Raw genomic sequence first — 237,416 nt, forward strand, 5'->3', positions numbered from 1 at the left:
ATAAATGGGCTGTTGGAAATTGCTATAAATACAGGAAATTATTATAAATGCATGAGCTGGGGCGTTAAAACTGCAGCCTTTAGCTCTGGATAAACCTCAGCATTATTAGCACCAGGCATGGCAGGCAAGAGAGACACGCATGAAAACAGCAGCACATCCCTGCCACTGCCCCCCCAAGTTCACCCTGGGCAGCTTGTGACACCCAGGCAAACCCCCATAGCCTGTTCTTAGTGGCTGTCCTGGAATTGCTCTGGTTTGGGCCAGGAAAAGAGCCAGTGGCCGTGGCTTTCAGTGGGGCTTGGTGGCTGCAGGGAAGCCGGCGCTGGGAGCCCAGGCAGGATCCTCCTGTGATGGGGAGATGCTTCAAACCACAGAGCATGAGGAGAGAGAATGGCAGCGGAGAAAAACTGAAGACGCATTTCTGAACCAAGCACCTTCCTTTGGAAGGGAAAATGGCAGCAGGTTCAGCCCCTGAACGATGGCTGAGACAAAGGTGCAGCCGGGGCTCCAGAAACGACCCTCCTGCCCAGCACAGGCAGTGGTGGGCGATGGGGCCATCGCTGCCATCGGCCGCATCCCACCCTCGGGAAAGGACATGGGAATTTTTCCCTTCACTGGTGACTTTCCCATCGCACAGCGATGCAGTTTTCCACCATGAATCAGCCTGAGTAGCTCAAAGGTTACATTTTTCTGCTAATTTAGCATTTTCTGTTCATTTACTCCAGCTTCAAAGCTTTTCACCATGATCACTGGGGAAACCACTGAGTCTGCAGGATGGGACCACCAGTTCCATCCCCTTCCTCAGCACCACTTTTAGGCAGGGAGCATCCTACCACTCCCCTTCCCAGACCCCCGGGGTGGCTCCGGGGATCCCAGTGAGGAGCCCGGCCCCACAGCCACCACCTGCTGAGGCCGCCGGCGCTGTGCGGCCCCGCAGCCGGAGCGCGCTCGCTTATCTGCTCTCCATCGAGAGCGGTGCAGGTAGGAAACGGCGCAGCGCTCCGCCGGCAAATCCCTCGCAAAGGTCTTTCTGAGTCAGTGGCACTAACTTCATCTGGGGTATTTCGTAATTAGACAAACAAAATTACTCTCAGTCTGGCTGCTCCTGGATTAATCGAGCACTCGCAAACTCTTATCAAGCATCTGATGGCAAGTTGCTATTTGAGTTAGAAAAATACCTATTAGTTATTACAAAACTCCGAAGTTTCCCAGCTCAGCTAATTTCTCAGCGCGATTTCCTGCGGCAGCGCTGGTCGGTGGTGCCAGCAGAGCCCATCGCCTGAACCCCGAGCGGGGCAGGACGGGCCGGGGCAGCCTCCACCTCGCCGAGACGCCGGGCGCTGGGACCAGAGTCACAAAAATCTCATTTTCCCAGACAAGCACCGGTGCTCCCACGCATCGACGCCACAGGACCACCCCAGGCCAGATCCCTGCCCCTCGCCCACGTCCCCGCAGGGTGCCACGGGCAGGGTCACGCTGTTTCAGGGGTCCCGTTTGGCCAGGAGGGCCCCCAAGTCTCCATAAACCCCCCAGCCCTGGGAGACAGCGATGCCCCGCTCCTCCCCAGGAGGGTTTTGTCCCCGCGGGCCCCAGGCAGGGCTCTGCCGCGCTTTCCGTTTCTCCCCGGGCGCAGGTTAAGATAACCGTAGACAGAAAATGGTATGCAGATGAAGGATGCTTTGCATGATTTGGAGATATTCAAATGAAACACGAGATGGAAGAGCTCGCAGGATAGTTAGAACAAAAAAAAGCAAAGCTTATTTGAGCGCGGTCAGAGCTGTGGTCTCCTCGGTTCGGCCACTTTCACCTCACGGTATCAAGTCTTGGGATACGGAGAAATGAAGAATCCCCAAACCGGGCAGTTTACAAACTTCTCTTTTGTACGTGACCTGACTCCCACCACCGTTATCTTACGGTGGAAATTTCCTACGTTGAAACGTAATGCAAGATCAGAAGAAAATCTTGACTTTTACAAAAAAGACCTGTTGTCCTAATTGGATAGGAGCAACTTTGGAAAGTGCAGATAAGGGAAAATAAGTTTTTCCTACAGGTTCAGCAATTTTACAGCCTTAAATTGAGATGTTTCTTCCAGAAATGCACACACAGGTATAGATCACCAAAATATCCAGAAACTGTGAGCAGTTTCAAGCAGGCCATGAGCATCCTGGTCCCGGTGCTGCTCACCTTCCTGGCGCTGTCAGCCTGCCAGGGCCACACGGCCGCTCTGCTGCAGACCTCCAACCTTCTGAAGGAGAGCATCAGGCTGCTGAGCCATCTCCTGCAGACCAAGGTAGGGCTCTCTTGCACGGCTCAGCCTTTCCCCACTGATGGGAGGGACAGAGCGTTTCACCGGGCTCGGCGAGAGCAACGCTGAGTCAAAGGAAGGTGCTGGCCCCGGGGGGGACCGAGAGCGGGCGGACGGATGGGTGTGAGTCAGGATGGATCCACGTGAAGAGGTTTCTCTAGCCTGATTGCTCCTCTCCTTTGTGTCTTGATAAAGGTTTCCTGTGACAAGATGAACGTGACAAATATTTTTGCAGGCGATAAGGTAAGAGAGAAAAACTAACTCGTCCTTGTTCGAAAACAACCACACGGCCACAATGGGTACTGGGAGAGGGTGCTGGGGGCCAGAGGAGAGCGCGGGGCAGCCAGGAGCCAGGCCCTGGGCGTCCTGCCTGGCCCGGTGTGGCACCGCACGGGAGCAAGGAGCCCATCGCCAGCCCCGAGCGGTGATGTTGGGCTGCCAGGCTGCTCCTCGCCGCTCCCGGTGCCCAGCACCCATCCCCACCTCCAGCCAAAGCAGCATCGGTGGCTCTCGGCCAGCCCGGGGGCCAGGGGGAGGCCAGAGGGGCAGGCGGGAATGGGCAGCGCCTCTTTGAGCAGCACAGAGCATTTTTCACACTTTTCAGAAAGGAAGAGAGAGGAACTTCTTCCCTTGCCTTGGAGCGGTGTGTCACTGTCTCACAGACACCCACACGCACCTATCACGCAGCATCTCGAGCTCTGGTTACACACACTATCCCTCTTTAGCCCCTTATCTGGGGGAAGGCTCTTCAGTTAGCAGGAGATTTAATAGCAGATAATAAAACCTATTTTTGCTCTGAAAATTGCTGCCTAAGCCCAGCTCCCCGGCACCAGAGTTCCTGTTTTCACAGAAAGCCGATGCCCTCACCTCGCGTCGCACGGGCAGGCAGCAGCCGAGGGGTGCAGCGGCCTCCTTTTTGGGGGGGGCTGGGGCTGAGCACCCCATCGGGGGTTCCCCACACCCCTCCTGCCACAGGGACCAGCCCGGGAAGTGAGAAGAGATGCCAGGACGCTGCAGGACCCAACGCCCGCAGCGCCGGCCGTGCTCACGGGGACGGGCCGGTGGCTTTGGTGGTGCCGTTGGGGTGAAAGCGGAGGAGATGGGAGCAGGCAGAACTCGGCGACCTGCCCGCACTGAGCATCATCCCCCAGGGAAGACAGCTCCACACTTTTCTAATTACCACCAGCTCCTCATCTTCCCCATGTCTCTGCCATAGGACTTTATCGACAGAGGCAACCTCTTCCCAAGGGCTTTTGTTATTCCCGTAGAGTCTCTGCCCACCCAAACCAGCTCCTTTCCCCCAGCACAGGCTCCCACCAGCAGCAGGAGCACGATGCTCCGAGCTGCTGCTCCCAACTCTGCCATGACTTCTCACCGAGAGGATGTATTGCTATAAAAAAAAGTATTATTTGTGCTGTTCTCACCTGCTGCTAATGAAGCCATGACTGTACACAAGATTTCTAAAGAAAAGCCACGTGTGTCTTTTTTTCCAGAAAGACGACAACATGGAGATCTTATGCAAAGCCTCCACAGTGGCTTGGGAGGGCCGGAGCTGCCACCGGCACCTGGAGGGCCTTCACCTCAATTTGCTCCACCTGGTCCAGAGGAAGAGCACAGTGCACAAGGTAAGCCAGGGCCCCCCCTCGCAGCCCTTGGCCCCTGCAGCACCAACCGCAACGCGGCTGTACGACCCTCAGCCATTGAGCGTTCTGCACGCCCGGCTTCTCCCTCGGCCGCTGGTTTTTGCTTTCAGCCAGTCCTCTCCCGCTGCAGAACGGAGCCCTCCCCCAGCACCCTCACGGCTGTTTTTTCCTGTTGCAGGCACCATGTCCCGTGGCAGCAGCCAACACTACTTCACTCCATGATTTCCTGCTGGACTTACGCAGAGTCCTCCAACGATTAGTAAAAGACTAAAGGTTGAAGTGAAAAAAAAAACACAGTTTGTTTTTTTGTTGTTTTTAAACTATAATGACACTGTATTTTTCAAAATTATTTATAATAATTCTTTAAATAAATGTATTTTTGGACTAAATCTGCTGGCATTGCGTTAAGATGTTTCTTGGCCAGAAACTGGAGAGTGCAGGAGCACGTTTGAGAGCTCGAAGATGCTGGCTGGAGCACGGGGCTCTGGGCTGCAGAGCTGGGACAGGAGGACACGTGTTTTCTATCCTCATCGTTGGAAAGGGGGAAGTCAGTGACCGGGTTGGAAATCAGGGCACAGAGAGGCTGTGCTGACTCAAGAGTTGAGCAGTGATGAGTTGGTAGATGGAACTGGGGCTTTAAAACCATGAAGTCAGAAGTAATTTTTGTTACTTTGCCATATAAGTTGCAAGAAATACAAGGGGCTACAGCAAACAGAGTCCAGACTCTGCTGGCACCAGGGTGGTGCAGGCGAGAGCTGCCAAAACAGAGTTTGTCCTGCTGTGGTGTTAATGCTCGTACCAAGAGGAGGAAAGCAGGGCTAAGCTGAGGAAAAAAAACAAGAAGAGGCAGATTGGAGAAGATGGGGCACAAACCAGGCCTGGTTCTGAGAGCTGGGAACTCAGAAGCATGTGCTAGAGCTGCAAAGGGAGATGTCTGGTCGGGAACTGAGCAGCCCCTTAGCTCTCCTCTCACTTTATAGCCTATTTATGGCTTATATTTATAAATTTACATACATGCCATTTATATACAGCACAGCCCTTTGTGGCCCAGGAGTAGAAAGGCTCCAGCAGCAACAGCAGTGAAATAAACACCAGCAGGGAGCAAACCTGCACTGTTGAGGGGATGACCAGCCTGCAGCAGACCTGGGCCACAGTTGAAGTCTCTCAAGCACCAGGGGAGCGGAGCCTCGCAGGTATTTAGGTGTCTTTTACCATTTTGCAGCTTTGGCACAGCGTGGGAGAGCGCTTTGGAAAGTCCCAGGACTGTGCAGGGTTTGGTTCATGCATCAACTGAGTCACAGTACTCAGGGGAGCTGCAACGTTAGCAGACCACAAAAAAACCTGTTACCTACTGCCTGAGCAGGCTGAAATGTCTTCCAGGGCAAGAAATGTGCTGCAGGCCAGGACAGTTTATGCAGCAGAGGAAAGAGCTGAACAGAGACTTGGTTGAGCAGGGCCAGAGGAGGCCACAAAGATGTTTGGGGGGCTGGAGAACCCCCCTGTGAAGACAGGCTAAGAGAGTTGGGGGGGTTCAGCTGGAGAAGAGAAGGCTCCGGGGAGACCTTAGAAAAGCCTTCCAGTACTTAAAGGGGCTACAAGAAAGGGGGGAGGGACTCTTGGTCAGGGGGGTAGGGATAGGGCAAGTGGTAACAGTTTTAAACTGAAAGAGGGCAGATTGAGATTAAAATAGAAGGAAGAAATTCTTCCCTGTGAGGGTGGTGAGGCCCTGGCACAGGTTGCCCAGAGAAGCTGTGGCTGCCCCCTCCCTGGAAGGGTTCAAGGCCAGGTTGGACGGGGCTTTGGGCAACCTGGGCTAGTGGAAGGTGTCCCTGCCCAGGGCAGGGGGGTGGAACTGGGTGATCTTTAAGGCCCCTTCCAACCCAAACCATCCTATAGTTACTGTAGGTAAATTCACACCCCCATCTCCTCCCCAGCCTTGCAGAGCAGCCTCTTGTTCTGTCCCATCAGCCCTGGGGGTGCCCACACCCCCCCCCAAACTCGCTTCTCCAGTAAATGCTGTGCAGCCCAGAGCTACGCAGAGGATTTCAGCCACCCTTCCTGACACCTCCTGCCTCGGAGTTAGAAAGATGCTGTATGGATAAAGTTAATTGAAAAACCATGCACAGAGGTGGAACTAGGAATCTGGAGTTTTATTTCATGGTATGAACATGCTCCGGGGACATACTGATATATACAGTGTAATGAATAAAGTTTAATCATAAAAGAAAGAATAATCAGAAACACACAGTTAGAAAACCAATAAATAGGAAGACAAATTATACAGACTAGCAGTTTTTCCTATATACAGGACTGGCTAAGCAGAACTGTTGAGAAAGGTGAAAGCTGGACACGTGCAGACAGTGTAGTCAGTGAAAGGCACTATGGACCATTTTCCCCTCCTCTTAAAGAAAGGATCAGGAAGAAATTAAATACAAAATAATACATTTACACAACATTAAACAACATAAAGCATCGAAAACCGCAATGTTAAGGTTGATGTTCTGGAATGAGGGGAATCTTCTGGTAGCAAGATGCAAAGATGAGCATACACAATATATTATTATATGATTTTTGATAAATACTATAGAGCACATACTGACCTGGGATGAGAATGGCTGTATTAAGCTCTAAAAAACCCCATACAAACCAAGCCCCTTCCTCACAAAAACATGGTATGGACCCTTTAGACATTCACAGATTGTCCAGGGCTAGAGAGGGCCCATATGGTAACCTGCAAGCCAGACCCTCTGGTTTTAAACAAAAGTTCCCAGAACTTCACCACTACACATCAGTTACAAGGTAAGCCAAGCTGATAGATCCTCATGACCATGAGTGTTCCACTTTATTTAAAGTCCTCTTCTAAGAGCAGATAATTTGTTCTCCAAGCCCCTGTAACAGATTACAACCAGCTTCTCCAATCTGCCAAAGGTGTGCAAGCAATTATTAAGTGTTTTCTCTGCCCCAAGGCTCACTTAAATATGTAGAGTACTATTGCTTTGAGCAGCAGAACTGTAACTTTAAAATTGTAAAGCATATGCCTTTATAGTTAAGTTTTAAATATTTTAAACGCAGTGTCATGATTCACAGTGGTATCATTAGGCCACTGATGTCTGTCAGGTAAAAGACTTTTCAATGGTCTTTTTGAAAGCACAGTTCAGGAGAAGCTCCCTTAAAAACAGATCATTCAACTAATCTTAGCACAAGACATAACACAAAAGGGAAATAAAACAGTTATCCCTGATTCTGAGAACTAGAACAGGCCAAAACTGTGCATCTATCTTCGTGGGCTCAGAACGGATATAAGGCTTAAGAAAAAACAACATTTAAGCCATTTTCAGCCTGTCTTGTTTGAGGAGAAGCATCTAACACGAGATAACCCAACTCTATCCAAGCACACCCAAGGTAAGGTCGGCTCTTCAAAAGCAAAACCAACTAAAGCTTAGATCGACCAAACTTCTGAGTATTTACCTCAAGCACTAGGCTAGAGAAAATAAATGCCAGTGTTTGTATCTTGTATGAACTTAGGTGATACTCCCTTCCCCCCAAAACAGAGGCCAGTATGTTCTTCTAGGTCACAATCCTGAAAAACACATTTAAAAAACACAAGGAAAAGCTTACAACTCATTTAGGGAAGCACTGAACATATCGCCAGAGAAAAATATGCCTTGACAAGACTAGTTTTAACTCTTACAGATCCTGTTACAGAGCCACAAGGTCCATCCAGTTAAGCACCAGGACAGTAAGGAAGGGGCATCAACTTTTCACTACTCTAAGTACTTCACAAGAACATTCTGGTAATCGCAAACATGGCTACTAGCAAGAACTCAGGACACCGAAGGAGCCGTCTCATCCTTTGCCATGCTTACGGACTCAGTTTCTCCTATTAGTAACCCCCAGGTAACACTGAGGTGAGGTGGAAGTTACAGCTAACGAGCACCACCCCAGCCAGGAGCTGGTAAGATGCCAGCAGGAGTGATAAAGCACACACAATCCTAAGGAGATGCATTTTCTGTGACACAAAAGCAATGTATTAAAGTGATATGTGTCTATTAGCAGCATAAATATCAAAGAAAAAGAGCAGCCACCACAAATAAACGGTTATTATCAGAGACCAGAATTTTTTTTCCTCTCAGAGCATAGCCAGAAACCCAAGACGATACAGTCTACGCAGGAACAAACAGCATCAGCTATTTCAGGGGATGGTACTCTTCTGGGAAAACTGGGCAGTTCATGCCTGTTTTAATACAGGAGAACCAAACTCATCCTCAGTTTAGCCCTTGTAGCCAGGGATGAGAAAACAGAGCCCTCATGTTCACAGTCCCAAGGCTGAAGCCAAGTCCTAGTGTTCTAGCATTCCCCTTAAATAATCTCTGCTGTTCAGATTACAAACCAATTCACATATATTTAAAAAAATTCCAGCTCAGAAGCATAAAAAGCAGCCAAAGCAACGCTGCAACACAGCCTTAAAAAGAAAAAAAGCTCTCTTTTGCCTTTGCATCAAAGGCTTCATTCTCCACAGTGCCAGCAGATCACACACACAAACAGACAAAGACAAAAGCACTACTTAGACACACTTGTTTTCTGTTGCACTTAACCAGAGCATGATCCCTTCCCAGAAATCTCAGACTTTTGTAGCTCATGTTTCTCCTATCCAACTACTTCCTTTGTACAGCAAGACAGCAAACAAAAGGAAAAGGACTGTGTATTTGATACACAATACAATCAGGTTAATAGACACAGGGGAGAAGGATTTAAATAAAAGGGTTTGATGCTCTTCAAGGTTGGCAGCAACCACATTCAAACACAGCTCAGTGCAACAGAGGACAATAGTGAAAGCTGCCAGTTAGGTGCAAAGCAGGGCCTAAGTCAGATTTACCAGCCTTAAGTTCTAGGATTTCATCAACCGTTTTGAGCTAACATGTCTAGTGCTTGAACACACATCTAGAACCTTTATTTTCTATACATTTCAACAAGGATTGCCAACAACAGTTTCCCTGCACAACACGTTTACCACATGGAATTTCACAACCATCACATATACCAGTTTAATATTATGTTAATATAACATACAATATATGGGCAACTAAGGAAAAATACATTATTTTTTTTAAAATAAAGCTCCATACCAGCAAGGCATGGATTTTATAGCCATGTCAAACTGTGCCATCTCTTGAATTTCATATTCTGGCCAAATCTTATACACTCACTGATTTTTACGGCAATTCTGAACAGGTCACACCTACTGCAGCAGAGAGTCAATGACGGCTCCTGGCTTTGCCGAACGTTTTCTGTTTGGAGAGCAGAAAAGGGAAAAATAACACCATACACACATCATTATGCTGTCAAGGAAAGATCGGGACCAGCCACATTTCAAGTCAAAACTATACAACGTTACTCTTCCACAAGTATTTGTCAAAACCAAAGAAAAATAACCAAGAAAACCCATGCTGAAATCTCCCCCAACAGCACATGACTTTCCAGTAACACCAGTATATGCACTGCCAATGTGTCAGATGTTAAACTGAACCACAGAACACCAGAAAATAAAGCAAGAAGCTGGAAGAGGGGAATGCAGCACAAAAGGCCATCAGAAAAATTCCCAAACAAGTCTTTCTGGACAAGATTTTACTGTAGTAAAGAGATTTCAGCTTGGTTGTTACACTTGGCACTGGTAAACTTTGTACCGCGAAAAATGTTAGTAATTTGTCTTCTCATTAAACAAATGTTTGAAGACTTACAGTAAGTTTGCATGCACAAACTTAAGCCTTCCCCTGGGTAAATCCCCTGTTACATATAGATACTCCAAAGTTCTTCACCTTCTACCCGTCTTGGGCCTGGATCTTCCTTTTGAAGTCCTCGGCCTCTCCAGCTTCATCAGAGATTGCCTCAAGCTTTCTTCAGTGTAAGCTAAGTAAACATGGGAAAGGTCCACTTCAAAGGGCTAAAAAAGAAAACCCCACGAAACAAAAATGTCAGAGTAGTTTCATACACTGATCAACGTGCTTTTGTAACACTAGAAAGACTCATCTCTTCAAAAGAAAATTGAAATCGGATAGTTTCGCTATAAATATGCAGCAGTAGCCACAGGCAGCAGAATTTAGACTTATGCAGTTCAGTACATGCTTATAAAAAGTCACTCACATCTTTTTCTTTTTTATCCAGGACAGGCGTCTGTTTCCTCATATTGTTTCCTGTATATGCAACACATTTCTTAAAGAAAGAAAGGTCTGTTAGTAAAGAGTACTGTACACAGTAGAACTGACTACAGGTTCATCCATTTACTTCTGGGCTCAATTAAACTCCTCAGAAGCTGGTGCCAACGTCAGCTCGTACATGAGCCCGTCGGTTAGCTTACCAGCTGCCACTCCCCAATGTCTTCATTCCAGTGAACGTAGTTTTCAATCATTTCCTAGAAAGAAATTAAAACAGTAACTGTAATAGACTTGCAGTAATAGTAATACAGACCTGCACAATCTACCCTCCAGATGCATCTTCCAGAAGATACATCCCTAAAGGCCTGGACAAGCTACTTAAGTATTGACCTTTCCAAGTCGCTTCTATCAAGACAGTCATATCATGTTCAAAAATCTCCATTTACATTCTGAAGACTACAGAGGAGAAAAATACCACTCCCAAATCGTATGCACTGGAGTTCCCACAAACCATGGGTTTCCCCTCATGCCAATGCCATCAGGCTAAAATAAATACATCGTAATATGGAAAAAAGATTAAGGGAAACAGCTTTTATATTTTCTATTAAATAGCATGCACCATATTTAAGCTCATCATTAATTTTCTGGAGATTGGGGTCAAAGAAAACAAGTAGTGAAGAGTTCCAAGTTCAGCCTCACTACTCTGCATTATCAGACTTTAGGAAGCAGAACTTCAAGCACAGTGGAAGAAAGGTTTCAAACACACCCAGAGCATGGGCACACAGTGAATACACCAGTTAAATACAAGGTGAATGTGATTTTTTTTTTAAACCATTAGGAAAATATGCTGCAAGAAAACTGAGATCAATATACCTCTCTGCTTACAACAACTAACATATTACACACTGATTCCCTAGAACAGATTCCATAAGCATGGAATCGTAGGCACAGTTATCCAAGCCCTGAGAAATACAAAGCCACTCTGCACTCATTATTCACATCATTGTGCTGGTTTTGGAGCCAAGTGCACCCACTAACTCTGATCATCTTCCAGTTGAACGTCAAGCAGAAGTCCACCAGGTTACAAGAGTCACTTGACAAAAGCATCTTTTCCTACTTAACATCACCTGGTTCTAAAAATCCAGATAATGGCACAAACACGTGAATGCAGGCAAGTCGTACCCGCTCCGCTGAGCCGCAAACAAGCTCACCGCGAGTGATCCATGCTACAGCTTCAGAGAAGTGTCACAGTTCACTGGGAGTACCTCATGAAGAGAAAAGCACCCAACTCATTCCATTTGTTGGACAGAACCAGAGCTCTGCACACATAGCACAGTCCTACATCACAAGCTTAGGCTCTGTCTTTACCTGGTAGTCCTGAGGAATGAAGTTGTCTATGATAAGCATCTGAAGACGAAGCTCCCTGCTCAGCTGTCGAATATTCTCCAGTAATCCTTCAATCTCTCTCTGATGCTCCTGTTGCAGATCTGCCATCTGAAGATAAACCAGGCATTTGAGAGGCATCAGAGCCAACTTAAGACATGGCAACAGCCTGAAAGAGAACAGCCTTCTGCCTATACAAGGTTTTTGAGCAACAACAGCAAACTCTGGTTCTAAGTGCTAGAATATTTCTCTCTGAAGAATAACCCCCCTGAAACATTCCAGCTCGGAGATGGCTGAAAGTAGCACTAAGTTCTCAGTTTCATAAAAATGAAACTGGCCTTCTGCCAGTCCAAGCTCTGCACCAGGTAAGAGCAGATGAAAAGCATGCAGACAAGTTACATCCCTGGCAAGATTTCGAGGAAAAATCTCTGATCTCAAAGACAAAAGGCACTTCTCATGAAACAAACTCTAGATACCAGCCAAAGGACACACTGAGACACTGACTGAGGAAGAAATAATGGGGGCAACAGGCAGAAAAGACAGACAGCTAAGAGCAGAGGAGCATTTGGGCTGCTGCATAGCAGGAGACTGCGCTGCCAGCAAACAACTTATGTTATTTCAGAAATAACCAGTGTTTTTCCTTGAAGCTCTGAATATCTCAGGGTCTCACACACACCCCCTCTCAGCCTGGCTTGGAGAAAAGCTCTACAACATGCTCCTCTGAAGCTCTGACACCAGCCTGAATTAGATCTTTTTGAATTACATGAGCCAAACAGCACAGAAAGGCATTTCTAAGCGTCTGGCACTTTTTCCAGTGTCACCAAGCTGATGGCTTACCCTTCCCAGCTATAGTCCCCCAGGTGAGCACAGGCTGGGCACTTCAGATACTAACCTCTGATTTTGCAGCCATAAGCATGGTCCAAACTTTCTTCAGCTTTTTGGTTTTCCCCTGTGCTTCTTCCTGGAGGCTGGTGTACTTCTCCTCGATGTCCAAGCGTTCTTGCTGTGTGCAAGATTTAGCACAGACATCCACACATTAACACAATCAAAGAAACTATCCATGCTAGCATGAACAAGAGAAACTACTTGAATAAAACAAAGCATTTACCAAGGGCATGGAGACCTGGCTTAGCCAGGCTGGCCCAGACCCCCAGCGTTTGCACTGCCCTAGAGCTGAGCACTACCACCACAGTTAGTTTCTGCCATTCTTTCAGAGCAGAGCCATGTTTCATCCATGTGAGCAATGCCAAGGCACACATGGTGTGTCCCACCACTGCTATTTCCGGACAGCTACAGCATATAACCCCACCTCCTTCTCCTCGAGCTCCTTGCGAAGCTGTTCTGCTCTCTTCCTTCGTTCTTCCAGTTCCATATTGGATTCCTCTAGAAGCTTCTCTTGCTCCTCTGCTTTTGCCAGCAAGTCCACTCCTCCCACGATCACCTTCTTCTCCAGTGCAGAGAGTTTCTCCAACAGGGACTGGTGCTCTTGTCTAGAGACACAGCATAAAACTTCCTATCCCACACTGCTTGCAAGGCAGCAGGTCCAGCTTAGTTTTACAGCCCAGACAGCATTTGCAGGGCTGGAAAAACTTGTCTTGCTGCCAAGGGTTTAAGTGGGGGTGAGGCAGTGCAAGCAAATGCAGGGAGTTCCCTGAGCTCCAGCTTACATTGCTTCCTCACAAGCAAAACCAGGTCAGAAAAGCCTCTCCTGCCACAAGTCCCCTCTGAGGGGCTGCAAGGCACCAGCAATATCACCAGGCTCCCCAAAGCCCCTGCTCCCCATGGGCCCTGCCAGCGCAGCAATGCCCAGAGGCAGCTGCAGAAAAGGAAGAGAGCGAGCAGAGATGAAGGCAGGGCAGCTGAGATGCAAACCAGGAAAGCTGGCTGGTGCTGGAGCAGCCTCTGAGAGCAGGACTGTCCTGTCTGCATGGGCCAGCGTCATCTCAGCAGCTTTTCAGCTCCAGAGTGGAGAATCCCTACACCCAAAACGACATGCTCGTGACAGTGTGCCACAGGAAACCTGGCATGCTACACAGCTACTACCCACTGATGAAGCAGCACAGCAGTACCACTGCTCTGCACGGGGCTCCAGGTTTGGAGGACTCATTTATATTTCTAGGCTATCTTGCACAACTAAAATTAAGAGAAGAAAGAAGTGGCAAGAGCATAAAGTGTCTCTTCCATCTGCTCTAAACTCTGAAAGCAGAGTAAGCTCCTCTTTCACTTTGTAACTGAGCATATTGCTATTAAAGTCTGACAGGCACCGCACCGTGCATCTCCAGGTGCCCATACCCGACTTGTAGATTAAGGAAAAACCCACAGGACCACATGAACTGCAAAGAGCAGGGTACTCACTGAGCTTTAAGCAAGTCTTTTTCTCTCTTCTCCAGTTCAGCTCTGGCTTTGTTTCTTTCTTCTTCTTCCATATCAAGCTTAGTTTCAAGAGCTTTTCTCTCCTCTTCAATCTTTGCTTGCATCTCTACCATCTTATCAGGGGAAACTTTCTTTTTGCCTTTGGGAAGAGATAGGGAAAACAAATTCATTCACAGAAAAATAAGACAGCCTCTGTATCACAGCATTTTTTCCAAGTTCAGATTCAATACTTGCATTTAACAAAGATTAATTTAGTCAGATGTCAGCTCTAAGCTGGACACAACTCAGTCTTTCAAATCCCATTTTAACACTGACCAGCTGTCACCAGTTCCTACAGAGAAGGAACGGTATATAGCTAACACTATAACCTAATGCCCCCAAAATAGAAAACATCCAAAGAACACTTGGAGAAGGAACACTGCCTATACAGAAGTTCGAGCTGGGAACTCAGATGTTCTAACTATGTAGATTAGGCCAAATGAAGGAACACAGAAGACTGCCTTGACCTATAGCTACAAGAGCTGAGCTACCAAGAGTCACACACTCAAATTTCAGATTAGCATCCCCACCACACCCCTCGTTTGTTCTCCTCCTTCCGAGCTTACCTACTGCAAAGTGAGCACATAGATATTTTAAGAACACACTACTGTGAAAATACAGAGAATCAAGAAATTCAGAACAGTCCTATGAAAAACAGGCAATTAAAGAAACTTTTTGATGGTATTCAGTCTATGTAACAGTGACTACCCACAGATTTGAAAGCACTGAGGTTTGCTGTGACTTAACTGCATCTTTACAACCCCTACAGCAACCCAGGGACACTTCATAGAGGGTTACAAAGGAAGTGGCCAGGGCAGCTCGATGAACACCTCAGCCTGAAGCGCTGGTCCCAAAACCAGTGATTTTGAAACAAAGCGTGAGGCTGCTGCTCTTGGAAGTCAACTGTCACTGAAATCCCAAGAGTGCCTAAGGCAGGCGAACACAGAAATCCTTGGGGGTTATTTGGAGTGAGCAAGAGCCCAGCGTATGTGCATCTCCTCAAATCCACAAGTCTTCAAAGTCCTAAACCTCCCTTTATTCACTACAAGTAAGTTCATTTTCTTGTTTTGCTCTTCTCCAGAGGAAAAAAACCTTAGAATCCAGATGCTTAGAAACTACCAGAAGCCACCAACTGTCAAGGGACTGTTTCTCAGCGACATAATAGACATAGTCAGTGTGCTCAAGGAAGTTGTTCAGTGAAAGGCTTCCCTTCCCTCCAGTTTTCATGGCATTCAGCTTTATTTATACGTATATAGGAACTCTAGCAGATAGACAAAATGCACTGTATTTGTAAACACACACGTACATATCTGTATTCATGTTTGTTCACGCACACTAGAGAATTCATTAGCTTTGTGGCATGGTCAGGACTTCAGCACTACAGCAAACAATGTCTTAGTTTCCATCTGCTAAACTTTGGCATCAGATAATAAGCACTTATTTCTGGATTTGTGGTGGAAAAATCTCTCTTGTCTTTGAGTAAGCAGCTTTCTGAAAGTGCTATACAGAGCTCATAAAAAGAGGTAAGCCAGGTAAAGGCTTCTTACTGTTTAGTACACAGCCCTACATATTCTCATCTTAGGAGAAAAGGTAAACTAAACCAAGTTGTAAGACCCTTTCACAAGCTCTGCAATTGTATTATAAGGAGGTGGAAAACAATTACACCAACCTGCTTGATCTTGCATTAAGAGGAAGTAGAAAGCAAATCGCAGAGAGGCAGCATGTGCAAAAAAAGAGGAGGAAAGAAAATATATTACTGCTTTGATCATTCTAGACAAAGATAATCAGCATCAGAACAATTTTATAGGCATGTTTCTACAGTAGAAAACACAGGATAATCATCACTAAAAACTCCATTAGAGCAAACATTAATGCATCATGATTTTATGCTAAAGCAGAGAAAGTTTCTGTACTTCAGAGTGCTTTGCATATCCAGGATAATCTTCAGCTCACTCTTGCATTCTTCTGCCCATTCAATGCAATGCAGAATCTAAAGGTAACATTACAAGCCTGCCGCAAAGATCATGCCCTAAGAAACAATTAAAGAGGGTAGATTTCTTCTTCAATAAGAGACTTAATGCTTCCCCCCGCCACTCAAGAGAGCCAATTCTGTTATATTACCTGTAAAATATTAGCATACAGAAGACTCATTCTAACTTTTAACCAAGTTTCCAAGCCAATTCTTTGCAAGATACATGACAGTTGCACATAGGGAGTCTCAGCACAAGATTTCTCCATGTAATTACACAGGGTATTAGTAGCTTAATTTGCAGTAACTGATGCTTCCATAGAGGTATATAGCCAGTTTGGGTTATTCAAGCAAGTGCAGCAAAAAGGGCAGGACAGGAAAGGGATAATGAGAGCCACCACATGCAAGAGGGTCACGCTTGAGGACAGTTAATATCCCAAACCACACACAGTCACGCTTATCCTAGTCACCAAAAGCCCAGTACAACTTGCACAACAGAGCTGTTCTCCAAACTTGCAGGAGATGGACTCATCCACCTGCTGCCACATCAGCAGTTTGCTATTAACTGTCCTCATCCAGAGAAAATATTGAGGTTTCAAGCAAGCTTTGAAAGAGCAAGTTTGAAGCAAGCAGATTCCAAGCCTACCATCATATGACCCAAAGGTCTCCCTCAGGCTGTGACCCTTCTTAGCCTGCACCACACCTTTCTCTGAGCTGGTGCTTTCCACTAATGTAACTAGTATAAATTTGACTGAATTATAACTCTATAGCAATACTTTCCAAACTCTCCACACAGGGAGGAGAGTGAACTGCATCTATACAGAATAACCACAAGAGTGGGTGAAGTCCCTACAAGCCAAGTCCTGAGATGTGATTTATTTCTTCAGTCTTCACTAAACCACTGCAGAGTTTTTACAGGGACAGAGCCCTCTCTGACCAGGAGCAGATCAGACTTTCCTCACTGCTAGACCAAAGTCTAGATCCCTTGTTCCTCTGAACTAAGTCCCACAGTGATCAAGAACTTAATGTCAAGGGGCAGTTAAACCCCAACCACCGAGGACTAAGTATCAGCCAAAATAAAGCTAATCAACCAAGCGTTACCACATTTTCTTTGCAAGTATAAACCTCATGTTGTTTGATTGTCGACTGCTCCATTCTCTTCTCCAAAGTTAGTTTTGAGAAGCAGAGTCCAATATAACACAGCACAACCCATTTCACCTGTCTAGCTGTCCTTTTTACAAACTCCTTTGTAGCAACTCCCGTAAGAAGTTATCAGACTTTTTCCTGGTATTTTAGAGGCAGCGTTTAACACAGAAGTTAAGCTGTTTTTTCTAATCTATTATTTCTCAATTGCCTTTAAATCTTGCTCATGCAGCGTACTAAATTGCTTCCTATCCTCTCACATATCTGGCTAACAATGTGCACATCGAACAACTGTTTCAAGCATGGAAGCAGCAAAGGAAAGGCATGCTTTAGCAGAGTTAAAAGTTCAGGTTTATCTTTCCAACAGACACAGCGGGGAAGAGTGCAGCATTGCAAAATGGAGTGTGTAGATTATGGAAAGGCCAAAGCTTAAAGGACTTAAGAGCTCCCACTCACTAGTGAAGGACTTATCCAGAGGTTTCTCTATGACAGAGCATGTGGAGTCTGAACTACTGCTGCTGCTACTGCCTGGAAAACAGAAATGCGTCCCACAGAAAAACCCAGAGAGGAAGAAACATGCAGATGGGAAGTTAGTTCTAAAAGGAAAGAAACCCAGAAGGGCCAGCAACCTAGTTCAAAAAGGCACAGGTTCCCATTAGGAAGCATTTGCTAGGATCCCTCCCAGACTCAGCTTGCAAAGCCACCGTTTCCCAGCACAAAATAGCATGCTCAAAAAGACACTTCAGTTAAACCCATCTTAACCAGCCTACAGCTTAAAACAACATGCCAAGGCAGCTTCCATTTCAAGCAACAACAGCACAGAAAACCAGATCATAGTGGAGAAGGCTGTGGATATCTGCAGTAGCAGAGGATTCAGCGACCAGGAGTCCTTTCCAGTCTTATGTACATGGCAAGGTGCACTTTCCCCTCTGGAAGGCAGGATCAGCTCAGGCAGGGACAGTTACTGTGTGTACTCCTGCCGAGCAGCGCCCTTACTGAGGGAACTTAGCTAGAGTGGCTTGTCTGGAAGTTCAGTCAGACAGTTATTTGCCCTCTACTCCTCTCAAGCAGCGTTTTGAAGGTGGTCTCCTCTTGGAAGGAGATTTGGACAGGACTTGGTTCTTGATTGAGACAGTGGTCAATCTTTTTGCTTCTAGAAGTTACCAAAAGGTGAAGAATAAAGTTGTTACAACTACCAAAGACATAACACAAAGGTCATTTATGACCCTACTTGGACAGACACCAAAATGAAGAGCTTAACTAAAGCAGGAATGCTTTAACAGGAATTTTTTTTTAAACAGATGTGGGTGCTCCAGGACAGGAAGGCAGTTTGAATGTCAAAATTAGTTTACTAGAGAAGCTGGCCGTTGAGGCGTAGCACTGGGCTTGACTTCTCTACTCCCCATGAAGAAACATCAGAGGTTGTAGGGGTATAGCAAGCTCCCTGAAAGCCAGAGCATCCCATGGTACCCAGTGACCCCAGTTCTAAGTTCAGCAACATCCCTTGGAGTTTAAACATTACACAGGAGTTTAACACTGGTGTTGGACAAAGCAAACTTCACCATAGGATTTCCAGAGTGCTCCCAAACAAGGGATGTGCAGCTCCCATTCAGATTTTCAGCTTGCACAGACACCCAAAGGTCAAATTTTACCTCTATCGACATAAAATAGGACACCAGAAGAGTCAGTTACTGAACATCCATAAGACAGATGAATCCTCTGCCTAAACCACAGCCAAAATTCCCCTCCAACCACTCCCATAGTTATAAAAACCGCATCTGCCTACCACTGATCTTTGGTGCCTTCTTCCTCCCACCTCTGCGAGCAGGGGAAGTTCCACACCACCAGTCACAAGCCATACACAGCCACCTTGCGGCAACCAGGGAGCCACCACAAAAGAGGATGTTACCACAAGCACAACTACCCAAGTGGAAGCAGATACTACACAGGTTCGGAGCTGTCCATCTACGGAGACGGCACCAAACAGCTTCGTTTCTAAGAGAGGCATGATAATTGCAGCGGCAGTAGGGCAGCTCTACAACTCCACTTCTCCCCGCCTGGCTCTGGCTAGTGTTTCTGACACCAGCTCCTGGCTCAGAGGACACTGGTGGCACTGACAAGAATCTCTACTGCCTTACCCCGCCGTTTCTTCCGTTTCTCTCCATCCTCTCCAATCTCCCCATCGTCATCTTCATCCTCCTCTTCAGATTCACTGGTCTCAGAACCAGATATCTCTTCCCCTACAACAAAAAAGTGCTTTTTAATGTGCTTTCCTTCACCTCCTGTCAGCTTGTTACTGTGACAGCCACATTTGGCCAAACCCAGCAGTGCCTGACATCAGCTTGTGAGTACCTGCAGAAGTGACTAACTGCTAAGCAGACAGACAGCTTGCAGTGGCTCAGGAAACTTCAGGAAGATAAGCAATTTAATGCCATGAAGTCAGTGTGTATATGTTAAAGCTCAAGTGGGTGCTCTTCAGGGGAAATAAAGCATCCTTGCACTGCTGAAGTGCAGTGCACAACAGCTTTCCTAACAGGATCTCCCCACATCTTCTCTTCCATCTCAGATGGAAGGGAAAATGGTCAGAGGAACAAAGTTCACACTTAATCAGACACCTGCATACACAAAGCTAGATGGCTGTTAATCGAGAAAAATGTTCCATTTCACAAATGTTTTTCATTGTTGCCATTGCAAACACGATGCTCAGATATTTCAGGCTTAGTTGGGAAACCAAACTGAATAGAATCCAACACTTAACCTCCTGGCCTCCCAGTAATGTTAGCAAACGTAAAGCTGTTTCTTCTGCGGCTCAGTAAAATTTAAGCAGCCACCCTCAGTCCATGAGGGATGAAACAGCTACATGCAGCTTCCAACCCTTGAAGATGATGTTGCTGACCATTCCCTGCTTCTCCCAAACAGGGCAGACTCCCAGCAGCAAGCCCTGTTGGAGCTGCTGCGTGAGCATCCCTCTGGCGAGAGCTGTGCCAAGGTCGCTGGTCAGTAAGCAGCCCCCTGGCAGGGTCCTTCGATGCTGATGAACAAACAGTGTCACAAGGCCACAAAACTACAGAGCTTCAAGCTTTTTGTTTCCCCATGCAGTGTTTGGAAGTCAGCCCCAGGTCTAGCTCCACAGATTTGGTTCATTTTTCTCCCAAAAAAACACAACCCACCTCCTCAAACAGGGAAGATATTTGCCCTTTTGTTAGGGTACGTTTTAATTCCCTACGCCGTGCCCAGAGCCCTCCTGCTCTCTGGGTGAGCCCGGGCACACCTAAACTCAGCCCAGGAGCCACCACTTACCCTAGTGCCAAGTGCCACCTAGCGGGCAAAGCCAGGCCCCCGCTGGGGCACCACAGGGCCACCGCCAGCTGCGCTCAGGCCACCTCTCCTGCAGCCCCGCAGGGCAAGTAAAATGAGGGCACGAGCCTGCAGCAGCTGTCAAACTCATGTGACACAAAGAATGCTCGAACGGAATGAGCACTGGCATAGCGAGAAACCCGAGGAGGAGGAAGAGGAGGAGGAAGGGGAATCTCACCTTCTTCCAGTTTTTTCTTAAGCTCTTCGATTTCTTTTTGAAACTGGCGGAGCAAAGCATCCTTGGGATCTTCGTTAATCCTGGCCTTGTTCTTGATGTTCTTGGCTCGGTTTGCATACCTGAGAGTGCTGATAGTCTCATCGTAGTTGTAGTCTGCTGGTCCGATGTTCGCACACTGTGACAGACGGAGGACAGGGTCAGAGCCCAGAACGAGTCATTTGAGGGGCCCGTCCCCAGCTCTGCCAGTCTCACACTGCTACTCCTTCCCAAGCTCTCCTGCTGCTTCTACATCAAAGCTGCTTTAGGCTACCCAAGCACAGCTTCTGTGTGGTCTTACAGACATGCACTGTGTTTAGAACCTCAACTGTACCAAGGCAAAGAGAAAAGATTAGAAAAAGATTCACATAGAAGGTTCTCTAAGGTGCAAACAGCTCTGAAACAGAGGTAAATGCCAGGCTGTTCTCATGGCAAAGTCACTACGTTATCCCTGTAAAAATCCAGCTCCCATAGCTGGCACGGGAAAGGGCATCTCAGCTTACCATCATGGTTTTGGAGTTGCCCCCCAGAGAATCCTGAAGGAGCCGTGTGAGTTTGGAGTTACGGTAGGGCACGTGGGTGCTCTTGCCATCCACCAGCGCAGAGATAACGTTCCCCAGCGTGGAGAGAGAGAGGTTGATCTTTGTAGCTTCCTTCAGCCGCTGCCCCGTGGCTCCGGTTTTCGCCTGTCTTTCAGAACCCTGGAAAGGGAACAGCAAGCAGAAATTACACCAGATCCTCCAATACATCGCCCTCCTCTAAACAGGATCAACTACACCTGAAGTCTTGCTAGCAGCCTGCCACTGACCACCCCATCCGTTATTAGAGAACCTGGCTAAGTACCTCAGACATGGTTAAAGAGACACAAAGACATCTTAACTGAAGCTTTCAGTGCTGGCAAATATTGGATTGCTCAAAGTAACACTGCTGGAAAAATGGAGATTTTGTCCCCATGAACAAAACTTGAGAAGCAAGTCAGCACTTAGCAGCTCCAGCTGAGGTGCCTCCTAAGTACCATCTCCAGCCTTCCCTGTCAGCAGATCAAGGGAGAAAAGCAACACTGCAATTATTTTAAAGAGTTTCATAGAGCAACCTAAACACACATCATGTAAATAAAGTCAACATGCAGACACTGAATGGCTTTAGTCTCCCCTTTCCTGCATCTTCTCCAAGGAAAGATACTCCAGTGTAAAGTTCGGGGTAAAGACACATTTTACCAGAACAATTACATTGGTTCAAAGCGAGTGACAGAGGGAATGAACCTGCAAGTGATGAACTGCACAGTTACAACCCTCAAAATAGCACTTAGGGATATGGTGGAGTTGAGAACAGTCAGTGTTAGGTTAATGGTTGGACTAGATGATCTTCAAGGGCTTTTCCAACTGAGATGATTCTGGGATTCTGTGAAAATAAAGAAATCCTCTTGCAGAGACTCAGTTCTGCTGTCCAGAGCGCTCTTTCCAATGTAGTTTATGCATTTAATGATTAATTTATAGAAGCAAGAGAACTTTTTTTACTGGGACAGGCTCTAGCTACATACCCTCTCTGGTACACCTCTGATTTTAGGCCCCAAGCAAACACTTCACAAAGTCCAGTGTCAAACAGAAGTCTGGGCTTTAGCTGTGAGATGTGGGACATGCCCTTTCCTGGGCCTCCAACACCACATACCCAAGCAGCGGCGCTCACCACGCGGGATGGCAGACCCAGCTGGTCCTACTTACAGCAAGATCAACGAGATGCAGCTTGCCCATGCGCACGTGCATGTTTCCATCAACCCCCTTCTCGCTGCACTCGATAGTGATTGTGAAGATGGCGTGCGAACGAGAGCTGTGCTCGTTCATGTTTGTGGCACCAACAGAACCTTGTAACAGAGAGAAAAAACAGTCTTGTCTTCAGAAGGAATCACGTGCTCCTGTCACGCTCTTCCTGCTCTCAAAGGAGACTTCTCCCCGCCTCTTCACCCAACCCTGTTTTTCACAAGATGGAAGAGGGATGCTCAGATTCTGCAGGAAACCGTATTCTTGGGCACTGAAGTTGCAGTGCATCGCCAATCTGGACTAGCAGAAGTGTTACAGCCTGCTGTAGCTCTAAGCCAACCACAGACTCCCATCCCACGAGCAGCAGTAGTTGTCATCTGTTTCTTTAAGGCTACAAAGATCAGTAGCCTAAGACATTCACAGCTGATCTCTGAAAACAGCTGTATTTTAAGAAATAAAACCACAGCAATCCATGCCAAGAGCAACAGTAGTCAGAACTTGAGGTCATAAAAGGATCTGAGATTAACTCAGTTTTCCAAAAAACATAAACCACCTCCCACTCATAGCACAGGGACTAGTCGTTGTTCATCCTGATCAGAACTGAAGAGGGAAAAGGACTGAGACACACACATACCAGTAGTTCTGACAACGCTGACTGCCCTCACTGCATCCCTCCCTTCACCATTTCCCCCTGGCACTGGCCGATGTGGGAGGCACAGCCTTCTTCACCTGCCCGTGCACAGAAGGGGTTTGGGACGAGGCATCCCTTTTGCTCTGCTCAGCTGAACAATCTTTCCAGCATTAGGACCAGGATCTTACTGTGGGTCTCATAACCAGCCCTTTGTTCTGTCTGAGCTATAAACCTGCCCACAGCAAGGCTACATACGGTTCTTGTGGCCCAGAGTCATGATTCTGTCCATATCATCTGCATTGTTCACGACATAAGCTGAAAGGTCTTTGATATAAACTCCCACATCAGGTCTCTCTTTAACCTAAGAGAGAAACAGTTGAGATGGAGCATCCTTCGGAGATCCCCAATAGCAATTTTCAGTGGTACTACGACAGTACAGTGATTTACTCCTCCAGGTTCTGGTTTGCACATAAAACACTCCAACACTCAGAGCAGTTAAGGAATGCAGACTCATGCAGGACAATGTCCTACTGGTTTCCGCCAGTGGCAAATAGTGACTCAGGCTCCAATCCCTAGAAAGACTGTAAAGGGCCTTTGGGGTAGAACTGCAGGCACAAAACTGACTTGGAGGGAACAGCCAGTTTCTTACTCTGCAAGTGACCAAGTGGAAAAGATTCTGAGAAGTGATACCCAGCAACTGCATCTTAAAGGAAATGGTACATGTGCTGTGGAGCCTGACCTGCTGCTTCCCTGGTCTTTAAAAATATAAAATTTCTCACCAATTCAAAACAAATATCACATGCAGAACAGCAGGCTCACCTCTAATCTCTGTGTCTGGTCTTTGCCTAGCAGGTCCCGCACTTCTTCATTGTAAATTTCTAGGTAAGACACACGAACCAAAAACCTGAAAATAAACAGTTGGGTAGCTTTCTTAGTTAAGACATTTGTGGAAGTCCAAAAAACACAATCACAGAGCGCAAAGAAAATGCAGTGATATACCAGCACAATCCTGCTACCCCGTCAAGAACTGCTTAAGTAGGAATCTTTCAGCTACGGCTACAGGTACCATTTCAGTTGCCACTGTCAAGGTCAGGCTCCTGCAACAGCTGGACACACAAAAAACAGAAGCAGTGAAGAGAAGGTATTTACCTTGTGTCCCCCTCTGCCTTGGCAATGTGACCAAATATATGGGCAAAGGAATTGGGAATGATGCCTCTAAGCTCAGGAACTGCTCGGACACCTTCCATGGTGAAAGTTTTGCCTGTTCCAGTCTGCCCATATGCAAAAATAGTACCTGAAGGATAAGAAGATATAGGAACACACTCTAAGAAGTTGCTAACTGCAGTTTTACTTCACCCCTTCTTAGCCCAATGGCACTAAACACCTCTATTGTTACAGAGTTGAAATCTTCCACCCACTCCAGTAGATACTGTACAAGGGCAACAGAAATGCTGGACAACAGCAGCGAACAGGGCTGAGCCCGTTTTATCCAGCCCGCAAGATATCCCAAAAAAACTCAGCTTAACTGTGCAGAGTGATTAAAGTAGGGAGTGCTAGTACACTTAGGTCTCACACACAAAGAATTAAGGCAAGCCCAATTAATAACACAGTCAATTCGATGAATATCATTATATACCAACTGTAAAACCAACTATTGCTAAGCCACAGCACAAACAGTGTGAGGCTTCTACAACACAGGCCACAGCACAAGCCCAGTTCTGAACCTGCAAACAGCTACAGTTTGGACTAGAGAACCAGCCTACACGGGAAAACACCCAGAAAACATACCGAGATCCCAGACTCTGGTACTCCAGAGATATACTGGTTCTTAAGTTTAGCCTAGCACTGTGTAAAACTCAAGTTTTGATTGTCAAGCCAATGACTTGACAATTTGGAAAAGCTAATTTTTAATCAGCTGAAACCTGGGTGTGTTAGCACAAGAGCTTATTAGGCATTTAACAAACCTTTAAAAACCTTGTAATCTGTTGTTGTTTATAGCATACTGTTATGGAAAGCAGTAATTTGCTTCCTTACTAGCACCTGCTCTCCTTTACATAATACATTTACATGCATAAACAGACACATACACAAATCATGGTCAGACTCTTCCCAGCTGTAGGAAGCAACAGATTATCTGTGGGGCAGGGCAGATGTGTTTAACTAGTCATTTTAGTTTAAGCCAGCAAAGTTTAGAGGAGAAAATACAGCAGTTATATGCACAAGTCTGGTATGCATACCTAGTTACTGCAGGACCACAGCAGCTGCCTGGTTACTGAAATTGTATAGTGAAGAGCCGCTGAGAATTCTGATAATGAGATAAAGTATATCTTTTGCAAACAGAAGATACAGAATAAAAACATACAGCTGACTGACCTCAGCTCAGTGTTGTTCACCAATCTCCCACTGTTAATGATCATAGTAGGTACAACCACCGAGCACTCAGCACAGCAAGGACCTTCAGGCTGTTTTAAGTTAGAGGCCACAACAGAAACAATACAGGGCTCCAGCCCTCAAAAGGTGAAACTCCCTTAAATAAGATCAGCAGGAACTCTAAGAATGCAAAGAGGAGATGGGATCCCTGACTTAAAACAACAAGGGACTTACCATTGTATCCTTCTAGGACAGAGTCAATAATAGGTCTTGCAGTTAAATTATAGACATCCAGCTGTTTACTCTCTGGTCCAAACACTGTGTCAAACGTAAACGTCTTAGGAGGCTCATTGGATGAGTCTGTTTTATGAACTGTTATAGTTCCTCTCATTTCATCTACGTTGACTGCCATTTTGTAGCCCGTTGCTTTCTCTCGTTCATTAAGAGGCCGGCATCGAACAACCACCTTGACATTATCACAGCTCTCTGGCTTGTCCAGCTTCTCAGGCTTGTTGATCTAGAATTGTTAAAAAAGCAAGAAAAAAATACACAGGCTGTAACACTGCTGTTAGCATACTTGTGTGTTTAAGCACAAACGTTGTTGAATCAACTCAAGTAGATGCATACACCTCCACAGGATCGTGAACATGGAGACTTAAAACCAGAACTGCTTTATAATTAAAGCTGAGAGAACAATGTATGCTTATTCAATCATTGCAAGCTGCTTCTCCTTGCTAACGTGGAAACTGATGGAGTAAGACTTGGGAATTTCACCTTCAGGATCATCTATGAATTTCTTCAAGAAACAATTTCATGCTTGCAAACAACCTGCAAGCATTTTGCTGGACGTAGCTGCAGCTGTGCCATTCTTTTACATTAACACTGACCACGGTCCCTCACTGGAGCACACAAGTCTCAAACCTTACAGATGACATAAGCAGATATCAGTGAGCAGTGGGTGAAGGGAATGCATTTAACTTACAAGCTTCAGTGTACTCGCTGAATTTTAATCATTTAGAAAATTAAAATGCTGTATTATAAAGCCTCACAAACATTTTATTTCAGTAGTAGTCCAGTACAAATTTGGAAGCACCCCTGATTAATATGACATCATGTGCTTCTCTTGATTAAATACATCTAATCCCACATTGATCAGGTAAAGTCTAAAGCACCACCCCTGGTGCTAAGTGCTGTAGCTGAGCATTTAACCACTTCTAAAGCAGCTATGTTGGATGTCAACAAGAAACAAACCCAGTTTCCAAGCGTGCCTCTCCCACCAGCTGACACCTGCCCAGATTCCTCCCAGGCCTCAGCAGAGGCCAGAAGCAGCTTCTGGTGAAAGCTGAGAGCTGAGCCTCATCTTGTTGGAGGAGGGATCCTATAGCCCTATTCTACCCCCGTAGGTGGAAGAGAGTTTCCGAAATCAGCTCCAGAATTAGTGAGTCACGATGAGCTGCCTCTCCGCTGTCCTCCACAGCCTCCTGCAGGCCAAAACACCACCCGAGCAGCGCCCACACTCCCCCTACCCCCCACCTCCCCAGCCAGGGCCATTCCCCTCAGCCGAGACCCCCCTGCGAGGCGAGGCCACCCCTCACCGCCCCGGGGCCGCCGCCACTGCCAGCGGCCTCGGCCCCCGCCCCCCGCGGCCCCCCACCCCACCGGCCCCGCTCAGCCTGGCAGGACGGCACACACCACCCGCGATGCCCCATCCCGCGGCGCAGGCGGCTCCCACATCGCGACGAACGCGAGCAGAGGCCGCGGGGCCTACGCCCCCCCCACACCGAGAACCGCGGTTCCTGTCAGCGACGGGCCGAGCAACGTAGGAACCGGACGGCACCGGGGCGGGGCCGAGCCACCGCCCCATCCCCGCCGCGCACCCCAAGCCCGGCGGCAGCCACCACCCCGCCGCGGACAGCCCCCTCCCCGCGGAGGCCGCGGTCCCGGCGGCCCCTCACCGGCATGGCGGCAGCGCGCGGGCAGGGAGCGGCGCCGGGCGCGAGGCACCCGCCGGGTGGCACAACGGAACAATAACAGCACCGCGCCTGCGCCCGCCCCGCCCCGGCCCGGCCCGCAGCCAATCCCCGCGCGCTGCGGAGGCCGCGCACCCAATGGCTGGCGAGGAAAGGAAGGGCCCGGCCTGCCCCCTAGCGTCGATAGGTGCCAGGCGCCAGCCAATGGCGGGGGGCGGAGCGGCGGGGGCGGGCGGGGCGTCGCCATGGGAACGGCGAGGGGCGGGGCGGCCCGGGCTGCCGGTGGTGTCACTGCGGCGCGATGGCGCCGGCCGCGGCCGGGGTGGGGACCGGCGGCCTTGGCCGGTGTCCCCGGGTCCTACGGCTCCGCCACAGCGCTCCGGGGGGCTCCGGTTCTCGGCCTGACAGGCCTCTGTGGGGCTGACAGGGCTCTGGGGGTTCTGACGGGGCTCTGGGCCTGACGAGACTCTGACCGATGGGGCTCCAGGGCTCTGACAGGGCTCTGGGCCTGATGAGGCTCTGAGGGGACTGACAGGGCTCCAGGGGCTCTGACAGGGCTTCGGGGCTCTGACAGGGCTTCGGGGCTCTGACAGGACTTCAGGGCTCTGACAGTGCTCCAGTAGCTCTGACAGGGCTCCAGGGCTGTGGCCAGGCTCCAGAGCTGACAGGGTCACAGCCCCAGCCTGTTCTCCACACAGGCAGAAAATCCATCTCCTTTTCCTGATCCCTGATCTCACTCTGGTATTTCTGCACACCCAAATCCTGCAGGTCGCAGGGTGTTGTGCAACTCCTACTCCTCCCTGTGCTGCCTTTGCTCTGGATGCCAAGGCCTGGGATCCCAGAGCAAGGCCAGGAATGACCAGCAGTGAGCACCAAGCACGGGAGCAAGCTGAGGCTGTAAGTCAGTTGGGCTGGGTTTTTGCCAGAGGGCTGTAGGCGGGAACAGGAATGTGGACGGGATTGATCTGGGGCTTCCAGAAGGGTTTCTGATCTCACCCACCAAACTCACCGCTGTATCGCAGGGCCGGGAATACGCCAGTAATGACAGGACAGGGCTGTTCCCTCACCCTCAGCTGCACGTCAGCAGGTGAGTCAGGAAGCTCAAGGACAAGGTGTTCAGCAAACACAGACACTTTGCTATTTTACATCACCACGGTGTTACTCAGAGCTATATTGTATGCAAAGATTTGTAGACTAATAGAGTAATTTAGCACCAAAAAACGTATAACCTAAAGGGCTGGTGAGAGAATAGAGAGTTGTGTGTGGGCAGACAAAGCTGAAGAACAAGGAGAGGTTTAACATAAAATATTGGAACCAGCTCCCAGAGAAAATGCTGCGTGAGAATAAAAGGGAACCAAGGGGGAAGCTGAGGAGAGTGGTTGCAAGAGGTGGAGAGACCCTGGTTGGAAGCAAACACGGGGTGAAACACAGATGCTGGCAGAGTGGCCCAGGCCTGGGAGGGGACAGAGGTGCTTATGCTCCATGAAACACCAAAAAAAAGGATTTTTCCCAGTGTCTGGAAGGAAAACAGCTTCTGGCAGGTGTTGGGGACAGTGTGGATGCAGCAAAAGGGTATTTTGGACAGGGCCACGCCAAGGAGAAGGGGCAGCGCATTTGTCAAGGCCATAACCGGTGCCAGGCAAGGGGGTAGGGGTGGGTTTGGGGGCTGTGCTGCAGGTTACGATGTTTTTCACCTTGGCAGAACCTCGCCCTGATCCCGGGATCGAGGGGCTCTGCCCAACACTGACCGTGACCTCTGGGCAGGTGAGACGACGTCCACCGGGGAAGCGCCGAGCGGTTCGGGCCGGGAGAGCGGAGACCTGGAGATCCAGCCCAAACATTCCCCGTGGGATCAAGCTGTCCGCGGGACGAGGACCAGGAGGCGGCCGTGGTCGGAGCCCCACCGAGGGCTGGAAGAAGGAGCTGTGCCCAAAAGGACCTCCTCACCCACGAAACGGTTGGTGGGGGGTTTTTGTTTTTTTTTTTTTTTTTACCGTGGTGGCTTAATTCCACCGAAACTACTGGCTGAGACGTTCAGCAGAGCCTGTGGGCACTGAGGAGGGGAGGAAACATCTCCCAGCTCCGTGCGGGCCGCCCACACGAACCGCCTCTCCCCCCACCCCGCCTCCCCGCCTTCCTGCCCGGGGCGGGCCCTGCGCGCAGCCACGGATGGGAGCGGGCGGCCCCCCCGGCCCCCCCTGCCGCTCCGCTCTCCGGTGCCGGGGCCGCACCGAGCCCCCCGCCCGCCCTCCCGCCGCCCCCATGCCCGGCGCAGCCCGGCAGGGCGGGTAAGGACGGTTCCGCGGCTCTTCCCGGTGGGGGGGGGGGGCTCCTCCCGGGGCTCCCCGCTGTCCCCGGGCGCTCCGCGGGACCGGGAGGGCAAGTCCGGGCGTTGGTGGTGCGGAACCTGCGCGGTGTCGTTCTCAGCGACAGCCGCGGTCAAATTAGCCGGAGGGTGAGTTTTGAATTAATTCTTCTTCCCCCCCCCCCCGCTACACAAGGATAAACTTTTCTGTGCATCAAACCGGACAGATAAATCTTTCCCAGCTTTCCCTCTGCTGAAATGGTCCGGGCAGTCTGGTTTGGATGCTCTGACATCCAGTGGCAGCGAAAGCCAAAGTCATGTGCGGTTCCTGCTTTCAGTGAAAGATCCCAGAGTTTCAGCTTTAGAAAGGTAGAACAGTTTCCAGAGGATTCAGGGCACTTTGGGGGTTTTAATGGAGCTGTAGAGATAATGGTGTCAGCTTCCAGAAAACACTGACGAGGAAGCCCACATCCACCACTCTGCAAAGAAAAGCAGAAATTTTATATCTAGGAACATATTCTTTCTGCTGTTAGAGAGACACCAAAATGTAAGCATTGAAATGCTCGGTTTCAGGCTGAGATGTTCTCACTGCTTGGATCTTACCTTGTTGAGATGTTTATTTGATGTAAATACGTGCTTAGTCTGGAGAGGGGTATTTCCAAAGCCTTGCTGTTGCCTGCCTTCAGCATCAACAGAAAAAGATTAAGACTGCTTTAAGGAAAACTGTTAACTGGGAATTAATAAAACTCCTAAGAAAGTCATCTTTGAGCTTCTGTACTAAACCAATAGACCTCTAGTTGCCAGAAACTTAAAATCGGGTGATAACAGGTTGCAACTCCATAGCTCTGCAAATGGAGAGCTGAATGTGTGAAACAGGGAGTAATCCGTAGTGCTCACCCAAGGTTGCTCAAGCAAGCTTTTACCCAGCCCTGGAGGAAAAAAGCTGGACTGCGGTGTTGTTCAGCCATCTGACATGTTTTCTTTCATCATGAGCTTCTCCTCAGGGAAAATGGGTGACAGGGTCGCTCTGTCTGCAAACAAACAAGTCGCATGGCTGCTCCTGACTTAGTGCTCAGCGTTGGAAAGGCATCGCGAGAGGAAATCATACTTAGCACAAGGAGCTGGCACGCTGCTTTATAATTATTTTCTTGGTTTTGACAGCGGCTCCCATCGGGGAAACTGGCTCAAAGAGTTGCCATGAAGTGCCCTGGACCTCCAGAGAGCTCAAGACTTGCCTCCTTCCTGGAAAATGCCTTGGCCAGGGAGGCTAGGATTTGGAAAGTGCCAGTTTTCCAGAATCTCACCCTGAAGGTACTCTCCCCTCCCCTCTCTGGAAGCCCCTAAGGGACTCTGCAGAAATGCGGCGCTGCGCCTGCCACTTAATCCCCCCGAATGCAGGAGTCACCCCCCATGGATTGAGCTTAAGGAATGGAGGGGAAGGAGGGTCTGTATTGGCCCCATTTTACATCTTACTAACGCCCTGTGTAAACCAGGTGCTTTGCATTTTGTCCTAACTCCAGTAGTTTTGGGAAATGTGGTGGAGCTGGTAAGAGCAGACAACTGATGTAAAGCCATAAATACATCATGTTAGAGTTAATTGTGCTCGACACCATCTTTGAATCCCATCTATTCAGGTGGGAGAAGAGGGAATTCACTGAGGCCTAACAGAAACCCAGCCCCGTTTGAGTCAGTCCTTAGCTACCTTAGGAAGCTACAACGCTGAATGGCCTCTGTGCACAATGGAAACTTCTGGGAAGTGCCTCAGACCCAGGGAAGAATGCACAGAAGTGCCCTGCCAGTCTTCTCTTTTTTGCAATAGTGTAGAAATGCTGTTTTTTACCAAGTATTTTTACTACCAAATGAAGCAAAATAGTGAAACCGGATAATGTGTTGAGTAATATTAAATGAATTGGTGGTCAGTGTTTGTTCTGCGTAGCTGCTCGGCCCTTTCAGTTCTACAATAATGGTCAAATACGTGCCATGGGTCGTGGGGAGCATTGTAACGGCAGCCAGAGTAAACTCCTTCCTCTCACCTGAATGCATCTTCAAATAAGATAGAAGAAAGAAAAGCCTGAGTACATTTTGCCTTGTGCCTTGGGGGAGTCATAAACCTGGCTTCTGTGGTCCCGCCACTAAGCACATTCAAGGGCTGTAAAAAAAGAAATCTTGAAGAGTAAAACACCTCCTGACACCAGTTTCTCTCTCCCTGTCGAGGCTGAATGAAATGTGGGCTGTGTCAGAGGCTTCAGTCTCCTCGGGAGGGGGGAATAATGAGGACAGTCAGCACCTTGGCTGTAAGAGCTCGGTTCGGGGGTTCACACGCTGTGCGAGCGGAGGGCTGGCTGCTTCCCCGCTCAGCACTCCAGTACCATCCAGTCCCAGGCCCTTGTAGGCACAGCTGGAGCCTGACAGGGTGGCCTTAAACTGCTCCGAAATTTCTCCTTGCCCTCACTCAGCCGACAACTAACTTCATCTCAAGCCTGCAGACATCAGAAATGTTAATTAGAGCACTTAGAGTGACGTGAGTCTTCCTTTGGAGATACATTAACAAAAATCATCAAAGCACTAATTGTATTTTTCTTCTAACTTTTTTCTTCCCCTCAGGGCACAGATATCCCTTTGTCATGCTACAAGAAAGCGGTTCTCTGGATTGCAGAAATAAGCTCTCAGTTCCAGTTTTACCCTGAAACATTTGCCTTAGCTACCAGCATCTTTAACCGGTTATTGGCATCAGTAAAGGTAGAGAATCTCTGTCAGCTCTTTCCTGGCTAGATTACTGATTGGGGGTGTAAGGAGTAGGTAATCAGTTTATACACAAAGCAGGACTACGTTTGGCAGCAGATTTAGGGAGCAGTCAGGGTCTTTGCTGGGGAAGGCTTTTAAGTATATATATCTATATATAAAATACTTTTATATATATATGAACTTGAGTGTTTGATGAGGTTCCACTGCTTTACAGTCCTCGGGAGAAGTGTTTGAGTGAATTGTAGTCCAGATGCTGTGATAAGTACAAAGAACTCGTTATCATCTGGTTGTCTCTGCTAAACAGAAAACATCTGCATTTTCACTTTTAATATTTTGGTTTTGAAACCACTATTTTTAACCAAACCTTGGGGCCAACTTTTTCCGACATTGAAGCAACAGCAAAGTTATGAGTTGAACTGAGCCTTGCAGCTCTCAATTCTATTTAGATCAGTACTGGCATTTGGAAAAAACGTATTAGTTAATAGCTGAGAAGGGGATAACATTGCATTGTAAATACTGTGACATTGCATTGCTGAAAATTGTGGGATACATGAATGAAAGTTGCACCAAGAAGATTTATTTATTTTGTTTCACTTTCGATTTCCTTGCTTTGTTTCCAGCTTCAAATGAATCTTTTTCCAGCTAAACTAATTCGGAAGCAACTGTAACTTAAATGAAAGTTTGAAAGTTGTGCATCTGTCGTAGAATGACAATTATCTCCCCCAAGACTGTTATCATCTTTGCTCAGTGTTTTCTTCTCCTTCTCCCTTCAGGCCCAATTAAAATACCTTCAGTGCATAGCAATTTCCTGCCTGGTCCTTGCAGCAAAAACCAATGAAGAAGATGAGGTTTGTATGTTTCATTTTAAACACACTGAACTCATCTCTCCGGTTCAAGTTGTTGGTGTTTCCAGGTCTTGACAGCTTGGGCATAATGAGGAGCTTGTTTACCCTAAGCAGTCTGTAAAGGGCAACGGTAACATCTGCAGTCCTGTTTCATCACTGCTTGGAAGAATTGTGACCTTTATGGATGAAGGACTTGTGTTTGCTTCTGTAATGGATGCCTTGCCCTCCTCCTGCCCTTAAATCTCTCTCCTCTCTTCAGAATCCACGGCTCAGAGTAAAGCTTGGGCTGGGGGCCATGCCCAGCTTTGTGCACACAACATTAGTGCTGTAATTCTGTTGTTACAGGCCCGGGGAGGGTGAGGTAGGTGGGGCAGAGCGGAGGTTCTTCAGAGGAAGCTTAAAATAGATGAGTTTGCTTGGAGTCAAAACTGGTTTCTGAACCTGGTGAGGAAATGACTCAGGTCTGCACCTCAAGGTGAGCACGGAAGATCAGCAGCTACCCCTGTGAGTGTGAGATCACACAGGATCACCTCTCCTGGCAGAAGTGCTCTGACAGACTTCTTCAGCCATTTACAAACTTGAGCCAAAAGTGTTTCAGATTGCGTTTCTCCTTTTTCCCCATCATTCTGTTTTGAAAAAGAACAGGAAACCTAAGAGCTGGACTTAGACATGCGTGTCCCTTCGAGCAAGCTCTGCTGTAGTGAAATGCTCGTCAGAGCCCTTCTTAGGATGCGTCACGCTGAGGTTGTTCTTCTTTTCCTCTCAGCTAAAAAGGAGAAGCTGAGTCAATGACCGCAGGAAACAAGACAACCACAGAAGGCCCTGTAAAACAGGCCAGCAGGAAGCCTCCTCCTAGCTAGAGGAGCAAAACTAACGAGTCTGGTAGCAGGGAACGTGTGTCGCTGATGCGGCGTTAAGGCGGCTCGCGGCGACCCGGGAGGTGACCGGCTTCGTCCTTGCCGGGGGCTGGTGGGTGGCCAGCTGCCCCGTGGCGAGCGTGGGCCAGGCCGCACAGAGGGTGGGAGGCACCTGGGAAAGCGGGCTCTGAAAGAGCCTTCTGCACATCTTTGGGGTGTGGGTAACCTTGTCAGATCCCTTCGCAGTACACAGAAACACAGCACTGCATAGGACGTTGGCTTCTTTATTTTTATTTTTTTTTTATTTTATTTTTTTTTACAGGTAATACCATCGGTGAAGACGCTCGCAGTACGGAGTGGTTGTAAACGCTCTCCAGCTGAGATCTTGAGAATGGAAAGAATTATACTAGATAAGCTTCATTGGGATCTTTACACAGCAACACCAATGGATTTCTTAAACATTGTAAGCACTAAGTTTGGCAAATTTTTTTTCTTTAAAGAAACAGCTCCTTATCAAATAAGACTAGAAAACACGGCTGCACACACATACACACACCCACACATCCTTCCCAAGATGCTTTGCAAACTACCTGTTCTTAGCTATCTGCAAGTCTGTTGAAGAATGGTACAGTGACTTTTTTTAAATTTATTTTTTAAATTTTCTACTATTTAAAACCTTTCATTTTGCTCAAAAAATTTACTCCCATCTTTAAAGGACAACTAAAATGGACATTAAAAAGATTCTCATAATGCACAGCTATACGCCATTTTTATTTCTTTAAATACACACTGCAAAAATATTTCTAACTATTTCCATTCTATTAATACTGTACATAGAAAGCTGTCAGAGTTTTGCTACATTTCACACACAGGTTTTTTCTTAAACCATTTTCCTTTTTATCCCAATAATTATTCACCCTTGTTTTAGGCAATGAGACTACCCCAATCTGGCACTTAGTTCACATTGCAGTTACTAAACATTTATTAGAAACAATTAAACTTTGTCTTCAAGAAACGATCATGTGCTAGTAAGGCAAAAATCATGTGATACGAACACATCCTGGATCCCTTTTTTAAGGTTATGTGCAAATATTAAGCCGTCTTAGGCTGCTGATTGTGAAACTGCCTTTCGTAGGTGCTTGTTTCCTCAGTAAATTCAGAGTGCAGTCATTATTCTGGATTCTACTCTATCTGCTGGCCTGAACGGAATCTCCTGGATAGCAATCTGGATAACGTAGGAACTTCAGAAGTTGTTCGGAAACACAGACCTTGTACATTCATTATAAGCTCAAAAAAACCAGTTCAGTGATTGGCAAGTACAAACACAAAACACAAAAAATAAAAAAAAAAAAAAGGAGGGGGGGGGAAACCCTTTAGGTTTCCTGAAATGAGATGAAATTATTCTGTAATTCTGGCTGATAACATGAAAACATACAAAGTTCACTGACCTCTGCGCTTGGTTTTTTTTTTTGTTTAAATATATATATACTTTATCTTCTCTCCAGTTCCATGCCACGGTGATGTCCAGCTGGCCCCATCTGCTCCCCAGGCTGCCTCAGACGAACCCTTCCCGCCACGTCGCGTTCTTGACCAGGCAGCTGCAGCACTGGATGGCGTGCCACCAGCTAGTGCAGTTCAGGGGCTCCACGTTGGCTTTGGTGATCATCACCTTGGAGCTGGAGAGGCTCACTCCTGAGTGGTTTCCTGTTATTACTGATCTGCTAAAAAAAGCACAGGTAGGAATCAAAACGGCCTTTGCTCACAAATCCTGAGGCTGGGGCACCGATAAATGAATAAAGTGCACGTGTATTTACAACCAGCCTTGCGCTTTCACGGCCTCCTGAGGAGCGTGTGTGCGTGTTCTGCCGCTGCTTTGGGCCTTGCTAGTGCTGAGGGAAGAGGGAATAAAACCACAGCGAAGGGCTGGGGCTGGGGAGGGCTTTGCCTTCGGCACAGAAGTCTCTGAGAGCACCTAAAAACCTGCCCGCTGTGTCCCCAGCCTCCCACCGAACGCTGCCAGACCTTCTACCTAAGTACAGTTTCATTGCTGTTAAAATATGATCAGTTTGGCTTCTAAAGATAGACATTAAAGGCAAGCTGTTTCTTTTTTTTTAAAGCTTTTCCCCAGCTTCATAAAACACGTGCCTTTTAAGAGACTATACCTAGAAGGCAGAACTCCCAGGCTGTTGGCTTACCGTCAACCCATTTTGTGGTCTTGATTTTGAAATAACCTATTTTGAAATAAATTTTGAAAAAAACCTGTCCCCCCTGTTGTCACCTCCTAAAGAGAGGGCACGCTTGCCAACACCAGAGCAAAAGTGCTGCTGTGTTTTTTCAGCGGATAATGACAAATGGGTATTATCTTTCTATTTGGGTGGTAGTTCAGGAGCTCGTGGTTACGTGTTCTGCGTCAGGGCCACCGTAGACACGTCTCTTGAGGCAGCCAGTCCAGCCTGGCCCTGCCCTAATGACAGAGTTACCCGAGCAGTGGCCACAAGAGAGAGTAGTTTATTATGAACTTAGAAAAAAATCTGCATCTTTCCTTACAGGTTAACAGCACTGAATTCATCCACTGCAGAGAGCTTGTGGATGAAGAGCTAACACGCTTGCAGCTATCCAATGCTGTTTATATTTTCCATCCCAGTGGTGAAGCCATCCCGGGCCGTCCCAAGGCAAGGCCACCCCAGCACGGCCCCTCTGGGTCGAAGGATTCCCACCAAGTGAGGCCGAGGGGCTCGGTAAACCAGCCAGTTTTAGCACCTTTCACGCCCACAGCCCAAATTCCCCGTGACACCACGGAGACGGATGGATGCTACGATGGATTCAGACACCTCCACAGCGAGGACGGGGGAGCGAGCGGCGGGAGGCTGGAGGCGGGGGGCAGCTCCCCGTGTCCCCCCTTACAGCCACCCGAGAGGGACTAGTGGGGAGCTACCACCTCGGAAGCAGCAACTGCAGAACCAGTAGGTCCCAGTGAGCAGAACAGCCGGCACCAGAGCAAAAGTGCTGCTGTGTTTTTCAGAGGATAATGACAAATCGGTATTATCTTTCTATTTTTTTATGTCCTTCCTACGCAGCGTGTGCTACCCCTTGGTTTTTAACATTTTAAATACAGAAAGCTGGGGAGAGGAGGGACTTGGTCACAACCCTCTAACTCAGGGCTCAAGTTGGCAGAAGGTTACAAACTGCACAAGTTTATTTTTAAAATAGCTGTGACAAAGTGTGTCAGATCGAGCCTTTCACCCGGCTCACCCCACTGTTCTCTCCTTAGAGCTAACCTGAGCTGCCCCGGGGGGGAGTGAACAGGAGCTACCCTCCAGGGAGGGGGAGCTCCTGCTTCCAGTTTTAAGAAAAACCTCCAGTTTTTCTTAAGACCTTACCCTGGAAGCCAGGACTCTTGAGGTCTGTGCTCCCTCCTGGTTAAACCATTAAATCCCAGTTCCTACAAGCTGTGGGAAATTGCTTCTTGCCCACAGTCACCGTTGCTTTGGGCCTGTGTGTCGTTCAGGGATTTTTAAAAAATTTAGTCTGTTTTACCGGAGTGGACAATACAAAATGCCTTTAATTAATCCCCCCATCCCACCACATTTGTTTTTGTGAACTGCTAATCTCCATCGCAAAGCAGTTTTACAAACTACAAAGGTCAGTTTAAACCTCTACAGCACTTTCAAAAAACAGCCTTAATGCACACTTTTAAAATAAATGTTTTCTTAGGGTTTTTGGGTTTGTTTTAAACAACAGGGCCAGCTTTTTCCAGTGATTGCTGTCCTCATGTGAAGGCACCCAGGCAGTACAGGGTGAACACCACCTGCAAGTGGTGTCACAGCACAGGAACGTCCAACTGTGCAGGACGCGTGTCCTGAGCAGCTGCCTCAGGTGTTCCATTTGCCAGAACCAGCAGTGAGGAGAGAGCGAGCTCACGCAGGGAGGAAGCCACGCTTTTCCTTTGAAACCGCAGAGAAAGCGGTGCCAAAATGTGCCAAAAAGAAACATTTAGTACCAGAGACTTGGTGCGGGTGACACGTGTGAGCAGACCTGAGCTGAACCAGACCAAAGGAGGTCCCGGGGGCCAAAGCCACCACGGGCTGAGCCTGCCGCGCTGCAGCGGGGAGCCTCTGCCCCGGGCGGGGGCTGCCGCGGGGTTCGGACCCAGTGAGGTTTCCGAGATACCCCTAAACCTTGGGGGGTGTTATTCACTCACCCTGCCACAGGGAAGGTTTTCATCTCGTGGTAGGGCTCTTCCCTCAGTGCAGCACCTTCCTTTTCTAGCACAAGCTGTGACTTGAATGCCTGACTTTTTGAAGGAGGCAAGTTGTCTTTTGTAATTTTCATTAAATAAAACATAAGCTCGGTCTGCGCGTTCTCGGCCTGCTCCTTGCAGAGTCCAGCCAGAAGCTGGTGCCCACTCAGGGCCTTGCAGGAGGCCGGGGCGCGGGTCTGGTTCTGCTTTTCCTCCCATCCCTTTGCCCTGTCTCAAGCATCTCCCCTGGCTGTGTTTACCAGTGGAAATGGTAGCAAAAAAATTCTATGCATTGTAATGAACATGCTGTAACTTTATACCACAACCATAGCTCATGTTTTTTCCCCCAGTTTTGAGCCTACGTACAGTTCTTGCCTATAAGCTGGATAGCACGTTAAAAACCATGAACAAACCTGCTCTTCAAACCCTCTGCAGGTCTATATCATCTATACGATTCAAAAATCTGTGTTAACAGGGGGTTAAATGCTGCCGAAAGGCCCATCAGGGTCCTGTGTTCCCAGCGGGGCTGCCCGGTGCTCTCCCGGGATCGGCTGCTGCTCCTCCGGCAGCCCCGGCCCCTCCCGCCTGCCCGTTCCCACGAAGGAACAAACACTCAGGGCTTGGCCTCAGCAGGTTAAAAACCGCCGCTTGGCTTTGCGCTCCTGTCAGCGGAGCTTCCTGCCCTAAAGAACAAGCTGAAAACTCCAGGAAGAAGCCGCTGGTGCAACAAGGACTGAAGGAGCATTTCAGGCAGCGAGCGCAGCACAAACTCCCTCGTTAGCGGCCGAAGGGAGCCGGGGGCTGCCGGTGCCTCTCCCCGCACCGCCTGGACTGGTAACGAGTAACGGTGACTGCGCCACGCGCCCAGGTGACAGCACTAACAGAACAGTCCCTTGCCCGGCTGAGTTTGAGAGACGAGGACAGTCTCGTGGGTTGGATCGTGCCCAGCCCACACGCTACGGACACAAGTTTGTTCCACCTGCAGCCCAACTCCCCCTGAGGAGCCCGTAACCAGTTTGCTACTGGTGAGAACGTGCCGGATTCAGCCAGCACAGCGAGTGCTGGCACAGAGCTGATGTGTTCAGGGCTAGGTTTATGAGGATTGGTGTTCTGGGGGAATATTCAGTCCCTGTAAAACTCCAGAGGACATTTACAGAGTATTTTCAGAGCTCTTAGGGTGCCTCATCTTGACCTGGGAGGGAAGGCCGCCCCGCCCGCTGCTCCCCACTCCGCGCTCCGGCCCCCGGCAGAGCGGCGAGGGCGGGTTTGGATCAGCACCCGCCTGTCCCTTGTCCCTTCCCCTCTCAGCGCAGGGGAGATACAACCTCTCAGCCCCAGCCTCCTCCTGCTGCTGCCGCGCTTCAGGCCAGACACACACCCAAAGCTTACACCACCGTGTAAAGAAAGCGGTAATTACACCTGGGATCCCCTACCGTAACCACCCATGGGACTGTTCTGTCCTTCAAGAAGCTTCCTGGCAGCCACTGCTGCTGCACACGGATGCTCAGATTCTGAAGCAGAACCAAAACACAAACCAAACGTTAAATCGCCAACAGAACCAGCGAAACGATCCAGAGTCACCCCCCGCCACCACCACATCCCCCTTTCATAAACCACCACCGAGAGGAAACGTGTCGCAGCCAGAGAAAATCACCCGCAACCGCTCCGTGCAAGGAGGGAGCTGCCCCGCTGCGGGCCAGCGCTCGCCGCCGCGTCCCGGATAAACCCCAGCTGGGATCGGTCCTTGCCATGGGCGTGTGGCGACCTGGAGAGCTCATTTACACCACTGTGCAAATAAAGACATGTCTGCGGTCAGAGAACGGATCGAGATACAAGAAAAGAGCAGAGGGAAGAGCAATACAATAGCTGTTTTTACAGGTTTCTGACGAAATGAGCTGCTGTGTCAGAGAAATGCACGGGAGCAATTCAGAGCAGGCGGCCCCGGAGCACCCAGCAGGCTGCTGCCCGACACCGAGTGCCCTCAGACACGCACAAAACCTTTATCTCTCATCTCTGGGGTTGCCTCTGGGCGGTTTTTTTATTTTGCTAATTGGCTTTAGGGTTTTAAATTCATTTTGAACAGTACTTACAGTTCCATTCTTTAAGAATGCAGAGAAGTGCACCCAGATCGAGTGATGCACTAACTCCTGGGCGGTCTCAGCAGCTCCCTCTCTTCTTCCTCAGCAAGGTGTGCAAGCTGAATCCCACCGGTGACCAAACTATGGTCATGGCAAACAGAACCTAATCACGTCTTCTGAGCGATTTTGAAAAAGAAAAAGAAAAGCTTTTATTCCCAATTCACCTATCCAGATGGGAATCTAACGTGACAATGGGTTAATGGTTGGCCTAGATGATCTTCAAAGTCTTTTCCAACCGAGATGACTCTGGGATTCTGTGAATAGCTCCAAACCAGATTACAAATTAGAGCTTTGCCAAAGGAAGCGGATTGCTTTGTCTCAAAAGTGGACACAGGCAAGTTTAAAAGTCATCGAAGCAGCAGCAAAGGGCGTTTCATTGCTGAGCTCAGCCCGACGGTCGTGCACGGCTTCAGCTTTCCTCCTGTTTGCTGCAGGGCAGGTCCGTGAAGACGGACCCAAGCGGCTTCCAGCTCGGACTCCGCCATCCCTGGCTGCCTCTCCCCGTCCCAGCGGAGCCAGTGGCAGCGGCACAGGCAGGGATGCACAGAGCGGGACCAACCTGCTGGGCCCGGGGTTTAGTCCCCACTGCCTGCAAGCAGCAGGAGTCCCCAGAACCTCCCCGTGAGCCCCGTTTGGGTATTTTCAGGCCACGTACCTGTTACTCACCGAGATTTATTTCCAAGTCCTAATTTACGCTGACGGCAGCCAGAGGTTTCGGCGACCATCGGGTACCACACACCCCGGGGACAGGAGCTCGGTCAGTGCCTCTGCCCCCTCCTCTCCAGCTCCACAAGCCCTGGGGGGTGACGGGGACACAGCCCCACTCCGCAGGAGCCTCGCTGATCTCCCACCACACACCCCGCTCACACCACCCAGCACGAGGCAGGGCAACGGGGTGCGACCTTCCTTCTGGTCTTCTGGGGGTTTTCTGGGGGTCCTACACCCCCAGCCCCACGGCAAGTGACAGCTTGGGGAAGGGGAGGGAGGCTGCTGGCAGCCACCCCAGACACAGGGTGCGCAGGGGCCACCCCACTTTAAACAGAAATACACAGGATAACGGGATTAACAGAGGGAAACTGGAATAATAGCGAGGGTTGTGGATTCGGACACAGCACTTTGTTGTCCCAGGGACTATAACTAATGTACAAAACATGTTTTTAACAGATGTTTGTTAAACAAGTCAGTTTTGTTTTTATTAAACCCAACTTTGGTACAAGTAGGTCATTCCTGAGTTCGTTTACAAGGTTGTTTTAAAAGGAGGGTAAACGGGGGCCTCTCCCTGTTCCTCTGTGAAGTTAGACTGGGGCACAGACATCACACTTTTTGTTTTTTAAAGAAGTATTTGCGTAAGGGGAAGTCAGTCTGTTACAAACACAGAACTCACGACCAGGAACACCGAGTCTCCTTCTTGAAACCGTTTCCCCTCCGTTCACATCTACCATTTAGTTGCACTTTCAACTCATTCCACTTCTCACCCCCTGCATTCCAGCAGGACGTGCCAGAGGCCGAGCAGGGTGACCCATCCCCGGAGCAGCTCTGGGGCAGCTCTGGGGCAGGGGTTAGTTGTGAGGCACGCGTGGGCAGCCCTAGGAAAACTAAATAAATTTAAGTTGAAGGATTTTGGTTATAAACAATTCATCAGTCTACAGAAAAAAAGCTACATGGAAGAGTTATTGCTAAGAAATGTGAGAATCCAGCGGAATTAGGGAGGTTAGGAGCTGAGGTTAGGGAGGTTAGGAGGTTCCCCAGGTACCCCTCAAAGCAGCCCGAGGAGAGGACTGATGGAAACCCCGTCCCAGCAGCAGCTCAGGCAGCAAACTGGAACCTGGCCTGGTGCAAAGCCAGCTCGGTCCCACGTCCCCCCGGCAGCTGGGTCAGTGTTAACTGCGTCGGTCGGGCTCTTGCCCAGGGATTAGTGTTTTGGGGTTAGTGCAAGCCACGCAGCAGCTGTAATTAGCCGTTTATCTTTTGGCAAGTATCTTAAATTTCAACTTTATCAAGAAACCTGATCAAGCAAACCCAATCAAAAGATACGGTGCATCTTAGTCCTTGCTACATAATCTCTTCTGGGCAATATATTGCAAGCTTAAAGGTGAAAGCACCAATTAATTTCTTCTGCATGAGATGTTTTGGCCTTAATAAATCTTCTAATTAACATGTCTTCCTGATGTTATGGAGCACGCAGTGGGAAGACTAAAAAAGCTACAGAAAGAACAAAAGAGAATCAGTATTTAAGCTTCAATTATTTACATTAAGTAAAGACAGCACGAAAGGTCAAAGTACAAATCTAACAGATGCCGCCTGACAGCGTGCGGGGCTGGGCACAACACCTGCATTTAAACCATTGCAACTCGGAGAAGCTCTCACAGCCACCAAGATCTTGTTTGGAACTGGTAATTAGAGGACTGATTTAAAATTTTAGTGAGGAAAGACCACTGACATGCGCGACGGAGACGGGGGACGGGGAGGGGTGTGGACTGACCAGCGCCCGCGGCCCGAGCTGGTGGCTTTGCTCCGGCCTCGCAGGCTCCCTCCCCCCGAGCTGAACAGTTCTCGCTGTTGAGCAGCCTCAGACAAGGAAATGAGGCCGGGTTTGGGCTCTCCTGAACGGAAAGTATCAATGTGTCTGGGCACCGGCCTTCAGCTCTGGAGCTGCGAAGCACAGACCTCGCTGCTGAACCACTTTTCTAACAACACTTTGCATTTCTTGTTCTCTTGGAAGCGTCTCGGGGAGCTTTACACAAATATTAATGAATAATCATAACGTTGTTCCTGTGGAAAAATACTTGCCCATGCAGGTCATCCTCAATCACCAGGTGGCCCATCGTTCAAATGACCAGCTACTCTACCACCTTAATTTCCCAATTAATTCTTATGTACCTGAATGTACTTTCTCTTCTCTGGTCTTCTAGAAGATTTGGCTTTAAAAAGGATTGGGATGGAAAAGGTTGTAGAACATTTTATACAAACCACTTGGTAGCAACTGCTAAGTCCCTGCTAAGGCTTATCCTTCGAAAATTTAACAGGCTCAAGCGACAACTCTAACCCAGCACCATCTCCGACTTTCACCTGCACGTTGTCGGTGATTGCTACAGGCAGGATCAGAGCAGCTCCAGCCCCGGCCAGCTCTCTGGACAGCACGGGACTGCCACAGGGCCGGGGCAGCCACCCTGGAAGAAGGTGGGATGCAAACAGGCAGCACCTAGAGGAGAGACCTGCCCTCTGCCTTTTAGCAAGCTGCGTACGAAATGCAGCAAGCAGAGTTCTTGCACACAAGCCAAGCCCAGCAGCAACAGCACAGTCCGTCTGCACGGCTCTAGAAAGATTTCAGAAGCAGCCAGGATCACCCACTTGGTTTTGTTCTTGAAACTGGGGCTGCAGAAAACACCACTTCAGCAAACGCTGTGCATCGGCCCAACTCCACTTGATGGTTTTGTCCTAAGCGGTCTCAGTCCAATACCAAATAAAACCCACAGACTCTAAATTAACTGAGAATAACTTCATACGTAGCCCACAGAACAGACACCAAGAACGGGTAAAGCTTCAGCAGCAGCTCTCTCTGAAAAAAAGATCCCCAAACTAAAGCTGTGCTCTTTTTTTGGCCCTAATCTAAGTGTATGATGTGCTTCTGCAGCAGAAGCATACAGCCTTGGAAGTACCACTAGGAAAATACCACCCTCCATCTCTGCTCCCTTTTCATCCTACCCTTAAATCACCTCTTTGGGCATCATTACAACAGCGAAACGGCCAGAAAACCTCCTCGCTCGGTCACCAGATCCCACAAGGGAGAAGCGCCAACAAGCTCAAAGGCAACTTTTGCCCAAATAGGGATGGCATTTGAATTAATCTCTTAGAATTTGTCCCCAGATTACAGATGGGGTGCTTTTTCACATAGAGTATGATGTAGAAATTAGCTAATTTCATTTCTGAAGTTCCCAGTAGTCAGAAGCCATCCTGTGGCTGGTAAGCTTCCAATCGTTACACGTTGTTATTTCAACAGAGATGCACTAGATAACACAGGAAATCCACCGCTAAATAAACGACACCACAAAAAACTCAAAATACATGTGAGATTTAATAAAAGAAAAAAAGTACAAAGTGAGTGGAAAGAAATGAAAGTCAAAAAAAACCCCAAAACAAACCAACCCCAACAGATTCAGAATGACAAAGCGAACGGATGCAGCACGTCCTAGAGGCTGCTCCGCCCCAGGCACTTCCACGTGCTCCCAGCCAACCCCCCATATCCACCCTGGGGCATCCCCCACAGCCTACAGAGCTTAGAGCCCTGCAAAACACATTTTAAATTAGAAAGCAGACAACAAACATGATGGTAAATGTTTAAATGATAAAAAAAAAAAATGGGTAGTTTTTCCCATTAATACCAACCTTTTACAGATAAATGTATAAAACAGCCAAAAGATGTGTAACTGAACAGTTTCAGTCATTTCTGAACAGTTTTTCTTTCACTTCTTCTAGGCTACAAGATGTAAATCTTCGGACTGGAGTGAGATTAGCATCAACATGTATTTGTAACTTGTTAAATAAAAATAAGATACAGAACTACCCTATATACCACATACTTAAATTTTGTTTCAGCCAAAAGGAAAAATCAAGTAATAGAGAAAAAAAAATGACTGAGTCCCACTGGGGAGTTTATGATGTTGACTGCTCTAAAGAACAAGTAACTACAAGGAAAAGGTAAGTCTGTCACAACATAAAGTCAATGGAATATAATAATCATCACCATTAAAATATTGTTACATACATTCTGAATGTCTTCATCAGAAAAAGCTGGAAACTTCTCCACAATGCCCATGGATTTGGAGGTTTTTACTCTTTCATTGTTCTCATAACTGTTCTTAACTACCTGTTAATCTAGGAAAAAAGAATTGATCTCTGATGAGCCAGGGCAGATAGAAATCATTTGCATAGATCTTGCTGGCTGCAGCACGAGATCAGGAGAAAACTATTGACTGGAAAAGCGATGGCGAGGCAGCTCATCGCACACCCAGTATCATCAGTTAGTGCTTTATTCCAGCCTTGAGAAGCAAAACAACGAACCAAATAGTGCTGCTTTCTCGTGCAATTAGTGCACCAGAGTTTCTCTCATTAGCAAAAATCAAAATCTCGACCCTAATTTGCTACATGATTAGACTGTAGTCAGTGGTGAGCTGGAATTGTCTTCCTGCCCGTAACAATAGGTTGGGTTCCTTGTATGTTTTTCTGAGAAAAACACATTAACCCTCCTAACATTTGACAGTTACTCTTTAAAATACATCTAACCTGGAGGCACAGCCTTAAAAATTAATGTTCAGCACGCATAATTTTTACTCTGTGCAAAATGGCCTGTTCTAAAAGGTACCTGTGAGATCTGTGTGAGGTTCTTTCTCACAAGCATCAAGTAACACTGACATGATTTTCAGTATATCCACATAAAAGGCCAATGTCCATATGAAAACAGTTTAACACCTGAGCATGTACTTAGAAAGAAAAAAAATTTAAAAAGCCGCTTTAATGGGATATGCAAATTTAAGAACCTCATTTTACAATCCTGCAAAACGCCACCCTCAAAGAGCCCTGTACCACGCGGATGCGAGGCGGGACCGCCATCTGCAAGTCAAAGAAGGGATCTGCTGACATCTTAGCTTAAAGACAAGTCTTTAAGGAAAAAAAAAACCAAACAGAAAAATCCTGTAACATTAATAACTAAGCAAAAACGCGCACAGTCAGAACTAACACTTAGCCAGCCAGTGTTTTTATAAACTTTAAAGACACTATGCGGGGGGTTAATATATCTCCTTTCTTTTAGCCTATTATCTGACAGACAGATGGATGGAATTGGGTCCAACTATTTTTCCGTGACAACATAGCTAGGAAGTCTCTACTCGGTTATCATCCTGCCTTATCACAAAATGGTCTGAGTGGAAAAAAAAGAGTATTGATCCTAATTATTCCTCTAAGCTCAGCTGCCCAGGAAAACAAGGGCTGTGATTTCTAGGCATGAGGAGTGTTGAAGGAAGCACCTTCTAAGAGGAACAGAGCCTGTCAGCATAAATACGGTGCATAGCTCAAGCCTGGGGGATTCTACTTATTAGGCACATAATAAGTTTAAGGTTAAAGAGCAAAAGTGAAGATGACAACTTAAATAGTTTTTCCACAACAGTAGAATACATTGGTAAATGACAACTGCAAAGTTACACAAATCCTGTAGTTCCACATTATACAACAAACTCTTATGAAAAATCTTTCTATATAAATGTTCTACTTTAGCAGTAAAGAAAATTCAAAACATTGTCCTATGAATTTTATTAACCACTCTCTTTCTCTCTCTCTTTATATATATATATATATATTATAAATGATGTAGAAAGTGTTTAGAGTAATTCAGGATTAAAATATATAATTACTGGAATGAGGGTTACTCTGACTAAGATTCTCAGGGCAGAAAATCTAAGCACTGTGTTTTTCCACCCATGCTAAAAACTTATTCCAATCGAGAATTTTGTTAGAAAAATAAACATTTCAGCATTCTTCATACCACTCCTCACATTTGTGCATGTACAGGGGAAGGTAGATGAGCCTCAAGCAGTCACCTTAGCCAATTAAAAAACAAGTAAATCTAGAAAGCAATTATTTAGCTGGTGGGTAAGATGAGTTCAGACAAACAGTTATCACTTTATACACGGCTGCTCAATCACTGGGTTTAGAACAGAACATCTTACTTTAGGGATTAGTTGACTTTGTTTAACAAAATGTACGTGGTAAGGTTACTTCCTTAAAACCTCCTGATAAATTCTGTACAGATAACAGCGAGTCGTTACACTGCAACCACCGAAGATGCTCATTTTCTCTTTCACTTTGGTCCACTCACACAATGTTATGAGAAGGGTCACGGGGTGGGAAACTCAAGCAACTTAACACATGAAAGCACCAAGTCCACTCTTGGCCTGAAAGTCTGTGTGTGATTAACTGAAAGAAACAAAACATAAAAAAGCATGAATTAAAGTTATGAAAATTAAACAAAAGCCAAATGTAGCGAAATATGTTAAAAACAAAAAAAAGGAGGAGAAGGGGAAACACTGCTCGGGCGTCTGAAGACTCACAGAGAGCAAACCCCCGGCACACTGAGCCCCACGCCGGAGCGCAACCTGCTTGGCAGCCACGAGGCAAAAGAGAATCTCAGCACAAACACTTTTATTTCCCCTCAACACCTGCAGTTCTTCCATCTCCATTTTTCACTTATTAAAGCTACTAAAAACGCTGTGTTGAAACCGGAGACGATAAAAAGTTCAAGTAACTCTCCTAAAAATTGAAACAAGAAAAAACACCCCCTCCCCAAGCTCATGATATAGTCTCTGTTCCTGCGAGGTCCCAACACCTTCCCAAAAACCCAGGATCCTCCTCAGCTCGCAGCCCCATCCCCGGAGAGCTGCGGGGGCTCCCCAACACCCTCCAGGTCCCGTTCACCCTCGTGACGCCCCGGGTGGGCCCTGCGTCCGTGCAACCCCCCCAGCTACTGTCACCCTCGGCTCTGCGCCGCGCCAGCATCGCCCAGTGCCGGGGAAGCTCTGCCGCCGCTCCCCGGGAGAGGACACTGCCCACCCCCGCCTCCTCAAATCCCAGCTGCTTCCAGTCCAGTTTGGGTGAAAGTCCCAGTAAAAAAAGCTGGCGACGCCGTTCCTGCTGCTTGCCAGGGAACACGCAGCTCCCCTCAATGCCCGTGCGGTCAACGTGGAGCCGAGTGCTGGGGACACGGCAGTGGGACGGGTGAGGGCCGTGCTCTCCGACACCCAGGTTTCACAAGACCCCCAGCTCCTTTTGATGCCTCCCAGATGAAGAGGGGGTCTGGGAAGACATGTCTCTGGCCAGGCCAAGGGGATGCACCTTTCTTTGAATTTTTTATTACAAACTTCATTATCCTGCTTGAGCAGAAACCCCCAAATGCCACATTTTGAACTAGCTCACACGTTTGGAAAAAAAAAAAAAAAAATCCCAAATCCCAATCCAAAACTACTTCCTCTCCCTAATTTATTAATTGTATTCCTGGTGATGGTGCAGCTCCTCCAGCTGTGCTCCAGCGCTGAAGAGAGCCCCCCGCCCCAGCACCGCACAGAGCACACACTGGGGGTGCCCCTCGGGCCCTCACTCGCCGCCCTCTGACCACAGCCGGTTTCTAATCGAGAGAGGAAGAGCATCCAGTCTGCTGGTGGCCTAAAACCAGCAAAGCGCAGGAAACCTCTTTCTGTCACAGGCAGAGGGAGCAGAGGGGAAGCGCCGCGTTGCGCCTGGCCAGCGCACACAGCGCGTCACCGCCGGAGCATCCCAGCCCCCCGCATCGCTCGCGGGTGCGGCTCGGCCCGCTCGCCTTCTTCAAAGCAGCCCTGGGCCCCTGACTGCCCCGGGGTTCAGCCCCTAATTCACGTGTGAGTTTAGCTGGATTAAGCCCTATTTTCAGCAGAGTATTTTTACAAAGCGTTTCGGGCTTTGTGTACGAGGTGGGACATGCCCGGAGCATGCCGAGAGGTCTGCAGGAGTGCTTTGGGTTTGTTTTAACACCAACCATTTGCATTCCAAGCAAATACATTAAATAATACATTAAATAATACGTACTGTTATCTTCCACAGGAGGGAATAAATTACTAGCATGTCAGTATGCAGAATGAGCTTCTCTAGTGCTGCAGTTCACAGCAGAGAAACGACAGAGCACAAGATCTTGTCAGCAACGTGAAGCCAAACGTTGTGCTGTCAAGACCAAACTCAGGTGTTGCTACTCTCAACAGTGTTTTTTTCTTTTCATCGTTAAAAGGCTCAGAAAGCATTGCCACCACCCCGTTCTGGATTGGACAGAATGCAGTTCAGACTCTCAAGCTCCTTCACGCAAGGGGAAGTAACAAAAAAATGCTGGAATAACAGAATTACCAGCTTGCATGATGGTGCTTCTCATTTTGCTCCCTAGCCAGTGTTCCCTGATTGACTGGAAGCAGGATCACCCCCTCACACCTTTTCTTTTTAGACCTCTTTGCCCTATTCCTGCTCTATCATTACACAACCAGGCAGCTGGAAGAGCATTATTTACATGCCCTCGCTCCACACTCTTGCTGGCTTCAGCAATGTCAATTAACTTGCAGCAAGCTAAGATAAGAATTCTGCCTTTAGGGGAAAAGAGCTTTCTCATAAGCAGAACTGTGTCTTGGAGCCCTATTTCACAGGGAGCCCTAATGAATTTCCAACGCATCTTCACTCTAAGCTGCTGCTTCCTTCTTTACAGCTCTGCCTCTAAAAATAAAGTAAGCGCGCTCTCCGAAGAGGGCCCCAAGCCTCCAGATCACAGCGAGGCAGCGTGTAACAGGGGACCTCGTCCGTAAGACGTTACAACGGTGTCAGGATTGTCCCCACTCCTCTCTGCTGGGGGGAAGATGCAGCTTATTTCTGATCACCTTCCCAGGAGCAGGCAGCTCGCAGGGTCACTTGAGCTGGCTGTCACAGAGACAAGGGCAAGCCCTGCCGGACTCTCAGCCTTCAGAGAATGGCCCCAAATCCCTCCCACTGCAGCCACCAGTGCTTCCCCAGGGCAGTGCCTGGGCCCAGGAGGGCCCCGTCTCTCCTTCACTTTAGGCAAAGAGTCAGAAGGGCAGGAATTGGGATTCCAAAATCCCCTTTTCCATTTGCTGTCTAAGCAACTGACCAAACGCTAAAGCATCTGAGCAGCCAGCCAGCTTCCCAGCGGCAGAGGAGAAAGACTCGAGTTCAGCCACTTACTTTTTCTTGTCTTTGTCCTTCTTCAGTGGCTGCTGTGAGGTAGCCTGCAAGGATTGGGACTGCAAGGTTTCCACTGCTACTTTCCTCCTGTTGAAGGTGTTCATCTCTTCCTCCAGCTCCCTCCTCTTATCCTCCACCTTCCTTTTCTCCTCCTGGTGTATCCTTTTTAAGTGCTCAAATTTCTCATGCAGCTGGTAGGAGACAGACCCCTCTGAGCATCGCCTCCAGCACGGCCATTACGCTGCAGTCACCCCTCCCACACGAATCCCCCCCGCCCCGCTCCAGCCCAGCTGCCCCTTTACTCCGCCCCCGGGGACAAAGTTTACCTGGGACCGACGCTCACCAAAACGTCCTGCGCTGCCCTTGACTCGCCGAGCAGCAGCCGAGGCTCCTGCACCCTACCCCAGACTGTTGTTTCTGAGGCAACCACACCAGTGATACCGTTTCAAAAACATTACCCCGTGGCCCCTTTGCTGAGTGAGGGAAGGCAGGGGGATGTTTGTGCTTTGGCTGGTGAGTTCTGCTCAAGAGCTGCATCTGCCTTCCAGGATTCCTACATTGCCCAGCCCCAGAATCCTGTGCTGGCTGTATTTTGGGCTCCTCTCACAGGTTTTTGGCACACCCACCTCTCTCTCCTTCTCTTTCAGCTCTGCCTCCGTCTCCTTGACTTTGTTAACAAACATTTGTCTCATTTCTTCCTCTTTCTTCTGGAGCTCGCCCAAGAACTCTTTCCTTTTGGTCTCGTACGTTTCTTGGAGGCTGGGGAAGAAAGCAAACAAAATCCAGATTCTCTGGACACCAGTGAGTTTGGGATGGGGAAAACACATGCCTGTCTGCGTTGCTTAAAGACAAACAGGCAGGGAAGGGAATGTCACCAAAGTCAGGTGCAAAGTTCAAACCCAGCGCTAGTGTTTTACAGCCTGGCATTGCAGATACCACCCACGACCCTCCCATTTTTCAGGAGTGTCAGTACCAAACTATTGCTCAAAATTGCTGCTAGAGGTGAAGGTCGCTCACCTGAAGGGCTGGCTGTCTGGGTCTGTGTCCTTGAAGCCCATCTCTTCCAGTTTGCACCTCCTGTACAGCTCGTAGTGGCGGGTGTGAGTCTGCTCCCGAAGATCCTCCATGTTGACTCGAATCAACATTTCCCGCAGCTTCACAAAGTCACAGTGACTTTCGTTCTCAACTGATGGAAGCAAAGGGAGGAGTCAGCGACACCGGAGGAGCATGAAGGCACGTACCCATTCGCTCCAGACACTCCCCTCCCAGGGCCTGTTGTCCCCCTTGGACACAGGAGTTCCTGCTGACCAGTACTACCTGTTGGTAGGAATGGGAATTCAAAGGAAAGACTGGCCAAGCCAGAGAAGGCTGCCCGGGAGGTTTCTGCACCGTTGAGCGCAGGGCACCGTTGCGCCCGTGCGCTGGGGCCGGGGCAGAGCTGCGGAGGGCGCCGGCGTCTCCGCGTGCCCGTCCAAGGGAGGTTTGCGGCGGGCGCCTGGCTGGCAGCGCCTTACCTTGCACCACTCCCCAAGGGTACTGCCGAGCTCTCACCAGCTTGTTCCCAACTTTCACCTCCTCCGTGCTGCCGACCACAGCGAAGGGCAGATGAGCCTGAAACAGAGCCAAGGGCAGGGGCTCAGGGTGTGGGCTAACGCCTCAGGGATCAGCCTGGCCGTTAGTCCCCCTCACCCAGGCACAGGATCTGCTTCAAAAAGTCCTTCCTCTGAAGCCATCCATCTCCAATACTCACAGCAGCCTCTACTATATCACAACAGAGCCACATAGGGCCGCAGCACAGCTTACTAGCAATGCTGGCTGAGCTGAACTGGATGGGGAAATATTGTGGGAACACCATGATCGTTACTGATCTCCCTCTCTCCGTTTGTCAGACTGTTCTTGCAGCTGCAGCTTCTCCCCACGCCAAGAGCAGGGCACTCCCTGCCTCGCAGAAAGCACAAGCAAAGAGATCCGTCAACAGGCCTTGGCACAGCAGTTTGTGTGTGGGCACTGGAAGGGACATGTGTAGGATACAACATGTGCTCATTGCTCTCCGAGTCTGCAAAGCACCAAGCGCAGCAAGAAAACAGGGCACCGTCCCCAAGCTCTGCAGGAAAGGAGCCATGGAGCAGGTGCTTCAGAGGGATGAGGTGGACAAAGCCCTTCATGTTTAAGAAGAAACAGATGCAGAAGTGTGGAACTGCTAGAGAAGTGGCCAAAAATATTTTCACTGGCGGGGGGACACCCAATGAAAAACCAAACAAGCATGACTCCTGTTTTTCTCCCCAATGCACACAGCTTGCAATTATTTTAAAAAAGAGTGCATCCTCCAAATTTTTCATGAATTCAGTAAAAGAGAACTATTACAGGGAAAACACATACCTAGTTGACTCAGAAATCAACTGGCTGTTGAAATTAAAAAAAAAAGGGGGTGTGAAAGAAAAGACAAAGCATTTAATCAAACAGCTATGCAGGAAAATGTTCATTTTCATGAAAAAGCTACTTTTTATTTTAAAAATTGACATGGAAACATTTCAGCTGCTTCTACTGCAATAGCTACACTCTAATCTGGGAGACAGGAAACTTGAAAGTGTTTTGCACACTCTCCAGCCAGGTCTGAATTTGATCTTTGAACTTTAAAAAAATCCCACAAAATAGAGTCTAACCAGTTTTCTTCTTTATTTTAAACTGGGCTTTTCTCTGCTTAGCCTCTTTAAGTCAGAAGGGCATTGTAAATCTTAACTGTAAGATCTTTATTCAAAGTTTCTCCCTCCTCAGATGAAAAGTAGCCTAAAAGCAGACAGAATGAATTTTGAAGAAAGTATTTTTCAAAAATTCAATAAAACAAATTTTAGAGCTGAGCTGGGTTTCTCCAGAGAGCCCACAGATTAAATAAGAGCCACGTTTTAATTAATTCTGTTTGCAACAGCCTTAGGCGACTGTCAGATCCACAGCTCAACTATCAGACTTAGCGTCTGGACAATCCCAGTGAAATTCGCCTTTCAAATGCATTTTTGTGCAGCAATTTCATCTGTCACAACCCCTGGCAGCACTGCGGCCGGCAGCATCACTCACGTTCATCGCAGAGTTGATCTCGGCGACCGCTTCGTCGTCTGTGGGGAACTGATAGATCTGTACCCCATTGCTGACAAGCTCGCTCATTATCTTGATCTTGAACTTGTGCAACTCGCTCTTGGAGATGGTGTCTGCTTTGGCAATAATCGGGATGATGTTCACCTGCAGCAGAAGGAAGGAAAAACCACCAGGTGAGCAGCACTCGGGCCAGCAGCTCTGTCGGGAGCGCAGGTGCCCGCAGGGTGACCCGGGTCCTACCCCGGTGCCTGCTTTACGTTCCATAAAACCACAAAGGTTTTGCATGTGAGCTGCAGCACAAGCCCAGCTGAACACTAGAGGGAAGAGTTTTCCAGGACTCATTTGGCTACAAGACTTTCAGATAAACCCAAGACAACCACCCTGCGATAAATACACAAGGAGCAGATCAAAGCCTCTGCTCTTGCCTGTGTATTTTGTTACACGCTTCGAGGGAGGCAGAGACAGCGTAACTGTCACATCTCGAGTTACCTCCTATCAGCTTCTGGCTGTGCTGACAAGCCGTTTTAGAAGACAAGTGCAAGGATGAGAGGCTGCAGTGAGCTGATGTGAAGCCTTCCCAAGCTTCAGCAGAAAGAGCGGGGACTCCTCTGAGGCTTTTGCAGCCACCGTGGATCCTTCCCGAGGGCTTCCGAGTCTCTCCGTGGGGATCACACCTCGGGCCGTGCGGATTACACCCACCACCCGGGAAGGGTGCAGGGTGCTGCACAGCAGATGGGACGTTTGTTTTCGTGCTGTTGTTGCTCAGCTTTGGTTTCACACCAGCAGTCACCGAGCACAACGCACCATCAACCCAGGTTTCAAAGCCACCCACAAGCTGCAGGGTGGGGAGGTCCCCCCGTGCCTAGTACCTGCCAAGGTCAAGGGCCACATCCCACATCCATCAGGAGGGATGGAGTTGGCGATGGCCTCGTGCTTGGGAGAGCTACAGCGGGGCAGGGTCTGTCACAGGAACCTCTATTAGATAATGCTGCCGTGCCCAGAAAAGCCAAGTGCAATACTGCAAACCACTGCTTAAACAAACAACAAAACTCGTCTGTCTGAACAGCAGCCAAATCTGTAGCAGGAAAACACAAGAATTCAGACAGATGAAGGCAAAGTCTGATTTGCCATCTAACATTTCCCAACAGCCAACGCTTTTTGTCCTACAGAGCAGAAATTCATAGCAGCCATTTGGTCTCCAATGGGTGCCCATTAAAATAAATGACCTTGCTTTCCCAGCTCCAGTTCTCTTTGTAGCTCCGTGGTTTTTCCATACTTCTTGGTTTCCCCCCCCACTCTGGTTTAGCACTCGCTCCATACAAGAGCATTTACTCACTCCAAAAGGAAACTGTGAATTTGCTCACTGCAAATTTATCTGAGGATAAATTCCTTCTTTTTCTCAGCCACTGATCTGGTCTCTTTTACCAAGGAGCACAGACCCACACAGAGCAAGGTCTGCTGCTCACTCCACTCCTCAGCAGGTCGACGTCCTCACTACAAAAGTAAAAAGGGCCATGACCACAGCTGGGTGCCTCACTGACCCGCTAAGAGCTGAGGAGGCTTGGATCCACCACCTCCGATGGAAAAAGGGTCAGCTCAGGGCTCACGTACCACCTGCTCAGGAGCGGTATCTCCGAGGGGAGAGGCACTGTCAGGGACCTGCAGCGTGCAGGGCTTCACGCTCTCCATCCAGCCAGGCACACTGACAGACCAGCACGAGGGTCATTTTGGTCCGTTTTCAGTTGGCTTAAGCAATTCCCCCCCTCTTCTTTCAAAAAGTACCAGCTCAGCCCTGCTTGGCAGGCTCTGTGGTCACAGCTGCTGCCCCAGCAGGACCCAAACAAGGTGCAAACCAAGGTTGGTTCAAGTCCCCTCCGACCAGGCTCCTCAGGCTTTGAAAAGCGACTCAGCATCTGCTGTCACAGAGTTCAAAACCCAAAAGGGTTTTATAAGTTGTCGCATTTCCAGAAATCGATAGCCAACATCAATACTGTGGAGTCCTGGAAACGGCATTTGGGTGTATGTTCCTCCTTCTCTCATCTTCCCTTCTGAGTTCCTTAGTTTTTTAAAATATTACTGTTTTTATTTTGATTTCATGCATGCCTTGGAAACCCACGAGCTGGAATCCCACAGTTAACAGGGGATACCCAGAGCACCATACAATTATCTTCTTGTTTTCCTGCCTCTGATTTTGAGCACTAGCACCCAAAAGCTGTCTAAGTCTAGAGTGAGCTCATCCCTTTATAATAAGGAGAAAGGACAGAAGACAAAAAACAAATGATACGAGATGCTACCGAACCAAACCATCTGATCCTGCCCTCCTACAGCACCTTCCACACATCCATTTCTACACAAAGGCAGCACAGATTAGGGCCAAATAAACTGACAGACAATAGCTAGAGAAGAAAAGTCACCTCTCCTCTCCTTCCTGAACAGGTTTTAAAAACCCAATAAAAGGAAGTGATGCCAGAACCACGCGAGGTTTCTCTCCCCACTATTACTCTTACACAAATAATGTTTACCTGGGGTTGCAGGCAAAATCCCAGAGCAACATTCTTATATCTCATGGTGGAAGAGCACTATTCTCTAATTAAAGATCTAATAATAAAATCATGAAGTTAACTACTGGAGTGTCATCCCAAGTGTCATCCCACTGAATGTGACAGGGGTGCAGTGTCCCCTTGACTGTCAGTCCACGTGCTGGAAGTCTTTGCTGGGGCCAGAATTATGACGAGAGGAAGTCTGTGCTTCAGACAGGACAGTGAACTCACATGCACACACATAAAACTCACCTCCTTCTCCAGGCATTCTGACCACAGAGCTATGTCTCGTCTCCAAAAATAAAACTTACAACATGACAGAATAAGACAGTAGGTAGAAAATAATTTTGCTAATATAATAAGGCTACCTGCATTTTCACCCTGTGAAATACAGCTGGGTTTTTCCCCACCTCCAAAGTGTTCCCGAATGCAAGCCCCAGGGAAGCCAAGAGGCAAATCCTGCCTTGGAAACCAAACAGCAGAGGCACAAGCCGGCCTGCAGTGTCACTGGCCAGTGACCCGCCTGGGCTGTGTCAGCTCACCAAGGGCAAGCAATTAGCCACAGCTCATAAACAGCACACGCCGCTGGAAACCATCCAGGGACAAGGCCCGGGGAGCCCTACAGATGCCCACAGCAGCACGCGGCTGTGCCCTCACTTTCCAGGGCAGGGCTGTGTTTTAAATCGATAAATCACCTTCTCATCCACTACAGATGCGATTTTATTTACCTTATTTATGTTAGTTATTTATCTCCCCCTTTTCCCAGGTTAAACCCAATGCCAAGCCAACCCCTGCCAGGTCATATGTGCTTCCCACCGACCAGCTAGGCAGCACATTTCATCTACCCAGAACCCGTTCTGAAGATGCTTCTAGCTCTCCAGCTGTAATTAAGTACCCCAGAGAACAGCTGGCCATCAGCTTTGCCAAACAAATATTGTATTACAGTACAATGGAAGACTTTGTTTACAAAACAGCTTTACCCAGAAGGGATTTTGTAAACTTTACACCAAAAGCAAGATTCATTATTGAAATCACCACACAGATTCAAAAGCCTGCCCGACACCTGATGCTGTGCCGCTGGTGCGCTAAAGCGAAGGTGTAACGGGCCAGGTTCCTACCAAACCCTTGTTAAACTCGTCCCAGAGGCTGAGCCAGCAGAGCACGCAGCGAAGCACTGCCTCTGGTACACCCTTCACCTCCACGGGCTCCATTCTTCACCGGTACAACAGAGGCCACAAAAAGCTTCCCAGGAGGAAAACCAGGTCCAGGCGTGCTCTCGAGTCAGCACACATCACCTCTCCGCTCAGCCCCGGTAACCGCTCGCTGTTACCAGCCTGGAGCAGACAAAAAGCTGCCCGGGGTTTGGTGACACCCCCCTTCGCTCTGCGCACACACACTGGCCCCCAGGCACAAATGGCCCACGTGTCCTGGGGAAGGGGCACAGCACAGTCACACACAAACCTCTAAGGAGTGTCTGAAAAGCACCGTGATGTCCTGGGCTGACACCGATGCAGAAATGCAGCAGAAACCCCTGACCCCCAAAAAAGATCAACGGTCTCTACTGGCTTTTTCATTTCCACACGGGTGCTTGTGCGAGGCCACCACACCATGAAATCCAAGGTGTTAGGGAGATGAGAGCAAAGGGATAAAATGACTTCAGAGAGGACTATTAGTGAAAGTTTAGAAACATAAAAAGCTTGCGTGCGCACAAAGTTCCCATCTCCGTACAAATACAAAGGGTTTATTTCGGTACTACCTAAGGACCACAGTAAAAGCAGCCACGGGGTGATGTGAAAAGTAGGGAATGAAGGAGGAAAGGAAGAGAAAAGCTTTGTGGGACCACCAGCACCAAGGGGAATCATGCAGAAGCCTTCCTCCAAACATATTTCTGGGAACACGTAATGCTGGCACGGTGCCAAGAGACAAGAGTTTATTAAGGGAAAGTTTTTGGATTCCTGATGAAAGCCAGTGTAACAGCCACCACGGTTACAAACAGCCCACTGCAACGGGAAGCCAGCGCTGGGTCCGGAGCGGGGCCAAGGAAAAGCAGGCTAACAGCCCCAGGTGGGTGAGGGGGAACTCTATCTGCCAGGAGAGGCCGATAGAGCTGCACGGGGACAACAGACAGAGAAGAGAGCGTTTCCTAAATCTAATCCAGGGGATCCCCAGTTACTGCAGGGCCCCAGCTGCCTTGTCTGCCCTCTCAGTAGACCGGTCAGCATCTGCCATCTGAAAGGAACCACCTTGCTGCTAAAATACTGCTGTGAAAGACAGGAAATTTTTGCAAAGAAAAGAAGAGATGCTGCTGCCACTAGTGACCTCTGAGGCCTCCTGCAGCTCCCTGGAAGCCAGCTGGAACAACCAAAAGTGTGTCAGAAACCTCCTCGGAGCTGCAGGAATGTCAGCGGTAGCCAGTTAAGTAACCCACTGCCCCCCAAGGCAGAATAGCTCATGCACAAAGAAACAACCTCCAGCTAGACCCGCTCAGGACCCACTTCTAGGATTCCTATGACTTTGAGAACTCCTCACCACATTTACGTTTTCAGAAGATACTGTGATGTCCTATCCAGATCATCTGGCATGACCAGCAGTGGCAGCGCACGCACTGCCTGTGCGCCAGTCAATGCTTCTCTTCAGCCCTTAGCTCCTCCACACTGACCCCCACCTCAGGACGTCCAGAGTTTTGGTGGCTCTCGGCCCCTCTGTCCCTAACGAGGGGTCAGGAGAGCAGAGGTGGCTCTGCAGTTTCCACAGTTCAACTGCAGGAACTGGAACACATCTTTACCTGCACACCTGTAAAGAAGAGCTAATAAAGATGCAGCTGATGCCTTTGATAAATCTGGACTAATCTGGGTAAGATTCTTACAGTGATGGACACTCTAGACTTCACACAGCTGGCTGGAAAACAGGTTTTTCACCTGACATTTTTCAGGAAAGCTGGAGAGAAAAAAAAGCACAGGACCTCAGCAACCCTCCAGGGCAGACTAAGTTTTACCAAAGTCCAGGAAGAAGTCCAGCACTTACACAGAAGGAACAGAGCCTTCTGTCTGACAACCAATATTAACAGAAGCATCACCACTTCCAGAAGGAGGGTCTCCAAGCCCTTACCTTGCTATCCAGCTTCTTCATTGTCACCAGGTCCAAGGACTTGAGCGAGTGCCCAGTTGGGGTGATGAAGTACAGGCAGACGTGAATCCTCGTGTCGTGATAGTTGAAGAGAGATCGGCGGATTTTCAGTTCTTCTTGCAAATAGTTTTCAAACTGCGTATCAATGTACTCAACTATCGGCCTGTAACTAAAACCATACCATTAGCAACCCAGATACTGGAGCTCAAAATGAAACAGTTTGAAGGCTTAAGGAGTTCTCCTAGACATACCATGGTAACATTTAAAAAATAGTTACAAGACTCAAACAATTTAGCCTTACAACAGGGAAAGTGTGGAATTTACACACAGACCTTATAATCCAAAGGTTGCTGGAGTCTCCTGGGGCTGCACTGCAAAGCCTAAGGACAGTGGAACATGGGAAAATGACTACTTCCACAGATCAAACTTTGCCCAGATCTCAGGGCTGAGCCATCTGGCCGTAGCAATGCAACATGACCCAGGAGAGACCTTGGAGCCCCAACAAGCCTTTACCTGGGGCTTGAACAAGATGTCTGTGTAATTAAATGAGACAGGTCCAGAGACACCGATCACTGCCAGAACAGATCATTCCCAACCCTGCACTGAGGACAGCTTGTTAACTGCTCGCGCTCCTGGAGGACACCATTCTCTGCTGGAAAGACCTCCTGTGACCTCTCTTTTTGGCTCCTCACCCAACTCCCTCTACGCTCCATCCCCAGAAGCAGAACCACTGCAGGGAGCTACTCCATTAGCAGAAACACAGACACCTCCTCCACAACACTGCAAGCAGGACTGCGGGCGGTTCACGTCTAAGCCTCAGAGGCAAGCCCAGAAACGCCAAGCAGATGGCACGAGACCTGCCTTTCATCTTTATTTATCTGATCCCCAAATCCAACCGCATCCACAATCGTTAGCTTCAGGTGGACGTTGCTCTCCTGCAGGTCGTAGGTCCGCGGCCGCAAGCGAACTGCGCTCTCATAGTGACTGGCTTCCTCCGTCTCAAACGTGGTATTGAAGAGGGTATTCATTAGTGTGGATTTCCCAATGCCAGTCTCACCTAGGAAGGAGAAATCATCAGCTCACTGCAGCATGAATTTGTCACAGGTACTTCAAAGAACGGTAATTACAGAGCAGAACTAAATTTCGTTGTGAAAGGTTACTACAAATTGCTTGTGGACAGACATATAATTGTCACAAAGGTAACTACATTCTTGAAGGCGCCCCATGCTTAATGCAAAGCTAACACAGAGCACTTGGGTCTCATCTCCTCAGGGAGGATCACACAGCACAGCAAAACACACCACCCTCCCCTCCGCGCACCCTGACTTTGCTTAGGATCCTGGGGAGAGTACAATTTTAGTAGAGTCTTTTGAGTCTTCAGATGAGAAGGAGCAAAACTCAGCTGCTCCTACTGACAAGGACCATCTGGGTCGGTGGCTGTCCCAAACGCAGCAGTAGTTCCAGGCAGCCCTGCAGATCAGCACAAAGCGACGCTGTGCCGTGGAGGGGACAGGGAAGGCTGACAGTGAGGTTTCCTCTCACTCCTTTCTGTGAGATTCCCAACTTTAACAGGCTTCTTTACCACTTTCTTTACATTATCTTGCCATTAAAGTCTCTGGGGACCTGCCTTTTTTTTTTTTTTTTTTTTTTTTGAGAGTGGAGACCCCTGTGAGGAGGGAATCTGAGGGCCTATTTCAGTGCAGAGAAGCAGGCAGACAGCTCTGGACCTGCTTGGGACCACTTGCCATCAGACTGAAAGCCTCCTTCCACAGCAGAAAAGACACTGGATGCAAGTTTCATGATTTCATTCTGCAGCTGAACTTTGCTCTGCCTGGAAGCCTTAAAGCAGCTCGTCCATCTTCCACAGTCTCAACCCTCCAGTCCCACTAATAACTGCCAAAGGACTAAAGCCCATCTGTAACCCTTTCCCCCTCCATCCACGCAGCAGCTACGCCAGCATCAGCTCTATGGCTCTTTGAAGAGCACTGCGGGCTCTGCACAAGCAGGTTTGCTGCTGAGAGCTGGCTCGGTACCTGCAAACTGTCCATGACGGTCCCATTCTGCACAGATTTGTCCCAGACAGCAGATCTGTGCTTTGAGATGATAGAGCCACCTGTGCAGCAAACAGGATTGGCCAAACTGGAGGAAATAAGCAACAAATTCTTCTGTCACATCAGGCATGAGCTTCCACAGGCATCCAAACAATCTCAGCAAGACAGCTCTGCCCTGAGGAGCTCCAGCTGCACAGGGAGATCTTGTAACCCAGACCAGATGATGGCGTTTGCAATGGCAGCTGGTTTCATCCCATATTGCTCTTGATTTCTGAAGTTTCCCTTTAGTATTCCTGCTTCCTTCAAGGCTGCCCCATGATTCTTCATGCCAGATCAGCCAAGGGGAGACAAGAATGCTGTTTAGGGGAAACCAAAGTGAAACCAGTACCAAAATGCCACACAGCATCTGTGACACAGAAGCTTTGCAAAGCATGACAGTGTTTTCAGAGGCCACATTCCACAGGACATTTTTACTACAGACCTCAGCAGAGCCCTGTGCTGGAGCACTGGAGCAGGGATTTTCACCTTCCCAGTAGTAGAAAAAATTATGTCAACTTGAACCTCTGAGATGTGCAGATGGAGAGAATATAGAGTCAAGAAGGGATGGCTGAGAAACTTGGTAGGGAGAAAATAGCTCTTGGAGAACCAGTAGAGGCAAGATTAGGAGAAGTTTCCCATCTGTAGCCCCTCTGTTCTAACAGCCATTGAAGGACACCTGGGATGCATCACAAACCAAGTTCCATCCCAGAATATTTGGCTCAGAGGCTGCCTGTGAGCCAGAAAGGCTTTGAACTGGTAACTAAACGAGACTGATATTTTCCAGATTGGCCTACAAGGGGCCCCATTTAACCTTCTCATTCACTACACACAGATCTATTGGCCAAGGGAGCGAAGAGACAAAATTCAAGGAAGGAGCCTTCCACTCCTGGCTCATCTCCCAGGCAGCCCATCATGCTGCCCCTTCAGCACAGCCAGCCACTGCTGCTGAGCACAGCCCCTCTGGCTGAGCCCAGCCACCTCCAGGAGCCCTACAGCGACGCACCGGTGGGAGAGCAGGAGGGTGAGCAAGTTTCTGTTCGAGGAAGGTGCCATGCCTGCTGCCAAGGGGGTTGAGCTTTCTCCTTCTTCAAGCACAACCACACGATGCTCAGAACAGGGCAGCGGTGCATACTGCTTCCTACCAGCTGTGGTTAAGAGTTGTGCAAGGAAATAAAACAAGTCTGGTGCTCGAGATTAATCTGAAAGGAAAGTCATATGGAGAACTCACTACTGATGTAGGCTACGTTCTCCTGTTCAGTTTTGAGCACAGTTGAGAGCAGGAACTGAATAAAAAGGGGTACAGGTTGGGTTTTTTTCTCTTGTCCAGAAAAAAAAAGTGGACATTTTTTCCAGTGTTTCACAAATGGTATGGTCAGATGAGAACACAGGAGTAGCCATTCTGGTGTCCCCTACATTAATTAAAAACATATTGTCCTCTGCTGCAACTACCCTTCTGCTAAGGAACAAGTCTACGAGGTTCCACTGTGATTTCAGCCATGCTTTTCACTTGTGGATTGGATATGAAAAAGTGGCTTAAATATGGCACAAGCACCTTGTGGAAGTTGTCAGGGTTTTGCTGCAGAGTCTATACAAAGCCATATTCTCTTTGGGCAGATTGAGGGCCAGGCAGGGAGCTGCTGTCTCTGGATGTATTTTTGCTGGTCTAGCAGGTTACAATACTTCAGACCTCATACACAATACAAGAATCAGCCAAAGTAAAAATAATGCTCATCTCATCACTGGAAGGAATTGGTTTCCAGCATCGCCTGCTAGATCACATCAATACCAAAATTAAAAAACAAGAATATGATGAGGTTATTTTAAAGTCAGTCTCTCGCACCTGCTCACAATCTTCAAGATAAATACTTTACAACCAGTTAAAACAGGAACACTCCCGCTCCCTTTCCTAGCAGAGATGGTCATGCTTCAAGCCCTTTGACTCACCCCTGGAAAGCATTAGCCAGGCACAGCTCAGACACAAACCTCTCATCCCCAGCTCAGAAACGACCGAGTTATCCCCAGCAGCTCTCGGCTAACACACAGTGCATCTGACTGCATCTACTCGGGGATCATTTCACTGAGAAGCTGCTCATGGCAGCCACCCCAGTTTGCAAATGGAAATGTTTAATTTGCCACATGCAGTCTTGCCTTAACCCTTCCTATTGCAAAGCCATTGCAGCGCAGGAGGTGAGTGACACCTCCCTGATTACAGAAATTCTTCTGTTGACCCACAAGGCTCAGCCACTTGGACCTCCCTGCTGCTCTCTGCAGCTTCTGCACCGGTAGTTCAGCTCAGTGCAGAGCTGCACAGTCCCACACCCCCTTCCTCCCCACCAAAGGCAGAAAGTTGATATATTAAAGCTTTTCCCAAAACTCTCTCTAATTTTGGGCAGTGAGTCTCTAACAGTCACTTGTGAAAGTCCCAACTTGGAAGCATCAAGCTCCAGAGTGCTCAAATTCACTGAAATTCAAACAAATTTTTTAAGAGTTAGGCATTTCTGACTTGCTTAAAGTCACTGCCGAGGCCTGTGGCACAGCAGGACACGCAAGAAATCCTGGTCCCAACCTCACCACGCCGCCAGCTCGGCCCACGTCTGTTTGCAGAGGCCCGTGCTCACCCACGCAGAGGATGTTGAAGCTGAAGCCTTGTGTGACAGACTTGCTGACCAGCTGGTCGGGGAGACTGTCGAAGCCGACATGGCCCCCCAGGGAAAGGTTCCTCTTCTCTTCATTCTGGTAGGGAGAAGAAGCCGGATTAGCAGAACTGCACTGAGATGGCAAGTCAGGGACACGCGAGAAACCACCAAGCCCAAGAAATAACCACCCTGCGGGCACTGCAGAGCCACCAACACAAACCCTAATGCTGCCTGCAAGAGCTTGTGTTTTGGCACGCCACAGCACAAACCCTCCAACAGCCACCAACAACGGAAAAGAGAGGGAAAAATACTGCTCTGAAGGGGAAATTGAGAGAATTAAGCTACCAGGCTACAAAGAAAAGAAAACACTAGCATGAGCTCCAACTACAAGCAGCTGGGAGAGGTTAGCAAAGGAAAACCCACCACCGTGTGTTTTAGCACTCATTTCTCCTCGTCCTGTTTTAATTTTATTTTCTTAAACCCTCCAGCACTGAATTCAGCTCAACAGACCCTGCATTTTCCCCTCAAGTACTTAATCTTTTTTCCTTTGTTACTGCCACAAGCAGCGTGGTTTTGCTCGCCCAGGCGTTCAGGGGTGCTGGTCGCACAGGCAGGACGAGAAACCCTCTTGCTTTACCATCTGTGACCACAGAGTTTTCCACCGTTTCTCTGCTGTTCCTGTTCCTGCCTCCCCCATATGCACTTTGTTCTTCCTTCTGTCTCCTCCCTCCCCCAGAGGAAGACGATGCTGATCACCTGTAGAAAGCTTTGCTTTAGAAACTAAGACAATAAACATCCGAGGAGACAACAGGTCTAGGTTATACAGAAAGGCAGCCCAGATCTGCTCTGATTCCAGAAGAGAGGATTCAACAGAAGGGTCATTTCTGTTTCTAGAGTTTGCATTTGCACAAATAATTCAACAGATGTTGCTGCCTCTCTACACAACTGAGCATTGCTGTCCGAGCCCGGGGACCCGACCACTGTCCCTGCAGCCTCTCAAGCACTCTTACCCTTCTGTGGAGAAGCACAGATACATCATTTCAGAGCGTGATTCATTCACCCTCGCTGTTTCTTTGGTAAAGGAGTCTGTTTTTCTTAATCACCAGCACGCCGTGGAAGATGGGGATGGAAAAAGTGTCTGCCCTTTGCCTGGCTCTGGTTCTTCTGTTTGTCCTGGACAACTTGGACTTTATGTCCCAGCACTAAGACTGCGAGACAAGAGCACACCCTGAGAAGAGCCTAAGCTGGCTGTCAAACTTTAAATTAACTCAAGGGGAAAATAAAAGAAATTACACGATAAGCCTTTTGTATTGCTCTGTGCCTGCAATAAGATTGCTAAACAAAACATGAACCTTTGTTCAACCACATCTCGAGTCAAAGCCTTCTTTGGTTTTGCCTTTGGCAGAACAAATATTCTGAGCTTTGTAAAATAAACCATTTAGATCACAAGAACAACTTGTGATCAGCTGAAGCAGCTCCTATGCCTCACGTACAAACCTTCTGGCTGTCCTGGTTAGCGTTTGTTACCAACTTTCAGATGATTTTAGCCCAGCGCTCTCCCAGGAGACTCCCTGGACAGACACACAACTGAATCATCGCTGGGCTCCTCCGATCAATTCTGTTTCATCCCATCAGGATCGATCGTGCCCACTAACTACACGGAAATAGCAATCATTTAAAGTTTTCCTGTGGGAGAGATGGCATCAATTAAGGTTTTAAGGTGGCCATGAGTTTAGGTGAATTAAAAAGGACCCCTAAGACAGGGAAACCTCCAATTTAAACTTTCTTCCGTTCATCTGTCACCACAGAGAGATGCTAAAGCTCAGACTAACAGCTCCGCAGGGACAGACCCCCAACAGGATGAGTCCCCGCAGGGAGAAAAGCGAGTCTGTGCTGATCCAGGCAGCCCAACGCTGAACAGTGGGTCTGGCACAGGACGGTGTGACCACACCGGGAAGGGCAACTTGGACACGTGTGTGCTGGGAAAGGGCTCAGAGATGTTGAGGTTTGTTTTTCCTCTTAAGGAAACTGTCACAAGGTGTGGGGAGTCACTGCATGCATCAGCAGAGCTCAGGGGGTTTCTTCAGGCAATCAGCCCCATCCCCTCAGCCCCCACTTCTCCTGTCCCCCCACGTCCCTCCAAGCCACCACCTCAGAGAGCGTGAAATGCCAGTTCCCACCACCGCAATGCAGTGACGGCCAAGCGAGCCGTTCCCACAGAAAAGTCACCGAGTTTGACGGTTACACTCTGTGTCTTCTCGTTTTAAATAATAAACAAAAACAAGCAAACAAAAACACAAACCAGAAGCCTGGGATGACATTTTGGAAGGGAAATAAATAAAGGCTGCCGATGGCTATGATTAGGCTGAGAGTGCCCGAGGCTGGGAGAAGGTTTCCAGGCAACAGGCAGCACCACTGCTCCGGATTTTAAAATAGGCTCCAGCTCGGCAAGGCTGCATTTTAAAATAGGCTCCAGCTAGGCAAAGCTGCATTGAGAACTCAGTCATGCTTCAGCCCGAGGAAACCCAAATGCGTTCGCACAGGGCTTTCTTTTTCTCTTCTTTTTTTGGCGTTTGGTTGCTGTTCGTTACGGGACAGGAATACATTTACTCAGAACTGCTCGCCATCTCTTATAGCAGCTAAACCAGCGAGCCAAACTTCAGGGAAATATTTTTGTCTGTGACCTTGAAATGCACAGTGTCCTTTTATTTCTGTAAGCAGCGATAATAATCTGGTTCAAGTCCAAGATACTGCCGATACCAAAGCAGAAAACCATTTGCTGGGCTTGCAGTGCCTTCAGCTGTCACTCAGCCTCCAGAGGGATTTTGCTATTGTTGCTGTGTTAGGACAAACAACGGCAACAACTGCTGGAAAGTAGTAAGACTAAGAAAAGAAAGAAAAAAGTTTTCTCTTTTTTACTTTTCCCTCCAATCCATCAAGCTCACAAACTTGACAGCCTTGTGAAAACAACCAATTTTTCTTGCTCACTTGTGTTATCTGCGGCACTGACCTGCCCTGGAGAGGAACAGACCTCCCATTCCGATGAGCAACCACCGGCACCTCTTCCTGCATCTACCTGCAACGCATTTGTGAGTCTCACCCCGAATGACTAACCCTCTTGGCCAGCTCCTGCTCGCCCAGGGTAGCTCAAGGACAGCCTGACATGCTTCACCTGCTAGTAAAGACAACAAGGTCACACTCAGAATTGAATTCTTTCCAGCAGACACAGCCAGCCTGCAACGCCCAGCGTAAATAATCAATCCAGAATACAAATGCTGCAATAAATGAGGGCAGCAGTAATGCAACTATGTGGGGTTTTTTTGTTGTTGTTTTTGTTTTAAACAAAAGTAAGAATTTTGGTAGGACTTTTTCACGTTTGGTGCCAGCGATGCGACGGCGCTGCAGGACAGGAGCGGGCAGGTGACATGGCAGAGCTGGATGGCATCAGTCACGACGAGAGCCAGGCAGAAACACAGCCCTGCCCTTTCCAGTTGCACTGGTCTCTGCACCGCTCCCGCCCTCTGCAACGCCCGATGAGAATCAGGTCCCTCATCTCACAGCCTGGAGAGGTAACCCTCCTGCTTTGTACCAGGCGAGCCCCCACCCTGCACGTGCAAATCACCCTGAGGCAGTCAAGCTTTCTTGAAGCCCATGTGGTCATTTTGCAACATGATAATTAAGAGTTTGTGATGGCTCCGAGTGTGAACTCCCACCACAAGCAGCCACTGCAGCCCTGAACACCACTTGTGGGTCACTAATGGCATCTTATGATGGGCAGCTACCAGGGTGTCCTGGTTTTGGCTGGAATAATTTTCTTGACACAGGGTTTTACTTGGAGCCTTTGAACATGCCCTTTGAAGATCTTCTATGCCTTGAGCTGATCTTCAGGGCTTGAAGCCGAAAGACAAGGGGATAATTTATATTTTTAATCTGAAACTTCGTGGGAAACAAAAGATTCATCAGAAGGGCACAGCAGAACTTATTAATTTTCAAATCCAAAGTCCTTTAAACATTTTCAGGGACGCTCTGGCCAGGCCAAGAAGCAGAGTCCATCAAGGCAACAGGCGCACGAATGGCATCTGAGGGCACAACCACAACAACAGCCATCCCAGAGGGAAATTGATCTTTGGCTCTGGTTTGACAGTTATGTCACAGGACCCTTCTCCTGGCAGGCAGTGGAAAGACAGACATGCCCTTGGCAGCACAGGTTGCCACACTTAGCTGAGCACCTCAAGAACCAAAAAGAAACCTCCAAACCTAGTGCTTCAAACTTGCTGCAAGGCACCAGCCACCCCAGCTCCCGGCTGTGCTCCAGAATCACAGAATCATCTCGGTTGGAAAAAGACCTTGAAGATCATCCAGTCCAACTATTAACTACCACTGACCGTTCTCAACTCCACCAGATCCCTAAGCACTATGTCAACCTCCGCCGGAGGCTGGGGATGCACTTGGGATGCACGATGGCACGCTGGCCCCTTCCTGCGGCCACCCCAGACCCAAGCTGCCCAGGGACCTGAAAACAGCAGTTCAAACCCACATCAGCTTCCTAAGCCCATCCACAGCAGGATCCCACAAACTGTACCCTGCAGTGGGGCCACGGGGGCGGGAGGAAGCAGCGAGGCAGCGCTGCGGGCAGCTGGCCACAACCACATCTGTAGAAGATGATATGTTATTTGGCCCTTTATTGCAAGTGAGACAAGAAAAGGGAGAGAAATGTAATCAGAGAGACCAAATCCAGATCCGTATAAGAGGGTCAACGCAGTATTCACATATTAATTAGGCTCTTCTATATAGACAGAGAGATTAAAGAAACCTGTGAGAAGTGGTACAGGCTACAACATCAATCAGTGTGCCTACGATTCTTTAAAAAATAAAAATCTGATCACAGTTTCTCTTCTTCCAGTCTCTTCATGCTTCACCTCCAAATTAGCATCAGTTCCACTTTGCGTCATTACATTTTTCAGCAACTTCTCCCAGGAAAAGTGGCTTTATCGCTGCCTGCGCAGCCCATGGGGGATGGCAGCACGAGAAGATCAGCTCCGCAGTCAGCTGCCCCTCAACCGCAGCGTTTTCCGTGCTGGGGCTCCTGCTGTCGAGCAGAGCAGCTCACTCTGCTTTTAGATGTGCTGTCCCCGTTCTCCCCGCCTGCACACCAGGAGCAGCCTGAACAGACTGGAACTCGGATATAAAAGAGCATTCTGACATCAGTTGGTTAAAAAAAAAATAAGAAGAAAAAAGACATTGAGAAATATCATCTTTCAATTAATCTCAACAAGAAATATTATTTGGTGACATAGGCTTGTGTTTTCTGCTGGAGACAACCCTCAGTTTTGTTTTCCTGACTGAAGCAGGTGAAAGCATATGGGTAAACAAAAGCGTAATTGAATGCCACAATCATAAATGGTGATATTTATTTTTTTAAATGGTGATATTTATTTTTTTAAAAGAACTTGGCATGATGGGAGTTGTAACGTAAATCTTGGGCCCTGCTGCAGCTGACTCAACGTACAACCAACTTGTGAATACGCCCTGTAAAACCAAGTGCAAAAACTGAAAATTACACGTTTTAGCTGTTCATCAGCTAAACCATGACTTGGGTGAAGACTCCTGGTTTTGTACCCTGAGGGACAGCACAGCACTCTTCTGTATCTAAAGTCCTTTTCTCATTTCTACGGCCCAGCAAAACATGAGTGAGAAAGATGAACAGCTGCAGTTTTCAAGGCAAAACGGCAAAGGCCTACAGGGGAAAAATGAGGGGAACTCAGTCCTTTCTTCTTTCTGCTAAGTGAAAAGCGCATGAAATGAGCAATGGCCTTCAAGCCAAAGGTATCTGCTCCCTCCGGCACCTCCAAGCTGGGGTGTCCCTGAGCTGTGGCCAGGCTGCAGCTCCCCAAACGCCAACCCCGCACGCAGGGGAGAGGCACAGCCGGTTGGACAAGAGCTGCCTTGTGCCGAGAGCCCGCAGGTAGTGGTATTTCAGGTCCCTCTCTTCCCAGGCTTTTGCCATTTACGTTTTCCACACACACTTATAAAATAGCAAGAGGCAACACCACATCTGCACAGCACTTTTCCATAGTGCTTCAATTCCCCCTACTGAGGCACACTTTCACTTATAAATTTCTCAATCCTAGATGACATCTTGACTAAATAATACCAAATCCTCCAGGACTTTGCAGCATGGGTCCCCCTCCAACCTGGGTACAGCCCGTTCCCCTCACCCAACGCCTGTCGGTGTATCTATAGCACTGGACATCCCCACGGGCACATCGCCTCGCACACGCGGGTGTGGAGTCACACGGATCGGCGTGCCAGGCACCCCGCATGGTGCAGACAGATCCTCTCCCTTCCAATTTACAATCAAATCAAAACAGAAAGATAAAAGGGCGCTAGCAGACAGCTTGCAGCTCCCCGACCAGCGTGATTCAGAGACCAGGGAGAGGAAGAGTAGGGAGAGGTCCTGTGGGCCCCGCTCTGTACAGCCGCGGCGCCTTTGGCAGCGCTCCCGCGGCGGGATGGAGCGGTCGTCGCTCTGCAGGGGCCAGCTCGGCACCCGGCACAGCTGGGGACTGCTGTTAGTCACAAAGCAATGACCTCACCTTCTTGATTCCCCATCCACCATCTACCACCACAACAGCGCATGCAACAGAGATTAACGTGTATGCCAGTGGGGTCTGTAGGATGCTACTCCCTTGTCTCCTGCATGGAAATGCATGGAATCGGGAAATTATTCGGTCCTGATGCAGGACGTCTCGTTTGCAGCTGAGCAGATAAAGGCCTGGATGAGCTCTGGCTGTTTATTAAATCCAAGCAGAGCAAGCTGGTCCCACGTACGGGTTCACACGTGCTGGCACCCCGAGCAGTCAAGCTGGCAGTTGCCCGGCCCCTCTCAGACCAGGCAGTTTGGGCAGCAGGGAAAGAAAAACTGCTCACAGACCACAGAACAGAAGGGTCTGCCTCAGGGTCCGGCACAGGCAGGGTGCCAACCCCAACCCCACAAGCGTGTGGTGCCAAAGGGCCCTCCCCCAAACACCCACCACTGCAAGATTGCTCAGAGAGGCGCTGGTAGTTTTAGCATCATTTCACAAGTACACTGAGTCATGGAGTGGTTGGGTACTGGCCTAGAGACCTTTGAGCAAATGGCATCAGAAGCCAAATTCAGCTTCTTTGTCCAAGCAGGCACTCCCTGGGGCTTGGCCCAGTTTCTGGATCAATGCAGAAAAAACTGGCAAATCACCTCTCCCATGAGATCCTACCCCATCCCTGAATATTGGCTCAACAAATGCCACTTGACATTTGCAAAGAAACAGCAGCAAGTCCAGACTCACATTTCCATGAAGAAAACATTTCTTTTGCCAAGCTCAGCAGCTGAGGGGCACTAACAGCAACACCACACCTGACGTTGGAACAACACCTCTACAGTGCAAGCAACATTCAGAACAGCCAGAATCACACACCAAAATATTATCTTTCTCGTACTCCCAGGCTAAAGACTATTAGATGTATTAGAGCATCAGTGGATGAGCTTGCACTTTGCAGTCCACTAAGCAGAAAGAGATGGCCCAAGAGAGGTAATGAGACCAGATTTGTGGTTGTCTAACCACAATCAGAGGACACTGAGCACAGTAAGTCTTGGCTGAGGGCTTAGGTGCAGTAAGCGTGACCTTACGGGTGCCTTTGGCACTGGCGGTGGAAGGAAGCACACTTTCAGCTGGGGCTAGCCAGTGGAGATCTCAGGACCTTTTTGGCTAAAATTGTCGCACCTAAATGCCACCTAATCTCAAACAGATTTGCAAAGTGCAAGCACATACACAGCTCTGAAGGTTTCCAGTTAATCTTAAGCATGTGCTCAAAATTCCAGATCCTCATTGTGGAGCACTTAATAACAGGCTGGGGGAAGAAGAAAGGAAGAAAAAAAAAACCCCAAACCCTACAGAGATAATTTTAGATGTGGCATTTATGCTGATTTACCACTTGTTTTACAACAGCAACCTGTTGTGCTTCAGCTTCTCCACTACCTCTCGCTCCAGTCCGCTCTGGTCGTGGTGCGTGGCCAGTCCAAGCAGACACATCTCGGATGGTGTGAGCAACTCTGCCTTCCCTGTGCCTGTGCTGGGAGGGCGACAGTGTTTTCCCCGCTGTGGCAGCCCTAAAGAACTGTGAACGGTAACACTGTGATGCTTAACACTGCTCTTCCCTCCAGCAATAGCAGGACAAAGCCACAATGGCCTTCACTTCCTTCTCTTTTCCAACACGCCTCCATGTACACCACACCATTTCAGCCAGTCACCTCCAGTTGCTGCAGCTCACAACAACAAGCTCCCAGGCCACACTGCACTCTCCCCCAATAAAAACCTCATGCTAAAAAAAAAAAACCTCAACCACCAAACAATTCCCAGCCCCCCTTTAAACCGCTCTCCTAAGAATGCCAAGAATTTTCCCAGACACTTGAGCCTTTATTCATATCCCTCCCGGCTCCCAGCTGCACTCCAGGCAGGCAAAAACATCACTGAAGAAACCAGATACGGAGTCACCACCAAGACCTGTCAAATAAAAATGAAAGCCACTTTACAGAGGCAAGAAGACTCAAAAGCTGAGGTTCTCTTCTTTAGGGCTAACTAAAGGTTATGTTGCCTGAAGTGATGCCTTTCTTGAAAGCTTTTGGACCCATTTTTAAGGGCTATTCATAAATCCTGACACCAGTGAGTGCATTGCAAAGAGCAATGCTCAGCATCTTGGGAAAACAAAAATTTTAAAAGCTCACTGGTCCAGTATCGACGCTTCCCAGTGTCCCATATGCCCCAGGGTAGTCTCAGGGAGGAAAACGCTCTGCTGCACACCTGTAAAAATCCCACGTGCTGAACAGGCACTGCGCTCCTACCTGTGAGAAGGTGGACAGGGATTGAAGGGAGAAACCAAAACTCCTTTTAAGGGAAGAACTCCTTAGGCAAACCCCTTAACCGCTTTCCTGCATGCAAGCTAGTGGTGCCAACGCGGTGCTTTGATTCCTGCGGCACACCTCGTACCCACACCCCAGCAACACGCCGGGCGCTGAGCGCTCCCAGCAAGGGCTCTGCACACCCGACACCTGTCCCTTCTGCACCAGCCTGCTCACTTGAACATTTCTGAGCAAACAGCTGAACCGCAGGCACTGCCTTCAGCTTTGCTTGAGTCTCAGCAGCCTCTCCTCCTTTAAAAAAAAAAAAGAAAAAAACCCCAACAAACCAAAACCCAACAAACGGCAAAACATAAAATAAAAATCCTACACGCATCTACAGAATCGAACAAATTGGCACGGGCTTAAACATCAGTTTTTGCTGAATTTCAGAGCTAAGTCTGAAGGGAGAGTAAAGCTTCTCATCTTTTCTTATACAACATACATCCAAGATGATACATTCACAGCCTGTGAATGCAACATCAGTTTTAATTTTCTGCAAACAAACTGACTGTTCCTGGCTTAAATTCCTCTCTGACTTTGTACACTGAAAGCAGAATTCCCACGTGCTCCCTTTTCTTAAGCTGTTATTTAGTGATGTCCCTATAACATTTATGAAGCCTAATTAATAAATTGCAAGGTCTTTCTTAATTCAGAAAGGATTAAACATGCATTTTGTCCCTATCGCAAGTCCTGGATGAGAGTTTACAAAGGAGGAAAACAGGATTTGCCAGGCATTATACACACAATGTTTTGCAAACATGAATGTTGCCTCCGAGAATAAGGAAAGTTGGTTAAAACAGAGAAAACTATGGAATGAAAAATGAGAGACATTTCCTCCAAAATGACCTTAAAGGATGAGAAAGTTCAGCCTGAGAATTCCATCCCCCATAAGCTATTCAAAACCAAGAAAGCAAAGTCCAAAACACAAACATAACTTTTCCTTCAGTCTGTTTAAAAAAGAACCCAAAATACAGACAAACAAGAACATACCAGACTACCCTACTTTGTTTCTTTTCAAAATTATTTATTTAGAAGGTGCTGAGGCTTTTAAATTAACGGAACGTCACGATTAACCCTGACAAGAGACTAATCTTATCACCTTATCCACTAAGAGACTTTCCCAAGTTCACCCAGCAGCAGATGCATTCCCAGCTCACACTCAACTGATCTGACCTGCCTTTCCCCACCATCCTGCCACAGGGAGGACGAGGAGACACTTGGCAAATACAAATGGCCATGGGACAAAGCCAAGGGAGAAGAAGCTGAGTGCCCACCCCTAAGGAATTGTGTGGAAAAGGTCTGGGGCAGTTTAAAAGAAACGTTGAAAAGGGACGAAGGATCTGGATCCCCCATCATGCCAAACAAGCCAGGCTGGATATCAGCCACCAAGATTATTTGTTTTAGTTACCACTTAAAATAAACATAGCCAATTCCCACATACGTTTCCAGAATTTATTGCCTGATTACAACAAATACTATTATTCACTATATTTTTAGACAAGGGAACAGAGATATAATGGGAACCCAAGAGTCTTGGTCACCACTGTATGCTTTCTCCCACTTCGCCTTACGCAACCATCTCACAGCATCTCCACAAACAGCACTTCCAGCTACTGGACAAGTCTCCTTGTGATACTGCCTGGAAGACACCAGAAAGAGAAGTTTTACTGCCACAACCACTCAGCTCCAAGAGCTGAACCAGAGCCAACGTGCTGATAAGCTGACTGCTCTAGATCCTATTAACACATGCCTCCAGAAAGCCTCAAAGTGTATTAGCAGAGAATACCTTTAATCTGAACACTTGAGGCAACGGAAAAAAGAAAAGAAAGCCTCAACCTGAAGGACGCGTATGGCAAAAAGATAAACCGAAAGGACTAGTCATTCTGTATGAAAACACAGAATAAATCTAGATTCACAAATACAAGCTGGAAACACCTTTGCTGCAGAAGACAGGGCAAGGAGAGCGTTCCCGGGAGGGCGGCCCTGGCAGCCCCTCATCAGGCCGAGCTCAAAGCTGGGATCGAGTGCTCTAAGTGGGGTCTGGCCCGGAGACCAGAGCTGCCCCGTGATCACCGTACTGCCCCATGCACACCGGGCGGGAATACAGACGCTATTTAACGCAGCATGGTCCGTCTCCTCTCCCAGCGACCGACCTGAGCCATCCTGGCTGCTGCTGCTGCGGGAAGGTTTGGTTTTCCAGCTCTGGGAAGATGCTTCCCACCAGCCCGCAGTTGAAGACATGCCTGTACAGTCCTTGCAGGCAGCCATGAACTCAGCCGAGCAGAAGCTGAGGGATGTGTCCTGCCTCTCTGCTCCAGCAAGAGCCAGCTGAAACGCTCCTCACCCACGGAGGGCTCTGGATGCATCCCCCGCGTGATTCCTCGGGCATGTAACGCAGCGGTGGCACAGACTCATGGCAGCCCCCCACACAGCGGCGAGGAGAGGACGGGAGCAGCCCCAAGTCCCTCGATGGAAATCCAGCACAGGCTCTTGTGCTCCACAGCTCCCTACGACAATCTGGTTTGGAGGCTGGGAGAGACAGAGAGGGCAAGAGCCCCGAGGCAGGGTGCTCCATGGGAACCTCTCTGGAGCTGTGTGACATCTCTGGAATTTCATGTGTGTGGGAGACAGATACTTTTTGGCTTCACAAAAGAATCTGAACATCTAAACAAAGTGGTGCCTCCACAGCCCTGAGCAGCCCAAGAGCCGAGAGCAGCGACTGGGGATGTATCTGAGAAGCCTGCGGTTCTCACTGACGCCGTTCTCCCCCAGCCTTCTGAAAATCCCCACTCTCACCTCATTTTGGAGGGTGCTGACTCCGTCTGGCTCCACCAGACATCCCAGTGTTGCAAGTCAGAAACGAGCACGGCTGTTTATACCAGAGAAGAGGCTCTGGAAGGAAAGCATGTGGCTGGGACTGAGGAGAAGCAGCACTTCCAGGATTTTTTCTCACTTGAGCTGCTCTGGGAGCAGAGGTGGGCTCTCTTACCCATCTGACGCTTTTACGATATGTGAATACAAATGCAAAGCTTTAGGTATAAACCCAGAGCTCACTGCAGCCACACAGATGTGGGGAAGGGGAGAAACAAGCAGGCTGCACGTGAGCACACAGGTCCTCCCTCATCAGAATACAACTATGGGACAGGACAACATTTTTTCTAAGGGTTGCAGCTAATCTGATACAAGCAGAGCAGCTTCCCCCATCCACAGCCTGCAATGTGCCCAGGACACGTTCTGAATAATCAAAGTTAATCACCTAAATGTGCCCCTATCCCACACAGGCGGGGTGGAAATGGCGTGCCCACACCCTGCACGTCTCTCTCAGTCCCACGGCCTCCCAAATCCCTCCCCTTCATTGCACAACCCAGGAAAAGCCAATTCAGCATCGTGCCCTTTCTTCCCCTCCCAACCTCCGAGCCAAAGGAGCCTGAGAAGGAGAGGAGCATGACGGCCGCTCCTGCAGACAGACCAACAGCCCAGTCCCCTGAGCACTTTGTTTGCATGGTAGTGACTCGAGACGACCGGACTGGGGATAGCGGGGGCACTCGGAGACAGGGCAGCGTCTCTCCCTGCAGCTGGCGACAGCACTGGTATTCTGCTACAGAAGATAATATTTAGGGAGCTTTTGGCCTTCCAGCAACGCTGGAGACTGGCTGACAGCTGCCACCGCAGCACTGACGACGAGCCCTGACACCACGCCGGCCTCCTGAAAGAGAGTTATTCTTCAGGCTTTCATTTGTTTTGCCGATGCAGAGGGCACACACGGCTTCAGCATTCGCCAGCTCACATCCTTCCACCCACTGCCTCGGCGCTCGCCGAGATTACGAGCGGTTAAGAGCAGCTCTGGAGCTCCCACGCAGAACAACATGTTGCATCTCTGCTGCAAGGGGAAGAGACGCTCCGGATTCACCAACAGCACCGCAGCGGGGAAAGGAAAAAAAAAAAAATACAAAAAAAAAAAATCTTCTTCTGGGCAACATTTGTTCCCAGTGCATACATTCAAAATAAGCATTTAACTGCAATGGACTGAGGTTGAGATAATTGGTCCTGCGGTTGAAAGTCAGAGCTGGCTTCCTGTATGAGCAGAGGCGAGCCTCCCGGGGAGGGATCGCGGGGCTCGGAGAGGCAACCACAAATTTGTCTCCTCCAGTGGAAGACCATTTTCTCCATCCCTCCTTCCCAAAAAAGCACACGCTACAGGCAGAGGAGCTGGCCAGGGCAGGGAGGGACAGGGTTGTTCCCGCTGGGCTCGCTTCCTGGTCCATGTTACCAGCTTGGAGAAAAATCTGTCACTTCTGTTCCACGCTGCATGGGGGATCACTTGAGTTTTTCCAGGCTAAAGGTAAAATAACTGAATGACAAAAACAGACAAAAAAATTTAACCCTGGAACTTCCAAATAGTGCTGCAAGCAGGGCAGGGGGAATATCCGAATCCAAACAAATCCCAGTTTCCCAGGAATTGAGTCATGGAAACATTTTACTTGAGAGTCTGATTAAAAGAAAATGTAAGTTTGATTAAAAGAAAACGTAAGCCTATGTGTAGGACCTGCAGTGATAAGTCTTCTGGCAACCACTCTGCCCTAGCCACGGTACACAGAGCTGTTCTCAGCCCACTCCTCCTGCCTGTCTTTCACAGACTGAGGTACCACACTGGTCCCTTCACATGGAGAAGTGGGTTTAGGCCGTGCAGTCAGTAAGAGAAAAGGTGAGCTTATAGAAAACAGCAGCAGCAGCAACGCCTGAAGTTTATCACAACCCAGGCAGTTGTGGCAGAGAACAGGCACCGTTCAAAGGTCCCTCTCCTCCCACAGAGTTGGGAGCAGGTCACAAAAAGGCCCAAGAAGGTCACAAGAAGTGGTGGGTAAACAGGTAACGCTCACATGAAGCTGCCAAACTGGCCAGACCCCCCCCACAGCTCAGCAGCTCACTGCCACAAAGGAAATCCCAGTGTCCATTTCCAGCGAGAAAGATGTTATTCATCTCTCCTCTGTATAAAGTGGTGTTTTTTCTGGCCAGATCTTCTAAGGGGCATTAATTTATAGTGAAGCTACCAGTAAAAGCCTAGTTATCAATCACTACTAACATGTAGGGGCATCTTCTCAGGACCACATGTCGACAGCTGCCCCGCAACCACCGCTCACACACGGCGATGTGCAGGCACCCAGCTCCCTTCGCTGGGCGTCGGTGTTCACAAACCCCTTGTCGGCACACACAGTCACAGTGCACAAAGCCATCAGCCATGATATTTTCCAAACTTACAGCATAATGTTAAACTCTTCTCGCAGCCCAGCCTTAAGGCTGAGGACACGGGTTCCTCCTCATCTGCTTGAGTCTGAGACTGCTTAGTTTAGAGCCCAAGCAACTGCCTTTGAACCTCCAAGTCAGACGGTAGGTTAATGCGGATCGTTAAGCGACAGCATTTCGGGAGGTCAACGGGTTTTATTTAAGAAGAGAGAAAGCAACAGATTTAGGGGTTTGCAAAAGCTTCTCAGAAGCAAAACCGTCTTACAGTCTCAGTCTCACATCTCATCCCATTTACTCTCCTACGCATCTTCAGTCGCTTCTCTGTCACTTCTCCTTCCAGCTTTTCTAGCTTCCTCCAGAGCTTCTGCATTTCCCTGCTGCATTTCACGCACTTTCTGGCTTCCGCTTGCACGTGGTGGTTGGGCTGTTTCCCGCTCAACATACCAACATCCTCGCTAACGCTGCCCGTGTCTGCTCCAGCACACTGTCACCCCATGCGCTAGCTCTGCCCCGGCTAGAATGGACGATGGAGAAGCTCTGAGCCTTGACAACAAATTAAAGTATCTCACAATTGAGCCAAACTTCATCAGCTTTCTTTCCACTCTGGCAGTAACTGCAATGAAGACAACTGTTCTCGGGTACCTGGAGGGATGCCTGCAGACCAAGCCCTGAACACGGCAGTGGTGAGCCACCTTCTCGGGGCAGATCAGCAGAAAACTTCAGTCTCCAGAGGCTGAAGCCGAGCTCTCTCACAAGCACTACATTCACAAAAACAAAGGCGGTCTTGAGCACCACTGGTGTGATTCTGCTGCCTTAGAGGCAGCTTTCTATGGGCGAGCTTCCTTTCATTTGCTTTTGTTGGTCATTTCCAACAGCAGCACTTCAAGGGAACTTTATTGTGCTGGAGACAGAGGCATTCTGGAGGACTGTACAAGGGAAGCCTGCATCTGGGGAGTTTTGAAAACGCATTATCCAAACCTAAGGGTCACAACATTCCAGGATGTCAGTGTCAGCTGGACACTTATAAATAGCTTCACCAATCTGAATAGCGTGACCTATTGTGTATCAAAACCCTCCTTCAGAGGCTTTTTCAACATCACTTCCCACTGTAGATATAAACAGCTGGTAAAAATAAATTAATTTACCATCACCTCTTCTTGGCAGTAAGGAGCTACTCCCACTCAGACTTTATGCTCAGGAAACTGAGGCACGGCAATAGAAAGTGGCACCAAGAAAGCTGTAAACCCTGCAGAAAGAACAACTCAGAACACCTTAATCATCAGGTTTCCATGATGCTGCTGGAGGAACAGCATCAGAGCTGAGACATGTGCTGAGGATAAAGGAAAGAGCAGCTGGGACAGTCCTCTGCCCCACCTCAAGTGGAAACAAGACATTGCTCTCCCACCCGCTGCTGCCAGATGCCTGGTTCCAGGCGAAAGACAAACCAGTCCAAAGGCAAAGATCAGCAGATCCCCAGAGCTACAGGGCTGCAGATCCCTACCAACTCGCCCTAGCTCCCTGCACAGAATAAGCAGATTTTCTCCTAATGGAATTGGACACTGAAGTCATGCTGGAGCCCAGCCATTTCACTCTGGTGCCCAAATGAGAGCCAAGCACCTCCGGGAACTTTTTTTTTTTCCCCCTTTTCTTTTTTTAAATAAAAGTGACAGAGTATTGACACAAGCACAGCAAGCATTCAGGTACCCACAGCAAAGAAAGCAAGATTCAGTTTCATTTTCTCCCTGGCTAGGCAACAGTTGAGGTGCCTAACACCTATGAAAACCTGCACAGGCACAAATTAACTTAAATATTTTTATATGATACAAGTGCAGAGAGAATTGCAGTGAGACAGCTACAGTGTTTCCATTCCCTGCCACTGAAGCTTTACGTTAATCCCCTCTCCCCAGCCCGGGAGCATTTGCTTTCTTAAATAAGAGCCCACAATCAATTTTCCTTTATGCAAGTTTTAAGTAAGTTACAGTCTTGCAAATTCATTCTTGAGCTGGAAACTTTTGGGCCAGGATTCAAAGAAATGAAGCAGAGTTTGAGATTCTTGGCAAAAAGTAGTTTACAGAGAAAACAGTAGCAGGGACTTGTTTGTGCTCAAACGGCATGCCTATAATTCAGACAACCACCACTGCTGTTCCCATTTATTTAGCAATATCACACCAGACATTTTTGACTTTGGAGAGCTATGCTATTTAATGCGGTAAAAATGTTTTTAGCTCTGAAAGGCTACAAGACGCATCACCAAGCTATTTAATTAGAACAGCCCTCCAACAACAACAAAAAATTCAAGCTGTAGACAAAGAATAGTTTTAAACCGACACAGATTTTAGCCAGATTGACTTCCGATAGCAGTTATACAACATGTGAGCTGCAGAGAGGCGGCGGTGCACAGGTCACGCTCCATATTTGCTGTACAGCATTCTTCATCCCCTGGCTCACAGACCAGCTAGCCTCAAGGGTTTGCTTTACCCGTGTTCGGATCCGTGTGTCTCTCACAGTATTATATACACACCGTTAAGTTACCCACCGCTTCAGAGTGTTTGGATACCAGTGGTATGTAAACAATTCTTATTTAGCAAGGTCTGACCCCATTTCTTTCCGCCCCTCTTCGGGGGGTACTCGGTGCCTGCAGACACACGGCTACCGGACACCCGAGGAGGGGTCACCACTGCCTTTCCCCTCACCGGTTTCGGCATCAGAGCACGCACCAAGGCCTCGGAGCCCCCCAGCCCGCTGTACCCTCCAGCTCGGGGCGCAGGGCAGGAACCCCCCCACCCCCCCGCAGGACAGGACCCTTCCCGCAGGGCCTCTTCCCGCAGGGCAGGATCCCCCCCTTCAAAGCTTCTCCCCGCAGGGCAGGATCCCCCCTCAGAGCTTCTCTCCGCAGGGCAGGATCCCCCCCTCAGAGCTTCTCCCTCAAGGGCAAGACCCCGCCGCAGGGCGGGACCCCCCCTCAGAGCTTCTCCCCGCACCCTGCCGAGGCCGCCGGCTTCACCCCTCGCCCAAGACACCCCCCCACCCCCGGCCGCCGCGGACACGCAGGGATCCCCCCGTCTTCCCTGACCCCTCCATCAGCTGGATCCTTTCCCCGCTCCTCACCCCCCGAGGGAGGAAACCCCCCAAGTTATCTGCCCGAGGAGAGGCGCGTAGGGGAGCGGGGCTGCCCCCCCCCCCCCCGGCGCTGCTCACCGAGAAGCGCTCCAGGTCGGTGGCGGCCATGGTCGGGGCTGGCGCGGCGGCGGGAGCGCGGCTCTCCCCGCCGCGGGTGGATGCGGCTGAATGGATCCAATATGGCCACTTCCTGGAAACTCCCCTCCGCCCGCCACAGGCACCGCCCGACGGCGGCGGGGACCGGGGCGGGAGGGGGGGGGACGGGCACCGGCACCGGGCGCGGCCCCTCGCCCGGCGGGGACGGCAGGAGGCCGGGCCGGGAGCGGGCTGGTTTTAACCCGGCCCTCCCGCCGCCCGAGGGGCGCGGAGTCGGCGGAGAGGGGCTGGTGGGGCGGCCCCGAGGGGGGTGGGGAAGGCCCCGGTGCTCCCCGGAAGGCCCCGGTGGTCCCCACACCTTCCCCCGAAGCGGGGGGGGGGTCGGTCAGAGCTCCGGGGGGGGCTGTGAGATGGCCACACCGGCTCGGATTAAACCGCGTGTCCGAGGTGGAAGCGCCAGGAGCATCCTGCCCCGCAGGATTCGGGGTACAGAGACCCCTCTGCAGAAGCAATCCCTCAGCATTCTGGAAGGGCTGTGGGATAGCCCAGGGCAGCCCCAAAGTCCCCTCGGTCACGCACAGGAGTTACGCCAAAGTTGCGGCCGCGACGTGGCTTTGAGCCGGGACGCCCAGAGCTCCGTGTTTGTGGTGGGTTAAAGTAGGTGACAGAGCTGCCGAGTCTTCCTCCATCGTCCCTTCCCACATCAAGCGCAAAGCCAGGCCTGTCACCAGCACCCTCAGCCGCTGTAACCCACCAAGAGGGATTTGACAAGCACAGAGCAAAGTTTCTCTTGCTTTCTGGTGCCCTCTGCTGCAGTGCACCTACCAAGGACCAGCTCAGCAGAGCCATGCAGCTGGGTCACTAGACCAGGCCTACACCCCTAATCCGCAGCCCTGGTTTTGCGCTAGGCATTCCCTGACCTTTCCATCAGTCACTGCGTCCTCGTCCTTTCTCCCCATCCCCTCTCTTGGCACAATGTGTACTTCCAGTCGCAGAGCTGAGTTTAGGCAAAGAAATCAAACACTTCTCCCTCCCAGCACTCACTCTGAGGGGGGCAAGGACTGCTGAGGATCATTTTGAACCCCCCAAGAAGAGCAAACCCTCCTGCAGCTCACCACACACCAGAGCCAGGGAAAAGTTACTCTCTGCACAAAAGGGCAACTCCCCCCACCAAGGCAGGGCCAGAACCCGCTGTCCCATCTTTGTGGGTTTTGCTGGTGAGGAATTGTCCTTCAGGAATCGGTTCATGGCCTGAACTTCCCTAAATGATGCTGTGGGCTGCTGACCTCGCTGCACGACGTTAACAAGGGAGAACTCACCCGGAGTCCAGCAGAGTCTTCCTCGCCAACTCAGGTGTGCCTCGGTCACACAGCACAGGCTCCAGCATCCTGCACAAAGGGCCACAAATACAGACATTACCTAATTCTGATACAGCTAAAGCTCCACGCCCCACCCCAATTACTAGGAAACAGTGAGCAACTGTGCTTAGGCCCCGTTTCCAGTTATTTTTTCAAAAGGTTTGCCAAATTTTAACTTTTTTGCCGAGATAAGGAAAAGGAAAGATACCCACTATCCCAGTTCCTTTCATTCATTGCCCACAAAAGTGCAGTCCCTGGAGCGCCCTAAAGCAGGACTGAAGTATTCAGAGAAAACCAAACCTCAGCAACCACATGAAAACAGAAGTTATAGTTCATTACAATACTCGATGAGCTGCACCTGTATTAACTTCTACCCTCTCCCTCACCCGCTGTCTGTGATCCGAAAGGCCTCTTGCTCCCACAGCAATGTCAGTAAACGAGACCACGCTGTGCTGGTGGGCACTGAGCTGCTGTGTTATAGCAGGTGTGCCAGATCATATTTTACACCTCCACATCTTTGATTCTTCCCAAGACTCCTTGGGATCCACCTGCACTGCGCTGCAGGAGCTCTGGGAAGCACTGTTCATCCCAGAAGAGAAATCAAGCAGGATATGAAAATTTGATGGAGATAATTGAAGGGAGAAGGCAAGGGTTATCAAATGCAAGTGCTTGGAGGGATCGGAGATTAGGAAGAAGGTTGTATTCTCCCTTTAAGCAATTTCAAAGCATTTTCTGAGAAGGTGTTATCCAAGTGATCTGCTTTTTGAAACATGATTAATCCAGTGCAGGTCAGAAGCACTGTTCTTCTGTCCTTCCCGAGTGGACTGCCAACAACCAGATTAATTCTGCTAATCCATATATTAGTTCTGGCTAAAGATAGGTTGCAAAAATGCTGTATTTCTCTAAAAAGGCCACTGCTGAACACCATCTGTTAATTTATTTTCTTGGGCCACCGAAAATGACAAAAAAACCCAAACCTTTTTCCTGTCACAGCCGCAGCTCTTTGTTAGTGGTGCCTTGGCTGGCGCTGGCAGGGACACCAAAGTGGCCTGCTGGCCTTCGGTAGCCAGGGCCGAGTCTCTTGCCACCCACAGCGGTGGCTTAAGATTCATTTATCCCTCACGAGTGAGATGTTCGTGCAGAGCAGACACTCACTTTGCCATCTGGGTTCTTTGCCCAATTCCCAGCAGTTCTCCAGTTCTCCCTGGGTCCTTCAGCAAAACCGGGGAAGCTAAAATTGGGTATTTCTGGTGTGCAGATGCAAGTAGAACAGTTTATACAGAAGCAGAGTTAACTTTCCAGGCCTTCTTTATATATCACAAAGAAACAAAAATAAACAGATAAAAAGGTTAAAAAGTTACTTCTTTTTTTTTTTTTTTTTAACAGGCAAGCTTGGGAGTCTGGATTTAAGACAGTGTAAAACTCCTGCTTAACACACACTTAAATGCCGTTATGCCAGGTATTTTGGGAGAAGGGATCAACTCAGATTCATCAAGAGCTCTTTCCTCTACCAATAAAGTGCAGGATGTAACAACTCACGGCTCACAAAAGCTGATTCCCAGACCGCCGTCGGTTTCTGTGTGCTGCAGGTCAGATGCAAAGATTCACGGCATAAAGGAAATTCTGAGACATTGCAGCAGATCAAGGGAGGACCCTGCTGTCGCCTGGCACGCTGACGGAGCGGTGCTGCTGAGACCTTCTGCGGCCGGAGTCCTCTCCCTTTGTCCTCGGCACTGCCACCAGCGTGGGACAGATATTGGTGACAGGACAGCACTGTGTGAGAGCTCGAGGTTATTTTTAAACACCTTGTTATTTCAAGAAGCACACTATTTCTAATGCCAATTCAAGAGAAACCCTGCTAATTTCAAAAGCCTCAGATGCATAAAAACTGCTTCAAGAGAAGACAATTGGATTTGGTGGCTCCTTTCACAGCTAAGGCGTCAGTTGTTATGCAAATTATTCCTAACGGCTCAGGAATTAAACCTATATTACAGCGCTGGATTTTAAACTCTGTGGAATATATTTGTACCTGCTGAATCCACAGTGAATTTAGGATGAGCTGTGAATTTTCTACAGGTAAGGAGCTGGGACAAAGGACTGGAAGAGGCACAAATGTGTCCCTGGAACCTCTTTGTCTTGGGGAGAGGGAGGAAAATGTCCCTCACTGCTTGGATGGTGGCCCTGCAGTTCTGGTGGGGAGATCAGCAGGAGCTGCTTTACTTCTTCAAGTTGTGACCCGAGGTACAGGCAATGAAAGTGGAGAGAAATAAAGGCGACCACAGGCCCTGTTACTTCACATCAGCCACAGGGAGCAAGTGATCATCCTACCCGCCACGCGAATACAGCAGTGAGACCAAGGCCGTCTGGAGATGGCTGCATCTTTCAGGCCTGAGTAAAATCCTTGATCTTCAAATCCAGGTGATGCAGATAAACAGGACTCCTTCATGTTTTTCAACACACGCCAGAGGAGGCAGCTTCTTGGTAACTATTAATTTCTTGCAATGTGTCCTCCAGGGGATCATTAGAAATCAAATGGTTTCACAGCTACTCTTTTAGCAGCACTACCACCAAGCACCTTATTAAACTTTAATTGGTTATACTGACAATATATGGGACTTACAAAGCGTTTCTACTATAATGTGCTATCCTAAGCTGAAAGTCCATAGGAGCTGTAGGTCTGGTTCCCCTGTGCACACGGAGTGGTCCCAGTGGGATGGCTGGAAAAGATCCCAAATTTCCCTGCCTCCTGATGTTAAAGGGCAGCATGACCACACTGTACCTCATGCTGGGTTTGCGCTATCCTGCTAGAATCCCAGTTTGCAGGCACCAGCTGAAAACCAGAGGATGTTTGGGATGGGTCCTTGCAGTACCTGTGTGGAACAAGCATATTTAATAAATACAAATTCTGAGATACACGGAAAACTGCATTTGAATGGTTGCTGTTGAGAAATGTCATCTGAACCAGTTACTGAGGTCCTTGAGTCACAGCTGAACCTTGCTCATTTATGAGAAAATGCCTTTTATCTGCAAATAATCTCACACCCCCCCCCCCCCTTCACAGACTTTCGCTCAGTTGTTTATCTATGGAAGCTTACTGCATTTCTCCATGGAACAAAGGAAGAGCTATTTTCCTTCACAATGCGTGCTCTTTGTTTCGCATGAAAATATCAACAAGGAAAGTGGAAAATCATGGGCTTTGTCATCCTATTTATTCTGGGAACCCTGATTTCATTTCAGAGGAAAATAAGTTTTGCTTGAGATACAAGTCCCATCCGTAGTCAATAGGACCTAAGCTCCACCTTTCTGCAAAGCAGCAGCATCCTCTCCAACTGAGACTATCCCCCATATTCCCTTTTTCTTCCTCCATTGCTTCCAACCTGGCACCTCACCTTCCCTGTGGCTCTGAGAATATCATGTGGGAAGGAGCAGGACCTGGGATACCATCTCCTTCAGTTTTGAACCATCCGTAGAAACTTCTTTGCTCTGACTAGATGCTTTGTTTGATCTTCCACTTTATTTCCTGGCTTTGTGCAGTGTGAATAATTACAGTCATAGAACTTTTACCTTCCTCCCCTGAGGGGATGGGAAAGGGCCTCAGGCTCTTTATCGAGTTTACTGTGCTGTAATGTTGACTGTTTGGAAGTTTATGAAACTTCCTCACACGAAAGGTAACTCTCTTCAGTCATACAGCTATAAATAGAGGTCAGCTTTCTACAGCTTATGATGTAGAACTAGCAAACTGCAATATTTGTGTTTAAAAAAAGTAGTAGTAAATTAATTTAATCACGGGTTTCTGTACATTGTTTTTGTCCCAGTCAATAAATTAAAAATATCAAGACAGTTGGCTTGAAATCTCCTACGAAGCAGCCCACTGTATTCTGTAAATAGCCCCACAAAAAATAGTTGCTTTGTAGGTTTTTGGTGACACAGAAAAAGAGGCAAAACTTCTCATGCTTTTTATGGCTGGAAATTTCAGATGACTGATAAGCATAACACCCATAATGCTCCAGGTTTTTATTACCTGTATTAATAAAATTTGATCAGACAGCTTAATTTCTGCTGCACAATCTGATCAGGATATGACCAGTGCTCAGTAAGCCAAGAGGGGCTCCCTGGGATCTGGTCCCTCAGTACTCGGCACTCAGCCTGAAAGGTGGGCAACCAAAAGGCATCCACAGCCAAAGGGAAAGGTTCTGGAGATGGTACAGAGGATTAGTCCCAAGTGGCGTTTCCTTTTTAATTACAGAAAGTATAGGACTAACCTAAGACTCGTGGACAGACTGTGGAAAGGAGCACAACCACACGGCACAAGCTGCCCACAAAGGATGAAGCGAGCGCACATGGGACAGGCAGTTGGATGCATCACTGGAAAATTACCTGGGGAAAGAGCTCCTTGCGTCAGGGCAGTTAAACGAGAGCAGCCGGTTCACACTTGGCATGGCACGAGGCGTGCTTGTAGGCATCCTCTCTCCTCATCTCTAACCTCCTGCGGATGTGCCCTTCTGCTCTGCAGCCATGAGAAATGCCAGGACCTGCAGTGGGGAACAGTCTCAGCAACACCCCTCCTTCGTGACCCCGACCCAACACAAGCTCCCACTGAGGTGACAGGACCTCAGCGACCCGAGGGTTCCCCCGTGGGTGCTGAGCAGTGGGGCTTCCTGGGGGCCTGGTGCATGGAGACCCCTCTGCAGGGGAGGTGCCGGGCTGGGGATAAAACGGGTGGGACCTGATGACACCATCGCGGGTGTCAAAGGACACACGGGTGTGGGGGGCTGACGCCTGTGCAGGCAGGGAGGGAGCGCAGCACCTCGCTGTGAGCACCCGCAGAAGCACCCTCGGCGTAGCAGTGAGCCCGAGGACATACTCTGCTGCGCATGAACCCACTCAAGCAATAGAACAACTTCTCCCTTAACATTTGTAACATAAAATGGTTTTTAAAAGAGCCTATTTGAATTATTTTCCCTCCTCCTCTCGCTCATTTGCAGCTATGAACTATAATCCTAGGGTATAGCTGAAAGTTTGCAATGCAAAATTCATGGACTGCTGAGAGACTTTCTTATGCTTGCAATGGATTCTAGTAAGGAAAAGAAATCAACAGTGAAAGCATGGCACAGCAATTAACATTTGGATGCACGCTCATTATTAGCTCTCTCCAGTAGGCCAGGCAGAACTGTGGCGATGCCACGAGCTAGAAAGCGTTGCTAACGCCGCAGACACAAGCGGCTGCCGCAGCAGAGGACAAGGTTGCCGCCTATGCCATGTGAAAAGGCAGTAATAAGAGGTGTGTGGTTCACGTAGAAATACCAGATTGCTACAAGCAGCACGAAGATTACACACCATTATGTGAAAGAACATTAGAGCAGCAAAATGATTTTGAGGAACTGGCTCAGCGCCAGCGTGTTAGCAAGAGATAAAATAGCTTTTCCGAGATTTGCACAGAGATGGAGAGAGAAGGGGAAGGACTGCCAAAGGAAGGCTCTGAGCAATCTGTGGGAAGAGGCTCCTCCACCACCAGTAAAAGGTGTGGAGAGGCAGAAGGGAGGTCAGCATCAACACGAAGGGAGAGAGATGCTCTGCGGGGGGACTGACACACCTCAACTTGCCTTCAAAATGGAGACTTTGGCACAGGCTGATACTCCATTTTAGTCAAGTTCTAAGGCAGTGAAAACAAACCGATTCTATTTTCTGTTTTCTTATCCATCCTTGTACAGACACTTGCTTTTATCCATCTTCATACCACACTGACTGTTCATTCTGTGTTCAGCCTCTCTCGCTGTTTTCCTAGACAAACTGTTCAGTCATTCAGGAATCGATTTAGCAATCTCGATTGCAACACTCAGTGGAGGAGAAAACAAGTTTGCAGGCTGAACGTCATCCCTCCAGGTCTTCAGTCCTACTCCTTTGCCTGGGGAAAGGCATTTGTCTGGGATTTTTTTTCTCCCCTGCAGAATAGAGAACAATAATAATGTGAAATGCTCAAGCAGAAGTAATTGATATGGCAGCAGAGACAGCCTCTCTCTCTGTAAAAAGAGCTCGCTCTCCTCCAGTGTACATGAATAGATGCAGGCATGTTGTAAAGATTTCATCATTTATATAGAGATGCACATATACACAGATGTACATTGCAGATGCAATATAAAGGACATGGAGAATAGGTATGACGATACAGGTAGTATCACATAGAGTTGAATATATTTCAAAGGACTGACCCATCCACCTATTTTCTCACTTATTTCGAGGTACAAGACTAACCCAGAAGCATCGTGGCTGCCGCAGAACGCCAGAGGCTTCGCAGAGACCGCAGACCTGACTTGGCAGAGTGATTTCTACCTCAAGCTGCACCACCTTCCTGCTACCGAAACAAGAAAAAACCGATCGTTTTAGGAAGTTGGAAGTAGTCAATCAATGAAGCGTTTTTCCCCGCCCGAGGAGCCTCCGCAGAGCCGATCCACGCGTGACCGTACCGACACGCGTCTCCTCAGCTCCCTGAGGGAGGCACGAGCGAGGCGCCGCCGCCTCAGGGCCGCCGCCTTCCCGCCTTTCCCGCCCGGCCCCTCAGCGGCTCCGGGGCGCGGGCGGGGGCCGGGGCCGGGCGGCTCCCCCCTCAGCACCGCCCCGCGGGAGGAGACAGGCGCCGGGGCCGCTCCGCTCCCTCAGACGGAGGCGGCGGGGCGGGTCCATCACCTCAGCGGGAGCGGCCGCCGCAGGTGCCCGCAGCCAGCGCACCCGGGCCGGCCCCTGAGGGAGGACGGGCGCGGCGGGGCGGGAGGAGGCGGCGGCGGCTCCTCCAGCACCTGTGGCGGCGGGATGGCGGAGCTCGACATCAGCCCGGCGGCCGTGCTGGGCTTCCTGAGGGAGCGCGGCGGGCGGGTGCGCAACGCCGAGCTGGTGAGCGCCTTCCGGCCGCTGGTGGAGGCCGGCGGGGCGGCGGCGGCGGCGCGGGCGGAGCGGCGGGAGCGGTTCAAGGCGGCGGTGAACGCCGTGGCGGTGGTGAAGGAGCGCGACGGCACCAAGTTCGTCGTCCTGAGGCGGGAGCTGCGTCCCGCCCCGCCGCCGGGGGGAGATGGCGGCGGCCCCGTCCCAGGCGGGCGGCTCTCGCCGGTGCCCCCCGAGGAACAGCCGTGGCCGCGGGCCGTCTCCGAGCTGCGGGGTCTCTTCCAAGGCGGCGGCGGCGGGGTGCCCCTGCCCGCCGGCGTCGGGGGGTCCCGGCGGGAGCCGCTCCCCAAGCCCTGCATGCTGCCGGTGCGCTGCGTGCCACCCCCCGCCGCCGCCATCCCGGGGCCGCCTGAGGAACTGGGGTCCCCCTTGTCACCCCCAACGGAGGAGGAGGCCGGATCCCGCTCTCCCGGCCTGCGGCGGGTGCCCAAGAACCATCGTGCGAGCGAGGAGATGGCGGCAGTGCCGCTGGAGGAGGCCGAGCACCAGTGGCTGGTGATGGCGGCCGGCGGGCAGTGGACCCAGCAGCTCCACGGGCTGCTGCTGGGCGACGCCAGCTTGGCGGCCCGCAGGGACTTCATCTCGGGCTTCACCGCCCTGCACTGGGCTGCCAAGAGCGGCAACTGCGACATGGTGACCAATATCATCAGAGCGGCCGAGAAAGGGGGGGCCCGCGTCAACGTGGATGCCAGGTCGCACGGCGGCTACACGGCGCTTCACTTGGCCGCCATACACGGCCAGGAGAAGATCATCACCATGCTGGTCTACAGCTACCACGCCAAGACCGACCTGAGGGACTACAGCGGGAAGAAGCCGCACCAGTACTTAAAGGAAGGGGCCTCCTCAACAGTCAGGCGCTTGCTGGGGGATCCCAGCCTCTCCCACAACGTGGAGCCCTCCGTGCCCATCAAGAAGAGCACAAAGCTTGCGGCTTCAATCTTGAGCTCCACTAGCACTTTCCTGGGGGTCATATCCGATGACATGGCTTTCTACGATCTCACCAAAGGGTTGAGGAAGCCCTCGTCCTTAAACAAGCTCCTGGCAGCCACTACGGGCCCGAGGAGGAAGCCAAAGACCAGAGGGGGCTTCCCTTCATATTCCTCCCTCTCTGAAGTAATGGAGGAGGAGGAAGAGGAGGTCATCGTGAAACGCAGACCCGTTTCTGAGCTGTTCTTTGGCCACTAGCCTCTGCCTTCTTGGGATCAAAATTGTTTAATGATGTGACTGGGGGTCTCAATTTTTCTCTCGCGGAAGCAGCTTGGATTTCTTCTCTCCGTGTCTGTCTTTTTGGATGTTTGACTAAATCAGTGATGGGGTCTGGCTCCAAAGGCCACTGGATGAAACGCAGCTCACAGCCACCTGTGGAGAGTGTTATAAATGCTGTATGTACCGTCGAGCTGATGTATCGATGGAGACCACAAACTTTATACTTAACGGTTGAAAAACTGAACCTCTGTGTGTGTAGACAGGTTAAAATGCTTAAGGTACAGCCTTGTCGATTAGTGTTCCTCGGCTGGAGAGCAGAAGTAAGGTAAAGAATTGCATATTCTACACTGTGAACAGCAAGCTGGTAGCTGGCTACTTTAACATGGCTTGTTATATAGCAGGCTTAAATTATTAGAGGAAAGATGCCTAGTTTTCTATGATGTTTCTGATTATTTTGGTAACAGAAGAGGAATATTTCTATTTAAAAAAAATGGTGTACTTTTTCATAACAAAGTTTCTTACTATCAGAAATACTAACATAACAATCTCAATTGTTGCCTAACGCATTTTAAAACAGTTTTAAAAAATAAAAACCCAACCCTCAGCACTCAAGCCACCATGACCTGTCTACCTCAGTTTGAAAGCTAGGTTAGCATTTTAAATTTTTTTTTTTCTCTTCCTGAAAGACTTTTCGACCAGGTGGTAGTAACCACATGTCTTGATGATACTGTGAACATTTAAACTTGACTATAGTTCAATCACTTAATCTGAATAAAAACCTTGTTGGTATTTGATAGTGAAAAGCTGAACTGAAAAACTGGGAATCGGATCCTGCAGAGTTTCTGAGTAGCCAACTGGAAGCAAAGTTAGGCTTGTATGTCTGATTCTTTTTATTTAAAACTTGGCCTTTGATTTTGACCTATTTACAATAAATATTTATGAAATTGGGCTTTATGTTATGTTAAGTGTTTCATGATAGAATGTCTGCATGACCTCTTAATGCAATGTTGATCTCAACAGCATGAAACATTGACCTAAAACCAACTCTTCTTCTTTTATATTATAAACATAATTGTTCTCTATATAGAACTACATGTAGCTCCAAAAAGCATGCTAACTGCAGGTTAAGTGATACATTTGCAGTGAGATTATTATTTTTTAAATTACCATTTGGTTAATGCGAAGAGGCAGAGCTAAGAGCAGAAAACTGCCCGACTCCTGGGGCCAGTCTGCTAAACCATCAGTTTTTCCCTAAAACTGTAACTCACAAACCTGTATAATTCAGCAGTGACAAAGGTGATGGCAGTACTGCCCTTGCTCTGCTTTTCAGCCCCGTCAGGTGTTTCGGTTTCTGTACTGAAACACTTGTTTGCATGCTTTGCCTTTCTTTCCAAGTCAGTGACTTCAAGAATGTTTTGTTTGGCCTTGAATGAAGCCTGGTACTTCTAATGGGCTGTAATTGGCTTCTCCCAAACGCTGGGCAAGGAATGCTGTAGGACTGCGGGGAAGATGGAGGCACTTCCCTCTATTACTTTAAAACCTTCTCCCTGAAGTCCCTGGAGCTGGTGACATTCATTGTGAGCGTAATCAGCAATTGCAGAGGGGTCTGATCCACCTGTTCTTGGAAGAGACTGGATTATTCTGCACCGGTCTGCTTCCGTGTTGAACTAATTAAGTTGTTAAGCAAACGTTAATGATCAAGCACCTCATGACTTCTCTATCTGGAGTAGGGCTTTAAAAAAAATAAAATCCTATTTGCTCCATAGCTGTCGGTGTGACCATTGACCAGCGTGGCCATTCAACACCTCGCTTTGTGCTGCACCACGTCAGTGCACAGAGTTCCAGGAAAACAATGTCTGTCGCTCTGTTTTAAAAAGTCTTTCCACCTTTACTGACACCAAACGCTTTTTTTCTGTATTTACTGAAACCGCAGAAGCACGCGTGTGCATTTGTGTTGCGTCTGAGGCACTGGCAGGACCGACGCTGCCGGGTAAAAGCGTCCCATTTCTGCGTGAGTTGGAAACACTCCCCAGTTTGACTCGGCCTTATGGGAAGTTTGTTTGTTAGTTATGGCTATTTGCTTGATACCTGTTCAAATAACATAGCTGAATTTTTACTGCTAATTCTGAGTAAAACCTACTTGAGTTGGAGGCAAGGTTCAAGGATGGAGTGTTTTCTGTTTAAAGAACCCAACTGCCCAACCTGTAAAGCGTGGTTGTGACTTCACCCTAAGGGAAGTAGGAGAAGGTTTCATTGCTCCTATTGTTGTGTCCAAGGAAAAGCAAGGAGTCATGGCTGAGATAAGACTTCATTGCAACATGTATCATCAAGGAAATTCTGTGCTACTCCTTCCTGGGAGGCATCACGGCGATGAGCTAGTGTGATAGAAAAATGCCCCGCAACAACGACAGAGCCCTGGTCCTTACGGCGTTCCCCAGGGAGGTGCTCGGAGGCTTGGCAGGAGGGTTGCGACACACGAAGGTGCTGTGGGTGGGGTGGGCTGGGCTCTGCCGACAAGTTTGTGCAGTGACTCAGCTCATTCCTCCTCCTTGTTGAGCAGATTAAGGCAAAGATAGTATTTAGGCAGGCTGTGATTAGTACACTCGGTGCCGTATGACTTCAGGTGCAAACAAACACTGAGAGGTATTGAGAATGCCCTGCTGTAATCTTACAAAAATACATATCGCCCTCAGTTTGAAGTAAAACCAGTTCGTTGGCCTTTCTGGGTTTTGGTTCCCTGTGCTGCCGTTTACACTCTGGAAGGGACACTGCAGGATGATCACGGGAGTGTTTTCCTGGCAGAAACTCAGGCTGGGACTGTTTCACGAGTCCCTCAGCTTGACGGATTCTCCTTAATTTCACTCTTTCCCTTAATCTCAGCCAATGAGCCTGAATGCAGCAGGATTTTCAGGTGAACGAATGACAGGTGCGAAGTTTAGCCTGGCCACTTTCACAAGTGACACCAAGCCGAGAGCAGGCCTGCGGCGCCCGCCAGCACTGGCCCGGGGCAGAGGCTGTGCGGCAGCGTGTGCCACAGGCCAGGCAAGCAGCCCTTTGAACCTCTGGCCCAGCCCAGAGCTGGCAGCTGCCTTCTGCACCATCAAAGCTGATGGCAGGAGAGGATAAAAATAAAAAACCCCGCTGGGCTCCGCTCCTGCCCCGTGAAGGTGGCTTACGTGGTGGGGCAAGGCTGGCACTGTGGAAGGCTGGAGATGGAAGGTGCAGATAAGGCACAGGACCAGGATTTGGGAGCTCGGGGTTGTATTTTGCCGTGGTTACTAGCCTGCCTACTCGCCCCATCTCAGTTTTCCTGCTATAAAACAGAAATAATCACCTTGGTCACTTCTTTAAAGCACACAGTTAGTACTGATACTCCAAATCGAAATCAAGATAATTTTTTTAGCCCTGTAGGCAGCACGAGCAGCGTCATCCACAACCTGTGAATGCTGCGCATTCAGAGGAGCGCCTACGCAAATAAAACTGGCTCAGATTTTTTGTTTAGCAGTGTCAGAGATCAATAAAGCTAATGTTTGTCTGACCCTGGCTCGGTCTGCCTTTCTAAAGATAACTGGGTTTGTCTGTTCCTCGGCACATTTTGTTCTGAGGAATAACAGCTCAAAAACCTGCACTGAAGAGGTTTGCAAACAAGCTTTAAGCCGCGACTGGGACAGACTTTGCCCTCCCGCATGGGGCTGTTTGAGCAGTGTGAGGCAGCGCAGTCGTGCTCCGGCTCCAATAGATTTTTTTTTTTGGCCATCTCCATCCCCTTGTGAGTGCTGCACAGAAACACCCGCTCTACGAAAGCCTCAGGAAACGCCGCTCCCGCGCTGCAGAGGAGTGTTGGTGAGATTTCGGCTTCATCACAAAACCAAGCTCTGGTGGAAGAGTCACTGACTAACTCCCAATGGACCCAACGGGAGTTGCAACCACCCGCTGAAGGCAGCGGTGGCCTTTTGAGATGTCCCCCAACTCCCCGTGGCTCATCCCTCCTCCTCCCGCTTCGCACGTTTCCACCACCGTGACCTACATTCCTGGGACGCATTTGCCTCCCGATTTGCATATTAATCTGAGGAAAATGGCAACAAGGCAGTTTTTGCTCTTTCCAAGTGATTTGTACTGATGTGGGACCCCACATTAAGAGGTTGTTCACAGGGACTTGGCCGGCGTGTAGCGTGGCCACAAACAGTGTGGTGTTTGTTGCAGAGGGATCAAAAGCTCTGCGTCGTAATGAGGAACATTAATTTCCTATTCCAGTTCCAAGGCTTATTTCACTAATTTATGAGACGAAGCAAATCGTGAAGCACATCTAGCCCTTGTACGGGGCTCAGCTTCTGTCACTGACCACAAGCAGTGTCTTAATGTTTGGCCACAGCCAGGAAAAAAGGGTGTAACACCCAGGAACTATTTTTTATCCCCAGACAGGAAGAGCTATGGGCAAAGTGATGCCTCCCCCCTTCCTACCTCCCATCTCATCTTCCCTCGCTGGGCGTTGAAGCTGAAGAAACCCATAACCAGCTGGCAGAGCCACGTCACGAGGATTGCTGCATCAGCTGGACAGCAGCGACCACCCTGAACCCAACCAGCACCAGCTGCCGATCCGTGAGCGAGGGTGGCGGGTCACCTCCCCATCCTTTTGGAGTGAACTGCCAGAAAATCCCTTCAGCTCAGTACATTCAGCATTGGTTTTGATTATTACTGTGTTGAAAAAAAGCTCTGATCTTAAAATACTAATCTGCCTCTGAGCCCAGGCAAAATAGATCCTTACTGTTAATGTTAGCATAACTCTAGTGCAGCTTCTTCCCTGTGAAGAAAAATCTATGCGTGTGCACAAGAACTGATGCTGGCAGTGTTCAGCTTTCCCTTCCTAGGAGGCATTTCTGCTCTGTGTTTGCTCCAGGTAGAGCATTATTCTTTTTCTTCATCTGAGAGCCAATTCCTGAGAGGAATTCCTTTCATCCTGTTCCTTCCTTCACCTCCATCCCCATCACCTTGAGACTCTCCAGACAAGGTAGGAGACCCCAGGTGACAAGCAGGCACTGCGGGCTCACTGCTGACAAAACCCCAATAACCTCCATTTTCACCGAGTAAAACACAACGCCCAAAGGCACGAGGCCTTGACACAAGGTCACGGTATCGGGGTGCCGGGCCCTCGTTTCCCAGGCGCTGCGGCTGTTCTCACCCACACCAATAAAAGTCACCAATACGGCCAGGACAGCACGCTGCAGTGGTACCAACAGACTTTCTCACCGTGGTTTTTGTGTTGTATTTTCTTGCACCGCTCTCCTGTGGTGGGCTCCCCCTTTGCAGCAAAGCATGACAGCTCCGCTCCAGGCTCGGGTCAGCTCAGGGCCGGACCAGCTTGCTCCTCTCCCTGTCCGTCCACCTCTCACGCTGTTACAGCCTTTTGCCCATTGGTGAGAATTACTCAGGCCTCTTTTTCCCTCCTACCACCAGCTCGTGCTTCCCACTGTGACACTGGATGACGCTGACCTCATCGTGCTCTGGAGGGAGCAGCTGGACCCCAGAAAGGGGTGCTGGAGCCACCCACCATCCCACCAAGCACTGCCAGGAGGGATCGTTTCACCGGCAGTTCCTCCTTGGGGTGGTTTGGGATGTTCTTGCATCATGGGCTGAAGGCCATTGGAAAGACCTCTGGCTGTTTATACACATTTTTAGAAGTGCCTCTTATTCTCTAAACCAAGACTTATCAGTTCAACCCATATTTTCTCTCCGTAGATTTATCTATGAGATGACTCAGCTCCAAGGCTCATGTGACATTTTAGAGTCTGTCTGATAAGGTTTAATGCCTCTCTTCATTTAGCAGTGAAATTCATGTGCTGCTTCTTCAGTGCATTTTGTGAAACCCAGAGGTTGCGTGATTCCTAGAGCCTGATTATTCTTTAATGTATACGTGGGCTCCCTTCAGGCGTAGAAGATTAGCTTTGCTATGCTGCTCTGAGTTTATTTTTAAAATTTTATTCAGATGGTTGCCATGAATTCCCAAAGCAGAGAGAACATCCTTCTACTTATTAAACGCAGCTCTCACAAGCCCCAAATAGATCTTTTGCGGAGTACATTTACATGAACCCCTGCACCCCTCTATTCCTTAATTAGCCCCACATGCAAAAGTCCCACAGCATGACGTCCCAGGGAAGAAACCGAGGCCAAGATTAAAAAAAAAAAACCCTAAATTAAAATCCTTCAATTTAGTGCCTCAGAGGCTGAAACAGCAGCTCCTGCTCCAGCAGTGACTCCCACACATTGCAGTGGGTGTTAAATCAAATTCCAAATGAGCCACTGTGTCTAAAATCCCTGTAATTGCTGCCAAGACGCCATCGGATGGGCACGAGGTGCTGTCAGCTTCCACTGACCACTCGCTCTACCCCGCACAGGTAACGCCGCTCACCTCTCAGGCTCTGGGTGATAGAAGGTGTCTTTTGATCCTGAAACCAAGCCCACCTGCTTTTGCTTAGCAGAACATAAGCCACTGCAGTTTCTTCCCCCACACTGCTTGTGCGTGGATGGCCAAATGAGTAGAGCCCGTTCCTGGAATCCCACCAGCCTCCCCGCAGCCGGCACCCCACGCAGGGGATCTCAGCTCTTGCGTTTTGCCTGTTCCACCTCCTTCTTTCTCCTCTGCACTATTATTTTGCACTCTCCTGGCTGTAGCTGTAATTGATTGACGCAGACGGCTCGCTGCAGGTCTCCAGCAGCAGTGCTCTCATGGCGGTGGGGTCCCGTTGCCTTCTCCTCGGGATGTTCAGGAAGCCCGAGGCTTGCAGGCTGCCACAGGAGACTCCCAAGCGTCTTGCTGCCCGCAGCTGGGCAGCAGCGGGGATTTCCTACCTGCTCTCCCCAGAGGGTCAGGTACCAGGGAGCTCCTGCATTCCTCACATTCCCCCAACGCACACACCTGACTCTGTTTGTGGGAGAAGCAGCTCTGCAGGTCTCAGCGCTGGGGAATTGCCAAGGCCCTGAATTCCGTGGAAGCTGACAACTTTCCAGGGCTCTGGGCAGCGGTTGGGAAGAAGAGCTGAGCATTAAGGCTTCCCTGGTCTAACACATGCTGGGCATCCTTGCTGGAGAGGTCAAAATGGAAGGCTCACGAGTAGCTGTATTAATAGTAATAATGTACAAGCTCTGCACAGGGTTTCATTTCCACAATCCCTACATTCGCAAGATTTGTTTCCCAGAGATGACCACCAGTTACTGCTATTTACAGCTCAGGTGTTACATTTGTCTTCTGCCTGTATAGGGTCAGAAAAAAGCCTCTCTGGAGCAGTGTGGGATCACAGTGTTGGAAAAAGAAGGTGCTCTGTGTTTCTGGCCACCTCGGCTCCCACACTCCAGGAGGGAGGAAGGGGAGGCTGAAGAAACAGGGGGAGCTGCGTGAACTCAAGAGCAGCTGCAGCGATGGCAGATGTGTGCCTGTGGTTCTGCTCTCACTGCTGCTGCAGGAACCTGTGGAAGGAGGCACCAGGGCTGGAGAAGGGAGAGCGGGGAAGACCGTGGGAAATCTGTTTCTAGAGCTCTTTGGGCAGCTTAGGCCGGAATAGGAAGTTTTCTCATGTTATTCCCCAGAATAAAATTAAGGGAATGTCAGCTAAACCGCACGACCTGAAGTTGGGAAGAAGCCACCACATAAGGAATGGTTATTGGTACAGGGATGGAATTAGTGCTTTAAATACTAAACCTTCAGGAAAAAGGCAACCCCTCTTTTTTCCCCAAATAGGATTCCAAAGCAGGCACTTAAACCATTTCTTGACTTCAGTCTGTACTTCTAAAGACCAGAGCAGAGAGGGGTGCTTACTGCACGCGAAACGGGCTGAGCTGCAGGATGACTCAAGGTCCCGCCCCTGGGACAGAGTCCTGCAGCCCCACAAACGAGCTGTTTGCAGCTCTACTTCGGAGAAAGATTTTTAAGCGAATAACGTAAACTAACGTGAAGACAAAAAGATCACCCGGAAGATGTGGACACCGCCTGCCTGATGCGGTCCTGTCTCTCAGCCTGTAAGAAATAAATCACATTGGCCTCTCCGGAGGGAGTTCTTGGCCAGCACCCACCACTCAGTGCTGCTCCACACTGCAAAAAGGAGACATGAGTGTCTCTTCTGCAGGTAACGGCTGTCATTTTGAGCAACCAGAGTCTCTCACCAGCCTCAGAGGTACCCAGGGCTGCTCCTCGCCATTCCTCTGGCACCAGATTAAATCATCATTTGCGTTTGCACATCAGATTGTGATTTTAAAAGCCCACATCTTAGTATGTCAGCGTGCCAGGAATGCTGCACACAATGGAGGTCCAGTGTGAACTACCACCTTTACCTCGGGCTTGGCCCCTGGCAATAAATCAATAACAAATGATCAGCATCAAAATCGAGACCCACCTGATGACCCAGACCTACTGGTGCTTCGGAAGGGGGGTTTCTGCTTGCTGGCAAAGAGGTTTCGATGTCATCACTGTATCCGTGTTTCACTCTGCCTGAAATTCACAGTTCTAACAAAGTAACAAGGAGCACAGATATGCAACTTCTTTTGAAAATAGAGTAAAAGTTATTTCTAATTGTTGCTCTTTGAAGCACACCTGTGAAGGCCAGGGTGGTAGGAGCAGCAGTCATCCTCCCCGTGAGGAAAGACCAAAAAGGCAAAAGAAACTAAACAGTGCAGACCCATTCTTTCCCTTAAAGGCAAACATTAACTTCAATTATCAACATTTATTTCCAACCAGGTGAATCTTCCTCAACCAGGAATAATAACAGTGAAGTGCACCTTCTCAACGCAAACAGCTCATTTAACAGAGCTCATATTTTTTAAATTCTCCACTGATTCTGTTAATATCACTTCTGTTATTTTAAAGACCATTTTCAAAAGGCAGCCTTCAGATTTATATCTGAAAAGCCTGTATTTATGGCCTTTTGAGAACACCGAACAGATCTACTCAGAGGATCTACCGTGTCAGGCCGTTTTCCCCCCACGTATTGCAGCAATAACCACAGAACACGCGGCACCGTGGCCACTGCGCTCCTGGAGTTACTGGTGCCCAGTCAAACAGTGTTTTCAGCATTAAGCACAATCTGTTTTGTTCAGATCACAGGAACAAAATGTTAATATTCGCAAAACTACTCTTTGCTATAGAACATCCTCTTGCACACTTTATTGCAAATATATTTACTGCTACTTGGTACACACCAGAAAACTGACTTCTGATGCCAAACCTTCACAGCCTTACTCGGGGCACTGCGTTGTTTCTCTTGAATCACAGAATCGTCTAGGTTGGAAAAGACCTTGAAGATCATCCAGTCCAACCATTAGCCTAACATTGACAGTTCTCAACTACACCAGATCCCTCAGCGCTATGTCAACCCGACTCTTCAACCCCTCCAGGGATGGGGACTCCACCACCTCCCTGGGCAGCCCATTCCAACGCCCAACAACCCCTTCTGTAAAGAAATGCTTCCTAATATCCAGTCTAAACCTGCCCTGGCGCAACTTGAGGCCATTCCCTCTTGTCCTATCACTTATTACTTGGTTAAAGAGACTCATCCCCAGCTCTCTGCACCCTCCTTTCAGGGAGTTGCAGAGGGCCATGAGGTCTCCCCTCAGCCTCCTCTTCTCCAGACTAAACCCCCCCAGTTCCCTCAGCCGCTCCCCATCAGACCTGTGCTCCAGACCCTGCACCAGCTCCGTTGCCCTTCTCTGGACACGCTCGAGTCATTCAATGGCCTTTTTGGAGTGAGGGGCCCAAAACTGAACACAGTAATCAAGGCGCGGCCTTACCAGTGCCGAGTAACTTGAAATTGAATTGAAACGTGAGCAGGGCTACGGATACGGGTACTCTGCATAAATATGCAAACTCTGAGCAGAACAATGCTGCTTTGTTGGAGTCTGGACAGCATCTGATGACACACTCGTTTATTCTGAAGACAAATACAGAGCAGCTGACAACCTCGGAGCCTGGCAAGCTCTTTGTGCTTTATTGCACTGTCGGGTAACTGGGTTTGTTCCCGGGCAAGCGCAGCACCCTGCACCCTCGCCGGTGCCCTCTTTCAGCAGGCAGGAGTGTTGGCAAGTTACCCTTAAACACCGCTCAGGCAGAACGCGTACAGTAACCTGATCGTACGCAGTTCATTCATGTTGCCCAGTGGGTAAGCTCAGATCAAGAATGTGATCTGAGGTAAAACGAACCCAAAGCATCAGTTTAAACCCGTGTCAGTTCCCCATCTGGGGTGGTTGTGTGTTTAGTGAAAGCTCACGCTATCCCAAAGGAGAAGATGCCTCAAAACCAGGACAGTTTTTCTCAGGGGTGATGATACTCTAGTCAGGACACACACCACTAGCAAAACATTTCTTGGTGAAGTCCAACATCATGGAACAATGAACAAATATTTTGCCTCTGGAAGAAACCTGAGCTCGATTAGTAGCCGCCTTATTCATGGTCTAGGTATGTAGCTCAGACAGAATATTCCTCTCACTGCATACTTAAACAAACCACTCAAATTTTAAATACAGCAACATCACTGGTTTGACTCAACACACATTAGTTTAAAAGATTTTTGCCAAGGGATTTATATAAAGCCTCACTGAAACTGAATAATTCCCTCCACTCGTCCCACCTACCTCGCACTGCAGCAGAGCTTTCCCGCCTCGTTCTGCACTTCTTGTGCCCGCTGACAACTGAAAACCACCTAAAAACAAACCCTGGAGGGTGCTGCTTGAAAAATAAACACTTTGCAAAGTTCTCTCTGTGCTTTCAAACGACTGTGCGGGAGTAAGTTCAGTTTATCATTCCCAAGATGATAAATTCATTTAAGCTGGCTTCGTCACTGATCGTCTCTTTTTGATGTCAATGAGGATCACCCTGTTTTCTGACCTCCCAAGACCTACTGAACAGCCTCCCGGGATTACACAGAGCCAGGAAAGACTCATGGATGGCAACTGTCAAGAAAGGAACGAATTATTTTCTTCCACTACAGTGTATTTTTTCTGCATCGTACATATAAACAGTAGAAACAAGGAGCTTCACTGAAATGGTCCATAACACTTCTTAGGGCTTTGCGCAATCTCCAATTCAAACTTGAACACCCACATCATTTTTCATTTCAAACACTCAACCCACCCACAAGAGGAAAATATTTGTATCGTTCTTTTATTGAGATTATGTCAATCTGGAAACAGATGGACAGACAACAAGGAGGGGAAATACACGCCAAGTTAATAGGAATAACACATCCTATCAGTCATTCCCAAACGCAGTCTGCTACAAACTGTGTGCTGCTGTCAGTTGGCCCGTCCAAGGTGAAGGGGCCACGTCCAGCCTGTGCCTAGAGCATCCCCAGAGCATCTGAGCACTTGTCAATACTGTGGCACTACCAGGGTTGCAAGGACTCACCAAACCGAGCCCAGCGCAGCGAGCGCCTGTGGATTTCCAGGGAAACGTCACAAATTACGAGGTGTAAAAACGGACAGTCTGTTGGCGGGGACTAGAGGGGGATGCTTTTCTCAAGATTTTCTAATTGTTCTTCGAAAAATTTAATCTGCTCTTCGATGTCCTTCTGTTCGATCAGCAAGGAGGTCTTGACTTGAACAAAGCGTCGGTAGTCCTGGAGCTGCTGATCGGTCAGGTATTTGGCAAGGATACCAGAGACCACTCTCTCCCTACGATCTAGATTCTCTTTCAGGTCTTTTGCGTCTTCCCGCTGTCTAGACAAGAGCTTGTGCCGTTCGTTCAGCGATTGCTAATAGAATGAGAAAACAAAGCAGCACACTATGAAAACTCATCATCCCTGGCAGACACTAGATCTTCATTTGGAAGCCACAGTCGATTTAGTTTAATTACTTCCTCTTGTGGGCTTTGTGTTCCACATGAGATTTTTCTCGATTGAATTACTCATTCTTGTGGCTTGTAAGGTAAAGACACCCAGTAAACCCCATCAAGGCTCACTTCTTCCATGCTGCCCTCAGGAAAAAAAAAAAAATCAATATACTTAACATTCTGGTAATTTTAAAGTATCCTGTATCCATCTTCATTCAATTAGAAGCTCTTTAAGGCACATGTCTTTGTATTTTGGAGTTGCATGTGGCCAGAGCACCAATGCCATATTCAAAAGGTAGCGTGACTTCTATTAAAGTAACTTTGCAATAAAGTAACTTTGATGCAGACAGTAACTGCTCATCAAGGGTTTCTTTTTAACAAACCCACAAGAATCAAGGTTTGCCTGCTCTACAGGGTTTTAATACCTTTCACATTTTAGCTCATTCTCTCTCAGCTGTAATGATTTTTACAGGGAAAGCGCTGCTGGAAAATGTCCAATTTCAGGACAGTGTCCGTAAATACACCACAGCACAACGGTCACCATCGACACCCCGAAAATGGAGTCAAGGATCAAGACGGCTGGTTTTGCTGACATCGGGGACTTGCAGTGACTGGGAGATGGCTGTAAAAATGCTGGCATGTCACCAACTCTTTACTGAGCATGTTACTCAAATTCTTGAATAAATTACTTTAATGTATTTACTATGAAGAGTATAAACATAACACTTAAGAAACAGCAGCCCCCCTGCCAACCACAGAGCCAAAGCCAGTGTGAAATACTGCTCAAAATTATTCATGTTAACAGCACCGACATTCTGGAGGGGGTAGATCCCGATTCTCTGTATCACGGTGCAGGGCAGGGCTCTGTTGGTGCCCTTCTGTGTGTGAGCAGCAATAAACCTCTAGAGCTACAGGTCAGCAGCAGCTCAGCTCCAGGAAATCCCAGCTTCTCCGATGCTGTGCTTTTCTAATTTCCAGATGAGAGATAACAGCAGGTATTGTATTGACAAAGACATGTCTAAAAGCAGGAAGGAGAGCAGGAAGCATCATTCCTGCAATAAATTTGGCTTGTCTCCTCTAGCAAAAAAGAGACTTTTCAGACTTGAAAAGATTTCCTGGTGACACAAGACAATTCCTAATTTTCCAGCAAAACTGGCTCGTTGAGTTAAACTACAGGGAATTTTATCTCAAGTTACGACCACATCTTCCTGCTCACTGTAGTTAAGACAAGCCCATTAAGTGAAATACAATTTCAAAGGCAGTAATTACCGCACTGAAATTACCAGTGGAAAAAAACCCCAACAAAAAGCCCCCTGAAGCCCAGGTTTGGAGCTACTTCTCAGGGAGCAGCCTGGGGGTGCCAGACCGTCTCGGGGCTTTGCTGCTGCCGCCACCCCAGCATCCAGCTGCATCTTCTCCAGCGCCAAGCGCGTGGTCTGCACTCGAGGTTTACTCTGCTCCAGCCGCCACGACGCAGCCCGTCATGTGACACCAAACTCTGCCTGGGCAACGGCTCGCTGGGATTTGTGTTCAATTCACAACTTTCGTTTAGAGCAAATGAGGTGAGCACAGCCCCACCTGGAAAGACGTGAGGAAAACAAATTAAATACCCCGCGTGCTCGTCGCTCACCTTCTCCTCAGCATCAGTATTGCCATCGATCCTCCTCATGGCGTTCTGGACTCGGGCCAGGCGGCTGGACAAGCAGAGCAGCAGGCTCACCACCTTCTCCAGGTCCCCGATGAACATCATGTAGCGCTCAAACTCGTTGGGCTTGCAGACGTCCCGCACCGTGGCCTCCAGCTCCTCGCCTCGCTCAGCACACTCCCTGGCCTCGGAGAGCACCAGCTCCCTTTCCTCCCACAGGCTCTGCAGCTTTGACCGGAGGCTGGAGATGAGTTCCAGCTGCAAAGGGGAAAAAAAATAATTACAGAAAGCTGTTATTGCCAAAGAGAATCCGTATTATTTCTAGAGAGTGGGTTTTCCTCACATTGTCTTTGCCAAATTTTGGACTTTTAAAAAGAATTTTAAACTCTAGGAAAGAAAAAGAAAAAAAAGAGAAAGATTTTCTAGGCTGTACTTAATACTCAAACTCTGAAAAGCAAATTACTAGTAATCACCTTAACTGGTGATATAATCCCTAGCTCAGAGAGCTTCAAAATCAGTCAGAAGTGAATAAAGACTCCAACGTGATTATACACGGTTACGCTATAAGACAGGAGCATGAAGTCACAACTCTATTACCAAGCTTTACAAGAACTGACAGGGATTTCATTTACAAAATGCCCAGAAAAAGTCAGTTCCAGGGGTGATTCAAGCAAGCCAGTGCCCGGGTAGTGAAACAAGCAGAGGAGGCTGTTTGATACAGAAATGTTGATATGGAAAAAAGGCACCGAAACCAGAGTGGGAGAAAAACCCTACTGGCTTGTTTTGGAAATCAGCCAATGCCACCGTGAACAGGAGCAGCAGTGAGACAGCGGGTAATGAAAAACATCACCATGTGCACAGCAGAAGGAGTTTCAGGAAGGCAGGTTGTCATTACCTGAGGTGGAGCACGGCCAGGTGTCTACAGGGGGAAAAAAACAGCTAAATCTTCAAAGCTACACATTCTGCCCTTCAAAGCTGCCATATTCTATCCCAGTCCAGCTATGTCCAAGCTACCTCTATCCCCTGCACGTATGGAAATTAATAGGGCACTGTAGTGTGCAGGAACTGCTGCCAGTTCTCTGAGTAAAAATTATTTCTCATTTAGGTTGCCAGTTGTAATGAATTTTACAGATTTTGTGACCAGATTTGAGTGTTAAATTGTGAGTCAGCTGCTGCACAGGAGCTGGCCTTGCAAGGGAATGTGTAACCAACCCTACGTGCTTGTTCCAGGTACAACCCATCCCCCGTGACCTGCTGAAGAGAAGAATGTGGGAGGAGAGATCTGAATCAAACCAGGCAGGATTTAAATACCACCGTTTATGATCAATACGCCAATTTGCCAGGACTTCACCTGCTGGCAAAAATGGATTCAAAGTTATTTGTGAAACATTATTGCAATAAAAGTCATGAATAAAAATATACGTAACATTAATAACAACTCCTTTGTCGTGGTGAAGAAACAGCAGTTCCTCTGATGGTCATCTACATACCTTCTTAGACGTGAGGTCGTCTAGGTCATTTGTGCTGTGTCTGATCCTGTTCAGGACTCTGTTTCCCTTAGAGGTAGGATCTTCGCTCCTTTGCTTGGCATCGTGTTCAGGTTCAGGACACTCTTCTGGTCCATCTCTACTATTTTTCCTGTTATTGAAACAGAAGAGAAAGACTCATGGCAAACACTTACAGGTTTGTTCTCAAACACTGTGTTCGTGGTTTTATCCATCTTGACTTCAGAATCACCCCCCTCTCTTCTCACAGCAGTAATTTTTCTAATTTTTTTAAAAGATATAGAGCAAAAGATTTGCAGCCTAGGTTTGTCACAGCCCCTTTTAATAAGATATCATTGAACTGCATTTCTTCCATTGTATACCCATAGCCTCAGGTATTTCTTGATATGTAAATCAGAAAACTAAAATATTTTGCTAATGAAACAAAAATAAAACAATATGTTCAAGTCACCTTACTACTAGTATATACATGCCATTCATACACTAAAATAGCTGAAAATACTAGATAATTGGTTTTGTCAACTTACTCATTCTCCTGCGCACGCTGTATGTCTCCCTTCTTCCTGTGTGATTTATCCAGCATGGAAATGTTAATGGGAAACAGCCCCTCCATCAGGTCTAAAGCAGTTTTTCTAACAGGGTGAGGCATGAGAATATCAACCAGAGAATTGTCTTTGGCAACGATCTCCATAGCAAGTGCTTCGTATCGCTGGTCTTCAGGAGACGGGAGTCTCCTTTTGGGTGGATTTCTCTCTCTTTCGGGGAGAATATCCTCTTGGCTGCTGTGCATGGGTGTTTCCTTTGCAACTAAACCTTTGGCTGTATTTTTGGCTCCGTGGCGAGGCTGAGCTAACGCTGTGTGGCAGTACGTTACCTCCTCAGGAGGAGCTGCAAGCTGCTGCTCCGGACACTTCGTTAAAGCGTTGTTATTCAGAGATTTAGTTCCACATTCCTCCTCCACCTGAGCATCCTCCTTGCTTCTGCTTCTTGGGACAGGAATAGAGGTTTCAGGAGTCAGCTCCTTGGTGTCCTGACAACATGCACCTCCATTTACGTCATTGTCTTCATATTCGTGACTCTTGCATCCACCCTTCTCAGGATCACGGAAACTGTAAGAAAGATGACACTTCCTTTTATTTGAGACACTTCCTCTAAAATAGATATTTTTGCAGACTGTTTAAGAAGCTACAGGTAACTGTCATTATCTTTCCAGCTTCCTCTTTTTATTAAAGTTTTTAAAATTCAGCTTCATTGAACTATGTTAACCTGGCGTATAAGCTTCAAAGTTGTAAGCGCAAAGCAAAAATGTTCCCCCTCAGAACAGGCCTAGAGAGTTCACAGCAGGTTTTGTTCACCTTTTAGCTCCTTCTCTAGGGTCACATACAAAACCAACACACCTGGGAGAGAACTGGTCCTTCCCTCCCCTGAAGGTACTAGTTAAAACCCTGTCTCTGTGGGTGGTGGGTGTCTTCCCCAAGATACATGTGGAGATCCAAAGCCAGGCATTTCCTTTTCCTGAAGGAGACGGGACCAGCAGAGAGCGAGGAAGAGACACAACACCTCACAGCAGAGCCTGCAGTACCCCCGTGAAGGGACGCACACAGAATAGATTCCAGATTTAATACCAGCAGACTGTTGTGCCAGGAAAGCTTCCGAATCCCTGGACCATTGCATTCGATCCCACGAGCCCCACGCTCTCTCCAGCTGCTGCTTGTCCAGGCAGGATTCCTGCCGCAGCTGTGGGGCTGGGGAGAGCCTGGCTGGTTTGCAGCTGAGCCATTTGCCCGGCTCAGGCAGGCGCTGGCGACATCCAAAGCTTTTCATGGGGCCAAACTGAGCTGTGCTGTGGCTCCGCACTGAAAGTCTGACTAGTTCTCCCATAGTTTTCCTTCTTCCAGCTCTACTCTTCAGCTTTAACACAGTCATTTTAGCTTTTCATGGGGAAAAAAAAATGAAGTCAGCTTGGCAAAGGAAAATTTAATCATAGTTCGTACTAGATAATGACTAACAATGTCACTTAGAGATAGCTATTACAGGCACCTTTTCACTGCAATTAAAACTAAACCCCTCATTTGGCCTTGATTTGAACCACCTGGTTCTGGTGATTTAGTGATCTCCTTAATGTTGGAAAAGCCTTTCCAGTGAAAAGGTACTAAAAATACCCCCTGCCAAACACCACAGCATTGCCACGTGATGCTGCACTGTGATACCTAAATTAATGTGATGATGATGCAAGATTGTGATCAGGGATTGACAAGTGTTTATGGAGTGACAGACGATGAAGAGGAGATCAGAGACACCTCAGGAAATCACTGCAAACATTGCCAGGCCTTAATCTTACTCATTTTCAGGCCTCGCAGCCATGACAGGGGGTAGGGCCAGCTTGTAGGCTCAACCAACCATCTGCAGCAGTTGTCACGGAAAATGGATAATATCAGTGGAAACTACCTCAAAATTATATTGTGCAATTGAATGGATGCAAAATATGCATAAGAATGTCCTCAAGCTTTTTTTCACTAACCCACAGACACTGTTGGTGTGGGTAACGATCACAGCTTGCTCTTCCTGCTGGTCCTGGTTGGAACTTTTATTTGAGTAATTAATCCTGCAAACATGCCCGGCCTAGTCTGGATTTTCTACCACAGCTCCGCAGCACTTTCTTGTGGAGAAAAACAGAGGAAAAAAATGAGATACAGCTATAATTGAATGAAACCTGTACTTGCAGCTATTTCCCAAAGATGATAATCTAAATTAATTACTAACAAAACCAGTTCTGGATTTCTCATCTTTTCATTACTTAGTACCTATTCTAGAGCTGTGACCAAATATGTTTTTGATGTTACTGTTCTATCCAGAACTTCCAGTTACATTCATACTGACCTGCTAAGCCTCTTAGCTAGACTAGGAAACTTCAAAACCTTACTAGAAATATGGTTTTTTCTTAAGATAATCAAGCCTCCAGAAACCCTTGAGATCTTTCTGAATGACTGAAACAGTGGAAATTCTATTACTACACAAGTGTCAGTGCCTTGTTAACACAAAGTTCAGATCTTTTTCTCCCCTGATGCTCCTCAAACAAGCAAAACAAATACCGAGAGTTAACATACACGTAGCTAACCAGAAAGTGTAAGTGGCACAATATTTCCTTTTAAAAAAAACCACACCAAAAGCCCCTATTACACCACGCTGAGCACACATATTTTTCAAGACTGGCCATATCTGATGTCGTTCTCGCTGGAGCTCAGAGGAGGGAGCTGTGATCTCGGGAATCGCGGCTGCCGCAGGGAAAGGGCCTCAGTTACACTCTGCATCGTCCCCTTTTGCTCCACACAGTAGAAATGATTTTAACAACTGTCCCAAAATGAAACAAATAGCTGAGCAGATCAATATTCCCGTACGGACAACAAAGGATCCCGAGACCCAAGGGTAGAAGCAGACGACTGCAGCTGCCCGTGGAGTTCACCCATCGTGGGGGGCAGAGCCTTACCTGGGGGTGCCAAGACAGCTCTCGCAACGCCGCGACGGTGCCGCTGCACCACCAGAACATCCGTCAGCATCCTGGAAATGAGAACAGCACACTGGGACAACCAGCATTCACAGACTAGGCAGCCGTTTGATTTTACTCCCGTGTTTGTTACCCCCAGAAACAGAAGCCAACCGCAGATCTCTGACTGAGTACACAAGGTTTTTGTTTCTGAGTGTGTTTATTTCCTTTTATTACTCAAATTGCTATTGTGCTCTTCCTAGGTAGCATCCATCTCTTTTCCCTAGAAAACCAAAAGATAGCAATAAAATATATAGTTCATTCTCATCGACCCTCAAACTTCCACAAATGCTGCCTACTTTCTGAATTGTTGCCAGCCTCTTCAGTTGGGTAATTTTAGTAGTATATTAGATTATCTGTTTTCTGACCCTTTTATTTTCTTTATTCTTGACAACAATATTGACAGCTACCATCCTTCAAATTCAGGAGCCAAAAAGGTTGGTCATTTATAAAAATCTCTCTGTAATAACCTTTTCTGGGCAGTGCTCTGATGAAGTTGCTGCAGTTACAACAGCGACTGCTGAACCACAGTGTCACTTTCTCTGCAAATGTGATTTCTGAGTGCCAGACCCCTGCACCCCTCTGTAGCGCTGGAAGGGGCCCCGCGTGCCCAGCCTCGCCCAGCCCTCGGCACTCGCACCGCGTGTCCCTGGAAGCAGGCAGGGTCCTTCCTCTTCCTCCTGCCTTTACCTGTGCCCTTTCCAAATGGTAACAAGTGACTCTGCCCAAACTCAGCATTTCAGTCAGCCGCTAGGAAGTTTCCATGCTTACGCAATTCTCTTACAACTTTGCACATTAAAGAACACCTCATTTGTCTGCAATACTTTCTTACAAAACACTTTCGAGAATAATGACTTGTCATGCTTAACCATAAATACGTAACATGTTAAGATTGGTAGCACTTCTCTCAGAATCCCCCCCAATTATTTCTCCTGCGCACTGCAAAGCAAGGCATGCATTTTGCTTTCACACAGCTACACAGCGCTTCCTACAGATTAAGCAAATGTGGCTTTTTCCCCCCTTCTATCATCTCCCTACTATGTGCTCAAAAAATAAAGTCTTAATTCCTCATTCATGATGTTCAGCAGTTTTTCCTGTGAGTAGCCCCACAGTTCTCTATAACATGTAGACAGTTGTAAGTTGGACTCAAACAACCATTACTATCTTAATCTCTCTCACCTGTGTGGAATGAGTCGTCGATTTTGATCTCTCTGGAGCTCTCCCAGATGCAGGATCACCTGCCTGCAGGGGACTTCCCGCTGACACACACTTGCGGGTGCAGCTCCCGGCCGCTTCGCTGGCAGACGGGTCGTGCTTCGAGGCCGCCGTACCAGCAGAGCTGGGGTCACACCTGCTGCTCACGCTCAGAGGGGAAACAAAAGCCAACGGAGGAAAAACATCTGGCGATTTTTCTTTAGAGAAAACTTGGCAGAAAACCTCATTGTTTTGCATCTTCCTGCTCCCATTTGAATTGGAAATCTTGCCAGGAGGCCATTTGGGATGCGACAGCCTCTTCTGCAGGGGTGGCTTATGCAGCGGGAGATGTTGTGAGCTACCTGGTCTTTGATTAATCTTTCGCTCCATGTATTCGATAAGTGCAGTTTGCTGGATTTGTTTCAGCTCCGTCCTGGAGATACTTGAACTGGAAAGTGCCCTCCCTCTGTTTTCCAGAGTCCTTCTTCTAGCTGCCACCACATCTTGCTCAGTGATTTCATCCCTGACTTGGCTCCATGATACTTCCTTATCTGCTAGCTGATCGAGTTTCTCAGGTTCAGAATAACAGAGTTTCTTTTGCTCCTTTGTTACCCTTTTCCTTCCCCCTATTCGACCTGTTTGTGGCCTTGTAATTTCTTCATCTCTGCTGAAACTTTCCAAGGATTCTAGATGAGAAGGGGAGCAAGGAACAGGTTTGGCATCCTCACTTGCACTGGATAATGAGAAAGACCGAAGGTGTTCAATTGACGGCCTTTTAGAGGGTTTCTGTCTCAGTCTAACGGGCAAACTCATCTGTAAGTCTTTTCTTTTAAAGGAGGTTTCTCTCAGAACCTTTTTCTGAGCCACTTTAAGCTTCTCTCTATAGTCATTCTGGAAACTCTCATCCATGGATGAAGCCGGACTCCCAAGGATGAGATCTTCTGCCTCAAGCAGGAGATCATCGGCACTGCACTGGCAGTGGTGGGTGGTTCTTCCAAGCTGATTGTTTTCCCGCTGTATCTCTACACACCGTGCTGAGGCAGAGTAGCTGCTCACTGGAAATTCCTTTGGGGAGTTCCTTGAGTCCTCCTGACATTGGGTGAGCTTGTTGTGGTGCAGGATGTTGGTGGTTTTCCCCCCGGAAAGATAATAAAGCATGGGAGTCGTCTGCCTGGTTATTTGTTCACCCCCAAGATCATCCTGAAGCTGTCTTAAGAGCTGCTTTTGAAATTCAGGTTGGTATTTCTGATAACGAACAGGAGGTTCCTCTTGTGCTAGATGTGTGCTAAGGTCAGGACTGCTGTTATTAGCCTGTTTTCCTTTCCTGATTTCATGTGAAAACTGAGATGTGGAATCTTCCTTTGGTCTGAAAAAAGACATTTGGCTCGTATTCTCACGGCACTGCTTATTTCCCTGATCAGGCTCCTCACGGCGAGGGGGCTCCGCTTCGACAGTACCGGCGCTGCAGGACAGTGGCGATCTCTGCGCTTTGGCTTGCGGATTCAGGGGCGGTGCCCTAACATCATTCCCAATTTTTCCATCAGAGTCATAGCACCGATTTTCATCCGTACAACTGTTCACCTTCCTGGAAGCATTTTTAATTAGAAGAGCATCCTCCATGTATTTTAAGTCGCAACTCTCCTCAAACACATCTTGATCCGCATCTGAACGTGACTCGGCACGGAGCGGGCACTGAGCACAGGGCAAGGATCCTTTTTGCTGGCTGGGTTCTGGCCCCGCGCTTTGTGGCTCTGCTCCCCTGACAGTTGGCTTACGAACGCTGCAGGGATACTGTTTGTCTTCTTGTGTATCATTAACAGTGTCAGGGCTGGCATGCGCTGGAGGGTAGGACTTGGAGTTCATCTCTTCAGGAATTTTATAAGCATGAACTGAATTATAAGCAGAAAGTATTTTAGGGACATTAGCCACACAGTCAGTCTTTAAATATTCTTGAAAAATGAATGAAGAAGGTCTGCTGAAAATATGTGGATTGCTTCTCTTCACAGGTTGTTGGGATGGGCTCCACCCTCCGTTTTCCTCCGTCTTTAACCCCTGAATTTTTGATACCTCATTTGTAGAATCAGAAGAACGGCCCTTGTTTTCCAGAGTCTTCCCCCTAGCAGCCACTCTATCTTGCTCTGTAACTTCATCCCCACCCGCCAGCTGGCGGTCCTGCACACCAGGAGCCGGCTGCACACCACACTCGCTGTGGCTTCCAGAGCTGTGTCTCCCTCTTGAGTTTTCAAGGTGTCTAGTGACTTTATAGCTATCGAGTCGCGTGGGAGGAGAAGGCGGAGGTGCCACTGGAGGCGGCGGTCCCTGATTTAAAGTCCCTTGGGTAGGAGTGCTTCCACAGTGTTCAGCCAGGCTGGTGCTGTGAGAGTTATTAGGGATGCTCAGCTCTGGTGCCTTGTAGGGATGCAGGCTCCTGGGGTCAGAGTTTGCTGCACTGACATTATAAATACCTCTTACGTATTCTGAGTCCATGTACGGTACCTGCTCTGGAGGCAGACAGCAGTTTTCGCCATAGCACGATGGGGTGGGATACTCTGGAACATTTGATCCCCCTGAGAAAGAGCTGTAAGCAGAGTCTGCTCTTCCAGGGAGGTGCAAGAGATGGTCTACACTGCTGATCAACTTCACTGGCGAAAGATGATTACCATTTTCTGGAGAGGTCACGGGCTCTTCCAGCTCTCCAATTCTGCCACCTTGCCTGTGAGTCCATCCTTCTATCTCATTCCCAGATGAAGCCATGTTGTAGCATTTCCAGAGATCAAAGTCTGATTAAATGTCCACAACCGAGTTGTTAGAAAAGCACATTTTTCTCTGTAGTCACATTCCAATAATATCTAGAGGATCTGAAAAAGAAACATGTGAAAAAGACTCAGTAGGAGGACTCTGATCACACCTGAGATCATGCAGCGAGCATCACACACACGCTCAAGATGAGAACCTAAAAATAGTATTTAGAGTAGCTAGAAGTAAATTTTTGGCTTCAGTAATTATCAGGATCTTAGAACAATCATTTCCTCTATCACAAAGAGAGCAACTATCTTTAATAACAAGAGTTCTCTAAACCTTCATTAAATTTAAAGCCTGTACATACAATTAGATGCCCTCTCATTATGATTGCAAAACATCAAAGGTCAGAATCAAAACTAGTTTCTGAATCTGCCTAGAAATAAGTCTGAGGGGTTGAAAATCCCAGCTCTGATGCTGCCTAATCCTGGAGGTGCTTCAATGCAGGGTGCACCTGGCTGGTTGAAGCTTCCAAGCGACTTAGAGCTGCGCTTCCAAGAACGCTCCCAGCCGTGGATCGGTGCCTCGCTCTTACTTGGCTGGATCCGACCAGCACAGGGGTTGGCAACTGCGCGGCTGCAATGACATTACACAAAGTGTGCCCCCAGCCCCACCCGTGCCTCCCCGTTTCCTTTCAATCTCACATGGAAATATGAACACAAGGACAATTAGTTGGACACGCCAGTGTCCATGGATAACTACCAAACAAGCAGAAGAACTATCAAATAGGAAGAAATCATAATTATAATGTTTTATCAGCCTTCTCCCCACTCCTTAAAGGCTTTCATTGTTTCTCAGAGAAACCAGAACCATTGTACTTTATTTCATGAACGTGATGAAAATGGTTTGTCATTTAAGTGAGTTTCCATGCCATTTCCATCTGTCCTCAAAAATACACATCTTGGAGAACCTTTCCCAGGGGCTCACAGAAAGTGGCTTGATGAGAGATCGACAGAGTATCTCGATGAGAGATTCTGCTGCCAGTAAATCATAGATTTTAAAAGACAGACAAATATTTTTATGGCTGATGCTAAGAGCTCCCCTGCAAACATACCACATGTACTAGAAAAAGCACCAGCTTAGAGTTCGCATCCAACAAATACACAGTTTTTGCGGAGTCTAGAAAAAAGCCTGTGTTTATCAGCAGCACACTGACTCCCCGATTGTTATACATGATGCATACAGGTTCAGTTGAACAAAGGAGATCTCTGCAAGCAGCCCGCTTCGGAGGCCAACAGAAGCCACACAGGAGATGGTCACGCTAACAGTGTGACCCCCTCAACTGCCTCTGTCAGCTTCAACCCCCCTGACACGCTCACAGGCAGCACGAGCCCCTGATAAAAGACTAAACCTGGCAAGCCAGAGAGGTGCTAGTCAGTGACCTTGTTTAGTAATTCTCATTTAAACCAGTTCTAAAGACTGATTAGTTATTAAAAGAAAGCAAATAAACAGTCTTGAAAACCTTCGGTGACAAGCTGCCCCAGTGACACACCTTCTGAGGAGATGCAAACTGTTTCCAAATCCTACCAGAATATTACACGTCTGTTTTCTTCAAGAAGGTTGCACTCACCTTAATCTGCCATTCCCAATACCGTACTTCTGCAGTGGGGCCTCAAAGCTGGCAGAAAGAGAGGTTTCAGGGGTGATGCTGCTGTTTAATCAAAAAACTTCACATTCCTGCCTTGTTTCAAAGACAGTCCTGGTATCATTCATTTGGAGCCAAAGCAAGAGGTGGAGAGGAGCCAAAACACACAAGTTAATCTATAAAGGGAACTTGGACTGGTGGGGCACAGTAAATAAATTAACTGGTTTCTGGGAAATGAAAACAGTGTAACACTGCACAGTAGGAATTTCTGCTGGGCTTTTTTTGAAACTTCAGTAAGAAACCAACTCAGACACCTGGAGAAGTTCCCTCTCTTTAGAGAGGATCTGAAATGCAGCTGTGAAATTTAATTGTCTGTCCCTGAATAACAGGGTCACACAGGAAACACAGAGCATCAATGGCCGATGACAACATTCCCCGTCCTTTCAACATGGTGTATTGAAGAATTTAAAGAAATAAAAACCTTAGATATCTAGTGAAAGGAAAACTGTGTATTTTCTGAAGCTACAGAGAAAGAAAAGCAGCGGAGAGGATGATTGCACTGACACTAAACGCAGAATCCGACTGCAGCACAGTTGCTATCACACTGCTGTTACATTATCTAAGCGAACAGAGCGCCTGAAACCCGGGGCCACCGCAGCGACTGCTGGGGCTCGCCGAGCTGTGCAAGCTCGGAGGTCTCTGGAAGTGCTGGGAGGTGCACGGGATCAAACCCCGTGGGAGCCACATTCCACAAGAGAAGCAGAAGGCAGATTCCTCTGTCCTTCTTATCTCCGTTTTTATAATCAAAATTTTGTTCCAGTGGAACCTCTCCAAGCAGCTCTATTACCCGACTGCTGCTATTAATAGACGGAGCCAAGTCTCTGTCTGGGGTGCGCTGGCACTGTTCCACTGAAGTTAATCGAGCCACCCTGATTTACAACGAGAATTTGGCTCTAACTTTTCACAGCTATGTGTAGAATTTAAATAACAGTTGTGCTTTGGTTTATGTATATCAACGAAAGTATGCTCTTGGTTTCCCATACCAGTGTTTCCCAAGACCTCCTTTCCTCCATTATTTCACAGAATCATAGAATCGTTTAGGTTGGAAAACACCTTTAAGATCACGGAATCCAACCATTAACCCAGCGCTGCCAAGGCCACCACTAACCCACGTCCCTAAGCACCACACCTACACGGCTTTTAAATCCCCCCAGGGATGGTGACTCCACCATGACCCTGGACAGCCCATTCCAGGGCTTGACAACCCTTTTGGGGAAGAAATTTTTCCTAATATTCAACCTAAACCTCCCCTGGCACAACGTGAGGCTGTTTCCTCTCACTCACGCTACCTGTTTGTGATTTACAGTGATATTGGCAACATAGTGAAGAATTTTCGCCTCGCTATGGTACCAGAAATAACAGGAGATATAATTTCAGTATTTTAGAAGACCAAGGTAAGAACACCCGACTTGGAAACAGCAGCAGCAAGCACCGAGTCCCTGTCTGCGGCAGGCGCAGGACGACATCGCAGCTCACGGGTCCCTCCTCCATCTCCCCCGTTGCCTGACGTTACCCGCAGCCCTTCCTGCCCCACGGACAAGTGCCAGATGGGCGACAGGACTTTTTCCCCTGCCTTGGGTGCCCTCCAGTCCCTTCCTGCCACAGCTCACACTTTGCATATCTGTTTTGCTTAAGACCAAGTTTGCAATTTCACATCCTTGAACCGACTGAAAAATGGTAAGAACTGAAGGAATATACTGTTCTCCAAAAGTTTCTGTTAAAATTTAAATAATATGATACTGAAACACATCTTAGGGAAAACCTGTCATATTTCTTTTGGAGAAGAGGTTTCCTAAACCCTAGAAGCAGAATTGATTGCAATGCATTTAAAGAACTATGTGAAAACTGCCTTCTCTTTCACATGTAAGAGAAAAACATTAATGTACTTAAAACTCAACTGACATTAACAATGACATTACTGTTCTCCTCAGCTGGTAGGTGGCAGAGCACCCTCATGGACTACACTGTCTCTGGGTCTTAGAAATGTTCTGGCAAGGCTGTAATACAATGTGCACATTCCTGACAGGCTTGCACTATTTCCATCGTAAACCTCTGAAAGCAAAAAGAAAAATGTTAAATTAAAAGCGTATCAGAACCAAGAACACTTTTTTCTAAAAAAAAGGCTAACTTGACTTCCATCCACTGATTTATTTACTCCAGTAAATACAATACAGAGAGCACAGCCCTCTATGCAGAGCAGTTTGCAAATATAAAGCACACACTCTTTGCTTTTTACATCTGACAGACTAGAGAAAGGAGAGGAACAAAAGCACGGAAGAGAAACAGGGTCTCCGTAGGGAACGGGACTTGTCTAGTGCTTCCCAGCAGGCTGACAACTGAGGAAGAACAAAACCCAGATGACACAGGACGCTGCGCACACAAGGCCGGGCTGCCTCTGGGCTAGGATAATGATGTCTTATGTCTCAAAACAAGATTTGCTCCAAGTTTCCACCATAGTAATAATAGAAAAAAAATAGTAGTGGCAAGGCAGTGCCAGGGAATTCAGTGTTACAGCCCATGCTGTACGTTTCTCAGCTCAGGTACCAGTGCTTGCATTAAAACTTCCTCACCCAAACATCATCAAATACAGTCCCCGGGCATTCAGTGCAGGTTCAAGTCCTGCTGAAGTCTCTGGCCCCTCACAGACTGCTGTTAAAATACCAGTCACCACCTCAACCTCTCAATTCTAGGGAAAGGTGGTTTGTATTGCACAATCTTAAATTCTTTGCAACCAACTTAGTAGGTCAAAGCCTCATGTCTCTGGGAAATTAACTCTGTACAGAGAAAAATCAGCAACTCCAGACTGCAGTCAGTTAACAAGTTACCCGTCTTTTAAGGGCAAGCTTTCTTCTACTTACAGTTTGTTCTTATTTGACCTCATTTAGATTGTATTAGGTGCTGCCGATTAATCCATAACTCAACTGCAGTTACAGACATTGCTTGTCCAAAGCGTCACCCATCTGAAACACGGGTATTTTCTTTATCAAGTCTGATTTATCCTCAGCAACCAGGGAAAAACAGCCCCAGCCCTGAACACAGCCCCGCAGTACGTTTGCATGCTTGTGTGGTTCCCTTAAAGTTTACCAACACAATCTTTCCATCAGAGAAGCAAGAATGAGCATTTTCCTTAATAAACTCAAGCAGAGTTCAAACCTTTTGAGACAGAGCTATTGGTGTTTATGGGTGAGGAACTCTAACTTTGGAACACCAAACAGGATTTCTTCTCCAAAACACTCCAAAGACGAAGGCAACAACCTGCTACCATGCTGGCATGTCCAAAACTTCATAGATCTGTTCCTGTAAAACTGCCCTTTTTAAAAAAAATGGAAATAAAGAGGAAAAACACAGCTATTAATCCATATCAAACTACAACATGCAACTGTTCTCCAGGCAACGAGAACGGTAAGTGTGTGAAATGCAAAGCAAACACCGTGACCAACCTACCAGTATTATGTCATGTACATGTTTGTGAATGACCTGTTTCTTATCAAAGGGTAAACACCTGATGTAAATATTAGCTGAAATTCTTCAGATTCCAACCAGCTGCACAGTCCGCAGCACCTGACCCATCTGTTCACAGACCATGAGATCTAATTGCTACCAAATTATCCCCTGTGAGACTCTTGCTTTAGCCAGGGATCTCACTGACTGTCCCAGGGAAGTCTGGAGAGTCTAAAATCCTGGGGAAGGCGAGTCAAGAGTCTCTGGTACCACAGACACCTTCGGTAGGTCATCGGGGCTGATCTAGCACAGGTTCCCAGGTCTCCATCCGGGACTTCCTGGGGAGGAATCGACACACACTCATGGCACAGACGACCCATGCATTCTCCGTTGCTGTATCTCTTGCTGAGATGTGAGATGTCTGGAAATAAGAGCTGCTTCTTTGACCAGACTGTGAAATATTCAGAAATTCCAGACAAATGTCTGAAGTCTTCAGATTCCATCACTTTCACATGACTGTTGAAAGGGTGAGAGAAATGGAAGGATACTACACCCAGGGAAGTGTGGCTGTCTGGTCATCTTTGTGCCCAGCATCTCTGGAAGTCACTGTTTCTCTCTTAGCTGTTGTTGTTGGCTTTTTTTTTTAATAGATACATTCACTTTATTATTATTTTTTCTAATCTATAATCAACAATTTATCCCCTAGAACTTCCAGCTTTAGGTTTCAAACAGGAAGGCAACATAAGAGAACATATCAGAGGACACCCCCTTTAGATGGCTGGAAAAAAACATGTTCTGTTAATCTGTATTTTTCTTGCAAAGAGTTCTGAAGACTCTAAACCAAATTTCTCATTTCATGCAATCTCCAGAATTATCATGCAGGTAGCTAACAGCCAAGGATATCGTACATCAAAACCCAAGAACAAACTTTCCAGTTCATCTTACACAGGCCCAGTGGGAAACTCACCCTGCTACTGGGAGCTGGGGAAAGTCAAAGTGTCAGACAGTCTCAAAACAGAGTCTGAATGGGCTTTAGGTGAGGTTTATGCCTCATGTGCACAGAAATAAATTTCACCACAGTTTGGGGAACGTAAACATTTCCAGTCAAAGCCACAGATACAGACTTCAGGCTTTCTGGAGCTATGGAAGTGTCTTGAGTAATTTAGAGGATTAAAATAATAATGCATCTCAGCATCCCGTTTTTTGGGGGGTGGGGGAGATAAGTCTTCCTAAACTTCCTTACCCAGCTCTGCCTAGCTCTCTCGAGGAGGAGGACATCCCTGCTGACTAGTGTGGGAGCTTTTCTTCAGCCAGGATGGGTCCATCCTGCACCTTCCCTGGAGCCATTTCGCACGCAGTGATGACATCTCACCGCTGGACTGAGCACTTGGCGTGTCAGTAACGTATATATTTGGCTGGTGAAAAGCTGTGGCCCAAATATAATGCTTTTGGACCCGAGAACCATGGTCCAATCTCTAGCCAAGGCTTTAATGAGGAAGATCAGGTTTAGCAATTCTTCACAGCCCTGTAAGAGGCCTTTTCTGAGCACCCAGCAGAGTCTGACCTTTTAATTAGAGCAGTCACCCGCCACATACTTCTCCATTGTCCTTGAATTCCCTGACTTTCCTTATTCAGCCTCAAAAATTTCTCAGCTTCCATCACCTTCACTCCCTAATCTACTAAACACCAAACACTTATTTTTGTTTCTACCTCTGAAGCACTTCACAAAAAAATGCTTTTGCCAGAAATCACAGCTTCATCCCAGATGTATGCATTTCTTTCCAATCGTTTCCATTTCATCCATTCTTACTTCATTGCAATTTTCCTTCTTTCCTTTTTCTTTTAAACTAACCAAGTTCATCTAATGCCATAAATTTACCAGCCATACTGCTTTTACAGGCTACAAGAATAGACTCAAAAATATTCAAGATCATTAAGAAATTACAGACTCTAAAGAATCCGAGAATTCAGAAAAAAAAAAATTAATGATACTGTCCATTTTCAGACGCGTTCCTTTAGAATCAGTATATTATCCAGTAGCCTAGAGAACACAGAAGAAAATTCAAACTAAGTAAAAAGCCTTCACTAGCCGCCTCCTCCCTCCTGCCACGCAACAGGTTTGGGAAGCAAGCAGGCTGCTCTTCAAGGGCAAAAAACTCCTTTTCCCTCCCCTGCTTGACTCAGTACAAAGAGAGAGGCAAGAAATCTCAAACCGATCAGGACAGGCTCAGAGGAGCTTTCTCCCTGATGGGTAAGCAGTCATATTCTAACAGACAGCAAGGAAAAAGAGATTTGATTTCCAGGAACGGGGTAAGCTGCAACATGAGCATGTGCTCCTAGACCAGTGGTCAGAGCAGTCTCAGAAGATGTTTTCTCATTTCTACCTTGCTGACTGCTTGCCAGCAAGGCTGTCCAAGAAACATCAGAGAAAAATAAAATTCTCACAGTCCCCCTCACCTACTACTGACTGCACCGAGCTTCCCACAGCTTAGGCATCAAAGTCAAGCCCACAAGAAAAGAAACTGGTCTCTAAATAGGTGAAATCCAGCTCAACATCTTCCATGGACATGTGGTTTGATTCCAGTATAACTACAAGTTGGTTAGTCCTCTGTGCAAGACAGTTTTAAAAATATGTCCATTATTAACAGATTGTAATTAGAAAAATCCAAGTGCTTACAACAGGCAGCTCCAGCAACTGCCACACATCCCAAACCAAATGTATCCACAGCATTATACAGATCAGAATTTGCCTTTACTGGGCTTTTATCATTGCTCTGGGAGAGCTAACTCTCACTCAGACTTACGGGTGAGAGTCGGCTGGCTGGGGAAATGCCATAAAGTCATCTTATCTTTTGAAGAATAGTGGGTTTCTGGCAGCTATATATGCTTTCTTGTGCTATAATATAAAACTATTCTCAGAAGTGTAATGAATGGCTCTGTCATTACAGTCCAAGAGGCCCAGACAGAAAGAGACAGTAGACTCCAGCTTCTCTGTGCTGTAATTATGTTTTCCACAGACAAAGCTGCCACGAGAACAAACATTGCTGCTGCAGCTCCAGCTTCAGACCCGATCGATCCGAGGCACTGGGCTGGGCAAGGGGCAGTCTCCAGTTCCCACCTAATCAAGTGGGATTATGTATATTATTTATGTATATATGTGTGCATATATTTAGATTATGGCCTTTAGAAGTAATAAAGATGGATTAAACAATTCATTCTCTGCTTCTTAAGGTTAATTAGAAGCTTTATGCTGAACCTGGCGAGCTTTGGAGTGTGTGCTATGAACTTCATGAATGATACAGAAACGCTCACGCTCCCTTTGCTGTATTCCCAAAGTCATTCCCACCCAAGGATTACCCATGCGTAACACCTCAGACAGAGAATCCTGCCAGATCTTCCCAGAGCAGCGGGATGGCTCGGCCAAGCCAGCTCGCCCAGTGCCTCTCAAAGAACAGAAGAGCACGGTAATCAGGTTGTGCTAATTAGAAAACTTCTTAACACTGAACACAGGTGAGGAGGAGACAGCACACAGGAGAAAAACAGACAGAGAAAGCAAGCAGAGATGTGGCAACGGAGCTTCATCTAACAAAACCATCTCCTTATACCTCAGAGTTTACCTTACAAATGTTAATCAGATACTGTCACTGCCACACCACTATTTGCCTTACCATAAAATCGTTTGGGAGTCCTACAGTGGGAACAGAACCCAGCACTCTGGCCTCCTAAGCACTTCTAACTACAAATTAATTTTTTTTAATAACGTACTACCCTCAATAAAGCATGTAACTTTTCCATTCTTTCATAGCACACTGCCAGTCTAAAATGTAATTAACAAACAATATTAGCGCTGTCATTTTCTTATATACAAATTAAGGATTATGAATTAACACTAATTTGGTACTAAAAAAGCCATTAGCTCTAACTTTCTTATTTTGACATAAGAAACAAACTATTCCTTTCCAGAGGATGTCTGTCTTCAGTCTAATTCATCCAGATGTTAAACATAATTGTGCCTGCCCTTGGGCTGAGGGAGACAGTAATGTAATATCCAGTTCTACAGAACATTCCATTGGAATAAGAGAAAAACACCGACTGTATAAGACATTAATATATTAGACTGGCCCATTCCTTTGGCAAGCATTGCATTCCAGTATTTTCCCATATCTTTCATTTGGGCAGAATTCATAAGCATTTATACTTAATCTCACTAAACATTATTATCACTGGTTTCCATAACAAACAATGAGAAACTGTATCAGTAGTTAAAAATAATCTGGAAATATCCATCAGTTACATCAGTAGAGGTTTAATGGTGGGGTGCAAGTTGCTCAGAATCACGGGCAGAAATTAAACACCTGGTCTGCAAACAGCATTCAGACATGCTGCAAAACTGACAGATGTCAGGGGAAAAAGACTGGGAAAAGCATAAATTTATTTCATTCTGGGAAAAGGCAGTGCCTAGAGCAATAATGAGAGAGACCTGAACAAAGCAGCTAACGCCAGGGCAGTTATTCCACCTCTGGCAACAGGTGAGTAGTTCGGAGAGAAGGGGAAGTTCCGTTCAGAGGATGGCTGAGAGGCTGAGTGATGCCCCGTCTGTAACGCTTCACGCCAGTTAGTCCCTGATCAAACAGAAAGGTGGGAGGTTTTTCAGATACTGCTTTCTACATTTAATCTGTTCTGCAGAAAATTCCCTTTCAAGTTCCCAAATTGGTCATCCCCAACCTGCGTTTCAGCATCAGCCTCGCCACTTAAACACTGCCTATGGCGGAGGATCATCACGTGTATTTGTACCAGGGTTAACTATTTTCTGGGTAAAAATGTCTAACTGCCAGACCTCTTACCTCCTCTATTTAACGTGGACCTGGATTTTCTTAATTCTGCAAACAAATGCATAATCTGCACGCCCAAGGACAGGGCAGAGCTCCTGTGTCTGTGTCAGACCGACCGGCACAGCAGAGCTGACACACCAGGCTGTCCATGTCCACCACAGGTGTCAGATTGGTCCCTTACACACCAATAATTTCAGCAGTTTAAAGATAAATTTGTTGGTATGAATTCAGTTCTGCCCTTGTTCAGTTATTTGGTTACATTCACGCATTTCCCTATGAAAAAGGTAATTTTTCACACGCAGAGACACAGAGGATAAGCCCTGAAGTCTGGGCAGCCTTGTGTAATCACATGTGCCTGTGGCTGCCTGCAACCCTGGGTTAAACATTTCAAAATGTGCTTTTAATATTTTCCAAGATATATCCTGCTCCTTCATCTGTTTCCTGCTGACTGTTACAGAAGGGTGCCTCTGGAGGGGAGCTGATGGACTTTGGCAGCAGATGCTCTGGAAGAAACCTGAGAGCCGAGTTAGTCCTTGGCGGGGAGAAGGGATCGATAGAAAACACAACACTTTGACACTTCATTTTCCAACATCACACTTTCCTCTCCTGCCACCTCCACTAGCTCATGCCTGCATCTGGGTGTGCACTTGCAAGAGGTCTCTAATCCCGTGACCAGCAGCTCTGCAGAGCTGGGGGCTGAGCACAGTCTCTGCGCCTCCAGTTTTGTGGGGACCTCTCAAACCACCGAGGAACTGCTGCCCACAAGCACCATGGGCACGGCCGGGTGCATCGGGAACCACTCAAACCATGGAACATCGTACAAACTGCATCAAACCTGCGCTCAGGACTTCACTGAACCTCCCTCCCTCCCTCCCCAGACACACGCATTTACCTAGAGATTAAGGAGCAGTTACTTAGACCACAGATCAGCACAGAATCACAGTTCCTACCAGATTTACAGCAAACAAGACACAAGCAACACCGAGTAACCAGAATGTTATTTTCATTCTTTACTTGCATAGAGCAAGTATACAGGTAGGCATCACAGCAACTGCTGAATTACAGTGAGACAACAGATACCAGATACAGCCATCTAAAACACATACACACACACTGAACTGATGTTTGGCTTAGTGACCCATAAGATCTGAACACACATTCACAGTAAGCGTAGCTGGCTCAGATTTTCTACCTCCAATTTTCTCTTTAGAAAACAAAAGCCAATGCTTCAGATCCACATTCCAGCTACGTCTGCAAAGGATCTGAAAGACAGTGGAAAAGCAATTGTAAACATCAGAATCTGAAGTGTTCTCAACACAACTCGTACCACGTCAGAGGCGATTTCCCCCGCTCTCACCTGGCCTGCCACGCGATGTCGGAGGCAGCGGGAGCTCCACACACAGCACGGGCTTTAAAGATGCACAAGTGACTTTCACACACAACCCCTCTGCCTCGCCAGTGGAAACTGCCCTTTGGTTTACAAGATTCCGTCGTGCACAGCATTACAGTGGCAGTGGAAAGGGAAGGAGAGCAAACAGCGGGCTCGGCTATTTCATTATCTCACCAGTCAATTATTAACAACGGTGCTTTTTCTGCCCAAGCTGTTGGGCAGTGGCCTCGAATCCTGCGTGGGCACAACTGAAAAATTCCCTGAAGATGCTGCCAAGGCCCCAGCGGAGAGAGCGGGCAAGGCCCTCGCTCCCCCAGCCCCAGCACCCTCCCCTCCCACGCATCCCGCCAGGACAGCCTCACCAGAAGAGCATCCTTCACCCCCCACACCTCATCCTTTGGGGTCCCCAGGCTGGGACAGCACCGCACTGGCCAAGAGCCCTTGCTTGGGGCAGCTCAGAAGCACTACTAGACAAAAAAATCTAATTAAATCCAACTGAAAGTAGCTAGATTGAATCCAACAAAGTAGTTGGATTGGATTTTCTTAAAAATTTGTGTACTGCTTGCAGAAGGGGAGAGAAAAAGGGTTCTACAATTAAAGCTTATACAGTTCAAGGAAAAACTGAAGCTATGTTTTTATATGCTGCAGGTTTTTTGCTGGGGTTTTAAATTTTTTTTTCCTAAAGTGTTTTGTTCGTAAAACAGCCCAGAAGGCACACAGACTGAGACTTTCACCTATTTTGTGTGACTCTGAATCAACTCAAGCCTCTGCAATAAATTCCTTCCTACATCCAAATATATGCGATGGAGCCCGATACTACCATTTTACAACATCCTTATCTGGTGAGGTGAATTCCCGCTAGTTTCCAGCTGGTCTTAAAAAATAAGCCGATTTTATGCCACTATTTTTTTTCCCCCTCAAACTAAGCTGTCAACTGAATAATACCATGCTGGCAACAGCTCTCCAATTTGTTCTTCTGTATTGGCTCTCAAGGGAAAACTGAGGATTCCTTCCACATTTCCTACAAAAATAAGCTGCTCGCTTGTGGCTACGTTCAGTTTTTACGTGGTGGCAAGGAGCAGACTGTTCTCCAGTTGGACACAGATCCAGCCTTTGGTTTTTGCCTGGATTCATCACACTCTCCATCTGGGTGGTGCCAAAGCCACCACAGAGAGTTCAGAATTCAGCCCTGGTTTATGGAACAGCAGAAGCAGGAGAGGATGGGGATCATTTTCTTAGGAAAAATCTCAACGCCACATTTCCTGTGCGTGAGAAGAATACAGAAGCCCCATGTTTGAGGTTTTTCCTGCGAGCAACCATGCAGGCTCCTCTCCAAAATCCTGGACACAAACAGGCCATCCTTAAGCCTGACTTTTTCTTCCACCAGTACATAATGTGATCAGTAACTCCCAGAGTATGGAGAAGGGCTCCCGGGAAGTTACTCAGTAACTAAACAGTGTTTAGTCATTGCATTAAATACTGTTTTCACAAAGCAGTGCCTTGGTATCTGATCGAGTCAAGCGTTCTGCAACAGGAGGCGAGGGCACCATTTCCAATAGTCTGAGGAATGAGAAGAAAAAAATCTTGCATTGCGTGATGCCAGCTTGGAAGGAAAAAGACAAAGCTGAGCAACTCCTCCTGCCATATCACAAGCAAAGCTCTTGTTCAGGGCCAGAGCTGGCGACGCTGGTCGTGCCTTCCCTGCACAGGAGGTTTTTGGGCATTTCTTTTGTGTAAGTTTTGTGCAGGTGTGTCAGAGATGACTGATTTGCCAAAGCACTGCAGCCAAACCTCACCTTAGTCCTACATGAATAATAAAGGTTCAAACATACCACATGGGAACATTCAGAAAAAGACAAAGTCATGGTTCTTCCACCCGATGCCTCAGAGGGTGAACGCGCTAAGTCCTGCCTCTCCCGGGCACAGCGGGGATAGCTGAACTCAGCAGCAAGGTTCTTAACTTTGGAGACTTTGGTTTAGCTCAGGGATTTGCCACAGATCTTTGTAAAGTTTGGCCCTTATATTAGGAGGAGAGTTTTTTTAAAAACATTTGAATATATCAAAACTGAGATAGTGTCCAGACTTTTCCAGACACAGCACAGCACCTGACTGCTGTCTCCTGATCACTCTGGACAAGAACTGCACAGACATCGAAGTTCAAGGACCTTCAAATGAAGTGTCTCATATCTAAATTGGGGATAAAAAACACTCTTTTTGCCATACTGTTGTCAGAAAAAAAACATTAAAAAACTGTGAGACTCTCAGAAACAAATCCAACTTCCCTCCCAACCTGAGGGTGCTGAAAGCTTCTGCAGGGTGGAGAGCGTCAGCAACTCAGAGCAAATCACTTGCAACTTTGCAAAACAGTGCAAAGCCTCAGGAAAACAGCCCTGTCTGCACAGTACCATGTAACCTGGAGCTCTAAACCAGCAGAAGTTCCACTAGCAACGTGCAGTAATACACAGCACTGTGCACACAGTAATAGCATTCACCAATTATAAAGTTACTTCAAAGTATAAATCACATGCCTCCAAATGCTCCTTCTAAATTATAAACCGGCTGCCTTGTAAAGAAGTCATTAAATATTATATATGGTCCGCAGCTCTAACGATTTGTATCTCACAATGGCAAATTGTTCCGAGGCCGGATTCAGCTCGTTACCATCAGGGCGGACGGTGCTGCCACACTCGCCGGCTGGAACCGCAAGCCTGCGAAACTCTGGGCAGAGCCAACGGGGAGCAGGGCTGCAGCACCTTTAGGGCCCCAACTGTCACAGTAAATCCATGTTTTACAAGTATTAGCAATTAAACTTCCCCACTGCCTTTGCAGGAAGCGCTGTAGATTTGGGGTGAATAACTGCCCGTTGCTGTATCTGCAGATTCAGTGATGGAAGAGCACAGCTGCTCAGGAGGGAGAGCAAGGAGAACATGCTCCTGCCCTGCCATAAATGCAGTAATACATTTAATGACTAATCACAATTGAATGAGATGTGATGGAGAGACCCCAAAAGAGAGAATTTACAGCTGCTCTTGGCAATTAAAAACACCATAATACGTTAGAATCAGAGAATACGATAGAAACAAGGCAGAAACCTTACTCTCGTGTCAGCCACAAGCACACCAGCCATTCATTCATCACCACCAGGAAATAACTAAGATATTCTCGGGACATCTACAAGTCATGAAAAAGCAGGCTTAGGGTTGTTATCTATAAACTTACACAGTAACAATAATAAACAGGGCCAAGAGGAAAAACAATCAAAGGATTTTGTAAAAACAACAGAGCTGAGGTTCATTTTATCTGCCCTTGGGTTCCTAAATGTTTAGAGTGTGTTTACATTATGGTTTCAAACTCTGCTTCACAACCAGAAATATTGATATTCATGGTTCATTTGTTAGTTTTGAGACCTAAGACTTTCAGGGAATCCTTGTTTTTTTACAGCTAATGCTTTCAGAGATGCATAAAACCTCATAATAATTCATGGTAAAGACGTCACTAGCTGCCATCAGTATGCTCTTCATTTCTGAACACTACTACAGTCACTGCACAAAATTACTTGAAAATAGAAAAGCAGTAATTAGGATTACCGGCCAAAACTTGCCTCTTAATGCTGCTTTACAGATCTTCTAGATGCTCTAGGTAAAATGCAGAAAACATCGGCGACCAACACCACCAAGGGAGACACCTGCTCACCCTTCACCGGCACCTTTTAGTACGAGCTGTACAGTGCCAACATCACAAAAACAGTTACAGACTGTAGGGATATCAGAGAAACATAACATTAAAATAATTTCTCATGGCTGTGACAGCCTTCTTCCGTACAGCCCCAAGCACACCAAATGGGTCACTGGTTTCTAAGGTGAGCCCCTCAGGGCAGCAGGATGAAGTAAAAACCAGAGCTATGTGGTGCCACCTTGGCCGTCTCACGCAGGAGAAGAGCTGTGGGCAGGGCTGAGGGGAGCCCCCCTCGACCCACAGCGCTGCTCCCTGCACATCCGCCTCCCCAGCCTTTTTTACTAGGTGTTGGAAAGTGAAATCCAAAGGGGGAAGCAACTCAAACAGCAAATACTACTCATAAAAACCCCCCATCGCCCAGTGGGCTATTACCTTGCAGTGTTATTTTCATTACTTGGCATCAGCTGGGATACAGATGGCTGCTCAGAGTTACTGGCTGAAAAACTAGGTCAACAGTGGCACAGATACAAAGTAAAAATAAAAATCCTGGGTTTTACCCACCAAACCATCCAAGTAACATCAGCCTAATAGCCAAATAATACCCCTGAGAGATCTCATCAATCCCAGACTTCACAGATGTGGCTGCCCTACCTAGTAACCAAACTAGCTAGCAGGGCAGCGGACCGAGGGCTATTAGAGACACATATTCATTATTTTTTCAGTAGAATCCAATAATTCCTACAGAAGTTAATCCTTCTGCATGACATTACAGCAAACATAATCAGTATTTTTTAGCATTTTCTATTATTTAGTTGTTTGGTAATACGTTATGGAAAAAAAGGTAACACAAAGCCACTACTATTGTTCTAGTCATACCAATGTACCGTGGATCAAAGACAGGTCCCAGTGTTCCTTCAGCCCCTGATTTGATACAAAACGTTCCACAGCCAAAGCAAACTACAGAAATTTCCTTTGCTCCTGCTCCTTTTTAGGCTAATTTCACAATTCACATCAGTATCAGCAGCTGCAGCGAGTAGGGTTTTCTGCTGCAGCGTGGAGCAGAAGCAAGCAGCTGTGTGCTGGGGAAAGCACAGTTGCCAAGAATTACCTTAAATTGGTATTGTTGCCAAACAGCCACATGAATCTTCACTGGGAGTTTTGACTAAGGTCACAGGTTTTGTCCCTGGAAAAATATATAATGGTAGATCTTGAGGTCAGAACAATCAAATCACATTTGAAAGCCTCATTGGAAAAATAAAATAATATTTAGCTGAACAAGGTTCCCAAGTGAAACCATGTTGTAAGCACATTTAAATGATATTCCACCAGTGTCTGAGCTCTTTGAACCCCTAGAAAATCTTTAGAGAATACCATACGCCGTATCACACAACACTGGGACATTTTAGGGTCTCAATAACTGAGGAGTGGTTTTAATTGTACTGTTTAATATAGTTTCTCAAACCAGCTGAACTTCATTGTGTGTGGCTCATAGATTACCAGCGATCCCTGGGCCTCAGAGAGGAATCTGCTCAAACGCAGCTGAGCCGAAGGGGACAGATTGCCTTCAGCCCTTCTCTTCCCATTTCTCTCTTTCCTATCCCTGACACTGGACTTGCTGCAGCTCCAGTACTTGTTGGACTCTGCTGAGTTGATTCAGTTTGCTAATCTGGCAGAAGCTGTTCAGGCTTTTCATTTCGTTTTCTGCTGGTTTATTGAGCTGGAAAAGTTCACAGAGGAATCGGGTGAATGGTGAGGCGATGCCAGGGGAGGGGAGAGGAGAGGACACGCTGCCGGGCGGGACGGCCGCCTTTCAGCGGCTCCGAGCCATCCCAGCGGCTCACCCTGGCACACAGGAATTCACCCCAAATCACTGCGTGCTCCCAGCGGTAGGGCTGTGCCGAGCTTCCTCCGATACAAAATGGGAGTCTGGGTGCAAAACACAAAAAGCATTAGGGCTTGTCCCTCCAATCTCTGATCACTCTCCGAGCTAATGGCAGAGGGTGGGCCCTTGGTGGTGCGGTACCCGAGATACCCATGTGTATCCAGCACACAGAGGGTCACCAGAAATCCACTTGGAATCTGATACTGATTCCACTCAAATCAACAGCAAAACTCTTTCTTGATATTGCCTAAATGAAAGGGCATTAAAAAAAAAGAATTAGGGCATTCTGTTTCAGCAATGTGTCACTTGTCAGAAGTGGTACACTCTCCTTTTTCACAGATAACTATAAAACTAGAATTTAAATGAGGCTTGTCATTACATTTCAAAAATCTATTAAGAAGTCACACTTGTATCTAAGTATTAAAGAGCAGTGCAGGACGCTAACAAACAACTCCCAAGGAAATCGTGATGTATTTGCTTATCTTTAAGTGTTGTAAAGCGTGAGAGAAGTAAGAAGAGAGGGACATTACGGTTCCCCCAGGACATGGGCCCAGCTGAAGAGCAGAAATGCCAGCTGCTGCCCGCCTTTGTCATCAGGTATGTGCTCCTCTCTTTCTGCACTTAGAAAAATAAATAAATAACGAGGGCTTCTGGTGGTATGTCGATCCAGTTACACGGCAAAGGCGGTGGCAGGCTCTCTGCTTTCTCTCACAACACTCAAGTACAATGGTGGCTTTGTTACAAGGAGGCTAAATAAATAATGTCGCCATTAGATGTCATAAAGAAAAGGAGCATTACGCGATGGAGTTCAGATACAGAGCGGGGCAGCTCTGCCGTGCTCCCTGATAAACCATCGTGCAGCAAAGGAAGCTGCAGGCTCTGCCAGCGGCTTGGTCCAGCACTGGGCGGTTTTTTTAAGGTAAAAATTACACAAGGTCAACAGAGATACAGAACACGAAGGTCTGGGCATTAAGTACAGTTCAGCTCAGAATAATGACCGATAACAGGTATTTCTTTCTCACAGGCTTTTGTTTACTGCAGTGAAGCGTATAAATGTATAAAACCAGCAGGACCTGAACTAATGTTTCCTGAACGTGGCTTTTGAAAAAAAATCAGTCTGTCTCACAATGCAACTTGAGCACACGTATTTTCACAATTAAAAGCAATATTATTCTAATAATCAAACACTAAATAGAGTTTCAGAGGTCTCCGAGCAAAGCCAGCTCATTAATCACATAGCTCCACATTTGGTAAGCATTCATTTGGCCAGCAGTGCGGAAATGCCAGTTAATCACTGAAATTCTGGAGTCTTCCTGAACTTCAGAAGGCATTGGGGTGACTGTATAACATACAAAATCATTTTACATTTATGATTAATATTTTAGGAAGCATACATTTTCTTTTCTATGAATCTTTTCTGCTGCTAAGGACCTTACCTGCAAGCTGTGCACAACAGCGATTTCACAACAGCTTTTGTGAGAGTTTTCACTATGGACAAAACTCAGGAACAAATTTCAAGATGTTTTTCATGTGCTAAAGTTGTAAGAAGTTATTAACAGAAAACAGGAAGCACAGAAGGTGTCTGTTCTGTAAATTCCTGTAAGTGGATATACAAGATGTTACAACTGATCTCGGCTTTTTTAATTTTATATGTTAAAAGAAACAATTTTCCTAAGTACACAACAGGAAATTCTGTTAGTCTCATCTAATGACTGACAATTCACTAACAAACCCCACTAGCCTGGAAAGGTGGGGTTTTTTTATTTAATATGAGCAAATCCTTCTCGTTTTACCAGTCTGTTTTATATAACTTAAGCAAAATTACTTGATATACATATGTATGTATATAAAGGTGCTTTGAACTCAACCCCTCCCAGACGTAGAGCTGACGTAAACTATTCAACGGACAGATTTGGGGCCACACAGCGATTCAGCCACATTCATGCAGTAACTTAATGGCAAAAGTGGAAAGAGAACAAGTCTACTGTCCAAGTCCCTGCTCCAGCACCTAGACCACACCTCCTGCGTTAAATAATCACGCAACAGGTAAGCTTTGTGGGTGGGTTTTCAGAGGTCAGTTCAGGTTATGGGCTCAGATCCTTCAGCCCAAGAGACCCAAGAGCAGGCGCACAAGCTCATATTCCATTAGTGCGTCAGAAGAGGTTCTATGACCCTTCTGAAACGCCACCCAAGACCTTTTTGAAATACCACAGAAGCAATTCTAAAACCCCTGCCACTTACCACGGGCCTTCATAGGGATTTAAGTGTCTCCTCTACATTAGTGCATGAGATCTGCCATGGGGAAATGGAGAGCAGCTGGTGCAAAAGGAAGGGCAGGGAAGGACTGACATCGCTCTCACTGTGTAATTCTAAGCTCGGTTATGGTTCTGCATCTGTCTGATACATGGGGCTCCTCAGCCCTCACTGGAAAATGCCACATAGCAGAAACAGTAGCTGAGCTTCCTGAGGAACAGATGCTGCTTACAGAGAAAGTCACACTCCCCAGTTAAGCAACTTATTTCAGTCAAGGGTTTGCAGAGAATTCTCATGAGATTGGGACTAGAAACTCAAAATTTCACACTGGTAGAAGCATCAGAGACATGACCCTTGTCAGCCAAGATCTGCCAGGAACAGCTTTCAGGCACTGTCCCATCACAGATATTTTCAGTTTGACAACTGAATCAGTTAAGTAAGAATTGATTCAGTCCATATCAAAATCACTTTTTCAGCTTAAAAGTACAACCTTTGGTTTCGTGACAAATAAAACATCCCTTTTCCATCCAAAATTAAACATTTTATTTCAAGGTGTTCAGGACGTGCAAAACCATTAAAGAACCCCCAAATTGTGGATGTGGTCAGCAGTGTAACTGAACCACGTGTAACCTGGCAAGGGCTGCCAAACACACACCCAAAATCGGGACACTTTCTGGGGCAGTTAACTCCTACTGAGGTCTGGAGGGAGCTAAAGCAGCGGACCCCGTGAGGACAGCACTCGTACCACTACAATCTTACAATTAAATTGTCTTACAGCTTCTTCTACAAATGGTCTTCAGCAGCAGGGACGGGTGAAGGAACAAGAGGGAGGCAGGGACAGGTGCAAACCACACACTTGCCATAAGCAGAAAGCCCACACTATGCCTGGATTAAACAAAAATACAAATTGTATGAGCTCATCCGATCTTAAGCTGGAGGGACCCATGAATGTATAAATCCCTCAGCAATGCGGAATAGCTGCGTACGGCCACATGTCGTGGGGAATCGGCACAGATGACCCGCTTTCAGCCTCCACGAAACAAACATTCCTGACATAAGCCACGCTGTTGCTGCTTGGGGTTCACAGGCAGCGTTCGGGGGAGCAGAGAATTCCAGCTCTCCAAGATCCTGGGGCATCACATCGCTGCTGTTTTGGGCACGCTGAAGCAGGCTGGGCACCACATTCTAGGTCTCATATAAATGTCTTAAATCAGACCTCATGGTACTGGGAACACTGTTCCCTTAGAAGGTCTGCTTGGGTGAGGAGCTGCACGGGGCAGTGTGGGGAACTGAGACGCTGGTCATTGCTCAGGACGATTTTGATAGCATCAGTAGCATACAAGCAGGATGCCATTGCTGGGATTTCTCCAATGTAAGAGATGAAGTCAAGTCATTCTTGAGTCTTCTACAAATGGTCCTGTAAAAACGGCTTGTGATATTTTAGATAGCAGAAAATTCAGCGTAGGCAATAAATACGCAACATGATGCGACCATTTCAAAGACAGGACAGTAAAAACCCAGAGATCGGCTTTACGGTGATTAGTCACAGAAGTATAACAAACCCTTGGGTCAAACCTTCACATTTTACAAGCTCTAAGATTATCCCAGAACTCCACTCAGAGAGTATGTTTACTATCTAAACCCTTTGTTTTACAACTCATGGAAAGTTTGCTGACAATTTAAAAATAAATATTTGTGATTTTATATTAGTAACTTTCTTCAGAAAAAAAACCCCTTGCTGATTTACATTTATGATCATAAAAAAATAAATAACAAGAAACATTTGCTGCAAACCAGGATTGAAATTTTACCAGATACAGGCTCAGTGGACAGCTCAATGCATAATTACTCCTGGACAGATGAACAGCAAAAGATACTATTTTCAAATTCTGATCATACCCCTTCCCTGTTCTTGGAGCTAGAAGCCTGTATAGTAACAGGGACAGGTGCAGAAAAATCCATGATCCAAGAAATAATCTTATATAGCTCTGCATGCATGGAATACTGCACCAAGAATAAACTCCCAAAGAGGAGAGATGCCATTTCATATTTGGGATGGAAAATAGACAGGTTTGTGTATTCCAGAAAGGTCCTACACATATCAGCATTGCTTCACATTTCCTGCTATAGGTACCTCTGACAAATGTTTATCCATTTGATCGGAATATTCCAGCTGGAGATATGCTCATGGGGTTTGGGTGTTCTTGCTTTAAGTTGTCAGATGAAGGGTTCCAGCTGTTTAAGAACAAGTCTCAGGATAATACATTGTCTTCTCAAGGTTAAAAAATATTCTGACAATCTTTTATGAAACAGTAGCTCTTGTCCTTCAAAGTTCAGACTAAAAATCTGGCAAGGAACTGCTACTGCATCAAGTACTTGGTTTTGATTTACCTGTGAAATCGGGACTGAATTTAAATCCCTGAGCAACCACTTCGCATAAATTCAGTAGAGACTCGATGTATTAAAGTTTCCATGCAGTCAATCCACAGCTTACAAGGCTATTGTTGGAATTTCTTTTGGAAGCCCAGCATCACCCACAGCTAGTGAAACCAGAGCACCTCAGCTGTGCTCTCATGGCTGTGCTGCTTGGATCACACTCAGGGGGAGCAAAGGAATCACCAAATTCAGAGAAGAGTTAGAATCAGGTGGAAAATAGTAGAGTAAAAGTGTGTGGAGGTTGGACTGGTAGGTGGTAGGGCAGAGGGAAAATGATGGACAAGGCTGTCCTAGCAAGGAGGCTTGAAACAGGAACCAGTAAAGGCAATTGATTGGGGGGCACCAAAAAAAACCCCAAAACCTCTGATTTGGAGGAGGATGAAGAGGAGGACAAAGATCAGATGGGAAACTAGGGGAGTCAGGACCCGTTTTGACAAAGAGACTGGGGCTTGGAAGTAAGAGAGTGACAAGGAAGAGTTGACACCCAGGCAGGCAGACTCTATAAGAGCCAGCAGGAGAACAGGGGCTGTTCAGGCAAAAAGAGAAATGGGCAACACCTCAAAGCCCAAAGATACAAAAAAAGAAAGAAATGAAACTAATAAAAACAAGGGAATATTAAGTATTCTTGACTCAGTGAGAAGGAAGAACATTCTTGCTAAGTACGCTAGAGTCTTTGTTCAAAAAGCCAGAAACGAGCTCGTCATTCTGGTCATTAATTAAAACCACCACCACAGTGTAAGAACTCAGCCTGGAACAGGAAAAGTACAGCCTAGAAAGCAGAATGAATTACAGGTCCTCAGATTCTCCAAGTCTGACGGACTTCACTCCAGAATACTTAAAGGCCTGGTTAAAGCAGCCTCAGGACTGTTTATCACTGAGAGCTGATGGAAGCTGGTCACATCACAGAAGACAGGAAAAAAGGCAAATAAAATGCTCGTCTAAAGGGGATGAGCTGGAAAAAAATGAAAGGAGAGAGAAAGCATCTGTTTGGCTTAACTTTGATTTGACCTTGTCTATTGTTGACGAGCCCATCTTTTTAAGCAGTCTGTTAACTTCCAGTTGCTTATGATCAGTTCATTTGATTAGTTACATTCATTCACTTTGCACATTTTCTGTACTTCATTGTCTGAAGATTTTCCAAGCTCAAACACTTTACATATTCCTATACAGTAGTTGGAAAGTATTCATTCTTGGACCCCCTTCTGACACTCCTCATTACTCTGAGTGCTTCCAGTGCCAGATGTGAGAAGTGGGGACAGCAGAAGGCTGACGGTGGATCCCCGAGCTCGCTCGGCCAGCACGCAGGTCACAGAATCATCCAGGTTGGAAAAGACCTTGAAGATCCTCCAGTCCAACCATCACCCTCACACTGACCGTTCTCAACTCCCCCATATCCCTAAGGTTCAGCAGGCACGAGGCACAAGCAGCCCATCTCACCCCGCACTAATCACTGTTCTGACAGGAAGGCAGGCCAGGCTGGTACTTACAGCACGATGCATCTCTATGACAGCAAGTACAGGCACTCTGTCAATTTGCGTATGAAAAAATCATAAACCTCATTCTGATTTGCGATGATGACAATCTGGTTTATTATCTGAAGCCACAGGTCTAAGGCAGCATCTTCATTTATGCTTTGGGACTGGCACAGAGTCAGCCCAGCCACGACTGGAAGCTCTTGGAGATTCCAGTATGTTGAGGACACAAACTTCAGACATTTAGCTTACTAAAAAAAATAAAATCAAAGCATGTGCATTTTTCAGAGACTTATTCATTGGCTAGACTTGGCAAGATTTTCAGAGGGAACAACAAAAAGCACATCCCTGATGCAAATACATGCAAAACAAAATTTAGTTCCCTTCTCCAAAGCGTGGGAAACAAAGTTGTTCAGTGACAGGTCAGGAGTATTGAAAATAGGCAAGATATCGTTTTCCCCCCCCCAAGCTTCTTCTTAGAAATATAGGATTCATTTTGTCCATGTTTTCCCAAAATTCTGGGCACAGCAAACCACCTGCATGCAAATTCCCAGGCAAAAAACTCTGGCAAAAGTCAGAATGGGGAAATGAGTGTGTTACAACTGGAAGTACGGGACACGCGGTAGCAGGGACAGCCACAGCCCGTCACCCCACAGCTCCCAGCCAGCGCCGGAGGTGGAGGGGCTGTGCGGGGCCAGGGCAGGCACCCCCCAGGGCACACGGCTACCCCGGCCCGGAGCTCGCCAGCCCAGGCCCTCTCCAGCCACGTCCTGAAGCATCTTTCTCTGGATGTGGTTTCAGTTCCCACAGTTGGCCCTGCGCACGCCGCCAGCGGGACCCTGGCAGGGCTGAATAGCCCCGTCAGCAGGAATCTGGCCCTTTGCGTGTTTGGACTTGCACCTTAGCACTAAATAAGGCCAAACCAGAAGCAGCATCAGCATACAAAAACCCTCTCAGGCAAATTCATAAATAAATACATTTGCATATTCTCTCACCATTTGTAAATGGCTGGAAAGTCTTATGTGATTCCCTCCCCCACACGCTTTAGAATACTTTCCTTTCTGTCACCTCCCCTATTTATTCAACCTGGATTTCTGTTTTCTAAAGGCACACTCAAATTGTTTTTCAGGTTTCAACTTCAGTATTTTCTCATTAATTTTCACACTGAAGTGCAGGCCATTTGGAGACGTTTCCTACTTTTTAAATACATCACTTCACGATTATTTTGCAAAACACTGAACGCTCCAGAGTTAAGGTTGGAATTCTTTAGAATACGCTTCTTCATTGAAATACATTCAGTTTCTACCTGACACTGCTTCATTCTTGACATTAAATGCTGCTAAGGAGACCTTTCTTTCTGAGAGAAGAATCCTATTAACAGGTCTCTGCACAACAGGAAAAGAAGGGTCCAGGCAATTACTGCCCCTGTGATTTTTGCAGGAAATAATTATGTAGCTCAGGTCTTTAACAGAAAGATTAAAACCCCTCCTGATGAAGACAGAATAAATAAGCCACATTGTTACACATCAAAACTGTTTTAGTACTGTAATTCCACATATTCCAAACTATGAAAAAATGCTTTTCACCACTGAAATACCACCAGGTTAGATAAAATCATTTTTAAAAACTCTTTTGCTCTTGGCAGACAACAGCACGTTACCTGGCAGCGGGCCTGTGACGCCACGCACATGATTAGAAGGAAAATACCGAAAAAACACGACCCAAACCCCCTCACCCGTGACTGTTCCAACCAGGAGCCGGGGCGGCCCCGCACCGCCAACACGAGCTCCGTGGTAACTCCAACAGCAGCCGATGGGCTGAGGGAGCTTCCGAGGGCTCCCCTCCTCCCCCCAAACCCTCCTTCCCCCCCACCCCACCGCCCCCCCCAGCGAGTCGCTCTCCAGGAATTCCCGGTCGTTCCTGTGACCGGCTCGTCCCCGCCAGCATCCGGCCCAGCAGGCGGGAGCAGGGACCGACCCCCCAGTCCCCGAGCATCCCGACCCCCCCCTATCCCCGGGCACAGGCTTACCTGGACCCCGCTGCGCTGCCGGGGGCAGGCAGGGCCGGCAGGGCAGGGGCATTTCTCCCAAGCTCGGACATGGACAAAACTCTCCCAATTCCCGGCTGCCGCCGGAGCTACTTGTAGGCGGCGAAGGTGACGGGCAGGGCCCTGCCCAGGGGGAGGCACGGAGGTGGGGTCGGCATAAGGAACCCCAAGCCCAGCCCGCAGCGTTTTTCCGAGCCTTGCGCCCGGAGGGGGGGACACCCCGCCGGCCCCGGGCAGGGGGAAGGGCAGCCCGCAAACCACAGCAGCCGTCGGGGTTTGGCTGCCGGGCACAGGAACTGCTCGTAGGATTGAGACAGAACCGGCCGTGTTGGAAAAAAACCTTAAAATCATGGAGTCCAAGCCCAAACCGAACTCACAGCCACATACCAGGAGCGTGTCCGTGTATGAAGTGTGAGAATGGAGAGACTAGAAAAAGAATATAATGCTAGAATTTATTTTCCTGCAATTTGAAGAAGCTAAATTATAATTTAGGAGTTTTCTCACAAAGGGTCACATAAGGATTCGCATCTTAACCATATCTGATAGTAGTGTAAAATAAACAAGACTCCAGCAAAATGAAAAACACAATTTCCCAACTCCTACCTTGTAGCCACAACTGAACCCTACGGCAGATGCCGCAGGAACAGCCAGAACTGTTATTTAAGAGCAATAAAAACATTTCTGAGAAAAAGTCACATCTGGTACACAGCAATTTACCTGCCCTGTATGCTGTTGGAGGCGAGGTTTGAGGTAGCAGCAGCAGGCTCTCCATTTCTCACCACTTTTATTCTTCAGGGCTTGCTTTGCTCTCCAGCTTGTAAACAAGAGCTTGCCAGGCAGGAAAATACACTAGGAAAGCTGAAAGAGATAATAACAAGCTTAGCAAACTCCTCTTTCCCCACCAGCACACCAAGGCAAGAGGAAGAATATTCAGTATAAGACCCCAGTTTTCTATTTTCTAAAACAGCTTGTTCCAAACATTTTTTCTCCCTTCTGAAAAAGAGGGGAGATAACTCCTGCAATCCTGCCTGCATGTTTATGAAGAGAAAAAAAAAAAAAAGGCAAACAAAAAGCCCAACTAAGTTCTACCTACTCATTTACATTTTTTCCCCTCTTTCTAGATACCTATAGTATCTAAAACATACTCATACAACTTCACATTATACCTAAATGAAGCTAACTAGAAGATGCTGCCAAGGTCATTACCTCTGACCTTCTTCCTTAACAAAGAGCACATACCAGCCTGCCCCACAACTTTCTACTGAGCATGCAGCTGGGGAATGGGTCATTCAGCTCACACACCAGGTGAAAACTATTCCACCAACACAGGGAAAAAGGCCAAAAGGCAAGGAGGAAAAGGTGAACCCCACTCCTGATAGCAGCAGCTCTCAGACTGGATTAAATAGATTCTGAAGCGTGACCTGAAAGCCATGTTTTATGGGTGCAGGTGTAGCGCCTCCCTGTAACAGAAATAGCATGTGCAAACAAATGACAGTTCTCTTCATTAACTTCAGAAGTTTCATTTCAATAAAAATTGAGCTACATTAAAAGGCTGTCTCATCCAGGTTCTGTGGGGGCAGTCATATTCATAAGTGTGCACAAAACTTTCCCTGTAATGGCTTTTCAAAGCCCTGTGTAAAATAAGTCAGTGTCACTGATTTCATCCTTTGCAGACAGTGCATACCAAAGGCTTAACTTTTATATTCTTGCTATATGCCTATTTGATGCTCTACAGCCTAGAAATACTGTAAATGGGGGTGTCCCTCTGTCGAAGGGCCCCTCCAAGGAACCTTCCTCTGCTACCTATGGTAGCTGTTTCCTGCAGCTGTTGCCTCTTTTCAGAGAATGAGCTCTCATTATTTTTTTAAAGAATATCTGATTACAACAAGGAGAAACCTAGTTTTCCATGTGATATTTGCTTAGCAGGTAAAATTGTGAGTGCCATACTTTAGCACTGAATATCTACGTTCTTCCCCAATCATCACACGGATGATGAGAAGTAACGTGTGAAGGAGTTGTAAACTAAGCTCTTGATACCAAAGAGCTGTAAGAAGGCACTCCAGAGGCATGTACCCTCACTGAAGAGGTTTTACAAAGATACCACACCAATACCCAAATGGCCACCACCCGTCTAGCAGCAAAGGAAAAACTGGGCTCGTTTTCAGAGGCTGTCAGGTTGCTCTTTGCTAATCGTTTGTTTTCACAACAGGATGAAGTAAAACTTTTCTCACACTGCTGCCTATTCAGCCACCGAACTGATGCACTGAAGGGACCAGCTAACTGATTACCCTGTCAAGAACATTTATTAATTCTAGTTGTACAAAGTGGCCACAAGGTCACTTCTCCTCAGCGTTATTACGTGGTCAGTTTACAGCAAAGCCACGTCAGATAACGGGAAGGCAGCGTGCCCAAAGGAATGGAGCAGGAGCTCCGCAACGTGCCACGATCCCAGCTTGGCACTACCTTCCTCTGCAGCCTCTGAGAAGCCATTATGTTTGTCTTTATCACTGTATCTTTGCGCAGCAGACTCCATACTCAGACCAAGTTGTTTCATCTACCAGCTAATCTTTTGTAACACTTCAGAGAGTGACTTATTTTTATTGACATAATAGCACAATAAACCGGAGAGGAGTTTCACTTTTGGTCAAATATCCTAATCCAATATAGAATGCATGAGAGATTAAAATGTTTAGTAAAATGATACTTCCATAAATCTAGAATTTATTTTCATAACTCTAGAAACTCTGTATAGAAGAACTAAACTGACTATCAGATCATCTATAGCTGGGTCTTTTAGCATCAAAGAATAGATACCTATTGTGAACAATGGAGGTGTAGCTATGACATACATTAACTTTAGGCACTGTTACATTTTTTGTAAAGTGGGAATCCAGTACTTTAGTGAAGCAGTCAGAAGCAGAAGCAATGATTTCTTTCTTTTTGGTTGACTCACTACTGTGTCCTTGGCAGGAGAATAAAACATAATATTATTATGCCACTGGATAAATCCACAGCATGTGCCTGGTCCCCTTAGCTCTACGAGGATATAGTAGAAGGCAGGCTTTTTTAGCTGAGGCAGAGAGAGGCCGCAGATGGCAATTATGAAAACAAAGGGGTGGGTGACCCACCTTGACACAGCCAGCCCCCACCTTTGCCACAGCCAACACCACTGCACAGGGTGCAGTTCACAGTCCAGTTGTCTTCAGGTGTAGAGAAAGGGGGAGGCACCCGTGGAAGAGGGGTATTTCTCCTCTGAGCACTCCTCGCTGCCAGGTACACCACAAAGCTCATCTCCTTCCCTCCTCACCTTCCTCACTTGAGTCAATCACCAGGGAATGATCTTTTCTCATCCTGATGCTTTGGGGACCTCGGTGGGCATGTAAACAAAGAAAAAGGCCCTCTTGGGCATATCATCTTCATGCAGGTTTGTCCCTTGCCTGAGGAACTTGTAAGTTTTGCATTATTTTAGGTCCTAAAACCTGATTGCTGTGGAAAAAAACATCTCTAAAGTACATCAACACTGCTGCTGCTTCTTACCTACCTACCTATTAGAGCAATATCCTGCTGACACCAAACAGTACTTGAGATGTGTGCCTGGCTGTGTATATCTATTTCAGGTCCTTACAAAACTATCATTATCCTAGTGCTTGAATGGTTCATAATGTTTAATTCATCCTTTATTCATCCTCAGAGCACCCCTGTAAAGCAAGGGACGTGCCAGTGTACTCCCTCTCACGGGGCCGGCTTCCATTGTTCACCCATTTTCAAACAAGATCTCTATGCTGCCTCTGATGCAAACAACAGCAATGCTCTCTTATAATCTCCTTTAAATCCCTAAAACTCTGCTCTTCTCTGATGCTGACAAACACAAGGTAACTGTTTGTATGCCAAGTACTTTCTCTTGTCCTATATTTAGATGAAAAACTCTCTGGGCAGTTTAGTCTGTATTTATGCAGCGTGCAGGAAAATGGACTCATGGTCCATTAGGGAAATTTCTAGGTCCTATAAATAATGATAATAAAGTGATGGTAAATTAAAACATAAAGACAACAAATTATACATGCAAATGTGCATAGGTAGTAGGAGAAGTAGTCTGCAAGAGAAAAGGGATTCATAAATTATCCATCAGTGCCACAGCTTATGTCTATGTCTAGGATGTTTCAGTTCTTTTCCAAGAAGGTTGACCTTTCAGCTAGGAAAATAAGTCTTCCATGGGACAATTACAAATACGATAAATGGGAAAAATCTCCTCCACTGTGTCTGTGACAAACAGCTCAAATGGCAAGTATGGTTACATAGACTATGGAGACTGCTGAAATGATCAGGTACGAGAAGGCAGTTAGGAACAGAGAGGCAAACGCAGCCCCATCTTCTGCTACCATCAGTTTAAGGGATTACTGATGTTATCGTCAAGGAGATAAAAATGGGCTGACCTGAGCATAGGCTGCTATCATCAGTGATAAAAAACCCCTGTTTCACACTGTAGTCATAAAATCAGTGGTACGTAGTTTTTTAGCTCTGATTCTGTCTTGTCAAACAGTGACATATGTGGTTCTTTAAAATAATTTGTTTGATCTTTTTGGTTTATGGCAGGAAGAAGCTATTACAAGTAACAGGAAACATTTCTTCTCTTCAGATTGTTAGAAATCGCTCCAGCTCACATCTGTACAGCAGACCTGTGCCTCAGCTGTTACTCTGCATGGGCAGTTAGCTAAGTTTCTGCAGCATTATTAATGGACCCTGCAGAGAGCACCTGATACTTCTTGTATTTCAAAGTCACTGAATCAGCTCAGTGAGCCAAAAATTAAAACACTGTTTATCGGGGCATAACAGCTGTACCTGTGATTAATGCTTCTGCTCCCTTGTGGAAACAAACAAACGTCATTATCCAGCTACAGGGCAAAGCTACACATTCTTCACCTCTGTTTTATAGGAATTTAAAAATTCTTTTTAGTTTTGGGGTAGTACAGACTAGGTGTTTCCCAGGGAAAAAAAAGGAAAATATAGTTTCTGCTGCAGCAAACTAATGATTAATAATGGAATAAATATTTAAGATATATAAAACATGAGACCTTCAAACAATCTAATAATGGTCTGGATTTTAAAGAGATATGATGAAACTAATCTCCTTGGACACTGTGTTTTACTAAACAGGTCTTTAATTTCTTAAATGCTTGTGCACGTGTATTTGCAGCTACCTACAAGTGTAGGTATGCCAGAATCTTCACTCAAATAGAGCTGCAATTTATAACTCTTCAGCCAATGTGTCCAAGCACTGAGAAACCTGAAGTCCAGTAAAAAGTCACAGTTTCCATGATGCTTTGGCAGTGAGTGTGGTTTACAGGGCTGTTTCCTCTTTCGTTCCCTCCCACAGCTCCTGACTCCCCTGTGAGTCGCCAGGTTTCAGTCCTGCACGAAGGGATTGTGGTGACTGTGCTGGATCCATAACCTGTTCAGGGCATCTGGGTTTCAGAGGAAAAAATCAACAGCAACATAAACTCCAGTTTTCTCTCTCTTTATTATAGGCTACTGCAGAGCAAAGGAAGTCTAGTTTATTAGAAGCTGCTCAGAACTGCCTAAAGTTATAAATACGTTCATGGGAAGACTCTAAGGCTTCAGTAATGTTAAGAATCCCTGCATTCCTACAGCCACCCTCAGAGCATTTTAGCTCCTATTTATGCACTGAAAAAATCACATTTTCTAAAGGGCCGAGCAGTCAACACGCCATAGTCAAATCAACTGACCCATTAAACATTTCCACAGGTCTAGAGCAGCCAGCTACTAAAAATGTGAAAACTTTACCATAAGATCCTTTGAAAGCCTCCACAGCATCTAACCCAGTCAGGCACCAGGATGAAGAAAAATAAACAAGATCTAACCTTTTTCTACCCCAAAGCATCCCAGGCTGCTGATCAGCATTATGCTGAGCACAAGAAGAAAAGCAGTCATGCTGACTGTCCTCCAGCCATCCCTCCAGCAGCTCCCAGTAACCTCTCCCTCTCAAGTGGATAGTACTGTCTACAGAGAAGTGACATGTGAGAAATATGTTAGCAGAAAATGAAAAAGAGTTGTTTTTTTCTTTTTTATTAGCTTATTATTGCTAAGAGCAATAATATTTAGCTTTATGTATATTTCTGCAAATAAACGTGGATTTAGTTGGACTAGCCAACACTAACTCATCTCCCCGGCTCCCTCTGGAGGCTGCACTCACTCCTGTTTTGTAATTTACCACGTGAAAAAGGTTAACTCTCAGAATAAGGTTTTTGTTTATAATATGCTTTCATGGGCAAAGGCTCCAGCCTAAATACAAACAGCCATGTGGTCTCAGCAGCCAGCTGCAGACCTTTCTCTTTGGTCTCTAATCAGAAGAAAACCTCCCTCCCACTCCACAGCTGCAACATATATAAGGGATGGGGCTCAGGTACTCTTTTTTTCCTTGAATATTTTAGGGGAGGTGTTTTTTTGGCTGCAACCCTGAGCAGGATGGAGAATACCTGGAGAATTTGTGTTTGTTTCTATTACTGTCTTCACTGGTTTTCTTCTAGCATCCAGTGCTCCCCCCACTCCAGGGGTCGGGTAGGCTCTGACAAGACCTCGGGGTTACTGGTAGCTCCTGAGGATGCTGCCAGTGAGCCGAATCCATTGCTGCGGCTGCCAAAAGGTGTGAGACATGGGTATGCCCTCCTGCCTCCCCTCCTCAAGGTGCTGTCTGACCGGGGACCCCAGGACTGGGCCGGTGAGGCCCCCAGGCTACGGCCAGACTCCAGAGCCCTTCGGTACATGAAGAGGCTATATAAGATGTCTGCCACCAAAGAGGGAATCCCAAAGGCTAACAAAAGCCACCTCTATAACACTGTTCGACTTTTCACTCCATGTTCGGAATGCAAGCACCACCACAGGGACCTAATGAAAGGTAGGTGTGGGGTGACCTCAGTGGCAAAGGTTAAATGGGGATTTTCCATGTGTTCTGTGCTTACAGCATAATACAGGAATATCTTCTTTCTTTAGAGTTGTTGCTATTTTAATCCTGATGGCTCTTCTCTTAAACTGTAGGTGTTTTTCATAACCTACTTCTCCACGGTTTGGGAAATGCCACACAAAGGGTACTATGTTCAAGATGATACTGATGTTTCAGGCTGACTCATCTTATTATGAGTCAGAGAAAACTACAATTAGCTGTAAGAAAAGTGGAGAGTCAGTTGTAAGAAAAGGTTAGGCATAATGGGCATCATGTTTCCTCCTGCTGCCTATCTCAGTTTTGCTTTTTTCAAGGCCAGAAAAACATAACAATGTAATGAGACTTGCAACAAGCAGCCAGAAATCCCATCACAAGATGACTTTTCTCCTTGCCTTGTATATTTGCTAGGGAAGAATTGTGACCCAAAAGTGTGAATATTCTGAAGGGAAGAGTAGAACAACTTGTAAATCAGGCTCAGGACTGAAAAACTAGGATGGCTGGGCACTTTGTAACTTACTTTCATGGATTTCTTAAATGTGGGCTGGTTGCAGCAACAGCAGCCAGAAATCCTTGGCCTTTAATTCTACTTATGTGATTGCTGACAAGTGATCTGAGTTCTCCTGACTTGGATTTTTTCACTTAGAAAGACAGATAATCTTAAACACAAACATCATATTTGTGCACAGTAACAGCACCTTGAGATTGAGGTTCAGTCAAGAAGTATTCACTATGGAAAAACAAAATAAAAATCAGTATTTATGACTAAAATTTCCTGGCATAGTGTAATCTGATTCAGAAATATACTCACAGTTAACAGTTAATCTTGTGGTTATACATCTTAAATGCAGTAATAATTAAAGTAGCAGCCCAAATCTGAACCAACTTCCTGCAATTACTGAGGCTATTCAAATTCATGATTGTAGAAAAATTCATTAATATAGGAAACATGAGTTTATCAAGGTCTACAGAGCCCTCATATGATTTCTGATTACTTGGCCTATGTAAATTTGAAGAGATCACTTAATGCATTTGTGCTGGCAAAAATGAACAATTTCTAATTACAGAAGAAATACCGTGGTGAGTAGGAAAAAAAGCAATATAATAAACATATGCTATGTCCACATCTGGAAAACAGTCCAGGAAATGGGTTCATCAATCTCAAAACAAGATGGAAATTGGAGCAAATTCAAAGAATGCCAGAAAATTCTTAACATCGGGGGGAAAAGAGAAGTGTATCTTACAGTAGGGGTGAATGAGCCAGAAATGTGCATGCAGAATAATTTGGAAGCGCTGGTTCTGTTTCATACAAGAAAAGTGAAACTCATGATACAACGATAATTTTAAGTGGTGCTAATCAATAAATTTTGCCTTGCTATTCTTCAACAGGAATATACGACTAGGAGGAATAACTAGAGTTAATGCTACAAAGCTTTGAAAGTATTCACTCAAAACGATAGCTATTTCATTTCAGGACTTGTATAATTTGGAGTGTCTAGTTCCTGTTTCCCCATATTAACGCTGAAAAGAGAACTGCAAGCTTCCTCCTGTATGGTTTTTTTTTAATGAAATGAATTCTAATACCTCTTAAAAGCGTGGGTTTTGTTGTCTTAACTTTTAAATCTTCTGTCCCTGTCCAAAGTATAAATTCCACATAATAGAAATAAGGGGGGGCATCTAAATTGGTTTCTTCTGCTGCTGAATTATTTCTACTTATCCACTACACAATCGTATTTATGTCTAGGTGGAAAATTAAGATGCACTGACTCTACAAGATTTTTTGTTTCCCTTCTCAGGAGACATTCACTCGGTGGATTTACTCTTCAACCTGGATCGTGTTACTGCTCTAGAGCACTTACTCAAGTCTGTCTTGCTCTATTCCTTTGACACGTCAGTTCCCATTTCTTCTTCCATTACATGCATGTGCCATTTATCTGTTAAGGAGCGTGATTTTTCTAGCCAAGTATGTCCCAGCATTTCACACACTATAGCTTTTAGCCTGCACTTTGAACTTAGAAAACGCAAGTGGGTTGAGATTGATGTGACTTCTTTTCTCCAGCCTCTAATTGCTACTAATAGGAGAAATATTCATATGGCTGTGAACGTCACTTGTCTCTTGGGTGATCCACAACAGAACACTAAACTGGAAAATCCCATTAATGTGGCACTGGTTCCCCCTTCTCTTCTTCTTTATCTGAATGATACCAGTGAGCAAGCTTATCACAGGTGGAACTCCCTTGGACACAGAAGGACAAACCCAGTGTGGCCCAGGCAAAGGAACAGTCCTCTTGTTGATCCTACGGGTGACAAAGGCAAAGAGAATTCACAGGGTAAAAGGGCCTCTCGGCGTCGAAGAGATGGGAATCTGAAGGAAGCACCGGCAACTCCACCTTATAATTTGAGCGAGTATTTTAAACAATTTCTGTTCCCTCAAAATGAGTGTGAGCTTCACAACTTCCGTCTAAGTTTTAGCCAACTAAAATGGGACAAATGGATAATAGCACCTCAGAGGTACAGCCCGCAGTACTGCAAGGGTGACTGCCCAAGGGTCGTCGGGCATCGTTACGGCTCTCCGGTGCACACAATGGTTCAGAACATAATATATGAGAAACTGGACTCCTCTGTCCCAAAGCCCTCCTGCGTTCCTGCCGAATACAGCCCGCTGAGCGTCCTGACCATAGAGCCCGATGGCTCCATCGTCTACAAAGAGTATGAAGATATGATAGCTACCAAGTGCACCTGTCGGTAGTGGGTGAACCCTAATTGGTTTTACGCCAGGTTTGGGTATTTTTGCATCCTCAAAGTATCTGTAGCTTTAACCAACTGAATAGCGTGTGTGTAACTCTAATAGCTCTATAAAACCGGTTAGGATTTGGCATGGAGTTAGTAGAAGGTGTTTACATCATAGCACTTACTTTTGTAGCCACTCAGCCTTTCTAGAATGTGAAATGAAATGTAAGCAATATCTTTTTATTGGAATAATTCTGCATTTAAAATGTGGAAAAGCTTTCAACTACCATATGTCCATTTTAAGCTGTTTTGTTACAGATTTAAAAAAAGAAATAAATGCTTATCATGCATATCACTTACATTCAATGCCTGCTAGTCTTCCTCTCTATAAAGAAATATATGGTGTGACATCTCCAGCAAGTGTCTAGGAAGAGAGGAAAGCCTTAATGTTAAATTTACTTTCTCAGGTTTTCATTCTTTTTTCCCCTACCACGTTTCCAGTTCCCCAAGCAAGAAGTCAATTCCTCCTTATGGTTCTGTAAAAAGTTACAAGGTTGTTTTTGCTTTTCTTTTGTTACACTCTTCAGGCTTTCTCAACAGGTGGTAAGAATTTAAGGACAGCTGTGTGGTAACTTGTGAAAACTTAAATCACTGAACTATTCGAGTAAGAACTGGCACCAGAAAGTTAACTGGCTGTTAAAGCCAGAAAGGTTTGGTCTAGTTCAAGAACAAATCACCAGCTGTTCATGGGGTGAGGGCACAGAATTCTACATGTGGAACTACACTGTCACTTGCTTCTGAATGATAAAGAAATGTTCAATGCTGTCAGGTTTTTTTTTTAAAAAAAAAGCTTATTTAAATGCTGTTAAATTGGTTTGGTAGTCTGAAAATGTGGGGCCATAGCCTTGTCCTCTCGCAACAAAATTGTAAGTAACAGTGACTTAATTCTATATGCTTTCAAACCAAGTTTTTACTACAATTGATTTATTTTCTTCTAGACTCTTCTAGCTTTAAGAATTTTGTCCAAAATGCTGGTTTCAGGCTGGGGACCCAAGCTAAGACAGCTTTCGATGTGGCTCATACACCCAAAAACCCATTTGGTAGGGATTTTTTTTTTTTTTTAATAAAAGGATGTGGAGCAGCACTGCCCTTTCAAAACATGTTAGGAATAGCCTTTAAAATCACAACTTGCTAATGCATTGCTACATAAATGCCTTAACTTTCTACAATAAGCCACCTGACCAGCCCCAACCTTAGATCCTGACCTACGCAATTCCACGGGGCTTGGCCTGGGGCTGGGAGCTCAGCCTGGCAGGGAAAGGAGGGAGCCCAAGGGTGTGTGGGTTTGTGTTACCGTGACAGCGGTTCACTGTGAACTAGTCTGTGTTGGTGTGACACTTCTCCAAGCTTGAAGTACTCCATGGAGGTGCAGTACGATCTGGCTGACGGTCGTATAACTTCTATCCAAATGAAGTTGCTATCGAAGAGTGCGGTAGCCTGGAATTGTTGAACTAAAAATAGTGCTTGCATTGGCTCTAGTTGGAGGTTTGTTTGAAATAAATACCAAAAGCTCAAGGAAAATATCTCAATGTCAAAGAAAAAAAAAAAAAAAACAGCCCAGAGTTAACACTACATTTCATTGGTTTAATTCAAATTGCCTAATACCCGTCGCTCTTGTGAATCCCTTTCAAACAGCAGGAATTCAGCTTCCCCGAGCCACCAAGGAGGAAAATAGAGTTAATTCTTTCTTTGACACAAATGGAAAAGCCAGTTTAAGACAAAGTGCTGACGGGGAGCTCAAGAAACCATGTTTCTGGGTCAGCTTCGGAGAGATGTAATCTCAGCGCTGGCTTGAAGGTCGAGCCCGTGTTTTCCAGGGTGGATTTATGTCGCTACACCATTGCCGGTCCGCTGTCATATCTATTCTGATCATAATTTTAACGTTCCAGACCTCTTGAGGAGGGAAACCTCACCCCCCACAAACAGGCGGCCTCTTGGGTGACGATCAGTTTAGATTTGGGATTCACCAGCGGGTTTTCAAGCGCTGCCATGAGGCGGCTCTTCTTCACGCGTCGGGGGACGTGTCACTGGGGTGAAATTATTACAATGGCGTGTAAAAATTGTGATTTTATAAGGAAAAACCGCCCTCGGGCCCTGAGGGGGGGGCACTGAGGCAACCGCCGCCGCCCGCCCCGGAAGCGGAAGCGGCATCTCCGATGCCGCTTCCGCTTCCGGGGCGAGCGGCGGCGGCGGTGAAGAAGGTGACCCCGCGTCGCCATGGGCCGTCACTTCGGGAACCTGGCGCGGGTTCGCCATGTCATCAGCTACAGCCTCTCGCCCTTCGAGCAACGCGCCTTCCCCAACGTCTTCTCGCAGGGGCTGCCCAACGTCTGGCGGCGGTTCAGCTCCCAGGTCTTCAAGGTGGTACCCCGTGAGTATGGCGGCGGGGGGGGGGGGGGGGGATGGATGGGCTGAGGGGTGGAAAATAAAAGCCCCGCTTTTTTCCCTCACACACGCTATCGTGTGCTTATCGCAGTGCCCTTTCCTTTTCAGCCCTTTTGGGAGGCTACCTCCTTTATTCCTGGGGAATGCAGGAGTTTGAGAGACTGAAGAGGAAGAACCCTGCTGACTATGAAAACGACCAGTAACCGGGTTAATAAGGAGATTGTTAGCTCACTGTATTATCATCTTGGCGTTGCTAAGCTTGTTCATATGACTAGAAGGGTATTAAGAGGGAGATAAGTCACGTCTAATAAACTCTTAACTTTGCCCCATGACTTTGTGTGAAGTCTGTGTCTTGAGATGTGTAAGGTGAGTAGCATCAAATCTCTGTCTGGTTCACTCTGTACAGGGAGATAATCAGGCTAAAGGTCTGTGTGCTCAAACTCTTCTATGTTTGAGCATTTCCAGCCTTTTTGACTCCCGTTTCTTTGAAACATTTCCCAATATAACTACCGTAGCCAGGGCTGCCTTCAGCTGGAGATGATTTGAAATAACAGCTCATTCCTCCCTCTGTTTTCCCATCACTGGCCACTTCTTTTTCCTCTAGCCTTGAGAGCTGTGAAAAAAGAAATAATCCACCTGGTTTGGTATTGACCAAAACTGCATGAGCTGGCTGAGGGCTGAATGTGGACCTTGACCTCTGTACAGAGGCTCCTTCTTCCCAAGGGGCAACAGGTACAAGCTGCGCTGGGAGAGGTTTTGTCTTATAGAATCACAGAACGGTTTGGGTTGAATGGGATCTTAAAGCCCATCCTGTCCCACCCCCTGCCCTGGGCAGGGACACCTTCCACTAGCCCAGGTTGCCCAAAGCCCCGTCCAACCTGGCCTTGAACCCTTCCAGGGAGGGGGCAGCCACAGCTTCTCTGGGCAACCTGTGCCAGGGCCTCCCCACCCTCACAGGGAAGAATTTCTTCCTTCTATTTTAATCTAAATCTAACCAATCTCAGTTTAAAACCGTTCCCCCTCGTCCTATCCCTACACTCCCCGATAAAGAGTCCCTCCTCCCTTTCCTGTACCCCCCTTTCAGTCCTGGGAGGCCGCTCTAAGGTCTCCCCGGAGCCTTCTCTTCTCCAGCTGAACCCCCCCAACTCTCTCAGCCTGTCCTCACAGGGGAGGGGCTCCAGCCCCCTGATGATGAAATTTTCCAAAAGCGGTTGTAGACAATATGCTGGGAAGGTTTTGATTTAATCCCAGTGAAGTTTGGGCTAAGGGGTGAGGATCTGTAGACGGGAACCTGACACATGGCATTATCTTAATCTAAGGCACTTGTTTTCCATGCTGGCACTTAAGCCTCCATATTAAGCAATCACAGAAAATGATTGCTTATTACATCCAGATTTGTATTTACAATTTGGTTAAAACACAGTTCACTATTTTATACGGTATCTCCCTACTTGAAGTAACTTAAAGCATAGTCTGCTCCAAAACCTACACATAATTGACACAAAGAAGTTGGTATTCTGTCTCTGACTCTGCAGTCTCAGCAATCTCGTACCTGACAGGCACGGCGCTCGTGGGACGGATGTGGGAGCCAGATGCACAAGATCTCAGAGGAGGAGCGAGCACCAAGGTCCATTTGCAGACTGGTAATCTTAGACAAACGCTTCCCCTGCTCGTGCCAATGTTTGTAAGGTGAGAGGATTATGGAGAAGATGAGAGGTAACAGCTCTTCTTAAACATTCTTTTCTCTAGGCTGTTGCAATCTCATTTCACAATGGAAAAGTTAAGATTCCCCTTAATTACAAACGGCCCATCCATGTCAGTGGGAGTTGCTGGCACGGTTTAGAAGGCAAGCCGTGAGTTACACGGTGAGGTGGAGGCAGAATGCAGCAGGGACAGCTCAGCTAAAGAAACCAGAGTCTTGTCACATGGAGCAACTGGGCTCCAGAAGACCCTTGCAGCAGCCTCTTCTCTGGGGGTCACCTACCTAGGGATTATCTTGAACTACACACGAGATCCTTGGATGAAAAGGTCTATTATTTATCATGCATAACATACTTGTTACATTCCAAAACCCATCTGAACAGTTAGTACATCTGCTTTTTGAGTATCATGTGCCTGGAAAGGAAGGTTAAGTAACTTCCTCATGACTCTTCCATGCACCAAGAATGACAAGCAGGATCAAAACCATGATTCACTGCTCCAGATCGACTTGATAAGACAATACTTACCCCCGGCTGACAAACTCAACGCCGCGAACGTCGCAGAAGTTAAATGAGGTTATGGCTTTTGATCTGTACCATAATACTTTGGGCTAACCACCCTTTACAAATACACCATGGAGTTCTGGTAATGTTAGGTAGGTTTTAAAAAAAGGAACAGTTGGCACAACTGGTAAGCTGACCAGACAAAGTACAAGTAGAAGGGGAGTAAATCATTAGCTAGATAGACAGGCCTTGAACCAGATCACTTTGGCGGATGCTAACTTAGTAATTCCCACTTGCTCCGAAACGAACTTTGTTCCTGTAATGACTGACAGCTGATGCAACGATAAGAGAATGAAGTCTATAAAAATCTAGCTGAAGCTTGGGAAGTTCTATCTGGGGCTCGTCCTACCTCCTCCGCCCAAGGCTGGTCCTGCGGTCGAAGCGACGGCTCGTACTGTGAAGATGCACTGCTGGAAGATGGTGGCGGTCGTCCTGCTCTGCTCCCTGCTGCTCAGCCAGGTAAAGAGAGGCTATTTAACACTATTTAAAGCACTGATTCAGATGGTCAGGTCGTTCATAAAAACTGTTATGATTTGCATAAATAACTGGCAGGAGTTAGAGGTGACGGTAGAGCTCGTTTAGAGGATTCAACATCATAAAAATGTAGAGTAACTGCCTAGTGAACACTGGGTTACTCTGAGATGTAATTTAGCAAGTAATTCTGCCTTCCCACCCAAGATTAAAAAAACAGTTAATTTTTATACTTCTTTGGGGTTAGGATACAAGCAATTATACTTTAACAGCACATGCTATGATCTGAAAACGAGAGATTTCAAGTTCCTCACTTCAGACTGTTGACCTCAGCACCAGAACGACCGAGCACCTCCAGCTGCCGGCTGCTGCTGACAGTCGCACAATCTGTTTCAGACCCGCGGCGCTTCCCTGCACCGGCGCCAGCCTGGGCTGACGAGGCTGAAGAGGATGACCCCGTTCTGGAGAGGAGTCTCGCTGAGACCCGTCGGAGCCTCGTGCAGGGATAACAGCGAATGCCTTACGATGCTGTGCAGGTAACTCATCCCCAGCAGCGTCAGGCTCAGTGACACTTAATATATTCTGTAGAGGAAGTTCCCAGCGGTTCTCACCCAGATGAGGTCGGGAGTTAATTCTGTGCATCCAAAAGATACTAGGAAGAGGGATGGGGCAATAGATTTAGACCTCTTTTGTAAGCAGGGCAAACAGAGCAGAGTCCAAGTGCCCTTGATTACAAGCCTTGGTCCTTTCATTGCAACCCCAAATAACCCATCTTTCCCAAAAAGAACATGGGATTCTAGACAGCTTTTAGGGAATCACTTCAACATCCTAAAATTAATCCTTCTTAAAGCCAGTACTGTTTACTTTGAAGCATATATTAATTAAAAGCAGCACCGTACCCTAAATGAATCACTTTTAAGGTGATTACTTGAGCTCATAGTTTAAAAGACAACTAAAATATCAAAAGCCATTTAGTTCTCATGAGCACCAGACATGAGCAAATCGTTCATCTAGTTAAATTGATTAGTTAAAATTACTGCGAGGTGACTGAAAGGTGATTCTGTGTGGCACCTGCTGTACACATAGCAGAAAGAATCACAGGGTAGAATAGATCCATGTTCTACGGTACGTAAATATAGTAGGACAGGGGAGCAGGGCTGCTATTTTGCGTGCGTTTGAAATGCATCATTTGCTTCTGCTGATTAACGTGAGGGAGCTGTAACAGCAGCTACAGGACAGAGGGATTTCAGCTGTGTACGATTTCTACACCACTCCCTGACCGCGCAGCCCTGCGTAACGAGCTTTGGAGTTGTTACACAAAGCAAAGAACATAAAATGCGTCAAGAGAACGGAATAGAGAGGTAAATACAGTGTGCACGGCTACACGAGCTGAATATGAGCACTGTTGGACAGCTGGGGTAGGAGGAACGCTGCTAAGGACATAGCTGAGGATGTCTGTCTGTCTGTCCAAGCCCTGCGCAGCCCGAGCTGCCCGTGCCTGAGGAGGTTTTGTTTTGCAGGAAGAATCGCTGTTTCCTCAGAACAGCCTCCGAGTGACCCGTCCCGCTGCAGAACACCCCTCACTGTTACTGCTGACAATGCTCCACTCTGCATCTGGAATATTTATTGACTGCTCAAGAGCTAGGACAGTGAATCGAGCAATAAATATATTGAACATTTCTGTCGTATGAACTGATAAAAGGACTTGGAAGAGCCTGAGAGCATTTTCTACCCAAGGCTGTACCGCTGCAGCGCACGCTTCAGGATGACTCTGTGGCCAAGCTCAATAAAAGGACTCTGCATCTCGTGTTGTTTTTTTTTTTTTGTTTTGTAATGGTTCATTTTTATTTTTTTAAGGTGCGAATTAAAAATTTATATTCAGCAAACCACGCTGGTTTTCCTTGCATCCTGTGAGCAAAGTGTATGGCAGAAAGTAGATCCTGCTCCCGGGCGAGCAGCTGAACTCCTACCAGTACCTCAGATAAAGGCCTGCAAGAAAGAGGGAGCAAACAAACTGATACCGCTGATGGCATTTTCAATATCCCAAATATACCCAGTGATAACCAGAAGGAAAAGTGTTTAATTAGTTCTCATCCAATTTACTTAAATAAATGTCCTAGACTGAGTTTTGCCACAGAACTATCTACTATTCTAAACCAAATTGTTCAAAATGCAATTTTGACCTGTTGTATGGTAACTCCGAGAGCTGAAGGAAACAAAGCCACTTCTGATTAGATAAGGAGCGACAAGTCTGGGACACAAATACCGAACGCTGTCTTCCTTTTGTTACGCACAGAGCACGAGGATCAAAAAAATGAAACTCTGCTTAAAAATGCAATGCCAGGGAGGAGAAAGCCCACGCAAGAGATAGAGCACAGTGTTTTTGAAGTTTAATACAGAAAATCTATTTGATATTTATTAAACTTAGTTTCTCCAGTTACAGTTTTGCATTGTACAAAGCATTTTAATGACACAGTAGTTAAAAAGATCTTTACAAATTGAAATGTGATACCCTTTTCTCCAAATATTTTAATTGCCATAAATTTGTTTAAAAATACACATTAAACGCATGTTTCAGACACTAAACTTTCTATAATCTCAATACCACAAAATACATAGAATATACTATACAGATGTGGAAAAAATCTAGTTAGTATATAATACTTTGCTCACCATTAACAGCTTTATTACGTGAAATGCACATACTGACTTAGAAATCCTAATTTTGAGCCCCAAAGTACCCTTTGAAATTTCAAATGTATTGCAACAAATAAAATCACAGTTTGTTTTTTTTTTTCAGGTTTTGGTTGAAGACAGATGCCTAAATATTTTGATAGAAACAAAATGTAACACATGGACTTGTCATGTACAAAGCATAAAACAGAGACATCCCATTAGTTACTAACAGTACCTTTCTGTATGATTAATAAGGGCTTCATTTATAAGTGACAGGTTAAAAGTTACCTTCCCCCACCCCCAAGCCCTCCCCCAAAAGAAAAACCCTTCTTCACCAAATAATAATTTCAAATAAGATAAAGGATTTTTAATAAATATATAAGCACTTTATCCTCCATATACAAAATTTCTTAAAACAATTTAAAAGGGGGACCAGATACAAATGTCAGGAACTGTGCTTGCAAAAGTCATGCCTGGTCCTTAGAGTTGAGTTTTCGGATGTATAATGCCAAGGCAGCCCCAAACAGCTGCTGTGGAAGTACTGTGCACCCAACTCCATCAACGATTAGGGTTGCATATAAAAACTGAAGACAGGGAACATTGCATCCCGATTCGCCTCTACCCGCTCCGTTAGCACGCGTGGAGAGTGACACCCGGAACGGACACGCGTCCGCTGGGTTTCTAGAGGAGATTAAAACGGGTGAAGCATGTAGGTAAGGAGAGCCGACACAAACTCTGCGCCGTACCCCAGCGTTTGGATTGCTCCGGACGTGCCCGAGGGGAGCTGGGCCGAGTGCCGGCAGGGAGCCAACGCTGCCCCACGGCCCGGCCCGCGCGGGCCGCAGCCGCCCCAGAAGGATTTACCGACCCTGCCCGGCCCGCCGCTCCCCCCCAGCGCGGCCGGCCTCAAACGGCCTCAAAAGCAGAGCCCGATTCCTCGGAAAGCAATGGAGCTGGACAGACACCGCGATTCCCTGATTGTTCGAGTTGACGTAACCTTCCTGCTTAGGAAATTTGTCTCCTGGAATAGGTCTGGATTTGTCTGAGTTGGCTAGCAAAAGCTTTGGCTACTCTTTACGCTTACAGATGTCAAGCGTTCACTTTCTTGGTGGAAACACGGGGTTTTCCAGAACACTGATTCATCAGACGGAGTAATTTAAACCCTGACCAAAGTATTTGTCAGAAATCGAAGAATTTGGAAGTTGTTTACTCCCCAATGGGCAATTCAAACTTGACTTGCTCAGGCCCTTTTGTATCTGCCTTAATATAAACACTGCAGTGACAGCAAATATCTGTTAGGTAAATGAAATATTAAATACAGCAAAGGTAGTCTCTCTTTCCAGCAGTCTGCCATTTTGGCAAACTACATAATTATCTGCCTAAGGCTTTATTTTACTTGCCCCAGGCAAGCGCTACATTATTTCCATAAAGTACTGACTCTCTGTATGTTGGGGCCATTCATAAATACATTTCAGGGCATTTTTTTTTTTTTGTTATCACAGCAATCAAGCCTCAGCAATCTAAAGGAATATACATTGCACTCCTGTATAATATGCAATATTTATCACCAATAAGATGGCGATTCAGCACTCAATAAATAATATATCAATATAGTCAGTTGCACCATAATCTAAAAACAAGTATAACATATACTTTGGACAGACTGAGTTCATATATATATACATATATATTAAAAGACACATACAATACAAATTGCATACTGCCATCAAAAGCCAAGGAGAGCCATCCATACGCTCTGCTTTATGGCTAATAGTTTCAAATCAAAATAAAAGTCTCGGGCTGTTTTACTCTGGTGTCCTGAAGATTTGTTTAAAATTATAAATGGTTGCACCTTATCACCTAGGAACCTGCAAGTTTGACAGCAAATTCAAATAGTATTGATATCTGAGCAAGCCTAGTCTGATTAAGCCATTTTTTTAAGATTCACCAACTGGGACCGCGTTCAGTGAGGGAATTAAAATTACAGCGTTGATATGTATTTCATATACAATCGTCCAGGGAATCATTTAGGAAGCCAGGAGTTAGGGATTCCCTCATCGTTAGTCACTAGTGCAACGTGCGTTAGTACTGAAGTGACACGTAGAGGTACGAAAGGACAGGTTTAGACCGTTCGCCTGCACTTGGACAGAGGGATGGAAGCCTATTATGTACTTGCATTTTGTTTTAGCTATGGAATCTGACAAAGTACATCACTTTTGTCTTGGAAGCAATGGTAAATCCCATATGAAGATATGCTTTCGGAATTGCAGAGTTCAAATCTACCTGTTCGAAATAGCCACGAATGCGTAAGGCATTTCTTTCCAATTACCAAGACCACTGCATATCTCCCGAACAGATGGAAGACCTGGGACAGCACTCTAGAGGATATTCTACTACAAAGTACACTGTTTAGGTGGGACACTTTCAACCAGTTCAGGTCCACATTTTGACACAACGTAAAGAGCCTTCTGGTCGTTTGAAGACCATTTTTTAAGATCCTCTGATCTAGGGATAAGCGATACATTTTTAAGAGACCAATTTAGCGTGACACCAAAAGGTATTTGTGGGACTCTAGTTAAGGAAAAAAAATTCCCAGAGATGAGACCATTGCTGCTAACAGTAATGGTAACTGTGCACAAAGGAGCAAGCCAAAAAACAGCCATGCTGGCTAGTGCAGCACTACACAAAAAATAAACTATGAATGCAACTCCTATGAAGGTATTTTTTTATATAGCGTCAAAAGTGTGCTAGGCACTTTAGAGTATTAAAGGAAAAATAGTTGACAGTGTCCCATTAACCAAGATGCGGAGTTTGAGGGTACAGAGTTCTGTCTCGACCAGCAAACACTAACAGAAACGTGACCTTGCACAGTGATTCAATAAAAAGGATGCTCCAACAGACCTGAAGAGTAAATTCGGCTATCATGGAAAAAGTCACAGGTCTGTTAACCATGTATCAATTCGTACGTAGCAAAGCTTTTCTGGAAGTACAAAACACGCTGGAACGCAAAGGAAGCTCTACGAATATGCAGCTACCTTTTAGTAGGTTACTAATTTGCAAAACTTCTAAACTCTTAAAGCCCATAGGACATACTGCAGTACTAAGTAGCGTAGAATTCTATTCCTTCTCTCGAGGTTGCCGTGATTTTGGCACTTAACTACAACTACACAAAAAATTTAGTGCAATAATTTTCCTGAACATGCACGTTCATATCTGGTACAGAATAAAGGGTTAAATGGGAGAGAAAACAAAGCAGCATTCCACAATCTCACTCCAAAGGATTCAGAGTTTGACTCTTCAAAAGGAGACCACTGCAATGAGAAGTCAGTTTGTGTGACAGACACTAGTACTTTTAAAAAGGAAATGGAATTTTACCAAAGTACTGCAGAAGACCACTGCATACAGTATACCTGGTCCTGCTGTAAAACATCTTGTAAACAGTTCATAAAATCTTCATCTAAAAGTAAGGCATAAGGCACACCAGACATGTTAGGGGCACTAAGCAATACTGAAAGCAGTAGCATTTTAAACCTTTTACTTAGACAAGCACCTTACGTGGAAAGGTACTTTGGTTTACACTTTTTGAGAGCAGTCAATTGCAACTCCACGAACCATTTCCGTTGCACCAAGTCGCTCCCTTGCAAGTGAGTATTATGCTCCATCAAACATTAACGGGACCTTCATTAACACGGGGTAAATACGAGTTTTAAATCCGTTCTGCATCAAAAGAGTCATTTCCCTGTAATAGCAGGTGTGCTCCCACCCCACGATGGCTGTTGCACTGTCATCCTGTAGTGTCCATTACCTATCAGACCCTAAAAGGAAAACATGCACCTCGATTTCTGCTCAAGATTCCTGGTTTCTCAGTCAATGGAGAAGATGCAAATGACAGTTCTGGTAGGGATTTAACTATCGTTGGGTTTTTTTAACCACAAAGTTCACTGATGAACTTTAAGCGTCGAAAAATGACAAGCACAGAAACAAAACGTATTTTGAATGAAGAGATGCAAAAAAAGCACAAGATTGTCCTTTCCAGAAACCTTTCCTGTATGCATCGCACCTATCAGACTGACGTTCATTCCTACACCATTACTTCAACATCACATTAAATGCAAATTACTGTAATGTTTTGTGATTGTTATAGTGTTAATCGATGTTTTGAAACTGCCTTGAAAACAATCCAAGTCAGATCCAGCTAAATACTTTTCCATATAAATTTCTTTATAATTCATTTAAATGAAGTATCTTAATACGTAGAAGAATATCTGGAACTTTTCTATTTAGTACAAATTCTGCAATAATAAATCTGTAGTTGTCATTTATTAGTTGACTCATAGGCATTAGGCATGAAAAGTATGGTGTCCCTACACGTTAGAACCTATCAACCCTAATTCCTTTTACAGGCTCTACCACCACAAGACATTACAGAGTAACAAAGCTCACAAAAGTACTTAAATAAAGTGTCTATGTTTAATTTCTGCTAAGTACTCGAAAGGGTAAATTTAGGGAAGAAATAGCTAAAAACTGCCCCAAACTGGGCTTTTCAAAATTAAAAAATTAAAATAAATAGGATTTAAACTGACTATTTATGTATTATGACTGGAATTCCAATGATCTATCCATGACAGATCAGCAAAACTACACCTTTATATGTAGCAAATTTAAAAATATTTAAATAACTTAAGACGGGAATACTGAAGAAGTCCATTAACCAAATGATTTGGGGTTAAAACACAAAACACAAATGAGGATGGGAGACATGTGTAAGCATTCCTTGCTCTTAGTGTCAACTAAGCAATGTGTTATGGCAGTCTTCCTTATTGACATGACACAGTGTTGTGGAGATAAATCAGAGGCAGCGAGAAAAATGTGTTCGATTTTCCATTCCTTCAGTTCAAAGTATCACTTGGCATCCAGGCGCAACCAATGTAATCCCTGACGGGTGTAACGCACTAGGTCTGTCATGATGCTCGAGTTAAAAATCAGAGGGCCCATAACTTTATCCAGTTCAGCAAAGAACTCTGAAACAACAGAAGCACAAGTTAAACCATGCACCTATTTTTATATGGGAAATATTACGGCCAACCCCCGCATTGTTTCAGCATGAATCTTTTAGATTAAGATAGAAGTAATGAAAGATGGCTGAATGATGGAAGAATAAAGTAAAGGAAAAAGGCCCTTTCTAACCAATTCCTTTACTCCTTTGCAGACGACCGGTTGATAAGAATAATTAAGAGTACAGTTAAACTATTGTAAAACTTCTTTGGCCTTCCCCCTCAAATGTGTGTTTCGCTTAAGAACTTCAGAGATGGAAACGTACCCAGTTCCTCTTCCTACACTGAACATCTTACAGAAAATGCAACACAGATTTTTTTTTTTTTTTTTTTTTTAAACACACTGCTAGTAGACAACACTACATCTCCAACACCTCCCTAACAACCAAGACAACCAGCCCGGGGGTATCACTGTGATCGAAGGTGTAACCCTCCATCTTTCTTTCGCAGAGGACCTGGTTAAGCATCCTGTGCACCACTAAATTCAACCCCAAAATTCAAAGCCTGTGAGCGTTTCAGCGCACTCTGGTACATCCGCTGTCACGATCCGCTCGTGCCAGCCCTTACCTTTCTGCTCTTTAGACAGCTGTTCGGCTTGGTCCCAAATTTCAGTGGCATAGAGGAAGTTGGATGTAACTTGGACGTAGCTGGCTGCCATCTGATGGATCCTCTGGGGGATCGTCACCGAAGACCCGCTCCCTGAAGGGTTGGCTGCCCCGGAAGAGTAATTTCCTGAATTCCCTGGCGACAGCTTTGGAGAGACTGGAGACGGCATACCGACAGGCTTGCTGCTTAGCCAAAGAAAAACAGTACGTTGTCAATGCATATATTTATGTACTTTAGGCACATCATGCTGTAAGACGCCCTCTAAGACCTCTCTTCCCACATCTCAGGGTGTGAGGTGCCAAAGCACTCCTGCTTTACACAGCAAGAAGTCAGGATTTGCCCCACAACAGATGAAGTGGATGAGCTGGTAGCAACTGCTGAGGATCCTCCGACTCTTATGTTTTAGCTTCACAGCCCAAACCACCAAAACCTCATCACCTTTTAACTCAATCAAATCTTAAATTCACTGTTTAAATAAATTGAACCTTAAAGAATAATAAAGAAAATATTACAACTACCTGGTAACTATTCTGCCATAATATTACACTTTCAGATACACAATGCAAATCTGAATTGCCCTCCTAAAACTCAGAGTAACCTATTGAAGGTCCATTGTTAGGTTTAAAAGAATAAAAGTCAATTATTGAATAGGGAACAGACAACCCTGAAAGTACTTGTAACCGTCTGGGCTTGCAGCATTAGTAAAGCTATTGTTTTGAGGGAAAAAGCATTAAATAAAACAGAACAAAACTCACGGAGATAAGTAACTTGTGTGTTAGTGACACAATAAGCCTTTATTTTTTTCAACAAGGAGCTGCCAGACACTCTCTGCAGAGCACCATCACAAGCAGCAGCCTTCCAAACCTTCTATCAGAATAACTACACAAACAACCAAATTCAAATCTACACCCTTAGAACAATCACCCCAACACTTTAATGAGGGAGAAGCTACTCTCTGAGCGCCCCAGGCACACAGTTTATGTAGAAAACTAGCTAGAAGTTGAGAAATACAGGTAACAGCTTTCACTACTTACCTTCCCATACCAGGTGATGGTGCTTGAGAATTATTATAGGAATTCTGTTTGGGGGAAGAAGAAATTTGTCACCCAGTTTATGTTTATACTTTAATTAGTTATAGTTTATTTGGTTATTTAATTGGTTATTTTTGACCAAATTAATTTTTGTAGTTTTTATTTTAAGCAATAACCAACATTCTGAATAATACCAAAGTAAATTCAAATTTGGGACAATATCCTTTTTTACTGATGACTAAAACACAAACTAAGGGATTATTTTAGCAACACAAAGAAAGCCACTAAATACATATAGGACTGGAGTAGGCCTGTGTTCTAACCCTTAGATCCCATTGTCTCTTATGAGAACATTTTAGGGTTTTCAGCCCATTAATAGGAAGAAATCTGTTATTACTGGCACTGAACAATTAAAGAAGTCTCAAAAAATCTGAGAAGTCAGGCATGTGACAAGCCTGTTTCTTCACAGTATTGATAGTTGGAAGTTTCAGAGAAAGCCAGTGACACTAGCTACATACCTCCAAATGTTCCTTTGAAAATCTCAGTCTAGATTAAGGACTGAGTAACATTACAGAAGCATTGTAACTGTTTTTCTCATCTACAACATCTTGATTCAAATAAATTCATCCCAAGGACATCTCTTCATCTCCCTTCCCTGACAGCACTTTTAAAACAGTTGCACAGCAACTTAGATAAATTCACTGGTAGCAGGGAGGGGGGTGGGGGGCATAATTAGAAACAAATATCAAACAGCCCAATGCAAACAGCAAAAATTCAGACAAGCCAATTTGGTTTTGAATTAGAGGTTGGCTCCGGTGCCAGCTTTTGTGCAGGCGGAATAGCTGCAGCCCATGTAATGCACCCCGAGATCCTGAATTCCCTTAAGCTTAAACATGAAAGTGAAGTTTCAGCTTGTTCTATCCGCAGCAAGAAAAACATTTTCAAATTCTCCTTGAAGCCTACTAAATCTATTGAAGAAAACAAACGCTAGATCAAATTATTCACAGAGCGCCATCATGCTTGGAACTGTAGGGTTATGACAGCCGTGCTGTCTCTTCCCAGGTTTAAACTACTCAACTTTAATTTACTTTCCAGCTCCAGTTCTAAACAGGGTATATTCCAAGTTCTCATGTAGCAGTCTGAAAATTAGATTCAGGAATTAAGTGATGTAGACCTTTAATTTGACAAGGTTTTAATATTTTAAGAAAATACATATGTAATTACCTTCAGATGTTCAGTCAGAGTTTTAGAGTATTTCAATGCACTTTCCTTTTTCAGTTTGAAAAGCCTTAGGTATAGTAGAGATTGGCACCGCAGACTGACCAAAGACAGAATAACAGAACATTCAGAGTTAAAGTCAAGTTTATCACAACTGAGTGAAGTTCAAAAATCTAGCAGCTGTGTTTTTAAAGCTTTCTCTGCTAACTCTCAAGTTGCAGGTCTACCAAAAAAATCCATAAGCACCTTTAAATTCTCAAGGAAATAAAACCAGCTTTGTGTGCCTTAAGCTGAAACTACAATTTTTAGTGATCTTGCTGATATAATCAGTTTCCAGTTCTCAGCATAGGAGACAACACGAAGTTACTTCCTAGATGGGTTTCATTTATTTTCACTCGTGTCAGGACATACGGAGTCTAAAGCACTCTGCCACGGCCTCCCCTTTCTCTTCCACCTGACACCAGTTGGTTCTGGTCCCCCACACCTGCTGCAGCCATTTAGTTAATCTGGGAGGCCAGTGACAATTCTTCACAGCCAGTCCAAATTTTGACTTATCGCTGGGTGAGTACATAGGAAGGACGCCCCCATCCTTTCTGCTGTTACTCCTTCATATTTCAAAGACTCAGCCCTCGTTGTCAACATTCCCTCTGCCCCAATTTACAGTAATCGGCTATACAGCATTAACCTTTACGTACAGCCAAGTGGAAAACTCATAAATTTGGTTCAGAAACACCTGCGAACTCAAGTGTAATACAGCATTTCATGTAGATAAAACATCTGAAATGAATCAGTGCATTGTATGAAGTTCAGAAGACACATACCAAAGCACTGCCAGCCTTTTATCTGCAGCCGTAGCATCCGGTGCCAAGTAATTCTTCAGTTTCATAGTGTATCTACAAACAAAGACAGCAAGTAAACAACAAAAGAAAGATGACAGTATCACTCATCAATCACAACACACTGACGTTCTTATGAATTTCTAGTTTCAACTGTCTTCACCATTTCAGGAACCTCTCTCAGACCCTAAACAACATGCTGACTAGGTAGTAATTGCAATGATTTTGCTTTTCATGTGTTACACATTGTAGAGAGACTTCAAGAGCCTTAGGAGAAAGCATCTCATGAAAACACTTTAAGCCTCAGCAACTGGAACAAACTGGTAGGTGATCCACTTTTATTGGAGAATGATAAGAGACCTCACAAGTTGGCAGCAAAACTTCAGCAAATCTAGAAGCTCTGATTTCCAGACCTCCTTCCCACCCACTTGACTTTTGTACACGCTTTGCAATGCTTACTTGATTAATTCCACAGTTTCTGAATACATAGGGAACGGGGACTTGGATTCCTGAGCATTTTTCTCCAATGCATTCCCACACTCAATGAACGACACTACAGCATCTAGGTAGTACACAGCCTTCTCAAACCTGTCAGACTGAGCAGATCGGAAAAAACTTTTAAGGACAAAAAACAGAGAGGAAATAGAAGAAAGCTCCATTCCAGAAGGGCAGCAAAATGCCAAAAGCAGTAAACAAACCCCAATATAATACACAAACACCAGGTAAGTATTGGAGATTTACTTACCAATGCATCTGCATTATGTTTTAACTTCTTTGCTTCTTGCAAATAATGATCAGCTGAGTAAGTCCTGCAACAGAAGACACAAATTTATGGACTCGGCCCCACCCATACTGCAGTTTCTTTTATGACTGAAGTTTCTCAGTGTTGCCAAATGTCATATTTTTTGTGTCTAACTCAAGTTACAGGAGCTACACTGTGATAAAACTTTAAAAAGCTGATAAAATAGTTAACTAGTATGATTAGTTACAGTACCATAAAAGTGTTACAAATAGTTTAAATTTAGTTCTCTAGTTTCAGGTGCCCACTTCCAGAGTTCTTAGCCAGGAAGTTACTTTTGCATTTGGTATAAACATCATTTTATCTGTAAAATGAATTTAAAGAACAACAAAGAGAAATGCTTTAAGAGCAAGCATTGTGCTGAGATTTGAACTGGTACGAGTGAAACCTAAAGCCTGCACAAGATGGTAAAATATTTGTTTTACTTTCTCAACATTTAAAAACAGAACAACCCTGAGCTATTTCAGTCTACTGCGTGGTCCTTTCGTGCTCGGCAGGAATGTACAGGGCAGGCTACAGCTCCTCCTCAAGGACTGTGCTGCTTGCCAAGCCACCGGCCCAGGGAGCAGCCAGGCAAGCACGCCGCTGCACACCAACGCGCAGCGCTCCAGAGCGCCAGCTCCACTTCACAGCTTTTGTGAAGCAAAACGACAGCTCTTCTCCGTGGGGAGCTGGCTGTGCCCCAAGATCCACAGCCCCGCAAAGGGAAAGGCACCTTTTGCTGCTCTTACCTATCGTCAAAAACAAGTTTTGCTCTTCTTGACTTTGAACTTTCTGTAGACTGGCCAGACGCAGGGGGGCAGTTTGATGAATTGTTCAGAATCTTTTCCTGAAAGGAAAATTGTTGTCAAATAATAAAGAACAGTTGAATCTTCTCTGCCTTCAAGAAAAGGATTTGTATAAATTTCTCCCATGACTTCAGGCATTAGAGGCTCTGCAGCTCCTTTAGCTGCCATTCACCACAGACAGTAACACAGCGTCCATGAGGCTTTCACCTACTGCTGGCACAGAGGTGGATGCAGAGGCTGTAATCAAGCTCCTCACTCTAATACACCAGGAGATCTCCATTAGAGGAAAGAATGCGGCCAAGGCTTTCTAGACACACCCGGGTCCAGGAAATCCTTCCCTGAATCTCCCCTGTCACTGTTTCTAAGTCCTGTTTTTCCACTCTAATAAACAGATTATGAATGTTTTTATGATTTCTCATTTCTGTCAACAACATGCTCTGCTGAATGTCTTTGCCTTGGAAAAAAAATAAATTTTGGAAGGATAAACATCATCTTCAGGGAGAGAAATTGGCTGTCTTCACAAGACACCGTCCTTGCTCCCCTAAATTATACACGGCTCAACATTACACTTCAGGCTAAAGACCGGACACTACAAACACGCTGTGAATCATAAATGAATCAATTTTTAGTAGCTAAACAGTATAAAACAACTCCCCAGCTTCATCTCTGTTTTCCGCTCCTTGATTTATCGTGACCAAAGGCCACCTATAGAGATGTATTTCATAACCTACTTTTATCAGATTATTGCTAACCAGAAGGATCCTGGAGTTGCAAGGCACCAGGTTTGCACAGCAATGTCCTATCTACCATTGTAACGTACAAACAATAATAAAACATGCAGTGCAATGCAGGGAGAGCATAGAACACTTTAAGACAGACATGACTAAGCATATGTGAGGTATAAAATGATAAACATCTCACAAATTAACAACTGGCTTAGGGACGTTTCTATGCTGATGAATAAAGAAAGGGCAAAGCCTCAGCCTGCAAGGTAAATTCACTATCTACAGTTCCTGGAAATGTCTTATGCAGCCACGGATATACGCAACCTGCCAGGCTTCTAAAATCCCCTGGTATTGGCATCTGAAGTAACGCAGCACGTCTCCCAGTTCAGATACTCATGAACTCCACCCTGATGACTAAGTTACTTTCTGCCATTGCTAATGTCTGTTTGCTACTTTACTCCTCCCCAAATCAATTATCTTTCCTGAATATTTTTAGACTTTGCTTCTAAGCTTTTCAGACACTGCAAATCCAACTCCTGAGGTTCAGCAGCTGCTTAAACTGGAGTTTCCACGGCCCATCGGAGGCTTTGGGGCTTTGCTGCGGAGCGCTTGCAGACAGCCCACCAGCACACCTTGGAACCACACAGACAAAGGTGAAATCCCTCCCAGTGAAACGTACTGTGCTCGACAACTGGCTGTACAATAAAAACTGCTCATCACAGGTATTCAACAACACACTCAGATGTCCTCACAGGCTAATTTCTGTCCAGCAAGACACATTTATATACTGATGAAAAAGCATATTAAAATTTAGTGACTTAAGAGTGTCATTTTCCTATAATATTTCTAAATTTCGTCACATCTAAATATCCTCCTAACCTAAATACCTTAAAAACCATTTTCTGCACCATCTTTATAACCGTGGTTTCTTCACTCCAGCCACACAGAGCTCTGTACATTCCCGAGCTGGAGTTAAAATAATCTTTCTGCAGTCCTACAGCGTCACAAAATGAGAGCTATAGCTTTGTGTCCTAGCACTGAGCGTGGACCGAGCTCCCGCTCTCCTTAAAAATCAGGACAAGATCTCTATCTTCTCCGATGAGACAAGAGTAACCTCATTGTTCCATCTACTTTTGTGTAAACGGCTTTCTAGTGATATTTCTTATTAACAAATTAAACACTAAATAAGCAGCATCAGTAATCAGAAGATGACTAAACACATTTCACTAATTAACATAAGAATTTGGTAGGAATAAGCATTAGTATTCTACGATCCCTCCCTCCCTAATTTATAGGCTTCCAAGGCACTTAAGCACTATGACACGAAAGAACACATATCTAGAACTAATCACATTTTAACTTGAACTGCAAATTCTTGTTTAGATCACACTGAGCATGTCAAACTGCAAAGAAACAGGCTTAAGGCTTTTACAGAATAAGCCCCTTACCTTGGTCTCTTTAGCACTGCTAGAACCCTTTCCCTCCGTCTTCTTTTGTTTGGAAGATGAGCTGCTTTTACTGCCGCTGCCACTCTCCTTGCTAAGGTTGCTGCTGGACTTTAAGGATGACGACTGACTGACCGTCCTCTTCCGGGACCCGTGTTCTTGCTTGACATCTTTCTGCAGGACTGGGGCAGCAGGAGATGGCAGTAAGTCCTTCTCTTTAACAGCACTTGGCTTTGAAGACCTGGAAAAAATGAACAAATTCAGGTTTTGGGTTTCTTTCCCTAAAAAACCAAAACCAAACCCAAAGAAAAAAACAAAAAAAAACCCCAACACTGCAAATTTTTTTTTTTAAATATTTTTTTTAAAAACAAACAAGATTTTTATTGTTAGACCTAGCAAACTATATATGGAGGAAAAGAAAGAGAATAACCATCTTGGTAAGTAGGTTTCTATGAAGCCAGATTGAACTCGTTTTCACCATTTTATTTGTTCTGACCTGAAAACACAGTAGGCAAGTTCTAACCATAAAACCACATCCCTACAACAGTTCTTAAAAAAACACCCTAAAACACTTACAGTGTAAGAAATTAATGCCAACGTTAGCGCCAGCCTGTCTGTTGCAGACTAGTCAGCCTAACAGCTCAGAAAAAAGATGGCCCAGATAAATGTTCTCTGGAACCCAGGAAACAGGGAAGCTTTTTCAGCGTAGCCTTTCAGTACACTCTTACCTTGGCTGCTCGTGGGCTATTTCTGGCTTCCTGTAATAATTCTTTCTACACATTACTTTTATAAAATCATACAGTTTCATTTAATTAAATGTCCTTCAGATAACTGCACTGGCAATCAAGCAAATATCACAAATAATAGGCAAAAAAGCATAATCAAGCTAGAAACGCATCCATTCATTCTACATCTGTTTCCTAACAAATAGTGAGACACTGTTTAATTCGGAATGTGCAAACAACTTTTCTAGCATCTGATGTGCTGCAGCTTCTCACATATTTGTAATTTGGCAATTACTCACTCTACAGCAATATTTTCCATGACATAATTATACTAGTTTTCAGTTGCTTGATCTGAAATAGCAGAGTTTTAAGAGGCAGTGGAAAAAAACTTACTCTTTCCTGTGGATCAACACTGACCAAGAAATAAATCAAATAAAAGCATAACAGTTCTTACAAAAAGCGTGGAAAATTACAGAAATAACATACAAGTAAAGGAGTATCAAACAATGTTATTGATTTGCTAATTCTGTATTACTTTGCTTTTGTGTCATTCACACTTTTCTTTAGCTAATGTATCAAGCAAACGTGACGCTAAATCCACAGATCCAAATCTCAGTGCCATCGGCTTCCCAGACAATGCCAGTTAAGTTGTTTATTCGCAGTTTATAAACTTGCTAAACTGAGAATTACCAGATTGGGTGAATTTAAAAGCACAGACTTTGCACGATCAAAAAGCCAGATGCACAGCTGATTTCTAAAACAAACAAAACCCAACGTATATTAGAGAAAAACAAGGAAGCAGGTATTCCATAACACACCAACCCTTCACATGAGGGGTTACCCTACTTCTGGTAAGTAAAACAATTGTCCTTGGCCAATGTTTTTGGTTATGGAAATTAATTTCCACCAACTACTAGCAAGAACTCTGAAGTCAATCTGTCTGAAGGGTAAGAATGAATGGAATTTTACCCACCGATTAATAATGAGGAAACACGTTGTTGGGGGGGTGGGAGGAGGAGGAGAAGAGGGGGGAAGACAGGCACCCATCTTCTCCTTGATCACCCTGAGCCTTCAATGTTGAGAACACAGCCAAGATACTCACTCCCTACTGCTGGAAGTCTTGTGTCCTGATGTAGCTTTTTCTTCCAGTTTCGTTTTCTTGCTTTCGCTGGCTCTGTTTTCATCTTCATTCTGAATAAAGCAAACAAGAAATACATCCAGGCAAACGTCCACATTACAGCTTCAGAGGGGCAATCTTTCACATGAAGAGACATAATTTAGCAGGTGCTTTGCAGTGTACAGAATAAGCTATGACGGACCACAAAAACATGCCCTACAGCATCTAGTCCCTATCAAATATTTGACCAGACCCTGATATAGGAACGTAATGAAAAACAAAGTCTGGCTTCTAAATTACTAACCTGCATAAAAGATGTAGCACCTAAGTTGTTCATTTAGCAAAAACATATATTATCACAGAATCACAGAACCATCAAGGTTGGAAAAGACCTTGAAGATCATCTAGTCCATCCATTAATCTAACACTGACAGTTCCCAACTACACCACATCCCTAAATTATCACCATATCATTTTATCACCATGAAATACCAGCAAAATCTGCCAAAGGCTTCAATAAGAGATCAAGAGACAGATTTTATGTTGTGGAGCCTAACAGAGGTTAGGCCACAATGACAAAAAAAGGTAAAAATCTTGCAGAGATGCTGAAGATGATAAATTATATAAATTTAATCCTCGAGTCAAAAGGTCTTGAAGGTAAGTTTCTAAGCTGCCTTCAGCAAGCACTGGAAGTATCAATACAGTGAATAAAATGGAAAATAGGGCCTCACAGAATAAGTCATGTGGTGACATAACCCAGATTCAAACCCAAAAGGTTTCATTTTTGTTACACTGATGCTGCAACCCTGAGCCTTACAGTCAAGGAAGCACACGAGCAAATAATGTGTAGAAATCAAGTGGCCCCAGCTGCGTAGAAGGCACTTGTAAACCTCAAAACTGGAGGGGTGGGGGGGAAAGGGTGGGTTTTTCTTCAGTTGCCTCAAACAGGCTTGCATCTTCTCCAGCATGCACCAGTAAGCATCAGAGTAATCTGAGGATTTCAAACAATTAACAACCAGAATGTTTGCTGGGAGAAAGCCTAAATTTCATTGGTCTTACCAAAGCTTTCTGGTTTAGATGTAAGAGCAGAGATCTTTAATGCTGTAACTCCAAATGTGTACTGAAAGGCATAACCGGTCAAGGAAATGGAAGTCAGGGTATTCAGAGACTTTGGAGCATGCGAGCGTGTTCCCATGAACATTAGGATTTATACAGTAACATGTGGAAAAAATAACTAATCACTGTACTGGTCAGAGTTATTCCCATTTTACAAAAAAGGCTCATACTTTCTCACTTAATTTCCTTATCCAGCAAAAATAGGAATCAGTACAGGAGAAACTTCTGTTTGCAGTTACATGTCAAGTCTCCTAGACGACACTAATTTCAGTAAATGGTCAAGTTTATTGAGGTTGCTCAGTAGGAAAACTGATTTAACTGAAATCATCTATCTCCTCTGGAGAGTCAAATCACTCTCCAAATGATATCATATAATCCTTTGATTCCACACGTCAACGAAGTCTTACAACCGCTGCCAAATCCCTATCAAAATGAAATTTTCAGAATGAAATCCAGAGTAGCACAGCAATTTTGGAATCCCTGAACCAGGGCTTTACGATCCTAACTTCATGGAAACCAGAAACTTATAAACACTCACTGGATCACTGACTCCATCTGACAGTCACAGGCTCACTCTTTATACAGACTGGCTATGTTCTGAGGTTTGTGGAAGCAGTTTAAAATTACACCACCAACTACTTCTTACCATTCCCTCTTCTAAGAGTATTACTTCTGTTCAGGTCCCCCACTGACTCCTGTCCATTTTATTGCCCTCCAGGCATTCCTGCTTTATTTATAGTTGAAAAGATGAAATGCTTTTTTGGAAAAGATTAAATATCATTATGGAAAGATCCCTCTGCTCCCAATAAAGCAGCACCCTTGAGATTAGGGTTTCTGCTGCTGCCATGCCCCAGGCCCATTTCTGCCCCATCCCTGGTCCTGACAATATGCAATTGCATGATTCACTGGTTCAAGGAGCTGAAGACTGTGCCTTTTTTTTTCCCCCCCCCTCTTGTTTGGCCAGGTGAATTTTCCATTGGATCAGCTGCCTGAGCTTGCCTGCGGTGCAAGAGGGAGCGGAGGCATGCGAGGGCAGGATGCGGTGCTCAGAGGTACAGAAGCTCCACGAGCTCCAGCTCCAGTGCTACCACTCTTACAGGTGCAACCTTCTCCCCTCCCCTCTTCACTCCAAAAGAAAACCCCAGTACTGTAACAGCACAGCGATGATCGACGTGTTCTACACAAAACAGCTACCCAAAGTCATCTCAGTTGCTGTCTCACTACAGTGGGGTATGGGCTGGGTTGCTGGGCTACACGCTTGACACCAGTAGCAACCCACTAAGGGGCTGAGATAACAGGTAAATCTCTCTACAAAATTATCACCTGCTTATGTTTCCTTTTGCCTTTTGTAGAACTTTTGTCAGACGGCTGCTTCTGGGATTCTCTCGCGTGCTTCTCTGGCACATTTTTCTTTTCCACTTTGGGTGCATCAGCATCCTTGTAAGGCTTCCCTGGTATTCTTGATAAGAGGCTCAGGTCAATCTTCACAATAAGTGGGTACCTTTCATCAGGATCACTGAGTGGTGAAAGAAGCTCTTTCTCTTCCATAGGAGAGAACATTCTTTGCCGAAAAAAGCTGTCATCCTCCTCCATGGAAGATTTAACAGGAGTCCTATTGCTCTCAGAGTATTTGGGTGTTTGTGATGAAGGAGGCAGGCTCTCATTTTCATCTGAATCAGAGGATGAGGTATCTGTTTCTATGAATTCCCTGGATTTCTGGGCAGATTTGCTCGAAGCCTTGTATTTCTTTTTCTCTGTGGTAGGCCGAGGGGAAGATTTGGGCTCTTTCTTTATATTGGGTTTTCTGGAGCCTTTTGTGGCTGCCTTATGCCTGTTTGAAGGTATATTTGTTGCCATGTCTACTGGGGTTTCACTTTCTATTTTAAGACCTCCTCTAGGCTCTTCAACAGCTGTCTTTTCTGCTTTCTTGGGCTGCTTTTTACCTACAGTCCTCCTCTGTGTTGAGCTGTCACTCTGGGCCGGTGATTTCTGCCTGCCACGACTGCCCTCTGAGCCCTTTTGGGTGGGTTTGGAATCTCGCCCCGGTGTAGACGAAATCGAATCCTTGGATCCACTTTGATCAGTGTACCCACTCCCTGTCCCCTGATCCCGTCCCTCTTTTTTGTAGCCTTGGGAAGATGGGATATTGCTGTCCACGGAAGACGCTGGTGACACTTTATGTGAATTAACTTTGTTCAACCAGTTATCCAGTTGCCACTTGTTTGTTGGTGGTGGCTCTGGCTAAAAACAAATAAAAAAACAGTGTTAGATAAAGTATTTCACATTCCTTCCATCTTTTCCACAGGACAGCTGTATTATGCTGCATGCCAAAGCAAGAGGTACACCAAAAAACCTGAGATAAATAATGAATGAAATATAAATTGATGAATATAGGTACAAATAACAGCTCTCATTCTTCCTTCATCGGGAGCAGCTGCTATCAACAGGCAATATTTGCTGCCATAGCTTTCCAGACTAAAAGCCTGCAGTTTTTTAAGGTACTGTTACCATATCTAACTTCTGCTCTCCAACAGATAACTGGTGGTAAAAAATCACCTCAAATCCCAACATCAAATGCGCGCTTATACAGAGAATCGTTACCGTATCCAATTACAGGTGCTTCAGCAAAAGAACAGTCCATCTTGAAATGATCCCACATTTGTCAGTCTTATTTTTTTAAAAAACACTTTGAGAATTTATTAATATTTTCTGCTTTTAAAACGCAGGATTAATGTCAAGCTAATGAAGACAGCCCAAACACATGTCAAATCCTACCTCAGGGGAAGCACTCTGTGATGGTTCATTAGCTTCACTATCACTAGAACTGCTTTCACTTTCAGAGTCCGATCCTGAACTGCTTTCAGATCCACTATGGCTGCTCGAGTCATCCCTCGAATTATCTGCTCCTTCACTGTTATGCTGTGAAGGTTCAGAATTACTGAAAACAAAAATGAGGAAAAATAAACAAACACCATCCAAGGCACAAATATATCCGAGAAGTGCTTTCATTAGAAAGAATAAAATCTTTCAATTAACATTTACTAGGAGATTCAACACAACTGAACACAGTTCACCCTGGAAGCAAACAGCCCTTGTTTTTTCCCCCCTCCCAAAGTGGTTAGTATAATTTGCAGGATATACGCTATTTAATCACTGATTAACTTCTAATCACCTTTTGCTTCAACACAAAAGACAAACATGAATTTTAGAAACAAGATCAAACCAAGAGTGCTGACTGGGCTGAATATCACCACTCTGCTTTCTCTGCCGCAGTCTGCCAGGAATGCCTACCTTCCAGGTGTGCTCCTTGGCACGGTCTTATCGCAGTCCTGCAATTAAGAAAAAGAGCATGAAGCTTCTAGAAGTTACTTGGGGATTGTCTATAAAATTAAATTGCAAAGCATCAATTTAGAGCCTTTAAATTTTTAAAATTATTTAGCCCGAATAGCATCTTAACTCAGTACTTGCAGCAGTTTAAATTTGTCTGCATTTTCCCTAAACAGAAATGAAAATAAATCAGAGTTTTCTCCAGGTTTTCACCACAAATCTATTACCTCAGAGTCCTACACACGCTGACTGCAGCTCTAGTTCCTCCTTCCACCACTCACTAATACCATGTTTTCATCTTTTTGAAGCAGACGATTCTACATTTTACAATGCTCTTCCTGAGATGCCCAGAGTATCAGGAGTTACCCAACTAAATGCACTATCTCGAAGTTTTTCACATGAAAAAAATCAAATACTAGAACTGGGAGAGGAAGAAAAGAAACAAAAAAGCAGTGTGGATGACTGCTGGGTAGCACGGACCCTATTTTCAATTTAGCATGCTCGATGCTATTTCTGACAGAAGCTGCGCAGAGTTAATATTGACAAAGAGGAAAACAGACTTTTCGACAAAAATAAAGGTGCTGCTATACTCCCAGTTACAGATACTGTATCCCTTATCAACCCAAATGCAGGTCCAAGCTACTAATGCACAGAGACATTCATACCACGTACTCTTTAAGTGGAGTGGCAGAACATGAAGGGTTCTATCTCTAAATGACAGGTCATTACCTATGTTTTAAATTACACTATTGCCATTTCACATTCAGAGAAAGCCCACTTGAAATCAGTAAAACAAGATTTTCTAGATAAAAGCATACTGTTTTCACAAAGCAGATAATTTTCCCCAAGTTTACATTTAGGAATACCCAAAGTTTGACTAAAAACATGCCACTTGATTTTAGTTTCTTAATCATAAATGTCTTCTTAAGCTGCTCAGTTTGCTGTTGGAATATTGAGCACTGCTCAAGTACTGAACCATGAATGCATTTGTTATGTTCTTCTGAAACTCTGATTTAATGAACATACCTGCTCTCCATCGCTGTCTTCACTACTGCTAAGTTTTAAGTCATCTTTCAACATACTAAGTAAAAAGGAGAAAGTGAGACAAGTTTTTCCACGTACTTTAATTACTTTCAAAGCATTCTTCTATATTTCAACATGCTATTGTTTATACTACAAAGTAGGCTGCGTGGGTGAAATCCACAAAATGCCACTCTAACATTGGTGAGTTAAGTCATTCTTTAGAGAAGAATAAGGATTCTAGTACTTTGAGTGCTTAGTCCATTCTGTTAAATTTAGAAAGGAAATTTGACACAATTTACTAATGTGGGAGGAGCTAACTTGTGTATGTTCAACTTCTTACACACAATGGCCAAGAATACCATGTTAAATAGAATCAAGAAAGCTAACACTAGTGGCTGTTTCCTGTCTCGTGGCAACAGTGCAACTGTTCTAAGCCATAATTATTTGATTATTATTCAAAGCCATAATTATTTGTGGTAGTCATGCATACACACACTATTTCACAATACTGAAAATACACGAACACACTGAAAACACATAGCAGGGTACAGGGCCCTTGTGCTTATTGAAAAACACCTTTGATTACAAAAAATGTAAGAACATCTTACTCTGTCTGGTTCGATTCACATCTGGAGAAAGAAAAGGAGAAAGGATTAAAAGTCTAATACTTTGAGTTTCACAGTATAGCTGTTCTACTCATGATAGCCTCTAGGATCTAGTTCCTGAAATATTTTTCATTGCTACCCTTTTACAAAAGATGTATTTATCTCCTTTTTTATGTTTTTTGACCAGATCGCAATCACTTTTTTTTAAAAAATGATTTAAAACTGTATTGTCAGAGTAAACATTTTCTCAACTTTCTTCCCATGCATCCCAGTTCAACACATGTCTAATGCTACCTCTCGTTCTTAGATGTTCTCCCATTCCCCAGCTTGGGAAACAGCACAGCTCCCCCTTAGCGGTCTGTGCTGCTGTGGCAAAAGGAAAGCCAAACGGTCAACTTCCATTTCTACCACTTGTTGAACTGGCTGCATATGAGCGTCGTCTTAAACTACTCATTTTTGGGAAACTGACTGTAAGTCTATCATAATTGAGGGGTTTTTCCTTTTGTTCTATTCCCCTCCCATAGGTCATGTGCTTTTTAATCTCACTAACACTGTAACGTGCACAGACAAGCAGAAGAACTAGACTTCATTTTGTGATTGCATCACAACAAATGTTAACTTCGAATAACAAGCTTTCAGAATCTACAACCACTCTCATTTAACATACGATCGGCTGATAAACCTTTATTTTCATGGACATATGTGTTTGGAAACAATCTTTTAACAGCATATAATTGATTTTCAGGTATGAGAGAGGTGGACTACAGCCATCCAGAATATTCCAGTTGCTTTTTGTTTTTTCTTCCAGTTGCACGATTGACAAAGGAAAACGTTGGGCCTGTGTGCATAACTAATAGACATGTTTGTCAGTCAGTTAAGAGACTGAGCAAAACAAACTTAACCAGATCCCAAGCACAGTTTACTGTCTCCTCCAATACTGAACAGTTCCCCATCCTGTCTCTTTGTGCAACCACTACGAGCTGCTTCCAGCTGCCAGCTCTGCAATGCACACGCTTGGTAAGTCCCGTCCCATCCTGCCTGTTCTTATACGCCAACACCTTCCTGGTTTACAAGTCAGTTCCAAGGTCCAAACTCCTGCACACCTATCCTGACAACTGACAAGAAACAGGGGAACGGAAAGGCAGCACAGGGTATTTGTGACTCACTCCAATGTGCCATAGTTGTCCACTGTCCCAGAAAACGGCTGCTTAAAGATGATCCCCTTTTTCTGCCAGTTGAGGAGAAGTATGCTAAAGAGTTTGTGCGAGAACTGACAGATTCTAGTAAAAGAAACAGCTATTTCCCAGGTCTCTTAAAATTCAACTGTTATTTGAGAAACGTTCTCAACAGCCACTTACGATTTGGATTGATGACCGTTGGATGTTTTTGATGAAGGATTATATCGTTCTAGAAGAAGAAAAAAAAAGAAATTCACAGCTGAAAACTCAGCCAGCAAAATAAGTCACTCCCCAGTTGCCAGAAGTACAAAGTCTTAGATAAACCAAGAGTGGCTGAGTAGACAGGAGAAAGTAATAACTAGCTGGTGCCAGGTACAATCTCCCACAGGCTGAAGACACGTGTGGATGCAGAGACAAAATACTAAATACAGCAAGTAATTTAATCAAGAAAACTAGAAAATTATTTAAATCATTTCTGTCTAAACCAATGCACACTTAATTTATTATTAATGCTGTGAAAAACTGTTTTGCTTCTATCAAGATTAATCTATTGCCTTCTACATGCAGGATGCAGGATATAAATCAGCCGGCCAAGCTCTGACTTGTTTCAGCATCCCGACTTCGCTTTTTAGCAGATGAGCAATCTTTACATCCAGAAATCAAATTCAGAAACCAATTCTTACAATAGAAATACATACTGATATAAACTACTTTTCAGTTTGGGGGGTTTTCCTTCCCTTTTCTTTAATTCTGGCAAATTGCGTAGTTCAACCGAAACAAGAACTGAGGCTGTTAAAAGTTTCCCAGAAAATTCAAACAGGAGTTAAAAACTGGTTCTGTGTTTTGACTAACCTTGCCTCTTCATTTACACACCTAAAGATCAGTTGCTCCTATAACGTAAGTCTATGGTTTAGCATCATGGAATTAAGTTTTAATTTGTTTCCTTAATTCCCTGCGGTATCAGGTGTTTAGATTAAGCTGCTTGTGAATATCTAAGAATAAACCATTCTTCTTTTACTATTTCATCTGTTTAATCACTTCAAGAGGGAGTGGAAAGACTTTTGGAAAGTAACAGCACAAATCTAAATTAATTTTACCTGGTATGTTACCTGTGTTAAATTATTAAGTAATATCCAAACCAACAATATAGTTAAAGAGAAATAAAAGCTGCTTTTGTCTAAAATCTGCAAATGTGTTCGGGGACAAGAAATTCAAGGATATTGCTAAGGATATTCCTATGAGTTCTTGACCAGTTCACTCTCTTGATTTGAAAATGACAAAGTGAAAATGAACAGTGAAACTGCAATGTGCTTCTTCTATTGAAATATAAACATAAGCACTATTTTGGTTTCAAATAAGTCCCCCAGCAGGGATTTGGATTTTTTTAAAGGGTGTTTTGTTTTAGTTCTCAGCTATTTTCAAACAGATCAACCAGGAAGGCATTTTTTCAAGAATTAGAAACATGACAAACTACAATACATATTTTTTTTCTAGAAGACAGTAACAACCTTGCAACTCAATCATAACTTTCTAGATCTCAACAAGAAATGCAAAAGACAATAAAGCAATTGTTTTATAGGTTAAAACTTCAGAAAGCACAGAAAATCTTAGCTTAGACTCCATCCTATAAGCAGTCTGGAAAATCTCCTTCTCTAAAAAGCATGACATACTAAGAATACTGAATCACAATAAAAACATTAAACACATTACAGGAAGTTTAACATACTTACTCTGTTCTCCAGTGCCAAAACTGGACTGTTGAGACTCCTAAGGGAATAAAAGATCACAAATGTTTTTTTCACGGGGAATTTTAACATATTAAAAACCATGCTTTAAGCAAGATACTCTTTCCACTTAAAGATGGCACCTAACCGCTGAAAAATAAAAAAAAAAACCCTAACAGCAAAACAGAGTGATTCTTTGTCTGGGCCCTAACTCCCCTCGCCAGCCGTAGCGGCACAGGCAGCACAGGGAAGGAGTGCTTCACACTCCTCTTCCTCAGCTCAGCTCTCCCACTTGCTTGGTTTTAAGAAAGGCCATGTGCAGCTGTACTACACGATAGCTGAAACTCCAAACCCCCTATGTAACTTCCATAAATCCTATCTTCATGTATGTTTAACATGGAGAGGGATCTTCGGTATGTTTTTATCTTCCTTACACACAGAAAAGCTTTGTTGCTAGTTTTACGTATTTTCATTCAAATTCTTTTCTCTGCTTTTTTCTTTTTCAGACACATACAGCATCGTGGTGGACAAGCAAAGAGTATAGTAACCTATCAGCAAAAAAAAAAATAAAACTCTTAGCTACAAAGGAGCCCAAGAGACAATGAAACTTAAAATCTGAACAGATCTGCACACTCTGCCCCAAAACTCCTTCTCGCAGCGGCTCCAGGCGAGTCCCTGGTACACAGCTGGCCAACACATCATTCCTCCCCAGTGAAGGCCAGATCTTCTACAAAAGCCAATGAGCAATGCTATGGAATTTCCTTCGATACATAAAGTATCTGTTACCTATAAAGCTAGGCGTGAAGATGAAGCCTTGCAAATTGTAACGCTTCTATGATCTTCAGTATTCCCATCTCAGAAAACCCAATTCTGACTCCCAAGACATAATAAATTTTTTTTAAACCCTACAATATTGTTTTAACAAACAAATACACAGAGGATACCAAGTTACTGAAAACCTACTTCTAGGCTAGAGTGCCATTTTAAAATAGGACCTTCCTGACCTCATTTTAAAATGAGGACAAATGCTGGCCCCATAAATAAAAATTGAAAATATTTGACTCAATTCATAAAGTTATATACACACATTTTACTTAAATGCTCTGGCAGTGGCAAACCAGAATTACAATTTAACAACGAATTCCGTTTTTTTTTGGTGTAACTGTGAACCAGTCTCCACGAACAGCGAAGTCAGTGATGTGCAGCAGCTATATACGCAACTTACAAAATTTAATTTTTTAATCACACAAAAGCTTTACACAGCAAAGCAGACTTAAATATTTCCAATTTCCCTTAACTTTTTATTTCAAAAGTGAAAGCAGTTGCAATAATGCACCAAACAAGTATTTTGTTGATAGGGAACCTGATACGTAACTTTCCTTGTAAGGTGTTTCAAATGCCTCTAATCTTTACTAATTGAAAGAAAGGGACAATAAAAATAAAATTAACCTATGTTTAAAGCATAAAGCAAAGATGAAGTTGGAGAGAAGCCTTGTGACTTCAACAGAAAGCAACAGCTACACTTCCTTCAACATAAAACCTGATTTTTATCTTTTACGTAGGTACGAGGAGCGCAAGTGTGATTCCCTGTCAGCTTAGACAAGTTGACAAACTGTAAGTCAAAAAAGAAGTAAAGACCACACAGTAATCAAACACCACATCTACAGAGCAGCTGCGCTGGGGTGAGCACAAGATGAGGAACTGGCACCCCTTCTCACCAATACACTATCACAAATTCTGCAGAAAGCACCTGCCTAATTGCTCGCTTTAGTCAACTTCCTATTTCTAAGGCACAGTGCAGTCTTTCAGCTAAGTGCACTTTAACGAGGTGCTATGTTTAAAGGTGCAACTTTTTCCAACTCTCTTGCCATCTATTTTGCCTTTAAATATGTATTTCTTTAAGAAACTCAGAGATTAAAAAAAAAAAAGCTATACTTTCAACTCTGCCATTATTTACAGCAGTATAGTCTAAAGGTCTCCTTCAAGAAAGACAAAATTAAAAACAACTTAAAGGAAGGAAACCCTTTTAACCAAAGTATAATAGACTGCTGAGGTTAGATAGTGAAGACACTTAAGCAGGAAACAAAATTGCAGCTCATATTCAAACACAAAAACTGTGAGAGAAAACCACTCCCCAGCGGGACAGAAGGGCACTCTGGTACCGAACTCTCGTTTGTAGGTTACCAGCTTGGCTGCAGGCCCGGCTGTGGTGATGGGACCCATTTCCATGTAATGTCTGAAATCTCAGGTCAGATCTCATTTTTATTTCTCAGAAGAAAGTTTCTGTATTACAGCGGATCAAGGGACCTGCATCCATAAAACTTCCCCTGACCTATTTTCATCAAGTTTTATCATCTGATTCAAAGACTTCCTGATAATTATTAGATATATTTATAGTAATGCAGAGAGGCCCCGGTCAGGAGTTTGTGTCCCTTCAAGCTACTCACTACCTACACATAGGGAAAATCACCTTATCCCAACAGTCTTACAAATAAAATCAACTGGTCCACCAAAGGGAGCTTAATTTTACGTGTGCAGGCAAAACATACAAAACTTCTGCACACAAGAGGAATGCTGTGAAACACTGCAGTATATTATTTGTAAATAAACTGAGCGCAGTATTAAAGAGAACAAGCTTTCCTCGAAAAGTACTGCTTGATTAAAGTAAACCACTGTTTTGTTTTGTTTTCTGAATTCTGCTCTGGGTCCAGACTGCACAAGCCTATGGCTCGCTAACTTGTTGGAATTCTGCGAAGATCCTGCTGCCAAGAATGACAGAGGGGAGAAGGCAGAGGAAATTATAGGCTTTGGATGCGGAGAGAGAGTTTGACAAAGTTCCACGGCTAAGATGTGCAGCCACAAAATAAAAAAGCTGGCAAAAAGTCAAAAGACTCAGAGCAGCCATAAATGGAATTTTTTGCAAACTGGGTGAAGAAACACAATCCAGGTTGATAGGTTCAAAAAAACACAACCTACCTTTTTTGTTCAAACATCAACAAGACTGTGCAATCTTACATAGTTTCTCTCTGCGTCACAAAGACACTTATATCTCTGCACACCTTCTTCTTCCCAAACTGAGTCAAATACCAGAGAAATGCAGAAACAAGCAGTTCTACCAACCCCACATTCAAGTGTGTTCAAAAGCGTGTGAAGGGAAAACATCTCCCCAAAGGTTTGGGAATAAGTATTCAAAGCAGTGGAGTAAGTACCTTTGTTGAAGAGGAAAGGTGGGGAATTTCTTTCTTTACCATAAAAGGTAAGAATTATTTCCAAGTTCACAGTTTTATATAACACAGCAAATAAACCCTGACTAAAAGTAATATATGCAAGATTAATATTGATCTAATGTTAAGAAAATAGCTGACAAGATTTATTTCTAGATATGCCTTCAAAAGTAAAGCTGAGAACTGTACAGCATGTTCTGCACTTTCAGCTCACTGGAGAGAAGCAAGCAAGACGCAGTGAGACCGGAACACGCCGCGCAGAAGGCAATGACAACAGGACTGCCCATAGCTCCGGGACATCCAGCCAGGGCGAGAACCTGAACCGTTTAACTTTGAACCAGTCTGAGGAGTTTTGTGGATGTGCACTTACAACACGGGACCTGGAACCTTTGGCCAAAAGAAGGTTGATGTCAAAGCACTCACGCAAGACAATCGGTTTAGACAGATTACATTAGAGAGCGCAGTGAGAAAATCCTCTTAAATTATTTCACTGAACTGTTCTGGTTTGGGGAGCAGTTTGGATCCAACGGGCAATTTATCGCAGCAAGTGGTGCTCTAGAAGAGCAGTCTGGCCAGAAAAAGGCAGTTTTAATTATTATGAAGGTAACTTTTAAAAGACGAACAGCGTAATTTCTTCACTCTGAAGTTATGCCAAATTAGGGGTGGAGTACCCCAAGCCGTATCAGAGATATGTGGAGTCTGGAGAAAAATTATATTGTCAAGCTAAATCTTTTACTGGTAATCAGTAGATACAGGAAACAAAATATGAATCCTTGAATGAGTCAGCTATCGCAAGCTGAACCGTACTTGCTAAAGTTGCTACCCACAGCTATCTACCCTGCCTATCTCCTCACTGCCTACCCATCAGCTTCCAAGATACTGCAGATTGCAGAGCTGTATTTCAAGGCAAACAATCACCAGTGCCAGTTTGCCTTAAAACCCTGCAGCTGGGGCTGCCAGATCCAGCCTCAGGGGAGGGAGCAAGCAGCTGGGAGCAAGACAACTCCTTTCTCAGAGGTGTCAGCTCAAGCAGGTCTCCTGGAAACATGCCCTGTGCTGTCAACAGCAGCGAAGAGCGACTGATTTCTCTTTAGAATGAATAGCTTAAACACTTCAGTAGTTACTAAGTACACGGGAGGTTACGAAGAGGATCTTTCAGAGCAAGTGATCTGAAAATTTCTTTAGCAAAACATCTCATTTTTAAAACTGTTTTAATTTTTTTGTAATTGAAAATGTAAGAGCTAATACAGCTATTAATGGACTTCAAAATTATGAGGAAAATTCAGTTTATGCAGAAAAGTACAATTAAATTTCTCAGCATTTACCAGCCAGCCTCCATTACTTTGTCTACTTTGTAGAATTGCTTGGTTCTACACAAAATGGTGCAAAGTGTTTCCCTCACAGGGAAAAAGGCTCAATGGTGTTTTGAAGCTTCAGAAGTATTCTGAAGAAGGTTTGGATTTATGAAACAAAAATTTAAAAGTAAAAGGAAAGGCACGTTATAGACATCTTCGCAGACTGCTGTGTGTGTGTAAACCAGAGGAAAAACGATGACATTCTTCATAAGGCTACTGCTGACAAATGTTGTTGTGAAGCAAGATAAAGAGATACAAAGCACTGAAACAATCCCAGAACTACACAGAATTGAATTTAAAAAGAGTTTCAAAATCCTGATCTTCAATAGGAGTTACTCTTTCAACAGCATTCAGTATTTGACTACAGCACTGACCTTTGTTGGAAAAGGAAATTTTGACGGTTCAGTTTTGCATGGCGTATGAATAGCAGTCAGTGGAGGAGGCCAAGAATGGCTCATCTCCTATAACCAGAACAAAAAAGGAAAGCTATTAACAAAATTAAAGCAAAGATTTCCAGTTAGTCTTGATTCAAATGGTAACCCTGTCTCTCAATTTTCAGTTCATCGTCCACACTTCCCTAAGCTTTCTATTCAAATCTTAATTTCCCAAATGCGTAACAAAGATTTTGCATGTAACCCTAAATCTTAAATTGTTACCCATGAGAACAGATAGGGAAGACATAATAACAAGCAGAAAGGCAGAAATCCATAAAACTGGTTGGCCTGAACATAAACTGCAGTAGAAGTCAGTCTGATCATTTCAGACTGTGAAGAGCACATGTAGGATACAGGGGTAGAAAGAAGAATCCTAGGAAAGGGAAGCCTATAAAGGGGAAAATCAAATGCCTGAAGCTGGAAAGAAAGTGCCTCGTATTCTCTCAGAGCATCTCCAAGGACCACGGAGTACTGCAGGTCAGAGCAAATGGTAAGCCATGGAAATGCTCAAGGGGAGTCTGATGATTCTTTTGTGATAGCAGACATATGACCAGGGGGTCACATCGGGGGTAAAAAGACTTGAGAAAATAACCTAGGTAGAAGAGAAGGGAAAGCTCTGCCGTGGGGTAGCAAAAAAATTACTATAATCTAAAAAGATACTGGAATGTAAGGACTGTATTTTGGTGGAAGAAATGGGTAATTCTGGTTAGGTTAACAGGGAGGTGGCCTAGAAGAACAGGAATGCAGCGAGGATATCCAGGAGATGATGTGCACACCCAGCGCCCAGCTCACACACAGCTCTGCTTCCAGTCTTCCCTGGTCTACCTGTGCTAGAGGAGTGATTGAAGAGCCCTCCTGTCACAGCTTGCAGCCAAGTCAATTTAAAAGGCACTAATCAACTGCAGAGTACTTTCCACCTCCTTAGTAATGTTTGCATTTTCAACAAATAAGTTATGAACAAAAGCACAGAGAACTTACTTTCAGAATTTCATCCACGCAGCTCGCATCACCAGATGCTGATGCCTACAAATCAAAACTCAAGATTAACGTCTCCTAAAGCAAATTTTCCTTAGAAGATCCCAGGGGCTAGAAACAGTTAAAAATAAACTTCAATCCTTATCATGATTCATATGGACTCTATACAGATACAAACAGACCTTGCTAATTCTGTTCAACAACATTAATTTTAATATCAGATAGGTCCATATTTTTATGGTATGAGTCACATCAAGTTATGAAAAGCAAATACATGAGATCCATAAAAACGCAACAATAATCTCTTACTTTTCACTTGACAGTTAAAGTGATCACAGACAGTCAGTGATACTAAAAACTTGTAGAGAGAGATGAAAGAGAATCATAGCTTTCAATCATTTCCTGGAAGAAGTCACTGGGTAATATCTGAATTCAAATGCACGACTGTGAATGCACAGTAATGACAAATTCCATTATGAAGTAAAACATACGTTACAGCAGGACTCTAGAAACAGCCATAATTATGAAACTATGAATCTTCTACATCCCTGACTGCTACAAGCAGAAAGGATGCAAAGCTACTATACGATTCACTGCATCAGCATGTCAAATCTTCACGAATAAGAAAATAATTCATTTTCTAATTTCCTTACCTGTGTCCTGGACCTTATTTTGCTATTTGTTGAAATCCCAGGAACAAAGCTCTTCTCTAGCTACCACTATTCAAGCAGTTAAAGAGGAGATGCAATGACATTTATTAAGACAGGCACTCTCCTTCTAAGCGAGCTGTAGTCACAGCCTGTGCCTTAACAATTCAAGAATTACCAAACTACTAAAAGTTGTTAACCCAATAGTATTTTGTATCCAGCGTAACTGATAAAAGTTCTGAACCCTGTTCGATTTGGTGTGCTTTAGAGTTAGCTTATTTTCCCGTGGTGAAGGCACAATAATCACATCCAGTTAATTGCTACACACTTCAAAAGAAAATCCAACGTATGCAGATAGTATCACTAGTCTAAGACAACATGGCTCCCAGAAGTAACAATATATGTATCTAGCTTGTCAAAATATTTGTGAATATCCTACTATTTCACTAACTTCTGACTACAGAAACAGTCTACAAAAATTAAGTCTCTCTGGGTTAAGCTAGCCTTTCTGAATGTCTCATAGCCTATATTTCATAAAAATCACAGTATCCACACAGAATCAGCAGAAGAAAAAAATAATTACTTTTGCACGTGTCCCATTTAAAACACAGGTCTTCACTGCAAAAGTTTAAGATGCTTTGCTTTACAAAAAACCCACAGTGTTTACTAAAAACTAAATTTTGGTTACGTAGATTGGGATTTTAAAGAAGCTGGAAAATCCCAGCCCAAAGGGACTTAGATTTAAGAAGCCAGGAAACAGAGAGCAACTTACATCTAGTGGCTGAGAAGGTATTTTCAGCTTGGTGAGATGTGCTTTGCTGCTAGGCTTCAGCTCATTCACGCTGCTGCTGTGAGTCTGACTGCTGTAGTGTTCGGAGGATAACTTTGGTTCCATGGACTCCTGTCCATCCATTGGCCTTACGTACGCAGTGGGTTTCTGCAACATTGAACTGGACTTGGACATTAGTGAAGGTGGAAAAGACTGATTAGAGTGTTGTCCACTTGAAAATGAGGGTACACGGGAGGGAGAGTCCCAGTTGGCATCAGGATCCCGGGGAGATTTCGAACGTCGATGTTCTTTGCTGTGGTGATCATTTCCATGAGATCTTGAATGGCTGGAGCTCAACGAAGAAACAGCAGATGGTTTTCCAGGGCTGGAAGAACGGGGTTTGGAGTGTTCGGACCCATGCTGGCTTTTTTTGCGGCTGCTGCTGCTACTGTACGAGTCACGGTCATGCCTCTGGCCACTACTGCTAGTGTTATTGCCACTGCCACGCTGACTACTGTGTCCGCCCTGTAAACCCGAGGACCGTTTCTGAGATTGCGAGGAAGTGCTAGGTGCTGGTCCTACAGGAGTCCATTTGCTGCTCTGATGAGAGCTAGCATTATGTCTCTGATCACCAAAGAAACTTTGGTTTGATTTTTCATCTGGTGTTGATGGTACGGTTGGCTCGGGAATTCCAACAAGCTTTTGTAGCGATCTATCTCCTATAAGATCCTTCATTTCATCATAATTACCAAGCATGCTCTGAATACGACTAGACAATTTGTCTTCTTTGCTGGTCTGTGAAAACAATTTAAAAAAAATAATACTTTAAAAATCACAACTTTGCTTTCAGTTAATTGACTTGACAACTACTGCAGTTAATCTAAATTTCAGGGCTAAGATCATGGCTAGCATCCATGTCTTTTTTGCCATTGTTTCCAGTTCCCAATTTTAATTCTTAAAGCAGTAATTTAACCTGCTAAAGCATGAGGAAAAGATGTATTTCTGCAGCAGGAACAGTTAAAACAACACTATCCAGTGCTTCAAATAATGCATTGGTGAGCTGGATGCAAGTTTAAAAATTGCAGAGGCCTACTATCACCTTAAAGACAATTTCTTGAATACAGAATGTATTATTATTAGTACTAAAAAGTTTTAATTAACAGTAAAATAACATCAGCTTAACCTCACCACTGGACATAATTTTTAATTGGCAATTATACTGGCATAATTCTTGTTGCCAACAAGATTATATATAAGAAAGGGTTCTTTCTTATGTAACCAGTTTGCTTTCAAATCACGTGTACTGTGTCATCCCAACCAGCTTTAGTTAACTTCATACATGTGGGATTTGGTTATCAAGCACAGTAAAGCGATGGGAGAACAGGAATAAAAAAACCAAAAACATCTCTCAACTTTCCTCCTGCAGGACAGTTTTCAGTCACAATGTTTTTCCTCTCGCAAACCAACTTATCTTGAAATTGTGATAAGGGAACGGGTTTGCTTTCAAAGGGAGTTTTGAGCTACATAATGAAAATCTAAAATGGTATTTTCGTAGCTCTCCCAGAATTAGGTTATTTTTTCCAGCTCTGTTCAGCAAATCAAACCTGGAAGAAAACCTAGCACAGGTTTAAAGCTGTACAAGAGCATAAACAGAGTCAACTCCTTTAAAACAAACAAAAAATCAGACACAAATAATTGGCATACTAGTTAAAGCTGATCATTCTACCCTACTAGGCATTTCAACACTTAAAATTAACCTTCTATTAAAACATTCTCTTTCTGAACTTACCCAGGTCTGGATTAGACTGATTGAAGGTTAGAAAGTTTAGCAACGGGCTAAAGCACCCAAAAAAAGCAATTTGGCACGTGTCGTGTTTAACCCCAGCTGGCAACTATGCATCACACAGCCGCTCGCTCACTCCCCCCCACCCAGTGGGACGGGGGAGAGAATAAAAAAAAAAAAAAAAGTAAAAACTCATGGGTTAAGACAAGAACAGTTTAATAGGACAGAAAAGGAAGAAAATAATAATGATGATGATGATACTAAAATGACAATGATCATAATAAAAGAAATAGAATATACAAAACAAGTGATGCACAATGCAATTGCTCACCACTCGCCGACTGATGCCCAGTCAGCTCCCAAGCAGCAATCTGCCCCTCCCGGCCAGCTCCCCCCAGTTTATATACTGGGCATGACGTCATATGGTATGGAATATTCCTTTGGCCAGTTTGGGTCAGCTGTCCTGGCTGTGTCCCCTCCCAGCTTCTTGTGCCCTTCCAGCTTTCTTGCTGGCAGGGCATGAGAAGCTGAAAAATCCTTGACTTAGTGTAAGCACTACTTAGCAACAACTGAAAACATCAGTGTGTTATCAACATTATTCTCATACTAAATCCAAAACACGGCAGTATCAGCCACTAGGAAGAAAATTAACTCTATCCCAGCCAAAACCAGGACAGCAGAACACAATGGACGGCTTGTTTTGAGCCACTGTAGCAAAAGCAGAAGAAAGCCAAAAAATTTTATGGTTCTATCATCCTTTTTCTCACTGCCTGCAAAGCAGCCCCTCCTTCGTAAGCATTATTATAAATCTGCCAGTAGAGCTGGTTAGTAACTGTCCATCCTTGTTTTCAAGCCCTGCTTAAATACTTGGTTTGACATAAGAGCTGTGGATCTAAAAAGAATGCAGATAAAACCAAATTTAAAATACGAATTTGCATACAACTTCTGCTATAAAAACTGCATTTGTAAGAACTGCATAAACTCACAACTTTGTACGGTTCAGCAAAGAGAGGAGAGTTAGGTGGAAAGGCTTCTTCACCCTGTTGAATTTCTTGATTTCGCCTTTCCCTTTCTTTCATACGCAGCACATTCCGGTCTTCACGGTTCATGTTGCTACGAACAAAAAAATAATTTCTGATCACAGAAGGAAATGAGGAGGGATGCAAGCGCACACAGTTAGCCCCTGTATCTGTTTTGCCACAAGAATGATCTTGGTTAAGAAGCCCCAGCTGACCGTAACTCCTCAAAACGGAGAAGATGTTTGTCCAGTTTAAGACACCTCTCACTCCGAAGAGCTCTAACCCACAATCTACAGCTAGCTGCTGCTTCTGACAGGGAAAGTTTATGCTGTAATAAAAAAAATGAAAAAAATCCACAAAGTCCTCAGGCAAGTAAGTATTTCAAACCATTTCACCTGCTTGAATCATTTAGCTATTTCAACCCACGCTGTACATCTCTCATTCATTTCTAAAGTACCTTTTCTCCTCCACATCCCCCAAGTGTTCTGCAATTTTACTCTCTCATCCCCCCATCCATTCAGTGCCCAACTTCTACTGTAGATTTGGTGCTGACATACCTTTATTGGCACCCGTTCTCCCACATATTCTAACCTCAAGCTTTGATGTTGTTTCCAGGTCTCCCTTCCCCCTTGACTCCCAAAAGACACTTCTACTCAAAGAAGTAATTTCAGTAAAGTTCTGGCAACATTGCACCTTTTGCCTTAGACCATACAGTTTTCTCCTACTGCAAAAATGCAGATTAAAAACCTGCCAATCTCCCCTCTTACAAATTTTATTCTGCAGTTTGGTCTTGCTGCTTGAGTTAACAGAAATACGTCAAATTGTTGCAACACACACACAAAAAAAAGTTTGAAAAGATTCCCTTTGAGCTTGATAAAGCACTGGGACTTAAAGGAGTAAACAAAACAAGATGATAAATAAGGTCATACTAACTCTTTTAACATGTGCTATCCTTCATATCAAGTGATTTATAAATGTGCCTTACTGATCTGTAAAAACGATGGTAGGTGCTTCCAGGAAAGAAACAGATGTTCTTCCACATAATTTGCAGTCTAAAATGAAAATGTCATCTGCTTACAAAATCATTATTTCATGTTTTTAGACAGCTGTCTGATTTATTTTTTTAAAAAAAAATTTGCTACAGCATTACTTTGAAAGCCATGCAAAACCAGCTATTCCACTCTAAACAAGAAGACTTCAACCTATCACTCAGTTTTTTAAATATTAGTCTTTTTACCTTAATAGCATTTTAGCCTCTTACAGTAATTTCTTAGTCATTTGGCTTCATTTTGCCTACTACTCTGAATACAGTGAAATCTAAGAGGATGGCAAAACCAGAATAAACCCACAGTGTAAGCTTATATCTTGATGTTTTTAAGGCAACGGGTTTGTTGTATTTCCCTGCATTGTAAACAAGATAAAAGCATTAGCATAATCCAACTTGGTGCTGATAAAGCCTATGAATACGATAACTTTTAAATAATGTGTGAAAAACAGCTTTTTTTCCTCCAAGTCACCCTGTGATCAGCTGAACTGCAAGTGAACACCAAGGCTGCCTACTGGGAGAGGGACCTGTACACTGGAATGGGGCAAGCAAACTACCTGCATCGTTTTGACATAAATGGCAAACTTGTTTTAAAAGTTTGAGGCTTAAAAGCGTATTCTTCAGACTGCAGCCCAAGTTCTTAGACATGTAGGATTTAAATAGAGACAAATATCAGATTTAGTTATGGATACCGATCGGTTAAAGCCAACTGGAACAGTCTGCATCTATGCCATCTTACTATTAAAGGCAAAATGTGAGGCAAGGAATAGGAGTACCCTATCTTTGAGTAGTTTATTCACATCAATACACTAAGATTGTGAATTATATACAGCTACACATTTAGATTATAATCTTAGCCAAGAATTTTACATCTACATTTTATAAATAGAGGGTTAAATATTAACAAAGACCTTTACTATTTTTTACAGAGACAAGCATCATCTTTCAATATTGTATCAACATTTACTATAACTCTTGGGACTGAGGAAAAAACCCAGCATTTGTACCAACACTGTCACATGAAAGGAACATTACAGCAAAGACCAACTTGAGATTGAGCTGGAGGAAAACCAGAGTTGATCTGGCTATACCTGCCAGGTCCATGTAAAATTAGTCATCAGAAATACACCAGCTAATCACACTTTTTACCACTCCTCCCCAATCTTTTGTAGTATAGTAACTGATAAACATCTTCATGGGTAGTCATTTTGACTGTATGCGGATTGGGTTTAGGGTTTTTTTAACTCTTAAATTTTTTATTAGTCAATACTTTGAATGTGATTCAAGCTAGACTTGTTTGTATCTAATCTCCTAAGTCTCTACACAGAGATATTTTAAGTGCCTACAATGTGTACTAAGCTATTAAAATCACGCTAGCATTAAATGTGTAGATAAATGAAGCTAGTGGGGCTTTCTTAACTCTGTACTTCAGACAACTTCCCAGTCAAATTCATATCTTCCACAGCCACGAAACGACAGAAGATAAATTTGCCTGTGTTCAGGAGACGTAAGCAGCAGAGGTACTTTGAAAAGCAGAAGATTAAGGCATGCCTACTAAATCAACACTGCTAGCAATTAACTTCAGCATAAAGGAAATTGCAATACTAAGTTTTCAGACCGCTGGCAATTATAATAAAACTTTAAAATTCACTATCTAAAATTTACTACTGTGATCAAAGTTCTGTACTATTTGCTGGTTCTCAGTTTTTTTGCCCAAGCCAGAGCAGACACCCACCCTGTCTCACACCGGCACGAGAAGCTCCGTTCTTCCCCAGTTTTGATGCTGGCTGGTGGGAAGGAGCTCTGCCCCGCCGCTGCAGACACAGTCAGAGCTGCACGGAGGCAGAACTGCTTCTCCCACATCCACGCTCGCTCCCCAGATTTAAACCTTTTCCCAGACGATAAAAGAGCCAGGAGCAGCTTGGTGCAGCCGAGCTCCTGCCACCCCTACCCCAGCCTCTGGGCCAGAGGACAGCATCTCTGCTCCTCCCTCCCTGCACAACAGGCCTGGAAGTGGAAGACGAAGAACTTGTTGATTTGTACTTGATGCTCTCAAGAGGATCCTGCCATAATTTCCCCTTCCCTCTTCCCAGGAGGCCTGAGCGAAAGTGTGAACTCCTAGGAGGGGCAGAGCCAGACTAAGGCAGACAAAACTAGTGTTCCTGCAGCAAGGACCAAAGTCACCTTAATTTCCATATCTGGAAAAAGAAAAGTTCAAAAATTAAATCGAAAACCAGGCCTAAAGCACAGCATAGTATATCCATTTTTAGAAAGTCTAATTCTAAATGGTTTGAGCCATTATTTGTGCACAGTTAGCCACGCTGTACGCTGCACAGTCTGGTTAGGACGTGATTTCACTACACAACTGACTGTTCAAATCTCGTGCCTCTTCTCCAGCTCAGTACAAAGAGTTGAAAGAAAGAAGGAAATTCAGCAGGAAGTTCACAGACACTTCTGACACAAAATTCACTTGTGCGTACTCTTTAAGCACTGTTGACTGCTGACCTGGATGTACTGAGCACATGAACTAGTCGAGCGTCACTCGAATCATCCATACCAGGGACACAATTTTCATTTCTCCTTCCAACATCTTACTAAATCCTATTTGGTATTTCTGTTCATCCTTAATCCAAAAAGGGCACGGCTTTGGCTAGAGTTCACTCCAGCTGTCATCATCTTGGACTTTATAACCCGCATTACGAAACTGCAGTGTTGCTGCTGCTGCCTTCTCCTGCTTCCCACCTCCTACCCACTCCGCTCTGGGGCAGGGGGACAGATCCCAGGACGGGGACTTTTGGACCACATTTTTCAGTTTAAAAAAAACAAACAAAACCCAACACACCCACATTGTCAAACTTTTACTGGCAACGCTGTTAAAGGAAAGAGGACCTTGGCCAATCCCCGGGTACAGGCATAGGGCTAAGAGCCTATTTCTCACCCTCTTGAACCACATCAGGCACCCAAGAGCCCGTCCTTGCACAAGTTCACCAGCACCCTCACCAGCAGCAGTATCGCTCCATCTCCCCACACACCGTAAGGCAAAACCATCAAAGGTGAAGGTCTGTCTGAGGAACCCTCCACATGCAACCCAACAAAAAACAATCCAAACCCACCACTTTTCAACCAGGCATCAGTGGATCTTCAAAGCATGTTTACAACACCTTGACTTCCTTCAAGACATCCTCATTTAACTCAAGGGCTTCTTTCTATCTGAATGGTTTCATAAGCAAGAGAAATCAAACAGTTCATTTATCCAGTGCCGGTTAATTGGCTGTGATGAAACACAAATTTTGTTTGACAACATTTGGCCATGAACGATAAACAGTCTTCAGAGAGAACACACAGTATCTAGTGCTTTGTGCAGGGCACACCCAGCTGTGGGAGGCACAGACAACTCAAATTTTTTTTTTTTTACCTTTTTTTTTGAAAAAAAAAAAAAAAAAGAGGAGAAAAAAAAAAGCTGGAAATCCTGCTTATAATAAGGAATGTTATGTTTTCAGAAAGCATTTAAAAATATCAGAAACTGCCTCAGTGCTGCATCTAACTCCCTCCCAAAGATACCTGTTACTTATTTTCAAATATTTTTCTTACTTGTAGCATGAATAGCAAGGAGCATCTAAGGAGCTGACATGGCATGCTTCTCCCAACTCACGCGTTGGGTATAGCATCACTACTAACCCTGTCACTAAAAATCACGTACACAATCCTAAAGCACTACTCTGCCGGCTTTCAATACACATGCACTCACATGAGAGCTGTTAAAAAAGGGAGAAATTAAAAAATAACTGCCCTGGAACGTGAAAATTAACACAAACCCACTAACAGACAAACCAGGAACGTGCTCTGGTGTCACCAGGAACTATTTAATACTTATCACATAAAAGTGAATGTGTAGTCTTAACTTCTAGCTTTCTATGTTACGGTAAAGAAAAAAAAAAAAGGCAGAAAAAAAGAGACCATTTCCTACTAAAATGATACAACTTTGCAGAAAAAGGTACAAACACTAGGCTTCTCCAGATAACATTTAAAGGACAATCACAATGTTGCAAATACAAAAGCACTACAATCAAAGTCATCTTCATAGAGTTTTGTAACACTGAAACAAGGAACAAAACTAAGAACAAGAGTTTAGAGAGAATTCAAATACTATTTGTGTGCGTCAAGAAACAGGAAAAAACAACTTTTCAGAAGGACAGAGTATTCTGTTTTATTTCTCTCCCTTGCACCTTTTGACACAAAGGCTGCTGTTTTCCATCAGCTCGAGTTAATACCACAGTGGTGCTCTCGCCAAGGGAGGGGTATTTAGTTTGGGGTGGCTCCAACTGCAAATGCTATCTGCTCCACCAAAGAAAGGGTTGGTTATACCGGCAGTATTCTTAAAATTTAACTCAGTATCAATCAACTTGCTGTTAGGCACGCTCACACAGTAAGATTGCATATGTGAACGTAAGAAAGCTGGAGCTGTAATCTCATTTAGGTATCTGGATGAGAACGAACTCTTACATAGCTCCATCTCTAGGGGAGAGCCATCCCTCTTCCAAGGTTTCATCAGAAGGTCTGAGCTATTGGCAATACAATTGTACTGCTAATATAATACAAATACAAACCAGTGATTCACCATTAATATAAACATAAACATTTCTCCTTTCTATCATACAAACATAAATGTTTCTATTGCACCCCTCATGTCAGGGATTCCTTCTGCACATTCAACAGGGAGATCATAAAGTTCTGTAAGAGCTGAATGTAAACACCTTTGTATGTATTGTGAGGCTGGGAGAGCTTTAAAGAAAAAAAAATAAAAAAAGTAAATTGGCCTAGGTCAGATTAATGTTTGACAAGAACTACCAGGGAGGGCAGAGCTAGCAGCTTCTCCTTCCTCCTCAGCTCTGAAACACTGCAGAAATCCCCAAGAAAGCACTATAGGCCTGGACTTGCTGCTGCTTCTCAGAAAAATGAGCACAAATCCCTCATCACCGTTAGTCGAGAAAAATTTCACAGTACTTTTTATAAGAGCATGTTAATTCCAGTGTCTCAGTCAAGTGATGATGCAAGTAATTACATCCTGCTCTTTAAGTTTTACCTGCCAGATTCCCCCATCATCCCTCAAAATTGTATCGGGTTACCCAAGTATCAGCCAGCCAGCATCTTCTACTTGAGAAGCCACCACACCGCAATGATGGATAAAAGAATTATAGAGATCATTTGTAACTCAACACTAACGACTGAAAAAGGACTCGGGGAGCCTTTAGAACTAAAGCAGCTCTCCAAGTGTAACGTTTCGTTAAACAAGTTCAGATGAGAAATGGGTATATTATTCATCATACATGAGATTCAGCACATAGAAGCACGGGCTGCATTTTGACTAAGGTAAAAGTTAACACCCAACAACTGGATTTTAGAAGCCAAGTTAAGGAGGAAATTTCTAACTTCAGCAGTTGCAATACAGCTCATTTAAAACCCAGTTTTAAGTCAATTTCTAAAACATACTACTAAAATAGCTTAAAATTGTTTACATGCAGGAAGAATTTGCAAGACTGGTTTGATGTAATTTACTCAAGGGATCTTAAAAGATCCAAAACTACCCGTTCTTTAAAATGTCGTATTTTTGTGCAAAAGTATCATACGGTAAGGAAAATGTCTGGTTGCCCCCTCCCTCTGATTAATCTTACACAGAAACAAAGTTCCCAGCTCTTTTTCTTCCTAGAGAGCAGAGCTGCTTGCAGGACACCAACTGCCGTCCCTCCTTTCGTCCTGTCTCTTCAAAAATAGTAGAGAAATAGGGAAGTCTTAAGTGACAGCACAACTCCCTGCTCTCTCCTCCTCTCTTGGTGGACACAAACAGCAGCAGAAGGTTCATTCCTCCATCACCTGTCCCTCTGCCACCAAGCAAAGGCACGCGCAGACGGCACAGATCCCGCAGAGCAATGATGTTGCTGACTCTCAAAGGAAAAGGCTATCTCCAAGATTGAACACTGCAATACAACAAAGCCATAATCTACTAAAATCTGTCATTTTCTGCACCTTCCACAATGCCAGGTCAGGACTCCGAGTCAGGTAAGAGAGGAGCCTCAGCGTACTCTTGTTATCAATAATCAAGCCTGAGCCAGAAGAGGAAAAGTAAAGCTCATTTCTGCTGTTAAGAGAAGCAGAATTTCAGCACTGCCTTTCTGCATTCCTGTTTGCTTCACCTTGCAATACCAAAACTACTTTCAGGAATATGAGGCTTTCTTAACCAAGGCAATATACTCTTTTTAAGATCATCTGAAGCTCGAGCCCTGACATCCTAGAGCTCAGAAGGTAACAAAACCAAAAGCACTACAGAGCAGACTGCACTCAGAGCTCTGTTGTCCACTGGGAACATAATTTTGTTTCTCATGCAAATCTAACCCAGCAAACTTCAGCCCAATTCAATCTCACACTCAAACAACAACATTCTCCTCATCCTTTCAACTCTCCATCGCTGGTAAATTCTGTAATTTGTACAGTGCAAAGATGGAGCATCACAAACACAAAATTTTTACATGCAATCTTTTCATGTCCACACAGGCTAACCAAAGCACATACTAATACTGTTTCCCAACCATATTCTGCAGTTTAACTGGGCAGAAACTTAATAACCAAATTCCTGTGCCTACACGTTCTTCTGTTTAAACTTTGAGCCAAGACAATTGGTGTTTAAATTTTATTAAGCAATAGTTATTCAGACATCCAACATTAATCTGGCTATTATAGTTCTGACTTCCTCACATTAATTTACTTTCATAAAAGACATCATTACATTTGAGTGTTATGAACTCTATGGCATTAGGATTAAGAAAGGACTCACTTCACAGAAATTCTCTGGTAAATTTGCTCTGTACAAGATTTGAAACAGCAGACAATGTTTTAATGAGGTGCTATCTAAACTAAAAGAGTGAAAAGGGAAAAATCACATTCATTTCAAGGTTCATATCCTTTTCCTATTTTAACAGAACTACAAAAAAAGCAAGGAGAGAAAAAGTTTATCACATACATTACCCAGGTTTAACTGCCACTTCCTCCAGCCTTACTGAAAGATCATCTGTCTGCACTGTCTCACAAGACGTTTATCTTGGGCTCCCTATTGTAACCAAGGTTCTCGTGTTCTGCTGCATAACATACTAAAGTGAACATCAGGGTTTGAGATAATAAATTCTGCCACTATATAAACTACTTAGGTCTTTCCTAACTGCTCGCAGGAATAAGGTCTCTTCCACATGACAACGCTGTATAAATACCAAGAGCATCTCCTCCTCTTCCCCTTGCTCTCTCAAGCACAGCTTATTTTCTAAACACAGCTTTTATTTGATGTGTCTTCATAACACAAGCATCAGTAATAAAATATTTTGGAGCTATTAATACAACCTGCGTTCAGCTCTACTTGGTACTTAAAGCAAAAGGCAATTTTTAAAATTTGAGAGTACAGTATGGGTGTGGTTCCCAGTCCCTGGTCCAGAGCAGATGCCAAAAGCAGCTCCCACCCCGCACCACTCTCCTGGTTGTGCTGACACAGCCATTTATCGGAGCTGGTTAAGCTGAATTTGGGAAATCTATGCAGGTTCAAATTAGGTATTCTGGGGCAGGGTTATTTTTAAACACAGATAAATTTGAACATTCCTTGGCCTCCAAAACAGTCACATCAGCATTAGAGAGCAGGAATAAGCAACCTGTTTAAAACAAAATAACAAAACACCCCAACAAACAAAAAAAACAAAACCAAAAATCCACAGAAGTCTCATTAAATTAGTGCTTATGTTTTCTGCATTGCAGTGCCACAGGTGGACTCTGTAACAGCTGACAAGCAACGTGGTTACAACCGACGAAGAGCAGAAGGATGTTGGAGAGCAGGTCGGCAGAGCAGCCAGAGATAAGGAACTTCACCATTTTATGATTTAACTCTCTTCAGAAAGATGGGAAAACACTCGAGGTATGCTACAGAACAGCTGAGTAACACAATAAAGTGAATTATGTTTCCAGAGTGTTACCAGAACAACTGAAGGGGGTGGAAGGGAAGCATCAAAAAGCCAACTGAGTTCATGCACGTCAGCTTGAACTCTCACAGCGCCAATGGTCCCCGTTAGCAGTTACGGTATTTCCAGGACTGCTTTGCATTTTGAAAACTGGAAGGGTTCACGCTTCTTAAAATCCACAATTTTGAGTGTCAGAAAAGAGAGAATAAGAATTTTAACTCTGACTCCCAGTTTTCGACCCTAACTTGTATGCAAAACGTTCACCAAATTCATCACCATTTGCTACCAGTCTAAAAACTGCTATTAATATATGAATGACATGACAGATCTGAGACCTGGGATACTTTCCGATTTTCTTTTTAAACTTTAATTTTAAATTTAAGAACACTGAGGATGATGAGAGCGCATGTTAGTTAAACTTTGGAAAAACCCACTAGGGAAGAGGAGCATTTAAGATTTGTAGACAAAGCAAAAAAATATTCAGAAGCAAGAGGAAGGGACCAGAACTATCTACAGAGGTAAGCTGAAATTCAGCAGGAAAGCCACAGCTCTGACGTGCAGGCTTCCAAACAAACACTAGTTTAAAAAGTTGGAAAGTTTCAACCTTTCATCCTACCCATTAAATGCCACCTGTATTTTATAATCCCTGTAAGCAGATGGAGAAAAACATTAAAATTTCAGCAGCCACTGAGTAACAAGACATTTAGTGTAGTATCAATTACTGCAGGAAAACAGTTGATAAATGTTAATTTAGCTATACAAACCCTTTTAATAAAATGACGTTACCTTTTTCCCCCCAAATGATGTGAAGTTGGGTTGGTTTTCCCCCTCCCAAAGTTCTTACAGCTTTTTCTCACTTTTCTGGATGTGGTCTTAAAACAAAAGTCACGCTGTTCACAGGTCTATCAGATTTAAGCACCAAGAAGAGACTGAGCCACTGAAGACACCCCGGACAGGACACGCCTTGAGCTGCGCCCAGGGACCCCGTGTCCCAGGCAGGAGGCCGGGACTCAAACGGTGCCTTTGCGGTCGTCCCTGTCGAGCACCAGCACCGCTCCAGTGCAACCTGCTGTCACCCAAGGTCCGTGCAGTTACACCAGAGATGTGATAGTAATGAACAGTAATAATTATGAAGTGTCTTCCACAGAAGATAGGTAAACAGTTTTTGGTCTACCCAGACCAAAAACTTAACTTCTGCATTTGATAAACCAGTAAAGGCGTTGTGCAAGCTGGTTCTGAACTGCTGTTCCTAACGTATTTTTAGCTATAAGCTAAAAGATTTGACAGACAGAACTGCAAAACATAGAATCACAACAACATATATAATTTAAAGCCAGTGAGACTCAATGAATCTTGCCACTAGAAAAAAAATAAAAGCTTTTTCTTCTATGAAGTTGAAGAAAACCACAAGCAACCTTGCAAAAGTCAAAATTCAGTTGAATTTCAAAACACTTAATGCAATAGGCCAGTGCGGCTCACACAGAGACTGTCAGTGTTGTCAGTTGGTTACAAAGCTTAAACCTGATAATGTCCCTGCTAACAGATAAAACTGCTTTCAAGTGCTACAGAAATTACGGGGCAAGAAGTGCTTCTCATTGCTAAAGCTTCCAGGGATACAGTGGACAAACTAGCTTCAATTAAACAGTTTTGTTGCCTTTCTTAGGGACCTGGCACGGACAGCGACTCCTTATTGTTAGCTGAATTAACTGAATTCTACTAAGTACAAGCTACGATTAATTTTTTTAAGGTATGATTCACTATTTACTTACACATAATAATCTAAAAAGAGTTGTATAATGGATTAAAATAAATTGTATAAATACAAAGTACACTCCCACTAGCAAGAAATCACCCCATTATACCAGCCAACGAGATTCAAATTTTATACTCTTAAATAGAAACGAAGATTAAACCACACCCATTTTTTACCATCTTTACTTTTCGAGTCTGTCAGTAAATCACAACCGAGAGTATTTTAACATTCCTCTGAATAAAGACATGCTGGCGCGTGCCGCGCACAGCGAGCAGGAGGAGCGCCACGCAGTCACCGGTGCCCCCCTCTCCCTGCCCGCACCCCCCCACACACGCTGCGCTGCTGCTCGGCATCGCCAGGGCAGCTGGATTTCTCAAAAAAAAAAAAAAAACCAAACCAAAAAAATAAATCAACACAAGCTATTTGGGACAATTAGGTACGTGAAGAGGATACCGTGAAAACATCCTTAAATGTCAATCCAGCACGGATCTTGCTTCGTGTGGCCATAGAAGAATGCAAGTTTTTCCTTAAAAAAATTGGAGTAAAAGTGAAGGGAAAAAAAAAAAAGGCAGTTTTCAGAAGGTTATTAGTGATTAACAAATTTAAGCTGAAGCCTACTTGTTAAAAGTCTCTCCTAGTACAACATATTTCTGGTAATTATTGGCTAAGAATGTGTCACAGTACAAACTTCTTACTGCTGTTTTTTTCTCGTTAAATATAATTGGTGCAGATATTTCAGCAGAAGTGATCGTTGCTCCAGGAAAAACCTTTTCACCCGTTATCATTTAAAGGCTATCTACACCATCGCTTTCACTGTATAAGATCAACATTTTAATATGATGCTAATTTATCCTATCAGCATCACAAGGACAAAATTAAATATAGTGGTTCTAAAACTTTACTGGTCAATTTAAAACAATGTACCAAGCAGGTCCAGTGGCTGCACTGCTTTCACCTACAGCCAGCGCGGATGACAGTAGCTACATACCAGCATGAGTCACTGACATACAAACCACAAGTGAACTGGAAGGTTTAATGGTAAATCTCAAACAAACAAACAGAAAAGCTCACCACCAGCAGCCCCCCACCCACCCAAATATACAAAAACCTACTCAAAACACACAAACAAAACTATCAGTAAGCTCTTTTCCATACAGGACCACCCAGCACATCAAAAAAGACATGAGATAGGAAAAATATCAGTCCATTTTATCTTATCTGGCCAATCTTTATGCTTCAAGGCCCTTGAACTTACAAGAACAAAACAATATTAAGACATTCTTGTAAAATCAGGCATTTTTAAATCACTGCAACTTCCATTACGTTACTATTCTTATTTATGCCAAACAAAGTAAAACTTGCTAAATTAAATTTATGTGTTCCCCCATTAAGTCTTTTAACCCATTTCTCCATATTCAGTTTTTCTGAAATTTTCATCTTAATGGCTCGATTTTTCAGATTTGGACTTTGACCAAGCAATTTTTTAATTATCTTTAAATAAGGAAATGCTTATGCTAATAGTAATGGAACACTGGAAAATGAGGTTGGCACATTTCTTGATTTTTTTTTTTTCCAGAAACTCTGGTTACTCCTCTGCCCACAAAATACATAACATCACACAAAAACTCAATTCCCATTTTGATGTGGCTTTTCTTGGTTTGATTTTACCCTCCCCTATAGGAAAAATATTCCCTTAGTTGCTCTGCACCAAAACTATACAAAGAGAACTGTGGACTTTTATCTCCTCATCCTACTTGCTTTAATAATCTGTGCACATCAAAGACTGATTAAAACCATTTAAGCACTTCCATCACTGCAATCTCTTTAACGTCTTTTGGAAATTAAATTAAATACAGAAACAAAAAAAAAAAACACATGTGAATGCACAAAGGTGTACAGCAATGATCAGCTATTGAGCTTTATAGCGATGTTAGTGTGGATGGTGACATACATGGAAGTACACGTTTAGTATTTCAAAGCATAATTTATATAAATAATATTTATATTGGCTGTCTGCAGTATTAATATGCATTTAAAAACAAGAGACTTGCAACAGGATCACACTAAGGAAAGTGCATTCTGTATTTCTGACTGTTCCACACAGCCCTAAAGCACAAGAGGAAAAAAGCACCGAATAGAAGTGCCTGCTAGGGTAAATAAAGCTATCACAAGTTGTTTCCAGATTTTCGGATGCTGGAGGAGCAGTTACACTAACATTGCCTTATATGGCTCCAGGGCGGTTGCACGGTTATCGAGGAGTACGTGTCTATCTACGGGTAGGTACCTACTACCTCGTATCGACATGCTCTACGCAGCTGGAGGAGCAACAAAACATCTGCTCTGTTCTCCTCAGATTTATCTGGTTTCTATATTTGAAACACACTTCCATTTCTCACACGGCTGCCTGATCGCAGCTCACGATTCAGCTCTCGAAGTAAACATTCACATGTACCTGCTACACTTCAATGAAAAAGTAGGAGAGACTGTTCAATGGTGGGAAATTTCAGCAGGAATCAAAACTGTTGAGTAAAGTATCTAATACGGAGCAATTTACTTTGGTGAAATCTTAGAATCTAAGCTAAGTGTAAGTTTACACAATTCTTCCTGTCTGAAGAGTATTTTTTTAACTGGTCGCTGGTTTGAAACACAATTTTCCCAATGTTTTGTTCTAAAAATTAAACATACTATTATTTTTTCCTTAAAATTGGAAAATATATGTAAATAAAATTATGTATTCCCAGACATGACAAAGTTACAGCATACCAAGACCTCGGTGCCTTCTCACTGGAACACCATACACAGTAAAAGTTACAGAATTTTACACACACTAAGCTTAGGGATTCACTTTGGTTGGACACATTCTCCAACACTCTTCCCAACCCCAGCAGTCACCCCCGAGAGCTTCGGGAGGGGCACACGCATTTCCAGGGCTCAATTCTGCCCCTCCATGACTAAACCACTAAATTTAAAAGCTGAGGAAAGTTTCAAGTCCAGTCCAAAGGACAAGCATCTTAAAGCTACTCTTGGAAACTGCGGATAATGGGGGGAAACATCAATCCTCTGCAGGAAAATAATCACAGTGCCAACACCGAAGAGAACTGCACCATTATCCTGGCCTGTTGTCTCCTACATCTCGTTTTTATGCCCCCAGTGTAGTACTGGGAATAAAAAGCAGGAAACTGCTGTGAGGCTGCAGAGGAGTACACCTATCCACAGGGAGAGATCTGGAATGATAAAACAGTCTCTCCTGAAAAACATGATCATTACAGGACTACAATATCAGTAAAATTACACTCCATGTTTGTTTAATTATAAAACATGGAAAGCAACACATTCAAGTAAGTTATCAATAAATGTTATGACTAATAAAAACTAAGATGAACTGTAAAAAAAGATCAGTAAAAGGGGGCTATGAGCTGTCTGGTGAGGTATTGTTGGCACTGGCTACCACGGCTCAATAGAAAAGTGCAGGAAAACTTCTCTTAATGAGCTGTTAACAGAAGAAAATTAGTTCAAGACTTCAGGGCAAGAACTTCTCTTATTCAATGTTTGTACAGTACCCAGCACAAGGAGATTTTTTTTTTCTTTTTCTCCTGTTGGTACCTGGTGCTACTGCCAGTTAATAAGCTGGGTTTTACATTCATCAGCAAGAATTAATGAATCAAGTAAGAACAAGAGACATGACAACTTGAAGAACTACAAGCTAATGCACTTGAGGAGAAAATACAGATCACTACATTAGGGAAAAGAAAGGTTTGAAACACAAAGTTGGAGAAAGAAACTTGGAAAGTAGTAAGAATTTGAGAGCCTGGGGAGATGGCAGACACCAAATTAGCCACGAGTGCATGAGGCAAACAATATCACAGCTATGGGGAAAATGGAATTTTGGACGGCACGTACGAAGCTGGCACAGAACCAGACAAGGAAGCAAGCCGTGCTACGCTGCAGCTATGTGCTGTGCTAGGCACCTCTACAAAAGTCATCGACAACATCAGATTTTCATTTCAGAGAGCACCAATACAATTATTCGAAATGGGAAACCTTAATTCAACAGGAATACGTACATCTAGTTCAAGTATCTAAAAAGAGAATTAATCTGGATTCCCACAGGAGAAAAATACACAGCAAGAGAACAGTACTACTTTAAAACTTCACACTGACTAAACTTACGAGAAAAGCTTTATGACAGGAAGGAGCGTGAGCCTGTGCAGTTATATCTCCTAAGCAGTGACAGAACCCCTATCATTTCACAAGCTGGAGAGCATCTTTTTAGTCATTAGTAACTGCAGAGAAGGAACAACCCTGCAAGAGAAGAATAATTGCCAGATAAATTCTTTCATCTTTAGTTTTGCAATTCTATGAACTTGATTTCTTATTTTAACACAGTCAGCAATAGATTCTACACACATCTAATCCTGCTCTAAAGGTAATCTGTTAAAGTTTCCTGACCCGTTTCCAGACAGTCCCTCTTCATCCTATGGCCTCTCCATCTCCCCACAATTCAGGACGTTCTTTCCTCACTGCTTAGCAAAGACAACATCAACATCACTTCCTTCCTTAATACAAACTCCAAGAGATACATTAAAATCAAATGACAGGTGGACTCAAGTTTAGCTACTTCTTAACCTCTGTTGAAGGTAACCCTGAGACTATAGTAAGTAACCCTAGAGTAAGGAAATATGCCTGAGAACAAACCACATGTGAGTAACAATCTGAAATTATGTGGCTGAGAACAATTACTGTAGCAGAAAAGAAACCTCAAAGTCACTAAAAATCTCAAGCCTGTTCTTACACCCTCAGACCAACAGACCCCAAATACGACACCGTGCGACGAACTTTCCTCCCGGCTCTACACAGACATCGGTGCTGGTAGAGGTGGCCTCTTGAAAAGATGCTCGTACGCTTTCCACGTGGCCAACAAGGGCAAAATCTGCCTATAGGAGAGGTGTTCATTTCATGTCTCAACTCTCAAGATTCAACCAGGGCATCACTGGTTAATACTTCTACCCTCAACATTGTAGATTTCTGTTGATCTGCAGCAAAGAGTAAGAGTAGTCATGATTAAAACACTCACAAAGCAACAGGATGAGCAGGAAGGAAAGGAAGGGAGGCATCGGAAGCAGTTATGAGCAGTTACGGCAACTCTCACAAGCACTGAAAATGCAGACAGGGGACAGCAGTTTCACCATCGCTTGGTCGCAGAGTCCCCTCTCTGCTTCAAAAGATGCTGTGAACTGCCCCCTCCGTCAGTAACGTCTACGTCTTTCGTCACATCCGACATCCAGCAGCAACCACGGTGGAAAACAAAGTGCAGCAGAACATCCTTGCCAGCTGCTGTGAGCTAGAAAAGGAAGAAGGAACTAGTGCGTACATGCCAACTTATTATCTACCAACTGTAACATCAGGACAGATTTCTGCTGCAAGTATTTTATCTACACAACCTGAACAACGCAAAGCGTATGGCGTTTGCAGATAAAATTATGTGGCATCTTATCATTAAATTGTTGGGTCATAACCATGCAAAAAGCATTTGTACATTCCAGCTTCCTAAAAAGACAACCTAGAAATCCAAGTGGTATTTCACTGAAGTTTCATCACGCTTTATCAAACTCAGATTGTTATAACTGGGAAGAGTGCAAAACACACAAACATCAACTACTTTTTTTGGTTGCTGTGTGCCTTCTTGCACAAAAACCTACCCCAGGGGCTCAGTCTTGCTCTCTCCATGTTTGAGATAGGAGAAAAGTCATAAAATGAAGAGTGCAGAGATGTTTAAAGGAAATATTAGGGACCTGAAACCGGTTTTGAGACTAGAGTTGAAACGTACTGTTTTATTTCAGGATATAAGACTGTTCAACAGAGGAGAGCTTGCTCTTGCACCAAGCTGTAAATACGTTGCATAGCAGTTAGGAAATCATAAAAAATTAACATTGATACATTAATAAAGCCAAGATATTAGTAACACCAAAGGGTAAAATTTTCTTTCTGGTTATTGACCAACAAGAACTGCACGATTACCATTATGAGCCACTCTATAATTCCAGTGTAATACCCATATACAGCACCTATGTGACTAAGACTGGATATATCACACCTGGCTGAGGCGGACGACACATCAGCAGCGCTGTGAGTTTAATAATGTTTCTGTCATTAGAGGAGATATCAAAATGACAAATCAAGTCTACAATCACCCCTCCAAAGCACTTGACCAGAGCCTATTTCGCAATAACGCCCCCGGGCTGCAGAGCACTGTGTTCCAGTGACTTACCAGAAGTATCCAGAAGTTTTAAAGAAACGTAAGGAACTAGAAATATACCCATGAGGAGAGGTTCAGGAGTTAGAAGGGAGCTGGCAACAAGGTGACAAGCAAAAGCACAGACTTGAGCAGAACAAGTTAATTTCAAAGACTACTGATGCTGAGTAAGTGCCTGTTCAGCTCACAAAGAGGCAAGTGGGAGGTCTGACTGACATCAGTGGAAACATGTGAACATTTAAAACCATCAGAGTTTTCGTAAGTAAATGATCAAACAAGACTGTAATAAGCTGAGGAGACAGGCTTGTGAAATAGAGGGGCTCACACCGGCTCAGCAGAGCTCTCTTTTCATTATCTTTCCAGGCTGTATTTGAGAGAGGGGTGTAAGTACTCCCAGTGCTCCCCCCAAAATGAAGTTAAGCACTTTCTCATTTCAAGAAGGGAATGAAAGACACAGCAACTGGAAGCACTAATATCCGTATTACACATCTCAACACCTTCTCGCTTTGTTTTGTTCATTGGAAAAAGAAAAAAAAAAAAAAAGAAAAAAAAAAAAGCACTTGTCAGCCCAAGTTCCAGAAATGTGAAGCGATTGCTCCTTTGATTACAAAGTATAACACAATCCTCATCAGGGCTGATGCTTTACATAACAAGTATCTAGTCACTCACAAGGAGGATGTGATTGCCCGTCGATAACCCCGCGAGTCTCCCTTCTCCTGACCTTCGGCAGCACCTACCTGAAGCCATTTCCTCTGACCCCCCAGCACCCAGCAGCACCCAGCCCTGCCCGCTCCATCCCCAGAGCGGCTCAGGGCCTAAAACGCAGAGAGCAAAGGGGAAGGAACAAAGCCCTGACGTCAATTACTGGAAAAGGATTAACCCCCGCCCCCCCCAGCTAAGAGAGGGGAATGAATCGGCCCCGTTAGCACCCAGAACCATCCCCAATGTCTATTTTCAGGGGGGGCCCCCCCAGGTTTGGCGCTCTAGGGAGAGGGGCAGGGCGGGACAGGTCGGTGGGGAGCGGTGCCCAGCGCAGACACCCACCCACTTCCCGCCGGGTGGGTGACTCCTCTCGGCGCCTCGCCCCCCGTGAGCGGGGAAACACCGCGGTCCCGCCGTCGGAAGCGGGAGAGATGCGCCATGAAACGGGTGATCCCAACCGTCCGGAACGGCCGCCCGGCGGGGCGGGGGCGGGACGGCGCCCGCGCAGGTAACGCGGGCACAGAGAGCCGGGCCGCGGCTGGGGGGGGGAACGGCTCCGGGCTCGGGAGGGCGGGCCGGGAAAGCTCCCCGAAAAGTGAGCCGCGGCGGGGGGGCGGGGGGGAGCAGAGCGGGGTCCGACGGCGGCCGCAACCGGGATCCTGCCCTTCCCCCCGCCGGCGGGCACCGCAGCGGGGTTGCCGATCTCGGTGGGCGCCCCCTTCACCCCACCCCACCCCCGGCCGCGTCTCACCTCCGTTCGCCGCTCCGCTAGGCCCGGACCATTTCCTGGCTGCCGCCACCGGCCCGCCGGGCGGGGACGAAGAGGCCCGAGGGAGCGGGGGCGCCGCCGCCGAGTCACCGACCGCCCGAGGAGCGCAGGGGCAGGCCCGGCCCCCGGCGGGGGACGAGACCCGGGGGGAGGGAAGGGGGGCGGGGGGGGGGAGCGGCTCACAGGCGGGAGGCGACGGCGGCTCCCCAGGGGTCCCGCCGCTCCATCGCGGGACGGGGCCGGGCTGGCGGCGAGGCGAGGTCGGCGAGGGCCGGCGACGTTGGCCTGGGCAGCCCTCGGCCCCTCGCCCGGCTCCGGCCTCCCTCCCGCCCTCCCTCCGCCCGTCCTGCCGGGCCGCGGCTCCTCCCGCAGCCGGGCACTCGCGTTACCCGGCAGCCCCCGCGCCGCCGCAGCCCCGCCGCCGCTCACGTGACCCGACGCCGGGGGCGGGAGGGGGGGAACGGCACTCCGCGAGCACGTGACCCCGCCGGGCGGGGGGCGTGCCTCGGCCCCGCCCCCCCGCGCGCGCCCAGGGTCACGTGGCGGGCCGCCCGCGCGCTGCGCCCCCTGGCGGCGGTGGCGAGGGCCGCCCCCCTCACACCCCCCCCGCTTAAAACCACCCCTTCAAACTTAAATAGTGCACGGGAGAAGCACAAACCTCCCTTTTTTGGTCAGTCGACACTTGTACTACGTTTTAAGGGATTATTTGATACATAAAAATGAATTCACGGAAGACGGTGTGTAAAGTCACCCTCAATAATTCTCCCCCACACGTTCCAGGCGCAGACAGGCTCAAGCCCATTCACGCTCTGCTCAGACACGCAGAACCAGAATTCAGTTTTTCTACACAATTATTTCAGAGTCTTTCCCTGCTCCTAAAAGTGCCCCCGAGCCCCAAGCACCCCCGACGCCAGCTCCTGCCTCGCAGCAGGCGTACAGGCCCATTTGTTCCTCAAACCGCTCCAACTTTCTTGTGCAACTCACGGCTTTGCTTTATAATTCAGTTTTTCATCTCAGCCGAGTGTCGCGTTGCCCCTTTTTGACCTAAACGGGCAGATCGGAGCACAGCGTTCAGAGCTCCGCCTGACCCACGGAAGCACACGTTGCTTCAGTGGAAATCCCACAGCAACAACCCCATCACGCTGGCAGTGTTACCAAAACTTCCAAACTTGGCTTTAAAAATCATCTCTGAAAGAGGCTAGTTTTTAAAAAACTTACAATTATACTACATATTTTTCATTTAAACATCCACATAAACTGATTTTGAAACATACTGGAACATAGTTCTACTTTGGATTCATATTTTAAAAAGTGATACTTTATGATTTGTTTGAAATTTGTGAGTAAAGTGCAGCAGAATGGTGCAAAAAAAAAAAAAAACCCTTTTTTTTTTTTGCATAACTGTAGCAAACTCCAGAATCTAAATCCTTTAAAAATATAGTCTCTGATACTACGATTGCAGAGACCATGCAAAAATGCTGTTAAAAGACACAGCAATAGTTTTAAATCTAGCGCCAATCTGAAACAGTTCGTAACTATTTTAACTGTCAGTTAAATCTGAAGTTTGTTGTGACACCAAAATATGACCAACACCACCTAAAACTTCCCTCCTTTACACAGGTGGGGAAGACACAGGCAATTTCTTTGCAAAAGTAACACTGTATTGTAAAGAACAGAAAATAATAAAAATGCCCTGTTCCTATCAGTTTCAATGATGTTTTTAAAGTTATGTCCTGCTAGTGACTTATTGGATATACCAAATCTCAAAAGTCAATTCATATTCCGGTATTATGTTTTGTATTACCCTCCCTTACACATATCTCAATCAACAAAATTAGGCTGTGCGGATCTGCCTCAGACACAGCTGATGTCTCACTGTCTGCTTAAAGGCAGAGCTTGGATAAAAATAATGTCACAAAGCAAGTTAAACCCATGGGGGTTAAGGTATGTTGTACAGTTTCTTTATAAAGCAAATCCATTTGCTAGCAAAAGGCCTATTTATTAAGGACTCCTCCCTCAAAAAATAAATCAATGCATCCATCCACAAGAGAATGCATAATGCAGTTCCATCGCACACACCCAAAAAACTGTTTCTGACTGACAGATGTTTGATTTAATAAAGACCTGGACTAGAAGATCAGGTTGTCTCTCCCTCCTTCTGCTCTCCCATCGGTTCGCAGTGTTTCTCCTTGAAACGTGATGCCTTTTCCCGAGGCTGTTTTTCTACCAGACTGCATCAATCGCTTCCCTTCAATTAGCAATGGCAGCTTTACCTCTAATTGGAAGGATTAAAATTGAGGCTGTTCAGAGCTACACCGGTCTCATGTAACTGCTTAGTAAATATAACCATTTCTACTCAGTGGGGGGGGGGGGGTTTAAAAAACTTAATGATCTTTTGTACTTAACCTAGAGCTTTGGAAGACAGTAATTAAAGAAATACCTTTCCTGTTGAAGAAAAATTGGAATCAAAGCATCCAGTAAGAAATCAGGGTGTGATCTAGTGAAAGATGAACTGGTAAGGCTCTTGAGAGGCTGGTGGGTTTTACTCTGTAAAATAAGAATATGTAGAGACAAATTAAACAGAAAGGGCAATTAAAAAACCAACAAAAATATTATATCTGAAATTAAACTTTTTTTAAAATCTGGGTATAGAGGGACTCATGGTTGGTCTTGAACTTAATCAGCATTTGGCAACACTGGATACCCAGGGAGAGCAGCAAGCCAGCTCTTTGAATCTCCACTCATCAGCCAACAGCAGATCAGAAATTAAATTAAGGTCCCCTTAGTATTATCTGTAATTATGCCACCTTATCCTAGCTCCTGCTGACAGGACCTAACATAAACAAGCGTTTCCTTTTTTCTTTGTGAATAGACCCAATTTGTCTGACTGTAAACACCAAACGTAAACAGACATATGAAGAGACCAACCCTCTGAATTTAATGACGAGCTTTAGTACTTGGTGGCTGTCTAACAAACCTCTCTTTTCTTGGCAGACACAACTGAATGGGGAGAAGCAATATACTTGTGTGAAGCAACACACTTCCGTCAAAACCGTCTACACACAGACACCAGCAGCTTTAAAGATACGAACGTACAACGTGGTTTTAACGGGATGGCAAAGGTAGCTGAGCCCTGACCCCCCTCCTCGCCCTTCTGAGCAACCGCTCCCCGTCACAGCTCTCCTCCATACCCAGCCCAACGCCAACCAAACTCAAGCCAATACTCTTCACTGCATGGGACCTCCGCACCCCTCTTCCAGCTGTCCCCACGAGCGGAGAGCGGCTGGCAGCAGGCTGACCACCACGTCTGCTCCAGTCATCACGCGTGGCTCGCTGCAACGGCCGAGATGGCCTAAACCCGGCAATAAAGAACATCCTCTAGTCCAAAGGGCTTCCCCACACACGCATAGCTACTACCGTATCACTTACACTTGGATTTGCAGTAAGCATGAACTTAGCAACTACTGTTTAATAATTTATTACACTTTTCCCATTAAATGGTACATTCACTCAAGAAGACTTGAACAATTTTCTTGTGATTTTATTTACAGTCTGCAGAATGTTCTGTAAAACACAGTAATGATTACAGACTAAAACACACAACATACATATTTTCAAACATTTAAATAAGCACAGTTTATTCAAAAGTAATTCTACACACTACTTTTTCCATAAAAATATAAAAAATAGTTTAGTTACTATATTTTACCTAAATCAAGATATTTAAGAATTCTTCCACATGTAATGCCCCCTCCCCAAAAAAGGGCACTCCAAGGATAAGAAATTTAGGAAACTGCATCACAAATTAAAAATACTAATGCCAACGGCTTCAATCCACCAAAAGAACAAATAACTTTCAATTTGCAACCAGCAATGCTTGTTCTGCAGTATGTTTGGATTCTGCTTTTGTTGGGGTTTTTTTTTTTTTTTTTGCACTAACTTGCTTCTCCCATGCCAGATTTTCACAGACACGTACACACTATTACATAAAAATAATGGACTGATTATACTGCAGACTATAATGCCAGTCACCATGTGCCCAACAACACGGATTGGTAATCTTGCATTACACAACAATTTTTTGCAAAAATATCAAGAGGGAAACACTTTCCTTTGGGACCTCTATTTAAAGGTGACTCCTTTTCTTACTGAGCATCCAGTGAAAATAGCCTTTTTCCCCCCATCTCCTTGAAAATAGTGCCCATTTTTGTTTGTTACTACTATTTCTCTGGGTTTGCTGACCATATTCTGTATGGAAAGCTAATGGAGTTCTGAAAAACACCCACTCAAGCCCTTCTCTCACTAGGATACATTTAATTTACAAAAAAAGGCACAAAGATGAAAATCCTAAGCACCATCAGTCATAACTCTTCCACTGTGCACTGCTCCCCTTTCTTACACAGACACCGCTGCAAGAGACACTCTGTGTCTCACGAAATACTACAAATACATGAGCTAAGGAAACAGGCAAGTTGAAAAGACTAAAGCCTCTGTACAGTACAAGTAGTATATTGATCAACAAATGAACACTAAAGTTTGATGTTGCAGTAACGACTCGACCTGGAAGCATCAGGAAAAGCCATCAGAAAGAAAGCTCAGCAGCATAGAATACATTTGTTAACAGTGAGATGGAAGGGCCTCTGTGTGCAACACTGTGCATTCCGTTTCAACAATGGCAGTGCTCCCCAGCCAGCAGCGGAAAACTTCTGCTTCTGATACATTTAGAAAATCCTCTAAACTAAGTGAAGCGGTCATAAACAGAGTAGTAGCATATGATGCACAGCATGATTTGCAATAAAAAGCTTTTGCTTTCCAGCATGTAAACATCCAGGTTACTGGACCTTAGCTCATATAAACAAATCTGATGATAGATTTTTGAACTAAAAAAGTAAAATTTTCCATAAAAGGATAAACCACAAAAATACTCTTTCAGTAAGTCTCACGTGCCATTTAATACCTTTCATGTCCTATGAACAACTATGCAAAACATTTAGAAAGTTTTAGCAGTAGAAATGTTGACCAGTTAAACTGTTTGGCAACCATGGCCTCAAAACATCTTTGAAGAGTGTTATCATTCACTAAACAACAGTTCTACACTGTACCACACTATTTCTTCTTCTTTTTCTTTGGTGGCTCATCATCAGAACTACTGTCTGTGCTGCTGCTGCTACTGCTGGAGGAACTAGAATCCGATTCAAACTCTGAAGAAGAGGAAGTACTACTTGAGGATGGAGAAGATGAGGAAGTAGAGGAGCTCTCATCACTGTCACTATCCTCATCAGACGAGGAGGTAGAAGAATCTTCGCTGTCAGATGAGGAATCACTAGCCGAACTGGCACTGCTACTGCTGCTGGAACTGGTCACGCTTTTAGATCTGGAAGAAAACAGATACACAGATGAGAACAGGCCTGACAGAGACAGCATTCACTACACAGTGTTCTTCATACTGTGTTGTAATCCAAAGATCAATTATTTGGTCTCAAAATTTCCAGGCCTGACAATCTAAGACAAATCCCCATACTCCCCCCCCTTTCTCCAATTCTGAACGGATGCATTTTGGCCATCTGAGCAATGGCAGAGCGATGCCACGTACATGAAATAAGCCAAAACAGGACTACAGAAAAAGGTTAAGTTTGAAAGCTGGCAAGGGTCTTGTTCATAGTCATGACGAGTGTCTTTACTGACTTGGTTGAATAGAAGAACAAGGCTGCAGGAGAAGCAATGTCCTGTACTACCAAAGCCTTGGGAAAAATTATCAAAGATCAGTTTTCTAGGACACCACTGTATAAGGAGTGAAATTTTGGCAATGTAGAAGTTGGAAGTTTCATCAGTGATTTCAGAAATGTCAGAATTGTACTCAAAGGAAACTTAGATTACACCTGGCAAAAGAACCCAAATTACCCGCCACTACAGGATGCTTAGGTTTTCAAGGTGGAGGAGAAGACATGGAAACAGTCCAAGATAAAGACAGAATTATGAACATAACAAAGTGGATTTCAGTATCCTCTGCAATTTGTTTTTTTTCATGTTTAACCCATATTGAGGTGACTGTTCTCAAAAATCAAGGTCTTTAAGTAAGCCAATATGAACACCAAGAAAATACAATTAAATTCTCCCATAGATCTTTCTCCAAGCAAAGTGTAAAGGTACTAATTCTCCCCGCTTCCCACCAAGTCAACCAAACAGCATGCAAAAATGCTAGATATAATAATGCAGAATCTTCTTTCCATTAGAAAATTAATGTAGTTGTTTTTATCAGAGGGTTTGATTAAATGTAACAACTCAGGAAAAGCCTGTGTTAAGGCTATTAGAGAAAGAGCAATGTTTTTTTTCATCCTATCAGCCATGGTCATGTCAGCTGACAAATGTGGATGCATGCGTTAAGCTATGAACCGCTGAAGTGTTTATAATACATCTGCAATCTGTTATCTCTGTGCGTACAGACACAATGGCTGTTTATTGGAGATAAAGCCAAACGGGCTGGTTAAATACAGACCTATTTGTGAAAAACTAGCCTTAAGATGAGAAAATTTAAAAAAGGGACTAGTAGTTTAAATCTAAACAGTTCCATCAGATGTGCAGACCCATTTATATGGACAAGAATCAGTCAGAGGATACCCTGAATGACAACTCTGAACTTTCTTTTCCTAATCACCTTTCACAGAATCCATAGGAGCTATCCATGGGCCTCCAATATTTAGGTTATAAACTGAAACCCACTTACAGAAACATCAGAATATAACAATATTGCTTCTCCTAGAGGAAAGCAATAGCTAGATCTTTGAGAGAACAAGCACACAGGTACTTGTTTCCAGGTGATGCAATATGTGGCCTGTTGGTCATTACAGGAGGGCAGAGATGGGAGCAAGTAAAACTCACTACTTCACCTTGTCCTAATTAGATAATGTGACAACCCGGATGCTCTAGGTTGGTAGATCCAAGATCTTTGGGTCCACTGTAAACGTACAAAATGTCTCCAGCAGACAAGCACTCATTCTCCTCAAAACAAGTTCACGAATGTTAAAATCTTGTATGATTCCATGCACCAACTGTGGAACAACTGCTGCATTTTGTAACGCAAGCTGTCACCCCTCTCAGGCTCTTTGTCCTTTCTAATTCTATTCCAATCATCTAACCACCCCAGGTGATTTTAAACATGCTACTTAAAGCAAATCTACAATTTTGGGCACAATCACAACTGGGTGCCTGAAGAAACAAGCGAACCAAGACACAAATGTACCTGTCTGAAGGGTAGAATCATACGTGATCCAAGTATAAAGTGGGCTTGCAATTAGCAACCAAAGTATGCCGCGTGAGAACACTGAAGGCAACGTGCGCCCAGAAGATAGCTCTGTGTCACCTGAGGTCACAAGATTGTACAACAGCTGTTTTGCCTGTTCCTGTTTTTCTGGTTAAGCCTGTAGCTTACTTATTACTGTTTATATCAAAACAAACATACACTATGTAAAAGGTTAGTGCTCACTACTGACAGAATCCTAACTTTTGCATTTTCTTTTAAATCTAGAACTTACATATTCAATGGCAACACTTTGTTGAATTTTCCACATTTAATTCTTCCTGCATCATAACAAACATATAAGTAGCAAATGATCTGGAAAGGAATTTATATTGATGGATTTGGTGCTTGCGTAAAAACAGGATAACAATTCAAACCTAGAAGAGTTTTAAAATTTTAAGGAAGAGTGACCAAACCACCCCCTCTCCTATAAATCCTTTTGCTCTTTGCATTTTTGCGTTGGCTTAGAGCTCAAATACTCTGGGAATCCCTATGCCAGGACTGCAGCACCTGAGAAAGCTGAGGCAGGAAGAGGTCTGAGCTACAGTGCTCAGCCACCAGTTCATTCGTGATCTCACTAGTCCTAAGTGACTCCAACAGTAAATGGGCACCACTGTGAAAGGAGCCTCTGAGCAAACACACTGTGTCAGTAGAACGGAGACACCAAGAAGCATTCCCATAAAGCCACGTTCCACCTGACAGCCTAAAATAAAGGTCTGTTTTAAAAAACTGCTGTGGCTTATTACATGACTGCCACACCAAGCGAAAGGCCCGGTCTTTCCAAATCTGCCAAAACCTGTTTTTCAAAGATCAGATTTAGAGACAGAGAACAGTCAACTAAATGTGGAGAGACAGCGAGGCCGCTCCTGCACAGACACCCCCCGTAAGTAAAACTCACACCAGGATTAGCAGCAGAATTACAGCCGGGTTCTAGCTGGTCCTGAAACCGCTTTGTTAATAAAGACAGAAGCAAATTCCCAAGCAAACGTTACTGCAAAGTGAAGTAGAAACAATGGCAAGAGAGTTCTTGGCTCAAACTAGCACTTGGGGTGGGGGAAAGGTTTATTTCCTGGATTTTGGTTTGGTCCGGGATTGAGGGGGTTGGTTTGATTTTGGGGTTGGGTTTTTTTTAGATGCTTTATTTCATTCTCCAGACAAAGCTTCAGAGACACCTGCTATGTGAAGGGAATGAAGACAACAAAAGGAAAAGCAAAGTGGGTAGGTGGAGTGATTACAGACTAGAAAACAGTATGCCATTCTTGCACAATTGTTTAAAATACACTTGATGAACTTTGAGGCAGAAGTAGGAAGATTTTTATTATTAAAGCAAGATCACGTAGAGATAGGACAATCAATATGGAGAAAAGCAGAAGACAAAGAATTTAGAGTTTTTGGACAGGGAGGAGTAGAAATTCTGCAAATGTCTGACATACAAATGCCTGTAACAGGCTAAAAGCAGTAAAATCAAAACCGTATTCGCAATGTTGACTTTCCCCACACACCCCTTCCAAACTGCCTGCCGCAACACCCAGTGCAAGAAACAGGACCGAGACAGCTGCACAACATCATTGTTCCCCACATACCTTTTTTTCTTGGTCTTCCTTTCTGCAGTACTTTCTCCAGCGCTAATTAAAGGGGGGGAAAAAACAATGGCTTTGATTAATGCAGTAGGAAAATTAAATAAATAGCAGCACAGTGGAGCTGAGTTAATATTAGAAAACTGGTATCCCACTGGCAGAGCGCCGCACCGCCCAAAGTTCATTTTGCATCTATTTTCAGTCACTACTCAAACCAGAAAAACAACAATACCTACAAATCCGGAAAGAGAATACAAAGCCGCAATTCACCTCTAATTTTCTGTGTTAAGTATGCTTTATTCTTCTTTACTCTTCATATTATACAGACAACATCATTCTGGGATGGGAAGGGCATAGGAGGAAAGGATACAAAAAAGGTCTGTATAACCATATTTAGCAATAACTGAATGCTTGAAATAAAAGGTAAAATACTGAATTAATCTGTAGCTTTCACCAAGCATTTGTTTCAAGTGCAATACGACACAGAACAATATTTATATTGATGCTTTCCTGCTATTTGCCTTTTCAGGTTCCCATGTATACATACACTCACAGGAAGTTTTAGTAGTAAATGACACAGAATAAAGTTTCTTTTAACAAAACATTTTTTTTTAAACCAGTCTTCACTTGTGGATTTTTTTTTTTTTTTAAATAAAATTCTTTCAGTCAACTATACCAGTCACATGCTGTTTTCAATCCACTGCAGAAATATAGCACACAACTCAACCTGGAATGTACATGTGTGATTACAGTAGTCCCTCATCATATACTTACAACATGCTTAATGTGCTGCTGGTATATGAAGAAGTTGTAGATTCTTTCATGAACCAGGATACTTTTTCCTCAACTGAAAGCTATTATTAGAAGTCATCTTAAATATACAATAACAAAAGTAAAAACTGCAAATATATTTCATTTAAAAATTAGATAGCAGTATGTGTTGATAAAGACTCCAGAAAAGGGTAGAAAGAAGAAAGCATTAAGTATAAATTATATTGTATTTCAATAAAAGTACTCAATGCCATTTTTATGTCACAAAAGTGAGATTTGTTCAATTTTTCATTTTCACACATATGGTATGAAAATACTATAATTACATAGAAGAGTTTTTCACACTCCCCACCATCTCCTGTGGGCAAGAGGAAGATTCCTTGATTGTCAAATTTCAAACCAGATTATAACCCCTCCTGTGGTGCTGAATGTTGTTAATATTTATATTATTAAGGCCTTATGCCCTTACCCTAGGTAACCAGGTGTTTCACAGGTAAGAGAAGTCACTGTGAGCAAACAGAATTAGATCCCAAAGCACCTTTTAGAAGGGGGAACCTCATTGAGCTGTGAGTAAGGCGGGCTGCCGTGGCACGGGTCTATGCCTCCCTCTAGTGTTTAACGTGTGGATAAGTAGAGGGGCTCACCACTGTGCAACTACAAACCGAGGGGGTCAGCCCCCGCAGATCAGATCCGCTTCAGGACACTCGGTCGTTTTCCCTGTGGCATCACACTCTCTTCAGAACCATAAATAAGACTCGGGCATCCTGATTTTGGTTCAGTATAGTAACATCACCAAGGAATAAGCATTTTCCCAGTGTTCCTCCCCTCCCAACTCCTACTCTAGTCCAGGCAAGCAGTGGGCTTTAGTGACACCAGTAAATGAAACCACCATAATGTCCATCAGAATCGTGGGGTCAACACTGGGCAAACAGAAGGATCCTGGAACAACTGCTGAAATGAGTTATGCTGAAAAATCTTGTAGGTCGTTGTCATAAAGTACATATTAACCTTATTAGACTATGTTTGCCTTCTGGTTAATGATTGATTAATTAGACCTTTAAAGATGACAATACAAATAGTCGGAAGCAGACCTGTAGGAGACTCGACTTCTCTGCAGATAAAAAATAACCTTCCAAGCAAGCTATACAAAAAGTAAGAGTGTGGCCTAGGAAGTTGTTTTTTCCATGAAAAATAAGCTTCATCCTTAAAAGTGTAACACTGGCATCTAATGAACTGGATACCTCATGGCACAGTTAAGGAGCTTCACAGAGCTTATGATTATATAACTACTGTGAATCCAGCCCAATTTAACCAGGATTAAAAACTGTTCCCATCTAAGGATTACTTGGTTTTCCTTTTACAAGACAGCTTTTCACACCACATACACCTCACACTGTGGACTGTCAGACTTAGAGCTCAAAAAACTCCACTCATGACAGACACCGGACAGTCACGTAACTACTATATAAAATATCCTGTACACAGACTTGAGCAACAAGCAATTCCACCCTCAATCCACTATCCTCCAGTGTCAACCTGCAGAATTCAACGGAAACAGGGCAGAAAAGGAGCAAGGAAATAATTGAGTCTTAAACTGAATCTTTGCTTTAAAAGTCTTGAGTCTCTGAAGAACTCTTGCAAATTGCCTCCACAGGGAGCAAGTTTTAGGGCCTCAGCACTCCTGATTTCTTAGCTACAATACTAAGGGATTACAACTGCTTCAGAATTACTCGTTGGATCAAAATTCATTTCAAAAATCAAACATTTTACATCACTCAACACAAGCTAACGGGCTTCCACCTAAGTCAGTATTCCAGCACTGATTCATGCTGCTGCCCCAGTCAAGCGGCTGACAAGGTCCCACCAGAGCTCTCTGCCAGAGGGTACCACCCATTTTCCTTCCCCAACAGGCAAAAAGCGTGAACGCTCCTACGTAACCAGTGACCTACAGCCAACACTGTGCTGCAAGTGACAGTGACAGAGGGTACGTTTCTAAATCCTCAACAATTCTAGCTGTAAATGATACTGTCCCTCAGGGGGGCTGAGGCAACAACCCTCCAGTTACCATAACTAAATCTGAGTTGCAATGGCAGAGCAGAGACCCTCATACATAGGAATTTCATGGAAAACTAATGTGCTACATTATTTTTCTCTTTTTCATCTGGAGTTGCTTGTTAAAACAATTATTAAATTTGAGGAAGCATTAAAGACTACTCACAGAGCAAAGTGGAAAGTAAATCACATTACACATGCAGTTTTGCTTGCATTTTCCTGCTTAGCTGCAGGTATCTTTCACTTTCGCAGATGTCAAAAAGGGAAATAATTACGCACTTCAGTGAGATGTCTCTACTTTATGCTTGAGAGTTGAAAACACCCGATAATCCAACTCTCATTCACCTGTTTAACCATTACAGCTCATAACGAGCAATACAGGAGCTGTGCTGGCACAAGTCCACTGTCAGGTTGTACCCAGAAGACCAGGTTTTAACGGCACAGTCTAACAGCAAACCTGAACACAAGTGAAAGAATTGCTTCTTTCTTACAGACACATTTACAGTCTTCACACCAACCTGCTTGTACTAGCACATAAACACCTGAAACCAAGGAATTCAGGAAACAGTATTCCATTACAAAAAAAGGCTCCAACTATTTTAACTTTACCTTAGTGCACTTTTTTGTTTCAGATAAGCCAAAAGTGTGTTTCAGATGAGCAGGTATTAATGAACAACATTAATTTTGTGGGACCTGAGTGTACACATTCCACCTAACGTACAAGACAGTTCCAGTATTAAGCAAGCATCACACAGCCCAGAACAAAAGATGACAACGGATGGTCTAGAACACCATCTTTCCCACCCACATACAAAACTTTTTCATTAATAAACTAGACATTTTCATTCTGCCAATCTTACCTTTGTTGCAGTAATAGTCGCTTTTCTTTTTCTTTAAGAATTTTCGCTAATTGAGCTGTCCTCGAAGGTCTATGCAGGTATTTTCTCTTCCCTGTACATTCATACGTCCAATGTCCAAACTCTAAACATTTTTGACATCTTACATGCTGCTTGTTTGCCTCCCTATAAAAATGCAGAATTGCTTAAGTGACTGATTCCAAATCTGTTCTACCTATTGAAAAAATATTTTTTTTAATCAGATTCTTAACAGCATATGTAGTTATGATTAAACAAAACTGACATTCATGGATGCTTTAACAATTATTCATCTTAAATCAGGACAACAAGAGTAACAGAATTTAGGCAAATAACATTCCTTTTTATTAAAACATTCTCATACCAACTATTTAAGAAAGAGAACAAAGAGACTTTTGCTCTATTGCAGAGCTTCTGCTAAAGTAGCAAATGCTGAGCTACTGACATCAGCTGTCAACAAGCTCATCAGATGCACCAGAATTTCACTTTTAGTTTTACACTAGCTGCTGGTTACCCTGCCTTGCAGTCTTCCCCCACTCTTAAAATTCCATGATTTCCCACCCCTTCAGCTACCATAAACAACTTAAACATTTTGGAAAATGCTCCTAGGACCATTCTCTGTCAGTGAACAACGATTAATCCCATCACCAAAATCATATTTTGGTCAACCTAATTGGCAGATCTTTATTATAGGATATAGTTGTGCAACAGTTACTGGGAATGATTACCCTGCATACAATTTGTTGCTATCCAATAATTTGCACACGGTTGGTTGTAGCTTGCTTCAGATAAGTAGTTGACATTATTTTTTAGAGCACTTTTAGTAAAAAGCAGGCAGCTTCATTCCTAAATCTTAGAATTTAACACAAGTACCAAACTGCCAAATTCTCACAGACAGCCTAGGATTCTGAGCAAGTAAAACAGAGAGGATCTTAGTTGTAGCTTATTTGAATTTACTAAGATTCATTGAAGACTGGCAGAAGGTTTATCATAAGAACAATCAGACTCTTCCTCACTCTGTGCAATGTAAATCGAGCAAGACTTCACTTACTACTCTGTACCACCCAAATACCCGAAGTATTTAGTGAGCATTTTACATTCACATTTCAGTTTTCACACTGTGACAAAATCCTTTAGTCATTTTTAGAAGCCAGTTAAGGGAGAAAACTCCTATTTTCATATTCTAGCTCTTACTCCACTATTCTGAAGCCTTGCTAAAACTGTTTTGCTGTCTTCTCACAGACACCCTCCTTCCTGCTCTACAAATAAGGAAACTCATACAGCAGTCAAAGGACCCACTCAAGGTCAGGATCACAACAAACTAGTTTTAGGGCCAGTACTAAAAATCAGGACTTTGTAGCTCCCATACAGTTCATTGCAACTGCAGTAACTTATTTCTACCTTCTATCATTTTTTCCAAACACCAAAATACTAACTTTTCAAGGCCAGCTCATCTAAACTATCTGAATGTTAACAGCCCTGGCTTAATTAGGAGGCTCCTCGACTGTTCATTCAGAATTTAGAGAGCATAAAGTGACAGACCAGCAGCGATTTTGCTCTGCGTTGATTTTCAAGGCAAGGTGTAAATTGCTTCTCCTTCAACTCTAGCCATCACCTTTTGTGACAGTCCTACTGTATCTTGAAGGGAATCTTGTTCTGAACATCCATTACTTTTTCAACATAAAGAGTATTTGGCTTCAGAGTCTAGCCTTAGAAATACTCATCTAAATCAGCACTAGAAAACTAATTAAACTTGCAACCTACACTGCACAATTAACCCAGGCTTGAACGGGAAGCAGTATGTCTAGTAATGAACAAAAAATCCCAGTGTCTTTGAATGGTTTGCTTTGTCTTGCCTTGGACTTCTGGCTCTGCCACAAGTTACATATAAGCAGGATACTCCTCCCTCCTCTTCATCAGCATACAAAACCAAAAAAGTGACTGTTTTTCTATCCCAAACTAGCCCAGACTTGTCTCCACAGGAACAGAATGGAAGTTTAAAGCAACAATAACATAACTCAGTATTTCCAGGGCCTTAGTGCTACACACATGACCAGGGCAAATGAGTCTATGCAAGCTAAAAAGATAAGGATCGAGCCCTAAAAGCAATATAAATACTTAGCAGGAAAACAGATAAAAATAGCTCAGCAGCTACAGATCTATAACTACCACATCAGCACTAACAAGTTTTAAACACTAATGAAAAGCACAAGACTGAAGTAAACCTTTAAATGAGATCAATAACCAACCTAGAAGGAAAGGCTGGCAGATGTACAATTCAGCATACACCCATCAAGCACATTGAGACATAGCAAGAAATGTGAGAAATCATTCCTTGACTCACGTAAAATAGCAACTTAAAAGAACAAGTATTCCATGAGTACTTTGAAATTTCAAGTTACTTTACATTGGAAAATAGGAAAGTTATACTAAATAAAAAAGGAAAGAGAACGCAGAAGTCATCTGTGTTCTATCCAACTCTTATCATCAGGCAAAAAACCCAAATACACTCTAAAAATTGAAACACAAGAAATAAGTTATTCTAAGGAAGAAAAAACCCTCCAAAACAACAAACAAATGAAAACCCAGTGCAAGTAACACATGAGAATGGAACATAGATATTTGCTGTACTTAACATAAACAAGGAAAAATGTTGGCTTTTTCTCATTTCAGTGTTTTGCAATCAGATCCCTTGGGTATTGAGAGAATTACTTGAGTGCGATACCCTGATCTGAGTAAAGGTCACTTTTATTTTTGGCCTCTCTTTTACAGTTCTGTAAACACATTGTAACGTGAACCTAGAACTTAATTTTTCTTAATCTGACTGTTGAAAGTCCATGATGAAGATCAGTAAACACCGGCATCACAAGACCTTACACACTTCACCTTTTCCCAAAACGCTGCTAACTAGCGTTAACACCAAAAGCGAAAGTTTGAAGGCTTCCTCCCCTTTTCCACAAGCCTGCTTTCCTTCTCATCATTTCACTGCAACAACGTCACTGACCGGCTCACCGCAGCCGGATTTTGGAGCGGTTTCCCTACAGAGGGGCAGCACTCCGCCGCGGATGCAGAGGACCTGCGAGGAGGGGGCTCTGTGCCCTCAGAAAGCGCTCGGGCCCACAGCCCCCACTCGCGGGGGACGCCGCTGGCCCTGCCCTGGCCCCGCTCCTCCGGGGCCCGCAGCCGGCCCTCCGCAGCCCCTTCCCCGCAAGCGGCTGCCTCAGCCCGCTGCCCGGCGCGCCTCCCCTCGCTCCGGCTCGCCTATGGAAAACCCCCTGCTCCGCCACGGCGCCTCTCCCGCCCTGCCCCAGCCCGGCCCGGCCGCCCGCCGCACTCACGCCTGTCTCCGAGCGATGAGGCGGTGCATGGGAGTCGCCATCTTAGCGGCCAGGCCGGGAAGTGAGGCGCGGGCCGCGCTGCATGCCGGGCCATGCCGCCCGCCGCCGCCTCCCATTGGCGGAAGGCGCGGCCACCACAGAGAGGAAACCCTCCTGCGGCCAGAGAGGACGCGCCGGCAGGGACGCGCTTTCCGCCTCGTCTCGCCTCGTCTCCTCCCGCGTTGTCATGGCACCGGCAGGGCGGGACGGCGCAGGGTCGCGCTGTGGGGACTGTCCCGGCCCCCCGCTGGGCTGCTTGGGGCGAGCCGCGGTTCCCGTCCCTGCTGCCTCATCCCTGCGCCTTCCGCCTCGTCCGGCCAGGCCCCCGCTGTCCCCTCCTTAGCCCCGCAGCGCTCGGTCGCCATGGCGCGGCCTGGCCCCTCGCAGCCCTCCGCTGGGCCCGGTGCCCCGCCGACGGCCTCAGCCTCTTGGCGGGCTCCCACCTTGTCACAGAATCACAGAATCATCTCGGCTGGAAAAGCCCTACAAGCTCCTCCAGTCCAACCATGAACCTCACCCTGACCGTTCCCAACTCCACCAGATCCCTCAGCGCTGGGTCAACCCGACTCTTCAACCCCTCCAGGGATGGGGACCCCCCCCCTGCCCTGGGCAGCCCATTCCAACGCCCAACAGCCCCTTCTGCAAAGAAATCCTTCCTAAGAGCCAGTCTGACCCTGCCCTGGCGCAGCTTGAGGCCATTCCCTCTTGTCCTGGCGCTGGTTCCTTGGCTCCAGAGACTCATCCCCCCTCTCTGCACCCTCCTTTCAGGGAGTTGTAGAGGGCCATGAGGTCTCCCCTCAGCCTCCTCTTCTCCAGACTAAACCCCCCCAGTTCCCTCAGCCGCTCCCCATCACACCTGTGCTCCAGACCCTGCACCAGCTCCGTTGCCCTTCTCTGGACACGCTCGAGTCATTCAATGGCCTTTTTGGAGTGAGGGGCTCAAAACTGAACCCAGTCATCGAGGTGCTGTCAGTGCCTAACTGCTGCTTCTCTCTCCTGTGAGTCCAAGTCTTACAAGAACCTGCCTCTCACTTAAAAACTGACAATTTCTCCTGGAAGGGATGTGTTTTAAAGCGGAATGGACTGTAACAGACACCTGACTGCGTGTGGCCGGGGGAAGCCAAGGCAGCCTGCAGAAGGGTGGCATGCAGTGGAGGTGAGGAAGAAGGGGGTTATTGATCCAGGCCTCTCCTGCCAGCAGGCACCACCTCTGAGCTGCTTCAGCCAGCTGGCAGGGTGACCTTGGGATCATTTCACCTTCCTTAGGCCACATGAATAATTCAGCATAGCTGCAGGTAGCCTGCTACAGCTTCTGAAGAGCATTCAGCTATGCAACAAGTTGGAAAGCATAATAGCTCTCGGGTGATAACATGAAGGCTCCAAGAAAGTGTCAGAAAGAGCTAGATCTCAGAAAGGCATCATTTAACTCATTATCACTCCTAAAAAGTTGCAAACATTTACTAACATTAATTTTTAGCAGGTCAGATTTTTATGCCCCACACTGTCATCTCACTGATGATTGAGAAGATTAATTCTGCTACCAGAATGGTGCATATCCATGGCTCAACAGCCCATTAAACAATCTCAGGGCCTGAGGATACTGATCAGTCACGTTCGTGTTGACCCAATGTATTCTATACTTGATTGTGAGGAAATACAGTTCAGATATATCTAGGAATCGTAAGGCAAATTCTTTCTTCCACTCCATTCAGCCCAAGAGACTGTTGTCCCCCAGTTATGCCAACAGCAGCTCGTATTTTTGGCTCCTACATCATCTCCTTGTAGTCCTTGGCATGGGAGGAGAGGTCTAGGCACAGAAAAGAAGAGTAGCAGCGGCTGGAGCCTTCTGACAGCACATACCTGGCAGGCAGCCCCTTGGGAATCTTTGCCAGCTGGCACAAGTAGAGCAGCCAATATCCTGGATTCAGGGAAGCAAGGAATGTGGCTTTATCAAAACACATTGGAATGGGATCAGTTTTAAAACGGTATCTTAAATTTCCTGACAAAAATCCTCAAGAAAACATTTTGTAATGCTGAATTGCAATTACTCCTGCTATTAGTATCCTGGAAGTGCTTTCTATCCAACCATTTTCAGTATTAATTCAGAACTATCCTGTCATAGGGACAATTGATAGGCAATCAATTGGCATTCTACTGAACAATTTACATTTAGGGAAATAGATGAACTGTTACGGATTTTTAGGCATTTAGTATCAGCTATGTAGCTCTTTAAAATGTGCATCCTGTGAGTCGGTGGTATTCATTTATTATATAAAATAAAAATACATATTGTATTTTCTTAAGTTCAGTAGAATCCAGCTGTACTGGTTGGATCAGGGTCTTGCTGTGTGAGGAACTGTAGCAACAGGGTCAAAGGCCGCCCTTGCTGAGAAAAGCTCACACTGACCTCAAGGCAAGATGCAAGGTGGGAACATGGAACAACAGAGTTTGTGGGGAGAAAATACAGGAATGTAACAGTAGGGAGAACAGATGGCTATACAAGTGTATATTTTAAGCAATTAATAGATGTATAAAAGTGACATATATTTATATGTCACATACAATACAGCAATAAAAATCAGATGCTTTCAGGCGATGAGTATCCCAGGTCTTGAATTAGAGGCATGTGACACGGAGGTGTTTCACCTCTGGCGGTGCACGATCAAGTCACAGCCAGGAGATACCAGAGCCAGAACTTCCTGCTGTGTGTCACAGAATATTTATAATAACAGGGAAGGTAACAACATCTGCTGGGTACAATGGCACCAATTAAATATCACACTGGGAAGGTCAGACACTGAGGGATTCTCTTAGACATAAACAATTCCAACTCATCGGGATTAATTACCATGTGACTAATTGTTGAATATTCTTGTAGCTCCTGTCTCCAGGCTCTGTAGTGGTAACATCTAAGGCTAGCGGCTGTTCCTGTATGTGTCATGTTTTCTCCTCTATCTGGCACTTCTTGCAGTATCTAATCATTGTCCTGTTTTGGATGATGCTCTGTGATAACCTGTGATTAATCATATCTGGCACCTTAGCTAAATTCTGATGTGTGATGCCTGGTATGTTATAAACGCAGCAGAGTTTGGCCCAAAAATTTGAATTTTGATGTCTGGCATCTCACTTTTAATGCAGAAAGTCAGACAGAAGAATTTCCTATTTTAGGATTGACTAAGAAATTTTCTTAAAAATATAAAATAGCTAAGAACAGCTATTTCAAATAATCCATGCTCTGTAATAAATTCCTGTCTGCTGATCCCTTTTTTACCTCAGTAACACTTAAAATCTGGGAGTAAATTACACCCTGATAGCAATATCTGCTTAACAACTTCTGGTGCTTCTAGCACCTGTGCATCTCTCCCAATGTTAATGCAGCAGAACTACAGTTTTCTTGGACTGGCCAATATAGCAAGATTTCTTATACATGCCAGATTACTCCATGGAGTGTATGGGCTTTTTCTTTACAGATGTACCTTTTATGAGAACAATCCACTTAAAATCCTTCTACTTGAGGAGTTTGAAAGTGTTCTTGTGAGTTCAAGTCCGCAGGCTCCTACAGCCTGAAATCTCTGTTTCTCAGCCGTTCTCTCATTCGGCGGTAATTCGCGGCGGGGCTGACGAGTGCACCGGAGGGTGCGACTTCGAGACTCTCCAGACTAAATGTGCAGAGTCATTGCACGACGCTGGCTTCGCTGTCGGGGAGACGGTTCCAGGGAGCTGCTGCTGCTCAATGAACCGACTGCGCCCATAAATCCTGCCTTTGCACATTAGGTTGCTATTTAAAGTTGCAGTGTCATTAACCTATTTCTAAACGTGTTGGGCAGGGAAATTACTTTCCAAAATGTACCCCTCTCTAGGCAGGAAAGGGAGGAGGTACGCAGGCAACACAGGAGAAAAAAACGGGGGAAGTACTGAAGGTTCAGTGGCATCAACACTGAGCTGCCCTGTGTCAGCTCCTCAGACATCCTTCTCGCTATGCTCCCACCCCCCAGCACTTTTCTGTGCAGACTTATTATTTCAGAAACAAAGGTGTCACACTATTTGTTAAGGGTCTGTATGTGAAACTGGGAAAATGTCAGAGCTTTCTTCCCATGGCACAGGAAGAACTGAGTCCATGAGTAAACGGTTAAAACTCCATTGCCAAGACTGCTGGCTGCTAGAGCCAGTTGCCCAAAGCTCTGATCAGTCTTCCAAAATGACTAGCAATAAAGTACCTGACAGTGCTAATGCTGGACAATAATCATGATAAACTGGGAGCACTAGAGACGGCGTCACCCGGCATTTTTTAAATGTGTGTTTTACTTTTTTCCCCTAGTTCTCTTGCAGAACATATCCGAAGAGAAATCAGTCACATCATGTATTCTGTACTGAAAAAAAAATTCAAATGAAAACACAATTAAAAATGGATATGGAAGTAATAGTAATTAAAAAAACCTCCAACTAACCAACCAAAACCAAAAAACCCCACAACAACAAAAAAACAACAACAAAAAAAAACCCAAACAAAACAACCAACCCGCACTGGCTGCCGAATTCCTGTGTGTAGAGCTGTTAGCATTTTCAGCGTCAAAGCAAACAAAAAGTGAGAGACAGAAACACAGAAGGTCCTTATTCAGGCAAAACTGTAGGCTGGGAAAAACCCTCAGTGATAAGGAATATAGTCAATAGATTTGAATCACTCCCTGTGTAGGATTTCCTGCTTCCACTCAGTTGTACCTTCAGTAACTACAAGTTTACACATGGTAGTACTTTAAGGTAACACATTAGAGTTGGCCAGCTCGCTTTGCCTCTCTGCAGAGGAAACAAGCTCACATGAAACTCCATGTAACTACTTTTGGGGACACAAACCAGTTCTTTTAAATTTGGCTCAGGTGTTTCTAAATAGCACTACAGTCGCAGCGTGGACACAGCCCAAGATACTGGAAAGTCTTTGTTCTGTTTTCAGTGTTTCCTAATTCAGAACAAAAAGTAAAAAGTTTGACACTGCCTATGAAATAAAATGTCTGAAAAAATGAAGCGATCTTACCAAAACATGGTTTATTTCTCTAATTAAAGCTTCTCGTGATGTAATTCTTTGGCCAGGGCATCTGCAGTTCGAATTTCCAGATGATAACCTAATTCTTCTGAAGAGATGATGCCACACCTGTAGAACAGCTCCAGACTGAAATCTGAGAGCAGGGCAGGGTGTCGGGGGTGGTGGAGCTTTACACCAGCACCTGGTAGAAAGTGGTTTACTGGAAAGTCTGGATTGGCGCTGGGCGGCTGCGCGTTTCGGCTGGGTCTGAATCCACCTGGGGTTACTGAATTGAATATTTTAAAAACGCAAAGGAGGGTTTTCTCAAAGCTTTAGGTTGGCCTAATGGAAAATACTGTCTCTACCATCAGAGCTTTCCTTATAAAACCTAAAATGAAGAAAATTCAAATGTTTCTCCTCATCACAAAAGCAAAACCAGAACAGCCAAGTGAAACAAGCAGTGAACCCTGAGCACGAACACGGTATCCTGCTGGTGGCATAAAGAACAAAACTCCTATTTCCCACCAGAGCATGGCCTGTACACTGCATTTACACGATGGTTTTCTCGCGTTGTGCCGATGTGGATTTCAGCGAACTGGCCTCATCACAGCGTGTTTTAGCACATCAGGGTGGGGAAGCCCAGGTGAGATCCCATCTGTTGTGATATCTCAGATGACTTGCTTGTGAGAAGCAGAAATACGGGAATCCCTTCCTAGGCATAACATAAAGCAACACGAGCTCCAAATCCTTCCGTTGTTTCTCTGTCTCACAACTTCCCAAGCAAGATGGGTTCCCTCGTTCCCTCTTCTGTACATTTTCCTTGCAGTATGAATAGCTGAACATATTATGACATTATATTTACAGGCTGAAAAGTGTCTCCTCTTCTAGCAGAGTCACAAAAAGTATTTGTTTTAGCTACTTAACAGGTAATGGAAGATCTGGCAAAATTATTTATAATATATATACAATTAATACCAGTATAGCTCTAGGTCTGTTCCAGTAAAATCCTTGTAGAAGCTCAATATTTATATCAGTAACTAAGAGCAGAGCCTGGCTCTATGTATTAGAATTCCAGGCTTGCGTAATATCAGACACCTTTGGTACCCACTATATAAACAGACAATTAGAGGATAGTGCAGAAAGCTGAAAGAAAAAAGATAGAAATGCCAGTTTGAACGGTGACTTGACATTCACATGAAGGAATCTTCTTGAGTCTCAAATCAGCTTAGTCTTGTAAAAATACACAGAAAGGGGTACTGCACCCCAAAAATCTGTAATCTATATGGATACTCAACCACAGTTCCCACAGAAATAAAAAGTCAAAAATAGGCTTTATTATTAAAATGCATATAAATGAACTTAATTTATGATCTGTGAACTTGAGACGAACACCCCTTTTCTCGAGGGGGTAGCAGTGGTGTAGTGTTGCTATGGGGCTGTGGTGTTATTCTGACTGTGCCCTCAGCGAGTGCCTGCCGGGTGACTGTTCCCCGCTCCAGCCTAGAAAACTCTGCCCTATTTTTAGATCCTCAGCTCACATTTCAGCAATCGCTAAGTATCTCTGCGTGTCAACAGATCCCAAATGTCTCCCGACGAAGCGTAAAGCATGTCGACGTAGGGGGGACGTCATTTGTGTGTGCGGTTTGTGGAGACTTATGTCATTAAATATGTCACTGGAATGTATTAAATTGATTTAGAACAAATTCAGATGCTTTTCTTTCCTGGGCAGCCAGCCAGCGGGCTGTGGCGTACAAAGGAGCCTCGGCGGCAGGCGGAGGGGCCCGGGGCTGACGGCTGGGTGTGGGACGGTGTGGCCGTGAAGCCTGGCTGCCACTCCGAACCCGACGAGAGGGGAGGGCTGTCACCTGCACCAAACGTGTGTGCACATCACACAAAATACTGGAACCTTTAGGAGGTTTGTGGGTTGTCTGGATGGAGAAAATAGGGGCTGAGTTCCTGCCCGGTGGCCAGCCACAGCCCTTCACCCTTCAAGCTGGGCTCACGGGCCCCAGCTCCTGGATCTGTGAACAGCTGGAGTGCAGGTGCCATGGGGAAGGGTGTGACAAGGAGTGACCGTAGCCTCAATCCTCAACTTTTTAGGACTCGTGTGCTTTGGGATTACAGAGTTACTGGGTACCGCCGCTGCTTCCAGTTATTGTGGGAACCATTTCACAGAATCCCATCTATACACTTACGCTGCTTCATCTTTAAAGCTGTTTTCTTCCTCCCAGCTCTCTTTAGCAGGCTTTCCAAAGCTTGACTGATCCGATTGCTTCAGGATCCCCAATTTCTGAACTAATTCATTGGTGATCAGTTTAACCTGATAAACCAGATTGGTTTATCCATTTGTTCATGTCAGCTGTTCTTTAGTGTAAGGACTTACTTCCATCCCTGCTGTGCCTACAGGCAGTGACTGTATCCCCTCTTGTATTCATTTCAGCTGTACGAGGGCAATCTCCATCTGTAATGCCGAATGCCCATTCCCCTGACCGTCACAGGGTCCCTTCTAGGCGTCTCCTCAATGGAATGACAAAATGCCACTAACACTTTCCTGTCTCAGCTGGAGACACCTCATGCATCTCAAGATACTTTCTACTTCATATTTGCATGATACTTTCCACCCACAGCCATCCTCTGATCAGCCAGGTTAGATGCAAATCATTCTCCTCTGCCACTATTTCCTGCTGATATGCTCCCAGTTTCTAACAGATTTTTTTCGCTCTTAGTTCATGTGTGCATGACCTTAATCTTTGCACCATTGAATTTCATTCCAGTCTTACTACTCCAGTCACTGGGATCATGCAGTTTTTCATTGATAATGCCTCTTAATTTTATGTCACATCAAAAAACTTAATCACAATGTTTAAATTTCTCCCCTAAAGCCTTGTATTCTGTGAAGGGAGGTACACTTGCATGTAGCAGTTATCGTTTTTTTTCTTTAACACAGCCACTGTTTCATATTTTGAAATTATATGACACCATCCTTACTTTATCAGTATGTCAAATATTCTGTCTGCTGGACTTGCAGCTTGGTTCAGTGCCTCCAGAATTCAGTGGGGAGGCTGACACAGTATTTACAACCTGTCCGAATAAAGCCTCTCGCATTTTCCTGCCATGTTTCATGGACCAACACACTGAGAAGTATCTTCCATGTTTAAAATCTTGTGGGCAGGCTGCCCCGAGGCACTAATTTCCAGTGTTAGGAAGTATATGCAAAACTATGAACTAGCCTTAATTATACAACTATGATGTGTGCGTTCATATGCAACATCCAGGAGCAAATAATTGTTTCAGGAAATATTTGTATATTCTTTAGACTTACATGTATGTTGCTACAGTGTAATGTAACTTTCCAATATTGTTTTTTTTTTGTATCTGTTTTTCCTCCTTTTTTCTATTTGCTTTTATTATGTTTCTTTGGGAAATTTTCAGTTGTTTGTTTTGGGTTTTGTTTGGCGGGCAATTACCCAGCTCTGATACTTCAGTAGCTGTGATGGCTTAATTTGTAAACACATTAAATGTAATTATCTTTCAAGTTTGATGGAAAACTATGGAAATCACAAGAGGGAAATTTATCTTTCCAACACTTGTTTCACTGCAAATTCTCGAGATAACTGAAGTGGTAAAAACGGCTCCCGAGTAACTTTTCGTAGCACAGTGAGGTAGGATTTTCTGAGAACTGTGTTATATGTGGTACAATTTGTAGCAGAGGTCGGGGCAACATGATACTCCATATGCCCTCAGCTGAGGAGATTGCAAAGCCCATTTCTATCTGGATATCCCAGAATAGCACTATGAACCATACATTAGATGACATGCAATGACTATTTACAGCAGCCCAAAGAATAGCCTGTGACAGCTACCAGCTAGGACTTATTTTAAGCCCGTATTCATTTTGGTGTTTGGCTGGCATTAATGAATTGCAAGACATGCCACTGTAAACAGAGACTGAAGATACTGGACGTACGCTGCGACACACCGTAGTGGCAGATTTGCAGTATGGAAGCACTTCCACTGAAATCTTACATCTATTTTGCATACAGATAATAGAAAGAGGAGGATGTGTAATCTGCCAGGCAAGGATTTATCTGTGAAGCACCCCAGAGGAGTAACTCTGGGGAGAGCCTGGAGGCTGCAGACTGAGATCGGGACTGACTCCGGCCCAGATCAAGTAAACCACTGGCTGAAAGCACGATGAGGATACTGTGAGGAACAGACAAAATCACCCATAGTGTACAAATTAACATAGATGCATCAGTCTTTTCCCCATTTTTTTTATACCCACGGTTTCTGAGGATTACATATTTGTAATGCCTGCCACGCTACAGAAGACCCATTTGCAGCTCAGAGCAGCGAAATGGTATTAAGTACATCAACAGCAATTTATTCCTTCTTTAAAAAGACAGCCATGAGGTTTAGGCCACGTTATCATTACATTTTGAATACATTCTCTGACTCGTATGTAGCAGCAGTTGATCAAATATATAACTGAATTCTGAAAGTCCTGAGCGTATCATGTGATTATGTGAAACTTTAATGCTTTTGCTGTTTTGTTTACATTATCTTCAAAAGTCTAAGAATTCCTGAGATGTTTTGTTCTTAGAATAGCCGCCATCTATTTTAAAAGGGACAAGCTGCATCTTCAACAGCCCTTTTTTTATGATTCTTCTTCTGGGTTTTTCTCCTTAATTTAAAATAAAATTACTGATTATTGTGATAACAAGAGAGAACAAAAAGTATTCAGCTATTTATCACTTTACTGATAAGCAACAAAGTAGCAACATACACAATACATTCCAAATGACAAACACAGTGTTCAAATAAGGAATATTTATATCCGATAGGGATTCACAGATTCTGTATTTAAGTGCATAAGAAAAAGAGAAGTTACTTGCTTGGAAGAAGACAAAGTCTGCCTTGATGTAAGAAATTAAATTACTTCCTTAAATTAATGTGGCAAGGTGCTCTGCTACCTCATAGTTGATTTTTTGCCTTGATATTTCTTAATGTACTGAGACATTTCTCCTCGTCATACACCTCCGTTAAAAGCAAATGTATCAGTGCTGTAAACCCAATTTGAAAATGTGCTAGAAAGCTTGTGAAAACAATGATAAACTTGCAGATTTCTCCCCATAATTTCTGGCATGTCAGGTTTATTTATTCTTGATTTTCATGACCCATGTCTTCTGGAATAATTAGATCCCATGATACAGTTCTAAAAATATAATATAATAAATACCTCCATTAATTAAAAGCTTAAAACTTAAAATTCACTGGCCAGTGAATTCCAGACCATTAGTAACTCAATTTCAAAAGCAAAAGGACAGTGTAACAGAGAAAGGCTTAACCAACATGAGGACTTCAGTGCACACCCCAGCAGAGGATACATCTGTGGGACACCACCAAACAAATCCCAGCTTTGAAGTTAATTGAAGCAAACGTGCATGCTCTAGACACGCTTCCTAAGCACCCGCAGAGAATCACAGCAAATTTTCTGCCTCTATACTGGATCCAAGAGTTTGTATTTGTTTGCCAGGTGAGGGAGCGTGGGGCAGCAGAGTCAATAGGACATTTGGGCTACAGCAGGACGGGGACGCACATCCGTGTCCTCCCAGGGATCCGGTCAAACGTACCTCTGACCGAACGCTACAGTGCCGTGGGTGGAGGGTATCAAACCCATACCACAGAGGATATAAAAGGTAACGAAACTTGTGTCTATTCTTTCTTTAGTGCCTTACCATTGCACTGGGGAATGGACAGAAATGCAGTTGAAGAATGTGCTTTCAGATCAGGCTGCCCATTATTCCAGACATTTTTTTCTGCCTACTCTTTGTTTCTCCTTTTTTTTCCCCTCACTTCTCCTTCCTTCTCTAAGCATTTTACCCACCACATTGGCATAGGCAGGCTTCATTTCCCAGTTTATTTTCCATGCAAACATAAGCAATAAAGAAATTAAGACTTACCTTTTAACTGTGATTTGTCTTTAGATTGCTCCTCTGATAGTAATTGTCACTCCCTAATAGCAATTGTTTCAGGCTGTTACAAATTTAGGAAACAACAACACTGGTTTATTCTGAACTCCCACCTGGAAAGATCACTGCCACCCTGAAGGCTAGAAATATTGACCAAGGCCTGATCTCAGTGAGCGTATCTATATTGGAGATTGGATTCAGATAAGACGAAGATGCTTTTGTTACTCCGATTCCTTTCCTTATTTGTCAAACATGTCGAGCTGGTTGAACACAACCTGGATCCCCCATGAGGAAGGTGAACCATGCGGGAGCAGAAGAGTGAACACTGCCCGCAGTGCTCCCCAGGCTGCAGAGGAAGGTGCCCGGACCGTTGGTGAGCTGGCTCACAGCACCATTCCTGAAACCATCCACGTGCGCAGCTTCCTTCAGGCTCAGGATGGGAAGCTGCTTCACCATACTGACACCCCAAAAAGGGGACGCTCACCAAATTAAGGATAAATGCCTTGGTACTGGGTGACATGCACGGTTTTCCGTAGGATTCTCAGCGCTCTCAGCAATGACTTGTTTTTATAACATGCTGAAAGTGAAAAATCTGTGGCAAAAGGAACAGACAGTCTGGATTCAAAGAGGATTCACCAGAAGTTATAGGAGGGGGCAAAAATATCCAAAAAAGCACATACAGAATAAAAACCCCACATATATAGAATCAGCTACTTACCATGCCTTCAAAAGTCAAGCACTGTCAAACTCACAGGTAAAATCCAGGAAGTTGAGTTACCCCAACAGGTACTTTGCTGTTTCATTCTACAGTCGCTCTCTCCACTGAAAATTAGTCTTAATCAGGGAAGAAATGATAAAGCCTTATTAAAGAATATATGTTACAAGAGTTCAGGGTAAGTTATGTGTCTTTCAGCTGTCATCAAATCCTAATTTTTTCTTAGAAATACTTATTACAGTCTTTTCATGTTTTGTACATTCAAAGTCTCACTTTTTACAAGAAAAAACATTCAGAAAATAGAGGAGAGTGGGGAGAATCATGGAATCTGTTCCACTTTAGATGACTACATCACGACAACTCAGGTTTGGAGTTGATTTATTTATTTTTCCCCCAGCCAGGGGGGTTGTGTGTGGTAACCAGAACTGCCTGTTTGGGCTGCGGGGTCCCTCTCGCCCACCTTCCTCCCGTCCCCAGGGGCAGCATCCTTGGTGAGGTCCCCAGCCTGTGTTCTAGCCCAGGGTCAGCAGTCACATGTGGCAGGGAGCTGGTGGGAGCCCGTCGGGGCTCCAGGGCTCCAGGCACTCCGACACCGATCCCCTCTGATGCTGGCCCCTCTGCCGGCAGAGTCTCTCCTTTTGGGAACAAAGTTTTAAAAAAAAAATAGGAAACTGGGTGATGTTCTTTCCCGCTGTTCATTGTGCCGTGGGGACGTGTTGTACAATATTCTCCATGCGGAGCCGCGGGCTGGTTTTGTTCCTTGGCACCTCACTCTACGCTCAAGGACATCCGAGGTGAAACACTTCGTTATTATTCTGTCATTAGCACCGTGATGCAATTCCCAGCCCACCGGCAGCTGCCAGAGCGGCGTCACCCAGCACGCTGCCAGGAATCGCAAACGCGCGGGGCTGAGGCCACTCAACAGCCTCTGGGGCAAGAGTCCTTCCTGCTTTAAATATTGAATTTCTCTGCCATGTGTTTTCTGTATCATTAAAACAAGGAGTGGTGATGTAAATATAGGGGCTGGGAATTTGGAAACGTACTGTTTATAACACATTACATTGCAGTATTTCAGGCAGGTTTTATCTCAGAATTAAGAGCATTCCCAAACATTAAGTTTCACAAAGTCCATGATTGTAAGATAAGTATCAGAATTACGCTTGTGTTTGGGTGAATCTGCCAATTCCTTGTGCTTTCTTTCCAAAACATTCCCCTCGGCAAAACTCTCCCTCACCTCCTCACTGCTGGGAGGAGCAGCCCCGCTGTTGGGGTCCCAGCAGAGCAGTTGGTCCACCCCCCCCTCAACCCGCTGCCACCACCACTGGGACTATGGAACATGCTGATGCTTTTAGGGACTTTTTTTTTTTAAATTTATTTTAGCTTTTTAAAGATTCCTGATCCCTAAAAAGGACTTTTCTCCAGCACGCTCACAAAGCACTTGGTGGCCAAACACTGTCCTGGAACACATGATGTAACTATATAAATACATACTGCAGTGAGAGTGGCCCAAGCCCTGAAGATGGATAGACTAATATTAAAGTTTTATGTGTTGATTAGAGCGTGACTGTACTGCAAATCCTGCTGGATATAATGCAATCACACACTAAATTTTATTGGTAGCATTGATGGAACCAAACTGTCTTTTAACCACATTCTCAAATTCTGAAACCATGAATCCAGCCTTGGATTTTCTTCTGTAATTCAGAAATGGTCAAACCCACTGTTGGATCGTTTGGCCCAATCATGTTTGAACCATGGAGGGCTCCTGTTTTACCCGAGAATTCCCACGTGGAGAAAGGTTTAATGAGGACCAAATACTTCTGTGTGTGCATATGTATGGTCTAGATGTGGTGGTTTTATCCTTGCACCTTCTGCTCGGAGTTGCCGAGGAGATCTAGGAAGGAACAGCAAATGACAGTTTACCTCCTTATTGCTGTAAAAGTTGGCAGATGCGTAAAAGATGAATGCCACACGGATGCTATCAAATACCCTTTAGCGAGCCACGAAATATTGTCAATGAGGGTTTCATTAATTTTGTTAGTACT

The 237,416-nt window shown here is 45.3% G+C and overlaps 11 protein-coding genes and 2 long non-coding RNA genes across 37 annotated transcripts; 7 read left to right on the top strand and 6 right to left on the bottom strand.

The window, feature by feature from the left end:
- The first annotated feature begins 1,663 nt into the window (after positions 1-1,663).
- On the top strand, positions 1,664-4,219 carry IL4 (interleukin 4). The gene is made up of 4 exons (XM_074883737.1): positions 1,664-2,290; positions 2,501-2,548; positions 3,799-3,930; positions 4,127-4,219. Exons 1-4 carry the CDS (start codon positions 2,156-2,158, stop codon positions 4,217-4,219), a joined length of 408 nt encoding a protein of 135 aa, XP_074739838.1. The 5' UTR covers positions 1,664-2,155.
- On the bottom strand, positions 2,306-27,356 carry KIF3A (kinesin family member 3A). 9 transcript variants are annotated; one of them, XM_074883724.1, is made up of 19 exons: positions 27,292-27,356; positions 25,571-25,853; positions 24,116-24,260; positions 23,786-23,870; positions 23,222-23,327; positions 22,300-22,439; positions 21,082-21,279; positions 20,543-20,717; positions 19,146-19,247; positions 15,565-15,573; positions 13,839-13,995; positions 12,793-12,973; positions 12,376-12,486; positions 11,469-11,594; positions 10,304-10,357; positions 10,090-10,158; positions 9,765-9,889; positions 9,156-9,236; positions 2,306-2,505 (listed from the first exon to the last, which is right to left on the bottom strand). In XM_074883724.1, exons 1-18 carry the CDS (start codon positions 27,295-27,297, stop codon positions 9,188-9,190), a joined length of 2,121 nt encoding a protein of 706 aa, XP_074739825.1. In that variant the 5' UTR covers positions 27,298-27,356; the 3' UTR covers positions 2,306-2,505; positions 9,156-9,187. The 9 variants fall into 9 exon arrangements, 8 of the variants coding, with proteins under 8 accessions (XP_074739825.1, XP_074739831.1, XP_074739824.1 ...); XM_074883730.1 differs by lacking the exon at positions 2,306-2,505 and adding an exon at positions 17,464-17,535 and having other exon boundaries at positions 6,078-9,236; XM_074883723.1 differs by lacking the exon at positions 2,306-2,505 and having other exon boundaries at positions 6,078-9,236.
- A 251-nt stretch (positions 27,357-27,607) lies between these two features.
- CCNI2 (cyclin I family member 2) lies at positions 27,608-34,677 on the top strand. Its single transcript, XM_074883505.1, has 9 exons — positions 27,608-27,628; positions 28,233-28,393; positions 28,820-28,953; positions 29,071-29,263; positions 29,470-29,761; positions 30,773-30,922; positions 32,216-32,350; positions 33,130-33,204; positions 34,381-34,677. The coding sequence occupies exons 1-9, from the start codon at positions 27,608-27,610 to the stop codon at positions 34,675-34,677; spliced, it is 1,458 nt and encodes a 485-aa protein (XP_074739606.1).
- On the bottom strand, positions 34,334-81,208 carry SEPTIN8 (septin 8). Of its 5 annotated transcripts, none has more exons than XM_074883734.1 (10): positions 81,055-81,208; positions 63,660-63,774; positions 59,813-60,008; positions 58,934-59,114; positions 53,268-53,429; positions 51,710-51,806; positions 51,213-51,381; positions 50,822-50,954; positions 50,196-50,386; positions 34,334-35,779 (listed from the first exon to the last, which is right to left on the bottom strand). In XM_074883734.1, the coding sequence occupies exons 1-10, from the start codon at positions 81,082-81,084 to the stop codon at positions 35,614-35,616; spliced, it is 1,440 nt and encodes a 479-aa protein (XP_074739835.1). In that variant the 5' UTR covers positions 81,085-81,208; the 3' UTR covers positions 34,334-35,613. The 5 variants fall into 5 exon arrangements, with proteins under 5 accessions (XP_074739835.1, XP_074739834.1, XP_074739832.1 ...); XM_074883733.1 differs by having other exon boundaries at positions 34,334-35,776; positions 58,934-59,120; XM_074883731.1 differs by having other exon boundaries at positions 58,934-59,120.
- A 7,928-nt stretch (positions 81,209-89,136) lies between these two features.
- On the top strand, positions 89,137-94,110 carry SOWAHA (sosondowah ankyrin repeat domain family member A). Its single transcript, XM_074883991.1, has one exon. It carries the CDS (start codon positions 89,238-89,240, stop codon positions 90,549-90,551), a length of 1,314 nt encoding a protein of 437 aa, XP_074740092.1. The 5' UTR covers positions 89,137-89,237; the 3' UTR covers positions 90,552-94,110.
- A 7,587-nt stretch (positions 94,111-101,697) lies between these two features.
- SHROOM1 (shroom family member 1) lies at positions 101,698-138,245 on the bottom strand. 6 transcript variants are annotated; one of them, XM_074883397.1, is made up of 9 exons: positions 124,344-124,486; positions 124,179-124,248; positions 110,255-113,127; positions 109,019-109,089; positions 106,059-106,640; positions 105,517-105,664; positions 104,922-104,945; positions 104,012-104,284; positions 101,698-102,304 (listed from the first exon to the last, which is right to left on the bottom strand). In XM_074883397.1, the coding sequence occupies exons 3-9, from the start codon at positions 113,021-113,023 to the stop codon at positions 102,050-102,052; spliced, it is 4,122 nt and encodes a 1,373-aa protein (XP_074739498.1). In that variant the 5' UTR covers positions 113,024-113,127; positions 124,179-124,248; positions 124,344-124,486; the 3' UTR covers positions 101,698-102,049. The 6 variants fall into 6 exon arrangements, with proteins under 6 accessions (XP_074739498.1, XP_074739496.1, XP_074739497.1 ...); XM_074883395.1 differs by having other exon boundaries at positions 105,517-105,667; XM_074883400.1 differs by lacking the exon at positions 101,698-102,304 and adding an exon at positions 103,055-103,348 and having other exon boundaries at positions 105,517-105,667.
- Positions 138,246-144,624: 6,379 nt separating this feature from the next.
- On the top strand, positions 144,625-147,845 carry GDF9 (growth differentiation factor 9). Its single transcript, XM_074883917.1, has 2 exons — positions 144,625-145,054; positions 146,893-147,845. Exons 1-2 carry the CDS (start codon positions 144,625-144,627, stop codon positions 147,843-147,845), a joined length of 1,383 nt encoding a protein of 460 aa, XP_074740018.1.
- Positions 147,846-150,050: 2,205 nt separating this feature from the next.
- Positions 150,051-150,603, top strand: UQCRQ (ubiquinol-cytochrome c reductase complex III subunit VII). The gene is made up of 2 exons (XM_074883410.1): positions 150,051-150,257; positions 150,380-150,603. Exons 1-2 carry the CDS (start codon positions 150,104-150,106, stop codon positions 150,472-150,474), a joined length of 249 nt encoding a protein of 82 aa, XP_074739511.1. The 5' UTR covers positions 150,051-150,103; the 3' UTR covers positions 150,475-150,603.
- Positions 150,489-151,002, bottom strand: LOC141949595 (uncharacterized). The gene is made up of 2 exons (XR_012630814.1): positions 150,782-151,002; positions 150,489-150,669 (listed from the first exon to the last, which is right to left on the bottom strand). It is a non-coding gene; the product is annotated as an uncharacterized LOC141949595 (long non-coding RNA).
- A 35-nt stretch (positions 151,003-151,037) lies between these two features.
- Positions 151,038-154,813, top strand: LEAP2 (liver enriched antimicrobial peptide 2). The gene is made up of 3 exons (XM_074883411.1): positions 151,038-152,994; positions 153,403-153,542; positions 154,527-154,813. Exons 1-3 carry the CDS (start codon positions 152,938-152,940, stop codon positions 154,561-154,563), a joined length of 234 nt encoding a protein of 77 aa, XP_074739512.1. The 5' UTR covers positions 151,038-152,937; the 3' UTR covers positions 154,564-154,813.
- Positions 154,814-155,379: 566 nt separating this feature from the next.
- Positions 155,380-208,027, bottom strand: AFF4 (ALF transcription elongation factor 4). 7 transcript variants are annotated; one of them, XM_074883401.1, is made up of 23 exons: positions 207,701-207,894; positions 205,181-205,335; positions 189,173-189,299; positions 186,407-187,198; positions 184,991-185,035; positions 183,953-184,039; positions 179,006-179,042; positions 177,456-177,504; positions 176,101-176,121; positions 175,496-175,550; positions 174,434-174,471; positions 173,918-174,080; positions 172,466-173,383; positions 170,012-170,100; positions 168,188-168,425; positions 165,958-166,055; positions 165,173-165,236; positions 164,887-165,023; positions 164,413-164,484; positions 163,598-163,691; positions 162,377-162,420; positions 161,304-161,524; positions 155,380-160,703 (listed from the first exon to the last, which is right to left on the bottom strand). In XM_074883401.1, the coding sequence occupies exons 2-23, from the start codon at positions 205,273-205,275 to the stop codon at positions 160,585-160,587; spliced, it is 3,603 nt and encodes a 1,200-aa protein (XP_074739502.1). In that variant the 5' UTR covers positions 205,276-205,335; positions 207,701-207,894; the 3' UTR covers positions 155,380-160,584. The 7 variants fall into 7 exon arrangements, with proteins under 7 accessions (XP_074739502.1, XP_074739504.1, XP_074739505.1 ...); XM_074883403.1 differs by lacking the exons at positions 205,181-205,335; positions 207,701-207,894 and adding an exon at positions 207,902-208,027; XM_074883404.1 differs by lacking the exon at positions 205,181-205,335.
- LOC141949594 (uncharacterized) lies at positions 206,465-211,246 on the top strand. The gene is made up of 3 exons (XR_012630813.1): positions 206,465-207,457; positions 210,129-210,233; positions 210,713-211,246. It is a non-coding gene; the product is annotated as an uncharacterized LOC141949594 (long non-coding RNA).
- Positions 211,244-223,712, bottom strand: ZCCHC10 (zinc finger CCHC-type containing 10). Of its 2 annotated transcripts, XM_074883408.1 has the most exons (4): positions 223,629-223,712; positions 220,276-220,437; positions 216,599-216,640; positions 211,244-213,092 (listed from the first exon to the last, which is right to left on the bottom strand). In XM_074883408.1, exons 1-4 carry the CDS (start codon positions 223,667-223,669, stop codon positions 212,825-212,827), a joined length of 513 nt encoding a protein of 170 aa, XP_074739509.1. In that variant the 5' UTR covers positions 223,670-223,712; the 3' UTR covers positions 211,244-212,824. The 2 variants fall into 2 exon arrangements, with proteins under 2 accessions (XP_074739509.1, XP_074739510.1); XM_074883409.1 differs by lacking the exon at positions 216,599-216,640 and having other exon boundaries at positions 223,629-223,690.
- Positions 223,713-237,416: the final 13,704 nt, after the last annotated feature.

Source organism: Strix uralensis, chromosome 14, assembly GCF_047716275.1.
Source record: "Strix uralensis isolate ZFMK-TIS-50842 chromosome 14, bStrUra1, whole genome shotgun sequence".
Lineage (NCBI taxonomy): Eukaryota > Metazoa > Chordata > Aves > Strigiformes > Strigidae > Strix > Strix uralensis.

Bases quoted from the DNA above. Each gene is read 5' to 3' on its own strand.
- ZCCHC10 (XM_074883408.1), bottom strand. From the start codon at position 223,669: ATGGCGACTCCCATGCACCGCCTCATCGCTCGGAGACAGGC. The intron at 216,641-220,275 runs GTAAGATTGGCA...CCCTTTAATTAG, and splicing joins CGACTATTACTGCAACAAAG to CGCTGGAGAAAGTACTGCAG. The intron at 213,093-216,598 runs GTATGTGGGGAA...GTTTTCTTCCAG, and splicing joins AGGAAGACCAAGAAAAAAAG to ATCTAAAAGCGTGACCAGTT.
- KIF3A (XM_074883730.1), bottom strand. The intron at 23,871-24,115 runs GTAAATACCTTC...GTTTATTTTCAG, and splicing joins AAGGCAGAGGGGGACACAAG to GTTTTTGGTTCGTGTGTCTT. The intron at 19,248-20,542 runs GTGAGATTCCCC...TTTTTGTTGTAG, and splicing joins TAAGAAAAAACTGGAAGAAG to GGGAAGAGATATCTGGTTCT.
- SEPTIN8 (XM_074883731.1), bottom strand. From the start codon at position 81,084: ATGGCCGCCACCGACCTGGAGCGCTTCTCG. The intron at 51,807-53,267 runs GTGAGTGATGCT...GCTCTGTTTCAG, and splicing joins AGATCAACTCTGCGATGAAC to GCTCATCTGCCCTTCGCTGT. The intron at 50,387-50,821 runs GTGGGTGTGCCA...GTCTCCTACCAG, and splicing joins TGAAAGAGAAGGAGAGAGAG to CTGCATGAGAAATTTGAGCA.
- AFF4 (XM_074883401.1), bottom strand. From the start codon at position 205,275: ATGTCGGATGTGACGAAAGACGTAGACGTTACTGACGGAGGGGGCAGT. The intron at 189,300-205,180 runs GTGAAACTGCTG...TTTTGTTCGTAG, and splicing joins GACTCTGCGACCAAGCGATG to CAACATGAACCGTGAAGACC. The intron at 164,485-164,886 runs GTAAGCATTGCA...CTTTGTTTGTAG, and splicing joins GAAACTGTGGAATTAATCAA to ATACACTATGAAACTGAAGA.
- CCNI2 (XM_074883505.1), top strand. From the start codon at position 27,608: ATGGCGCCGGCCGCGGCCGGG. The intron at 28,394-28,819 runs GTGAGTCAGGAA...GATTTTTCCCAG, and splicing joins CCTCAGCTGCACGTCAGCAG to TGTCTGGAAGGAAAACAGCT. The intron at 30,923-32,215 runs GTACTCTCCCCT...TCTTCCCCTCAG, and splicing joins TCCAGAATCTCACCCTGAAG to GGCACAGATATCCCTTTGTC.
- LEAP2 (XM_074883411.1), top strand. From the start codon at position 152,938: ATGCACTGCTGGAAGATGGTGGCGGTCGTCCTGCTCTGCTCCCTGCTG. The intron at 152,995-153,402 runs GTAAAGAGAGGC...AATCTGTTTCAG, and splicing joins GCTCCCTGCTGCTCAGCCAG to ACCCGCGGCGCTTCCCTGCA. The intron at 153,543-154,526 runs GTAACTCATCCC...TTTGTTTTGCAG, and splicing joins TGCCTTACGATGCTGTGCAG to GAAGAATCGCTGTTTCCTCA.
- SHROOM1 (XM_074883396.1), bottom strand. From the start codon at position 113,023: ATGGCTTCATCTGGGAATGAGATAGAAGGATGGACTCACAGGCAAGGT. The intron at 104,285-104,921 runs GTAATGACAACC...TCCCCTTTGCAG, and splicing joins CTGGCCGTGCTCCACCTCAG to CTGGAACTCATCTCCAGCCT. The intron at 102,305-104,011 runs GTGAGCGACGAG...TCATTCTATTAG, and splicing joins ATACTGATGCTGAGGAGAAG to CAATCGCTGAACGAACGGCA.
- IL4 (XM_074883737.1), top strand. From the start codon at position 2,156: ATGAGCATCCTGGTCCCGGTGCTGCTCACCTTCCTGGCGCTGTCAGCC. The intron at 2,291-2,500 runs GTAGGGCTCTCT...GTCTTGATAAAG, and splicing joins GCCATCTCCTGCAGACCAAG to GTTTCCTGTGACAAGATGAA. The intron at 2,549-3,798 runs GTAAGAGAGAAA...CTTTTTTTCCAG, and splicing joins ATATTTTTGCAGGCGATAAG to AAAGACGACAACATGGAGAT.
- UQCRQ (XM_074883410.1), top strand. From the start codon at position 150,104: ATGGGCCGTCACTTCGGGAACCTGGCGCGGGTTCGCCATGTCATCAGC. The intron at 150,258-150,379 runs GTGAGTATGGCG...TTTCCTTTTCAG, and splicing joins GGTCTTCAAGGTGGTACCCC to CCCTTTTGGGAGGCTACCTC.
- GDF9 (XM_074883917.1), top strand. From the start codon at position 144,625: ATGGAGAATACCTGGAGAATTTGTGTTTGTTTCTATTACTGTCTTCAC. The intron at 145,055-146,892 runs GTAGGTGTGGGG...TTCCCTTCTCAG, and splicing joins CCACAGGGACCTAATGAAAG to GAGACATTCACTCGGTGGAT.
- SOWAHA (XM_074883991.1), top strand. From the start codon at position 89,238: ATGGCGGAGCTCGACATCAGCCCGGCGGCCGTGCTGGGCTTCCTGAGG.